Source organism: Synchiropus splendidus, chromosome 2 (assembly GCF_027744825.2).
Source record: "Synchiropus splendidus isolate RoL2022-P1 chromosome 2, RoL_Sspl_1.0, whole genome shotgun sequence".
NCBI classification, from domain to species: domain Eukaryota; kingdom Metazoa; phylum Chordata; class Actinopteri; order Syngnathiformes; family Callionymidae; genus Synchiropus; species Synchiropus splendidus.
Genome location: NC_071335.1, coordinates 7,881,750 through 8,168,900, shown reverse-complemented (window position 1 = coordinate 8,168,900; position 287,151 = coordinate 7,881,750). Strand labels below are relative to the sequence as shown.

The window sequence follows — 287,151 nt, the reverse complement described above, 5'->3', positions numbered from 1 at the left end:
AGTTAATATCTTGAACAGCCAGAGCACAAGTTCGTCATCAGTCCAAACGACCAGGGGCGCACAGTCCTGTCCATGTGTTTGGTGGTCTGGAGATGAACATACAGCTCTCTCTCTCTCTCCGTTTCTGTCTCTCACATACGTCTGCCTGTGATGACAGACACATCACTCAGGGGTTAATAAGACAGTGTGTTGTTCATACAGACAAGAAAACAAATTTCAATTAAATCATCATGTGAAAAAACTCACAATCATAGCCAATCACACTGGGTTTCACTCTACCTCATAACCTGTTGTTTGCCTTCGATATTGAGCATCAATATGATTCAATTCAAAATATATGCATGAGTCATTAAAATGGGATTTGGGGTTTAGTTACTCTTTATCTGTCCACAAACTAAGTTGAACATTTACGATTAATGTTAGACCTTCGATGTGGGCCCATGGCACCTGCAAAATGGACAAGCAAAACATTGCTGGATGAACCAGTGCAGCGGTTTAAAGTGATTTCAAGGTTGTAAATGAGCACTTACAGGTGTTGTAGGTTGTACAGTAGCTGTAAAGGTTGAGAAATGTCTTCCACTGCTGAAATCTGAAGCATAGTTTAGGCTGGTTTAGTTTGAATTTTTCTTTAAATATTCACACAGCAGATGCGTAGTTTTAAGTGGTGAGTAAGCTTAGTCGTAGTTAGTAGTAGTTGGTAGCTGAAACTTATGGAAACAATCGTGAGTTGGAAACTCATATTTCAAATTAAAATGCACTAACAGAAATGTTTTTTCACTTTCAGTCTAAACTGCATATTTTGACTCAAAAAAATCAAAAATCATATACAGATATGTATTATAATTTGTGGTTTACTCTTACCATACTCGAGAGAATTGTATACTGCAATGTGATTTGTGTTTTCTACTATGAAAAATGTAAAATAAAATATTACAAAAAGAAAAAAAATCAAAAATCAAAAATCCAATATCATATTTTAATTTTTTTGCTTATTCTATGTCAAAATTGAAATTAAAATGAAAAAGTCATTTGAGCTTTCATTTTCAAATACTGCGGCAGCAAATAGTTACCAAAATACAATGTGGAACGTCAGATTTGAAAATTAAAAAGCATTAACAGAAATGCTTTTCATTTTCATATTGAAACTGCATTTTTGACTCATAAATAAAATGAATAATCAACTGTCCTAACTGCATTTTCCTTTTCGCCTCCTGGTCGCACACTTTGTGACAAAACTCAATAGGCAACAAAAAGAACGACTGCTTTTTCGTTTTCAATCGCTATAATGGTCCAGAACCCAATTTCAACTGGCAATTCCACTCTCATTGTCATGATTCGCTTTTATTTTGCACCACTTCCTTTTTTGCCTCCTTCTCCTTCTCTGATTTGTTGGAGTTTCACCTTGGAATTGGCACACAGCTGCAACTGATCTACACATCATCATCCCACCCCTTCTTAAGCACCTTGGTTCCAGCAGTGAGTGCCAGATCGAATCAACTCGTATCTAGGTAATTGGCTTCCGCGTATACTTCTCTTTGTCCGCTCGCTCACTGTGTTTTCTGATCTCTTGGTTTATTCTCCCTGGTGCCTGAGTTAGTGTTGTTCTATTCCTTGGTTGCTTCCGATCTCCGCGTGTTTCATGTTTGCTCTGATTTTAGTTTAGTTATCTCGTGTGCTCGTTTGGACGACCACGTTTGTGAGATTGTTTTATCCCTGATCATCGTGTCTTGTACTTTCAGATTCCTCATTCGTGATCTCCCGGTTCGGTGACGCTTTTAGTTGGACTTATTTCCGTTTGTGTTCATCTTCCGGTTCGGTGACAACTTCTGTTTTTCGATCTCTTGTTTTGATTATTGTGAACTCTTTAAGATATCTTTTTTTGCTACTCTGTGAGTCTTCATTAAGGCATTTGGGTCCCGCTCCGCAAATCATATTTACTCATCGCTCGCCTGCTGGCACCTAGCTTGGGAGGCCGGCCATCGATTTACCTTTCGATATGATCGAATTCTACTTGTTGCCTGGTCTTTTTTACGTTTTTCACATTTAAGCCCCACATTTATACAACGATGCAGTATTTGTAGTATTTAGATTTTTACGGGCAAACTTCCTACCTCGCCACAACAGCGCTACGAGTCTCACGTTTTATTTATTTTGTATGACCAGCACATGAATAGATATACCAGGGTGAACATAACATGTCAAAAGTCACATCTCTTGCAGTGGAACGTACTGGAAAAAAAAAAAAAAAAGCCAATGTTATGGCTTCATTAAGTACTAGTATTGGTACCTAGTATCGGTACTCATGCATGTAGTTCATCGATGAGGTTTAACATATGTTGATATTATTCAATTGTTGTAATAACAAGAGTAAGCGCCTCCTTGAGAAGAGGGGGTCCTGTTGGGAGTGAAGTGCGTGCTATGGCCAATCGTACACGAAGACGGAGGCAATAGTGAGTTTCTGCACCCAACACATTCAAATTCAGTTGAATACTGAAATCAACCTGACTGTCATCTATTGTACCCTTAATAGTTTTTTTTTTTGTTTTTTTTCACAATGACAAAATACATAATGTATTTAAGGATTTTAAGTAGCTCTTTTTTTGTTATATTTACTCATGATGTCATATTCATTGGAACTGTTTCTATTTTCAGAGCCATGATCGAACATTTTTATGCTTGACTTTTGCATTTCTATTAACTGATCATTTTATCATCTTTTATTTTTGCCCCTGTTTTTCCTTTCCACTTTGACTGAACTTTATTGGAGAGATGTCAACATCCATGTCAATTGCATGTTCTTTTCTGCAACCTGGAGAGAAAGGGCCTTTTGAATCCTAATGATGAGATTCTCCACTCACACATTTGCTGTCTACTGGGCTTTTCTGCCTCAACTACAAAGGCAACTTGCCTTCATTTATGAACGTCTCCATTCTAACTTTGGACATCATTCAGAGGACTTGGTGATCCAGACTAGGTATGACCAAACAAATCAAGTATGAGCACATCACATCATGAGCCGTAATTTAAATCGTGTTTAAAAAGGCAGAAATTGATTTGGGTATATGTTATGTATTCATAAAAATACCATATGATTTTTATTTCATTAGGAAGCCCTACTTTTTGTTATACATGAATACAGCAGCATTGATATGCGTGATTCAACCCGTGTATTCATTTGTGTTGTTGTAGTACTCTTGTTCATCGGAATAAAAGAGATGCAAAAGAGTATCTGGAAGTGGAGTTTGATTGTTCCCGTATTTAAGATAGAAACATAACAGGATTGGTGACGAGGTTACAAGAGTCCAAAGAGGGCTGAATGATGGAGAGTAGGGATTTAATGGACTTTATAAGTTGTCTTTTTCTTTGTTACTGCACCTGAAAGAAATGCGTGCATCAGAGACAAAGTTATCCTTCCACTGGTACTTGCGAGATGACGGTCATATGGATGTTTTTCATGGCACTCTGAAAGATTGGACGACACATTAGGAAAGAGTGGAACATTAATGTCTGGCAAACACAGTACATGAGAAAAGTTGCAGTCCTGCTCAGCGTCATGGGTGCAAAGATGTGTAACTTGTTGCGCAGCTTAATTGCTCCCATTAAACCAGCAGATAAAACGTTGTGCTGAGATAACTGAACCTCTGAGACGACATTTAAATCGACACCACCCCGTGATTTTTGATCAAACCTTTAGGGAGATATTATTTCAGTCATTCCATTTCCTTTTGGAATCACTTCCATTTGGGATCACAAGTGCTCCGGAAAATTTTCAACACTAAATGATAGAGCTGCTGAAGGATTTGGATGGAGTTGCTGTATACATGGATGACATCCTTGTATATTCTGAATCGGAGCACCAACATGAGGAGTTACTTCAGAAGACTCTCGACACTCTGAAGAGAGCAGGCCTAAAGCTGAACCACGAGAAAATTTCTACTTCGACAGCGAAAGCTTAACTACCTGGGACACTCCATTGACAAGGATGGAATGCATCTGGATAATGCAAAAGTACAAGATCAACTGAATGGGCAGGTATCTTGGGCAGGTATCTCCCTACCTGTCCGACATCACCAAACCCCAGAATGACTTGTTGACTGAGGTAACATGGACATGGGGCACTGCACAGACTGAAGCTTTCAAAAGGGTAAAACGGCTAATAATAAATTCTCCTGTCTTATCTTATTATTATGTAAACAAGCAAACGGTTGTAAGTGCTGACTCAAGTAGCTATGGGCTAGGGGGCGTCTTAATGCAAGAACACGACGGGCAGCTAAGACCTGTAGCTTATTGTTCTAGACCATTAACGGATGCTGAGAAGCGCTACGCTCAGTGTCTTGCTACAGTTTGGACATGTGAAAAGTTAAGCAGGTATCTATGACACACTCAGACTACAGACTGACTTCAAGCCACTTGTACCACTCAACTGCAAAGACTTGGACTGCGTGCCTATGAAGTGTCAGAGACTGCTAATACGTATGATGAGATACAATCCTGTGGCAGAGTTTATGGCAGTAATGCAAATGGTTGTTGCAAATACGCTCTCACAACATCCACAGACAGATCCGTAGCAGGAAATATCGGAGCTGACCAGTGAGTTGGAGGTGTATGAGAAAAACTACTTAGTAGTGTTTGACTATTTCTCCAGATACATTGAAATATTGCATCTGGGAAAAAAACATTTCCAACTTAAAGAACGTCTTTGCCAGATGGGGATGTCCAAATATATTAATAACTGACAATTTACAGGCCAATTGTTTGCAGCCTTTTTGAAAGCTTATGATTTTGACCACGTAACAACAAGCCCACATAATGCACAGGCTAATAGTGAGGCAAAGAGGGCTATGGAAACAGATGAACATATGAGACAGAGAGATCCATCACTAGTATTCTTGTCTTTGCAGGTAACTGGGGTGATGTTGGAAGATAAATCCGCACAACACTGTTGAAGCTAGACTGCAGCCAGCGTGGCCTGATCTTACGATGGTGAAGCAAAAGATGCACAAGCGAAGGAAAGGCAGAGCAGCATTCAGGAACGTTGCCATGAAATTAGATCATGAAAAGGGCTGGGTTAACCCTGCAACTCTCATTAAACAGCAGACAAAGGTGAACTCAGACGAAACCAATGTCACTTAAGACGATGATCAACCCACCAGACCAACCAGCAGAAGGACGAGACAGAAACTGTGACTGAGCAATCTATTGCAACAATGGAACATTGTACTTCAGCCAAATCAGAAAGTCCTAAGGTGTTGAGAAGCAGTGGAGAAATAAAACCTCCCGATAGATATGGGGAATATGTGTGAATAAATGTTGGTTAAAACGTAGTTAAATATGAAAGGGGAGACGTGTATTTTATTTGAAATGTTGGCAGACAAATGCTTGCAATACTGTATGCACCCATATTTTGTTTACATTTGAAGAAACACTGTTATCCTTCAAGGGAAGGGCAAAGGTACTATTTTCCCTGTAATAATTGGCGTAGGGATACGGTGACTAATGCAGAGTGAGATACGAGTGGAGGCACTTGTTCAATGTTGTTGAGCAGATGACAAGACTAAGCGTGTCATGTTTACTGAACTTGCCTGACCCAAATGCAGAATGGCTGAAAACTCACAGAGGACTCCTCGGACAAGCGAGGCTAACGGTTAATCAAGTTTTAATACAAATAAAACACAAACAAGGAGAACAGTCGCTGAGTAGAGGAAAGAGCAAGAGAGAGATAAAGGTGACAGAACGAGGAGATGAATGCAGAGCAAACAGAGAGATAAACAGGGTCACAAGTGAACGGAGCAGAGAGGAGCAGGAACACAAAGCGATCATCTGGCAGCACATGCTGGTTCTCCAGGGTAGAAATCTCTGCAGTAGCAATCAGTGGGATGAGGATGCCATGAGGCTGGAGGGAGTGAGAGAGCAAACAGGAAAACAAGGAACCGGAACACAGGAAGTGACAAAGTAAAAGCGGATCATCACAAAGAGGTCTGAGACCAATAAATCTCTGCTACTGATAAAACAAGGCATCTTCATTGTGCCTGCCAGTCACAACTGACTGGACCCTTATATTGCCAAGGTCCTGTGGGTTCCGACATGATCTGGATGCTTCATGTTTACGAGTATACGCATGATGAAGACTCCGGATCTTTTGCTGAAGTTTTCAATGCCTTGGATGATGCTGACAATACCAACGTTACAAGAAAGTAATAACATAGACAAAATGATGCATGGCTAGGTTACCTGACCCCAACGTTCCTTTTCTGGATGCACTGGACATCTACAACGGCACAGTACCAGTACCAGTACATGTTTTCAATGTTTTCAATTCACTGCACACAGTGTGTACATCAGGATTCAATAATTAAGCATAATTTAAATGTAATTAAAGTCATCTTTCCTCTGTAACCTTAACACACACACATAATATTATATCTAATACAAATGTTCTACAAATTTCAAGATTTTTTTGCTTCAGATTTCGAACGAAAATCCACGACGCGCTTTGTTATTGTGTATAACACAGCCTCTGTATGCAGACGTGTCCCGTTAGCTACATTTACTGACAGTTTTTTCTTCATATTGAGGTGTAAAACCTTTCCTGTCTCCGCACTGGACCGTGGTGTCACAGTGGAGGTGCTCGCTCTTGACACCTCCGAGGCTGGAACGCGCATTCCAGGGTTTGATGTCCTGTTGTCGGCTGGAGCTGGGACAGGGATGAGGCGAGTCTCGGAAAGAGCGTTTACTTGGTTCATGACTTAGTCACAGCCAAACTGCACAGAAGCGCACATTCAGAGCTGGACACGCACCGGGCACCTCTTCACTTCTGGAGAGACGTCACTCACTCGGCAACCCCTCCCACATGCAGTGGCCACACACATAGACGAACAGCACACCTGCAGCAGACACTCTACATTCATGCCTACAAAAGACTATTTTAAGGCTTGGAACGCATTATTTCTATTTCCATTAATTGTAATGGGAAAAAATCGATTCAGATTTCAAACAAATTGCTACTCGCACAGCCTTCTGGAACAGATTGTGGTCGAGAACCGAGGTACCACTGTATATTCCAACCTGTCCAAAATTTCAGCCGTTGGTTTTGTTTCCAGTTTGGTTTAGGACCCTACAAAGACACAGTAATAAGTATTTAATATCCTGTGAATGAGTTACTGTACATCATAAGTTTACCAAAACATAATTTCTTGACCCTGGTAAAATGAAACGTTTTTGAAAATAATAAAAAAGTTGATTTTTCATTTTATGGAGGAACATGAAATAGGTAAGAGATAATACTTGATCAGAACTAAGTTTTAGAGACAATTTTTTCAATGTACGTTCTCAAAAACCCTGTGACGAGACATGTCTCTTCAATGCAACTATGGTCATCCTCATCCTCACTATCAGGCACTGGCCAGATGACCCTTCCCAAGATAGTCTACAAGAAACAAAAACAGTCTTAAAGATAATAAATGTAAATTGTATATTGTAAATGTAAATTGTGTGAAGCCAATTATCTGTGAGTCCATTGTCTGCTCTGCAGATCATGGTATAAGGACCACAGTGAGGGCAGGATATTCTTTGATCATGTTGAGGACGCCACCATCTTTCAATCCCTTTTTTTGTTGTTTCATTTGGGTTCTGTGCCATTCAATGACCTAGAAAACATAATCAAAATATCATAACTACATTATACCTTTATATAGTTGTTGAAAATGAAATTAGACCAGTGAAACTATTTGTTTTACTCATACATGTAAATGTTTTCACACATTTTATTTTATTTTGAATTATTCACACCGCGTGCTGTAGGAGTTTCTCTGCCAGCCACCTCCGGTTTTCATCATTACTGGGAGGATGGTCCCAGCTGAAGGCCAGGTTGTTCACAGCACATCGTTCCTGTGAAATCTATCCCTTCTGACTATCAAGCTATAATTATAAGTAAATCAAAGTGACATCACTTTTACAGTCAATTCTTCTGTTTCAAACCCAGTAAACAGTACAGTACATAATGTTGACAAGTAACACTTATATAATATAATGTTGACAAGTAACACTTCAAGTAACACTTTCTGAAATACAGTCAATTACTGTTGCCTCGCAGGTAATGTGTCACGCTAGATTACCATATACTGTATATTTTGTGCTTTATTGCCGGCTCAGCTGCAGGCAATCTATAAAGTCTGGACACGTGGGTAAGAATAGAATTTCAAACCTCAAATCTTCAATATGATTTCCATCATTTGCAAAGAAAATGTGGATGTGTTTTGCAATTGTTTTGTGAACTCCATGAAATAAAAATATCCAATCATCCTGTGTGTCCAGAATAGTTGTAAAACTTGGTATAAGGTTTATTAAAAGCTTGAATGTGGTGGGACCCAACTTTGTTTTGAAAGAATAATAAACTGTAAAATACACTGAATAAAAGGCACCAACCTGCCAGTGTAACAGCAAATGGACTGGCCCTGTCAACTCTTGACTTTTAGTAGAAACTTAACAGTAGCTCAAGTCCTCCAGCCGACTCTGGCTTGAGGTCAGCTTTCTTAAGTAATTGACTTGTCGGCTGCCTTGTGAACATCAGGCTCTGTTGTCCACTCTATGAAAATAAAGTTATCATGATGAACAATAGACAAAAGTTATAACTATCAATGTGAAATAAGAGCCCAAATATCAGTACATTTATGCATGAACTGTATACAGTTTTTGGCTGCTTGATGAACTATCACTGGTTGAGGTTCCAGCTCAGGCTCGTTCCTGGTGGGGTGCTCTCAGAACTTTCTCCAGCATTTGAATCTGAATCTGAAGCCTGTGGTGCTTTGTAGAGACATACTGATGTTACAGTTTTTGGCAGCAAATTTGTGTGCTAGAACCCTCATCATAGAAAGCCAATGCTGAAAAATAAGAAGCTCCTCAACAAATTATTACCAACATGTCAATTCACAGCTGGGCCCACTCCAAGTTCTGTGTTACACAAGAGTTCAGGAGGATATCTCCTGTGAACATGGAATCATGTCCAAGAACCTGGATAGAACCACTGTGCTGCCTATGTGCTTTAGTTGTGGAAAGTTCAACTGGTGGTGATAAGAGAACTCAGTTGCACTACAGTATCTATCTGAGAGGAGAGGAAAAAACATATTATGATCTATTTGAGGGTACATTTTAAACATGCCTGGATATATAGGACACTACAGCAGAGTTCTATTTATTTTTAGATATTTATAGCTTTTATAGCTGGGACTGACTTCAAGGATGCATTGAAGATGTCCGTGAACAATGGAGTCACTAAGCACAATAACAGGAGAATCCAGAAAAGTGAGCTCCACATGCAGGACCTCGTCCACGAGGACACGCTGAGCCTCATGAACATCCGCACTCGGTGGAACATACACGGCAGCCAGAATGAATGAAGCGAACTCACATGGGGAGTAAAATGGCTTACAGTTAACTATAAGATATTCCACAGAGGGAGAGCAGTGTTGAAAAATCACTGTCACATCCGTACACCAGTGATCATTGATGCAAAAACACACTCTTCCACCTCTGGTTTTGCTAGTGAGCTCCAGAACCCGGTCCGCGCTGTAAAGTTGGAATCCTTCCAGATGAAGTCCGGGATGAGTTTGTTCAACCACATCACCGTGACACACAAAACACAAGAGGTTCCAAGTTCATCCATCTTACAGCTGAGCGAGCAGACATTGGAGAGAAATATCCCGGGAAGTGGTGTGCAAGACATATCTGGTTGAATGCCCTTCTCTGTCACCAAGTGCCCTAGGAACTTTAAGCTGGCTTGGCGAAAGTGGCATTTCTTCTCATTGAGTCGCAAGCCTGCATCTTTAAGTCGCAGCAGTACTGTTCTCAGAGCAATGTCATGTTCTTGTGCTGTACGTCCGTAGCATATTATATCATCCAGATAGTACTGTACATTAGGCACCCCACTCAACACTGTTGCCATCAGTCTTGCTTGAGCTGAGGCCAGACCATGAGGAACCCTGCAGAAGCGAAACACTACTACATTTGTAGTGAAAGCTGTCAAAGACTCTCAGGATGCAGCAGTGATATGCACACTCCAGGTCAATAGTTGAAAACGCAGTCGCACCTGAGAGAGTGGAGAGCAATTCCTCCATGTGAGGAAGAGGGTAATTGTCCACAACAATTGCTTTGTTTGGTTCTCGAATGTCTCCACACATACGCATCCTATTCTCTTCTGTGTTACTACTATTGGTGACACCCATGGAGAGCAGCCTATTGAGTTCCTCTGACACAGCAGCTCGCACAGAAAAGGGAAGTTGCCTTGACTTTTGACGCACAGGAACAGCTGTTGCTACCACTTTAACTTTATGCATGAACCCTTTGGCGCATCCTAAGGTTGTAGAAGAGGCTGGCTGTGTGGTGAGAGAAGCCACTGCAGCTGTAGAGGGCTGCAAAGAAGGTGAAGCCGTTGGTGTGTGCACTGTGTTGTCCTCAATGCGCAGGCGAAGAGCTGATATTATGTCACGTCCCATAAGTGCAGTTCCTGAGTCCACTAAATAGAACTTTGCCACACCTTTACTGCCATCTAGGTGTACAGTTGCTCCCATGCATCCTAGCACGTTGACAGGGGTCTCTGAATATGTCACCAGTCAGACAGATGATGGTTGAAGAGGAGATGCTCTGAAATGTTCCTCATAAATGCATCTTGGCAGAACAGAAACAGTAGCACCCGTATCCACTGTCAGTTTCAAAGACGGAATTTTCTTGTCCGTTTCAATGTCCATTTTGCACTGTATTCTGTCAGGGGTATCTGTTCCGTCAACAAACAGCAATGTATATTCTGGCATGTCCACCTCTTTAACTGCCTGAGTTTGCTGTGACTGGCACACACGCGCAAAGTGTCCTTTTTTATTGCAACTTCTGCATGTTACTTTGACCGCTGGACAGTCCCGTGAATTGGCCATGTGTTTTTGAGAACCACAACGAAAGCATGCACGTGCTGATGAAGCGGAGGCAGGCTTATTTGCAGTTTTTGAAGTATAGTTCTGATGCAACTGTCTTGGCTTGCAAGTTGTATTTTGGGCCTTCACAACGTTGACAGTCACTTGGTGATCACCTGCCATAGTTTTAGCTTGCTCACTGGCAGACTCAACTTGAGTGGCTATTGTAATAGCATCATTCAATGTCAGTTTTTCTTTCAGTAACAGTTTCACTCTAATGTAAGGGTTAGCCACATGCTCCACCAGCTGATCTCTGATCATATCATCAGCATTGGAAAATTCACATGTTGCAGCCAGCTCTCTTAATGAAGCAATGTACTGGACTATTGACTCCTGCGGTCTCTGCACTCTCTTCCGTGTGACGTTCCATACGCTGTCCTTCAGAACCCAGACAAAGAAGTAGTGCTCGTTTCCTCTCCTCCGGCCACGCATCTCCTTGTGCACGGATAACCAGAAGGTAATTTTGGAACATCCTCACCCACGTCTTGAAAGGAATGGCTGGCTCCCCTGGGCACGGCAGGAAAAAATCCGGGAACGGCGCATTCACAGCCATCTTTCGTCACCAAAAATTATGCAGGTTCAACTCGTCAGCCAATTTGTTATGTGGATGAGTTCCAAGAAGAAGCAAACGAACGATGGTAACGTCCTTTATTAACTTTGCTAGCGTTACAATTCACCTGTTGCAATAACTTCTGATCAACTGCTTCTGCCAGTCTTTTTTTTTTCTACCACAGTGCCTCCTTGTGGCTACCATATAGCGTGTCATTATTGTGAACACAACAGGGGCCAAGTAGGAGTGGTCAGCGGCAACTAGGGAAGTGGCTGTCCTCTCTCTTGTGAACAGTTTTGGGCAAGTTACTATAAATTAGTGGCGTAGTTACAGTTACTCGTTACCTCGTTCAAAAGTAACTTTGTTACTTTGAGTTACTCATTACTATCAAAGTAACTAGTTACAAGCAAAAGTAACTTTTTCTAAAACTGTATATTATAGCGGCGCTCAAACATAATCATCTTGGAACAGTAGCAGCCATCGGGCTGTATCATTATTTGGGTGACCTGCTAAACTAGATAGTCAGGTAATGGGCCATCTATTGATCTATAAGTTCTAACCCACTTCAAGTGTAATAAGATTACAAAGTCTCCACTTAGTGACCTGAAGGTGGAATGGCAGGGGAACGAATGACAATATTGAAACTTTTGATGGACATATTTATTGTGATAATTTAGATTACAAACTATACTTTTAGCAGTGCAAAATAATCAACACTTTTTTTCAGATCACTCAGTAGTAGCAGGAACAAACAATAGTGCCAAATGCTGATGATCATCTCAACAGCAATACAACTGTACCGACTGGAAACATGAACTGCCGTGACAACAGCACACCAGTGAGAGGCAGCAAGTCAAGCTTCTGCTGTTTAGCTGCAGTGGCTTCTCCTGTGGCGTCAGACGAGTGAAACTTTGCAGCATCTGCTTCGAGCTCTTTTTCCACGAGCTTGGTCGACGCATATGCTTTCAGAAGATGTTTCGCCAGATTGAATATGCTCATTTTGGACGTGTTATCGAGCCTCCACATAGCTTGCCGCCAGTACAATATTCCTCTGGTCTTTTACAGCTAAAATGGAAACATAATGAGAATATATCCACAATGGGAATCCCACACCTTTCATGCCCATTATGGACCATGCTTTTTAAAGAGTTGTGAATGTGAAGTAACAAGTAACGAGCATGGTTAAATCACAGTAACGATAGAAGCGTTGCTAATTTTGGCAATTTCTCCAAGAGAGACATTGAGGAACATGACTGTAGAAGCAGCAGCAACACCAGATGAGTCTGGTTTGTTCATTGGTGACAATCTGAATGCTAGCTAAATATAAAAAAAAAAAACCTCACAGTTTTCTATACAACTTCAGAGGAAGTTCAGTAATGTAACCACGCTATGTTGTCATAAACAAGGAGGAGGATGGAACTTCCTCCTGCCCCACCTGTTGCGGCTGCCTCATCTCCTCCACTCAAACATCTTCTAATGAAGTGCAGAAGAAGAGCAGACTGCAGCACATCATGCGTTCTGCTGAGAAGGTGATCGGTTGCAGCCTGCCACCTCTCCAGGACCCAGAGACGCGCAGGACGGATCAGAGCCGACCCTTCTCACCCTGCTCAAGGACTGTTTGTTCCTCTTCCCTCTGGCAGGAGGCTACGGTCCATCCAGACCAGAACCTCCCGTCACAGCAAAAGCTTCTTCCCCACACCCGTCAGACTGTTAAATTTGTGATCTGCCTATTTATTATTTTGCACATAGCACATTATTCCAAAGCACTTTCCTAGTCAGTGGGATCCCCACTGACCATGGCAATAAAGTTGATTCTGACTCTCCTCCCACAAATCCAGCTCAGTGTCGACACAAATAAAAGTCCACATAAATTTAAAATGTACAAGTTATTTTATCAGGCAGCAACAGCTGACTGAAATTAAGACAACTTGGACCCATTATTTATTGTCTTTGTAGTCAAAGTCTCATTAAAGGAGTCGCACGCCGTCACCATTCCTCCCCCTCTCTTGACCCTCATCCCTCCAGGTAAGGTCCTTCCAAACATTGTACATAGTTCGCTTCAAGTGTGATTATGATTCTGGGTGCATTGAATGAGTATAAATTAATGAGATGACTTTTGCTCTGTTGATATAGGTGGGTGGCTCTTGAACAAGCACTTGTGGTGCAATGATAAGTGTTTTTCCACAAAGGGTAAGCATCATCTGCGACAAAACATATGTGGTCTGTGGCTGTGGTCCGCTGGTGAGCTGCTGGAAGTAGACAATCAATTGGTGATAAATGAGTCTCCTGCAACAGAATATCTGCAAAATATAAAATATACATAGATATGTAAACATACATACATACATAAGTGATGATTTATACTATATATGATCCATACAACAGTATATTTATCTCACAAGATGAATAGTTTGCCCATAATGTATTTCACTGTTGGATACATTTTTTCTCAGAGAAAAGCTATTGTTGTAAATCCATTCGTTTTCATGTACAAATTATTGACAAAGACACTTATGTATCTTTAAAAATTACTGCATGCATACCACAAATGCGGCGGAGTTCAAGAATCGATGACTGTTCAGAAAGACTGAACAGACATCAAGACAGCATACTATGGAAATAATGATAATTTACTTATCATCATATTAATCAAGTTAACTTGAGCTATTGAATAAACTGCTTTTTAATGCTAACAGATTATAATAATAGATTGAATCCAACAGACACTGTGATATTGGGTAAGGTCATCGCAATTTGACCCTGCATGAGAGATGGGAGTGGTGTGTCTGATAAGGATAGCGCGGGAAAGATGTGTGGATGGAAGGGTGAGTTATGAAAGGCAGGATGTCATGACTCCGCTTCCTGGCTCAGTGTCCCTGAGCCATGTTTTGCTTTTTTCCCTCTGTTCCTTTGGCACACAGCTGGAGCCGATTAACCCCTAATCAACTGAGTACTTAAGCACCTGGACTCTAGCAACAGGTGTGAGATCGTCACCTTCTCTCTGTTCCCCAGGATTGTCACTTCCACTTCCTTGGACTCACCCCTTGTTTCCCTTTCTTGGGATTTTGGACTTCTCGTTCCCCCGTGGTAACTCCTGAGTCGCGTGTCTCTCCCTCTCTGTTCGGCTTCTTGTTTTCTCATGCTAGCTAGCTCATTTAACTCCCGGTTCTCATTGTTTCGGTCTCTCATGCTAGCTAGCTGGTTCTCGTGTCTCTCCCTCTCTGTTCGGCTTGTTGTTTTGTGTGCTAGCTAGCTCATTTAACTCCCGGTTCTCATTGTTTCGGTCTCTCATGCTAGCTAGCTCATTTAACTCTCGGTTCGGTGACGCTTTCGGTTTGGACTTTGTTAGTTTGGTTACTCTGTTTTTTCATTCTGTGTTTGCTCTGTTTCTCCCGGTTCGGTGCCGTTTTCTGTTGTGTGTTTTCTTGTTTGTTTAATTATTAAATATTATTTAATTTGCTCCTGCCTCGCTGTGGCTTTCACCACTTGCGTTTGGGTTCCGCTCCACGTCCCTTCTCTTGATCAGTTACACAGAAACCACCTAGTACAAGGACCAAGGATATATCCAACCCAGAACCGGTCAAAACCGCATGATCTGAGCCTGAGTTTGTGGGGAAAAGCAACTACCTTCCCTCAAGTGAAGGAATGTGAAAGAGAAGGAACCTCTAGGAGCAGCGATGGGTGAGGAAAAGGAATGATGGACCACATAGCCAGACAGAGACAGGACATGCCTGTCAACAAGCAGATGCACGCCAATCAGAGGAGTGGACTGGACTGTCTGCTAACAACTTCCCACCCAAAAAAGACTGAAAATGGACAACAAGAGGATTCATCAGCATCGCGGCAAACCAAGGGGAGTTGACACAAGACCTGGAATCTGGCACCATGGCAACCCAGACCTCAAGAAACCAGAAACAATCAGGGGAGACTACACCCCATGATGAACTTAAATGTGTTATTATGGGTCAGGGCCAGTCTTTGTCAGTCTACACCACTTGAGCTAATGCTAAGTCTGGTGTAGCTGTGGACCCAGAGTCTGCATACGTATTCAACTCCTCTGTCAGGGAATAAATAATTTTTGATTTTAACTTGTTGGTCGTCATTCTCACAAGTAAACGGACGCACGGATGATACTTTGGAGGTGAGTCGTCCAACGGTACATAATTACACAATGACTTGTTTACTAATGCAATGATTCCTTCCTCAAAGATACAAGACTGGAGTCCTGTGAATGGTTAACGTCAAAACTTACTATCCAGCTGGGGGTTCGCCTGAGTGGCCATGTACCAAAATCATTGCCGGAGACTAGTTGATGAACCCAAGGCTGACCTCGCAGGCCTGACTTGTGAGTCACCCCCAGTCTCACATGTTTCAGAAGGAACTAGAGTGAGATCTGTATGTGAAATTTTAAATGTGTTTAAATGTATACTTCAACTTCTGCCAAGAACCCATCCCATTAGACAGTCAGGCATGCAAGATGTCATTTTTACATGTGATTCTGAACATTTAAGTGAACAGTTGTTGCCATACTGTGATTAGTCTTCCTGGTCTGTTAGCATGGTCATGTTCAGTCTTGTTTGAAATCTTAAATTGAGATGAGAAGGTTTTGACAGATTGTGAGCAATGAGAGGGACCCAAGTGGACAGGTGAACTTACAGGATGTAGAGATAAAAATGGTAGAGGATTTTAAGTACTTACACTCAACTGTCCAGGGCGATGGAGGGTTCAACAAAGAGGTGAAGAAGCGGGTGCAGGCAGGATGGAATAATTGGAGTGTCAGGTGTGATGTGTGACAAAAGGTTGTCGGCAAGGATGAAAGGGAAGGTGTACAAAACGGTGGTCAGGCCAGCGATGTTGTATGGTTTGGAAACAGTGGCACTGAGGAAAAGACAGGAGGCAGAGCTGGAGGTAGCAGAGATGAAGATGCTGAGGTTCTCTCTAGGAGTGACCAGGATAGATAGGATCAAGAAGCAGTATATCAGAGGGACAGCACATGTCAGGTGTTTAGGAGAGAAAGTCAGAGAGGCTAGATGGAGATTGTTTGGACATGTACAGAGGAGAGATAGCCCGTACATTGGTAGATGAAGATGTTGATTTTGGAACTGCCAGGCAAAAGGTGGAGAGGAAGGCCAAAGAGGAGAATTATGGATGTGTTGAAGGAGGACATGAGGTTTGAGAGAAGAGGAAGCAGAGGACAGGGTGAGATGGAGGAAGATTATCCGCTGTTGGCGACCCCTGAAGGGAGAAGCCGAAAGGAAAAGAAGAAGGAGAGGACATAAAGTCTTATAACATATCATCCATGTCGAAGAGATGAATAATATCTTAAATCAGAACAATGAGCAAATGAAAAATGTTTGTGTTTGACAACTGTTTTAGAGAATAGACAACCGCAATTGCCAATAGCTACTGAATATGTGGAGAAAAAGATCCAGCCTAACAAGTTGCCGGTGTTTCCATTATTTTGTCCAATCCCTGTATGTATCTATCAGAGTCTAGACTACAACCAATGATAATATGAACACAATTATCTTCGGAAAGACAAGGTAAATGGGACACATTTTCAAAGATAAGAATAATAGCGACACCCGTATTAACACCGTATAACTGTGATTTTTCTTTTGCAATGTTGTATCATATCACTGATGAGAAATGAATGGTTGGCAACAATTGAATGTCATGACGTGCAACGATGACTGCTGAACAACAAGCACAAATGGCAATAGAGCAACCACTTCTCATCCCAGCTCCAGATCTTTGTGCGGTTATCTGGAGAACTCAAGATTATCTGCATATTAATTCATTTTTTCTGTTGAGCAACAAAGACTTTGTAATTACCTTCACCAGACATGAAATGAGATGTGTTTTACTTTGTTGTATTTCACTCTGCTTTGACCAGTCAGTTAAGCCGGACATTCCACCCTCTGTAGGGGAGACAGGGCTGAAGGATGATGGGCAGCCTACATCGATTTCTCAGGCTGAAGTCTTTGTGGTAGTCAAAAAGTTCCACGTGGGCAAGGCTGCGGAAATTGATGAGATTCTTCCAGAAATGCTGTAGGCTCTGGGGGTTGAGGGGCTGACATGGCTCTTGAAGGGTGTATCCAACTACACACTCACACTACTAAGCCTCCCTGATAAGGTCAACTCTAAAGTGCTGTAGAGGAGGGTCTGATTGATTGTAGAACCATATAATGTAATCTTAAATTCAAGAGGAACAATATGGGTTCCATCCTGGCTGTGGAGCTACAGACCAAGTCTTTACTCTCTCAACAGTTCTCGAGGGTGCCTGGTAGTATGACCTGCCAGTCTACATATGATTGTGCAATTGAAGAAGGCGTATGACCGCGTGCCCAGGGACCAGTTGTGGGAGGTGCCACTCCATTGAGGGCAGACCAATCTCTGCATTGCTGGAGCGGGTGTTGTGTCCGGATCCTTGGGTGCAAGTTTGATGTGTTTCCAGTCGGGGTTGGTTGTGCTTTGTCTCCAATCCTGCTTTTGGTTTCCATGGACAGGATTTCGAGGTGCAGTACTGGTGGGGAGGATTTGCACTTTGGTGGCCTGAGGATCCAAACACTGCTATTTGCAGATAACTGGCTTCTCATGGCTTCATCACAATGTGACCTTCTACTCTCGGAGGTTTTCATCTGAGTGTGAAGCAGCTAGGATGAGGGTTAGCACCTCAAATTCCAAGGCCATAGTTCGCAACCAGAAAAGGATTGATAACTCTCTCCGGGTAAGGAATGAGTTCCTGCCTCAAGTGGAGAAGTTTAAGTATTTTTTTGGTCTTGTTCTCACGTGGGGGATTAAGTGAGTTGGAGATTAAAAAGCACACGATGGCCAAGAAGCAGAAAGCACTCGATGGTGAAATAGAAAACAGAAAATTGAAGTATAAAAACACTCACCTGAGGAAAGACCAAATAACCTGTAGAAAAGGAAATGTACAGTGGAGAACAACAAAGGAAGCTGTGGAATATAACACACATGCGTGAAACCTGAATATATAAAAACACCAAGAAAAATCATGACAGAGAACTTTACCAAGGAATGTAATGCAACCATGTGGGACAGCAGTCTGAAACCAGGTGGTAGAAGTAGGAATGTGGATTGGGGGATTGGTCCAAGCTGCGTGCCTGAAACAGTGCGACAAAACACATGATAGGAAACTAGAACAAACCAGGTAACAATCAAGATAAAAGCACAGATGCAGAAGAAGAGTTGGGCTGCATGCAAGCTCAGAGGAGATGGCATGGAATTTTTTTTTTGAGATCTGTATAACATTATTTCATGATACTGAAGTTTTTTTTTCATGATAGTATCACACTATTCCGTGATATTGGGTGCGCTCCAGTACCACCTGAATAATTGGCTCAATATTGGGACCACCTGGCCACTGTAAAGTGATTTGTTACACACCAAGTGACGTCTTCTGTACTCGCCTGTAAGTAACATCTATTTTCCTGATGTTCATGAAGATGTCTTCCAACTTGCAGCAGAAGGTTTATACATATAGATAGAAACTAGTTTTGTTAAGCATTCCAGAGAGATGTTCACTCTCGCTTAGTTGAAAATGTAATAGAGTATATTGTGACCATAAGTGGCGGTCTTTGAACAGAATACTTCCAAGATAGAATAAAGTAAGTGAAATGAGGCCAGAGTCAATTTTGACTACCTTAATGTTTGGGATGTTCATTGATGCAATAGTACAGTAGACTTACATCACGCTTGTCATTTGTGAATATAAGCTCTGTAAACAAATACATTGGTCACATGCATCTGATCATGAATCTTAAAATGTAGAAGACATTGAATTAGGTCATATGTAAATAATCCTTGACAAGTTAGAAACTAGACCTTGACCAACTGCCAATCATTATAAATTTATTGCCCTTAATGTGTGACTTCTAAAGTTGTCACTGTTGTCAGATTATTTTATATAGATAGATGCACCCAATATCACGAAATAATCTGAAAAGTATCGTAAAATAACATGACATTAAATAATGTGATCAGTATCACAAAATAACTTGATAAGTATCACGAAATTATGTGGTACTGATGCAAAAATATTTTTCCTTGGTGGCAGCTCTGAACTTCCGTAGGGTTGTAAGGAGCCCTGGATATATTTGCTATCATTAGAGCTTTATTCAAGTTTATTCTATTATGAGGAAAAAAAAATCTCTAACTGTCAAGAAAAGAGCCATGTGTGGGTCAAACTATGCTTTTATAAAGGGAGTCATTCATTCACAAATCAGATACTTGCAAACCATTTGCTACAATAATAACTACATGCAATGGCCTTTCTTGTCTCTATGTTTTTACGACAACACAGACTGTACGACTCTCATAGTCATGAAATCGAAATGTCCGAAATGCTCTAAAAACTGGCCAACAGTGACATCTAGTGGTATTTCTGCACTTAATTCACATTTACTTAAAAAATACTTGTCTTCTTATTTCGGTGTTCGAAATATGGTATAATAAAAAAATGCATTATTCCAGCGATATTCCCCACCGAATGAAATTCTCATTTAACACCGTTTACTATTAATTGAAATGATAACTATAATATTGATTTAGCTTTGTTATTTTGGGAAAAAAGGTATGTTAATAATTATCTATCAATGGCAATTATTAATGTATTGAAATAGTCGAACTGTGGTATGTTTTTTTTCGATTGCATTTCCCCAAAAATAATGAATAAATAAAATCTCTCTCTCTCTCTATGTGTATATATATATATATATATATATATATATATATATATATATATATATATATATATATATATATATGCGTTTTGTCCCTTTTCAGTTGCCATATGAACTTGGACAACGGAGATTGATTATGCGCATGCCCGGGCATGCGTGCTGATGTGTGGCTGGAGTTGTGACGTACTCGTATATGGTTGACGTGTTGTTGCGGATAGCAGCGGACTATTTGTTGATACTGCCCGACAGTGCACACGGGAAGCTGTACTTTGACGCTACTCCCTGCGCTTGCTTTTTCACGTCCATTCGAACATGTCTGAAGAGTGGGAGGAAATTAGGCGGCTGGCCGCTGACTTCCAGAAAGCACAGTTTGCTGACACAGCACAGAGGTAAGTGTGACTAGAAGTGAACGTTGTGAGTTGCTTAATGATCGATGGCAACACTAGCTGTCATGGAACTGTCACTATTAATCAAAGATACCGGCGGTTGAATGTGTGATACCCGGAGTCAATCCCGCACCCAGCCGGAGTGCTAGAATTCAATCTTGCTTTTACGGTAGCAGTCTCCAGCAGGTTCCTCGCGGAAAACTTATAAAGACTGCATTGTGGATTTTATAGCAACCAGACCCATGTGGCATTCTATCTTGTACTTTCAGAATGATAAGAAAATGTCACATGGCTCATAATTTATATTATACAGTATTGTCATGCATTTCGTGGGCAGAGTTTTAGCTTGGCTGCAATCTAACCCATATGGACACACAGGAAGTTTCATGGCGTTCTATTGTGTACTCTCAGAATAAAAACCCTTTGTAAATGACCATATGAATCACAATTTGTATAGTGTACATCCTCTGTTTACTGCAGATACAATACACGATACAATGCCATGAAACCTTCCGTGTGTGTTCGTCAGGTAGTCTACTGTAAGTATGGCCTATCTGTTTAATTTGCAATTTAAAAATCCATAATGGTGCCTTTATTTTGAAGTTGACCCTGCTAAGGATGGCTTTACCATAAGTAGCAGCTTATAGGCACAAGATTGAATTGTGGCACTCCGGCTGGGTACGGGATTGACTGCACTCTTCTGAGGCACTTCCGTGTACTATTCTCTTGTCATTTTTACAGTTAATTCTGTATTGCTATTATTATCATTGCATTGTGACTTTCCTTAGATTTTGGTTGTAATCATGTGTCATTTCATTAGAGAGAGATCCTAATAAAATTTCAGATATGGTATAGGTTGACTGGTCTGCAGCAATGGCATCACTGGTGTATAATGGTTGGTTTGCATGCCAATTTTTGATGGAAGCAGCTGGTGAGAAAACAAAATCTGAAAAACCGGAAAGGCATGACTACGGTGAAGTTGGTTGGATTCTTGAAATTAGAATCGATACCCAGCCCTAATGTCAAGAGTCATGTGTTTCCACCTGGAGATTGTGAAGACTGATCAATCCATTCTGTATCATGAGTCATACATGCACACAGACAGACTCTGTCCTAATGCAGATACCCACATCTTATCTGATTATTATGGAAAGTTATCACCTGCTAGTTGTTATTTGTGATGCTGTTTCTTTAAATTTATTTACAATATTAGAAATATTGCATACCTTTCTCCTTCTCATTACCTTTTGGTATTTTCAAGTGTTATAGACATCCTGTTTATTGATTGTTGATACATTCACTATGGAGGAACACTATTTAGGGTTCTAGACTTTTTTGTTTTCTAAATTTTTCTCAGTGTGGACTAGTACTATCCAAGCTAAGGTGAACATTTTGAAAGGTGTTCACGAGCTGCACATCACAACATGCAGCCATTAGTTATAGTGTGTGCTATTTTTTGTTCCATGTTATCCCTGATCCCTCAGTTCTTCAGGTTGTTTGTGTGTTAAAAATTCATCAGCACTTTCTTTGTACATGTTTATTTCCAGCTACTTCATTTTAACATCTACCAACATTTTAAACCACTCTCATACACCCTTAAATGTTAATAGATGTTCATATGTATCATTGCACCCTTATAAAGCTCAACATGTGGAAATATGGGTATAGTTAAAGTTGTGAGTTACAATGTAACTCTTTGTTGAGCCTGTTCACATTGTGTAAAGAGGAAAAAATTACTAACCAACTGAAAGGCCTAGATTGCCATATAGCACTACTGCAAGAAACCCATCTATCAGATAAAGATCTTGACAACTGAAAAACTCCTGAGTGAACAAAATATACTAATTTTCTTATCACGGTGGAAAGAAGATAGGAGTCTGTGTTCTGATGCATATAGTGTATGTATAAAGACAATGAAGGGAGATTTGTTGTGGCACACGGTTTAATCGGTGGAACGCTTTCCTTCATGAGTGTATACGCGCCAAATGAGGATGCACCTGACTTAATTTATCTGGTCTTTTCTGTCATGGTTAAGCACAGCACTGGTATCTTACTGGCTGGTGGGGACCTGAACTGTGTAATGTTGCAAATAGACAGACAACCGGTCTCCAGAATTGCAGTAGCTCAGATGGGCAGAAGACTAATACACACCTTCTAGTGGAACATGCTATGGTCAATGTTTGGAGGAGCAGGTTTCCTTTAGGCAAAGATTTCACCTTCTATTCATACAGACACTCCTCCCACTCCATGACTGATTATTTTTTCACCCCTAAGACCATGATGCACACAGTACTGGATATACAAATTTGGCCTATCACAATGTCTGATCACACACCTGTCATTCTATCATGGAATATCGGACATAATAGGAAATTAATACCTCACTGCTAAATGGTAAAAAAATTAAGTCATTTCTGACCGCTGACATAAATATGTATATAGAGACAATATCTTACCAGAAACGTCTCCTATAATGCACTGGGATTGTGCTAAAGCATATATCAGAGGTCGTTTTATTGCCTGGTCTAGTGCTAAAAAAATGCAAAAAACAAGCGCGACAAAGTTTTATGAATCACTCTACAACAACACGAACACTTGCATAAATGATAAATTACTGAAAGACTATTTAGAAAATATCAAATTAAACTAACTAACCAAGGAGATGGCAAACAAAGTGGATGAGCCAATAAAAGAACAAGAAATACTGCAGGCAATTTCTTCATTAAAAAATAATTGCCCTGGTCCAGAGGGATTTATCAATGAGTTCAATAAAATATTTAAAGAGACATTAGTACCACTGCTTTTGGAGGCCTATCACTACGCATTACAATCTGGCACTATGGCCCCTTCATGGAACGAGGCAACCATAGTAGTCATCCATAATAAATTTATCAACAAAGTCATTCACCCAGACCAAACAGGTTTTATTACTGGGAGATTTTATGGTGACAGTATTATAAGACCACTAAACCTAAGGACTCATCCTACAGCAACAGAAAATCCAACTATGATACTGTCTCTTGATGACCCGAAAGCATTTGACCGAGTATCCTGGCAATACTTATTTCAAACTTAAAGAAAATTCAAATTTGGTCCCAAGTCCATTAAATGGATTGAAATTTTATATTCAAACCCACAGGCTGCCGTTCGAATAAATGGGACTCTGTCGGATCGATTTCCTCTCAAGCGAGGATGCAGGTAGAGGTGTCCACTTTCTCGGCTCCTCTTTGATATCTGTATTGGGCCATTGCCCCAGCAAATACGACAAGATGAAAATATAAGGGGGATGAAAATTAATCAAGAAGAACCTAAGCTATATGTGGATGATATTGTAATGTACATTGTGGAGCCAACTTTGACAGTTCCACACTTAAAAAAATCTCATACATACATTTGGCCTTTTCTCAGGTTATAAAGTCAGCAAAGATAAAACAATGGCAATGGATATAAGTGGAAAAATTCCACAAAACCTCAAAACTGAGTGAATTAAGATGGCCCCAAGATGGAATTTAGAATCTAGGGATACAGATCCCACCAACATTGGAAAAAAATAACAAACAAATCATAACAAATCAGTGGAGTACAGAATATCTCCAGAGACTTTGAACGATGGACATAACTTTCACTATCGTTAGTAGGTAGAATAGAAAGTATTCGTATGAGCGTACTTCCTAAACTCTTGTATCTTTTCAGATGCTTCCTGTCGATGTACCGAGATCCACTTTTGATAAGCTAAACAGATTGATTTCCAAATTCATATGGCAGGGGAGAAGACCACGAATAACACTTAAAACCCTACAGCTACCAAAAGCAAGAGGTGGCCTCAAAGTTCTAAACTTAAAATTTTACTTGGGCTGCTCAACTCAAACCTCTCACCACTTGGATCATGAATGACATGAGAACAAGATGGTTAGATATTGAACAAGACCAATGTAATCTCTGAATGTAGCTGCGAGGGAGACAACTCACATACCACTCTGAATATTTGGAAAAAATTAAGTAAAATTAAACTTTGGAATGGCAAAAACAATATCATCCATTACTAACATCGGATTAATTGGAAGTTCAACCATCACAAACTGACTCAAATTTTAGAAAATGGGCTGAGCAGGGACTGATGTACGTACACCAGGTTCATAAGCAGGGGAACTTTCATACCTTCAAACAGTTAAGTAATAAGCATTCCGTCTTCCCAACACATTTTTTTCGGTATTTACAACTGAGAAGCTTTATCTCAAATCATAAAGAATGGCCCAAAATTAGGGAACCCAATGTGGTGGAACGATTTATGGAACATATTCAAAAAGGCGATTGGAAAACAAAATTGAATGGTCGAATTTACCAAATATTTTTGAACTTGGACTGCAACAATACCTCAAAGATTGAAGCAAGATGGGAGGTATAATTTTTTAAGATTTTTTCTGACACCAAATGTGGTTGCTAAAATGAATAAGACCTGCCGTAACACTTGCTGGAGAAATTGTGGAGCACACATCGGTAATCACACCCCCATGTTTTGGACATGCCGGAAACTGTGCTCATTTTGGGAAAATGTTTTCAAGTTCCTGAATAGGTTGTTCGGTGAAGCTGTTGCAAAAGATTTTAAAACGGCAGTATTGGGAGTGATTCCTGTGGGAATTGAGGGAAGGGGAAACATCTACCTCTGGCAGACACTACTAACAGCTGCTGTGAAACGTATTACAATTAAGTGGCAAAAACCTGAACCACAAACTTACGGTTATGGAACGACTCAGCTACTTGCTTAGACTTCAAAGACATAATTTGAATAAACGATGGAAGCTGTTTCTTGATGCCCATAGATAATAGAGCGATTGATTATGTGTTGTATATGTTATATAATTCTAAATTGCTGATGCAAAAAATGTAATAAAAACAAAGTAAAAAAAAAAAAAAATTAATGCACAATGCCTCATGCTCACAAACGATTGATCCGCTCAACTTCGGGGTGGACATTGAAAACTCAGTATCTGCTGTGAGCTGCTGCCATGTTATCATTATGACGGGCGCAGCGTATGACATCAACGTGACCACGAAACATGGTGTTTTAATGCCAGGATTCGCTCCTGGATCTGCAATTTTTCACTGATGCCAAATCCCACTTTAAGAGGCTCTATCGGGTCGATACCCGATACCAGTATCTGCAACAGTGCATCCCTCATTTTAGCCACCCTAACCAGTGCATCTTGGTGTTTCTTCCATTTTCTAATTATTGCACGCAATAGTTGACTCCTTCTCACCAAACTGCTTGCCAATGGTCTTGTAGCCCATACCAGCCTTGTGCAGGTCTACAATCTTGTCTCTGACATCCTTAGACAGCTCTTTGGTCTTGTCCATTGTGGAGTGGTTGGAATCACATTGATTGAGTCTGTGGACAGGTGTCTTTATAAGGGAACTGAGTACTTAATTAGGAGTGCTAATTAGGTAATAGGACTAATCTCTGTGGCTCCTGGCCACATGACTGGTCTGTGGAAGCCTGAATTGTTGCTGGTGGGTAGGGAGTGAAATTTATGCTGTACCTGACCATGACACTGCAATGCTGTCTCTGTTTCAAGTTCCTCTTCAACCCATGAGAGATGCTTCTAGACCCTGTACTATTTTATTTTCATGTGACATGACTGCTGTCTATGATTTTGTTGTTTTATTGTCCTCAGTGTTGCAATTGTACTTTTACATGGTGTCTTTACTTCAGTGTGACAAACATTCAGTCACAATTGTGTTTTTGCAGTATTTATTTAAATGTGATCTTTACACTTGTTTACAGGTTGTCAGAGAGGAATTGCATTGAGATCATTACAATGCTTGTGAAAGACAAGAGGTTGAATGTGGTACACACTTTGGATGGAAAGGAATACATCACCACAGCCCAGATCGAGAGGGAGATCCGAGATGAGCTTTATGTCCATGGAGGTAAATTTCAATTGTATCACACAAGGGCTGTGCATCATCGTCATTATCCTGCCTGTGATTCGATTTACATCCTTATCGAATTTATCGTGAGATGCAGAATTGTCATTGTGGAGAGAATGGTGATAAAATCAAGCGCTCCTTGTCATTCATCATGCTGCTGAGACGCAGGAAGAGCGCTCAAATATGTATGTTTTATAATCTAAGGAGTGACTTCTTCTATTACGGAAAAATGACGAGAAAACTTGGAATATGACATCACAGCTTACAAATCAGAACCTCAGAAACATCTGAGTGTCCCAGCCAAGTGCCTGCTCAGCTCCAAATATTATCTCCTGACTCCACTGTTCTCTAAAGCCTGACCATACAGATTGGTGTTTCTAGTAAGAAACATTTAACCTACATAAAGAAGGTTAAATATAACTGTTAAATGATTATTTAAATGTTACACATTGTTTCATTGTAGTTCATCGTTCAATAAAGTTTGAAAGTGTAATGACAGGTAAATCTTAAGTCATTCAATAGTTGTTTGAATAATCGTGATTATGATACGAATCAAAATAATTTGCCATAATCGACCAGCCCTACATGATAATTTTCATTTGACATTACACTGTATGGCGCCCTGGTAGCTCGTTATTGAAATAGTATTGCCTTTTTTTTTTAACTTAAAACAGTAAATGTTAAAAGGCACATGGGGCTTTTTAATTAAAATTAAAAGCTACAAATACAACGGCACAACACCATTTACAAAATGTATGAATGGGAATAGCATGAAGAAGTCGACGTAACCTATTCCTGAGACTTGGGACTCTTTACTGAGTGGAGGGATAATGTGTGGAGCCCTAATCACACTCATGAAGAGAAAGCGTCACCTTCAGTTCACGTCTCTTGCGCGATGAGTAGGTGGGATTTACATTATTCAAAGACACTCCCTCAAGAAGAGGACCATATCCGACCTGCTGTCCTTCAGTTACCCTCCTCTGCCATGGACCCTTAGAAGGGTTAGACCTCGCTACCCGTTGAGTGGGTGGGGTTGTATGAAAATAGACACACCCACAAGAAGTAGAGGTTTCATTCTAGCGGCTGGAACATGGCTGAAACCTGGCTGCAAACATGCTGGGAGCCTGCTGGAGAGCTTTCCAACAGCTTCCTGTCAGCCAGCTCCGACTAGCTTGCCATTTGAAGTGGCTGCCACTATATTGTCAACTACAGAAGGAAATAGATTTTGTAAAGAATAATAATGCTATTTTCTTCACAGGTCGGATCAACCTGGCACAGCTCCAGCAGGTGTGTGTGTGCATGTGTACGCGTGTGCATGTGTGCGTGCTCAAGTTTGATCTCAATTGGGTTCTTCTAATGCATTGTTGTCTTGCCTACAGGTAATCAATGTGGACTGGGTCCATGTTGAGAGTCAAGCTGCTGAAATTGTCAAGACTGATAAAGTTCAGCTTGTGCTGGGGCAGCTAATTGACGAGTGAGTATCATTAATGATTTTGCTTTTACCTATGACAAATAAATAGAGAACTTCTGACTTCTTGTCAGAGTATCTCTACACACAGAAGAAGTGAAGGAAATTGGGCCTTTGAAAGAAGTTGGTGATGCCATTTCATCAAGCACATGTGATCAGTCACTGCTCGACAATGACATGCCTCGCTGTTCACAAGTGCTCAGGTCATTGAGATCCTGGGGTGCAGTATTGTGAGACTCTCCATGGCTGCTCTGATGAATTCCTTATTCCTATTTTTTTTTTTGTATTTAGTTCTTTATTTTTTCTTTATCTTTATTTTTAGATTTTTTTAATGCCCTTCAGGTTTGGAGAAAACACCTGGCCCTTTATTTTGTTCTATGTGATGCATGCTCCATCCTCTGACGGGCTTTCTATTTGGTTTTGCTACTCATCTCATGCATGTGAACTGTTTCCATTGGCTGTCTGCCTAAGCATTGTCATCTTATGACTTTAATGACACATTGGATTCTGTCTACAAGTCTTGCAAGACTATACTCAAGCCTTTGACTACCATGACTCTAGCCATGTATGTATTAGGTGTAGTACATATGTTGAAACATGATTGTCATGCTCGCTTAGAGGAGGTTGCATGCGGTTCTATGGGGTTAGCTGTGATGGCTTTGACCCTGCAAAGTTTAGGAGCCACCATTCTCAATTGGGTGGACAGTTGAATGTTGTCTCTAAGAACTCGACCTCGATGAAGTAGAGGGGTTGTGTCTTGCTTTCAAGACAGAAAGAAAAGTGAAGACATTGAAGTTTAGCATATATTAAGCTTTGAAACTGTATCCATGCTTGGATGGAATTGTGGCAACATATTGTCAATATCTCAGCGTGTGTACTGACTTGACGTACCTGCATACATAATAGTTGCTTTCGTAGTGTAGGAACCTTTCAAATCTGGGTACCATTCGCGGATTAAACGGTTACAATACCCATTCGTTCAGCAGGAATCACGAACCAAATGGAATAGTTCTTGGATCCTTTTTTGCGCAGAGGCAGCAGAGAGAAAGTAATGTTTGCACTTTTTGTGCACTATTTGGTGTCGAGAGCTTTGAAAATGTGTCAGACTGATTTACTATGTATTGTCATCAAGTGCATGATCTGAAGACAATATATTTGAGATAAATTAATTTGAGACAATTTGAGACAATTAGATATCTAATCTGACATGATTTAAAATTACGTCTACACAAACTAAACTAAACTTGCCATGTATTTTGTGTTTTATCCTTCACCGATCACCTTGAAATCTCTTTTGATTATAGCAGAGACAATCCGGCGATGAAGACAACAAAACACTGTGGCCTCATTGCTCACTATTAAAACATTTGTTGTGCATGTCTCAGTGATCCTGTAATGCGGCAGGGACGCCACTGGCTACCACATCCTCTATCTTATGCGAATTGCCACGCTGTGCAAAGACCGGTTCCTGGAATGAAATCGTCAAATTATTCCCTACAGTGCGAAAGCGTCTTATAAACAGATCTACCTGTGAAGTCTATTGATGTGTGTCTTTGTACCAGTGTCACAGTATGGCTTTTTCGTTGTGGCACCAGACCAAGTAATTTAGTCGTAAACATTTTATCAGCCACAGACCTGTATTTCATGTCTTTTAATTGTACCCAGCTCATATATGGATCGTCTTGCTGAGGAGGTGAATGACAGACTTCAGGAGGCTGGCTTGATCAGTGTCTCGGACCTATGCAAAATCCACGACTTACCGGGTGACTTCCTAACTCCGGTGATTTCCACTAGCCTTCTTATAATGTTTCTTTTGCATTTTGGCTGGACTAACTAAGTTTTTTAGGAGCTGGCTAAACGTCTTGGCCGTTTGATACAAGGAGAGCTGGACCAGTACAATAGAGGAATCATTTTCACACTTGCTTTTGTTGCTCGTCATACAGCCAGAATACTGGGACTCTTCTCTGCCATAACACGGTAATCACATTTAAATTGTGCTGTACCAGTTTTTACTCTTCTTATTATTCTTCCTACTATTAAATGATCTCCTCCACATATTGTGTTTATCTCCTTCTCCAGGCCAACACCCATCAGTGGCATCATCGCAGCATTTGGTTTCCAGGAACATCTCCTGTATTGTGAGACAATATATTTCTGTTCTTTATACACTGAATGTGTGACTCAATGACCAATATGATTGTGTATGGCAGCGGTCCTTGAGGAGTTAGTGAACACGAGACGCCTGAAAGGAACTGTGGTTGGAGGGCGCCAGGACAAAGCCATTTACGTTCCGGACATCTACTCTAAAACTCAAAGTGCTTGGATCGACTCTTTCCTCTTGCAGAATGGGTACTTGGGTAAGTGTTTTTTTGTAAGGAAATAATTGATTATTTAACTGATATAGAAAATGATGAAGACCCACCAACTTTTAAACAACTTTTAATATGCTATGCACTATTGGACTAATTACCCAGTGTCACCACGTGTCTTTCCACTGCTGTGCGGATGATACACAGATTTACTTACCCATGAAGAACTCTGAAGGCATGGCTAATGACCTGATGTCTTGATGATGTCAGTCATTCAGCTTAACCACTTACAGAAATATCAGTCTTTCCTTTGCCAAACTCTCCTATCTTCCGTGGTAGCGTCGGCCCCTGGTCCGAAAGCTTAACTCCCACTGCCCAAAGTGTCCTATTTGACTCCTCACCTTATTTTTTTAAATAAATCCTATTCAACTATGCAGTGAGGCTTCTAACCGACTCTTGACAGAGTAATCAGCACATCAATCCAGTGTTCACTTCTCGGCACTAGGTCCCTGTCTACTTAAGTATTGACATTGACATTAACATTTTATTGATAACTGTTAAAGCCTGTCTTAGCCTAGCCCAACTACATGTTAGAACTGCTCAACCCCAACAAGCCTGCCAGGACCCTCAGATCCTCAACCTTGAGTAAACAGTAATGATTTCAGGCACGATTTAACTCCATTGACATTAGAGTAAACAAACGTTTTTGTTTACAGTGCCAAGAGTGCACAATTTCTGCATTCTGGTTTACTTTGAGCATTTCTGGTCTCTGGTCTCGTCTGTAAAAGCCATCCCGGATAACTTGGGAGTTCAATGCCATGTCTAGAGAAGGTTGTGAGTCACGAATGCGTCACATAAACATGTTGAAAATGATGCCGGTGGAGAAGGTGCTTTGCACACTAGTTGACGAACTATCATGTCATGGTCAGAGCAGACAACTTTACTGCAGTAGCATATCTGAACCACCAGGGCTGGGTGAGGTCCCCAGCCTTTCACCGCGGGACAGCCCGCATTCTCCACTGGGCAGACAGGCATCTGCAGTCTCTGAGAGCCCGGCATGTTCCAGGCAGCTCGAATGTCAGGGCAGACAGGATGTCGAGAGGGGGAGCTCTCACAGGATATTATGGTGAAGATCTGGAGATCTTCACAGTGTGAGCGAATGTGAAATATCTCCTCTGGTTCTGGCGGGGCCTCTGGCGGGGCCTCGGAGTGAAGGTAACCAATAGTGAAGCCCATTAGAGGGCAGAGCATGTATGACATAGAACATTTAGGTAACTTAACATTTTGGCTTTCTCATTCACAACCTAAATAAATTTGGTTTTTATCTTCCTTGATTATACCTGGAATAGTTATCTGATCTCTACGATCTTTACATCTTACTTTAACTTTTGTGTTATGGCTAATAGTTAGGACTCCCACAGCAAAAGTTGCTTTGTTCATTTTATTTTTCTTTTTTTATTTCATTTTTCTCCACCAAACACGGTGAGAATGACAATATGGTTGCTTCTACAGAGTTTGACGCCTTACTCCGGCTTGGCATTCCGGACCCCAGCAATTATATCAAAAAGCGGTTTAAGTCCAACAAGTTGCTATTTCTGCAATCTGCCTGTGTGGGCCAAACTCTGATGGACCAAGTTGAAGCATCAGTGGAGGAGGCAGTGAATTCGTCATTGTGGTCCGACATACAGGTGCCAATTTTGATTTGCGCAAAGTTCCATTGTTTAATACTCACTGTTGCTTCTGTTAGGCCATTCTACCCACTTGTATGTCTGTGGAGGACATGGAGATGCTTATCCAACAGGCCATGAGGAACACTAATGTGCTGTCATCTGCCAGAATCCTGGGTGGCACTGTGGTTGTCAGTGAGAAGTTCATCCGCAGCCAGTGTCTGTCTTTGTTTGATGAGGCTATGCTGCAGAAAGCCAAGAAGGTATCGCTATTACCGTAATTTCCGGACTATAAGCCGCTACTTTTTTCTCGCGGTCTGAACCCTGCGGCTTCTAAAACGATGCGGCTAATATATTGATTTTTACAGGGATATTCCAATCAATCGGCCACCGATTATGAAAGGCTGAACTCGTTGTGATCTGTGAATGCCGACCACTGCCTGTCATTGCTGGTCACAAAATCCGATCACATGTGACAGCAGCCGTTCTGATGAGGCACCGCCCGCGGTTTGTGATGCGTCCGCTCCTCCCTGCCGACTCGCCACTCGCTTGGCAACGGCGCGTCTAATGCGGAAGCTTTTTTAAGTCTGTCATGTCAAGTTTGCATCCTGCAGCACATGCACGTTAAAGGGCGTCAACGCCACGAATTCAATACGATATTTAAAACACCAGTACTTGACGGAGCACAGAGAGTTTTCTGGTGCTCATGAAAGTGAAACTACAGGAACCAGCGGTCACTCGCGACACTCGCCGGTCTGAGCGTGACGTTCAGAACGCGAAGCATATTGCCCGAGAAATAATCATTAATTTCACCGCGCCAGATGAGCATCCTTTCTCAGGTGTCGTTTTAAGACGGAATTAACCGGGACCGAATCCGCTGCAGTCTTGTGTGTGTCAGATGCAGCGTTCGCGGTCAATCTGAAACGTTTGCAACCGTCCAGAGTGAGAACTTTCATGAAAGAGGTTGAAGACAGCTGCTTCAGCTGAGTGCTCTCCCTGTCTCTCGGAGCATCCCGAGTTTTTAGAGTCTAATGAGCATGCTCTTCGCTGGCAAAAATATTGAGCTTCGTCACATCAAACCGATGACATCACGGGCGTTTTATTTACCTTTAAAGCGCTCAAATTGCGCTGTTTTCGCCCGCGTGTCCGCAGCTCTGCTAACAGAGACGATCTACTGGAGGGTGAAAACAGCGCTTTCTGAACACTTTAAATGTAAATAAGATGTGAGGAGTTCATGACTGGAGTTCAGAACATTGGCAAGATTGTTTCATGAGTCAGTCTCGACACTGGACCCCGTTTTCAAAACTAGTACTAGAGGATCGCTAGAAGTGATCCTCATGCATTTTCTGTGGCGCAGACAGCAACGGTGCACCCGCGGCTTATAGAGCGGTGCGGCTTATGTATGAACAAAATCCATTTTCCTTCTTAGATTTGGTGGGTGCGGCTAATATTCCGGTGCGCTCTGTAGTCCGGAAAATACGGTACTTCAGTTTTGGTGGTTTCTTTTTCAATATTTGTAACTGTCTTTGTTTATACAAGCTATTTTCTTTCTATATCCAGGATGTGAGTAAGCCAGTGTGTCTCATCACAGAGGACAACAATACACTGGTGCCCACACTTTCAGAATGTCAAACTGTGTCAACCAAAAAGAGAGACGTCGAGCGGAAGAAGAAAGCTACAGGTGTGATTGACGGGGGAGCCACAAGTGCACCTGACTTTTTTTTTTGCTCTTTCAGCAGAGTGTTTTATTCAAATGTACTACACTCTTTGAAGCAAACAGGTTTGCAGAACTACGCAAAAAAAAATATCTCTGACCCTTTTAGTCAACAGTCATCAGGATGAGAGAACAGATGACCACATCAGAACACCTGCCCTTTTCACTACAGTCGCTGCCTGTTAAACTACCAACCAAAGTATTTTACTGACTCAACTAGACAACAGTCTTTGTTAATCACTCACTCTCTGAAGGTACATTTGCATCAGCCTTTTTTCGACCTCCTCTATGTAGCTCACAGCAGACTAAGCTCCATTTTTAAAGACAAGCCTTTAGACCAACACCATAATTAATGAGTATGAACCGTTATTAAGCGAGCCATTTGTTTATTAATAGTTAATATGTGTTCCCCAATCTAAAGTGTTACCATACTAACCATGTGTTGGGTTTCTATGCTTGAATGGCAAACCAATAAATGTAGTAGCTCTACACGTGCTGGGTGTCCGTACGTCTAGTTTTTGATGAACAGGTGTAGAAATAATAATGATCTTGGTATTTGAATGAAAATGTGCTTCTTTTCAATTTAACAAAGTGTTCTCCTCTGAATTGACTATTTGACGCAGAGGCTAGCAGCAGTGTGAAAGCAGGAGGTGGAGGAAATGCCAGAGAGATCCGCATCCGTAAAACCAAGAAGAAGGGAAGGAAAGATGAGAACAGTGGTGACGATAAAGATTCTTCACATCAAAGTACATACCCAGACGAGCATTCTTGTTCTCTCCACATTGAAGTAAAAAACCTCTGTGTACTTGTGAAATTCACCCCAGTTCTCCTCTTCAGGTCATGCTACTGACTTCATGAGTATAGATGAGATCATCAATGTCCTGCAGGAGGGGGTGCCTGACTTCCCAGAAGAAATTCTTCATGAGCTGGCCGACTCTCTTGTGCAGTAATGTTGATCATTTCCAACTCAAGTCTACCTCTTGGTGAGTCAATTCTCAGAAAGGGGTTTTACTCTTTGTGCAGGCCGTTGGCTAAAGTGTACCAAGAGGTTCTTCGGAGCGTGTTTGTGTCCTCAAGCAGCTCTCCATCTGGAACCAACAAAAAGACTATCAAGGAGATCCAGGAAGATATTGGAAACCTCCACATCAACATTAAGCTATTTGAGAAAGCAATCAAGTTCTTTCAAGGTACTGCACGATGTTGTGTGAGTGTGCGCGCGCGTCCAAGTTAGAGTAGGACTGCTCATCAAGGGATTTACCCCACAGACGACACCCAGGGACTCATCAGCAAGCACATCCTGAAAAGCGTGTGCACGGATGTCACAAACATCCTTGTCAACTTCCTGGCTGCTGACATGATGTTGTCAATGGAGAATACTGGTTCTATAACATCAGATGTAAGTACATCTCCTCTTGTGCTACAGCTTTTAATTCAATCCAATGCAACAGCCCTTCTGTAACTGAAACTTTGCAGGTCAGGATCAAGATTTTGGGAAAACTCCCAGAAGAGATGAAGGAGCCTCTTATCAAGCTACACAACAGTCTAAATGGAAAAGTAAGCATAAAGGTTTTCTTGTCTGGTATTGAACATAAATTCATATTTTAAAATGTACCTTGTTGTTTACAGGCAGTTGAAGAGTTTTTAACCAACCTAGAGGTTAGTGCAGAGGCATGTGGCTTCATGGTCAAGAAGGGAGACAAAAAAAAAGAGAGGTAGGGAAAATGTGGCGTCACAAAGTCATGGCACTTGCGCATGGCACCCTTCCACACCAGGGACTTCTCCAGTTCACATTGCATGAAGAAGGGTGTGTTCATTATCTAATGTCCTCTATGCGTGTTTGTTGCACCAATAATGAAATAATTTATAATAGAACATTAAGTAAACTGTCTGACCCATGTCTCACATGCTTGCTCTTGATTTGATCACTTTCCTTGTTGTTTATGGTGGCAAGTATCAAGTGAGATCATCCTGCAGCCTCCACCGTCATGTCACGTCAGAGTTCAAAAAGATTGAAAGTCTGCATTTAGATGACGTTTATACTGCAGGGCTTAATGGTCAATTCAAATTAGATTTTTTTGCGGGTTGTTCACATTTCCATTCAAATCTGACACTACAGCGTCTCACACAGAGAGTATGCTCGGTGTTTGTAAACTAGGCCACTCGTGGTGGAGCGTATCTTGCGATTTTAAAGCTGCTGCCCCTCCTGGTCCAGCACATCCTTAGTAAGAATAAGTTTATTTAAGTGTTGTACGAGTATACTTGTATTAAAACTGAGAAAGTTTATGTTTGCTTTTGACGTACTACAAAATACTTAAATGTAGCTCGCTGAAGTACACTTACTTAATACTATACTAGTATTCTAGTTTTTGCTAAGGGCATGCACAACCTATTTGTTTTGAAGGAGAATACATAGACACTTTTTCACCAAGGATGTACACTTCAAAGCTTGTATTTTCTCTGCGGACTGCATAAGCTCTGCCACTAACTGGACTACATTGGATTGTTCAGCCTGGAAGTCAATGAAAAACAAAGTTTATCCAGTAAAATTGCAATGTAAAAAGCTTCATGGAGGCTTAAATAAGTGGACCTTGCACTGAAGATTCACCATGACAACGGAACTGCCGGACTGGCACATGGACATGATGACACTTTTGCTTCAGACTTGACACCTCAGACCACCAGGAACATGATCAAATAGTGAATGTATGAGAGATGGGTCAGAATATCCAAATAAAAAAAGAGAATGTGCTGCTGTTTTGACACACATACTCATACAAGCACAATGCTTCCAGAGGACAATCTGTCAAAAGCTGCATCAACTGCAGCACTGTTGTATTTATGCCAGATAAGAGGGTTTAAGTACTCCAGTCCGAAGCGATAGTGGTAGAACTGTTTCATTGGCACACTGGCGCAGAGTTCATTCATAATGTCCATATGATGAGAGCTTTTATGCGTGTTTGTGAGCGCCTACCCTTTTACGACTCTCTCGCTTGTTGATGACGTGTAGGTCGGATGAATGCGAACCTGGTCGTTCATACTGCATACTGCTGTCATGTCAGATACATATCCATTTAATTTACACAAATGAAAGAGTCCGGGGTCAGATTTGAAGAAATCTGAATTGCACTGTTCAACTTGGAATGGAAAAAATCAGGTACATTTTACGTGTGGGCAAAAAAAAATGCTAATTTACTCGCAATGTGTAAATAGCCTTAGTGTGTTTGCTTTGAAAATTGACCTCATCCACTCTGCTGCTTATTGATTGACTCCTTGCATACACAATCCGCTGTACTCCAGATTGGCACGATATGCAGTGCCATAACATGGCTAGAAACACTGTCATTGACAAGAATGGAAGTACACCAGCCACAATGTTGCAGCACTTGCTGGTGAGCGCAGTCTGTTCGTAACAGTCCCAGTTTTGAGTCTTGACCAGCTTTGGTTACAGGGAGTTAAAATAAATCCTAAGAAATATGTCCATGTTTAGGAAAACTAATGATGAGTTCCTATTAGGGATTCTCCGATCAGGATTTTTGCTGCAGATAGCAATCACCAGTACCAGTCACATGGATTGACAATGAATTTGTAATACAATGATGTGTACATGTGAATGAACCATAAAATAATTTTTTTTTTTTTTTTTGATATCTTTTCAAGGAGGCAAAAAATTGAAAAACCTTGCAGCATGCAGCAACTAGTCTGTCAAAAGGACGACTGAAAAAGATTTAATTTGACGTGAGACGTCGCACTTTGGTGAATCTCTTGAGACTTTTCTGTGTCTGTGAAATATTTAGATACTGGCCGCTTGTGGTGGGTCTCTGAGACAGAGAGCACTGCGTTAATGAAAGTTTCCGTGTTTTCAAACGTTTCAGATTCAGGTGGTGAACGAACGCTGCACCCGACTCCAAAATGGAAACTGATTCTGTTGTTTCCGACCGACCTGGTCGTCTAGCTCAGTGAAATTAATCATTGTTTCTTGGGCAAATTGCTTAGCGTTGCAAATGTCACATTCGGCCCGGCGAGTGTTGCTAAGCGGTAGCCGCTCTACCAGCCTGCTGCTGAGGAACCAGCGCTGTCACTTGCACAAGCCTCTAACTCTGCGTTCTCTGTCAAGTGCTGGCGCTTTAAATAGTGTATATAATTTTGATGCGCTTCCCTGCACAGCATCTTCCCGTGCATGTGCTGCAGGATGCAAACTTAACATAACAGATTAAAAGAAGCTCCACGGCAGACATGCTGCCAAGTGAACAGCAGGGAGGGAGGAGGACACATCACAACCAGCGGGGCTTCATCAGAGCGCCGGCTGTCACACGTGATTGGTTGTTATGATCGGCAATGACAGGTAGTGATCGCCGTTCACCGATGACACTGCAATCGGTGAACGGTCAATTGGAGCATCCCTAGTTCCTTTTTTTAGTTTCAGCAAGGTATGTATGTTGAGTTGTCCAATGCAGCAGCAATACGTTGCGTTCGGATGGGAAAAGAACGAGCGACATTGATCCTTCGGGTCCAAAGATGATCTTATTTATTAGCGAGACACACGCATCATTCTCACGGTGTGACCGCAGTTTGCAATAGCAGGTGACAACAAGAAAGGTTATTTTAGTTGACCATGACACAGTGGCGCTACACAGTGGTATGTTCATGTACAGCACCAAAACACTTTTCACATACAGAAACGGGGAACATTGTTGTTTAACTTAACACTCCCACTTGTTCACAGCTTCCTGCTTTCACACATGAACAGATAAACAAAAACTAATATGGACATCATTCAGTCTCCAAGAACAGCATGCTCAAAATTCTTCAACTTTAATTTACTCGTTGGTTTGGTCAGAATATCTGCAACCATCTCATTAGTTGGACAGTAAATTAAACTTACTTTCCCGTCATTTACAGTTGACCTGAAACGGTACTTTATATCTAGATGTTCAGCTCTCTGCCTGCTCACTGGGTTCTTTGCAAGAGCTATTGTTCCCTGGTTGTCTTCGTACACAACAGGCTCTTTGTACTTGAAGCTGTCCATCCAGCCATCCAGTTGGTTCTTCAAGTAGATACATTCCTGTATGGTTGAAGCCAATGCCACATACTCTTTTCCATGAGACCAATGCACTACCACAACTGAGACTTACACAGTATCCTGTGGTACTTCGCCTGTCGCTGGTATCAGATGCCCAGTCAGTGTCACTGTCGGCCTGTATACACAAGTCTTCTGTTTGGGTCCTTTTGAAACAAAGACCTTTCTCAGATGTGCCATTGAGATATCTGAGAACATGTTTCACCGTAACCCACTCTTCCTCTGTCGGTTCGGCAAAGTGCTGAGATAGCCTGCTTACCACAAAACTTAAATCTGGTCTGGTAGCAGTTGATAGGTATATAAGGCTTCCAACAGCATCTTCAGTATATTCAAGCTTCTGCTCACATGGTCTCTCTCGGGTTCTACAGGTTACCATCTTGAAACGTTGCAAAAGCTTGTGAGTGTACTTTTCCTGAGTCATTTTTACACATCCATTTGATTGGTCAAACTCAATACCCAAAAATGCTTCAGTCTTCCTAGATTTTTCATTGTAAACTTCCCCGTAAGCATCTCTTTCACCTCTCTTAAAACCTTGTCATTACTGGCTGCCATGATCAAGTCATCAACCCATATGATAATGTTCATCTTCTTGCCTTCTGACTCTTTTGTATAAACACAATGATCAGCAGGTTTTTGTTTGAATCCATTCTCAGCCAAACAATCGTGCAACACTTTGTTCCAATTCTGGACAGATTGTTTGAGACCATATAGTGACTTTTCTAGTTTGTTGTCATTTAATGACTGGACTTCTTCATCCATGGCTCTTCTCAATTCTTTACTGTTAGCAGAGCTAATAGCCTCCTCATAGGTCTGTCGAACACCACATACAGCCCGGTAACAGTAGTCTACCATGTTACGTGCTGTATTGCAGTCTATTTCTTCACATACATAGTCCTTTAGGTGACTTGGTTTCTTCCTATCTCGAGTTGGATACCTCCTGTTCTCAGTTTCATCATTTGTCATACTTTCATCAACTGGTCTCTGAACCGATCTTGAGCAACTACTCTGTTCACTTTGCTCATGAGCATCCTCTCTGCTCCTTTTAAGCTCTTGTGTGATCTCCCCTGTCTCATTTCCTCACAACACACATTTGTCTCTCTTACCTTTCTGTGTCTGCTTCTCAGCAGCTGCTTTGTTCACAGACTTAACCAGTCTGTGTTTTAGCACCTTGATTGTATCTTCATGATACACCAAATATGCTGGACTGTTTTTATCAAAACCCACAAAACATCCCTGATCACATCAGGAATCTAATTTTCCTTTTTCCTGCTTGTACGTATTGCAAACTGACCCAAACTTCTGCATCTTTGATAAGTCAGCCTTCTCTCCTGTCAGCAACTGGTAGGGGGCCTGTCCTGTTCTTCTGTTGAAACATCTGTTACGTATGACCGCTGCCATCTGTACAGCATAATGCCATTGTCCTTTTGAGAGCTTGCTTTCAACTAGCATGCATCTAGCCATCTCAAACAGGGTGCGCCATCCCCTCTCCGCAGTCCCGTTCTGATGAGGGCAATATGGATAATTTCATTTGCCACCGCTTCTCTCCGCCTCCCGACTGTGACGCAAACAAGTTTTTCTTTTTCATTTTGGCGTCATCCCATATGTGTCTCTTCTATTTGATCTGAGACAAACTGAGACAAATGGGTAAATCTCATAATACTGTATAATGTTTGGTTATATTAATACATATAACTAACAACTTGCAAAATGTGTTTGATTCTACAAATTCAGGTTTGACACTACGATAGATTTGATTTCATAAGTTTAATACAGTTCATCTTTACTTTTCTTTTTGGGAGTGTTGCTTTTGCATTGCCTGTCTATCCTCCAAATAAGGAGACAGTGATTAAGATTTGGTGCTGTACATGATCTCAGAGGCAGGTGCGGAGACATCATGGGGGCTGGTGCTCAGGCCAGAAATAAAGAGCACCCGACACAAATGAATAATAATGATTACTATTATTATTATTATCGTTGTTAGTGGAGTCTCTGAAATAATAATCATTTCATGTGGTTAATGTAACAAAATGTCCACATCTTTTCATCATCTGTTTATGAAAACCTGAGGTGTATTTGTGCTGTCTGCTGTACTGTATCATCGTCATCAAGGCACTTTGCCAAGGTTGGTAAGGTTACTCTCTTTTAAATGAAAAACATTTTACATTAAGTTCATTGGCAATATCAAACCAATAAGAAGGTTACTTAGCGTGCCTTTTAACAACCAAATAATATATTTGACAGTTCAAAGAGATCATAATGAAATGTATCAATACTTAGGCTGAAGGACTTGCACAAATCCCATGTAAACCTGTCTGGTGACTGACGTCGTAAGATCTCTGAGTGGCAAGAGGAGGTGTGTGAGGGGCAGCGCCCCAGCCTTGTGAGCACTGCAGCACATGTCCCTGTGAGCTTGTCATCATAAAAATAACTATAGTTTCTAAATAGAAATATTTTATGTCTATCGCAGCCCTCTGTATGTTACAGCGTGTGGTGGGGAAGCAAGGGTCATTTGCGGATGGGCCGCTCTGTCAGTAATCATCCAGGGCAATTTATCTAGGCATTGAAATCATTTCCAAATTGTTTCTTTGAGGTAATTCCAGAGAGTATTTTGTTAGCATTGACATGTACTTCGCCTTCCAGGCAGGCTCTGTTCTTGCACCGTCAAGCCCTCACTGAGCAGATGAAGGACACAGAGGATCCTGCTCTGGTGTTGCATCTGACCTGCGTCCTGCTGTTCCAGACCTATACACAATGCATGCTCCATGCTCCGGGTCGCTGTGTGCCACAGATCATCAGTGTGCTTGCTGGGCACATACCTCCAGTACGTTACTATTTTGGAAACTCAAGAAATAATACCATGTTTTTATGTGCGATTAATACACAGAGAACTATGCCACTGGAATTTTCACAGCTGACATTTTCTATATAAGTATTCCTATGACCTGTATCTCTTTTTGTTTGATTCTTGTTTTCATTTCTCTTCAAGCAGACACCTTTCTATTTGTTTTTGTGCAGGAAAGTCAACAACTACTAAGTACCTACCAGAGTCTGGTTGTGAAGCAGCTGGTCAGTAAGAAAAAGGAGGAAAGCAGAGCTGACGTCTCTTCTGCAGAACCAGATGAGGAGTCATCCAACGTGCGGATGCAGCTCCTGTGTCTTATGCCACAAATCAAAGACCTGGTTTTGTCTCCGAGGAAGACATCCAAAAGCGAGGGCTAAAATGTCCGACCTGACATATGCGAATACGGGAACCACTTCCACTCGCACCTAAACTCATAGTACTCCTTGATGGTTCCTTTTATGTTGGCCTATCTCTAAGTCTTAGAAGAATGGTCAAAATGTGTCTTGATTTAAATGGACTGACAGCCTTATCAGGTCTCATCAGCCAGTTAGCAGCAGTCTAACATGAGCACATGTTTCACATAGAAAAACAGAGTCAGGAAAACCTGAAATGTCTTCTCAGTTGTAGTCATCCAGTGTTGTGATACAAGACCATAGAGGTATTCCATTTTAACGGTGGCATCCCCCTGGACCAGTTCGAATGTTGAAGATGTGCACTATTCTTTCAATAAATCTATTTTGCAAAGCAGCCCTTATTTGTCCTCATTGTAAATGTTTGACTACTGTACATTACTGGACAGGTTACAAGGCTTCTCAGAATACTTTTCATCTGCATACTTTACACTAACAATTGCATGATGTACTTGCATACATACATATTAGCATAATAGACAAATCAAAGTTCTTTATTTCTGTGACAGCCAACCCAACAATAGTAGCAACATTTTTTGTTTTGTGACGGGGGCCCTTTTTTTCCTTGCTTGAGCAAGGGCGCCCCAAAATGTGTGCATGTGCTGTAATGGAACAACTCTGTTTTCCTTGACGTGCTGTTACACAGTACAGTTCAGCATGCCGTCTTCAGATCACAGTAGCCAAGTTGATCTTTTTTTTGTTTTGTTTTTTTCCCTTTAAGTCACTTAAGAGTGTCTGCTTTAAAATGTCTGCTTTTGTGTCAGTTGTACTTATTATAGGAACACTTCTTCACTCTCCCTTTCAATCTCCACAAAATGTAAGAAGAAATATTGACTGAACTGTATGTGTAATGTAATTGAATGTTACAACGACATGGCCATGTTATTTAATGGGCATACAATGTGTCATGAACGGTATTTAGAATGTGTTAGATTGAAATAAACAAACTTAAAACTAACTAGATATAATACTACACACTCAAGCGAATGGGGGGGAAAGAAATTGGGTTATTAAAATTTGGATATCCTATTATTCCTCTGAAATGATTATGAAAACTATTGGACACTGGATGTAGAATGAATTAATATGAATATTCATTTACCTATGTCAAGAATCTTGAATGGAGTACAACAAACGTCACATTTTTATGCATTAAGAATGTCTTAATGTTTACAAGTAAATATGCAAAAAGGTATAAACACACCAGTTTTTAGTTGTTGTTTCAAACGTCAGTTAAAAACTCAACTACCTGCTCCCATTAATGCAAACCTACAAACATGATATTTGTGCAAACATTTTAATAACGCTCCAGGAATTCCAAAGGCCGTGTTACAGAGGGGCAAAAAATAGTCAACAGCCTGATAGCAGCAGATAAATAAGAGAGCGATGAAAGATAAAAGTTGAAGCCCTTTAAATTTAACATGACATCCTGCCAAAAAGTACATTTTGACCCTTATCAATCAAAAAGCAATGAAATGAAACAAATTAAAAACTAACTATAAAACCTTATTCCAGTAGTAAAATTGACTCAGGAAATCTGCAGGATATCCACAACTTCTGAGAGAGAGAAAAAGTAACGAGTCTTAAATGATGAATCTTGAGTTCCCTGGTGATGACGAAGAGGAGAGGAGGGAAGACAGACTTGATATTTTCTCTGCAGCAGCTCAAGCAGGTTGAGGGATTGGGACTTAACTTGTTCCAGCCTGGTTAATTGAATTGAAATCAATCACAATCTTAGCTCTCCTGGGTGTGAATTGCCTGCAACGAAAGAGCAAAATGACAACAGAATGGTGATTCGTGAGACGCACAGTGGAGACCAGGGGTCTCCGAAACCAAAGCTTCCCTCGATGTGACGCATCAAGCAGTGTCAGAGCAGTTACATCGTCAGGATTGTGGAAGAGGAGACTCTTCCAAACACTGCTTTCTCGAGCCACGTGCAAAAAAAATACTTAAAATAAATAAATAGATAGATAGGTAATTAAATAATCAGCTTAGATCATTTCATTTAATTTCAATTAAAGCACTGACATGTCACATTTTCAATTCACGTAAATACAGCCAAGGCCACATTTAGTTTCATGGGTGAGCTCGTGAAAACAAGAATTGTAACCTTGGAAAATGCAGGTGTCACTGTGGAAGGACAAATCTGTGTATTCAGATAGATAAATGGCCTCATTCTTGGGGGATCTGACTAATAATATTTTCTTTTACATATTTATTTTAAAAATACTGCAGCACCAAAATAAAAAAGATGATTCCTGTTGGTATTATTACTAACGTACCTGTACTCAATTCCAGCCAGGTTAAGCAGTCTTCTTGAGGCAGTCATCTCTGGTGTGTCATGGTACTTATCCGACAAGTAAACCACCTCCTTTAGACCTTGATGGACGGAAACAGACTTGCTTGAGAGAATGAATAAAATGTATGATCATTTCTTTCACCCAAAGGTGGTTACGTTCTATGTTCAAATGATAGTGATATTATGTGATATTATAGTATGATAGATAGCAGTGGTCTGACACAATTACTTAAAAACAAAAAAGAAAAGTGACATGAGGAAAAGGTCAGGACTGCAAGAGAGAGAACTGCTTCTATGAGCCAGTTGCTGTCAAACATCCTGTAGACCAGTTGCTCGCCAAGGCAGCATTGGTAAATTACAGAGCAGCAATTGCTGAAGAACGGATTGATTTGTCTGTTTCAGCATTTTCAAAAAAATAAATGTTCGAAAATATCCATAAATCAATTCAGCACACAGCAAGTACTATCAAGCTCAAACAATAAACTCAGACAAAATAAGGTGACTTGACTTGGACTGGCCATAACCTATGACTTGACTTGGTTTGGCTTGACTTGCTCCAGAAAAAAACTTGAGCCCTGAGACTAGCACGTGTGTCTCGATCCAGTGTCTGCTAAATTACCTGTTTCTCTTCCTTTTCTTTCATTGAGAATCAACGTGAGAATCACGAAGCAACTGAATGGTTGAGCAGTATTGACAATCGAACTGGAATTATTAAAATCTTAAACATGTATGGTGTAGGAGTACAACAGTGTCACTTTCACAGGTGAGATGATTTAAGCAACTAACGGTTACACAGAAATCTAAAAAAGGTGCTAACAAAGATAATTGTGATTAGTTGACTCATTAAAAAGATAATGAATATATTAGTCTACAACAAAAATAATTGCTAGTTGCTAGCCCAAGTCGTCAATTAGTTGTCAATTCTCTAGTTAGCTCTTTGGGGCAGGCAGTCTTTGGCGTCGTGGGTCAGGCTCGGAACACTCATCCAGAAGGTGTGTGGTCAAGTTAGAGGTACATATGGTTAAAAAAAAAAAACAGAAAAACTCCAAGTCGCGTTTTTTGGCTTGTTCGTCTCGATGGTGAGTGTGTGGCAGGACATCGAGCACTTGTGGCAAGAGTGAAAGTCTGCAGCATGCATCAGCAGATACTGTATCTATTGTACATCGAATGAGAAGATCCATACAATCTCCTCACTCTGGCACATCATCACCATTTCCTAATGGTTCACGATCTAATGTCATCATACGGCACACCTTGTTATATTGCTCTCTAATTTTTCTTGTTGTAATATTTTTGTGTTTACAATTTTGTCCAGCACATTGAAGTCATGAACACACTCACCAGCCTGGATGATAAGTTTGGCACACTCGTTGCAGGGGAACAGTGCCACATACATGGTGCAGCCCTTCACATCAGCGCTGTTCTTGTTCATGATTGCATTGAGTTCTGCATGGCACACTGTGGAGAAAGCAAACCATTGTTTGTTTGGTCCCCTCCGCACATTTTTGGGGTTTGTCACTTGATAGTAAATTTATGTACCACCCTACACACTTCACTGACTTCTCTGCCACTGCTATCACCTTGTCTGTTTCTTCAGTTTCTGTTGTCAGCAGGCGACCACTGCCTCCCTTTGTCTCAGTTGAAAATTTCAAGTTCAATGGAATGTTTCATTCTCTGCACCTGGTTTCATGTCACAATTTTCACTTGGTGGAGTAGAGTGCTCCTATTCACTCAATCCAGCGAAAACTGCCACATGGCACGGCGGTACTTGGTGCATTTAAAGAGACCAATAAACTTGTTTGAGGAAGCAATAGCTCACGTATAAGTAATTTCATCAACATATATTTATTATTTGGCAGTTTACTCACTGAACAACTGAGTCACAGTAACTACTAGTGTCAGTGTCACTGCATAAACTTGGGCACCCCAATGGGAAAAAAACAATATTTAGTAGGGATGGGCAATATGGACAAAAAAAAAGTTTTAATTTCTGCGATAACAATAATTACCAGGATAAATACATTATTATTATAATTTCACCCTCTATTCCATGTGTTGGACATAGAACAGTTTCTCTTGGAACTGTTTCATGATGAAATTTGTGGACTTATCTCCAACGTCACTATTTGTTAATGTTATAATAGTTAACTAAGCGTAGAATGAGAAATTCAATGTTTCAGTCTGTCAGACACGAGCCTTTCATTTAAGGGTTAATTTGAGCCATCTGTCTGCTGTATCTCACATCGCTTAACAATTTACTTTAACTATGGACCCATCTGGACACATTTCCGAAATACTATTGAAGAAATATTAGAAATAATGTGAATAAATTATCATTTAGTCATATTCTATTATAAAAATCATTATACAAACTGTCAGTCCTTTTCACAATTCTTTCTCCAAAAATGGTTGTTTTCCATTGCCTTACTGAAGATTTCACTAGTACTTTGACAAAAATCAAAAAGAATTTGTTGATGGTCCCTAACTGATGCTGGGTAGTAGCATTAGCTCTGCGTATGAGAACGTGTTTGCAATCAGTGAACTCTCTTCCGGGACGCGCAGGAGGACACCGCTGACAATACCGGAGTGGATGTCCGTCCAACTATTTTCACCAAGGTGTTTCGCGAGGCGCCAGCATGTGTTGATATAAACCAAGGCAGACACCCGCATCAGGAAACCGACTGGGACCACTCCATCTAATAAAATAAACACGGATCCAGAGACTCAAGAGTCGACCAGTGTCATTATCAAAGGTTCCCTGTATTAAAAATAAGTTTAAAACTACGATCGTGAACCAAAGTCCACCATCGTCACAGTCGTCACAGTCTCGACTTGTTCATTTATTCAGGTCCAAGTGCTGCGAGTGTGCCGCGTATTTAGCGAATTTATCATGAGATGCAAAATTGTCATTGTGGAGGCAACAGAAAATAATCGAGAAGCACTGACATTAGTGTGAGATTTGGGACATGAGTAACTCATTAGGCTGTGTCTTGCTATACGATACATATCCCTATCTAGGAGTGGTGACACGAAACATTGTGACATATTGCCATAATGTAAGTTCAGCAATATATTTTAATAAGAACCATGGGGCAAGGGGGGAACTCAGGTAATGGTGGACCATATTATGTGCACGAAAACAACTTTATACTTATGACATCAGTCCACTTAGATTTCCTGTTGAATTTTGCACGGATTAACACGTCGCAAATGCAGCAGCATATCCAAGTATTTATGTGTTAATATTGATCTAGCCAGCTTAAAATGCCAAGACAGTATCACACAGTCACACGGTAAAGTAGCAGCAAAAAGTCTGATCCAATAGTGCGCAATCAAGTATAACAATATCTGAGAGTATCAATATATTCTTAGACCCCTATACAGTGTTGTATCCATAGTGGAGACTCGTAGAGTGCCTATGTGGAGAATGACATTAACAGTGACACTGCTATACAGCACAGTGCCAGGTACATTATCAGTTAGATATCAGTTAGGAAGATGAACAAAGACCTTGGTCAAAACCCATGACAAACCTAGTTGTGTAACAAGGGATGCACCGATCTGATCCTGGTATCGGGTATCAACCCCGATACTGCCACTTAAGGTAGTATTGGGCATGGGTGAAAAATTGCCGATCCGGAGCCAATCATGGCAGTCCTCGCGGACTTGAATGAACGAATGAACGAATGGATGTCCGCAGCAACTGCGTGCGCGTGTGTGTGCAATCGATTATGAAAAAGATATTCAATATCTTTCTTCTGATCCTGGTATCGACCCGATCCAGCCCCACAAAGTAGGATCGGGTCAGCACAAGCTCAGTGGAGTGGAGTGACGCCACGAAATTTAATACCACCGACTTAATACTGGAGTCAAGCCCGCACCAAAACGAAACTCCGCAATTCCACAATGCGCGTGTAATGCGAGTATTACGGTAATGCCAAAACAAAGCTGATGCGAAAGTAAAAGGCAAGGAAATATTACTTATTGTTTTTGAGAATCCAACTAATTGGTCCCGTGAAAGACACCCAGGAAGTTAGAACTCAATTTCATGTCTCATTTCAAAGTAAAAGCCTTTTGAAAATCCTGCTAATTTAATATGGATGTGTACATATTTATAATGATATTTTGGAGAATTCCTTAGGTTGACCAATATTCCACTGGTCTAGACTGGAACTAGAGCATTTCTGGAAGCCACCCAGGACGTTTGAAGTCAATCCCATGTGTCATTTCAAAATGAAGGCCTTTTGAAAATGATGCATTTTGGATGTGGGTGTGTGTCCATAGATATTGATATTGTGAAAAATCCCTTAGGTTGACCACTATTCCACTGGTCGAGACTTGAACTTGAGCATCTCTCGAAGCCACCCAGGAAGTTTGAGGAAATCAATGCATTTCAGTGAGCATTCACTGTTCAGCTACTTATTTTTGTTCAATGCAGGGAAATCTTAACTTTTTCCCAAATTGTCAATTTTATTTTTTGTGATGACATACAGAGCTTGAGATTCTCAGGGTTGTTTGCACTATGGTTCCTCATTTATTTATTTTGAAGCGTTTTCAAGGGTTGTTTGTTTTAACCAAAATTCTGGTAAATGTTTGAAAAATTAACTGTTTAAATAAATACCAACGTTGGATTTCTATGCATTGTCATTTTTGCCTTTAACTCGAAGCATGACCAGTCCCATTATAAGGCACAAGGTTAATATTTGGTATCAGATCGGTATTGGTTGATTCTCAAAGCCCAAGTATCGGTATTGTAGCGGGACCATAAAAGTGGGATCGCTGCATCCCTATGTATAACAATATAAATTCAAACATACAGTTGTTTCCACTGTGGTTTGAGAGCCCCGATATCAAGCGTGACTGTAAAAAGAAAGAGAATCTTACCATAAGGGTATTTCGTGTCCAGCCTGTCACTGGCTCTTCGTGCCCATGGCAGTTCATCATCATCACAGCCATTAGGCATGCCATTGTAGCCAATGCCCACTATCTTATTGTCTTGGTTCACAATACATGCTCCAACCTAGAGGAAAAAGTGACATACAAACTTATGAAGTTTAGCATTGCAGGGGCAGAAGAGACTCCCCCCACCTCCATTCCATGTAATCATTTCAACAACATTTTATAAATACACATTTTTTTTTGTACATTGCTAACACCATTTTTTTTCACCTTTCCTTTCTCTCAGCCTTCTCTAAATAATATTATCATGTTCTAATATAAAACAATATTTTCTTTTTCCATTTAATTGTCAAACCTTTCATAATTTAGTCTATTATTCTTCCCACTGCTACCGGTTTTAATTCTTCCCCGATTCTTCTCACCTCATCAACCATCCATAAAACCCAGTGTAAATTCATACACGATATCTCACTTTCGTGATTCTGGCTTTCTATAGTTAAATATCAGGACATCATAAAGCTATTATTAAATATGGGTGGAGGCAAAATTTGATTTGGTGAATGGCATTAATACTTTTAAAACTTTGTTGCACCTTCTAAAATTCCCTCTCTTTAATATCATAAAACATCCAGTTTTTTCACAACCTGTTACTTTTCTTAAGTTGTCTTTTAAAATGACTTTCCACATTCGATGTTTTTGGATTTTCAATGTGTTTTGTCATTTTATTTTCCTTAAAATCCTCACAATCATGATCTAAGGTTTATTTTGTAATTCCAAAACTTTTCTGTCCTACATAAAGTCTCTTATTATCTATCTGTCAGAGTTGAAGATGGTTTTCATTGGAAGTGACTGGGAAGGAGAAGTCTCAAAATGAGTATATCACAGGGACAGTTCAGACACACAGACAAGTTTGGATTAAGGGTTGTCACGATACCAAAAGTTTAGTGGTAGATAAAAAAAACAGAAAATGTTTTGATACCTCTGATTCCATGACTTAGAAAAAAAAAAAACTCATTTCAATTTAAACACAAAACGTTTGTAAACAATAAAAGCAAAAATCTATTACTACTATTTTACATTTAAAGAGCAACTTTCAAGTATAATATCAAACAGCTCTCTGTCAACTGTTCTTGGTTCAGGCATCACAGGATTAATTTCTGTTCCAGATCAGACAGCAAGACTCATTGCCGTTTCTCAGATGCTAAATCCACAGAGCTTTTTGAACTCTAAATGAGGGTTACTCAAGTTCCCTTGTCATTTGTGCAACACCGTAAACCGATCAAGAAGTCTTTGATTTGACTTCTTTAAAAAGTGAACTGCTCTAATTTAGCAACAAACAACTGACTTAACAACTTGCTTTGTAAAAAAACAAGCTGAAAACATCTCTTTGTACAACAATAACAGTTTATTAACACAAGTAATAGCTAACACAGATGAACTCACTCAGCTGTTGCCACAGCAACACTTTCAGATGCAGGGGTCTCCTGGGCATTTATTTTACTAAACTGACCATGACTCATAAAGAAGGAAAAAAAAAACAGATAAACATACAGTCGGATCAGCTATGTATCTGTTATGTACGTGAACCACGTGTATTTTGATCCCTGTTAAGCTATTTTGCTCACATTCGGCAAGAGCAGTGTGCCGTGCAGCGAACTGAACCCATCCCAGCGCAGCTTGCTGCAAGGCACTAGGGAGCGTCCCCCCTGACAACCAGACGCTCTGCTAGATAAAAGCCTGCTATTGATACTAATTGACCATTGACCACCAAAAAAATCGAGTGCTCATAGACCAGGGGTGTCTAACTGAATCACAACAGGGCCACAGTTGGTGCGGGGTTTTGTTCCAACCCTGCAGGCACATATAGGTTAGGCAATCAGGTGTCATTAGACACAAACAGCACCAGGACTGGTTTGATACCCGTGTCATCGACACCAGAGAAAGAGAAAGAGAGGGATGGAGGGAGAGAGAGAGGAAAGAGAGAAACGCACCTGTGAGCTTGGGTCTTTGCTCCTTTGTGCCGAAAGAAACGCCACTGCCATAAAGTATTCAGGCCACTGAAGATAATCTTCTCGTTTTTTGGTGGTGAAACTAAAGAGAGACAGTAATTAATATCATCAAACATAAATGTAACAAGTCTGGAACAATGGCCAGTCATGTTCTGTGAGGTGACACTGTGCAAGGAGCTTACAAGAGCTAAAAGGCGATCTAAACAGGCTGGAAAAGGTGTTAAATTAAACTCCAACAACAAAGCCACCAATGAATAATAGGTGAAACACATGCCATATGTATAATTTAGGGAATGACAAAGTGAAACGGGGAACTAATGTAAATCGCGTTGATTGTGGATCTGACGACAGTCCAACTGTTAGGAGTAGACTCATATCGGCATTGAAGCCAGTTTGGCGGCTCATTTGATGAAGAGCCGCATGAAACTGGGTAAAGAGCCGCATGCGGCTCCAGGCCTGCTCTAGACCGACCAGGTAAATCCAAACTAGTAGCGAAGGTGAACTAGGAACATCAGGAGGACAAAACTGTCAGAGGGGTTTTCAACTCACACCTCCAGGAAGCTTTCTCCTGCATCCCTGTGGAGGTTGGGGACATGGAGCACGAGTGGTCAGTGTTCAAAGCCGCCATGGCTAAAGCTTCAGTGGTGATCTGCAGCATGAAGATCATCGGTGCCTCAAGGGGCGGTAACCCAAGGACATCTTGGTTGGACACCAGACGTCAGGGAAACCAGCCAACTGAAGAAGGAGTCTTATCGAGACCTTGTGTGTAGGGGCACTCCTGAAGCAGTGGCATGGTACCGGTTTGCCCGAAGGGCTGCTGCTTCAACTGTTGCTAAGGCTAAACAGTGGGTGTGGGAGGAGTTTGGAGATTCCATGGAGGAAGACTTTTGGACAGCACCAAGGCGCTTCTGGAGAACGGTCTCGCATCTCAGAAGGGGGAGACAGCAAAATATCCAAGCTGTTTATAGTAAGGATGGAACGCTGTTGACTTCAAATGAGAATGGAATTATTACATGTACGTTTTATTATTATTTTGACGAGGGGAGCGAGGCACCTGTTGTCGCTGAAAGCGCGGCCAGGTGTGCCTGGCGGCAGACAAGCAAGGGTGGATGCACTGGCCCATGAACCACAATGAGACAAATGAACACTGCAATAGCGGGAGGGAAAATGTGGAACTCTAACAAAGGAAATCTGCACAACATGAAGGTTCTCATTGGAAATGGATCTGACTCAGATGTTGCTAGATTACTCAGGGGCCCTTAAAGATTAAAAGTAACTGAAGGTTAGAAACACAAAAATGACTATAACAAATAAAATAAATAAAATCACACACGCAAGTTTGTTTTCCTATCTTCTTCTACCGTCATTGACATACATTGATAATGCTTTCCCCAGCCTCTCCCCCTAAATGGCTAAACTTAACCTTTACTCTTAACCAAACTAAAACCCAATTATAATAACCTAGGTATATATGTGGTTTTAACCCTCGGAATGAGACTTGACGAAGTGAGGACCAACCAAAATGTCCTCACTTTGCAAAAATGTCCTCACTCTGTGGGTTAAAATGCATACAGTGGGGACTTCCGGTGACGCCATGTTGGAATAAGTCGATTGAAAGTTGTGCTCTGACTCAACAAACAAACAAACTCCCAACAAATAGCGAAATAAGAAGAAACTCATACTGGAACGATGGCATCCTCAGTGAGAGGTAAGAAAGGTGACAATGTAAAGGAAAAGCAACCATATACTACAGAGGGCGAAGCTCATGTCAACACGACGGATCTAAAAAGACTAGCAGAGTTAACTAGTCTCTGTAAAGAAAATGCCGAAGGACACAGCCAAACCAAACAAACACTGACCAAATTGGAAGCGACCTTACAAGAGCTAAAAGGCAATCTAAACAGGTTGTAAAAAAGAGCCATGGAGACGGACTGACGAGTCAGCGAGTTGGAGGACACGGAAAAAATAGATGAAGGGCTTTAAGGTACCTGTTGCGGAGAGAAGCGGACCTGACCGCACAATGTGAGGACTTCCAGAACAGGTCGAGACGCAACAACTTACGCATATATCAGGTACCCGAAGGGTAAGGAACTGATCACATCAACGATCCAAAACTTGAAAGGAATTCATATACAAATAGAAAGAGCCCACAGATCGCTGACGTCCAAACCGAGGGGACCGGACGCAACTCCAAGATCTATCATCGTTAAGTTCCTGGACTGCTCTGTTAAAGGCGTAATAATCAAACAAGCATGGAGCCAAACAAGAATCCTCTTTCAAAACAACATAATATATATGGATCATGATTATTCACCAGAAATACAGGAGAAGCAAGAGGAAGTGTGGAACGTCATCAGACAGCTGAAAGAGAAAAATATCTCTGCTCGGTGCATCTTCCCTGCTTAGCTGAAAATGAAAACAGACACCGGAGAAAAAAAGTTTCCTGACACTTGTGGATGCCCTACCAACCCTTCGTGAACTCAACATTCGGGTTCGAGTGGATGAAAGGGAACGGATGAAGAGAGAACTGCCTGGTGGAAGAAGGAGTGGGGCCGGACCCCGGAGGGGAAATGACCCAGCGGCATTGGCAAGCGCGGACATGAAGGCGTGGTTTTACAGAGACATTGAAATGTGAACTGATGTGAGTTTCATTATTTTTGTTGAATGCTCATATGCGAATACATAACAATTGGGAGGATATTTGAGTTACTTAAGAGTTACATGTTGGTCAGATCACTTACAATAAGCAGTGAGAGCAATACTCGCACGACTAGCAGTGAAGCTCCTGCACACAGGACTGCGGCTGTGGCTGCGGCTACACACTAAGTGTGATTCCCACATCTGCCCTTGTTTCATCGGGCAACTGGTTTGTGAGAGTTTATTATCAAACGGTGAACCCTTACAGCCAGTCGGGTTTCTTGAAATGTTATATGTACATAGTTTAGCTGTTTGTTTTTCCCATGGGATGTGTTTGTAACCACAACTGTTAAACTGGCTCCTTGTAGATCATCATTACCGGTTATTATACAACCTAGGAAATAAAGTTAATGGTTGAATTAAAATTTGTGAGTTATAATGCAAAGGGATTAAACAGTCCCATCAAACGGAAGAAAATTCTGAATCAGCTTAAATGCATGCAGTGCTCTGTTGCAATGATTCAGGAAACACACATGAATAAAACAGAACATTTTAAATTATATATACAAGAAATTAAGGATAATAAAAAAGAAGAACACAAAATATCGTTATTTGCAGATGATGTATTGCTATTTGTAGAGAACCCAAGTGCATCAATCCCAGCAATACTCCAGAATTTAAAGGAATACAGTGTGGTCTCAGGTTATAAGGTTAACACAAATAAATCAGAGGCCATGATGATAACTGGAAAATGGCCATCTCATTTGAATGAGATGGTGGATTTCAGAAGGACAAATATAGGTTCTGGGTTTGGCAGAAGAAGAGACTACAATTAGATTAAAAATCTTAATGTACAACAAAGATAAAGGTGGTCTTGGTTTACCCAATCTTAGATTATATTATTGGGCAGCACAGCTAAACAGGTAATATGGGTGAATAGAGATCTAGAGACAAGGTGGTTGTCTATTGAAGAAAATTCACTACCAAATTATGAACTACGTATTCTACCATTTTTGAGCAAATGATGTCAAAAGAAAATAAAAATACAGAATCAATGGGTGAAACACACAGTGAAAATATGGAACCTAATTCTAAAACAAATAAGGGGAACAACGTCAATGTCACGAGCCATGTCCATATCAGGAAATAGTGAATTTATACCATCCATGCAAGACCAGGCATTGAAAAAGAATGGACACGGCGAAATCTAAAAATCATTGACCAGTTATTTAATGGAAATGTATTGAAATCATTTCAACACTTCAAAATAAGTACACTCTCCCTCAGGCGGACTTTGACAAATATCTACAGATTAAGCATTACATCACAAAACACAAAGATTGGGAAAGCATAAGAAAAGAACCACCTAATTTTGAGAAATACATTATTAACATAATAGAAAATCAATCAGTTTCAATCAGAAAATTGTATCAAACTTATATAAAGGACTAATAATGGATACCACTGATAACATATCTATCTACATATCAAACAACAGTGGGAACTCGAGCTTAATATTATAATCAATGATGAAACATGGGAATATGTGTGCTCAGGGTGTCACAGGGGGATTGGTAGCCAGTTATGGAAGGAGTTCGACTGGAAGACAAAGTTACGGTTCTTTAAATCACCACTTGCCACCACGGGTTAAAATCAAGAAAAATTGGAGAAATTGTGATATGCCTGGAGACCACACTCATATTTTCTGGGAATGTCCAGTGGTGAAACCATTTTGGGTAGACATTAAAACTGAAATGGTGAAAATTATAGATCAAGATATTCCTATGAACGCATCATTAGTTATATTGGAAGTAATACCTCAAAACTTGTTCAGAAAAAAATCAAAGATATCTATTACATATTTTTTAATGACAGCAAAAAAGTTAATCACTTTAAACTGGAAGAAACCCGGACCACCATCTATTAAAAATTGGAAAAAGAAATTGAGAGATGTATACTGTGTGGAAAAATTAACAGCATACCTGTACTTCAAAGAGCCCTTGACTTCACTGTTATTTCGTTTGCATTGGTTAATGGGGTGATTTAATGAATGTGAATGTGTGGACATTTGTCACAAGGTTCAATGTTCTGTGTCTCAGGGGAATCTGTTTTGTATTTATTTTTATTTGTATTTTTGTTCTCTTTATATAGCTATTTCTATATACGGTATACATTTTTTATTAGGCAATTAAAATGTATAATTGATTGGTATGTGTAATGGTCAAATGTCAATGTAATTTCCTGTCAAATACTACGAATGGCAATAAAGTTTAAAAAAAAAAGCATACAGTGTCTCACAACGATAGAAGTACAAGAACACACACACATGCTCGCGTGCACACACGTTCTTCTGTCTTCCTATCTTGTCATTGACATACATTAACATAATGCTTTCCCAAACCTCTCACCCTAAACCTAACCATCTAAAAGAAATGGCTTAACTTAACCTTTACGCTTAACCAAACTAAAACCCAATTATAATAACCAAGCTATTTTGTAGTTTTAACACTCAAACTGAGGCTTGACAAAGTGAGGGACTGGCCAAAATGTCCTCACTTTGCAAAAATGCCCTCACTCCGTTGGTTAAAAACTCAAAGAACTCATAGGTTTTCACTCACACACACTCACACACCTGACTGTAACACTGAACTGATTAACAGAAAGAAAGAAACGAAAAAGGACCTGACAGTAACACACGACTCAAGATAAGGACACAAGTTCACACACAACCACATTTCTTCTTCCAGCCTCAGTCTGTTTAATGTAACAAGAAATAACTGACTGAATTGTAAGTCATATAACAATATGCATGTTCTTTGAGTAAAGCTGTTGTTGGTCCGGAAATGTGAGATTTTTCTAACGACTGTTTGAAATGCAAATGTAGTTGGACTGCAAACTAGTCTCACACAGATGTAAAATCGTGATCACATCGGAATCATGATCTTTCAAAAAAAAAAAAAACGTGATGATGATACTTTTGCCATCATCGCCCACCCTGACTTGGAGGATATACGTTGATCTGTAACTGATTTTTTTTCCTAACATTGAGCTCATCAGAATATCTGGTACGGTGACCTTCAAACGATATTGTAGACGCACATAGATGCGAAATGAAGGCCCACATATGCATAGATGACCACGGAAGATGTACATCTCGAAAGCGCACGGCGGTAGGCGTTTCTGGTCAGTCTGACCGCGACCTGTGAGCTAAGGTAAAACACTCACCCCGAGAGCTGCAGAATCGAACATTCGTCGGGTAACTAATATCAAATGTCCATTGAGCAATCGTAGAAACATGACATTATCACTGTATTAGTTTACACGAGTCACTGTCACGATGCTCATACATACAAGCACGGTGGAGGCAACCAGGAGACACAGACTAAAAATTCTCGCTTGGTTTCACGACTCGATTCCTACCTCTTATCAGCATCTGCCATCCTGAATCCCACTCGCTGTTGTGGTGTTGTATTTGGAAACTCAATTCACTGAACTGGGAAGAATTTGGCGCCAATAACAGAAGTCATAATCGCACGTCACAAGTTGCGAAGATTCGTTGGATCAATTTTCCCCGGCGTAAAGCCTGACAGGCTACGACATCAATTTCTAGTTAATACAGGAAGGATGAAACAAGCCGTTCTGCCCATAATAATCAAGTTACATGATTAGAATGCAACCTTTCAAGACATTGTTTGATTATATGTTTTTGTTTGTCTCAAATTTGAGGAAAACAACAATGACAGCTAGATAACTGATTTAAATGTTTGAAATACTTTTAAAAAAGGGAGCTACAATAAAAACAAGGTAATTCTAGTGTTTTATTTATTGATAAAAGTCATACCAACTACTAACTCTACCAACTGTCTGATTTTCAGAACGTTTAAAACTGCCAACTAGCTTCTGATTATTATGCTAAAATACAATAACGTACTACGGGGTAAAATATGGGTAAATTAACCAACATAAAGCTGTAAATGCGTGTAAAAATAAAATATGAGTGACTTTGGTTGTTCTATGTTTCAAGTGTTCGTGTGTGTAACGCAGCAACACGCTCATGCGCAGATTACAATGTCCGGACCAAGATGGCGTCGCTGTAAGCACGGCCCTCCAAACATCAACGGAGAGTTCCTGTGTTTGCGTGCCTTTAAAAACGAGAATGAATCAAACTATCCTCACACCTCAGCATACTTTGAATAAAGACTTATGGACTTCAGTGGGTCCAGCAACGCGCAAGACATTAACTAGACTGGTGAAAAGAAAATGAAGGAATGAAGCCGCCTATGCTACCGGTTAAGCGTATACATGTATGTGGGCGTGAGTACCCTGTAGAGCACAGTTTTCCCAGATTATTTACTGACAGGTGTCGCCACCAGATACATGTCTAACATCGCCACCTCATGTGCCATCTCGGTCACTGCTCTCCGGTTTAGTGCTTAAACGAGCCTATTCTATTGGCAGTAGAAATCACGTGCTCTTTACGTAATAGGACACGTCACGGTATTGCTTGGTGGGAAGTCGTCTGACGACAGGAGGGTGAAAAACATGACAATGCGCATAAGACTTCAATAATATGACATTAATCGGTCTACCTTGGTATTAGTTTGCTCACAGGTGACATGATGATTGTTTTCTACGGCTGTCGATAGCGATCGTCGTGTGCCGTCCAGGTTTTCTGAGGATTTATAAAACTCAGGTAAGTTACTCGATTATACAACCTCGTTAACTTAGTACAATATAACACAGTGGTGCTTTAAATACTGAGCAAAACCCATATATGTCATTCGTAGTAATTCACCAAGCAAAAACTAGGTGTATTAATCGACGGTTGTTTGGCTCAAATGCGAGATTACAGGTCCATCTACCTTGCTGAAAAATGTCAACATCGACGTGACAATAAACAATTCCATTGAAAAAATCTATACTCTCCGAGTAGTAACGATTTAAACCACTAGGACATGATGTTTGACGTGCATAAAAGCCCTGGTCAGAGCATGTTTACGATCAAAAGTGCAGAAATTTCATGGTTACCTCTTGAAAGATATCGTCTATCTATCGTCTAATATCGTCTATTTATTTATTTTTTAACGTGTAAGTTATGGTGAGTAGGATTACCATTGTAATTCCTTGTAATTTATTGCTTCTTTAACCACCACTTATTAAAACTTTCATGTTTCAAAAACGCCTAAGAGTATTTAAGTGTCAGCACCACACCTCAGGAACTATGCATAAATATGCTGTATGAAAAAAAACAAAAGTCATGGTCTACAAACTTGGTTCCGTTGAATTACTAACCTAGTTCTAAGTGAATCCAGTTTAGAGTGGTTTCAAGTTGGCCTGCAACTGCCGACTATTCTGATAGTTGACTACTCACCTATTACCTGACCCACTAGTTGTCAAATGACGTGTAACATTCTGACACGTCTGATTGCTGTGTTAAATATTTGAAATTTAATTGCATAAAACCTGGATGTTCACGCTCAAATCAAGCTGTTGATTTTCAGTGTGTGCGTGATTTAATGTCGAAATTAAAAATGAACCACAACGCAGAAAGTTTTGAGGTTAAATTTGTGTGAGTGAGTGACAGCACTCTGCAGTGTCAGTAAGCAGCCATGCTCCACTCTGGACAAAGGAAGACACAGTTGTTGGATTTAATGTACATTCTATAATAGTGGTTCAACCAAGTGTGGAACTTAGCTCAACCCTCGGCTGCATCTGTGACATTATTACTGTGTTCCTAGAGGTCTATGATTTTGAATAGCTGCTTTGTTAGTCCATGCTATCAGGATAGGAACATACAGGATTTACAGCCCAGACATTGAAGGATTATTCCTATTGGAAAGTGATGCTTTTTTAAGAAATCAGGTAACATCTCTACTGAAATATTTTGGCATCGTCCAATTATTATGGATCTTGGACCATGATAAAAGTAGAGCATTGTTGGGTTGTTGATGGTTGGTGTGTGTACATATAATTAAAGAAATGTGTATCCGTATTGTGGTTCTCTTTCCTTTTCCGCCCCCAAGACCACTTGACCAAGAAGACAAATAGAAACTGGCAAACACACTCTAAATTAAAACAATCAAAACAATTTGAAAGACAAAAAGTCAAAAAGAAATAAAAATTAAAACTATTGAAAAATCCCTAACTATTATCATCTCAAGGCCAGATTTATTTTGTTACATTTAATTTAGTTTTGTTTCATTTTATTTTATAAACTGTCCTGTCCTGTCCAGTGACTGTCCTGTCACTGCCAAGTATAATAACTTTGGTATTAGGTTTAATAGCTCTCTCTAGTGGATATAATTAATCACTACTATAATTATTACAACTACTACTATTAATGATAATTACAAAAACGAACAAAAAACACATTTTTTTTACATGTAGGAACTCATGGGAACGTTGTCTTGATTAGGTTAACCAGTGTGATATTTGATCGATGTTAGGGAAGTAATGTTCCTGATTATTTAGTTATTCTTTTTTGCACTTTTGATGCACATGGTTCTCCTATAATTACCTTTTTTTCAAACAGATGGGTCAAGCTCTGTGGAGATTGCCTCCCAGACAGCAGCAGCACCTTCAAGAAGAGCTGGTAGACTGTTTGGCTGAGAGTGGACAACCAAAGCAAGGTTTGCCTTGTATAATTTGTATCATTTGAATTATAGGATTACATGCCTTGGGTGACCAGCTCCTGTACTGTACCTACTAGCTGACATTTGGCCATTCTGCTAGAGACAGTGAACAAAAAGAAAGCAGATGCCGGTTGTTAGATGACATAGATTGTCTCATCGCAATATCAAGAATTTTTAAGAGGAAAATTTCAGTCCAGAATGTATTCAGGCTTGGTGCCCTAAGGAACCCTCTATTGTCTTTCATTTGTCATGAAGTGGACTGATGTCAGCATATATTCAACATGTATGTGCACATGTGGGATCTATGTACTATACACATTAGCTGGATCAAACTGTGGCGTGCATAAAAAGATGTTTTGCTCATCCAACATTTTCCTTTCTTTCACAGTTTGAGCCGAGATTTGAGATAGGAGTGTCCTGATTGGAAGTATTTAGAGAAGTGTGTTCTGGGATGATAAGATGTTTTGCTGAGCGTTTCTGAGGAAAAAACAATGTTATCTTTGATAATGTCTTATAAATAGACAATACCCTTCTCATACCCTTCTCATGTCGCTGCCATGTTATGGCAAAGCTGAGCCCAACACTACTGGAAGTTATATGTTGTTTTATGTTTGATCTCTATAACTCTGTATATAAGTCCTTATATTTCCTTCTCCCCTTTTAGATAGATTTTTATTGTCTATCTTAAAGGTCAGATTAGGTAAATCAATGTCATTGTCATTAAAAAGGAACAGCTTGCTTAATTGTTCAGTAAATTTATAGCCAGAGTTCACCAAGTGTACTAAATAAGGACAAAGCTGGAGGAGGATAAGTAATGGGTCAGAGATATACAGTATAATCACAGGTTGTCAGCATACGGCAACACAGGTTCTATACCAATGTTGAAGACCATAGGGCTCAGAGAGCATCCCTTAGGGGTTCCTATGCCAAGCACAAGCTGTGTGGATTGCTGCGGTAGTGCAAATGCAGGCTGTCTGTCGCAAACACAATGGTTTAATCATCAATATAAAATCATGTTCAAAACAGAATCGTTCTCAAGATGCAAATAACTGCACCCCACGTGGGCAGAGGCCTTTTCAGCGTCTAAAGAGACGACATCTTCTGGGGCCGCTCCAGGGCTTCAGTATAAAATATTCAACAACCTTCTGATGTTGAAGTAAGAGTTCTTGCCTCTACTGAACCCAGTCTGATCAGTAGATATTATAGGAAGACCATTTTCTAGTGGACTTTAGCTAGTACTTGAGCATCTATGTAGGACTGCAATAACAAACCAATATAATCGATAAAAATCAATCATTAAAAGTGCTGGCAACAAATTTTGTTACCATTTTGTTGTATTGTGCAATTATAATGCTGAAAAGTCGGGTTCTGCGGTGTGCGCAGTGTGGAGGCTGAGGAAAAAAATGCTGCAGATATATATATATATTCAGTGTCTCTCCCTTGAGACTTTTCTATGTCCGTGAAATATTTGCATACTGGCCACTTGTAGCAGCACTGCATTTTCCCCTGCGTGTGCTGCAGGATGCAAACTTGATCGATTGGCGCAACCCTAGTCAGGATTTTTTTTTTAGATAAATGACTCTACTTTTAGGCATGTCCATGTGGGAACACGGACACTGGTACACTGGTTGATTCATATCAGTTATTGTGTTATTTTGTTTCAGGGTGCGATGGATGCTCTCGCAGAAGAACTCATCAGCACTGTTATAGCACTGATGTCTACCATTTGCTGAAAACACGTGGTGCAGGTAAAGAAAAAGGCACACAGGTTTTTATATATATATATATATATATATATATATATATATATATATATATATATATATATATATATATGTATATACTCTATGTGGAGACATTATTCTCATTTTATTGTGAAAGAGCAGTGTAAACATTATGTCATGATATCTATCGTGACATAAACAAGACTCACAAAGCCTTCTCGGGGGACTTGGTTTTCATATCAGAGGTTTATGATCTAAAATAACCACCCCAGTGAATGCGTTACATACAGAATGAAAACAACAATAAACACAAATTTTAAAATATAATGAGGTATTTTAACCAATGTGATATGTGAAAGAAAAGGTAAAAAGCAATGAACTGAGAGCTAGCATGTCACACACACGGGTCATACTGGCGAAATTGCGGCAGGGGAGTGGGTTAGGGGGTATCCTCAAATTTATCTCCAAAGACTATTCACGCAGCACGCAGTGGAAGCAGCTGTCTACCGCCTCTGCGTTTATGAAAGTTCCTACTCCAGATGTTCGCAAAAGTTTCAGAATCAGGTGGCTAACAAATGCTGCATCCAACACAAAACTGCAGCTGATTTGAAAGCAACGCTTGGGAAAGGCTTGTCATCTAACTCGGTGAAATTAATGATTATTTCTTTGTGCAATTTGATTAGCTTCCCAAATGACAAGCTACTGTTTATCATCAAGCTTAGACCGGCAGGTGTTGCTAAGCGTTAGCTGTGCTAACAGCCTGCTGCTGAGGAATCAGCGTTCACACTTTCATGAGTCCCTAAACTCTCTGTGCTCTGTCAGGTGCTGGTGTTTTATTTGGTGTATTCAATTTGTGGTGTTGAAGCCTTTAAACTTGATTCCCTGCAGAGTATTTTTCTATGCATGTGCTACAAACTTTACTGACGGAGGTGACAACCGCGTTTTATCTCTGCATTACTAGAATATTTTCCCAAAATCAATAAAGATCACTTAAGTGTTTGATACTGGTTAAATAAATTTAACAACACTAACTTCTGTCTCTCTGCCTGTGATAACACACACGTCAGAGTGTCAGAGATTACTTCTTGATGGACTGTGTTGTTCACTAGTAACAATGTGAACCAATGAACTAGCTAAACTAACTTAAATGAATTTAATTATATCTCTTAGTGCAAAGCGCACTCTGGTTCTGATGTAGTTCGCTAGGATTTCACATTTCAAGCATGTTTAGTCTTTTTTTTGTGAAATCTTTTAGAGTAGAAGTCACTCCTTCCATTTAAAAATTGATGCATTGTTTAGAAGACCGCATTGACGCATAAACGGTAGCCAATACTTGTGTCCCTCACTCCATGGAAACAGGTGGTCTCTTACTGACAGAGGCACAGCTGTGTGCAGCAACCTCTTCACCATGTTTATATTTCTTTAAAATGAGGGGGTTTGGGCTCTATGGCAGTCTCGCTATGCCTTCCAAAGTAGCTTCCCTCCGTGCAGTTTTCCCTGAACCCGCAATTCAGACGTCTCTTACCTTAACTAAGTATGGAGCACATGCACTTAAGTCAATGAGAAACCAACACTGTTGTTTCTTACACTAATAATAATTAGGGGTGGGATTCAATTTGTGTGATTAATTAATCTCAATTAATTGCAGTTTAATGGTATAAGAATACTTGAGACGAAAAGCCACATTTCTCAATTTGAATGAATTTGGTATATTACTGAATCAAATGATGGACCCATACATACATTTAAACAACAAAATATTGTTTATTTTGCATCAGTTTGACAATAGCACAATAAATCAGGATGGTGGCTTTATTCAAGTTTTTATATCATGTTATTTAAACTAAAGCTCTTTCAATGTCAAGAAAATATTTGTATAAGAATTTCAATTTTATAAGAATTTCAAATACATTCAGTGTAGTGGAAATGCCTCATGCTTGTGTGGGTTACTCAGAGTCCAAAAGCATACTGAGTTTGTGCATGTGAGCAGTTATCTGGCTATGAAACAGATAAACATATAGCAGGCAAATTCTGGGATATGCTGGTCTGATAAATGAATTAATCTGATAATTATTAATTGCCCCATGAATCATTGTAGATATGCAATATTGTTGTCAATATTCTTCTGTGGCTTTTGGCTCTATTTATCTTAAATTATTTTTCCCTCCATTTATTTCTGCAACATTGTTATGTGTTGGGCCTCTAGAGTTTCGCTACTGGATGACTGCTCTGACAGTTGTGATCGGATTACTAAAAAATAAAATACATTTTAATGAGTTCATGAAACTTCACATGAAGAATTCTATTCCATTTTCTATCTCACGCAAAGCATTTTTATATACAGAAGTAGAAATCCCTCTCATAGACAATTAAGCACCATGTTTTTGATTTTTTCTTTTCCCGGAAGCACCCCTGTGCATGCAGTCCATTGTCTACCAGGATGTCAAAACCACTGAAATAAAACAATTAATAATAACCCACAGTGGTACAAATAAAGGATATCTAGTCCAATCAAAGGCATTTTAGTGGAGTGTCACTAACTGTATTGTGTCTGCTATTGTTGTTCATGTTGTTAAATTGGTTATGCTGTTAAATTATTATTATCACCAACAGAATAAACAATATTTCTCATTCTGTTTATTACAGGTAAAGAACAACATGGCTTCATAGATCTGCAGATGCTTCCTCCAGAGTTGGGCATCACAATCCTGTCATACCTGAATGCAACTGACCTGTGCCTCGCAGGCTGTGTATGGCAGGACCTCGGAAATGATGAATATCTTTGGCAGGGGTCAGAATCTGTCATTCATGGTGGTGGTGGTGGTTTGGCAAATAATTCTCTAACATCTGTGTCTTATTGTGCCAGTCTTTGTAAGTCTACATGGGGTCACTGCTCCATCTACATGAGGCGACTACCCGTTGGTTTCTCATTTAGAAAACTGTATCTACAACTAGATGAAGGAAGTTTGACATTTAACGCCAACCCACAGGAGGTAAGATGGCTTACCTTCTTCCACAAACTGATTTTGTATAACATACTTTTTTTCTCCAGGGTATCAGTTATTTCATGACAAAAGGGATACTTGTCGACCATCCGGGCGAGGTGGCCAAGTTTATTTTTTACACCAGACGTCTCAATTGGAAGATGCTCAGGATTTACCTGGATGAGAGGTCATATGTACGCACTCACACACTTGGCTATACTTAATACATTAATTGTATGGCTCTCTTTAGACGGGACGTTCTGGACGAGTTGGTGAAGCTGCATAACTTCAGCAACCAGTTTCTACCGAATGCACTTCGGGATTTCTTCAGACACATCCATGCACCAGAAGAGCGTGGAGAGTATCTGGAGACACTAATCACGAAATTCAGCCACAGGTTTATCACCTGCAACCCTGATCTTGTCCGAGAACTTGGTCTCAGCCCTGGTATAAACATATGCAGATACACATTTCATATGCAGATATACATTTCATGAAAGAATGCGCCTTCTTTGTTGCAATAACATGTCAATTATAGAACGTACCTTGGGCACATTGTGTGAGTGTGGGAGTATCAAAACATTCATCACAACTGTCTCCTCATGTCATGAGGGGGCTGAGGTGGCCTGGGGGTGGCTAAGGAGGCACAGGTTAATCAAACTTGGGTGATTGTCGCACTCCTGGAAATGGTGTCCTTCCGTTTCATCCACAGCCAATTGCCACTTCTCACTGCTACAAAGCACCAACATTCTGCAGACCTGTTCCTGACTTAAATCCACTTCCCAATCCCTGGCTGCGTTTAGTGGGCACTCTTGAATTGTTGTTTGTTGTCTCTCACCCTCTCGAACAAAGACTGTAGATTCGGTTTTTAGTGGCATGACATCAGTGGTTATTGCATTCTTGTGTCGCTGCCAGGCATTTCAGTACTTGGGTGTGGCATCAGGGGAGTAAGTGTGTTGGAGGTGACGGGATGTTGCAAGTGGCTCTGATTGTTAAGCTCTGCATATTTGACTCCATGTTCCACAGCTCACTCCGGGTTGTTTTACTACACATCATCCCACTTCATCAAATGCACTGTATTGTAGTGCAGGTCTTTTGTTTCCTTCTGAACTAAATATGTCTGGTGCCAGATGACATTTGTGCATTCTAGGCATCCTGAGAAGCCCCATATCCATGCCTTCTGCACTGTGGTGTCAGTGGTGTTGTTTAACAGGTGGTAGTTTTGGGGCCATATACAGAAGAAAAAGTTACTTTCTGCATTCAGCGTGTTGATTTTCGGAATTGTTTGCCTTCTTTGCTATGAGGCTCTCACCTGCCCATCATTATGCCTTGGGTATGATACTTTTTCCCAAGTCATTCTCATCAGATTCCATAGATACTTCACTATTGGACACTGAGGATGTTCCTATTCCTCTCCTTTCATCATCGTCTCCACTTCCCTCCATGTTGAGGCTTAAATGTCCAACTGGTGTTCAGGCGGATTAATGGTATATGCCTCTAGTTGCTGGAGTAGGTGTTTATGAGATGATCATTTATTTCTTTCAGTGGTCCCAGATCTTTCTTTGACAAAGAGGTCTTTGGTGAACTTGTGTTTCTGTAGAAGATAGTACTGACTCTTTCTTTTCGCTTTTCATTGCTGTCTTAGGCTCTCAGCTCTTCTTTCCAGGCACTGTTTGAGGTTTCCCTCTAACACCTAAATTCTTTTCTTATCCTCTTCTGAGGCCTTCTCCCAGTGCATCATCTTTCTTTCACAAGTATTTCTATACTATCTATCAAGTCTACTGGACTTGACATGGCTTCATGTTTTCTTCAGGGATGTGTGGTTGTTTTTCATCCAGGATATCTCATTCCTGTTGTAAATAATTTTATCTTATCAAATTTTCTTTCTTTGCCCCCTTTTCAACCTTTTAAGAGATGGTTGTGGTCTGTATCAATGTTTTGCCACTTCTTTTTCTGGCAGAATGTGGGCCATCGGAATAGAGGTTTTCAGCCATCTATTTCCCTCTTAGCTGTTGCCTGTAACTGGTTGGGGTCTGGGCTCATTGGCCGAGCTGTGTCTGGCTGGACTTCTGATGACTTTTTGATGGCTGTGGTGAGTTTCCTGCCACTGGGCTTCATTCGACTGATTTGCCCTGTCTCTGTGGAAATATTGGTCAACGTATAGTCACTTGCAATGCTCATTTAGGTAGCTCTTCCTGCCTTAATAGATCTTAGGACTCTTCTCCATTCTTATCTTTTGTCATCCTCAAGTGCAACATTGCAATTTGGTTCCAGCTGGTGTTTCTGCTGCGTCACTAGCTAGGCTAGTAATCTGTGTGCATTAATATGTTTATTGTATCAGATTTTGTGTTATCATACAAGCAGAAAACAAATTTCCCTCAAAAATTGTATGTTAAATAGCAATGGCAATATTTGTCCAAATAAACTGCATTATTATTATTATTATATATTATTATTATTTTCCTAAAATTGCTGACTGTTTGCAAGGATGCGTAGATACACAGTATGACATTAACAATGTGCTAGAGAAGATTGAACTAAACATTCATCTATATTGGATCACACACCAGAATTCAACAACAGTGCCGGATTTATCACCAAGTACGAGCGCTGTTAGTAGTTTCCACAATTGACAGTAAAGGAAGTGAACTTGCCAAGGCCAGAGCAGATGTTTGTTTATTTGTTTGTTATTTCCAAAGACTCCATGTCCTGGATGGTGGGGTGGTGGTTAGCACTAGGTTCCAACCACCACATCCTGACATGGGCTGTAGGTCATAAATTTCACTTGTCTTACCTGGGATTTCTTAAAATTATCTGTGCAGTCATATGTTCTCATCATTTCAGCTTCTTCATGTAGACTCACAACCTTGTATTCATGGCTGTAATGATATCTTATCTGATTGTCTTTCTCACTCATTGTCATGCATACTTTTGCCAAATAGGTGTACAGAATAATTATACTTGGGGAATGCCTCTGCTTCAGGGGCAGTAAGGTGTGGCTTACCCTCTTACCCTCGGCTCTGCTTGTTGACTATTACACTAGTTTGTCGATCTGAAGGCTGTCTTCACACATGACCCAAACTGGTCAATCATGCTTCCAGGAGATCTGATGCAATGCTTTTCTTGGGCCCATAACCTGCCAATCTTTGCAGTGGTGTCCTCACTCTTGTGTCAATCATGTATGTCTCTGTAGCAAATAGAAACGCGTACTTATGTTGAGAGTGTAAGTGAAACAGACTGAATGTGATCGGATCCAAATAACAAATCTTAATAAATAGAAAGCCGCTTTCCACTCTCATGCACCGAGCTAAGTCCCCAACACACCTGTGCACACACACACACACACACACACACACACACACACACACACACACACACACACACACACACACACACACACACACACAATATTGTTGCAACCCTACTATTCATATGTCATATTTAAAGGTTGTAAGCCTTTTTAATTGTGAACTTTTCTGTCTCTGCAGATGCTGTGTATGTACTGTGCTACAGTCTCATTCTGCTGTCCATTGATCTGTCCAGCCCTCATGTAAAAAATAAAATGTCCAAGAGGGAGTTTATAAGGAACACTCGTAGAGCAGCCCACAATATCTCAGACGATTTTGTTGGCCACCTGTATGACAACATCTACCTGATTGGACATGTGGCTGCATAAATCCATGTACTATCTTTCCACGGTCACTTCACATGCTTACAAAGAAGAAGAAGAAAAACATTTGAGAGATTTTTTTATTTCTTGCTGAATTGCGGCAGATTTTGTCTAAACTTGAATGTATGAAGACAAGCACTGACACTGCACTGACAAAACCTGTCTTGCGTTGTACTAGCTAAAAATGTAGAAGTGATCTGCAGGGGGCGCAATTTCCCTTCACTCTAGAAGTGATCAACTGGAATTGCTTTACGTCTTTTCCCCTTTCAGAATGGACATTTTCTGCTCTATTGGATTCAATGCAATATGTGTGTAAGTTGATCTAGAAATGACAGATGAGCCTGTTTCATTTTGCACTTAAAAAAATACATGTACACGTATGGCACGACTGTTTAGAGCTACTTTCTAATTAAATTAATGTTTCTAATTTAAATCATTGTGTTTTGAAGATGACCTTGTCTGCTTTCTGTAATGTCAGATTAAACCAATTATGTCACAAAAGCTTGATTTTTGACTTGACCAAGCGTGTTTGTGTGGTCCATGTATTTTCTGGGGCGAGAAGAAGACATCCTTCGAACTCTACTCACGATATGAACTACTGGCTGATGGCCCGGAGGAAAGTGAGCTCTGTGTTTGCTCAGGAAGTGTATGTTTGATCAAGAGAGCAAAAGAGTCTAACCTCTCCAGACACAACTTGACCTTTGACTTGACTAGATGTGTGTATGCGTGCATGGTTCGGAGGCGAAGTGGTCATGTTTTATGTAGGAAGAGAAAAGGGCCGTCATAACATAGATCAAGACAATTATTTTGAATTGGAAGCATGACTGAGGACTGAGTTTTACCCATTACATTGGCCATTGGTGTTTTGCCCATGAGTTTTTTTTGTTTTCCCGGTTACAGTTGGCTTCTTCTTTAAGCTGAAAGAAAGTAATTCCTCAGAATTCTGTTAAAGTGATGACCAACACAGCGTCTCGCGTGACGATGATGTCACAGTTTATTTTATTGACCTTAGACCGTGGGGCTTGAGTAGTTTCAGTCCTTCAAGCCTCACTTGAGCTTGATGGAAATGATGAATGGCCATCTGAGCTGCTGAGTGTCTGCACTTTCTCAGCCCAGAGGATCATCTACTAACACACTCACACACACCTAGACAAAAAATTTTGCCATGGATTTAAGGTCTTGCTCATCAATTAGGAACAAAATGATTTAAACAAACATGTGGCATACACTTTGTATCTACAAATAAGATTTATTGAGTAGTACTGCCACACTTTGAGTGAATGTCCAGAGCACTGTTGCTTTATTACCTCCCACCTTGTAGGTCAGACTTTTGCCAGTATCTATCAGTTCACAAATATAAAGGAATTTATTATGGGACAAGAAACACATGATTCAGTTTTGGCTGTGTTCTGGATTACCATCTGGATGGTGTTGACGTCACACAGCCACCGCCGTCTTTGCTCCCTGCATCACCATGTCAACTAGTGCTTCCTCTCTATTAAATGGGCTGCGTAAGTGAGTTCCAGAGCACTGCTGGCACATTACACAAATTGAATAACTGAATGACCATAATAATGGGCCAAAATCATGTAATTGTTCACACAGTTGTGGTCTAGTATTATATTTTCAGTCAGTCAGTCAGTTTTTTGTTAGTATTTGAAAATTATATTAATTGTTATTATTATTATTATTATTATTATTATTATTATTATTATTATTATTATTGTTATGGAGTGTGAGATGAGTGGCTATAAAGCCGAACTACTATATGTTTTGCATATGAAACATATAGGATACAATGATACACGATCAATATTTAGTATTTTGGGTGCTTAAAGGGTTGACAATATAAATAATCCATAGTAGTTATGATTCACTTATTGTACATATATCATCTATTAATGGAGGAAAAGTTAATTAACTGTGACAGTCGTGGAAAAATGACCCAATACATGAAAATTTGATAGGAGGATGTGAGGGGGTAACTTTGTTAAACAAGCCACAATACATACTGTACATACATCGTTAGTTAAAACAGACTAACCATAGCACTCACAGTGTGAGTTGTGTGTGTGTGTATATATATATATATATATATATATATATATATATATATATATATATATAAGGCTGAAATTTCTGCTTCAGTCTGTAATATCTACGTGATTCCGTCTGCTGGTGTATTTACTGCTAGGGCAGTAGATGTCGTGATCTCATCACTGGCAGGATGTAGGAGGAAATTGAATGAGGTGATCATTGAGAAACGAAAATCACGTTACGTCAGGGTTGAAATCAAGGAAAATAAGACGATTTTTGAGTAATAAAGAGAATATGCATCGGTTTGATGGGATTATTTGATTTATTTGAAGAGCAGTCATTGTGTAAATTTCATTTATTTCATGTCTGATCGCGATTCTTCTTCTTATTATTATTATTATTATTATTGTTGTTGTTGTTATATTGTCATCAATATTCAAACCTTTATTACTTACAAACAGTTTGGGAGAAAGAACTCTTTATGAGGCTCTTAAAAAGTGCTTGTATTTATGTCGCCTCTTAATAAACGAAGAATTGAACAAAAGCGCTCTACAAACGCCCAGCTTCTGAAACTAATTATTGTGACTATCTACAAGTCACCTCACGTAGCACCAACTCATCGTTATAAAATGCTTTTTTTGTCGTTATGGTAGTTCATGCGCGTTCATGAAAAGCGGAAATAATAATCAATGATAGAATAATTTAATGAGGTGCCTCAAATCTTAAAAAGGAAATTGCGAGTAAATATCTCCAATCGTAGCAGACAGTGCTCTATTTTTCCCAAATAAATTTGTGAAGCGTCAAGAAATCATAAACGTTACAGTTTAAGTGACCTATGATATAGTTTTATTTGGGGGCATATTTATAATAACCAAAACAGTAATAGAATCAATAAAATACTCCTAGAGATAATGCTTGATGGAATTGTGTGGGTGCGTGATATTGAGACAGATTCTAAAAAAAAAATAATTTACACCATTTTGTAGAGTGCACATATATAAACTTGCTTTCTGTAAAGCAACGTCAGTCTCAGAAAAAGAAACGTGACTGAGTATCGCTCTCCATGAGATTTTCCGTTCTACAGTGGCTCCCCATCGTTTAGGGTGTGGGCACATGAGGGCCAGTTCATCACTGGCGTGCTGTGGCGTGAGAAGCGCGATTGCTAAAACCCCTCAGCCCTTCCACCCCCCTCCATCCCACAGCTCCCACGGGCCTGCGGTCACACACAGACTTTGGATCATCATCCGTTAGTTAGTAGTAAAGTTAAGTCAACGTATCATTGTATTGTTAGGACCTGAACTAAACCTGGTAATCACGTAATGTTATTATTATTTTTTTTTTATGTGTGGCCTTAATCCTCCGTCGTATTTAGCACTGATCGCCGTGAAGTGATTTTTACTCGCGCTGCTGAGACGCTCCGGTCCGTTGCGCCGCTCACACATACCTGTCACACTCCGAGATATGAGCGAGCCCATAGTGTGTCGTTGGCAACGTCTAGAAACGTATTGTGGGTTCGTGGGAAATAATTTTCTCCGGCGTGATCAGCCCGCTGACGTTACACACAGCGTACTGCGCGGTCACTTTCTTTAGTAACCAGTATTGGACATAAAATCACTCTTTCATTCTCATCATTCTAACATGCAAGACATCATAAGCACTGCTCCATCATAGCTCACTCCTTATATTATTATTATGTCTCAGCGAGTAGCGCCCCCGAGTAGTAGTTCCTCCAAATCATTCCTTGAACTTAAAAAGGTCCCTGGAGTGCAAAAGCAGCCGGCGGTGAGTGTGTGGGGGGAATCAAACCACCTAAATCCTAAATCTGCTCGGCTCTCTCATCCCAGTGCCAAAGAAACCTGGACGACTTCAGACCGGTGGCTCTGACATCATGAAGACCATGGCTGCTGCATCATCTGAGGCCGCAGACACACCATTAACCCCCAGAAGTTTGACTACCAGACAAAGGTGGGAGTGGAGGATGCCATCATCATCTTCCTGCAACAGCGATCACTCTCTCACCTGGACTGTGGCTCTGGTGCTGTGAGGATTACATCCCTGGACTTCTCCAGCGCTCCGCTATGTGCGACTAGTGAGCTGCTTGTCCGACAGCAGGTCAGCAGTACAGGAGCATCGCAGGGAACTATACACTCCCCAGTTCTTGTCTCCCTGTACACATCCGACACAGCTATTGTGGGCTGCATCAGGAAAGTACAGCAGGAAGAGTGCAGAAAAATGATCCAGGACTTGGTTGAGTGGTGCAACCACAATCACCTGCTCCTGATCGTGGTGGACCTCCAAAGATTCAGGACGCTTCCAGAACCAGTTGTCATCAAAGGAGACTGTGTGGGAGTTCATCAAGCTGGACAAGCTGGACTGGGCCACACAAACAGATGCCTTGTGCAGGAAAAGGTTTTATTGGTGCAAAAGAAAATACAAAACAATTGGGGAGGAAAACAACATACAGGCAAAAGCATATCAGCCTAGTCATCATCACAATCCTACTCTGCAACAGTTGCAGGTTTCATTTTCAGTCCTGGTCTGTGTGCAGGGACACAAGTGCATCGACGTGAGCAGGGAGAGACAGGTCACTCAGGTGGCTCTTTTACTCTCCTGTATGAACTGAAGATTCTTGAATCGGGCATGAAGCATACTGATCCACAGATCAGTTGTTAGTGATACACTCTGGCCTTTCATGTGGGCGTTTGGTGAAATAATTCATTGACTGCTGTCGAGGGAATTTAAGTGCTGGTTGTTCACTGAGTATTAGCGGGTGCCTTTTTAGATGCGTGTGCATTGCACTTGTGCGCTTGTTGTATTTGAGGACAGACTTGCATATCTTGCAAGTGACCAAGTCACAGTTCTTAATTTTGGTAAAATAATTCCACAAGACTGATGTACCACAGCTTATTTGCTGACCTGAGGCATTCATCCCCTCACCTGTATGCTTCTGCAGGGTGTCCATTTTGTTAGCGTCAAAAACACGAGGTCAGTGGTTATTGGACATCACGTTCTAAATGTCTTGTTAGAGTTTTCAAGTCGACACAACGACTAGTTGACTCGTCTTTACAACCCAGATTGTGAGAACCGAGTCCTGTCAAGCCACCTTCTTGTGAGGGCGTTTTGGCCTGTCCTCACAAGGTTTAGAGGGTTTAAACGTCAGTAGAAGTAATTTATTGTGATCGGGTTTAAGTTTGGCACAGAGCCCTGGTTGAGGTTAACCATTTGTTTGTTTTATGGAGGAAGACAGAATCCTTCCATTTCATCAAAACCAAATTAATTGAATTTTTGGCCAGAGGTAGAGTGTCAGCTGGGGGTGAACGACAACATGGAGTTTCTGAATGCGCTGATATTAGCCTGAATTATGGAGAATTATGTGAATTAGGAAGAGTCCAGAACCATGTCTGGACCTTGTCATGTAAACATCTGCTCTGCACTTCGCTCTCATTATTGCTCTGCATGTGATAATGACTCATCTGTCATTTCAGTTAGGTCTCATCAAAATTACATTCCAAATAATTTGTTATTCAAGCTTATTCAAGCAAGGGTAAGCAACACTCATAACATTTATACCTATTTTCTTTAGTCTGCATTCCTAACATGTTCTGCCATAATGGAAACAGACATTGTCATAATTTTTTGTATGTAATAAGTATGTAATATTTGTATTCATGGTTCTATGAATGGGCTATGTGTCATAAAATATTGTAGATAATAATAATAATAATAATAATAATAATAATAATAATAATAATAATAATAATAATAATAATAATATATTGTGATATATTGTGATATACTGGTGATTATTCATAATTTACAAGGGAATATTTTCTTAGGATATACTCTGCACTAATATAGAGTCAGACTTGAATACATTAGTTCTTGTGCTTTGATGCACAACAGCATTCATACACTTCTTCAGTTAAACTAGTTGTTCATTAAACTAGTTGTTCATTAACCATGATTGCTGTGCACCAAGTGCAATATAGTTGTTATAGTTGTCTCTGTACATGACGATTCAACTTCAGTTGAGCTGGAAGGTCTTGCTCTTCTATCTTGATGTTTTCATTATAGTGTACAGAACCAGAGTCAGGTTGGTATACGACAATTTTATTTTTCATTAAGAAATTATTTAAGATAAGGATTTTTCATGAGATTATTGAATAAAGGCCCTTATTGTATACTTGGGGTCACCAGTTATCTAATAATGTACCAGACTGAGTACAGGTATGAGTACTGACGTATGACTTACTGATACTGTGAACTGATGAAGTACTTCATAACACCATTACAAAAAACGCTGATTCCACAGAATATAACGACAGTAGGCATCAGGTGCTGTCATGAGAGAGAATTTGACGAGTACGAATACAGCAAAATAGGCCAGCATCAGTGTGAGTATTGATGCTAGTATAAATGTCGGGTTGTCCCTAGTCATCACTGTTGCTGCTGTGATATGAGGAATTTCCCCTCTGCGGGACAAATAAAGGATATCTAATGGTGTTTTCATATTTCTTTAACAGTCCAAAATCCCGTAGTCAGACTCTCCAGATAGCAAGGCAGAGTGACCTTGGCAGCAAGCCGAGTTCCATTCTTGACATCATGGCAGAAGAATGGAATGACAGAGCAAGATCCCAAACAAGTGTCAATATAGGAGATGCATTTACTTTACTTTCTACTGGACTTGTAAGTCAATTTTGTGTTCACTACTGTCTCTGTTGTGTTGCCAAATCATGAAACAAATGTGTACATGCTTGTTTGTGTTTGTGTATGTATATATATATATATATATATATATATATATATATATATATATATATACCTCAGTCTCATAGAATGAGACAGGTGTGCCAAATGGTCAATAGATACAATAGATTGATATTTCCAGTGTCTGGACCTGCACATAGGTCCAAAGAATCTGGCAGGATCTCATGATATCTCCTGGATACTAGGCTATAACATCCCCTGTCGTCCTGGACTCTTCTTCTTGGTGGACACTTCTCCACTTGTAACCAATTAAACAATACAGCTGAACTGAAAGACTCAGACAAACATCAACAAAAGTTTAGAAAAGTTTACAACTAGATTGTACAGTTTACTGAAACAATGTCTGTCCCCATCAATAATAAACTATCTGATCATCATCATAAACACTCCCATCTGCCTGATTTAATCCCAAATGGGCACAGAGTTTGAACTTTGAGCCACTTAATGTCTGTAACATGTTCACATGTTCCAATATAGTGATTAAGAAGCTCACTGATTTGGAATAAAGGAATTGCTCAGTGCTCCCTCCAGTCCAGATTAGGCAAAATAAAGCTCATGTCCTTTTGCATACAAACCAGCTCATATGTGCACATTGGATAATGCACGCTATCTTAACTTCTTCCACAATGAGGTCAGTTAACATGGCAGGTTTGTGTGTGCATGATGGGATAACACACAGTTTCCTATAGAGCCAATGGTTGTGGGCACAGGACTGTGTTTTTTCTGGGGTTTTTTTTGTATTTTTTTGGAAAGATTTGGCGGTGTTATCAGCAAAGCAGCAGGAAGGTTGTGCTTCATACAGACAGCTGCTCCTCGTTATACATGACAAAGAACAGCTGTTTGTTTTGCACATTATTGGGAACAAGCATGACATCATGAAGTACCAGGCAAAAAAACAAGAATTCTATTAGCCCACTTTAAACGCCTTAGTTTAGCAAAAAAAAAAAAAAAGAACGTAAAATCAGTGTTTTATTTTCTTTTGACGACCAATTATATTGAGAATGCATCAGTTTAATTACAAAGCAATCATATCAGTGCACTTTAGTGTTGGGGCTACAGTTAAGACAGCATTGAGACCAGAGCATAAAGTAGTAAAAAATAAATATGTCGCCACTCCGCCCCATTCGTCTGCGTCTCTGTTTGTTCTGGTCCCAACACAGTCTTGACATGGTCTTGACTGTAATACTACTTACTTACTTATGACAACCTCTCTCGCCTTGATGTTAAATTTGAAATAAAATATAACTGTGTTCAATTGAGATTCTTTATATAGTTAAAGACTTTGCTTTCTCGTTTCACATTGTTAAATTCTCAATTCTCCACCAGGCCACAATCATTCCAGACATAGCTCAGCGCAGGAATCAGAGACCAAGCGCATATGGAACCCAAGTGTGTGCAAACCAGCAGCAAGCACACTCGACAACAAGAATAAAAAGTAAAGGTCCCATATTAAACCAGTTTTCAATCTCCATTGTGTTTTACTTATTTGTGTAATCGATTTTCCCCAATAAATAGACCACCCTCTTTCCTCTAATTGATCTGCTGTGATGTCACAGAAACCCCACAACTCAGGAGTTAAAAAAGATGCTAGTTCTTGTCACCCAGCTACCCCTGGTCAACTGTAAGCTGCTACCAACGTCACACAGACAGTACAGACAGTGAGGAGCATTTTACAGCCATGCTCAGCTGCATTTACAGGCGTCATGGAGAACCATTCGCACACAATGAAGGCGGTTCAGACCTGTCTGGATCTGAAACTCTGACTGAGGTCAGAATCTGAGCAGCTTTTCACTGAAGCTGGGGATGTTGTGATTTTGTCATGTACTAATAACCAATAAACTCCTTTAGGTTGAATAAAACAGAACCTTTTTGTGTCCATGACGAGAATGAGGCTAAATACATGAACTGAGGTGTCTGCACTCGTAAACAGGTGCAGTCAACTTCATATTGAACTGCTGCGTCTGTGTTGTTATTTACAAACCACAATATATGAGCATGCATTGCTCTGCAACACGTCTTCCTTCATGTAAAATACACCGTCATATGTGTGGGTCTAGCTGAATATGATGTAGATAGAAATGCTCATGCTGCTTCAGTGGCGGGAGTTTGTTTGGCGTCACATGATTTCGCAAGAAGAATAAATTCCATGTAAAAATGTCAAACCAATAATTATTTTTATTAACAACAGGTTCATTTCAGTTATTAGCATCTTCCAGTTCCAGTAATTGACATCAGCGATCATTTGAAACACAACAATTCTTTAGTTATCAACTTGATCTGAGGGATTGAAAAGGAGCAGAGAAAAGAAAAGGTCTAAAAATACCCCCCATTCTTTATTATTTTCTTTTCCCTGACAGTTTTAGCATGCTCATGCTCCATGTTTCTAGTTCTTTGTACTCTAGCTCATCATTTTGTAAATGTTTGATATCCTGAACTTTATTCAAACTGTATCACTTGAGAGCTAACTTATTTCTTTCAAGTTCTGTATGGCATAATACTTAGGAAACTGTCTTCTATGTCTTCTATAAAGCGTTATACAGATGGATTATGATGTCCAATGAAAATACAAATAATGTATTAGCGATGACACCTTTAAATAAAGTCGAACCAATTACACTAAAATGTATACTGTGAAAAACCGCTTGTAGAACTGAACTTCCAAATGTGACAGTTCTCTACACCACCACGTTGCCACGCCCTTTGTGTGACTACTTAGTGGACATGCTGCTTCACTGTTACCTCAAGTTTGGACACAATCATGTTCAGAACGACAGTGTCGTCAGATGCTCCTGAACATGAATGTGGATGAGTGAATCATAAATGATCATAGAGAACAGTCTGTGCGATGAGGAAATACATTTGGTGAAATTATCAGTGCCTCAGAAGTCTAATATGTGTGCACTTGTGAATGACCCATTCCAGTTGACTCCAGGGCAGGCCTGGCCAACCTGTGGCTCCCGAGCCACATGCGGCTCTTTTCCCAGTTTCATGCGGCTCTTCACCAAACTTTGTCATTCCCTAAACTAAACGTATGGCATTTGTTTCACCTGTTATTCATTGTCCTTACATATTTGTAGGATCTGGCTATTTTCAGCAACAAAGTAAAACAATGTGGCTCTTAGCCTCTAACTGGTTGGCCACCCCTGCTCCAGGGCAATATCTTTCTACGCATCTCAATCACTCACATAATCCAGTAAAAGCAATGAATATTTTAGAAGTGTTTTGTTTTCAACTGAGTAGATATCAGATTTCAAATAGGTGATTTTTGTCCATTGGAGACTCCCATGGGTCTCGTTTTTTGGACATTGGGCCACATCCCATTTGTGTTGTCTTTTCCTTGTTCCTTGTTTCCTTGTTGTTAAATTGTGCACATTGGACTGTGCTCGTGCTATGCCAGTTTCCACTTCCTGCTCTCTTCACGCTCCTCTGACCCCTCACATTAAAAAAAAAAAAAAAAAAAGAAGAAACACTGAACTAAACAGTACCTGGATTGGAGAGGAATTCATTTTCACGAGTAACGTTCAAGGTGGTTCCGAATTAAAAGACTCGAGTCGACAGCAGTCTGTCGAATGGTGAATGTTTTTATTCTCCAAGAACTCCCCCAAAACCAACATCCTACAATTAATATGAATGATATATAAAAGTACCAAAATACCAGAATATTTCCAGAATAGTGGATCACCATAGTCGATCAACTTTCCATCTCCTACAAGCGATTTGTGCTAGTTTGCATATAGTGGGAAATTATCACGCAGTTGAGTTGAATTTTACTCTGGATGAATGTAGAATTTAATACTTACTTTTAATACAACTGTGAGGGAGGGTTAACTATCTTAATGTTAAAAAAGACTGTGCAGTTTTGACCAAGTTGACACTGGTGTATCAACACCATTTTTCAATACCATGCATAATCTCTGAAATATGAATTCATTTTAGTGCCTTATACTCATGCATGCAAGCACACACACAAATATATGCAAAGCTGAAATGACACATGGACAGCAGTGGAGAACCATCAGCAAGCAACCATGGGGAATTAAGAGGGGGTATTAAGATGTCTCTCCAGGCCATAACCTCTCTAAATGGTCTTCTGACCTGTTGTCATTAATTATCTAATAAGGTCCATGATAACAGGCCTGTTTAGACTTCAGACAGGAAAAGGCAGCAAAGGAGGAATGGTCTCTGTGTGCATGTGTGTGTGCGCACAGGAGAGTTTAACATGTGGTTTTTGATGACAACTATTTAAAGGTGTCAGACTGGAGCCACAGCAAATTATCAAAGGCACTCACACATATTCAAGTGTGTGTGCGAGAGAGAGTGAGAGCGAAAGAGTGAGTTTAGTTGTATCGGGTTTCTCAGCCCTAAAATGACCTTGCTTACTTTATGTCGCAAAAAAGGAGCCCCAGTAACTACTTGGGATCGTCACACTTGGAGAAAACAACCCACAACATTTGATGATTGTCAAATGCTAATACATTTTTAGCACTATAGCCTCTCATGAAACTGAAGTCAGGTCAGGGTTAGCCTTTTTTTTTGACTGTTGAGTAACATTTTTTGTCTTTTCATCCTTTTTTTCCCCCGCACAGCAAAAATGCGGATATCATGAACTAGTGTCCCTCGATTGCTCACAGCGAACCCCCTAATTGCACCTGGCGCCTTTCGTTTGTGGCCTTTGCCCTGGCATTTCCAGCCATGGCATTAATTTTTTTTTTCTTTTTTTCAAATGAACTTAAGGGATAAAAATGTGTGTTTATTTCAATTTAGAAAAGAAGTTGTAGTAAACAAATACAAATAGATATATTTTGCTTTTAATTATCTTTAAGTTTACTTTTAATTCTGTCATTGAATCTCATACACTTACAGATTAGCTTAATATCAAAATAGAATTTTAAATGTTTGTAAGTCCAAACTGAGACAATATCTTGCAGCGTTTAAAAAGTTGCTTGGTGAGGTTCCTGTTTACAGGGAATGGTGTGTCATCTAATACCATGATTGTTCCCAGGTCATATGAATATGCATTAACTGAAGAGATCACAATTGCTCTAACGCATTTTGCAGCCCTGTGTTTAGAACTAAATTACTGCGAAATATATGAACATGGTTTTATGAAATATATGAACACTTTTACCATCAACCAAGGTGACGTTTCATCTTATGAACACATCTATAACTCTTAAACCACTTTAAATCTTAAAATGGTTCACACGTGTAAAAATAGTTACCTCGGTGTAACTTCATTTCTATGAATACGTGCAGAGCCCTCTAATGGGCTTTGCTATTGGTTTATCCACTCCGAGGCTCTGTCTCATGCCTGAGAATTCTCTCATCTAATTGACTCTCCACCCAGGTAGGCTCTGCATCTCCCTATAAATCCCCCTGTTACACAGCGCTTGTCTCCTTTTAGGAAACTCAGGGGAAACTCCTGCTGGGAGGACCGTAAGAGGGCCCCTCACGTATTCACAGAACTGAAGTTACATTCAGGAAACTATCATTTCTATGTCATACGTGTCTTGCCCTCTAATCCACTTTGCTATTGGTTCAACACCTTGGCAGAACCGTAGGGATAATGGCCCTCACCTGAAGGACCCGCAGGGTCAATTTACACCAATCGATGAAAAATATATATACATGTCCACCTCAAGGAGGTCCCGTGATGCTCTGTAGAACATATTCTACTGCCTTCCGCAGCAGTGTGACACTTAAAAAAAGATGAATGTGACTAGGTAAGTCATGGGATGGCCAAGCCCTAAAGAACACAAGATGTTAGGATTGAGATAGAAATTATATGTTTGCGTTCATACAGTCTTACAGTTTTCCAAATTTTCAAATGCAGTGTTCGTTCATAGTGATAGCGAAGGGACTGTTTGAATTTAGTCCAGAGTCAGAACCCATACTGGAAAACTTCATTCTGCACATACTAAAAAATTCGAATGTCACTTTCACTACCATAAAAAGCTCTACCAGCAGTGACGTCATGCGCTTGAGATTCACAAATGAGAAATACTGCTTGCATGAACAATATTTCTTGCTTGTTGTTCAGGATAGACTTCCTGTTTCCAAACAGAGGCATTTTCTTTTTGCGACAGCTGGTCTGTGTAGGTGTGAGCCTGTTTCCCTCTCCCAAAACAAGATTCGGGTGCCGGGCAGATGCATTCAATAAAGACCAAATATAGATGAAAACAGTGATGAATTGTTTTCATATCTCCTTGTCACAGTTGGAGGCAAAGAATTTGTATGATGTGAGGCAGCTATATGGGCTACAATGTTGCCATAAAAACAGTGCAGAATCACATAAAGTCCCCAAGAGCTGTCTGCAGAAATGATTTTAGTTTGGCCGATATGAATTGCTTGTGTGTGGTTTTGTAGTTGTATCACGTAGCCAAACATCACATCTGTTTCCGTGGATTAAAATCAAGCAGAAACAAGAGTTAATGAATTTGATGCAAGAAAAATATACTTTTAACCACTGCTTCAACTGAAAAAAAATCAACAAAATTATGCACAAATGAACAAGAATACATGGTCAGGTGGGTTGCATTAGGGATATCGATACTAATCCCAATTAAGGTCTAACTGAGAAATCCTCAGCTGAACAAAGCGACTAGATCTTTACCCAGACACCAGGTCCCTACCAGATGTCTGCAACATTTGTACTTCAGTTATCTTGACGCAATTTAAAGGAAGTCACCAACAATGTGACTAAGGACATCTATCTCACACAATTGTATTGTTTATACTTCATATTAATTCTTTTATAGAGATTCAGCAAAGGCAACAATGACATCGCATTGTGGCCTACAAGCAGTACAAGTGTGCTCAATATCAGTGAACCACTGCAGTGAGATGTTTTAGTAAGTTTGCAATATATTTTTTGTTTTGTTTCCAATCAGATCAAATAAGGACTTGGAAAAAAACATAAGCAACTTACAACATCTGCCAAAGAATGTCTTTTTTGTGTGCATTCAATCAACAAAGGATTCGAACAAGTGTTGGAAAGTCCTTTACATTAGGAAGCAACAACTAGAAAAGGGGGTGCAAATGTCCATCAAGAAGCTTCAGTCCACCCCAACACAATCTCTCCATAACAGATAACAATCATTTAAAAAAATAAAATAAAAAAATCCAATTATCCAATCTGACAGAAATCTTAACGTTGAGCAATCTTTTAAACCCTTCTGAAAAATCAGTTAAAATAATCCACGCTATTATCAGGTTCACTCCCAAAATTGATGTGCGGATCTTGATGTATATAGAAGGTTAATACTTGCTGGGTCAGAGGAGTCCCTTTACACACACGGCGTGTGATGGACTGCAAAACTTAGCTGGGGTTGGTGGCGAATCACTACAAGAGCTCATTGACTACCATTCAATGCACAGTGCACCTGCAGGTTCTGCATGACCCGGTATAGGGGCATCCCATCCCATGTGCATTGACTTCTTTTGGCATCTGACATCGGTGTTGACCGATGCTAGGCATCATGTGACATCACCGCGAGCTGTTAGGTCCCCCTTGGGCATAGACAGCAGGCTACATTGTGGTTCCACTAGTGTGCAAGGGCATATATAGATTCGTTACCATCGATAGTTTTGTCAGCGGCAGCTGTACCTGGCTTAAGACAGTGATCGCATGGTGGTCATCCTGGAGGAGGCCAGGTAGATCATCAGGTACTGGAAGTTATTGTGTCTCAAGTCAACTTCCCAAGTCTTTAACTGACAAGTCAAGTTGAGCTGACTTTTCCATTGTCTTTGATTACTGTGTTATTTTCTGTTTATTATTGTTTATAACTTTGTTCTTCTCATGATGCATGATGAAATAATTGTTGACGCCAATTTTGCTGGTTCTTTTAACCATGTGGAACGCTGTGTCCTAAGAAGTAAACGAGAAATGCAAACACAGAGAGCACAAGAAAAAATCCAAATCCCTGCCTGATCTATGATTGAAATCCATGGTCCATCAGTGAAGTCACATAGCTGATGAGCTTTATTGCAGTTTTATCAGATTATTTCATCAAGTGATGGATGCATCCTATGTGCTAGGACGTTGATTTGTGTAGCAAGTAATATGGCTGGTACTTTTGTGTCTACTGAGGCTTTACCGATGAGCCATTGACTCTTGAAGCCTCGTAACAGACGGTACCATGTGACCATTTCATTTGTTGATTTAGGCAACATCTAAACTCACCAGAGTTGCCCCATATTCAACAGCATCTACGATGTGGAAGATATATGACTGAGGTTTTACAAGACGAGCATTGTGTTCCCACCAAGATAACACAATCTTTTTTTCCTTGATTGAGTGGCAGTGAAAACATATGTGGCAGTGAAAACCCTGACTCAAACCAATGCAAGTTGCGCTTTCCTGCAGCTCTGGAACGAGTCCAGGTTTCTGTACCGAGCTTGAATGAGGCTGCACACATCATCACTCAGTAGTGCAAGAATGCAAATTTGCACTATATGCAAATACTCTAACAAAGGATGACAAATACAAAATATCAGTGTTGTGTTGACAGTCACAGACAGACTTAATACATGCTTAGTATTATTAAAGGGCAGAAAAAACAGTATAAAGTCTACCGTGATTAAATGCCCTCCATAATTTCCTGACATGATACTGTTAATTGATTGCATTTCAAAACAATTTTCAACTGATATATGCCGTTCAGAAGGCCAACTTGCCTTGGGATCTTGATCAATACATGAATGTACTGGATGAATTTTTATGCCTCTATTAAATCCAGGAGGAAGCATTCTAAATTGGCAATAAATAAAATTAGGTTACTCCATTTTTACCATTTTATTTTTAAGTCACTTTATATGTCTAAATAATTATCTAAATAATTACCAATTTTTAAGTTGACTACCATTTAAAAAACCAGCAACTTCAAAAAGTGTATTGGAGTTCCTTGCTGTAGCTCAGGTGGAGAATATATACAGTATGATGCTCATCAGCAAGGCACAGCACTTTTGTTCCCTCCACCTCGATGCTGGCTTCTCGTGGTCAGATCTAGGGACAGTCTGGTCACCAATAATGGCAATCCTCATTACCATTTATTCACTTCATTAATGCTGACCTTGACCACTTCTGAATTCAAACGATCAATGAAGATTAGGGATGCTCTGATCGATCGGTCACTGGTCATAAATTGGCCGATTTCGGTGTGATCTGTGAATGCCGATTACTAACCATCATTGCCGATCACAACAACTGATCACGTGTGACAGCCAGCACTCTGATAAAGCACCACTGGTTGAGATGTCCCAACTCGCTGCTCACTTGGCAGCAGTGAATCAGCTCTGGAGGTTCCGTCTATCTGTCATTTAAAGTTTGCATCCTGCAGCACATGCACGTGAAAATGCTGTGCAGGGACGCACGTTAAAATTTAATATGCCATTTAAAGCACCAGCACTTGACGGGGCATGGAGAGTTTTCCGGGCTCACGAAAGTGAGACTGCTGTTCTTCAGCAGCAGGCAGCTACCACTTTGCAGTCCGAGCATGACATTCGCAACGTCACGCAAAATGCCCAAGAAATAAACAATAATTTCACAGAGCTAGATGACTTGCCTTTCTCAGGTATCATTTACGTGGAGACGAAAAAGACTGAATACAGCGCTGTTGAGGAGTCGGGTATAGCATTCGTTAGCCACCGGAGTCTGAAACCTTCATAAATGCAGTGCTCTCTGTCACAGAGTCCCGCTATGTAAATATTTCAAGGACAAAGCCTCTGGAGATTGACCAAAACTGTGACGTCTCACATCGAATTACATGTTTTTCAGTCGTCCACTTGACAGAACAGATGTTACATTCTGCAAGGTTTTTCTATTTTTTGCCTCTTTGAAGAGGTGTATAAAAATGTGTCTGAATTAAATGTAATGGTTCATTTTTTCACATCATGTACACATAAGGTCTCATCATTTTGACACAAATTAATTGTCAAATCCATGTGATCGGTATCAGTGATCGGCAGCAAAAATCCTGATCGCAGCATCCCTAATAACGTTTTTTTTTTTTTTTCACGCACTCACACAAACCTGCATTTTATCTTTCAAGAACATGAAATTACTGACACCAAATTCCTCTTCCTTCTCATTAAGGTAAACCACAAGGCAGCAGGTAGCTACTCGTCTGTGCGCTTCTATCGTATTGTGGCATACGTTTCAAAATAATTCTGCAATGTTGGGTGACAGCCAACAAAGGTGCTTTTCAGTCTTTAGTCCAAAGAATTATCTGACCTCAAAAAGAACTGTCTGATTCTCACTCCTGAAGCTCCTCCTCATGATGAAACCACATCAGTTTCAAGTACCTGTTTATTCTCCTGAACTCTTTCATCAAGTCAAGTCTTACGATTAGTAGTTGTATTATTTGTTAGTAGTTACACAGAATTTATTTGTACAAAACCATATTTTTCAAAGAGAAACAAACTCAATTAGTATGACCTCAGAAATATAATTGTATCAGAGAAAATATAATCATATGTAGAGATGTATTTTTTCACAAATGGAGTTTCAGTCTAATCCACTGCTCGGTTAAGTTTTCGGCATAAATGTCGTGGTGCAACATTTCACCAACTTTCAGATATGCATAAAGCCTCGACTGGTCTTATCATAGTCAACAAGCACATAGTGAAATAATTGTTCAATTAATTATAACTTACCATGAAAGTCTGAGAAATGTGTTCATCTTGCAGGTCTGATAAAAAAACAGTCTGACCATCACAATGTGACGAGTAAAATCAAGTTATCAAACCACTTAGAAGAACATGAATTTTGTCATATGCCTATTAATGATGACATTGGAGTTTAAATTACAAATGGAAATAAGTTGATATAAGCATTAAATGCATTGCAAATGCAAATGCATTAAATCAAGTGGTGACAACTGGTCCACTGAATTTCTTTTAAGTGTACATCAGATGATGTTGTTATTGTTCGTTTTTAATGGTCGGAATTATGATTGTCATCATTGTACTAGAGGTGTATGAAAGCCAACAAAGGGCCATTTTCACGGCATGTTTTGAAAATGTTCAAAGATGATGTTGTTGCATGTGATGTGTTGTCAGACACCTTTAAGATAGTGTATGGAAGTTGTGGGCCTGTCCAAGGGAAGATACAATATTTAGCTGCATACATTCTCACAGAGCCAACAGCACTGTCATAATGACTGCTATCAAGTATCAAATGAGACAGACCATCTTTGTCCTGCACCATGACACCTGCAGTGTCAAATCCACTGTCATATTGACGTATCAAGTGTAGAAACATAAAAATTAAAAGTACCGCCATGGACAACCAAGAAGCGGTGTGTGACTTCTGTTGAAAAACAATAAGGTGTTGTGGCAACACAACAAACATGGTGAAACACTTTAGGTTAAACCATGCATTTCAATACGATGCATAAATAAAGTAACGTGATAAATTATCTAAATAATAATAATATAATAAATAATAATAATTAAGTAGTAGTATGTGTATCACTGAAATAATCTCACCCATCCTACCTTCGTCCTAGATTACTTCATGTAAGGATTCCTTGGCAGTTCCCCATTTAAAGTCGATTTTTTTTAATTATACAGTGCAATGACAATAAACATATATATTTTTGTGGCAAGAACACCAATTAAGCTACCCGACCTGAGCAAACTGTCAGTGAGATACCAGGGAAATACTGCAACTTCGGTATCTGCCGAGAGTCTTTTCAAGGCAGGAGAGGTTCTGAGTAAAAAAACGGAACAGACTAAAGGGGGAGACATTAAATATGCTATTGTTCCTTAACAAAAACCTGTGCGTGAGGGAACATTGATAATATTGAATGCTGTCATTGTTTTCATGTTAACATGTTTATGTTGAATTACATTTATTGTGTTTGCTAATGATTAAAGAATTATTTATTTTAATGTTTTATTTTTTCAGAGTGAATAAATGAACAAGTTACTCATCCTTGTATTCTTAAGGAAGCTATGATTAGGTGTAGTCACATTCGTGTAGATATCGGTATTGGTATCGGCATCGCCAGAATATTTCTCAGTATCGGATCGGAAAAGGAAATCAGTGGAATCGAACATCACTACTGTATATGTGAGTGTCTGTCTGACTTGCTGCGCTCCTTCCCAGGTGGTTGTCATTGGCTGACTTCAGCTGTCAATCAACGGCAAACCTGAAAGGGGGTTTGTGATTGGCTGGTCTACACCATCACAATATATCAGATCTCGTCTTGGCTATTTGACACTTCAACGCTAACATAGTTGTTATACATTCCTCCAACAACGTATCACAAGAGAGTTCCAATATATGGCCTCAACACTAAATGTAAGATCAAAATGGTACCCAGTATACCTCTGTCTGAAATGCTGTGTACTGTGCAAATCACACTATACAGATACTGTCTTGTTTGTTTAAATGTTTTGTAAACAAAAAAAGGTGAAAATGTTAATACACAGTAGCACTTTATAGTGTCCTTTTCGTTCATTTACCTTCTCTTCCGCCACATAGAGTTGGAGGAGACATTTGTTTAAGGGCCTCAGAGGTCACTAGAGTGCCAGAGTGACAAATAGTTTCTTTTTCATGAATTACAAGAAGAGTAGAAATCAGTAGAAATCACAGAAATATACAATTCAAAAACCTCCAATCTATGTATCAAAGATTCTTTTCAGAACCAGATGGGATTAACGATGAGTGCAGATGCCGTCAACATAAGAAGTAACAATTCTCAGCCGGGACTCTTAAGTGAGTGTGTCCTGTCGCCAGTATAGCCTCAGGCTTGTTGTGCTACCTCATTAAGCCCTTTCAGAATTGCCAGACCACCCTCATGCACACAAGCGTGCATACTGCTCTGACAAAAGAAGTCATACACAGCTGCCTGTTATGCCTGATAGAAGATGCGATTACTGTCCAAGTCTCTCATGTCCTTGACTGAGAAGCTGTTCACACACACAGATGACCTGTGTGCTAAACGCTGATGTGATCATTTTTCTTCATTAGTGTTTAACAGATCCATGAGGGTTGTAGAATGAGAGACACAATGACTCCTTGGAAGCTTAAACACATTACTGACTGACTGACTGTAGACGTAGTGGCAAAGAGGTGGAACACTCCACCATTGTGAGAAAGACCAATGTCTTGTTCGTTGTTTTTACATTTTGTTGTGTTTCACAGAAAAAAAGAGAGATGAAGTACAGATGGATTTAACATTATTCAAATAATTTAGTGCGATATGTTCACATTTGAAAAGTTTTCTCACTTTTCACAAATTAGACATCTGTCATTGTTTTTTTCAAAGTTGTTTTTTTCTTTTAAAGTTGTATTTATTTAATTTTTTTAATACAAAGAATCTGTCTCTTAGAATGCATGCACCACTAACCTTAACATGGCAGGAGGAAAAAATGTTGGCACAGGAAACCATATCTGACATTATCGAACAGCTTACCAACAGCAGTACTAAAAACCAAACTACTGCTCTTTTTATTATTTCATCTCATGCTTTGGTAAACGGTCGATTAAAAAAAATGAATGGAGCAGTAACATAAAGGATCTCCAACAGACACAGAGGACTCCTCCAATCATCGTCGAAAATAAATTATTCTTTAATGATTAACAACCACTATGAATGTAATTCATACATCCGGATCCTTGAGGGGGCTGTAAGCGACTGGCTGAAGGAGGGAGATGGAATTGTGGGGTGGAACTTTAAGGATGCTGGGAGCTTTAGACGAACAGCAGAGAAGTTCACCACACAGTCCACCTCTAATGGACGGATGAAGCGAGGAGGCAACTTTCAGGACTCACCTGCAGGTGGAGGTTATGAGTCGATAGCCTTACTCTTCGCCCAGGTTGGTAGTGTGGAGCTGGAACCTGATGCCTATCCACCAGACATTGATTTCTCTGTGCGGTATGAGAGACAATAGTTCTGGAGTGCAGTTCTGACTGACCCTTAGATTTTGGGTGGTCTCCGGAAGAGAGGCTGGCAGATGCACTGACAGCCTTGCAGACAACCCGCAAAACTTGAGATATGAACGGGGATCTGAAACAATGTCTGAAGGGAGTCCACGGTCCTTAAAAACATGAAGCACCAGAGGTCAGCAATCTCCATTATCGATGGAAGCTTCGGCAGGGGAATAAAATGAATCACCTTGTTTAAGCAATCCACCACAGTGAGAATCATTGTATTACCTGCTCACAGTAAAGACAGAGACCGTGGGAGAAGCAGTGGCAGTGCTCCTCAAGGGTAAGCCGGGTGTCACCGTGTTTTATGGGTTCAGGATCAGTTGAGCAAGCCTCTGGAACAGGTTAGTTGACAGCTGGAACTCATGGATCAGTATGAGTACTCTACAATGCTCGAATAACCTCTTGTCTATCTGGACGCCCAAACAAATCATCACCACCAGTGACTGGGGCTCGTGACTGTGGCTTTGAAGTTCAATATATCCTTTGATAATGGAATGAGGCACACACATTTTGAACGGCTATACACTATTTTAAGGTTGATATATGAATAACAAGTTGCATGTCCAGGCTAGACTGTGCGACCACCCGTCTAATTAAGCACAGAGATTGAGAGATTGAGAGTACAGGGACCTGACGCAGGACTTTGTGGACTGGGGCTGAGAATCTACCTCTAGGTCAACGCGGGTATAACCAAGGAGTTGGTGGTGGACATCTTTAGTTTAACAACTGGACTGGACCAACAACAGAGGTGCACTTTTCCCATAAAGGCAAAGCAGACTTCTAAGGACGTCATGTGACGACATGTCACATCCCCACTCTCTCCCATGATAAAACAGCAATCTAGGCAACAGAACAAACCAAAACCTTTTTGATTCATTCTTTGCTAGATTGGTTTTGAACCACAAGATGACAGTTAAACTGTAAAGCAAACATGATGGTGACTTTTGGTAGTGAAGTTTTGAAAACGTGCAAAAAGCGGACATGAATATTGTGTCGTGAATTACCGTTATTTACAAACACTGATCTGAAATATGTGTAAAGGAGTAGAAATTATAATGGTTATAACGGTTGTTCACTCCCTTTCATTCTCCGTATTAAGTAAGCAAAATTATTGACTGGGTTGAATGCAATATATCAACTGGAAGACATTCACACATCTTCCTGAAGAAATACATGTTGGTTCAGCATAAATGTTTTTATTCTAAAGAAAAAAAAGTCTGTCATCAGTTGTGTGCGAATAATTTTTTATCAGGTTTAGAGCCAAAAAGTTGTGCTCACACGATGCACTGTTGACTGGGAGGGCTATGGTGATTTTGCTTTCACTTTTAAGTCATAGCAAACGTTAAGCAGTATCATAACTTGGTTTGAGGCTGAGCTTAATCTAGGTAGTGCAACCAGTGCAGTGGAGCTTCTCCTCCGCTTTTAGCAGCTACTTCGTCATGAAGTCCTCTTCATCTTGAGTCACGTAGTTGTTGTTTTACAGATGTGGGACTTAGTCGAATAGGACACTGACGTTGTTCCGTGGCGGCAGGTTAGATTTGAGAGAATGTTATAAATAGTGCAGGATTTTTCATTATCTTTTTTTTAATTACTGTCTTTCTTTTTTTGGGTCACATTTTTTTTGTTTTTATTTTTTATTTTTTTCATTTTTTTATATTTGTCAGATGCAGAATTGGAAAGGTTGCGCAAATAACGGAACAAAAGAGACCATTAAAAGCAAGCAGCCTGAATGTTATTTCAGAAATTTTAAAGTAAACACATGCTGCTGCTCGCAGACCTCTCCTTTTAGACAGATGTCAGAAATACCTGAATCATTTCCTGCTCACTATCACTCAGGTCAGAGCGCAACAAAATGAACTCAAGCAGAATGGACACATAGTGTGTAATGATGCACCCATTGTGTGGAGCAGTGATAACGTTACGGTTTTCAACAGCAACAACATTCAGATATGGCCAATTCAGTGTCACATTATAGAGCTGTCAGGAAAAGATTTTCAAGAAAACATGTATACTATGCCTTTTGTTTGGAAGCAGTAAGTCAAAAATGATCACTTTTTAGACAGCTTCTTCATCACAGCACTGAAACAAAGAATTAGAAACTGTTAGATTTCAATGGTGATAGCTCTAAGATTATTGCTATTGATCAATGCTGTCCATTCACCCACGTGTAAGGGTCACGAGGGCACCAAGGTCATTCTGGAAAGCTTCTGAATCAAGGTAATTTTGGTTGTTTTATGCACTACCTGCTGTCTTGTTTTGTGATACTGGAATCATCTTTATTTGTTTTTGCACATGCACATGCTCCTGAATACCATCAAAGTAACTCGGATAGATTTTTTTGACTGATGCACTCGGTTTGTGGATTGGTTGATGGAAAAAGCTGTGCGTGTTCACATCAAGGCTCCATGAAAGTGGATGTACAATGACCGTAAACGCGGTATGTCAGCGACAGGAGCCGATGGACAGAGGCAGCTCAACAACTCTCAACAACTTGGTATTTAAGTAGCTCTGTACACCAGAAAGTGATCACGGAATGTAAATTCATTTCCATAGCAGTGTGTAGGCGCGACACCATACTCCACCATGTTCCACCACGCCGTGCTTCAGTCACGACATCAAATTCCATCGCACACCACTTCAGAGTCACGATCGCGCCTTCATAAGTTACATAATTAACATTGCTTTACATAATTTGAACATACATGTGTGATTGAAAATAGAGAAGAATGAGGAACAGGTCTGATCACATGGCACCTATTCCTACTTTTCCTTATTGTCCTTATTTTGCTGTAAGCTTTTTATTTTTATTTTTGAAATGTAAGCTTTGTTTTTCAGTGTTACTCTCGTTGTTGGTCTGTGTCATATACTTGACGTTATGTGTAATTTCTGTCTTAACAAATGTGACCAGTCTGCTCTGTAAAAACATTAACCACCACCATTTTTTCAATGACTTCACTGTTGTATCCCCTTCATGTATCGCCAAATCAATACAATTCTCCACCGGATGTTTTCTGTGGTAATCAATGATTATACAAATGGGTTGGTCTCTTGAATGTTGATGAAAAAAGAGCCATCATTGCAGTCCAGACATGAGCGACGATGAAGGGGAAGATTTGATTGCCGTTCATTTAATTACTTTGGCTTAAAGATAATTAACTGCCAGTGAGCCCCAGTATGGTTTCATGCCAAGAAAGAGCACGGAAGATTTTGTTTGCAAGGAGGACTTTTTTAGAGAATTAGAGAGAGGGTAAAAAAATAGTTGTGTCTTGGTAGATCTACAGAAGCTTTATGACTGCAGCACCCTTTCAAGCATGTGATATTGCAAATGCGTCAAGAAAAAAAACTGTCTCAACCAGGGAGAAACCTAAAGAGAACCAGACTCTTGGCAGGCAGTCTATACATTTCATGTGCAGCCCTGCTCAGAGATGTTTATTGTCACATGTAGGCCTAAAGTAAAGGGGGAAGTGGAAAAGATAAAGGGCTGAGGAAACTGGGGTGTCTATATGTTTTTGTGTGCACGTGTGTATGTGAGTATATGTGTTTATATTAGTGGTGGGACTTTAACAGGTTAACTACGATTAATTAATTACAACATTATTACAATTAATTAATTACAGAAAAAAATGTAATTTAATTTAACAGTTTGCTCTCCAGACAACACAGAACCTTTGTAAGTGCACAAGGTCCACTGATCACACAAGACACGTTGCAGCTAGGATGATAACAACAACAACAAACATGGAGGAATCCCTGAACAAAAGCAAACTAAAGCAAGATGGATGCATGTCTCTCCCCTGTCAGTCTGTTTGAAGGTGATTTGAAGATGGAGATTAAAACAGAAAAGGGAGTACAGGCTGTAAATATCTCTCCTGTCCTGATCCTGCTCAGTGACATCTGTTAATGGAGGCTACAACTGAGATCAGTTTAAACTGAGCTCCATATGCTTTGTTTTTTCTGCATCTGTGCATGTCTGGCAGGCAATCACATTAAGGTCGCAGTGCACTTCCAAAACCAAAAATGTTTCCTGTATCAAAACAATATCTACTGTACGTACACTTTAGCTCTAGGGAGTTATCCTTTTCCCTGTGAGTGTGCATATGTGTGTGTTGTTGAAGGAAATGAGACATTGGGTGAAAGTAAGTGGACGACTGAGGCATTGGGGTAAACATAATTGGCATAGAAAACAGTAAACGAGAAAAAATTGCTCCGTGTGTGGACTGAGAGTGTCTTGTGGCTGGGAACTTCAACCATTCCAATATGAAGACTGTGCTTTCGGCCTTTCACCAGCATGTGGACTCGTGGGGAAGACCCTGGACCTGGTCTACACCAACATCAAGAAGGCGTACAGAGCTGTCCCTCGTCCTTACCTCGGCTCCGCAGATCATCTCTCTGTGTTGCTGGTCCGTGCATACCAGCCCCTGCTCACTAGAGAGAAACCAGCGGTGGAGACAGTGAGAGTGTGGCCAGAGGGAGCCATGTCAGCCCTGTCCGTAGCAGCATGTTCAAGGATGCTGTTATAGACAGTCAGCAAACAGACGTGGGGGTGGCTACATCCAGTGGTGCATGGAGGGGGTCACAGTCAACAAGACCATCGTCACTCGGGCCGATCAGAAGCCTTGGATGACGAAGATTATTATGATTATTTAATTTTATTCAGAAAATAATTCCAGTTTAATCCAGAGATCAGCTGGAGGAAGTGTGTTTGACGATTACAGCTACATTACAGGGATGGCGGTCAACCATTACTCTGAACGGCTCTGACTCGTCAGTTGGACTAGTTGATCGGTCAGTACAATATAACCGTCTGAAACGGCTCCCATCAGTTACCTGTTAGGTTTGCCTGTTCTTCTCCATAGTAGAACCATAAGAGCAACAGACAATGTAACCAGACCTGGTCCTTTGGCCCAAATCCTGAGTTTGACAGTTCCATAGGTAGATGTTAAAACCTTTTGTCAATTCTGACAAGTTTAACCATTTCAGGATGAAGATTCATAATTGGGTCATGATAATATTTGAGGATGAAGACTTCAAAATCATAATTATAAATGGGTTTAAGTTTGGTTCAGAGTCCTGGTTAAGCTTAGTCATTATGTTTAGGGCAAGAGGCTGGGGAAAGCATTATGTCAAGCATTGTGAGGCCCTCACAATGTCCACACAAGGACAGAAATACAAGTGGGCATGTTTTGCCATACTAGTGACTACTTAGTCTTGACAAGCCACCTTCTTGTGAGGACATTTTTCTTTTTGATGACATTTTGGCCTATCCTCACAAGGTCCAGAGGGTTCAAATCCCAGTAAAAGTAGTCTATTATAAATAGGTTTAACTTTGGTCCTAACTCCTGGTTGAGGTTAGCCATTTGTTTTGGATGGTTAGGATGAAGGCAAAAGGCTGGGGAAAACATTATGTCAATGAGAGATCCTCACAAAAATTAGCAAAACAAACGTGTGTGTGTGTGTGTGTGTGTTCTTGTACTTCTATCTTTATGAGAACCAGTATGAGTGTCATTCAAGGAGGCAGGTTAGGTAGGTCTTTAAACCTCACTTTGAGGGTTAAAATTTCAAAATAACCAGGATATCATAATTTGGTTTTAGTTTGCTTCAATGTCCTGCTTAAGGTTACCCATCTGTTTTGGATGGTTAAGTTAAGGGTGAGAGCATGGTGAGAGGAAAGTGGTATAGCAATGAGTGCCCTCACAAAGATAAGAAGTGTGTGTGTGTGTGTGCATGTGTGTGTGTCATGACACCCACACAGCTGCATGTAAATTAAATGGTCTCTGATTTACTTCACTGCAATTTGTCTGCTGATGTCTGAGGCTCAAGAGACACACAGAAATGAGTGCGTGATATCTATATTCTTTATTGTAACATGGAGAATAAATACACTGTTAACTCCTTATTATACAGTACGTTTGTGATGAGCGTCCCAGCACCATCATCTTGCTGTGAGAACACCGTAGACAACCCTTCAAACATAGAATTAATAATCATATTGATCTAATCTAATCTAGATATAGATACTACAACATGGGTGTATAAGGCTAGCAATACTTTTATTCCAACAATTGCACAATGAGCATTTACAAGTAAAATAAACCATTAATCAGAATGCATGTCCCTAGCAGCAGTTATCTGATATTTTCAAAGTTTCGTTTTTGTTCGTCAAATGTGCAAGGAACTTCTCTCTCCCTCTCTCACCGTGTGTGTGTGTGTGTGTGTGTGTGTGTGTCTTTATCGCGCTGCGATTGTGTCTCCAGGCTCTCGACTCTTCATGTCATGTAGGGCGGACCAAGTACACCACAGTACGTTTGGTGATGGAGGGAAATCATAATCCCCTTGAAGGTGACCATGACGATGTGCCTGTGATGACACAGCCTGAGGGCGGGTTTTTCGGTGCAGTGTGACCGGTGGGTCAGCAGCAATTTGCATACCGGAGATGTAAAACAGCTTTCTTCTGAAGAGACGTGGAGATTGTATTGAAACATAAACATCGAGGAAGGAATTGTAAGTTTTACTTAACGCTTGCTGTATTTGCTAAGGACTCGCGCGCATGTGCGGGCGCTTTTGCGCTGCGATGAGTTTGGTGTCCGGGTTTCCTCAACACCCGGCCATGCACCATCACGACAGCCACCACTACTCGCTACATGCGGCTACAGCGACTCGTTGCCAAGAAGACAGTGCTGCGGCTCCTCAGTATTTCACCAGCTGGTTCATCAGCCGCGCGGACATGCCGCCCACTGAATACAAGTTTGCGCCTGGATACAGCCCGGACTACCATGGGAACAACGGCGCCGGCTCTAACGGAGGCCTGGACTCGCACTACCATCATCACTACGGGCCCACAGCTTTGCTCTCACATGGGGTTCGTAACTCAGAGACTGGAGCGGCGATCGGGCTTCAACACCAGACACATCCCCGGTCCGTAAAGCGCAGACCCACGGCTAACAGGAAAGAGAGGCGACGGACCCAAAGTATTAATTCGGCATTTGCAGAGTTGAGGGAATGTATTCCTAATGTTCCCGCTGACACTAAACTCTCGAAAATAAAGACATTAAGGCTGGCCACCAGCTACATCTCCTACCTGATGGACATCCTTGACAAGGACGGTCAACAGGAGGATACACACGCTTTTAAGGCCGAGCTGAAGACGGAGGGGAGACGACAGAGGGAAGCGGTAAGGCAGACGGACACGTTGATATAAACTTTGGCGAATACTCAAATGTGTGCTCCACCCATGAACAATTACTGAGTTGGAAATTACTTCAAATCAAAGATCAAAGTCGTTTGTTGTGAATTCGCACAAAGTACAGAATATATGTGACATGGATGATGGATATTACGAGTTTTCAAACATTAAATAATGTGCACTAACGGTGCACGTGTCGTAATGATTGAATTACGGAGATCATACAACTACTTACTTGATATGTATTAGTTCAAGATCTCGCGCGCGCACACACACACACACACACGCAGTGGGGGCACAGACGAACTGAAGAAAAACACTACTCTTGAGGTTATAATGGTTAAAAAAAATGTGTCGCCCGGATTATAATAGAAACATACCAAATCATGGATTCAGAAGTAGATGTATATGGATAATTTGGTGGTGAAATTGTGGATTGTGATTGTGATTATTTCAATGAACGTAATAGCAGTCTTGAAACGATAAATCAACTACAGAACAACAATGTGTTCCCTTTAACTCGTACTGGATTCGACTATTTTAATTCAGGATTTATTCAAATTCTATCACACGGAAGCAGCAAGTACCTGAACACATAAATATTAATGCAAGACTTCTCAATAGATAAAACAAAGGACATTTTAAAATGAGAACACCATTGGAAAGTATTTTCGGTAAGATGAAGTTTAAGTGTGTATTATAGCTGTAATTACAGCAATGACAACCAGTGATTTAATTACAAAAGAAAACGTGTTTCATGTATTCAATAACGTAAATTATCCCCGTAATAATAACAACGTTGCCTATCCCGTCCCGACCGTGTAATATATATATATATATATATATATATATATATATATATATATATATATATATATATATATATATATATATATATATATATATATATATATATATATATATATATATATATATATGAATCCTGCGCGCTGCTTTATAATGATCGTAATGTGCGTGGTCACGTCCTCCGCAAATATTAATAGCAATCACAAAAATAGCAATTATTTAAAGTCACCAAATGTATTCACTTAGCGTTACCTGAACGAAACATTTCGTTTAATTGGAGGAACCTCGGATTTTGTACACAGCATTTTCCAAGGACGAAGTCGGAAACGAAAACATAATTGAAAACAATTTAATGAAAATATATGTCCTTTCATCTTCTGAATATATGATCATGTTTGTCCCGCTCTTGCCGTGGCATGTCTTGACAACGTCTCCTCTGAGGTAGGCTTGCTTACTGTCCAGTAGAAGTTTTTAATGCGAAGTGACACTCTTTACGTTATTATTGGCTGAACCTTGTTCTTGGCAGCGTCCCGTTCTACACAAAATTGACACGAAATTAATTTACTTTTTAGACGCATATATTTAATAATGGATCTCAATGAAGGTAATTCAACATATACGAGAAAAAAATGAAATTACCAACACAATACAAGCTTCTCTCGCGTTCATCGTAGCGCGTTCCTTTTTAATCTACGTGCAATAAGATGCTTACCTAAAATGGCTTTGACACGCACACTAACGTTCTTCTGTGTTCTTAGGTGGACATTTTAAAGACAACATCGGCATCGTCGTCACACGTATCCTCAATGCCAATGGGTGATAAGAAAACGAAAGGAAGAACTGGATGGCCCCAGCACGTTTGGGCTTTGGAGCTTCATCAGTAGTTTTCAGTCGATCATTTAATTCCACGCTGTTTTCTTTGGGATCCAAAAAAAGTGTTGTCTCTGTGTTATTATTCTTTGTTGAACTATCTAAGAATTACTGCGGCGTCTGATGTATTCACCGAACGACCACCAGCGTCACCCTCAACAACAGTTGATAATAATACTAATAATAATTTGTGGAAACAATATATGATCAATTATAAGACACAAACACACGTGCGTTCACAAGCCTATTTTATTATTTAGGCAATTTTATGTGCAATCGACAAGCTACTGGAAACTGGACATTCATAAAATGCAGTTTGGTTGATACAGAAATGTGTTTTTCTTTTTCTACTGCTGTTTGTGTTGCTGTGTTCTGCGTCCTCACCCAAAATTCATTATAAAATGAAGACTTAAAATTGAATTGCGTTTTTTGTTGTGCAAGGGCATGTGCCGAGTCTCTCTCAAACAAGTTCATGTCTCTTTCAGGAGTGTTACATTCTCACTTAGTCACAGGTGCCTTACTGTGTACCTTGAGGGGGCTGCCTCTTGGCATGTAATGACATCTATTAAGCTTACAACAGTCAAACTGCAAAATACATATGCAATGACTGTTTACTTCTTTTTAAAAATGTATGTGCACCACCAACATGGATCGCTCCACCCAGTCAGGCTGTCATAGTTAGGAACTGGATTTTTGTTGTGACATATGTAGATGTTTATGATATGAAATAAAATGCTGTCCTACATAACTGGCTTAGTTAACTTCATTAAGGAATGTAAATTTGGACACTAGATCGGTGACATTCTCTCTGTCAGGAGCCCAGTCATATGCTCCGCCACTCCATTCATTCTACTGTAACTCCGTTCTACTGTAAGTACCATCTCACCATACAGTACCATACCATGTCAGTACAGTAGAAAGACATTTAACAAAATGAGCATGGCATAACTTGCAGATTCAAGGAACATATATAATTCTCGTTCAGCTATAAGGGCTTAAATTACGAAAAAGAAATGAGAAATATGTTTCTTGTTCATAAACCATGATCTCTTTCTCAGTTTCTTCACCTGACCAGCATGCTGTGTGTAGTCACTGCACTAGCAGCAACCAAGTGTCACTCTCATGTCTCTCTCATGTGCACACTTAACTTCAACCTCAAGCATTAAGCACATCTCCCTCTCCTTTATGCTCACTGTGACCAATCATGCAAAACCTTTGACGAAAAAAAGAGGAAAAAGAAAGAAAGAAATCTTTGGAATTTGGAACATGTTTATGACAGTCCTCTGCTACTTTCCAAACATTATAAACAAGACAAGACAAATAACGACAACAATAAATAATGGTCAACAGATTCACTAACAATAAACTGCCACAAAAACATCTGGCTCGCTGGCAAATTCAGTTCCAAACTAACCTGTGTCCCAAATGGCTTATAAAGATGAAGTTATGGCCAGGGCCTTATTCCTCAATTGGGTTACCATGTTGTGCAGGATTAAGAAGCTCTTTCTATGTTCCAGAAACCGCATTGCTGCTGTATTCGCGACTGCATTTCTGACTGTCCCAGCAAGCCTGCAGTCAGCTGTCCGACCGGCATCCCCTTCCTTTGCACTTCATGTCCCTCACACAGTGCCGTGTCAAGCAGGGTCATCTGGCAGGCTTCATATCCCTCCTTCATATCCAGGCACCTGAAGAAAAGCAGAATTTTTTACATTCTTATGCCCACCCACAAAAGAAATGCCACCTTGGCCGGCTGCCTGGTTCACACTTACCTAAAATTGGGCCTGCTGATAGCTTTCTTGTATCTTTTGCCAAGTTCTCATATGCAGCATTTGGGGTGAGGGTTTCAATACGTGCAGCATTTTGTGACATAGAAAAACATGGTTGGCGATAGGATGAGGACCCGAAGAAGACTGAGGGCCCTTGGGGTCAAGAAACACCCCGCCAATGAGCAAGGATAGGAAATGGGATGTTGCACGTCAGTTTACCACAAAACAGGAGAGACAAATAGGCCAAAAAAAGGGCGGTGTTTTGCTGCTGAAAGACACAGCATGTAGATTTTTTTTTTTTTTTGCTGAGATGTGACAGAAATTGCAGAAATTTGAAAACGAGTGAAAGCCTGGAAGACCATAAGAGGGTAGATCATTTCATTTAATGGGATAGTTGTTCCTCTGCTTTGTTCTGCTTTATTTGTTCCTTCGTTCTACTGCAGGTGGCGTTTATACCTCTCATGCCCTTGTCTCATTTGAATTGTGTACGTCTTTCCTGATGCATGCACTTTTTCTAAATAGCATATACTGCCATCTAGTGAGTCTGGCGTGCAACAACAAGGGTCTTTCTTTCATTTTAGTCACAAGTTGGCTCGCTCCTGGCTCGCTTGTGGCAGATCTCCTGACTCACCTAATACACCAGGAGTTGCAGCGACATTCTCAGCTTCGACAACAAGCAGTGAAGTAGAGGACTTTTACTTTTCATAGTTCACTGCCAAAGTTGGGTGCTGGATTATAGACATCCCCTCGGCTCGGATTATTATTATTATTATTATTATTATTATTATTATTATTATTATTATTATTATTATTATTATTATTATTATTATTATTATTACTATTATTATACTCAGGCCTGCACCATTTTCTATTTCATTATCACATTGCCAGCTTTTGTGTGAGTCTTTGTAGGCTGACGATGATAAATGAAAGAGAAAGTTGTTTTGTGATCTAGTTTAAATCACTTCACACATTTCATGAGGTCTGTACGGTGACATGCACAGCCTATCCAACACGGTCAGCAAACTCCACCGGGGAATAATAGCACTAGCAACTCATCTAACTTTACAAGCACCTCATAGAAAATCCTTGACCAGCGGGTGGCTCCTGGCTGAGAACCTGCCAAAGCCCTCATGTCCCGCAGTGATTGCTGGAGCGAACACCCCGGGACCTGATCTGCCCCTGCGTGTGTCAGGGCCCATGGCACGTCTGGGAGTGGCCAGGGATCTCCTCCTGACAATTTGACCTAGTCCGGAAAGTAGACTCCCTGAATAGAAAATATTTTGGCTATGGAGCACGAAGTACACTTGCACAAAGGCAACATTTTTAATTGCCTGTTCAAGGACTAGGTTAAAAAACAGAAAGAGATAACCCCTGCACCACTACTATTTCATTGGCTTTATTTTAAACCAGCAAACATATGCGTCCAGCAAGGTGAAAGACTTAACTTTCCGAATAGATAAAATGAATTCTGCATCATAAAAACAAACCAAGAACACTTTTACTTGTTACCTCAGTCCTTCTTAGTCTTCAGTCCAGTACAGGTGGTTGTAACGCAGCAAGAGATCCTGTTCTAAGTGGTTACCTGTCATGCAGTGTGAAGTTAGAGTTATTAATTTCATATCACATTTCAGAACAAACTGAATAAATGTGTGTTTATTTTACATTGTATTCTAATACAAACTGCATTAAAATGCACCACCAATAGCATGTCATCAAAACAATAGATCCAGTTCAAACTCTATACTTTTACTTAATACGAAGGAATTAGTTAATGATGAGCACAAAGGCAGTTTTAGCACATTTAGATATGATTATTTGTGCTTGTGGGTAAGTTATTTTGTCATCAACCACCAACTTCAGTTGGCGTGGTCGTCAGTTTAAGAATGAATCTCCGGTAACACCAGCTTACAATGCATCAGCTTGTGTGCGAGTGCACATAAAAATATAGTAAAAGTCATAGCAATTCTGCATCGAAAACACTAAAGTGACACATTAGGCAGGCAGCTAGGTAATCACAACCAAAACAAGGTACCTGCAGTCACTTTCAAAAAGTCACTTACTTGAATGGACAGGTTGAATGTGAAGCCTTTCTAACTGGAGAGCAGCTCGGTTCCTGGGAAACAGAGTTTGCTTTGCGCTGTCACCTTTTTCCCATCCCTTTCCTCTTTCAGTTCAACCTGGTGCTTGAATTTCCAAGCCAGAAATACATTTCTACCTGTTTCTACACCACTGGCTCTGTTGTACCTGCTCCAAGCTCATTGTGCCAGACACAATGTAAATAGGACATTAACGTGAGTCAGCGTGGGCTGTTTTAACTGCTGTGACAGAGACTGCTACAGCTGTCAGCGAGTTACAGTTGCCACCTTAATGGGAGGTAGTCGACTTGCTCACTTCCTTCATATGAAACGTCAAAGTACTACAGAGTAATTTCATGTTAATTTTTTTTTTTTTTTTTAAATTTTTTAATTGTTTTTTTTGGCAGAACACAAAACAGCAAAACATGATATCAAGGCCATGAGGTGAATTCTGCCAAATAACAGAGTAGAAAGAAAAAGAAGAAAAAAAAAAAACTAACAAAAGCAAACCACCAACCCTCTCTCCCACCCTCTTATGGTACATTAAAAATTATGAGCATTGAGACAACCAAGGCGCATGGTGTTTAAACAGAAAAAAGTAATATTAATGATCATGCAAATATACAGAACAGTAGAAAATAAATTAATAAATAAATGACAAATAATTTGACCTCAGTGTACAAAATTATGGAAACCCACCTAATTGTCAACAGCTTCTGGTTCAAATGTAAATTCTATTTTATTGATTAAAACAAAAAAAGGTTTCCAAACTTTATTGAACTTCTCCAATTGTCCACGTATAGCCAGCCTAACTTTCTCTAGCTTCAAAAAATATAGAACATCTTTTAGCCACTGTGTGTGTGTAGGAGGTAGATTAGATTTCCATCTTAACAATATTAATCTTCGAGCAAGAAGAGTGGTAAAAGCTATGGCATCTTTTTGTACGGAGGAGAGGCTGAGTGAAGGTTGTGTGACCCCAAAGATGGCTGTCAGTGGGTTTGGTGGAACTATGATACCTGTCAAATTAGATAGAAAAGAGAAAATCTCTCGCCAATATTTGGATAAATGTGGGCATTCCCAAAACATGTGGATGTAATTTGCTGGTGTTTGATGACAACGATCACAAGAAGGAGACACATTCTTAAATATTCTTGCCAGTCGCTCTTTTGTGAAATGAAGATGAAGAATTTTGCATTGAAGAAAACAATGTCTCGCACAAATAGAGGACTTGTGCACTCTCCGTAATATTTCACTCCAAGTGTCTTCAGACACTTCCATTCCTAAACTAGCTTCCCAAGTTGTTTTATAAATGCCCAATGAGCTGGATCTAAGTGCCTGTATATTAAAATAGATAGACGATATAACACCTTTAAAGGATGAAAGAGCACTCAAAAATATGTCAATTTCAGAGTCAGTGGGTAAAGCCGGAAAGCAAGCATATGTTTTGGAGACAAAACTTCGTACTTGTAAGTATCGGAAAAAATCCCTCTGAGGCACAGAGAATATATTGACTAATTATTGAAAGGTGGCAAATGTCCCATCTATGAACAAGTCTTTGATACATTTCACTCCCAGTTCGGCCCATTTTGAAAAGGCATTATCCATTAATGAAGGAGGAAATAAATGATTGTTATTGAGTGGGCATTTAGTGGACACTGATTGAAAGCCAAAGTAGCGACGAAACTGCACCCATATTTTCATTGATGACCTGACAATGACATTACTCGTATACCTGGAAATAGATGAAGAAATATGGGAGTGCAACAAGGATTGTAGTGAGGCTGGGTGTACGGAGTGTGCTTCTATAGTAAGCCACATCGGTGGATCTTCAAGAGACTTGTACTGAATCCAAAGATTTAAATTTCTTAGGTTAACCGCCCAGTAGTAGAATTGCATATTTGGAAGCGCCATGCCTCCCAACTCTCGAGCTCTTTGAAGAGACTGCAGCTTTAATCTCGGTGGCTTTTTGTCCCAAATGAATTCTAAAATAATGCTGTCTCGTTTTCGAAAAAAGGAACGGGGAATAAATATTGGTATGCATTGGAACAAATACATAAAACGAGGCAAGATGTTCATTTTTATTGTATTGATTTTGGCCGCAACCGATAATTGCAAAAGAGACCATCGATCAAAATGATGTCTAGTTTGAGCCAGTAGTGCACTGAAATTTCTTTTAAATAATTTATTATATGCATCTGTGATATGAATACCTAGATAACAAAAGCCTGTCTTGGCAAGTTTAAATGGTAAATTTGGCGAGGAATCATCTTCTGATAATCCATTGACAAAAAATAACTCACTTTTCCCAAAATTCACCTTATATCCTGAGATTTTACTAAAGGAATCAAGAATTGTAAGAGCCACTGGAATAGACTGAGCTATATTAGACGTAAATGACAGCAGGTCATCGGCATATAGAGAGATCTTAGCTTCTACTCCATTTCTGGTAATTCCTGTAAATTCTGGGTGACAACGGATTGCAATGGACAAAGGCTCTATGGCAATGACAAATAGAAGGGGACTGAGTGGACATCCCTGTCTTGTGGATCGTTGAAGTGAAAAAAAAGAGGCTGAGTGCAAGCCATTAGTCCTTACAGTAGCTTGTGGTGAGGAATACAGTAATTTAACCCAATTTATAAAGTTAGAGCCAAAGTTAAATTTCTTCAAAATGAAGAATGAATAATTCCATTCCACCCTGTCGAATGCTTTTTCCGCATCTAATGAGACAAGAGCTTCCATAGAAATGTTTGAATGGCCATTATACAATACATTAAACACCCGCCTCAAATTAAAGAAAGAATATCTACCACGAATAAAACCAGTTTGGTCCATTGATATGATTGAAGGCAATACGTCTTCCAGCCGTCGTGCGAGCAGTTTTGAAAGTATTTTATAATCTGCATTAAGTAGACTTATTGGGTGGTATGATCCACAGAATAACGGATTTTTCCCTTTTTTTAATAGTAAAGATATAGTAGCCTGGGACATGGTATGTGGAAGAGAACCTTGATCAAATGATTCAGTAAAAACCTCAAACAGCAGCAAAGCTAGTTTGTCCCAAAATATTTTATAAAATTCAGATGGAAAACCATCCGGTCCTGGGCTCTTGCCAGATTGTAGGGATTTTACTGCCATTTCAAGTTCTATTATTGTAAGTGGTGATTCCAATTTTTGAAATAAGTTTGAATCTAGAGTAGGAATAATAAGTTGATCACAAAAAGCATCTAATTCAGTTATTGTAGGGTTGACCTCAGATGTGTATAGAGATTTGTAAAATTCTTTGAAACTATTATTAATTTCTGTGGTATCTGAAGTTACCCCTGATTTTGTTTGAATTTGAGGAATTAATTGTGAAGATGTTATTTGACGGAGTCTATGGGCCAATAGTTTACTCTGTTTGTCACCATGTTCATGAAACGTTGATCGAGACTGTAGCAATTGCTTTATAACGTGTCATCAGTGAGTCATACTCGGCTTGTAAGATAATTCGCTTTTTATACAAGTCAGGTGATTTTGATATTGAAAATTCTTGATCTAGCTGCATTATTTGTTGTGTTAGTTGATTCAAACTCTGTTTCCATTTCTTTTTTTTGTGTGTCTCAAAGGATATAATCTCACCACGTATATAAGCTTTCATAGTCTCCCAAAGTAAGGAAGGAGAAATACCACGGGTCCTGTTAAGTTGTAGAAAGAGATCTATGCGATTTGATATCAATTCAACAAATTCTTTTTCTAGAAGCAGAAGAGGATTTAAACGCCAAGGGGTGCGTACTCTCAGCAATTTTTTAACATATGTATTCATGGATAAACATGCATGATCTGATAAAACTATTGGTTCATATTTGCATTCTGATATTAAATTTAAGAGACGCTTATGGACTAAGAAAAAATCTATTCGGGTATATGTATGATGGACAGGTGAAAAAAAAGAAAACTGTCTTTTTAAAGGATTCAAAGTACGCCAAGGATCTATCATTCCAAATTCTTCCATGAAACTTCAAATTATTTTGGCTGATTTAGAGATTGAAGTTGGAGTACTGGATGATCTATCCAGACTAGGATCAGCCGTATATCTGGATGTCTACGCTTCACAGGACTGAAAGCCGCACGCTGCTTGGCCACCGTCGACGTAAAGTTCGGGAAAATATGGATCCTCTTCTCTCTGTACATCAAAGGTGAAGCTTTACTTGCACTTTGTAGAATCAGATTCCTGTCTTGGAATCGGTTCATCCGAACAATAAGCGGGCGAGGAGGTTCGTCATGTTTCGGCTTGGCACGCAACGTGCGGTGAGCCCGGTCTAAAAGCAGCTCCGTCTCCAGCCTAAGCAACTCCTGTAGTAGACTGGCGATGAAATCAGTCGGGCGAGGTCCTTCTGTCCCTTCAGGCAATCCAATGAGTCTGATATTGCTCCACCTGGAGCGCGCCTCCAAGTCCTCACATGTCTTTCTCAGTGATTCGACGTTGTCTGTCAATGAAGTCACCTTAGCCTGTAGCTCCGCCAGCTTGTTATCATGCTCATTAGCACACCTCTCCAGTTCGTCGACAGTGCTCTTTTGTGTCATGAGCTTCTCCTCAAAAGATTTCACAGCTGACTTGACTTCTCTTTTAACAGTCTCCGCAATGATGGTTTCAAATTTCGAAATAATTTCAGACCACATATCTCCAATCTACAATCACTCAGAATTTGTATTCAAAATACGTTGGTACATGTATTCCATTTCTCCCCTACACTGGCTCAGTCAACCAGCAGACACGGTTGTCGGTTGAACATCAACTCGTATGGTGAGTAACCAGTGACCAGTGTTTCTTGTGCAGTTGTGTGCATCTGTTAGTGGTTTGACAGGATTGCCGTGTGAATCGTGCTGTCCTGTTTCTGTTGAAAGGAAATCCATATCAACAAGTTCAAGCAGTCTGGAGGGTTTGATATTGACAAGGGGTGCAGCTCACAGGTTGTGCTTCTTATTTAATGCATCTCTCATATTTCATATTTCAGTACATATATTTCAATATTTTCTTCCTCAAGATGTGACCCACATTGGAAGATGGGTGACAGAGTGGTGACACAAAAGTTGAAAAAATTAAACATTCTTGTCCATTACATACTGAGGTCATTGGACAAAAAAAACTTTGGGAATTTATTTTTTAAAAAACAATATACATAAATAACCATCATGGATAGTGCTGGTTGGATAAGTGACATTTTCAAGCTTTCAAAGAAAACAGATCCATGAAGATTGTTTTAAAACTTCCCTATGTTAACTGACTCATTAGTAGTTCTGCACAGATTCATTTCCCATTAGCCATTACACAATTCCACTAAAAGAAAAGAAGTATATCAAGTAACATAATTTGACACTGACGCCTGCTCAATAACTCAGATGTCACTTTTGCTTCAAGTAAAATGAGCAGAAACATTGAGAAGGAACGTTAAATTCCCAATACAAAAATGCCATGTGTCTACTGCAAGCAAGCCTACCACCAACGAATGAGAAAACACTATACTTACTACGTGTGGCAGAAATATGGTGTCCTATTTGACACACAGATGTGTACACACATACATACACATTGACACACGGGCATGCACACACCCACACAAAGCTACCGTACATGTTGCCAAGAAAAGGACAGGCTGACTAAGAGAACAACGATTAAAAAGCGAATGTAATCAACTTGAAAGTGAACAGATAGTCCCCGTGTCTTGGGCACTGTGGAAACGGCATCGAGAGTGGGATGATTCATGGTGTCTTCTGTTCATTCAAAGCACAATTCACTTCAAAGCAGATGCATTTTCAATAGGAAAACTATTCTGTCTTTGTGACATTGTTCTGTGTACAAATAAAAAAAAAAAAAGTTTGTGTCAGCCCCTGTTATGAGGACCCAACAACGAGTCTGATTACATTTGGAACCTCAACTGTTGTCTGGGTTCCACTCAGGCAAAGTTGGATGGTTAGCTGTATGCTGGGCACCTTCTAATAACTTCAAGCCTGAGTTGAGTTCAAGTACCAGGGTGGAGACGCAGGCTGTTTCACAGTAACACTTGATATATAACTCTCATTTGTTTAGCCCACAAAGGATAAGCACATTTGCAGATGCCTGGGCAAAGGACAGAGAAAAAATAGACAGAAATAATTGGATAGAAAAGAGAAACAGAGCCGGAGGGCAGATACACATACATTTCAAAACCCAAATCATACATCCCAGCTCCAGTGTGTCAGGGTGTTAAAGGTGGCACTGGAAGTCATCTGTGTTTAAAGTAGGTAAGAATGCTTTCCTGACAGTCAAAGTCTAAGGGATTCCTCTATGTTATCTCTTCCCAATCTCACTCTGCCGAAGAAATTGGATATTGTTCACATTATCTGCAAACTCAGGATACTGCTCAACAGACAAGACATAGTAGCCATCGTACCCCAAAACTTTTCCACTGCTAAGCAGCTGCCTCTTTTCTCCCTCTGTCCACAGGCGAGCGCCCTCCTCTCCATCCCTTACTCTTTGCAGCTCACGACCCCATGCATGGGATAGAACCCTTTGCCTTGCATGCTCCAGTATCCGTGCTTTCTCCTCATCTAGTGTAGTTCCATACCGGATGTGAAGCGACAGAGAACCATACTGCATTTCAACATCAGCAAAGCGCCGGGTTCTGCCATTCATCACTGTTGTGGACTGAGACACTGTTATGTTGATGCCATTTTCCAGTGAGCGCCTACCAGAGGTGAGGTGCAGCGTGCTTAGATCACTGTCAGGCAGACTTGTCTTGATGAAGTAGTGGGTGTCCCTGCCCTCGACAGTGAAATGTAGATCTTCCAGGTAAAAAGCGTTGTTCAAGACAGAAGCTACTTTGATGCAGTCCTCATTAGCCACATTCAAGGAATTGGTCACAACTCGGCCCTGGATGACAGCTAGCATTACCCCCTTGCCAATGAGAGACTTGACAACGGCGAACCACAGCCAAGGTTTGTCATCATCCGAATGATGGCAACCTGAGTGAAGCGGTGCGATTCGTTCGAATGACAGAAAAGCACGAGATTGACTGGTCACTTCCTGCTGGACGCCCGAGATAGACTGTGAGGGGGAAAAAAGTGGTCAAATGGCATCAAGGAAAAATCACAAAGGTTTGATAATTAGTTCTAAAGATTACACTCACTGGAAGATCATCCCAAAGCTGGCTCTTTCTCATCTCTAGCGGAGGTCTACTTGGATCATATTGAGGAACTGGGAATCCTGGGATAGCGTTGTGGAGATGGAATCCAAATGTTACCAACCAGATGTTAATATCTGTGGAAGAAGTAGGAAGATATTAACACCTTCGACTGTGAAAATGCTTTGATGAAAATATTGTACCGTTAATAATTCAAGCTATCGTTACCTGTTAGATACTCTTTGACCTGATGTACTTTGCTGATTGGATTGTTCCCTCGAAACATGTACAGGTTAAATGGATGCGGATCTTTTCCCACCCGTGTCCATGTGCTGATGTCTGGAGTTGTCCATCTTGCAATACACATTGATTTTGTTTTAGACACAAAACATCAATTGCAAATACGAATTATGGAATCAAATAAAATTCCTGCCCACCTGCCAGCAGGTATATCATAGTCTCTGTCGCCAAAATGTAGCAGTCTTGACAGTGGATCATATAACCCACCGTGGAAACCAATCACCAGCACAAAGTCTGGATTGGAATCAAAATACACCTCACCGTACGATGTGTATTGCACCTACACACACAAACACAATGTTTTTTTTAGTTTTGCTACATTTAGGCAAGAGCAAACCCAATCTTGCTTCCACAGCGGCAATAAGGATTATTTTAAGTGGCATTTTTGTTCTATGCTGATGCCGAAATCAGCCTTCAGCATTTTATGTTGACGCCCAGCCGTTTAAATGGAATAAACATTTTCCTGTGAGACATTCCAAAAGGGGAATTTAGGATTAGGACGTGATCAGGGGATGATGATTTTAAGTTCTTTACACAACAACAAGTTGGATGCCACTTGGTCTATATAGTCCCTTTTATGTCTCCCCTCCCCTACTGATGGTAGATTAGAAGTCACAGAGACTGAAATGCATGGCTGTTTGAGGAGCCTTTTACATACTAATACACCTCATGCTGTATAGAGAGACAGGAGCACCATCCCATGGCAAACCTAATCTTCGTCTATCAATGCTTTCCTCACCCTCTCACCCTTAACTTCCAAACTTCCACCATCCAAAACAAATGGCCAACATTAACTCTGAACCAAAGATATACCCAATTATAATAATTACCGTTACATTTGACCCTCTAAAACCGCAAAATTTCATTGCCTTGTCAAGACTTGGAACTCACAAGTATGGCAAAACATGACCACAACAACACTCATTTATTTCTACACAGCAAATGCCAAAGTGCTAAAATCTCAGAGTTTTGATGGCCAGAGTCGAATTTATCCTCTTTGGTGTTAAAGCGGCCCTAATTACACCAGTCGGGGTTCACCAGGGGCTGCGTGGGTGTTATCTTATGTCTTATTATCTTATGTTGGTATAGAGTTATTGAAGTGTGTATTGAGGGATGACGAACTCCCCCAGAGTACATCTGCTGGTTGAGACTACCGTCCGCATCTAAGCTTAAGTTTTGTTTTCGTAATTGGGCCATTGCTCCTTTCCATCGGTTGATTCAAGTCTTGTGACGCCATCCTTCGGTGCGATGGCAGAGAGTGGCGTTTGGCGAGAGGAAAAACAAGACGACGAGACACTGATGGATAATTGTAAGTGAGAACGCTGAAGATTCCTTGTTTTTTTCAGAAGACAAACGCGAATGTTGACTTCAACTTTCTGTAGCTAATTTGCTGTAACAATAGTGACATCAAACTTTAGCATATTGGCTAACTTTGGCTGTTGGTACTGATATTTCCCGCTACGTTTATCCCGAGCATTAAGTTCTGCATGTTGATATGACTGGTTTATATATATTAGCATGTGTGGCTTATATCAGGTGCAATCCCAGTATTCAGTATTCAGTATTATTGTATTTTACACGGACATGCAGTGTTTCTTTTGACCCAGTGCGGCTAATTATTAAGTTTGCAAGTTAATACGCAGTTAGACAATGGCGAAAACATTTGCCATGATCTCAAATGTCACCAGTTTGCATGACATTTCAAGCAAGACTAAACTAATATTGCTTTTGTGCTGTGAAAGACGTGCAACAATGCTTTTCAAAGTGCAGTACAATGGAAAGAAGCGGTACATTATATATCATATCTCCAGGATTTACACCGGTAAAACCCCACAAATACCAGAAAAAGTTTTTATTAATGTAATGAGGAGACATTTTAACAACTTCTTAGAAGTCAGACTTCAGCTGAAGTTCCATGTTTAATTCTTCAGAATGAATAGTGTGGAATTTTTTTTGGTGATGCAGCAGTTTCTTTTCTGTGTGACCCCATGTTGAGGCTTCTGATGTGTCCTAATGATTTTGTCCGTATCTTACAGTCAGTTGGGACAACAAGAAAAAACATCCAGGAATACTACATTGGATGGAGAAATCCTTGCCAGGTCGCCCCGAGGTACATTATGTGTTTGGCATCTCCTATGACCAGGCCTTAAACAGCATGTACACATTTGTGCAGACCACCATCTACATCATGAAACCCCCAGAGTAATGGACCTTAGGGCAAAGATCCTAAACATTGAAAGATGCTTGGCTTCAGTGTACACTTTTTTTTATTTTGCGCTGATTTAGAAACTAATTTTATGTTAGGTCAAGTTGCAATCGTTTTCATCATTGGCATGAGTGAAACTATTTAAAAATGAAAATATAGTGATTTCAAGAAGCCATTGTGTTGAGTGGTCATTCCTTAAGTCATGGTAATTCACAGTGTTGGGTGTCCACCTGTTACAGATGACATTCTTATTCTCCAAGTGTATAATAACCAGCTCTCCAAAGTGCTACATAGCAATGATTTGGAATATATTTTTTATAGTGGTGGGATTAATTAATTAATCGTAATTAACGCGTTAAAATATTTTCATCACATTTAATCGTTTTAATTTAATTTAATTTAATTTAACAGTTTGCTCTCCAGACAACACAGAGCCTTTGTAAGTTCAAGGGTTCCTGGTAATCATAATTAATGAGTTAAAATATTTTAATCGCATTTAATCGTTTTAATTTAATTTAATTTAACAGTTTGCTCTACAGACAACACAGAATCTCTGACACATCGCAGCTAGGATGATAACAACAACAAACATGGAGGAAACCCTGAACAAAAGCAAACAAAAGCATCTGTTTGCTTATGTTGAGGGATGTTTTTCGCTACACAATGGCCAGGGTTTCCACTACTCTGAATGTATTTGAAATTCTTATAAAATTTAAATTCTTATATACATATATATACAAATATATTCAAGACATTTAAAGAGTTTTAGTTTGAATAAGGTTATATAAAAACTTGAATATAGCCACGACCCACTCACACACCTGTTTAAGCAGCAATCCATTGTTGTTAAAGACTGCCAGGGGGGTTCCAGTGTTGTCACACGCAATATAAAACTCATTTCCGCTGCTGATCTCCATGGCAAACATGTGACCCTAAGCATGACAAACATAAAGTCATCACCTCTTAAAATATAAAGAATTCAAAATGAACTCAATGTGACCATGGTAAAAGACAACAGTTCAATAACAATAAGTGTGTGACATATTTCATGTACATAGAAATATTGACTGAGTTGCATGCCATGTATCAACCAAGAAGTGTTATATAGTGACAACACAAATGACATAACCTGTCACTTAACACATTTCCTACATACCCAAGGATTGAAATAAACATTAAACATTCAAGACTGAAAACAGATGCTTCTTTGTGTGTATCATGACATTTACCTGCAAGTCATAGTAGAGAGTGGTTATTTCCGTGCTGGAGTGATTGTAGATGTGAGTGATCCTGGTGGGGTAGTTGAGGTCAGCGTAGAAGAACTGCAGGTGCTGACCTAAGCTGTTTCGAGATGCAACTCGCCTGCTTAAACCGTCATACCGGTATTGAATGGTCCAACTGGCAGCTTTACTGTAGACTCTAACCAAGAGACCTGAAGCAATAGAAAAATCTCTATGGATTTCCCTCCTCACTTTCTGATCCATCCTCTTGTAAAGAAACACAGTCAAGATTCCAATGAATAACTACAGATCAATCTTTAAACGTATTAGTTCTTAGCTAAGGTCTTATACAAAAAAAAATACTGTCTTCTCAAATTGTAGAATTCATAAATCAGTTTCAGTAAAGGACATCGGGCGGAAACAATCTCAGAACCAGTGACCTTCACTTAATAGCAAAATTTTAAAACTGAATTCTAATTCTGTTAGATGAGAGTGCAGTGCTTAACAATGTTGACCATGGAATTTTAATGGCCTGCCTTCACTCCAGAGTGGGAATCGAAGACACTGCTCTTAGTTGTTTCCTAGTCTAAAATCAAACCTGTGCTCTCACATGCCGAGTTAGAAAAAAAAAAAAAATATATATATATATATATATATATTACATATATATATTCTCACCTAGCAGCAAGGGAACAGACTCAAACAGACAGCAGCACACCACCCAAGTGTATAGCTTCTCTGCACTGGCTCCCTATCCACTTAGAATTGGCTTTAAGATGTTATTGATTACTTTTAAAGCTCACCTTATCCTGGCCTTCGACCACATTCTAGGACTGCTCACCCCATACGAGCCAACAAGGACCCTCAAAAACTCAGGTGAGTGACTATTTTTCCCTAAATCTAGACTTAAATCTCGAGGTGACAGAGCCTTTTCTGTCAGAGCTACTCAACCCTGGAACAGTCTCCCAGAGGAGATCTGACAATTCTCTGCTGAAAATTCACTTCTATTGGCTTGCCTTTCCTCCAAACATTTTGTTTGTTCCAACATTCTTGATAGTGTATGTTATGTTTGGTTGTTGTAGAAGAAGTTAAATTTACATACAAAATATCAAATAATGTTGATCAATATCAAGAAAACTATGACTGAATGTGATCAATCATGATTACCATTTTTACTCCATTAACAGCACTGTTCAAGATGCATTTATTCATATTCTTCTGGTAATTCTCTTCACCAGATTGCTGTAGCCTGTTGCAAGAGAGGCTGGGGACGGGAAACAGCCTGGACAGGTCGCCAGACAGTCAGGACAAGCATCTTCTCACATACACCTATGGATAATTTACACTCACCATTTCTGTTAACAAGCACACTGCTTGTTAACAGAATGTTTTAGTATGTATAATATGCATTATATGCAAAATCAACACAAAGCTCAGATGGGTGATTTTTGTACCAGCAACAACATAAGGAAAAACAAAATCCCATAAGATGAGGGTCTTTGGCAACACTCCAAAACCTAATTTTATGTCAATTTTTACAAACCCTACCCCAAAACACCAAATACAGATGAAGAGAATAGATCTAGATTAGATGTCTTTTGTATTCTGAGACCAGCCTCGAGGAACACTAAATGGTTACCTTTGGAATTATACTCAAATATTTCAGCCCCTCTTTGTCTGAGAAAGCCATCCTCATCCAGTTTGTACTGAACATCTCCCAGGCGGGTTATTCTGTCTCTTAGGTCGTAGCGGAGAGGGGTGAGACGACCACTGATCCCTGGGTTGAAGAGGTGTAGGTTTCCATTTAGATCATAGTTATACCTGTAAAATAAAATAAAATAAAATAAAATAAAATAAAATTAAAAAGTGTATATGTATAACAAGCCAAGTATGAACTTCTGCATCACTTTACCTCCACATCATCTTTTCATTTAGGGAGACCGTCTGGAGCTGTCCATCAACATCATATTCATAACCATATTTGGTGGTATTGGCAAAGGGTCCAATCTTGATTTCCCGCTTGGTGACACGGCCCATGTTATCATACTGAATGGTGATCCAGTACATTAGAGATCTAAAGATTTCATACTGAATCTCCTTGATGCGACCATGCTGGTCAAAGTGTTTGGTGTATGTCATCGCTGCTGTAGAGATGATCTGTAAAAAAGAAACACAGTGATCACTTGGAAAAAAGGCACTGTAAGGTGACTGCCTTTGACTTGTGGCAAAGACTTGGGCTCTCAGTTATTGGAAGATTAATTCTGTTTTTAACACAGTTTTATTAAGGCTTGCACACACATATATGCAGGGGTTTGTATCTTTCGTGAGGTGAAGCTATGAGAGAGCAACAAAAAGTTTGAATATAGCATTCAGGCCTGGTATAGATTCTAACCTATATGTTATGTTGATGTGAAATAACTGCAGTTAGCGCTTACCATTAATTAATAGACGGTTGAATACAATGCAACATATAGAAAAGACCTGTCACACATTTGTTTACAATGGTGAGATATGAATGGGTCCACACACATTTTGGAAATGGAAGTATTGCAGAGTACGGCTATTTATCAAGCACGAGCTACTTATAAAAAATTGCGAATCCTATCTGCAAAACTGACACTGGTGTTTGAAAAAGGGCTTCTCTGGGATCAAAACAATCTAACAGCCCCAGAAATGAGCATTAATAATAGTAGCATTTGTAATAATTAAGACTGTATCCAATTGTGCTCCACACACAACGCCTAAGAGACATGAACCATTGATGAATTCACATTCCAGGAGGTAACCAAAACAGAGCAACATTAATGTGGATGAATCAGAGACCAGTTTTTGATACTCGTACCTGATTGATGTCGTAATAGATGACTCCAAATTTCCCAAACTGCTCTACCTTGCCCGATATATCATCAAATTGGTAGAGATCAATAGGGAGCGGCGTCTCATTTATCACTGCCTGCATGCTTGTAACTCTGAAGTTGTTGTCATAAGTGTAGTCAAAGCGGGCATTCACCATCCCGTCCTCACTGAAGCGAAATATCTGCCGATCCACCAGGGGGCCTATGTGCCGATAGCGAATTGAGCAAATGAAGCCTTCGCTCTGCAAGTTGACAGTCTTCAGAACGCCAGCAGATTCATCATACGTGAAACTAACACGGGTTGAGTCATAAAGGATTTCTGCAAGCTTGTTCTGATGAAAGAAAACACACAATTTGACATTTATGGGGATATGACAGTACATAACAGTACAAAATCACATTTATATAAAGGTCGACTATCCAATGTCTTTCCAAAGATGTGTTTATACGAGGTATCTTTTTGCTTTCATAATGAACTTTGTGGCTTAAAAAAAAACTACCTGTTTGCGGTATTTGTACAAGATGCAACGGCCAGTTCCTAGATGTACAACCCTGAGGAGCTAGAAAAAGAATACATCATGTTATAAACAAAAGTCAAGTAATCAAGCAATCTGACTTGACTTCCTGTCGCGGAGCAAGGAACACACCTGTCCATCTTCAGAAAAATCAACCGTCACTGATGCGTTGCTCTCTGGTGGAGTGTAGATGTTCCGGTAGTATCCAATGGAACGTATTGTCTGCATGACATGTCGAGCCACATTGGGCATTGTGACAGCAGCGAGGCGATGCCCTGAGCCGTAATTAAATATGTATTGGTTCTGGCTTTGCAGTAGCAACACTGTTGACTGTGAACACAGAGGAGAAACTTGTGGCAACAAAATGGCATTGATGGATTTTTTTCAGTTTCAGTTTAAATCAATGCAGGTTTGCCAAAACATGTAAACCCAACATATCATATGATAAAAGGGGAAATACCACAAACCCACCTTCGCTACATCATTTTAATGATTTTGTTTCTTATTGTCGTTAAACAGATTCCTTACATTCTTCATCCATCATGCTCCCTGTCTCTCATCCAAACATGCCGAAAGCACCTGAGTCTGGCCTCCATTCTTTGACACCAAATATCTCCACATGAGCTGACCCACTGGTTTCTAATCTTGTGCATCCGAGTCACTCCCAATGAAAAATTGAACGCCTTCCACTCTGCCTCTTCCAACTCTTTTTGTCAGTCTACTGTCTCTAAACCAGTGATTCCAAGCTAAAAAATATAGTACTATCATTCAACTGACAAATGAATAGAAAAACAGCCAATATTTGTTGTATATTGAATTGAAGCAAATTCAATATTGGACTGAATTTGCTTCTTCCCGAACATTTATTGTATTCAATTGTCTAGGTCAGATGTGGGCAATTAAATTTCCTAATGGGCCAGGTTATATATTGCGACCATGAGGAGGGGGCATCAAACCCAAAGAAAGGATGGTGAGTGAAAATCAGAAATTTGGGTTTGCTGTGTTATATTTGATTTAAACCACATTCCATTTAAAGATTCTCCACGTGTCTCATACATTTCAAAATCTACATTGAATTCAGATGTATTTTAAGAAATGCTCCGCAATTAAAAATAATCAAACGAGAAGTTATGTTTCCCTTGCATCATAATGAACAAAAAACAATGTACAAGACAAAAATGTCACAGACAACAACGTCAATTTTATAGTTTTAATCTGACTCCAGGAGGGCCACATAAATACAGTCCAAGGGCTGCATTTAGCCCCTGGGCTGCACTTTGCCTAGGTCGGGTCTATTTGGACTTTATGTTGTTGATCCTTTAATAGGGCTGCCCACTCACATACATATGATGAATGTACTTCGGTGTACTTAGTGGTGGAACTTTAACAAGTTAATAATTAATTCCAACATTATTATGATTCATTAATTACTACAAAAATTTAATTTAATTTAATTTAATTTAATTTAATAAAACAGTTTGCTGGCCAGACAACTAAGAACCTTTGTAAGTGCAGGAGTTCCTGGTCCACTGATCACACAAGACACTTGGCAGCTAGGATGATAACAACAACAACAAACATGGAAGAATCCCTGAACAAAAGCAAACAAAAACGATCTGTTTGCTTTTGCTCAGGGATGTTTTTCGCTACACAAAGGTCAGGGTATCTTATAAAATTCAAATTATTATACAAATATTTTCAAGACATTAAAATAGCTTTAGTTTAAATAAGGTTATAATAAAACTTAGCCACCATTGTGATTTATATTGCTATATTTTATTGTTTAAATGTATGTATGGGTCCATAATTTGATTCAGTAATATACCAAATTCATTCAAATAGAAAAATATGGCTTCTTGTGGAAAGTATTCTTATTTAAACTGCGATAAATTGAGATTTTTTCTTTAGTATATTTGATGATTATGACTTGCACCTGGTTATGCTGCTGGTTGGACTTTTCGTTGACAAATAAATATCTTTGAGATATTTAGTTCATACATGGTTTCATGCCATTTCACAAGGTTTTGGTTTGTTCATGTGTAAGTAGATTGAATATGGTTATTGATCACAAATGAGAACCCAAATGAGAAATAGGAACCCCTGGTCTAGATGGAGTCAACTCACTCTTGCAAGTTGAGAAGCAAAGGAATAAGACAGCACTCATGAAACAGCTTTGGTGAAATTTTGTGCTGAATGTTGTCAATGGAATGGTGGCATGATATAATGTCTGAATATGCTAGATGCCACTTGACTCACTATAAACAAGAGTGCACTCGTCCCACCAGAATTTAAGCAAAATCATATCTTCTTCTAGCAAACTTTATGACATCAACAAAGTGTGTGTGCATTAACAATGAATACTTTTCAGAACATATTGAGTCTTGTACATAAAGCAACATACTGCTAGGGATCAATATACTTTAAAATGACACTTCATCAGATAGGTCTCTTCAAATTTGGTGAAGAGATGCATCAAACATGACATTTATATCGATTCCAATGGTCTTCAACAGCACTGCATTAACATGCAGCACTACAAGTGATTCTGACTAGCTGTCAAAGAAAAGGATCTTCTGACCATGTCATGGCCCTATTCCAATGATTCCCATAGGCAGAGAGTTTAAACAGCAAACAAGTGTTGGATGCTGCCGTTTATATATGTGTATATATATGTTGTTGAGGCACATACTGTTGAGCCACATCATGTTGTGGTGCACTGTGTACTCAAATTTAACAAGAAACATTTAATCTTTTTTTCCCATTTTTGAGGTGTCTGAGATTTCCGTCCAGATAAATGCTCTTTACTGTTAATACACATAAATGGATCTCACTCTATACCTTATCCTGGTGAGTATAGCTCCACATCATTCCATCGGCAAACACTCTGGAGATAATCCTTCCCTGACTGTCGTACTCCCATTTTTCCGTTGTTGGACCCCTCTGCAGGCTTGTCACCTGACCCATGCTTGGGACACAAACAAACACAAACACAAGATGAACCCAAATTCTAATGTAATCATACAAAAAAATATGCTACAAAAACTTTGTTTCCAGCTCACCTGGAGTATGTCAGGTTTATAGAAAGTAGTTTACTGCTGGGTACCCAGAGGATCGGGTGGCCTTGTGTGTCATATATGATCTTGAGCAGAAACTTCCGGTGATCATCATAAATTTTCTCTGTCCTAAGGGTCCGATCATAATCCACTGACAAAATGTTTCTGCCGTTCACCTGAAAATGAGAAACCAAAGTCATTAACAAAGCAAATGGATCTAATTTCTGTTGCAAAGCATTACTTGATATATGCATCAAAAACAGCCCAATGTGTTTTAGAATTATCATCAGAATTTTCCTCAGATAAAGGTCTGTTATCTTTAAAATGTACAGTACATAACTGGACAAAACTGCAACCCTAAAGAAAAAGAAATGTGTTTCATTATAATTCACATATCAGGCCTTCGACAAATGATAGTTCAGCTTCAAATATTCAAAAGTCATTTCGGTCGTCATCTTTGTGTCTTAATTAATTCATTTTTATATTCAGTTTCTTGAAGCGCTGTCAATCGATTCAATTTTATTATTTTTTGCATCTGTTGGTTTTTATTCGTTTTTAATTTTCATCAAATTCAGTTAATTTTAATTTGTTTTTAGGGTGGGTTGGCTAGTTCTAATTACTTTCAGTTTTTGAAAAAATTGGAAAGATGGCGTTTATGCCCAACTACCGCCATCACATTAGTCAGCATTGTGGGTCAGGTCATAAACACAAGTGACGTTACAGGCTTGACATACCGCACCTGGCCACCACTGTCATAAAACCAGCATAGGCGAAGTAAATATCATCAAAAAAAGTGCTTGACTAGATGACAAAAACCAAGGACAATTGTGCTATAATTTTGAAGTGTTTTCACAATGCGGTTTCAGTTAGTGATCATGAAAAAAAAAAGGTTTTATTTTTATTACAGTGAACAAAAATGATTTGCAATTCTAGCTTGCAGGAGCATGACTTTTGGGAACCAGCATTTGTCATTAGAGCGGCAGACACAGTCAGATCTCATCATGTCCTTTATGGCATACAATAAATCTACAAGGTGGACTACAAGTAAGCCTAGAGTTGTTCTTGACTTATACGAGAACAAAAACTGACCATTCTAATTAACAAAGAAATTATTTTGGGAAACAGGGCTGCAGAGCATGTTAGCCTATCAGTAAAGCTACTCGTAAGTGAAGGTCCTCTTGGATCATTTTTGGTTCCAAGAAGTACCAAAACAAGACAAAGGGTCATTCAAAATACACATGCACATTATTGAATGTCAAAAACATTCACCTTAGTTAAAGCGGAACTAGGTAGTTTTATCAATACATGCTTTTTGCTGCGACGCTGGTAAATGGGTGTAATTGCAAGCTGTGGTAAAGCTGGGTCTCCAGTCCCGCCCCCCTATCCCACTGACATTGGTGACAACAAACCGCTATCTGCGAGTTGTGAGAAATAAATCTATAGATGCAGCCGTCATCACGGGTCTGTCTCCTTCACATGTCCGGCTGGAATGCACTACTTAAGTTTGGTGAGCAACGGACCTCACTCATAGTGATGTTTCTTTCAGGATTCTTCTGTGAGAAACATACAGAAAGCCATCATGTTCATCTCCACCTGCATGATGTGTAATGTGCCAAACAATGTTTCCAATTAAACAAAGTGGAAACATGGAAAGTGCATCTCCTTATTGGAGATGTACTGATAACAGTACATCTCCAATAGAAGATCATTTTTCTGATGGCCTGGCAGCTCAAATTTAAGCCGTGGTGGTGCACAACCATTGTTTATAGCACTGTAGAATAATGAAGATGAAGGTCAAGCTTTTTTCCTCTCCAGCATTTTTACATCATGACTCATAAGGAGCATACAATGATCAGAGCGTGAGCATCAAAACGTCCGTTCACACTTTTATTTCAAGTTGACTGTGGAAACAGATGTCACAGTTAGAAATGATTCTTCTTCAATAAGAACAGTAGTGATGATGAAGTTTGGCGCTGGTCACGTCTCTCACTGGCAGGTCTGCAGAACAGAGGACTCAGCTGCAGTATCTATAGATAGAAGATGTAGCATGCTACAAACCCGATGGACCATAAACACGGCTAATGAGGGTGAATCAACTATTTTTTCTGTCAGATAAATGCTAGTGGATGTTAGAGGCTAATGTTTGAGCTAATCCATTTTGCTGTCTATATCTACATTGTACTGTAATAAGCACAATAAAATGAGTAACGGACACTTACAGTTTTGTTAGCATCTTAAAAAGAAGTTCCCGACATTTGATAACACACCCATGACCAGCTGTAAGCACAAAGAATGACTTAAAAGTCGAGTAGAAACAACAAGCCTTTCGTGGCTCTCAGTTTTTGCCATGTTGTAAATGCATCTCCTATATTGACTGTTGTCCGGGATCCTGCTCTGTCATTCCATTCTTCGGCCCTGATGTAAACAAAGGAACTCAGCTTGCTGCCGAGATCCCTCTGCTGTTCTGCCGTTAAGTGTTGTGGTGGGGGTGCGGTTGGGCTGTATTTTTGTATCTAAATGTTACACATTGTTGCTTTAAGATACAGACAAAGAAAAGACTGGAGAAAAAGTGAAAAGCTGGTTGCACACTTACAGATTTTGTTATACAAACTCCTGCTAGCTTTCCACCAATCACATTTATTCATCATTTTTTTTATCCTGCCTATTAGACAGAAATGCGGGCATAAATAAATGTTACAGAAATTAAAGTAAACAAATACATGAATTAATAATATGGGAATGCGACACCTTGTTTGACGTGTTGCCGTGTAATTGTGTATTCCGGGTTCCATTGTATTCTTATAATTAATATGAACTCTACTTTCTGAAGCACATAATTTTTCACAATACTTTTTAAACTCAAGATTAATTTTAGAGGGGTCAAGTATTAAGTCTCCATTTTGTGATTTAAGTATATATATATATATATATTACTATTGGTGTACAACACTGCAGACTCACAGGGTCGGCATGACGCACTCATACATTTCAAGTGAGTTAATTCATAAATACACTCCGCGATGTTCTCAGCAATGGCTCAGTGTTGAGTGACTGCAGCAGATCTAATTAAAACTTTCTGGATCCCGGATGTTAGTATCTGCGTCAGTCCGTTGGTCTGGTGAAATTAAGCAGTTATTCCGACAGAAGGATGTGTATCATTCTTCATGTGTTCTCATCATTGTTTTAATAAAGCAACACTGTTAACAACTGTCATCACACTCTCCTTACCCTGAGCTTTCTTCCATAGACACTGACTTTGCCCCTGGCCTGTTCCTTGCGGAACCGCCACTCCACCAAGTTTTGACCATTCTCCCCAGGTAGAGACATGTTGCGTCGTGCAACTGTTGGGCTTGCTGCACCTGAATTAGGAGATGAAAACAAAACAAAACGAAGTTAAAACATAAACTAACAAAATCACCTATTTATGCATATACAAATCAACTATTTATGCATATACAAAATGAATATGGTCCATAATGCAACTTTGAATTGCAATATTTATATGAGCAACATTAGACAAATTTTACTCAAAAGCAATGTTACCTGCTAGTATATGTGGCTCCGTCTGAAAGTGTGTGTCCATCCCATTCGCATAAATAACTCGCAGTGACTGGTCTTTTCCAATCCGATAGCTATTTCGAAGCTGGTCTGTTGTAGTGACAAAGTAGAAAGCAAGACAAAATGTTTTAAATAAGTCTATGGACAATCAGGTTCTTGTATTCCTCTGCTTCTCTCAATGGCCAGTATGATATACAGTATATTGAAATGGGCTTCCTTTAAAATGCTTTGTATTTCAGTTGGTTTGATTGGTGCCGAATAGACACCTGATGAGAGTAACCCCCTATCCATATCCTACCCCAGAGCCACGGTGTTTATTTTTATTTGGTTCTATGTCATATATGCTTCGCCCTCTAACGGCCTTCGCTATTGGTTAATCCACATAGAGGCACTGGCCTCGGCCTGGGACTTTGATTTATTGGCTCTCCGCCATGATATCTTCACCTTCTACTGTCTCTTTTTTTCATCCTCCTCGGGCAAAAGAAGCAGCCAGCCTGGGCCTAAGCGTCAGGCCACTCCCTCTGCCCAGTTTTTCAATAAAATGTCTAAACGCTACTCCCTCACGAGTGTGTTTATACATTGTCTGACAGTTTAATTGCGGTTCCCCCTGCTAACTCCACTCCCTGTGACAGGGAACTGACGTGTGCGGTTAACTCTGTGTCCCAAGGCCTGAGCGAACCCACACCCAAGGAAGCGAGGCTAAAGCCTGGCCCGCTATTCTTATCTGTGCATTGAGCTTCTCATAAAAGTACCCAGCATACACCAAGTGATCAATTTGCTTCACATACATCTTGGAACTCTGGATGTAACCCCAGACACGCTCTGTCAGGGGTCTCGGCATGTTTTCCCTTGATAAATAAAGGGAAAGGTTGGCTAACACCTGATGAAGCAACTGTGCATTGCCATCTTGCTCAAGTTCTGAGTTGGACTCCAGACACGCTCTGTTTAGGGTCACTGCGTATGCTTCCCATACGAGGCCAACTACAGGCCATCACGTTGACTGAAGGAAGTTTACAGTCAGTCACTCCCACAGGTTGGAAGCTCAACTGCCAACAGTTCTGCCGTCGTCCACCCCCATTCGACGGGATTCTCGCCTGATGAGGACACGCCTCTTGGACGAGTGTATGACGATCCTGATGGAGCTAATCGCCATCATGTGGAATCAGGTGAGAGCCAGCGAGGTGATGACACTCTTGGGTCCCATAGCAGCGGCGCACCCAGTGGTGAAGCTGGGCTTGCATGCCATCGTCTCCACCCGGTCCGGGACAGGAACAAACGACAATGCCTGTTAACTCAAGCCCATGCAGGGGCCACTTTTGCAGCACATCAGGGAACAGAAACTCGCCAAACAGCCCGAACACAAGATGGTTTCCGCACCTGGTCAGCCAGATGGTGGGACCTCCAAGGCCAATCCCGTATGTTACCGTAGCATTGATCCAAACTGGAAGAGTGTGCCGAGCCCACCCGGTGATAGGACGGCCACTCTAGGTTTTTGCTTGGTGCTAGACGGATCAGGCCTCCTGTAAGGAGTCTAACTCCGAGATGGAATCTGCAGGTGGTCCTAGAAGGCGTGTGTAAACTTCCGTTTGAGCCCCTGGCGGAATCTTTTCTGGACGACCTGACCCTTTAGCTTTGTCTACAGCTTAACGGGTGAGTGATCTGACAGCATTATCAGTCAACCCTAACTGTATGTCATTTGGTGGGGGAGGGGACTCAGTAACCCTTCACCCTAACTCTGCTTTTAGACCGAAGGTGATCACCTCGGCGTACCGGTCACAAGTGATCATCTTGAGGTTGTTCCATCCTCCCCCTCATCAAAATGAGCGTGAGACGAAACTGCATCTGCAGGGAGATTGGTTTCTTCCGAGTGGCTGGCAAACTGGGTGTGCTCAGCCATCAAGAAGGCGTATGAGGCCACAGGAGCGAATGTCCCAGAGGGCCTCAGAGCACACCCCACAAGGTCTATCTCCTCTTCAGCCGGGCCGTTTGGCGGAGTTTCCATGCAGGATGTCTGCCAGGCAGCGTCCTGGTCATCTGCATCGACCTTTCCTCAAGCCTGCTTGACATGGTGGACACCTTAGTTGTCCACACTGTCCTTTCGAGAGTGTCAAACACCTCGTTCCTAAGGTATGGTCTTGTTTCTTACTTAGGCCATGCTGGGAGGGAGCTAATCCCAACGGCCTTCACCGTGGTTTTTAACCAACAGCGAAGGCTGTTGGTGGGCGAAGCACATATGACATAAAATCCTGATTACCTAATGTAACCACAGTTCTATGAATATGTGCGGAGCCCTCTAACTGGCTGCCCAGCAGGCCTGTCTTCGGTGGATGCGATGGCCATTAGAGGGCATAGAACTGCGGTTACACTAGGTAAACAGGATTTCACTGTGTTTGTTACATTTTCATTGAAACCACTACTTGACAAACCCGATCCGACTCGTTATTATAAATATAATTGTAATATAATTGTACTATATTTTTCAAGTTCATAGCATTTTTGGTAACACATACAACTATCATGCTGTCATTCAGTGATGTACTTATTTTGGAATCATAGAACGCACAAATAAGGGATCAAGTCATCATCAATAACCTTTTTCCGAACAGAAAACACTAACAAAGGGACGGTATATTTATTCTTCATTCCACTCCATTTCAATCCTGATATCACATTTAACAAGTTCTTTGTCCAAATGTGGAATTATAACAATATGACTACTATAGGACGGATGGGACGCGGAAGAGTTATGTGTAGTTTGTGATAAACAGGTTGTAAATCTCAGGGCAAGCTCCAAGGCCAGGCTTCATGTTACAGTCAATTGAGATTCACTGGATGTGGTTCACTGATGCAGTAAACCTCCAGAGCATTGAACAACACCGTGGTTGCACCTGCACTGGTGCAGGTGTGGCTGCTGGCATGTGTCATAGGAACATTCAGATGCTGCTTGGACCCCTTACCTTGTACCAGAGTGTAGAAAGCGTCGATGGATGACAGGTTGGTTGTTATATAAACATTGTCATCTCTCATTGATGTCTCAATGTCCACAGTAACAGTCCCTGAAGACATGTCACCATGTAGATTCGTTACCACACCCGTGGGGAAGGTCACATTTGTAAGACGGCCATCGTTGTCATAACTGTGGAATAGATTTTTAGGAAGGAGGTGCAAGAATTATCACTCTTCACTTAAACATTCACTTGATGATCAATAGGTGCATTCCATATGATGTCCACACCCTGCATACTTTGAACATTACAACGTTCCAGAAGGACGTTCACTCATGAGGCTCAACCCACTAAAAGTTGCAGGTTCGGACAATGTTTCCCCCGTCAGCATATAACATTGTGCCAGCCAGTTAACTTCAGTGGACTTTTCGACTCATCCATGCAGTCATTTCTAAGCCTGCTTAAATTCTCCACCATCCTTCCTGTGTCCAAGAAACCAAGAATTACAAAAGTGAATAGGCTGGCAAAGTCTGTAAAGGAGAGTCATGGAACTCACAGCCCCTGCATCTCTTCCCCCTTCTGGAACTTGGTACCACCATGACCCCTCAAAGTGGGTGTCCCAGTGTTCCGGAACATATTTCATATTTGTCTTTGCTGAACTATAACCAATATATTAAAATGATGCTAAAATGATGACCTTATATGAAGTCATACAAAGTATTTGAAATATGTAATGTGTGGCTGTATTGGAAGTGTAGTGGAATACATTTTCACAGTAACCCTCCCAACATTGCTGATTCCTAGTCTGTGGATCTTTTTACTGAGAATGGCAATAAAGCTATTCTGATTCTGAAATTATTATGTCAATAAAAGTGTGTTGGGATTTTTATTTATTTATTTTTTTCAGCCATGTTACAGCAATGTACTTGTGATGACATTTTATTGGGAGGGGGAAAAAACTTAAGTACAGCTTACGTACTGAATGATAAAAAAACAGCTTTGTATCTTACTCATAGAAAGTTGTCCAGCCTATTTTGGTGCTCTTTGTGGCCAGTAAGCCAGTGTTGCCGTGGCAGGTGTAGAAGACCAGCTCTTGACCATGAGCACTAAGAGACTTCAGGCAACCATTTGTTCCGACTGTCAACCAGATGACCTGTACCATAGTGAGACAGAATAAAGTGAGTAAATAAAGTTGAAAACATACATATTTTCTTTTATTATTTAAAGAAAACCCACTTGATTATTTGGAGCAACTACACGCACTGGAAGCCTGTTAGTGTCTCTGCGGATACGAAGCGTGTTTCCACTGCTGTCCGTAACTGCAGTAACATCCTTTTCATTGCTAGATGGGATGAGGCAGCAAGTGCAACAGAATCATAAGAAATAGTGTGCTGCTGTATACTGATTTGAAAATGCAAACCAACCTGTAGGTAAAATTATATTTATAGTCACCCGTTACAAGTGACAGGGTGAACTGGTGCGTGCCATTAGAGTCAAACACATAGAGCTCTTGAGAAGATGGAGATGCAACTTCATAGGAGTCACGGAGTGAGGCCAATGAACCTGATGGAATCGGATATAAGGAACGTTACAAATGCTGATGATGATGCTCACAATTATTCAGATACCAAAATGTGTTTTTTTTACACACATAAATATGACATTTCATGGTTCATGATTTAAAGTGTAATATATGCTGAAAAGCAGTGATCCAAATTTAAAATTCACTGATAGTGTAACAGTCAATACAGTGTGCCACAAACATAACCACTTACCCTTTGAGTGGATATTTAATTTTTTCCATTAAATATTTGATATCACTATTTTGAGAGGCTGTTACTTGAAAACGGTTAAAGGCGAAGGTATACAGTGAAACAGAACTACTGTAAGACCCAAAGTAATTTGCATATTATGACAACCCCAGGGACTGGCCATAGTCAATTACATAACTTTTCTAGCTTTATCTGATTCACTAGTGACCACCTTCCTAATCTTTCAAGCAAAAACGATAATGATGGGTGGCATCAAGCAGGAAATATTCAATGACACTGCCAATTAAGGACCAACAGTGCTAGGTGTTTTAGACAAGAGAATCTAAACCAAGCACTAGAGCCTACAGTGTTGTCCTCTGAAAGCACAAATTTATTGCGTACAAAATGGCCTGTATTTGTCTGCTGACTGTTGAGCTGTGGAAGAAAAATCAAGATAATCTGAAATAAAACTCAAAGAAAAGAGAGAAGTGGGGATCTTCTATGTATCTACACCCTCACAAATTAGCCATTTCCAGCCGGAATAGCAATGTACATATTTTTTAGATTAATTTATGTTGTCCCTATCGTTCCAAAATTCTAAGAAGGTAATTATGCAGATCTTTGGGAAATAGTACTATATATACTCATAGTACTAGTTGGCATTTTGCGCACAGATATGTAAATGGCCAAACAGACACTAGTGGAAAATGTATTTTACTGTACCGTTATTTATACACGCAGTGCATTATGGAGCACATATATTTGCAGCACATCATTTAATGCGTAATTCATTAAATTACAGTGTTATCCATGATTATCTGTGAAGAATAATATTTGATCATAATGGAAATATCATCACAAATCACATGACACAAGAAAACTTATATTTTTTTGATGGTGTGTCGGGTCCATAACACAGGCAAAAACAAACAAACAAAAAAAATCCAAAACGAAACAAACAAACACAAATTAAATCAATTCCAAAGCGCGACATCTTATAAACATCATTGGGACCCTAAAGCTCCTTTAGCATACTTAGAAGAAGCAGGCATATGTTAAGACATCACAGTATGCTGGGCACAAAATATAGAGATACACACCAGTTGGCTTGTTTTGTTGGATTGCCCGAATACGGATGTTTCCTAGGTCAGCAACGTACAAAGTCCCATCAGGGGAAACGACCAAAGAAGACGGACAGTTAAGACGGCTGTCTTTGGCATAACCATCTCCCATTTGGTAACAGTCACAGTTAGCATCGTTCTGCGACAGAAAAAATGAGTAAATAGGGGGTGACATGAAAGTTTCTCAGTACATATAGCAGTGGTCACCAAACTGTTCCACTAAGGCCTCCATGTCATTCTGTTTATGATATTCATTGTTTGAATAAACATGTACCTTGCAGTCACAGTCAGCTGGTGCACCAGCCAGATGAGTAATTTCACCATCCGTTGACACCTTGCAGAGAACACATTGGAAAACATTATGGAAAGCATAAAACTCTTGTTAAAACACTATCCTCTTCTGTTTGTCAATCTTTACATTGGGGTGTAAGAAAGTTCCCACCGGAAGCTGTTTAGCTCAAATGTACCTGACGAATACGGTGTGTTTTCTTCTCATCTGTTTCTGCAATGAAGAGGACTCCGCTGTAGGACAATGCAATGGCTGTAACACCCTCCAACATGGTCTGTATAGCTTGTTTTCCCAATGAGTATTCTATACCGGGTATTTGGCAGTGCATGGGACGCCCTGCCACAATACGGACCTGTATATCAACAGAGACATGCAGTTGAAAATGTTATACAATAATACATTCAGATTATTATTCGTCATATGTTCGGCAAATGCATTTTTAACTTTCCGTTTGTGTTAATTGTCTCTTACCATCCATTGTGTTCGTGGGTCTGTTTTGAAACATCAGCAAAACATATACATAGTGTTTGAGAAAAAACAAAGAAACAAAAACTTTTTACTGTGAAAGCCACAAATAAATGAATGCTCATCTCCTGTGACACGTTGTAAATACCTGGCAAATTCTGAGACATTTGTATGTCCAAAAAACAACATGGCAACATTGCATACAATTCAGTCTCGATCTCTTCTTTCATTTCACAGAGATTAAAAAGGAGCCTCTGATTCCCAGTGGTTGTTTTCATTTGCTTTGTCAGAGAGTTCCACATTTTTACCTCCCACCACTACAATGTCTACTGTCTGGACGTAGTATATGGTTCGAACGCACCGCGACCAACTGCAAGTAGTTTAAAAAAAATTGAACTACTGCGACTGTAAAGGTCGCCCAGTTATGTCGTCTTGAGTAGTCAGAATGGCTGTTTGAAGCACAAATGGCATGGACCCAAGGCAGTAGCGTCGCGGCCATGTTGTTAGCTGCTGAGTGCTGTCAATCGTACAGTTTGGTTATTTATTTTCCCACCAAAGGTTCCGCCAAAGTTGATTTGTTTAATTAAAGCAAACACTGGTATTATTTGACTGCTCAAAAACTACTCAGTAACTGGAGTCACTGGCAAATGGGCGCTTACTGTAGTTTCTGAGTAACTCAGCAACGCATTTTGGTTGAGTGAGCCTTCCAGTGGAACAAGAGTGCGCAGTGCATTCTGATTTTGCCATGAACTAAAATGCAATACATAAAACTTAAAACTTAATTCAAGGAGTACCTGCTGATTCTCAGTAATCTGAAGCACCACATTGTTGTCCAGGACGTAGATGGAGTTATCAAACGGATTGATGGCAAGATCTGTTGGCCATTCCAAACGAACCTGGACAAAGAACTGTGCTAAATAAACTAGAAGGGCATGCAAAACAGTGCATACTGCCAATTTGACACAGCTCCAACAACACACACAGTAGGGCACATAGCGGAGCAGTGACATAAACCAACTTATCAATGATCGATCGGCCACCAATAATGATCAGCCGATATCAATGTGATCATTACCAATCACAAAAAAAGACAGTGACAGCTGCCACTCAGATGAAGACCCGCTGGTTGTGATGCTTCTGCTCCTCCCAACTCGCTGCTCACTTGGCAGCAGCATGTCTGCTGTGGAGGTCTATCATGTTAAGTTTGCAGCGTGATATTCTCAGATGTTGTTTACATGGAGACGGAAACTCCATCGCCGTTTTGCAGTCGGGTGCAGCGTACTTTAGTCACCTGAAGCTGAAACCTTTGAAAACGCCAGTAGAGGAAACTTTCATAAATGCAGTGCTCTGTCTGGTAGTCCAGTTAGCACTCGTATGTAAATATTTCACGGACATAAAAAAGTCTATTGTGATTCACCAAACTGTGACGTCCCACATCCAATTAAAAGTTGATGCATTCTGCAAGGTTTTTCTATTGTTTCCTCCTTTAAGTGGTTTTTAAAAACACGTCAGAATTAAAATTATTTAATGGTTCATTTTTTCACATAATATACAAGGAAGGTCTCATCATTTTGACTACAAATTCATAATCAATTCATGTGACTGGTATCGTTGATCAGTGGTGATCGGCACTCTGGCTGATCAGTATTGGTGATTGGCAGCAAAAATCCTGATCGGAGCATCTCCAAATACAAGTAAATGGTAAATCCTTCAAATAAAAAATCCAGATGATTACTTAAGTTTCATTTGTTTTTGAGTTATTCTGTGCAACACAATTGTGTTACAGATGTAACTAGATCATGTTTAATGATAATTGTGTGCATTATTATTTGGTCATATTCAGAAAAAATCTTAAACAATAAAGCAAAGGCGAGTTAAGCTCATATGCATAAAAATGTTCATATTTGTAAAAAGGGGACTGTGGGATTTGGAAGACCAATGGTCCACACACGGACAGATTTGCTAAAATTGGGCCACATGCATTGGATTTTCAAAGTCTTTATTGATTTTGTATTGTCAAAGACCCTATTTTGTCTCTGGTGTGTGCCGATAATCTCATCCTCGCACACCACACACATTAAGATTTTGCCTCACCACCGATCAAATGAAGTAGAAGCATCATAACAAGCCACTCATAACAGTGCCGGTTGTGTTTAACTGAAGACTCCCAAAAGAAAACAAAAATATAAACAAAATAACAGGAATCAATTTTTGGCCAGTGGAATAAAAGTTCCCACTTGCTTACCGGACATCTGAAGGAATGGAAATAGATATCAAAACCACTCCCTTGTTTCATTGTGGGATCACTGGCAACATTCCATTCTACATTATAGTTGAAGTCGGGAGTAGGCAGCACTCACCACACACAAAAATAATGAACATGTTTAAAATTTGTGACTTGTTTTCGGAGCTAGGTATCGGGAGAAATTCTTGGGGATGTCAAGTCAAAAATCACGAGAGTAAAACCACCCAATAATCATGTGGCACCCTTAATAGTTTGCACATACTTAAACAAAGAAAAATGTATGAAGCAAATAACCAAGATCTCAAAAAGGGCATAATATAATGTGTGGCCAGCAGTATCATTTGAGCTGGTACTTTTCTGCAATTTTTAGTGTGTTTACAGGCTATTTATCGTTTCCTGAAAGAAGAAAATGCAAATCCATATATTTACTACGCACTATTAGAGTTATGAAGCAATGTCGTAGAAATGGCATCTTTATTTACCATGTTCTGAAGGTAACATTGTATATGCATAACTGTGCAGAGCTGTGGACTGTTATGACTTCACAATTTTTATGACTCAAGAACTATTCATTAATTCACTTTCAGTAACAACCTTTGTGCCAGGATGATTATTCTGTCTGTGTTTCTCTGGACTGATATGCTGCAAAGCATGACAAACTCTGATTAAGATATAGTGTGTTTCCACAGCTTTCACCTATTTGATTGGACACACAATCTCCAATTCCTTCTCCTTCTCATAATTTTGTGAAAAGAATATTTGAATTACCTGTGTTATGTGCATAGTTGCATCACAGGTCAAAGGTTGGGCAGATGTCAAGTCATGACTGCCCAACAAGGTAGATATTATTCCATTTTGATCCACTTTCCTGATCATGGTCCCATCCACGAAGTAGATTAATCCATTTTTGTCAACTGCAATTCCTACAGTAAAGAAATGACAACAGATGATGAAGGTTTTAATTTATTCTGCCTTGCCATAGTGCTGCATGGGTTTAGCACTGCTTCAGAATCCACTGTCATGTCAACAATACATGGATTGTTTCCCTTAAAATAGGGAGTGTACCTTTGGGTCCAAGCAGCTGTGCTTCTGTTGCTTTCTTGCCATCTCCACAATGTCCCTCATCAAACGGTGGGCACTGTTCACCTGTGCCAACCACCACTTCTACATTGCCTAACAAACAAGACAATAGTGTGCAAGACAAAAAAATCACAAAGAAAATGGCACCAAGTCACAAACAGGGAATCCTTACTGATTAGGTCTTCAGCACCACTCAGTACTTTTGGTCTGTAGATTTTCCTGGAGTTGGTGTCGGATGCATAGAGCTGGCCAGAAATTGGGTCTATAGCCAAGTAATAACGATGAGCTGGATTGTTGCTTTGGTGGTAGGAGAAAAAAAAACAACAACTAAGAATCGTAGTACCTGCAACAGTAAAGAATCTTAAATAGAAGGATTCTTCCAGCTAGACAGTTCAGTGCATTCATTTTTCCACTTTCAATGGCACAATGGAAAACCATTTTAAATGAGTAATTCTAAATAATACAGATCAAGAATGCATTTGATGTTGACATGTGAAACACAGATAATAATAAGTCTTATCATGTCCTAACTGCCATGTACACCCGTGGAAATATCCATGTTAGTTGAATCCTGTTCACATTTCTTACAGAAGATGATCACAGCCAATTGAACAGAATTCGACAAACAGAATTCACATACTTTGTGAGTGAAAATGAGAGACAAGGAAACCAAATTTTAAGTACTGTATACCCATGGTTGCACATATTTCTCATGAGTCAATCATAGAGCTCTAGGCATGTGGGCACAGTTTAGGCCATGCCAATGGAGAATGGAGCAAGGGAAGTGGCAGGACAATTAACATATTTTACTTTACGTGTGATTTTTTTTCTAAACTCAAATAGATATGGAAAGTCACAGCCATCAATACAGGCTACGTTCGGACTGCAGGTAGGAATTGACCTGTAGTGTAACGTCTATACCTCGTTCCCTATGATAGATGATTGCATTTGGTGATTGCGCCACCAAAGTCCAACCCGTTGAGCAAACTTCACAAACTTCCAATACAGCGAGGAAGAATTGTGAATAGGGAACAAAATATGAGGGATGAAGTATTGATGACATAACTACTGTATCTTCACAGTTTCTAGTTTCTAATCTGGAATATAAATAGGAGGAACAGAAGCTATATTCCACAGCTAAACCTTTGCTCTGACTGAAGGAATGGTAAGAACAAGCCAATTCACCATGGAAACAATGACTCCAATACATTTCCATTCTGTTGACATTGTATGTAATAAAACAAGAATTAAAACTCTCGCGCCGTCAGTTATGTAACTGACAAGTCAAGTTTGTAACCTGAAAACCTGAAACCTGACCAGTTGGACAGCTTTTTGTATCTCCCCTCTGGTGTTCCCTTTCTTCCTGTTTATTTTTATTAAACAGCCATTTCGGATCTTCATGTGGGTCCAAGCCTTGGGTGACCTTAATACATTTTTTCCAGACTTCTAACACTCAAGCAGTGTAAAATGTAGAATAAAATGTCCTCAGTGGTTATGGGAGTAGAATGAAAAGATTGAATTATTCACTCTTACCTATGTCTGAAATCTTTGTTTCTTAGAATGAGCAATGGTGAAGGAAGAAGAGATAAAGAGTTAGTGAATAGTTAATGTTTATGATTATTACCTTTGTCCACAGAATAACATGAGATGGACCACGAACGAACGAACGAAGTGATTGGGTTCTTTAATAATCAGACCATTCACATTAGTCTTACCTCACCTGTAGGGTATTTATTAAGTTTATTATATGGGGTCTATGATATATTCATTAAACCGCGAGTAAATTTATGTAAACCTCTAATTCTCCAGGAAAGCACCTTATCTCATGTTCACTGCTACCTTTTCAAAATAGTTTTACTCACACACGATGTTGTCGCTGCTACTCAACTGCTAATTTCATTGTTGAAACCAAGACGACATCAGCAAGATTTTACTCTCACCTACCTCAGCTCCATGACACTTGTCACATTACCAGAAGGAAAGATCCTCCTGATGTAGTTGAAGTCTCCCACATAGATGCTTCCATCTGCTCCACAGGCCAAAGCTAACGGTGCCAGCAGCTTGTTACCCTCTGCCTGTCCATTACAGCTTGGACAAGAAATGCTGCGTCGTCGTCCATTTCCTGTCATAAAAGATTCATTTGAAAACAGGCATCAACTAAACAGTCAAACAAATTTGATGACTTTTATGTTCTCAAAATGACAATCTCTACTTCAAATTACCCATAATGCTGCTGATGACTGGGGGCTGCTGGGAAATAAAAACATTTTCACCATTTCCTTTGTACAGGATTCCTGTGTAGTGTTTCAGAGACAAAATATTACACATGGCACAATGGAGAAAAGGTTTAATGACATGAACATTAATCACAAGAAAATGCCTACCTGCTTGCAGACAAAATCCAAATTAAAATTAAAAAAAAATAACAGAACTAACAGAAATGCTTTTTTATTGAAACTCTGAACTGCCTTGTTTGTATTAATGCATGATCACACTATCGTAGAGGAAAAACACGTTAATACGTTGGATGTAGGATGACCAGAGACCCCTGAGCTGATTCTCTGACAGCACCTGCTTCACAATGGACGGACGCTCTCGTGCTCTGCGCAGCTTCTTACGAAGCCAAGGACTGTCCTGACCATTTTGAAACTGAACTGAAGTTAATTCATCTCATTGAGTTTGGCCTGTTGGCCAGACTGTCGGATCCACTTTTCGATGACCTGCTTTTTACCTGAGCTGTTCGCGCTTCTATCAGCAGTAAAAGAACACCCACGTTTATAATATTCAATGCAATGTGTGCACGTCAGGTGCATTAGACAAGAAATATCACTAATGGTTGAATCTGAATGAGAATCAGGATTAGAATCAGAGTCAGCTTTATTGCCAATGTCAGTGAGGATCCCACCAACAACGAAAGTGCTTTGGAATAACATGCAATAATAACCAAAAACATAACAACAACAATAATAACACATTATGGAGTTTCAGACATCATGAGTTGGGATGGAGGAACTGTGATTCTCCTGAAGCCCATGATCATCTCCACTGTCGTCTGGGAGTTCAGCTCCAGGTTGTTGTGGCTGCACCAGGACTCTGTGAATGCCTCCTTGATGTTTGTGTAGACCAAGTCCAGCATATTCTCCCCTCTAGTAGAAATCCACATGCTGCTAAAAGTTCGGGAGCACAGTCTTCATGTTGGCCTAGTTAAAGTCTCCAGCAACAGAACCACGTGACGAGAAGTAACGTGGTCTGGACGACAATGATGCTGGTGTCCAGGTCCAGATCAGCTGGCAGACCAAACACACTCACACCAGGGTGGAATCCTGACGGCTGCAGTGTGATGGAGAGCTGGAGGCCGTGGATATAATGTTGGCTCGTTGCGGACACGTACAACAGGATCCTGAAACAGGATTCAGACTTGAAACAGTGGTGTGATGCAACATGTTGATAAACACTTGAGGAAACTGACCAATGTTTTTTACACTCAACAACACATCCAGGGAAGCTTGAAATGTTTTATTCAGAGTGAAACCAAAGTGTTTCTTCCAACTTACATTTCCCAGAGATGGAAAAGGAGCAGGGAGAAGAACAGTTCTCATCAGTCCTGCCCCTCAACACCACTTTTCCTGAATTTTCTAATTCATGATTTTATCATGAAAGAACAGAAAAGAAAATCCCTTCTTTACACTCTGTGATGACCAACAGCAGATCTCTCCAGAGGTCACATGCGATATCACCTCAGAGGTTTTCTTGGACCGAAGATCTGTTTCACCAACTGCTGCATCCACCTGAGAAATAACGAGAGAAACATCATAAGGAGTGAATATTTAAAAATGATGAACTGCTGCTACTCTTCATTAGAGATCACTGCATCAACTGTCCTCACCTGGTCCAACCTGTCTACACTTTCCTATTCACCTCTTTAATTCTGTCCATCAGTCTCTATGACTGGTCTCTAAAACTTTAACTTTTCACTTCTTCTACTCCCTCACCTTCACCAGGCTTCCTGCCCCTCTCTCTCTCATGTACACACATTTATTGTTCTGCATCTACAGAGCTTCATTCCTCTCCTTTCCAGCTCATACTTCCACAGCTTCCCCTCTCACCACGCCATTCCCGGTGTAGTCTTAGGAACCACTTGAAACCTTCCCAAACTCCTTCCTGCATACCTCACCACTTTCTGTCCTCATAGTGGCCCTTGCATGCCTCTTCTCTTAGGAACTCTGGGAAGCTTCCTCTTGAACTACAAAGAGCAGTGTAACTCCTGACCTTCTCTGTACCTTGCTATAAACAGCCACAGTGTAAACACCACATGTCAATGTTCTATGTCCTGAGGTAGTCTTGGAAGACCTGTCCCTCTCCAGACAAAGTTTGCATCAGTTATAGAAAGGTGCATCAACTAGATTAGTGATTCTTAGCCATAGGGCCGGAGCACATGGTTGGACCACGAGTGCCTCCAAGAGGGCCACTTTTTTTGGTTTCCACCTCTGGGCCGTGAGACGCTCAGTTTTCATACATAAGCCACGTATGGCGGCAGTATTGTGTCACTGAATTGACTTGACAGCTGCAAATCTGTGATAGTTAACAACTATGGAGAAGTTCCTAAAAAGTGATAAAGTGATGCCTCCCCAACAGTAAAAACTGTTCACCTAAGCACCTGTTGAAGCAGTTTTGAAAATTAATTAGAACATCTTATGGCGATACTTTCATTTACACTTTACTTGAATTTTCCTCAGAGTTTCAATAAATTATATTATTTTTATTTTATGCTATTTAGACATGGTTTAATCGTTTGCATCAAGTTTTATTTTTTAGTAAATTTGACATGACTTGCACCTGGTTCTGCTGCTGGTTGGACTTTTCTATGACAAACATTTGCATGTCATTTCACAAGGTTTTGGTTCGTTTATATGTGAGTAGATTAAATATGGTTGTTGATCACAAATGAAAATAAGAGTAATGAATCAGTTCTGTTACTTGAATAGGCACCGGGCCCATTTGTTCTGGGAAAAGTTGGCGCCCTGATCAAAAAGGTTAAGAACCCCCTGAACTAGACCATGTATAAATAGTCTTTCTATCTTAGTGAAGACCGCGAATGACATAATGCTTTCCCCTTGCCCAGCCTCCAATCCTTCACTGAACCATCCAAAACAAATGGTTAACCTTAGTCTTGCTAAAATCGCTCGCTTTATGATGACCTGGTTCTTCTAAAGTTATTTCCCTTCAAAATGAAGCTTGAAGAAGCGAGGACCTGCCAATGCAAAAATAGAACCTAAAAAAACTCATAACGCTACACTGGCACACAAATACAAGGTTCTACAACGGTATTAGAGCACTGAAATCATTTATGTTAACATCGGTGCAGTACAACTTACCTGCTCAGTAAGTCCGCTGGTCTCTCTGTCCCTGGGGTCCTTGAAGCGTCACGCAGTAGCATAGTAGCCGATGACAATGCCTGTTTAAAAATTAGTTGACCGTACCTTCGTGCGTATGAATGCATGCACGGGGAATAAGTTTCATATATTTCCACGAAAATGTGGCGCATTCACTAAATTGATTCAGACAAATTTAAACCTATAAAATGCAGGTCCATATTATGAGTCTGCGCTTGTTTCTGTTTCTTGTTCTCTCGTGAATTTGTCGGGAAACAGAACGGAGAGCACTCGGGAACAGGAGAATGAATAAGAACCATAATCGAAGTAAATCTGGTGAAATTAGTGACTCGTCTGGCTGTCATGTTGTAACACGGGTCGGAGAAGCTCAAATAAATTGCAGCAGTGCAGCGTTATAGCGCATGAATGAATTTTTTTCGTGGTCCTCAGCACGTAAAAAAGGAGTTTTTCATGACTTCATGCACAATTCAATAGATTAAATATTTGTGACCACATGAACAAATTGCCTTGAGACCAGGTTCGGAATACACATCGTACGGTAAACCAGAAATGCTGTTGCCCGAAATGGTCGCCCACAGTTAATGTATGCAGGGCCTCAGTTGTTTGGTGAAAAAAAAAAAAAATCATTTGAAACCAGTTTCCCAGCAAGCTGTTGATGCCTGCAAAGTGCACTGTCCGACAACTTCCTGCATGCACCGTCAACACCAAATGAAGGAGTTGAGTTAAACATTTTTCGGAGCACTTGCATTTGTGCAGAGCTGTAAAATTGTGTTGTTAAAAACTGTAAAAGCAAATAAAACTACATGAGAACAGTGAACCAAAATAGATGCTGCAATACTGATATGAAGGTGGACTGAAGAAAACACAGGTATGCCTTAAGTATATACATTTTATATTCTCTACCTCAACATTGGTTCAATTCACAGTTTTTGACTGGTGCATAGCTTGTTTGAGAAAAGATAAACCACAAACTAATTTAAAATAAAATGTACTTCCATAATAAATAACGGAAACTCTGACTTTCTGCTTGGGTAGTAGGGCTGGCATCATACAACCATAGCACTTTCCTAGTTGTTGGCTTTTTCACTTCATACACTTCCTGAAAGCTTTATGGTGTGATGAAGCGTTGCTGAAATGTGTCAGACATTTTAAGATTGGCTGCTGAATGATCAACTTGTGAGCAATTCTGATAAGTGTGGCTTTCAACTGTTCCCTTTTTGGGATTGAATTTGTGCACATGCGGTCTAAAAAGTCAACCAATTCTTCATACTTCACCAATCACATCCTCCTTCAGACCATTGTTCACAAGATCGCTTTTGTCTTTGCTGATGAACAAAAGCAGTCACTGAAACATGACACCACATGACACATATTGTTCACCAAATACCAGAGCAACCATGAAAGCTGGTGCAAATACGACCTGGAAAATATTGTCCTGGAATCCTTTGTTAAGAATCTGACCAATGTATTTACAGTCTTCATCTTTCCTCTTTGAGGAAAGTATAAGAATTCTCTGGTTGGTTTGTTTGCTTTCAGAGCATGGGGTTGAAAACACAGAATCAAGTGGCTGACTGGTACTTGTGGAAGGTGGCATGGGTGTTTTTGAGGTATACAAATGGATAGACAGTGTCAGGGTCCAAATGCCAAGCCTGAGGTTTACCAACATAAGGGCCAACTGAGAGCTCAGATGTGATGGACGAGGGTGAGACATCATTGTCATAATCTAGCAAAAGACTGTGTCACCGGCGTTCATTTGCTCTGTGGTTTTCAGTTCTTTTTGTGCAAAGATAAAATCTTAGCATCCCTATTTTGAGGAGTGAATAAAGCTCTCTAACATCTTCATCCAAGACAGCTTCTTCTTGACAATCCACAATGTCAAAACTGAAGTCTTCCACTTTTCTGTTTTTCGATTGTATGACACAATATGTCAGCTTTCTTTGACTCTCTGTGAAGAGCAATACTTTTTTCCACCTCCATTTATCTTACGCTGCTGTTTTCCTTCATGAAGTCAGCCCAACTCAACTCTCCTTGTTCGTCTCTGTGCCCAAAAATTCATATTCAGTTTTTACCTTGACAAAATCCAATGTAAAAACGTCGTAGTGTCCATTGTTTTGTTATGCATACTGAATGTTTTGAAAATAGACAATGAAAATAGACATGTTCACAACACCAGAAGGGGGACACTTTGTGACATTAAATGAAGCATAAATAGCCACTATAATCATATTTATAGCTCTGTTTACGTGATAACATGATGTCTCTGGCACATTGGAGGTTATTTACATGTTCAACCATTGGTTATATTGGTTGTCTAATGCAGCTGCATTGAGTCATGTGCACACATTAAATTGAATGGCGTCATTAGAAGCGCAAACAGCTCAGGTAGGAAGTAGGTCATCGAAAAGTGGATCCGCTTTCAAAATACAACACCATGTGCCATCTGATTTTACACTTTTTTCAACTTGCGACAAGAGCAGGTCGCCGACTAAGCATTTAAAAGCCAGACTGTCCAACCAACAGGCGGGTGAATGGCCACCTGACTTTAAAAGATTCAGCTGCAGTTTCTGCTCTGCAGCTGACTTCAGACTATAGCTAAATTGCATGAAATTAATTAATGACATGTGTTTGATATTGTCTACTTACTTTGTCATCTTGGAGCTTCTCAATATGGTCTTCTCTGGCCTCTCAAGAAGCTGCACAGAGCGCCATAGTGTCCATCCATTGCAAAGCAAGTGTTGTCGGAGCATCAGTTTGGGGGTTTGTGGTCACCTCACATCCAAAGTAGGAACTGTTTTTTCTTTTTTTTTCTCGTTGAAACTTTCTTGTACAACAGTGTTACTTTCAACAGCATATGAACGTGATTATTATTCCGGATGAACATTTTATTTTTGTACGAACAAGATGCATAAAAAAATAACATACCATGGCATTTCAGACCTGTAGTTTTAAGACTCAAATCAAATCAATGATGCAAACTGTATTTTCATTTTCTTCTTTATCACTGCTTATTCAATGAGAGAATTAAAATTAAGAAGAAAAACACATTTATGATTTGATTTTCAAATGTCGCAGCGGCAAATAAAGCTGCATATTTTAATTCATAAATAAAACAAACAATCAATGGTTTAAACTGCATTTTCATTTTCTTTCTCATGATGGTTAATTCTGTAAAATTATTCAAATGAAAAAGAAAACTACAATTAAGATTTATTCGTCAAATGCTACAGCAGTAAATAGTTCAGTCAAAATCAATTTGAGTTCAGAAATTTGAAATCTTAGAGATTGCTATTTTTTTTTTAACTTTAGATTCTTCGCTTTTGTCAGTGAGTGAATGTGCTTTTCAATGACAGAAAACCTGGTGTGCAGGACTCCGACGATCTACCATTTTATTCATGACATATCATCCCCATATCATCATAACTAGTGAAACGGTCAGGGAATCGACTGATGGAAACTGTATGTCTTCCGCAATAAATTTGTATCATGAGTTACAGAGTAGTAGATCTTGCTCCTCGCTGGAACATCAATATGAGAGGGAACCAAAATTTTAGACCAAACATGAACGCTGCATATTATAATTGGCCATTATAATTTCTAGTTGACCAGGATGTTCTCTGCAGAGCGGTGAGCGACACCATTTGAAGTAGGCATAAATGATCAACTCCATCATACAAATGAGAGTCAGAACCTTCCGCGATGACGGTGGCTTCTTTCCTGCGTAGATACTCGACCCAAGACTCGGCGTACTCTGGGGTAACAGTTCGCATTGGCACTAACTACAAATAGCCTTGTCAAAAGAAGCATCTGGTGAGGCTTTAACACTAAACCTGAAAGACATGTACGTTCTCTCACGTCAGAAATATTAGCAGTGTTAGATTGACTGAGGTTAATGCATTTTTAACAAGTGAATTTCGACAGCCCTAGTTGTAAATATAGTTTACAACCATGACAATACTGAGAGTTGCCAGCGATCTGACACATGTGCAGTGTGTTTCATTTCAGTTCCACTTCAATATTGTGGTTATTTTCAGTGATGCTGTCACATGTAATTGTAGCCTCAGTGATTCCACATTTCCACCTCTAGGTGTGACATAACAATCCTGCCCCAATGAGATGATTTTGTTTGGGCCCCATTGCAAGCAATGCAAAGTAATGGACAGACCAAACAAATGCTTGAAGCTAATAATCTATGTTTTGAAACATACTGTACTCAAAAAGCCTGATAAAACACCACTTTCAGTTCAGTGGAGACAGAAAGTGAATTTGAGCCATAAAGTACAATTCAGAAAATATGCTTCCTGTCTCATTATATAATTCAATGGCACTGAGACAGTTTGAGTCTAGTCGTATTGTATTAAGTTGTGTGTAGCATTCTTACCTTCTTGAACATCCAGGATGTGATGTTTATCCAGTGTCCATCCTCCGATGTTGGACGCATCAAGCTCATATCCTTGTAATAGGGCAGTTCTTTTTTCCCAGAGAATCAAATCTAGACATGATTCATACTCAAACCCTACAGATACTGACAAACACACACAAGTACTCAGAATGACACAAGGAGAAGAAGCAAGGGTCCTCCAGTGACCAATGTAGCGTTAGGTTCTTCTAGAATCAACAAAATATTTGAAAACAACAACACCTGTTTCCATTTTGTGTTTGAGGATATCTCAGACTACAACCTTGAGATTGGAGCATTTAATCTTGCAGTACAATTCATATTTGACCAACATTTAGAGAAATGACAGGTTGGACTGTTGCACAGACCTCATATTATGAGCCATGGACAGATTTGTCTGATATTTTGGAGTAGTCACATTTACATGTATCAAGATGTGTGTGATCACCAAGACTGCCTTTATTATCATTTCTCACTTGATCATGCAACCATATTAAAGCTGCATTTTCTTTTTCATTAATGTAAATTCTGTATTGACAGCAAACTTACCCACAGCTTCAGTAAGCCCAAACACAGGTTGACCATACGCATCCGTCTTGTCCCAGATGAACGAGTAAGACAAGTGTGGTTGTGCAGGGAACCACTTTTGGAATAGCCGACCCACCACAGCTATCATTAGATGAACCTAGAAAATGGAGCAGATTTACCTCTTCTGACAAAATATGACCAAAGACCACCAGGATCAATCCCAATATTTATCAGTAGCAATGTAATGGACATGATAACGGACAAGTCGCCAACTACCAAGTGATATGCCAAAACTGTACTGAATAACGAACATAGCAACATGCAATGTTAAATATTTTATTTTTAATTGCATAAATGTGGTGATAGTTGTTTTCAACTTGGATTTCATTTTGAGTGCATGAATTACTTTAACAACAGTGTTTTAGTGCATCAAATCATCCCTGAAAAAAGTTATAATGAAGGATTCTTTGGCACGTTTTTCTGTTCTTGTACTGCATTTTCTTGCACATTGCTTTCTAAGCTCTTATGTATCGTTTTTTTTTTTTTTTTGCACTTTATAATATTATTTCTTTTTAATTTATTGTGATATGTTCTGTACAGAGCATGTTATGAACATAATTTCTCTTGGGTTTAATAAAGTTTTCGAATTCTGATTTTGATTCTGAAATGCATTACATCTGTCCGTACAGCAAATAAGATGAGAATCACACGTATCACCTTCATCAGGTTAAATGGAATGGACAACCGGGTCATTGTCACTTTGAGGACAGGTCTGTATCCTGGAGCTCGAGAGCTGAGGTAGACCAGTTTCAGTTCACTGCCAGGAATCAGAGTCTGCTCTTGCAATACCTACAATGGCAAGCACATAAGACACTCCTGTGGAATATGGACAACTGAATTGTCAATATTGAGAAAAACAAACAAACACAACATTTAAAGTCTTGTGATAATTGACAAACAAATAAAAACCCACCAACACACCCAATAGTCACTAACCCACCAACATAGCGTTGTATAATATAGATTTTTTTTTGTTTTCTGCCAACTTAAACATTCATTGTAGAAATGCCAATCATCAAGAGCATTTGTTCATACCTGTGTTTCAGGAATAATGGGTCCACCCTCAGGAGAGCTTCTATAAAATGTGGATAACGGGGAAACTACGATTAGAGAGGCGGGTCCGATGAATCCACTCAGGTCACAGCTGGGAATGTCATTCTCCTCCTGTACACATTTTCATTAATTAATGAAATATTGACTGCTTTATGCATCAGATTTGCAAGTAGACACTCTTGGCTGACGTTGCAGGCCTTTTCTTAGTTCTTCTTAGTTACCAGAAATGGACTGGTCTTGATCTCAAAACCACTTTTTTAGGATCTCGGATCTTGTCTCGAATGCATTTTTACTTTTTACTTGTCTCTATCTTGGACTGAACTCCGAGATTTCTATTCAAGACTGCTCGCGACCAATCCAGAAAATTGTTATAATTGGTAAGCATAACTGGTCAGGCCAGCAATGTTGTATGGTTTGGAAACAGAGGCACTGAGGAAAAGACAGGAGGCAGAGCTGGAGGTAGCAGAGATGAAGATGCTGAGGTTCTCTCTGGGAACGACCAAGATGGATAATATCAGGAACCAGTATATCAGAGGGAGAGAGATTTATGGATCTGGTGAAGGAGGACGTGAAGTTTGTAGGTATGAGAGAAGAGGAAGCAGAGGACAGGGTGAGATGGAGGAATATGATCCGCTGTGGCGACCCCTGAAGGGAGAAGCCAAAAAAAAAGATGAAGAAGAAGAGGTTAGCATAATTGATAAAATAAAGATTCTAACTTTTTGTTCAAGTTTGTAGTGTTTTTTCTTTGATATTTATCAGGGATTTCAAACTGATCCTGTTGGTCTTGATCTCCAAATGTGTCTTGGCTCAGTCTTGATACTCTCCAGCCTCAGTCTTGGTTGGAGTAGTCTTGACGAAACACGACTTCTGAGTATTATTCAAACTTTAAAGTAACCAGCACAGATATCAATTAAATGTGCAGACCAGTGTCTCTGTATTGGACATAGTTGCTAGTTGAGATAATGAAAATGAAAACCACTTGGCCATGTTTTTATTTATTTGAACTACATTATTCACATGTAAATCTTCGGTGTTGCTGTTGTGACACAAATAATTCCCCCACCCTTAATTTGGAGGGACAAATACAGGATATCAAATCTAATGTAATGTATGGAGTTGAACTTACTTTTTTCATCGCCAGTGTGTCCATCACGTAGAACTTGTTCCATGGTACCCACACAGTTCTATACTGGGTGAGGAATGGAGCACGTTCAAAACTCAGTGTCAGTGATGCTCCACCATTGGCCAGCAAATCAAACCTGTACCACAGAAAATATTAACAGGAGCATAAAACAAGGCAACACGTGTTAAAGTATGTTAGATATTATGTACAGGAGGTCAGTAAAAGTACTACAATAATACTACAGTAGTACTACAATGATTAGTACTACACTACTTATTATAATGAATGTAATTTACAGGGGGCCCAATAGAGTAGCTTCACACCAAAATAAAAATGGACACTTATATTTTCAAGATCATATCAAATTTACATCATGGCCACCAAATGTAAACCGTTTTTACAAGGCCAATGTGCCATAAACCCTGCATCCGCTCTGGTTTCAACGACACTAAAAGACAGACAGACAACTTCAGTAATGGCTTTAGCAGGTTCCATAAGGGAAATTAGGAATAATATCAAACACTGAAGCATTTAGTCCATCTTAAAGAAACCTCTTTGTTACCAATGACCTAATGGACTGATGTGTCATCTTAGTAATGTGCTTATTGCTGCATTTACTGACTTAAGGACCACGGTTTCTGTGGAATGTTCTCCGACTCCCTTAATCCATATTTTTTTCTCCTTGTTGTCATCAACAAAAAGTTAACTACTTTCTCAAAAGTGTTTGGTTTGGTGTTTTCAGAGACACAGCTCTGGTGGAAGACAGGGAGATCAACAATCAGAAGCAGTTCAGATCCATGTGTTCAAAGGAGATTATTGTCAATTTAAAAGAAAAAAAAAGATAATCAAGTCTTGCATATGAATAGAACAAGCTTCACAATGAGCTTCAAAATAACAATTTCACTGTTTGAATGTTCAATACACACATTCCATCTTTGCGCGTCACTGTGAATCCATGTTCAGGGTAGTGGACAAACGACACATTGACTCCAATCAATGGGGTGCCGTCTGCCGTCAACACCTGACCTCGAATCACTGACACCAAGCTAACAAAAAAAAGAGAGACAATTAGGTTTGGAGAGCAATTAATCCTTTGCAATATTTTGCTTTTGCTGCCATTTTGGAAATCATTATATTTTCAAAACCAGAAAACAAAAACCAAAACTTTTTTCTGTCAAGTCCTTCGAGCACACACACAATGCAGGCACAAACACGCACGCTCGTACACACCCACGTTTGTACCTCTATTTTGAAGGGTCCGCTCATTGCCATTATGCTTTCCCCAACCCCTCACCCTAAACCTACGCATCCAAATCAAATGGCTAACCTTTATTAGCGGCCTGCTTCACAAAGCCGGTTCACCTAAGGCGGCCAGTCATCCAACTCTGAACTGCACAACTCAAGAGTTTTTGGATTCTGAACAGGGGTTAATGCTTCGTTTAATCAACCTAAAGTCAAAGTTGATCTGCAAACAGCCCATTTTTGAGGACGTCAAAAGCCCTCATCAATGGAACACAGATTGCAGGATTCACCATTGCACAGTGGTACAGTTTTCAGACACTTAAAATTTTGACACATTTAAATTTTACCATGAAAAAACTTGGAATTTTTATTTATTTATTTATTTATTTTTTACACTAAATTCTCGACAGTTTCAATATGACAATTCTCAACATTGTTGGGATCAAAGTCAAATAACAAAAAATGTGTTCAAAACTGAACAAAAATAAATAAGCCATCATCAAATGAATATTCAGTATTCCTTTAGTCTGGGAAAGACATCAATTCTCAAAATCTTATTATTTTCACGACAATATAAATTGTCCATGTTTAGCAAGTGGACGATAAGCTGGAGAGGTGGAAATATGCCATAGAAAAGAGAGGAATGAAGGTTAGTCGCAGTAAGACAGAATACATGTGTGTGAATGAGAGGGAGCCAAGTGGACAGGTGAAGTTACAGGATGTAGAGATAAAGAAGGTGGGGGACGTGGGCTCAACTGTTCAGGGCGATGGAGAGTGTGAGAAAGAGGTGAAGAAGCGGGTGCAAGCAGGATGGAATAATTGGAGAAAAGTGTCAGGTGTGATGTGTGACAAAAGGGTGTTGGCAAGGATGAAAGGGAAAGTGTACAAAATGGTGGTCAGGCCAGCAAAGTTTTATGGTTTGGAAACAGTGGCACTGAGGAAAAGACGGAGGCAAAGCTGGAGGTAGCTGAGGTTCTCTCTGGGAGTGACCAGGATGGATAGGATCAGGAACCAGTATATATGAGGGACAGCACATGTCAGGTGTTGAGGAGACAAAGTCCGAGGGGCCAGTTTGGCCATGTACATAGGAGTGATAGCCAGTACATTGGAAGGAAGACGTTGATGTTGGAACTGCCTGGCAGAAGGTTAAGATGAAGGCCAAAGAGGAGATTTATGGACGTGCTGAAGGAGGACATGAGGTTTGCATGTATGAGAGAAGAGGAAGCAGAGGACAGGGTGAGATGGAGGATGATGATCCACTGTGGCAACCCCTGAAGGGAGAAGCCAAAAGAAAAATAAAGACGATTAATTATCAATGTTTCGTCCCAGAACAGAAGACAAGCTCAAGTGTGTCTCCTGTTTAAGTTTGACACTTGTGACAAAGTTTTATTTTTATTTTTATTTTCATTTTTAAGTATTGACGAAATGCATAGAAAGGACTTGTTGCTGGACCAAATGTCAGGTAAACTGTAATATGCAATTTAAAATTGATAAATCATAATCACAATATAAATGAAATTGGGAATTGGACAATGAATCACGATATATATATATATATATATATATATATATATATATATATATATATATATATATATATATATATATATATATATATATATATATATATATATATATATATATAATTAATCTCAATTAATTGCAGTTTAATGGTATTACAATATCTGCCACAAGACGCCACATTTCATTGAATTTGGTATATTACTGAATCAAATGATGGACTCATACATACATTTAAACAACAAAACATTGTTTATTTTGCATCAGTTTGACAATGGCACAAGTTTTTGTAAAACCTTTTTTAAACTAAAGCTCCTTTAACGTCTTGAAAATATATTCAATATGAATTTCAAATGATTAAATGCCATTAAAATATTTTAACACTATTTGTTGTAATTAATTAATCGTAATGAACTCATTAAAGTCCCACCACCACTATATATATCATTCATGTTACCTTTTTTTAAATGGGTTTTCGCCAAAGATGACATGTGTGGATTCTGGCCCAACTAAGAAGTGGACGCGTTGGTAGAAAGACCTGGCAACCTGAAACATGTATAGATCACTGGAATTCAGGATACAAAAATCATTGCCAGTAGCATAAGAAGACATTATGACATATGCCTACTTGCTGCACGGCCAAGGTGGATGGGGACTTCTTGAGTATCTCCACAGGTTCAGGTGACCCTCGACAGGATAATTCATTCTGACAAACGGGCTGCAGACAACAGTCTGGATCCATACAGTCCTCTAATCCATCTGAAACACACACAGACTGCTTGGAAGGATGTCCCTTCGACGAGTGATTCTTAACCATAGGGCCGAGGTCCAAGTGCCTCTTAGAGGGCTGTTACCAACTATGGAGAAGTTCTTGAAAAGAAAAATGATAAAGAAAGTCATGCTGCCTCCCCAACAGTAAAAGCTGCTCATGAAAGCACTTGTTGAAGCAGTTATTAATTCTTAATCTTAGTTCTGAACACAAATGAAAACTGGGCCCATTTTCATGGAAAAGGTGGGCCCCGAGATCAAAAAGGTTAAGAACCCCTGCCTTACACAACTGACTAAGGAAGATGACCATTTTACCCGGTATATTCTGTCATATCAATCATCACAGTATGTGCAACACAAAAAGAAAATAATTTTCCCTTTATGAAAAAAAAGGTTTGTGTTCGTGAACAAAACAGGAAACAGAATTCAATAAAAGAATATGTGTGATCATACAGATCTTATAGTCACTGCGGTCAAAATCGGGCAGAAGTACAGAAAATGGCAATTTCAAATCATCTCTGGCAGACAACTATTTCTCTCTTTTTTTAAAAAACAAAGAAGTAGGATGGCCGTGTCATCAAGTGTAGAAACTGGCTTTTTCTCTTGTTACTGATACCAAGAGCAGTCCTTTCTCTCCCACAACGTCTTGTCTCGTCTTTTATTTTTCTCATTTGACGCAGAGGAAGAACCGAACCATTACAGAGTACAGAGCAACATTATTAAAATTGTGGAAATGAATAAATAAAACCCCAAATGAACAAAAACAATATTTGCAGAGCACATGCAGAACACATACAAATTGCTGAAGCAAGATACACTGGAACGATATGCTGGAACCACACCGCAAAAGTGAACGTGACAAAGGGAATGAAAAACTGAACCAAGATGTATCTGACACAGAAACAGCAAGATTACTCTGGAGAAGAGACTTAAAAGAAACTGATAGCAAAACAAGATGGCACTGGGTCTTCAGCTGTGTGTTGCAGGAGCTCTGTACCTCCTTTTCCCACTTTTCCTATTTGCTATTGCACATAGGCAGTTTTCATTGTTCTTTCTCAAAGTGGGTAATTTGGGTGGGTGCACATGGGAAACCTACTTTTGTTACACTTGTATTTATTTTTGCACTTGTTACTTTCACTTTTTGGATCCGCGTTGGGGGGGCCTTCAGCAACGGCTCAGAGCATGTGAAAACGTACACACGAGACAACACTCCATGGTCTCTGTGGTCCGGCTCTGCTCTACGCGGATAAACCTGATGTGCCCGCAGTGATATGGAGGAAAAGATGAGACCAGGCAGCAGAAGGAGCATTGGGACTGTAGTCTCTTGTGTTTCTCTGAGACGTGGCAGAACTGAACTTACAGTATACCAGATTTTTCACACTTGCACGCGTGGACAAGGGTGTAGACATCTCCTGCCCAGTGGACTTTTATGACTGTGGTGGCCTCAGCGTTCTCCTGTGGGTCTGGCCCCGGGCAGCACAGAGAAGGAAGAGACTTAACAAGCTGGACAGGAGGGCCATTTCTGTCCCAGGCTGAGCATTGGACTCTGTGGAGAAGGTGAGTGAGAGGAGGATGTTGGCCAAGCTCAATTCCATCATGGACAACAGCTCTCACCCACTGCACCAGAGCGTAGCAGCTCCTTCTGTGGACGACTGAGGCACCCTCGGTGCAGGAAGGAGCGCTAACGCATCCCCACTGCTGTCAGACTACACAACTCTACTCTGAAGTTAACACTGCATAGTTACCAGTCTGATATTGTGTAATGCACATAACACGCCACGCCATGTCACACGACGACATTGTATATTTGTCAATATGTTATGACTACCTATTTGCACTAACCACTTATTTATCTCTGTTTTTTGCATTTTTGTATGCTGATGTGTGACAAAAACCATGATAGGAGTTACACGACACAACTATCAATATATCGGTACCACATTTTACTAATTTGGTTTTCCCCCAATGTCTGACTGATTATTTTTAATAGGTGTCCATATATAAGTTTCTGCTAGTCATTTTATTGTGTTTACTAAACCATAGTGGAGACATAATAGCAAGGTTAACTCCGACGTTAGCCGCTATTGGCTAACATCTGTGGCGAACATCCACAGCTAATGTCTGCAAGCATTTGTCATACAGAAAGATGAGCATTGCTGTTTCAATGCCACTAGTAGTGTTGATGTACTATCTGGTTTGGGAAACTGGGAGATCATGCCAAGTATCACAACTGTGTCCCAGCAGCTGCCGCAGCTGACTCCTATGTTCTGCAGACCTACACCAAGCTGCTGAGAGACACGACCAGCGCTAACATTTGCATGTCCCTGGCAATGGTTCTGGAACTTATTGAAGGAGACTATTTTCTAACTCTGAGGTCTGTCTCCGCTGTCAACTCAAAATAAAAGTGTAAGGGACGTTTTGGTGTTCACGCTCATCAATGTTTGTATGCTCTGGAGATGATGTAATAAAGTTGGGCAGGAAAAATAAGCTGCACCTTCATCTTTATTTATCTATGTTCACGTTCTTTTGGTAATAAAGCAATTTGTGAATATGCAGTCGAAATAGTTAGTTGTCTGGGTCAGTCGCTCTGTCAGCTGCTTCAGCCTCTCAAAAGATCCTGGCTTTACTCACTGGCTGAATGACTGAGTTTGAGTCCTGATGTCGATGATAGATGTTTCTCGAGTTCCCTTTGCAAGTATAAGCTTGACAGTGTTGTGGATATCATGTTCTTCTTCTTCTTTTCCTTTCGGCGTCTCCCTTCAGGGGTCGCCACAATGGATCATCTTCCACTCACTCCTCTGCTTCCTCTTCCCTCAAACCCACAAACCTCATGTCCTCTTTCAACACATCCATAAATCTCCTCTTTGGCCTTCCTCTCAACCTTCTGCCTGACAGTTCCAACCTCAACATCTTCCTACCAATGTACTGGCTACCACTTCTCTGTACATGTCCAAACAATCTCCATCTAGCCTCTCTGACTTTGTCTCCTCCACACCTGACATGTGCTGTCCCTCTGATATACTGCTTCTTGATCCTATCCATCCTAGTCACTCCTAGAGAGAACCTCAGCATCTTCATCTCTGCTGTTTCCAAATCATAAAACATTGCTGGCCTGATCACCGTTTTGTGCACTTTCCCTTTCATCCTTGCTGACAACCTTTAGTCAGACATCACACCTGACACTTTATTCCAATTATTCCACCCTGCCTGCAACCACTTCTTGACCTCTTTCTCGCACTCTCCATTGCCCTGGACAGTTGAGCCTGAGTATCATCATGGCAAACAAGAAGGGGTTCAGAGCTGAGCCTTGATGCAACCCACTCGTTCTTGAAGAGGGGATCATCTCACTCTTAAAGACCTTAAATGTTCAAGTCAAAAAGTCTACTGCCACCTCTCCTTAACACTTCCACACCTCCACAGGTATATCATCAGTGCCCACTGCCTTTCCACACTTCATCCTCTTCAATGCCCTTCTCACTTCAGCCTTACTAATCTTTGCCACGTCCTGACCTACGATGGTCACTGCTTCTACTCTTTGTTTCTCCCTTTTTTTCTCATTCATGAGCTCGTCAAAGTATTCTTTCCATCTCAGCAACACACTTCTGTTATCAGTCACTTTTGTGGGACCTCCCTGTATTCCTGTCTACTCTTTTCTGTTCTCTCAACATACCATTTTTTCTTAGCTAACCTCTTCCTTTGTACACACTCCTTCTTCATTCCACCACCAAGTCCCCTTATCCACTTTTCTTCTAGATGACACTGCAAGAACTCTTCTACCTGTCTCCCTGATCACCTCATTCCTAGTTGTCCAGTCATCTGGAAGTCCTTCTTGGCCACTAAAGCCACCTTCAATCCCTCCCTGAAGGCAACACAAGACTCTTCCACTTTCAGCTTCCAATCTTTTGTCTTTTGCTCCGCCTTTGCCCTCTTCACCTTCCTCACCACCATCCTATGCTGTCTGGCCACACTCTCACCCACTAGTACTATACAATCACTAATCTCCTTCAAGTGACATCGTCTATAAAAGATGTAATCCACCTATGTGCTCCTACCTCCACTTCTGTAAGTCAACCTATGCTCGTCTCTCTTCCGGAAGAAAGTATTGACCACATCCATTTCCATAGTTTTTGCAAAGTCTACAACCACCTGACCTTCAGTGTTCCGATCTTGGATACCAAACTTTCTCCACTTCCTCGTCATCTCTGTTTCCTGCACCTGCAACGTGTACATTGAAGTCTGCCCCAATGAGCACTCTCTCACCACCTGTGGGGCATAAGCACTAACAACATTGAAGATGACCCCTTCAATTTCTAACTTGAGAACGATCACTCTGTCTGATACTCGGTTCACTTCTAGAACATTCCTGGCAAACTCTTCCTTCAAGATGACTCCCACTCCATTCGTGCTCACGTTGGGATTCAAGTTAATTCAGCACTTTCAGTTGCCCATACTGTAGGTGTCAATGTGTCAGTGAATGGTTATTTGTTGGTCTGCATGCGTGCTGCCGTGTGATGAACTGGCAATTTGTCCTGGGTGCGCCCCACCTTTCCCCCGCGCCCCTCCTCCGGAGGACAAAGCGAAATAGAAGATTTATGTAAATCATTAGCATCATCAAAACTATTTACAGTAGTACAAGAGCAAGAGTAGAGATAAATGGGGACCATTCAGATTATTTTTGTCTAAGGAGAGGAACCAGACAAGGCTTATACCGTGCCATTTATTAATATACAATATATAAATTAAAAGGTTTGGAAAATTGTCTTGCTATTACCTAAATATACCCAAAACACAGGTTCTGACCTTAAGAGTGACCCTTCCCTTAGTCATCAGAAATGGTGATTTATGCATCCCTTTGGTTAGATTTGGATTTATTGTTTTGCTATAATTTCTAACAAATAAAAGAAATAATAATAATATGAATAATAATTTTGTTTCTATTTACTCTGCTGCTTTGATTGAAGTTGCAGGTGTCTGCCATCTGCTTGAGTAACGGAGTAATTACATCAGGCGTCAAATTTGGAGCTGGTCTAACTTAAATGCTACAATGCGGTCCATTGCAACTTCGGCACTCAAAGCTTTAAGTATGGCAGGGTAGAGCTGCCATTTAAAAAAATTAAGTAAAATAAATCAGGTATCACGTTATTTCATGACACTCTCATATAAATTACGTGATTATGTGATAGTTAAGTATTATGTAATAACGTGATAGCCCAGCATTACATAAAAATGAAAGAAATGGACTCGGAAACACTCCATGAACACTTCCGGGTTGGTAGAAGGTAGCATCCTTTGAGTAACGGCTTGCTTGCTGAGCCAGATTTGGATGCAGACAAACAGATGAGGACTCAAAGGTGTTCTTTGGAGGACATTTCCAGCTCGGTACTAAGATACTGCAACCATGACATGGACAGGTGAAACAACAAGGGGACGGCACAGCAACACAATGGTATGATTTGTTTAGTTTATTCTGAGTCATAGCTCTGAATAAAATAAACCGAGACTTTCTCGTTGAACAAACAGTTTGCTGATTCAGTCACAGCTCTCGTTCTGTGTTTTAGCTGTCAAGTTTGTTAACTGATCAACTGATCTTGCTCATCTACATATGACTACTTTAAGGACTGCTACCAACCGGAAGTGTTAACAGAATGTTTCTGGGTCGATTCATCATGTAAAAACGTATAATGAACTATTAACGTTTTTACATGAAACTGAAGCATTGTCCGACTTCCATCTGCTCATACATACTAGACTCACACCCAAACACATGATACTCACCGCAGCCAGTGAGACGCGTCGAACGAGTGACTGCTTTTGGAAAGCTGTTTTTGTGGAACTCCATCTAGTTTTCCCTGTACATTTTGTAAATAGCCTCTTTGTTGCATTTTTTCCACACTTTGTAAATAGTCACTGAGATCACTGCACTTCTGGGAGAAGACTGAGTTTCTTTAGACTACAGGATAATTTTTTTTTTTTTTTTGGAGTCTGGACAAGAACCCCGTGACTCAAATAATATTTAGTGCCCTTTATGCAAGAAGCCTTCAGCTACTTTAAATCTGTTCTCTTTTCCTCTCCCATCCTTGCAGCTCTACAAATGGTTTGATCATCCAAGATTCGAGTGATGTACGTACAAGAGTCCATTGCAATATATGCACTCAACACTAGATGGGAGAAAGCCTCACACAGTGGACCTTAAATCTGTCCTGTTTGTGGGGCGCTAACCCTGTGAATGGTGGTAAAGTAGATGGAATCAGTCTGCCGGTGAGGAAGTTCACAGATAAAGAGCCATTGCTACTCACTGTTGACATGCTATTAATGTTCACTTATGAGAAGGGTCAGCTATTTGTCCTTCGAGTTCACTTGAATATTAAATTCAGCAACCACGGAAATGGAGAGGGATCATTTTAGTCAGAACATTCAACTAAAAGAAAAATCATTTTATTAAAATATTTACGTATACAGTACAATCACATATAAAACTGAGGGGAAATTAATTTCAAGGTTATATTCACAGATACAGTCATCCAGCGACCACTCCACTCTTAACATTGAATCTAAATTGGAGACAGAAGCAAATATACTGTATCTCTTAAATGAAGAAGATCGGCAAAATATTTCCATGTATCACTGCACCAGCTCCAGCTCATGCCAGAATTTGCTTAGAAGGAATTTGCTTAGAAAAACATGATACATATTTTTATAACTCATGGAAGAACATATATTCTTAGTGACAGAACCGAGTCTGGAAAATGTTGACAAAGCAATCATCAATCAGTCAACCATTTCCACATATATTGAGAATGTCTTCTACAAAGGTCTACTGGCAAGATAATTGAGAAGAACTTAATCCTGTGTTGGATTTTAACCATGAAAGCAATTTTAGCTTAGTATATTGATGCAATATACCCACTAATATTGCCAGAAAGGACAAATACCTCATTAAAGTATTACTTATGGCAAGAGAAAAGGCAGTGACAAAAAAATGTCTGAACAAAGAGCTCGAGGAGCAGAGGGCGGTTGTTAGACGCATGTTGAAAATGGAGAAAAGTGGGAAATTCCACTGCTTTTGGTCCAAATGGGTGAAGCATGAAAAAGTCAATTAGTGTTTTTCTTTTGTTTTGTTTTGAGAAATGCCTTAAAATAATGTCACTGTTGCTTAGTAATAGACACCCCAAATAGAAAATAAGTGTTTTCAAGTCCTTTTTTATTGTTTTATTTTTATACATTAATGTTCTCTCGGGGACTGAAAGTAGCCGCCAGGAGTAAGTGTAGCTTTTCCCTGAAGGTTTTGATGATTGTTTTGTAAATGTTGTAAAAAAGGAAAATTTAATAAAAGTTTAATACAAAAAAAGCAAACAACAAAAATAGAACAACATAAGAATAATTGTAAAGCTAACAAATACAAATATGATATCAATGATGATAGCAACAATCAAATGCAATACACCCTCAAATCAATTATTTAAATAAATGCGTGTACACAAATGTGGTCCTTTTTTGTGTTTTTTTTAATTATCTTTTTGTGCTCTCTGTGTGATGTTTGGTACAACAACTCAAGTACATGCTGACATCTGAGAACTCACTTCTATAGTACCCAATAAGAGAACATAAGCAGTACATAAGTTCGAAAACAGCGGTGTCTTTTTTCAGCTGCGTCAGTTGAAAGCTGAAAACAACACATATTTGGGTTGCGAATCCGGTATTTGAACATAAAAAAACATCTTGTAAGATAACTGTGGTCTCTAACTAATCAAACCATTCTGCAATTGGTGAAATATTCAGCGCATGAATAAATCAACTTGTTGGGCAAGTCAGCTGGAATAGAAGTCATTGTGATCTGCCAATGGCACTATCTGCTAGGACGCACACACATTCAACTGATAGGAGCTCCCACCCCTCTGTCAATATGATTGCTTAGCGCATCTTCCAAAAGGGCTAAGTATAATATGCACCCAAAACGAGGAGGAGGGAATCGACATGGAGTGAAGAGGGACAGAACAAGTTGGTAAAAGAATAGTCGGGAAATGCAAATGTGGCAAATAAATCTGACATAGGGATTTCCTTATTTATATTGACATATCAGTGTGTATTCATTTCTTTACAGCCAAATAAATTTATGTCAATTTGACCATATTTCAAAATATAATTCCACTCTATTCTATTGGTTCTATGGTTGGATTTCCAATCCCTTCTTTGTTATTTAATTGCGGCAATCCAGGCATTCCACAATTCAGAAGCAGTAGCCGGCCTTGGTTGGTTCAGAAAATATGGTAAACATGCACACACAAATAAAGTCTCACACAAAACATACCTCCTTCATTGTCCTTGCCATCTGTACAGAGTGTTTCCATCTGTACATGACACCCAACTCCCCTCCAGCCTGCTTGACAGATGCAGCGCCATCCATTTGACTCCAGGGCACATTGGCCATTATTGTTGCAGAGACCAGGGCAGCCCTCTATGCAAATGGAAAAAGAAAAAAAAACAATCGTCACAGTGTAGGGGAAGGAGACATCAAAGGTGGAGGCTGACATTATAGGTGAAATATGGATTTTGAAATTTTTGTACTTTAATTTAGCTCTAATACATTGATAATGAGACTCAATTGAACTGTAACGGCCTTGACTACTGGTATTTGATTACAACACATGGCATGTGATACGTTTTCATGCGTTCATCTCTCTAAATCATGACCTCACACCTACGTGCACTGAAAATTGGAAATGTTTTGGGCTATTTTTTAAGACATGCAACTACTATGTATAGGTTAAAGGCAGCTGTCGGAAACCAATGGCTAGTGAGCCAGATGAGGCTCTTTTGATGACTGCATCTGCGATAGATCTTTTGGCCTGACTCTGGCTTAATCCAACATCTTCTCTTAACGGACCCAGCACTTGTTAACACGGCACTGACATCAGGGCTCAATGAAACTGACAAAACAGCCTCCAAAATGGTAAACTTTGGTCTGACCCCAATGTTGTGTAACCACTGCAGAAATAACATTGGCAGTGGCACCGCCGATTTTGCGCATGGCAACTAGATAGATATCCTGCTGCCCATGGGTCGGATTCATCACAGCAGCAAAGGACTAAGTACAACATATTTGCGTTATATTCTCCACAATTCCTGTGAGAGTCAAGGAAGACATTGATGGACACTGTGATGAAAGTGGATGATGTCACCGACTAGCGGTGATTGATTCCATTTAGTTGTAGCCAGTAAAGATATGCACGCCTCATGGAAATGCATTTTATATGAGGAAAATTTTTTGGCTCTCACGCAAGGAGGTGGCCCTTGTTTTAAAGGGAGGGGCCATGAGAGGAAATTGCGAAACACAGTTTAAAACAAAAGGTATATATTTCAGCTATATATTCGACTGTGTCACATATAAAATTGCTAAAAGATAGCGGTTGTTGTCACCTAAACAGTAAAGGTTCAAACTCCCCCCTTTGTTTCATTCTGAAACGTGCTGTCGAAATTAAGTTTTATAATCTGGGTCCTGCATGACAGAGTTCCATCTCTGATGTTGAACGATAGATACTTCTAGAGTTGCCTTTGCAAGTATAAGCTGGGCAGTGTTGTGTATATTGCCATCTATGATTACATTTTTCACTGTTTCGCCACTGTCTTTCCTCATAAACAAACGTGGAATGGGGGGCGGGACAGGAGACCCAGCTTGATAACATCTTGCAATTACACTCATTCACCTATAGTGTCGCCAAAAGCACATTTTCTCATCCTACCTACAGCTGCTTGAACAAGTTGCTTCTTGAACAGCTTTGAGTTGTTAAAAGTAATTATTAAAACAAAAAATTTAAAGAATGACCAAACAGGCAAACACAATGACTGTTGTATGTTACATATCTTCCAAATGTATACTTTTAGTGTAAAGAGAGATGTACAAAGTAGAGGCACAGAGAGCATCATACAAATCAGAACAACACTGTTTTATATTGATTTATTTTTTTATTTGATTTTATATTGATTGATTTAAGATTTTGTTTCATTGCATCGAGTCATGCATCTGTCTATGAGGAGAGTCACTCATGATGTCAAACTGCTTAGCTGCAGTGTGCTTCACCATTTGTGCTGTTTTGGAGCTGACAAAGATTAAGATGAGATTTAAAACCATTTAATCCAGATCTGTGAGTCTGTATGGATCCGAAATATGTGACTACTACAAACGGATGACGGTTGTTTGATGTATTCACCTTGAGTTTTGAGTCTGTACTACTGCGATATTTGCTCTCATCTCATTAACTCTCTGCCAGGTCCCAGCTCTCGATAATCAAGGCAAGGAAAGCTACGGGTCAAGACAACATCACTTCCTGGCTTCTCAAATTATGTGCAGAGCACCCGTGCGGAATTGTCCAGCACATGTTCAACCTGATCTTGAGGCTGGGCATCATCCCTCAGCTGTGACAGACATTGTGTCGGGTTCTGGGGCCAAAGACCCTGCTCATGAAGAACCACTACAGGCCGGTAGCTGTGACATCTCATCTGATGAAGATCCTGGACAGACTCATCATGCCCACCTGCATCTACTGGTGAGCTTCTTGATGGATCTGCTCCATTTCTGACATCAGAAAGCTCAGTTATGCTAGTGTGGACACCCACCTCACAAATTGGACTTTGGAGTACATCACCAGTATGGGAACCGGGGGCTCCTTTCCTCTTCATGCTCGACATCACACACTTCGCCCACAATACATAACACCTGCCAGTACAGGGAGATAACTGCAGGCTGGTTCCAGAAAAAAGCAACACCTATGCAGGCTCCAATACTCTCCACCTGCACCTGTGGACATCCTTGGTATTGTGTGGGTTTCATTATACAAGAACCCGCGTGTTTACCTGGATAATAAACTGGACTAAATGAAAAATTCAAGAAAGGGCAGAGCAGACTGATCCAGATCATCTATTTTTTGTCTATTGTCTTCTTTTTATGTTGTTGATTCATTTACGCTGGCACTTTGCAGTTGTATAAAAGGTGCATAATAATGAATCTGTCACTCTTAGAGCCCGCTGCTTATTTGCATTTTACGTTATGTTCCTTTCCCATCGTTCCTTTTTCCTTGTGTGTGGAGTTAGTGTTCGGTCACTGTTCACGTTGCGTCGTGGTTCAGCAACACTCATGCATTTAAGTAACTGAGCGGAAGTAAGTTGAGTCGTCCTTATATTAAGCATGATGTTGTGTGGATGCACGTTTGGTCGTAGTTTATGTGTGTCCAAAATGTCCGTCACCGAGTCCCAGTATTGTGTAGTCCCATGTCGGTCGCTAGGTGTCGACATTATACCGTTTATAAATCTGTGTTACTTTTGTTTGTGTGTGGATTTAGAAATGTCTGCATCCTTGTTAACTAGTGTTATTAACCTGACGTGAGTTGTGATTTCTTACTTTATTACAGACTAATATTGATGCTTTGCTGAGTGCTGCGAATAAATAACATTGAATCAGGACCTTCTCCTCATCTCTTCAACCTCCTCCTGTATCCTGACCGATACACTGTCTTGAACTGCTGTAGCACCTAATTGAAATCAATGCAACCATGCCTGTTTATTGGTCCTTCAAGTCGGATACAGCGTCCAAGATGGATTCAGATGGAGAGATCCACCCTGTCGTCAGACCTCGGTGATGAACACGTCCTCTTGCCAGACTTCTAGACTTTGAAGTGGAGTATGCAGGCCTCCCTCACAGTGGACATATGGGATTAACATTATCACTTATCACTTATGAGAGAAGATTCATCGTATACAATGCCCTGCTATTCAAACCCTGCTCCCTACAGTGGACTTTCAGGGCATGTTGCTCAACCAGAGACCCCTCGACGAACCCCAGCTCATCTTCAGGGAAGAGACTGGTACTGTCCTGATAAACCTTCACTTTCCTACTCAAGTCATGAGCCCTATTACTCCGAGCTGAGAGCCATCCAAGAGGAGAATGCTAATGCATACACAACAAGTTTTTCAGTCTGGCGTGAGAGCACTGGACGAGATATGGTGCGAGATTAAAGAGCTCCTCCAGGTGGCCTCTTCACTGAAAGCCGACATTGGTCAAGCTGCTAAGCCAAGCTGGGGGAGCCAAGACCTGTCTTCGGGAGTTGTCAATCCTATAGAGCTACAGATGAAGATGAGGAAGAGAACTGGCCTGATCCTCCACCCTGGCCTTCTGCTGAGACCGACCTCTACGACGGCATTCACAACCTTCAGATTGATCATCGACGACCTGCTGGTTCAGTCTACTATGCTGACAACTCTGCTGCCTACCCTCCTCCCCTCCATCGCTGCTGAAACCCGGCCAACTGGATCTCTCCGCTGGTTCTGGATCCTTTCCCTGAAGACAACCAACTTCCTCACAGCCACAGCCTACTCCCTCCTACCCAAACGAACGAACGAACACGCCCCACGTCTATACCAGCCTATCAGCTTCCAACAGTCTATGCAACGGCACCCAACGCGGGTCGTCATGTGCTTGAGCAGTTATATAGAGGCCCACAGCGGACCATCCCAAAGTTCCTGCACCATGACCCAAGTGAGTTTGCGAGGCTTCGCATAGATTTGGATAACCATCTGCCAGTCGATGCTACTGAACTCTAAGTACCAAGTACTGGTTGATCATGTAATGTTTGATGAAGCCAAACTCATAGCTGATGCTTATTTGAACTAGCCAACCTCCTACACTCACACAATGATGGCCCTACATGACAAGTTTGGCCAACCTCATCACCTGGCTCTAAGAAAAATAGCGAGCGTATTAAAGGCCCCTGAAGTTAGGCATGTCGGCCTGTTCCAGACCCTGGGACCTGAAGGTGAAATTGAACTGAACTGTGGCTCTCATGTTGCTCAATTGCAGAGCAAACTACCTCCAGAACATTCGTAGACACCAGTGCAACCAGGAGCTGCCCAAACATTGTATGAGCTGTCAGAGTGGCTCCGTTATGAGTCATGGTGTCAAGAATTCGATAATCAACTCGGGGGAAGAGGAAGTCGAGATAGAAGCTATGCTAAGAGTGAGAGCCCCAAGAAACAAACAACTACAATCCTGCATGGCGCTGAAGAGCTGCCAGGGCCCCCCCATATAGCCAGGTAAAGAGAGATCAGTAAAGAACCGAACTAAGACAACAGCCTACTGGGCTTACTGTGAGAGCACAGAGCATTGCTTCAGTCAATGCAGTGATGTCGCCCAGCTTCCCAAAGATCAACTGAAAGAATGGATCCAGGCTAATAATCGGTGCTGTCGATGTGCTCGGAACCATCAAGCAGCACATTGCGCACTGAAGAAAGCCTGTAACATCTGCCAGAAGAAACACCTATTGGCCCTTCACGAAATAAATACAAGCGCAACAAGTGGGAGCACGAATACTGCAGTTAGAGAAGAAGCCTGCCTAACTAGTTCTACCTCAGATGCCCTCTACCTTGACCGAAATTGAACCGGGAACAGAGTCCTATTGAAAGTTGTGCCATTGCTCGTACAGTATGGAAGCAAACTCTGGACATGTTTGCCATTCTAGGTGATGGGTCAGAGAGAACTATGCTTCTCCCTGCGGCAGCTAAGTTCCTTGGTATGAAGGGCCTTCCTGAAGATCTCCTACTGCAGACAGTACGTCAGGATATCCGGGTGCGCCATGGCCATACAGTGTCTTTCAGCGTCTCCCCAGCTACCAACCCTGAGAACAGATACACCATTGAAGGAGCATTCACAGCTAGCTGTCTCAGCCGGCCCATCCTGTTGATCGTCTGCAGAGGAAGTTGGGCCTGCAACAATCCAGATGTTCTGAGTCACCTACCTCGTGAAGCCAGGTTCAGAGAGCCTCGACCTGTGGCTTGCACAGGACAAGTCAAACCCCCTTAAGTCAACACTTGGCCTCAGTTGGAACTGGAGACACCCTGAGTTACAAACACCGGCCAGTGACCTATGAGATCCCCACCTTGAGGAACATCTATCGAGTCCTTGCCTCTCAATATGACCCTTTAGGTCTCCTGCTGCCCTTCTCTACTCGAGCCAAGCTCATTATTCGGCAGCTGTGGGACAAGCAGCGCAGCTGGGATGATCCCAACCAACCTCCTGAGCTCCTACAGGCCTGGTTGAGCTGGGAGGCCGAACTGCAGTCCCTACCCACCTTGAGAAACACTGGGGGCTCATATTTAAATATATGACCACCAGAGCTGTGCACCTGGATCTCCTTAATAGCCTGGATGCTGATGCTTACCTGATGGCTTTGCGGAGATTCATTGCAAGACAAGGTACTGCTGCAGAGGTGTGGTCAGACAGAAGGACCAACTTCAAAGCTGGAGAAAGAGCGCTTTTTGTTATTTATGCGTTGTGAGTAACCTCTGAGTGCGTCTTCTGTTGTCCCCCTTAGTCAGGTTTGTTATTAATCACCTGTTTTCTGTTTTCAGCTTTTTCCCTGCCCGTGTTTCCTCACTCCACGTTTGGTGTAATGTCATCAAGCACCTAGGCCTGCAGACTGTTTTGAGAAACATTTGTGAAACAATGGGCCGCTCTCAGGAGCTCCGTGAATTCCAGTGTGGAACTGTCATAGGATGCCACCTGTGCAACAAATCCAGTCATGGTATTTCCTAACCCCTAAATATTCCACAGTCAACAACAGCAACTCAGCCACAAAGTGGTCGGCCATGTAAACTGACGGACAGGGGTCAGGGCACATCGTGCAAAGAGGTTGCCGATTTTCTGCACAGTCAATTGCTGCAGAGCTCCAAACTTCATACGGCCTTCTGTTTAGCCCAAGCACAGTACACAGAAAGATTTATGGAATGGGTTTCCATGGCCAAGCAGCTGCATCCAAGCCATATATCACCAAGTGCAATACAAAGCGCACGTGGTGTAAAGCACGCCACCACTGCACTATAGAGCTTTACTATAGAGCAGTGGAGACGTCTTCTCTGAAGTGATGAATCACGCTTTTCCATCTGGCAATCTGGTGGACGAGTCTGGGTTTAGAGGTTGCCCGGAGAATGATACTTTTCAGACTGCATTGTTCCAGGTCACAGACAACACCATGTTAAGAGCCAAGGTCCTGGAGATGCTGGAGAAGCTGGAGGCGAAGATGCTGTCTATGCAGCTGAACGACCACTTCCAATCCAAGCAGTGTATCCCATCAACGGCCACTTCTACCAGCGCCATGTCATTTACAGTCAGACAATAAATCTCCCTCTGGCGGCTCCCTCCCGCCTTGAGTGCATTGATCTGCACCTGCACCGTGTGCTTCCGATGAGGCGTATCAGTGCACACCTGATGGCATTTTTGTGTTGCACACCCGGAAGCTCTGGGTGTGATCACAGATGTGCGCTGCCGGGTGCTGCTACACATGCTGCAAAAGCATACGTATAAGTTATGTGCAAAGCCCTCTAACTGGCTGCCCAGCAGGTGTGCTTTCTGTGGCTGAGTTCCAAAAGGGGCTGAGCAGCGGAAGACAAAGATGTTATAGGTGGTGGGCGGTGCCTATCTGGGTGGTGAGCCAATCATTCGAATTCTCAGGCCAAGGACAGTGCCTAGATGTGGATTAACTAACATGAAGGCCGTTAGAGGGCTGTGGACATATTCATAGAACTAAGCTTTTTCTCATGCAGGGAAAAAGTGCTAGCACTCAAGCACTACTACAGGTCTTTCTGTGCATGTCCCAGTATCAAATTATATTATAAATCACCTTTAGTGTCACTAAGGAGAATAAATGTGGACTGACCAACATGTTGAATGTTTTCTTATCCATTTATTCTCGCAGTAGGGCTTCACAGTATTCATATGTCTCATGTGGAGGAACTTTGTAGCATTACTGTGTGAGCTCATTACACTCTGAATATCTGACATGAAATGTATGGATGTACTCACAATGTGGATACAAATGAGTGGGCTGAGTGCTTTAGATTTTTTTCCATTTTTCAGTACGCTCAAACTTTGGTCCCTTAATGCATTTTGGCCTTCATTCCCTACTGCATGGCAGCAGTGAGTGCAGGTTTTTATTCCAACCAGTAAACTTCACACCAATCAGGTGTCCAAAGACTGTAATCAGTTGATCATGAGTCCGGTGCCGTTTGTTTCAACAGCCCCTTAACTGTGTGTGTTTGTTGGAACAAAACTCTGTACCCACTGTAACCCCTTTGTGGATCAGTTTGAGACCCCTGCTCCTCTAACACAGTGACACATCCACCCACGCGCACACATGCGTTCATGCAGTCATGCAAACAAGTGAATAAAAACATTTTTACATGTTGGACTTACTACAACTTTGCATGAATTACCTTTATATCCTTAGAAAAGGAGAGGGCACAAGGAAGAACGGAAGGAAAATAAGGAGGGGAATGTCAATTGCACAAACCAACGTTGAATGAAATGAAAACCATGAGGAGGGTACAAAGAAAGGGAAGACAAGAGGAGTGGCAGCCATGCGTACAACATGTAATAATAAGTTAATATTTTTCTGTTTATGAAGACCACACTGGTGTTGTGAAATAGAAGTACTACCAGACAAGTAGAGCAACAGAATAGAGACAAGAAATTCTTCAAACTGATGTACACTCTACATGACCAGCATCACATTGCATGGCGACTAGTGCAAGAAGCTGTTGATCAATTGGAACTAATTGATACCAGCATTTAATGTAAACTGGTAGGAAAATGCTTTATTTTTTTGTTTAGTAATTGCTCCAAATTCTGTAGCAATAAATACATGCTCTGCATGTACACATTTAGTCATTTTCCCAGCAAATAAAAAATTACAGAGAAAAAAGTCTAAACTTTTGCATATTTTGCTCATTGGTTCATGTTAATTTGAGTCAACAAGTATAATTGTTTTTGAAAACAAACAAACGAAAACAACGTATGAAATCATTTTCGTGGACAAACAAAAAAGTTGTTGAAACACTTCAAGCAAGGATAATGAGAACAAGACAGACACCTATGGCCATGGAAACAGAAATTAGTACAATACCTTTCACTTTAACATCCAGATTGTGTGCTTTTAGAAAGAAAAAAGGGGATAGAAAGAAAAACAAGAACCATCAATGGCCATTTTTTTCATTTTTGTGACAAAAGATGCATAAAAACTTTAAGTGGGTTAAACATAGAACAGCTAGGTTCTTGAAAAATTCTAGTCTTGTTTTAGATCAGCATATATAACAGAAAGTAACTAGTAAGCCACTTCTGTGACCTCATCAGACATCTGTGAAAGCTTACCGATGCTTTTAGATCTAAGTGACACTTCTGATACCAATCATGTGATCTTTCTTCTAGATCTCTCAGAAGCTCTCTTCACAGACTTGCCCTCGAAGTCAGTTGCTGTTTACATATGACTGATTGCGTGTCTCTCTTCCTTACTGCCACTGTCAGGAAGTCGCCGACTGATACGGACAGCTGTTAAAGGAATATTAGGTGATGGGTGGTACGTGACCCCCCAGAATTGGAGACGGGCCGATTTTTGTCCTACCCCCACAAAAATATCGCAGTGATCTTAACTTGTGACTTCATATGGAAAGCAACACAGTGTGCTGCCACTGGCCCGCCTCCTTCTTTTCAGCAGACAGCAGTTAGAGCAGCAGACAGCAGGCAGTCTACTGACAGAAAGTCCTCTAATCAAGGTAAAACATTTAGTAGGGAACATTATTATTATACATTACAAGAATATATCATGAAAGTTGAACAAAATCTTAGAATAAGTAACTTCAACATTTACTCTCCCATTTAATAACAAAATGCATAATAGCTGCCTGACTAGACGGAACATGCAGAGGCATGTAGCGCATCAGGCCATTCAATGCAGTTTTAAAACACCGTCTGCTGCTGAGCAACGTAGAAGATGTGGTTTAGAGAGTTCAGCCTCCTGCTTGACACAACACAACACAACACAAGCTCTGCTTGAAGACAAGCTCTGTCAGATGAACGTGCCTGACTCCCTGTGCATGTGGGTTACGGATTTCCCGACCTGCCGTAGCCAGTGTGTGCTGTCTTGGACACACGGACTCTCATCATTGGGTCACCTCAGGGCTGTGCACTCTCTCAGAATCAGATTTATTGTCAACTGGGAAAGTGCTTTGGAAAGTGCAGTCAAAAATAAAATAAAATAAAATAAAATAAAATAAAATAAAATAAAACAAGGACAGATCACAATTTCATTAATCTCACGGCCAAAGGGATGAAGCTGTTCCTGTGATGGGAGGTGAAGAGAGAACAAACAGTCCATGACCAGCGTAAGAAGAGTCGGCTCTGATCCGACCTGCACGTGTCTGGGTCCTGGAGACATACAGGTCATGAAGAGGTGGCAGTCTGCAACCGATCACCTTCTCAGCAGAATGCACAATGCACTGCAGTCTGTCCTTGTTCCTGGAGGTGGCGCTGCTGTAGCAGATGCAGATAGAGGAGGTGAGGATGGACTCGATGATGGTTGTGCTGAACTCCACCAACAACTTCGTAGGCAGACGTAGTTTCCTTAGCTGCCGCAAGAAGAACATTCTGTGCTGTGCCTTCCTGATGAGGGACCTGATGGTCAGCTCCCATTTGAGGTCCTTGGTGATGGTGGTTCCCACGAAGCAGAAGTCCAGAGTCCACAACGGGAATGGCTGAACCAGACAACATGAGAGGTGATCCTCCTGAAGTCCATGATCATCTCCACTGTCTTCTGGGCGTTTAGCTCCAGGTTGTTGTGGCTGCACCAGGACACCAGCCGATCCACCTCCCTCCTGTAAGCCGACTCATCTCCATCTGAGATGAGCCTGATGATGGTGGTGTCATCCGCAAACTTGATCAGCTTCACAGACTGGTGTCTGGAGGTGCAGCAGTTGGTATACAGGGAGGAGAGCTATGGAGAGAGAACACAGCCCTGAGGAGACCCGATGTTGAGGGTCAGAGTGTCGGAGACAGTCGTCTGCTGCCGCACATGCTGGTCAGAAACTGGTCAGAAAGTCAGCGCAATGGCTCTTATCCCTGTACACCAACTGCTGCACCTCCAGCCATGGGTTTGAGGACCGGTACCGGATTCTTTCAGTTAAGCCTTGGTCACTTGAAAGCCAAAATGTAACCCACAAGCTCACAAAATGAGTAGGAAACAGCCATTTCTTTGCGAAGGGGAAAAGGCCCAGTGAAGAGTCATAGGAGCCGACTTCCAAAAAGAAGAGTTTTTTAACAAACAATGACATTTAAGATGCTGAGTTCTACACAGCTATTATCGAGTCTATCCTCACCTTCTCCATCATGGTGTGGTCCAGCAGCGCCACCTCCATGGACAAGGGCAAACTACAGCGCATTGTGCGTTCTGCTGAGAAGCAGATCGGTTGCAGACTGCCACCTCTTCAGGACCTGTATGTCACCAAGACCCAGAGATGTGCAGCTCAAAGCCGACCCCGCTCACCCTGGTCTTTGACTGTTCGTCCCACTTCCCTCAGCCGTCAGTCTGATGGATTTGTGATCAATCCTTGTTGTTTGTGGTTTATTTATTTATTACTTATTTCTATTATTTTATTATATTTCTTTTTTTTTCTGTTCACTACTGCACGATGTACCAAAGCACTATCCTAGTTGGTTGGAATAAAGCTGGTTCTCATAAACATCTATAGATTAAAAAATCAATTATCTCCTTTTCACAACTAGCCAGATTCAGGGACACGGCCGGCATCATTTTTCAATGATGCAACATGACATTCTTAGAATATGAAAAGGAATGCAGACACAATACTTGTGTACAATACTGTCTCCAGCTTCATATAGCATGTGAATCTGACATATTTAGTAATAGTAGCATTAATATTGATGCCAGCATTGTTAATAATAATTGTCTATAAACAAGGACATTCTTTTTTCTTCTTCAAGTTCATTGCTATGGAAAAATCACAAAAAGCTTGGTTTGGAAGAGATTAACGTAGTGCATCTTAAATACAGTGACTTTCATTTAAATACAACTCAACTGGATTAAATCCAGCAATTCGCACCAATGCAATGTAACACTCAGTGAAGCATCGTATGTTCCTCAGATTTTCATACATAATACTCCACAACTGAAACTCATTCATGTCTTTGACATATCACACCTGGAAAAAGAGGGATTGGTTACGTGAAAGTTCTGCTCACCAATGTTGCAGTGCTCTCCTGTCCATCCCTGGTTACATTCACACTTTCCTTCCTTACACGCTCCGTTTTTGCTGCAGAGAGGTTGGCAGGCCTTCTGGTCACACTCCCTTCCCATCCAGCCCTCCTCACAATGGCAAATGCCTCCATGGCATAAGCCATGGCTACCGCAGTCAACTTCACACACTTCTGATATGGGATAAGGAGAAAAAAAACACAATCTGTCGCATTCTCTGTTGTTGAAACAAACTGAATGTCAATAGAATATGATAGAGAACACAAGTTCACTCATATCACCAGATGTTAACAACGTGCACTCATCGCTAATTGGAATATATAAGAAACACTCTTCTTGATAACAATAGAGAGGAGATTACAAATGACTCTCCATATATGCGACCCAAGGGGCCAAATTGGAAAATCAGAGATTTCACCTCTGCATTTTCAAGTGTGTGATTTTTGAAAGCGTGATGCAAGTTCATGTCAACTATTTAAATTGGCCTCCATCCCTATCACTTTGGTGTATTACACAAGTCCTGACAAACCTTCTCCATCCCCATTTCAATCAGAGCACTTGTATAGTGGTAACACCATCATGATTGCATTAGTTATTGTATTTTCGTCTTGTATTGACACACATTTGACTGATTTATTCTCTTGCATTACGTGGTAGACTGTGAGGTGATATTAAATGCCGTACAGTGAGTCAAACAAAGCTGTCTAATTTATGTCTCCTCATTAAGTGTTTGCAGGGTTCCTCATGACGTGTACACGGCACATAGTCCATGTTTCAAATTTTATCACGATCCTCTGGTAATTATATCAATATCAAGGCATATCGATTTTAATATTATTTGTGACATTTTGTTGATGTTTATTGTTGTTTATTGTTGCACACTCCCAGAAAAGGGCATTTTGTATCCCAACAGTTTGCATACTACTATATGAACATTTTTACAAAGTTAATGAATTTCAGGATTATTCCAAAACATATGTGTAGATTAAGGTAGATGTCATTCATTTGCCCCCCAGGGGAGAAATTCAACATGATCAGGATCAAGCTGTTAACATTTTCTTCAACATCTCTTGATTTTGATTCAATTGTTTACATTTAATCTGGAGTGTAATAAAGTACTGTATTTGATTCTTCCATGAAGATTCCCTCCATCCGTCAGATTGAGTGGTAGTTTGCAGAGTTTTCTTCATTTAATCGGCAATCCCTTCACCTAGTTCTTTGGAGCATGTCTTTAACACAGAATGTAGTTTCATTTTTAAATTCCATTAGATATACGTATAATGCAGATTCTGCTTTGGTAATAATGTTATCATATGACTGCATCAATAACTTAATTTAAGTTTCTTCCTTTTTTTTCAGCAACCTAGCTGACATATGTTCTTGGCTATTCATTTGTATGCTTTCATTTCTTTTAACCAGATCTTTTGAGTTTCTCATGTCTGAGAGATGTGAGCTTCTTGCAGAAAGTCAATTTGAGTTTTTTCCTTTTTAAGCTTATTCGTGACTTTTGATCTTTTGACAGTATTTCTCGATTCATTTACATTTGGTAACAAGAGCTTTATGGTTTTATGTTTTTAGGTCGATCAGGCTTGTAGTAGGTCCCACAACCCTACAATAATAAGTACACAATATGTACACAAAGAACATCTGCCAAAGAGAGACGCCAACAACTCTGAACTCTGAACTGGGTGTACTGTATCTCCCTTGGTGTTCACCATGGCAATGGAGGTCATAATTCCGGCCTCAATATGGGTCGTAGGAGGACAAAGACTTGGCTCTGGACCGCGCCTCCCTCCCCTCAGAGCCTTCATGGATGACATCACCACCTTGCCTAATACCATCCCATGCACCAGGAGGTTGCTCAGAAAACTGGAGGAGAACATCAACTGGGCCCGTATGAAGATTAAGCCATCTAAGTCGTGCAGCATTTCAGTAGTGAAAGGAGTGCTTGCAGACCTGTGTTTCTTCATCGGAGACGATTCAATCCTAACTGTTTCTGAGCAATGAGTCAAAAGCCTCAGAAGCCGCTATGACGCAACCCTGAAGTATAAAGATCAAGTGAAGCAACTGTGCAACGACATCAACACAGGCCCACTGGCAATTGACCATACCCAACTACCTGGGAAGTTAAAGTCCTTGTGCTTCCAGTTTGGTCTACTACCCCGGGTATTGTGGCCCTTGGCAGTCTATGAGGTGCCGATCTCAAGAGTAGAGAAGCTGGAAAGAAGGGTCACTGTCTATATCAAGAAGTGGCATGGAGTTCCACGCTGCCTTACCACCATAGGTCTTTATGGAGACAGTGTCCTCAAGCTGCCCTTTACCAGCCTTACGGAAGAGTTCAAGTGTGCCAAAAGACGTCTGCAGATGACCTTGAACGTATCTAAAGATTTGGTGGTTAGGGAGAATGCACCAACCTTGGCCACAGGATGCAAGTGGACACCAGCAAGAGCAGTGGAGGAAGCAACAGCAGCTGTAACACATGCTGACATTGTGGGGAATGTTCAGCAAGGAAGAGGAGGTGTTGGCCTAACAGCTAACCGTCCACCCTGTAGAAGTGCCACTGCACCAGCAAGGAGAAAGATTGTGGTGGAGGAAATGCGGCGTCAGGAGGAGGTGGCAAGATGGGCCAAGGCAGTCACCCTTGGTAAACAGGGCCTGTGGACACAGTGGGAAGGATTCGAAAAGAGGAAGTTGAGCTGGAGGGACGTATGGGCCATGGATGCGAGAAGCCTGAGCTTCGCCATCAAAGCCACATACGATGTCCTTTCAACACCTACCAATCTTCACCAGTGGTTTGGTGAAGATCCTGCGTGCTCCTTGTGCACCAAGCCAGCCTCCTTCCGTCACATACTCACAGGATGTAGAACCAGCCTCACCCAAGGACGGCACACTTGGCGGCACAACCAAGTCTTGCTTCTACACTGGAGAGGAAACGATCCAGCATCAATGACCTACCTGTGTCAACAACTAATGCATGGAGAACTGCTTTTGTCCGTGAAGGGGCCAGAGCTTGCAGGAGCAACTCTACACCATCAGAGAGAAGCCAGCTATGGCCAGCACGGGACTGGAAGATGCTGGCAGATGTCGGCAAACAGATGGTGTTCCCCCCAGAGATAGCCATTACCACATTGAGGCCTGACCTAGTGCTCTGGTCCCCTTCCTTAAAAAAGGGTATACATAGTTGAGCTCAAGGTACCCTGGGAAAACTCCATGGAGGAGGCATATGAGTGGAAGCACCTGCGGTATTCTGAGCTAGCCACAGAAGCTAGGCACCGTGGCTGGGATGCGGAAATCCGCCCAGTAGAAATTGGGTGTAGAGGCTTTGTGGGAACATCAGTCATGAAACTTCTGAGGGCCCTCGGAGTCAGGGGCCGCAAAGGTAGCTGAAAGAAGTAGCCAGTAGCTCTGGCTGAAGAGGAATGACCTAAGTTGGGTCCCCAAGTAGTATGACAGGTATGCGGTCAGCCAAAGCGGCTCATAATTGGTCTCGGGATGCAAGCTCGGGACTGATCATCCTGCAGCTGGCCGCCTCTGGACAGGGCGTATAGTGTTAAAGGCCAAAACACCCTATGACCCGGAGGAACACTACTGATGATACATACCCATACATTTTATCCCTTCTTCAAGCATACCATCCTCCAGTCTGCGACAACTTCACCAATTGCATGTGCTCGCACAAGAATAACATCTCATTCTGTGTTTTATGGAATCCTTGGTTTTGGCAGTGTTCAGTGTCAGCTTGTTCACTGAGCACAACTCTTCCAGACGAAGGACCTCACTCCAGTAGGCTGCCTCACTCTACCCTGCTATCAGACCTGCTGTCACTGTGTCATCAGCAAACTTGACGATGGTGTTCTCAGGGTGGGCGGGGCTGCAGCCGGATGTGTACAGGGAGTAGAGGAGTGGGCTCAGCATACAACCTTGAGGAGAGCCGATGCTGAGAGTGCGGGTGGATGAGAGGTGGAGACCAAGTTTTACACGCTGGGGCCAGTTCGTGAGGAAGTCCTTTCCAGGCGCAGGTTGGAGGTGGGATCCCCAGATTGAACAGCTTGGAGACCAAGATGTCTGGGATTATGGTGTTGAATGCAGAGCTGTAGTCGATGAAGAGCAGCCTGCCGTAGGTGTTCGGATGCTCCAGGTGGCTGAGTTCTGTGTGGAGGGTGGTGGCTAAGGCGTCCTCTGTGGATCTGTTTGAACGGTATGCAAACTGGCGCGGGTCCAGGATGGGGGGAGTCAGTCTTTGATGTGGTGCAGAACCAGTCTCTCGAAGCACTTGGTAATGATGGGGGTAAGTGCTACAGATCGATAGTCATTGAGGCTGGTTGTGGAGGGCTTTTTTTGGGACCGGAATGATGGGACCTCCTCCTCTGCTCTTACCGGAGTAAATGTTTCTGTCTAAGCGATATAGCATGCGGCTGGGAGGGTGCAACGTAGCGTCGGGAATCTTGGCATGGAGCCAAGTTTCTGTGAATAATAATACGCAACAGTCCCAGACGTAGCGATTACCCGCCAGTTGTAGCTCCAAATCGTGTGTCTTGTGAGTCAGGGATCTTGCGTTGGAAAGGTAGAGGCTCTGCAGCGATGGTCTGAGTGGCTGCTTCTTTAGCCTAGCCATTAACCCGGATTGGCAGCCCCGCTTTTGTTTACGCTCCTTCCGGCGTTGCAGCGCCTGCCATATCCGACAACAACCCACGGAGATCCCACTGGTGAAAGTTGGTGGAGATGGTCAGTTGGTGTTGTAATCCAATGTCCATTAGTTCCAAACGAGTATAATGTGAGGGAAAACGTACAGCTTAAAAGCAGTAAAAACAATGGAGAGCCAAGAGCCGCTGCACTCGCATGCGCCACCACCAGTCCCACTGTAGTAAATAACAGTCACTTGACACCAGAATATTGATATCAATCATCCCTTCTCTGCCTAACTTAGCGGTTTATGAACTAAAACTTACTGCATTACCAATAGATCCTCACTCCCATGGTCTCATAAACTGCCTTTTGGAAAGTTGCCTTTCAAGTTCTATACTGACGAAAAAGGCAGCCTTCAGCATTGCATGTTGACACTTTGGCGGCACGACTGCTGCGTGAAGAAAGGGTGGGGTTAGGGTAAGCTATAGGATGCTGCTCCATTCATTCTACATTTAATAACGTGTCACATTGTAATGTAAAGCCCATCAATCGGCCGCATGGTGTCACTAAGGAGGAGAGCCAGTTAAGGGGTGATAAATCCCAACTAACATCCAGTCTGATTCTGTGAAGAGAGCTTCAGTATGTCTCCCCATTGTATGGAAGTGAAACTTTTTTTTTGCTTCCCCAAGCGTGATACTCCGTGTGACCCCATGCAACGCACGACCCACATGCGTGGAACATTACACTGAAGGAAACGTCAAAACACCTATGTGTATGCGTCAACACGCAACTCCAAAGGCTGCCTTAGTCGTCAATACAGGGTGATTTGATATTACACCAGACCAAATTGAAGCTCATTTCCCCTGTATGTCTTGATTCAGGTGGATTTGTTATCCCTATTTGTATTGTTGTTCTTACGTTACAACTCAGTGAGTCGTTGTTAAATTATTTCGTATAGTTCTGGTGTTAGGTTGGTGCACTGAGCGGAGGTTCTTTCCCAGCTGTAATTTTTGAGCTTCTGGGGAAGAAGTGTCTGATATTTTAATTTCTCTTCCTCAACCATGGTAGTTGCATGTCTTGTGTGATTTGGTTCGATGACTAATTTTGTTTGTTTGTTTTTTTTTAATTTATTTTATTTTATTTAAATTTTTTTACAACACTGAAATTAAATGTTGCAAATGAGTTTTAATCACGCTTGAATTATCAGCAGGCTAGACAGTGAGAAAAATGTCCAAAAATCCAGAATGTGGCTCAGTTTGCAATGCATCATTGAAAGGTAGATTGATGGCAAGGCTGGACAGAGAAGGAGCAAAACAAATTTTAATTCAAAAGACTGGTTTTGACAATGTGTTTTTTTAATTGATAGTTTGTTTTCTTGGTAGTGCCTAGTATTCATAATGCTACTATACATGGTGCATAGTTATTGGCTCAATTAAGAAAATGCTCCTAGAAGCTGAAAACTTGGGCGGCACAGTGGAGCAATTTAAGAAGGTACAGGGTTTGAATCCAGCTCCGGACCTTTCTGGTTGGTGTTTGCATCTATATCATTGGCACAGGGAGACATTTAATAAAAAAATAAAATAAATAAATAAGCATCTGCTGGCATCTGCTGGCCGTGATCGTAAGTCGAGCAGGTCGTAAGTCGGATGTTACTTGTACTCCAGGTTCCTCCCAAAGACATGCTCACTAGTTCCAGATAGAATCCAACACTCCCCAAACCCAAAACTCTGAATATGACTATGCTGTGGTTAACTTACGACGTATGCATGTGCATTATCTCAGTTGTCTTTGTTTTTAGCAGATAACCTATATATTTCAAGCTGATTATGGTTCGATAAGAGTCACTGCCTGCTGGTGCAAAAAGTTGTGATTTACTATACGTATGATACGAGTAGTCGACTATCTCTCAATTCGCATTTGTAATTTCTGTCCTTGCACTGAGAATTGGAACAAAAATTTGCAATGGTCTGATGTGCAAGACTGTGCAATGATGTGCAATGAATACAAAATGGCTTTAACACATGGTGAAATCGGGAGCCAAACATAAGGAAACTTTTTACACACAAACTGATCATGGCCATCAAGAGGGTCTCTCAAAGCAGTGACATGGATGCATCAAACATTTATTTCAATTGTCTCGGATTATTAGTTTCAATGTAAGCTGACTCTTTTGAAGCCGATCATACACTGTTCACAGTGATGCCACTTTACTCTTCTTTTTCAACAAACCTTCCTGCCAGCTTCAACAAACTTGACGTGAGGTATGAGACAAAAATTGACAACTGAAATTAATGTCTAATGTTTAGACAGCCTACTGACTGAGAGAGACAAATATATACATACCTAAAGAACAGTCCGGCCCAGTCCAGTTCCGGTCGCATTTACAGGTAATGGTTTCTGGGTCGTGGGTACCATGACCTGAACACTGGTCTGGACACATGGCCTTGGCAATCTCACAGCTGCTCCCTCCCCATCCAGGTTGACAGTGACATTGTCCGTGAATACAAATTCCGTGAGCTGAACAACCGGGGTCAATGCAGTCCACTGGACAGGAAATTATTTATTAATAGTTTATCAACTTTCATATCAGTTCTCGAGCAGTTCAATTCATTAATGACGAGACCTCCAAGGTTGATTTCATGTTTTGCTCAGAATTTTAATTTGACAAGATGACGAGAAATCAACATCGTACAACAACTCTTTCGTCTGTTATGTAGTTTTATTCAAAATATATTTTGGTCACCAAAAGTATCATCCTCTACTCCAGGGGTTCTTAACCTTTTGGAACTTGGGGCCCACCTTTCCCAGAACAAATGGGCCCAGGGCCCATTCAAGTAATAGATCTGATTCAGTAGTCTTGATTTCATTTGTGGTTTATAACCATATTTAATCAACTTACATGGAAACAAACGAAAACTTTGTGAAATGACATGAAACCAAGTGATTATTGCAAAGATATTGGTCATAGAAAAGTCCAATCAGCAGCAGAACCAGGTGCAAGTCATGCTCATCAAATTTACTGAAGAAAAAAACGAAAAAAAAAAAAAATACACTTGATGCAAACTGTTGAGAAATTTGGAAAAACTGAATACAATTCGGAAATAAATAAATAAATATATATATATATATGTATATATAAAATTTTCACTGTTGGGGTCGGTGGCATTATTTTTTATTATTATCACAGATTTGCAGCTGTCAAGTCAATTCAGTGACACACTACTGCACGTGGCTGAGCATCTTGTGGCCCTCGCAGCTCATAAGTGTAAAACAAAAAACTTCTCTAGGGGTGGGCCAACGGCCAAACCATGGGACCCGGCCCAATGGTTAAGACTCACTGCTCTACTCCATACCTTCCTCACAGTTGTCTCCTTGATATCCAGTGTTGCAAATGCAGGCACCCATGATGCAGATGCCATGTCCTCCACAGTGGATGTCGATGCACTGGTTCGATGATACGTCACATTCAGTGCCTTTCCAGCCACTAAAGCACTGGCATCTCCCACGGGAGTATTGTCCATTACCACTGCACAGTACTGGACAGGCAGCTGGAGGAAATAGAAGCAGGTTGATGTAAGCAATGGTTTATTAGTCTGCTCTTTAAACCCACAATGCACATGTGCATTACATCCACAAAGAAAAACAAAATACTCTGTAGGTATTGGTCAAGAGGAAACCTTCAGCCCACCTCCGCAGACATCTGCAACCTGGAACAGCGTCCACATGAAACAGGAGTTTGTCACTATATTGTTCCTTATCTTTGCACACTTGGTTAGTTACATCACTCACAGACGAAGCTTGACGTCCTCTTTAGTCCAACCAAGCTGATATGAAGAAGTTTATTTCAATACCACATCACATATACAACAATTCTCCCATCTCAAAGTGATCTGAGTGGTCAAACATGAGCTGTGAGAAGAATTCATCTAATAATTTCAGCCCTTTTGTAATGCATTGTCTTTGTCAGTCAGCTATAGATATTTATTAATGAAGTCCATTTGGATTTCCATAGTCCTGTAAGTCAACTTAAATTTCGATTTCTCAATACACTAAGAGCACATTGCTTGATTAATGACATCCGCTGATAGCGGTGGCCTCCTCTTCCGCGTCCCCGATTAGGGTTCACTGATCGCGGACACACTCCTACAGGCAGCGCAATTGCTTGCTACAACTCTCATCACCTCGCATCAGCTGGGGACCGTCAGCAAATTCTGATTTGGTCAAAGTATGAATGTAAAAAAAATAAAAAAATAGGAGAGAGAATTGTGAAAAGATTTTTCATCACAATAAACAAAGGACTGACAATTTTAATAATGACTTGGGGACTAAAATATGTCTAAATGATCATTTTTTCAGATCATTTGTAATTGTCTTCAATAGCGTCAAGGAAATGTGTACACGGTCCATCGTAAAAGTAAACTGTGACACATGAAATACATTGGGGACAGCAAACAGACGGCTCAATTTAACCACTAAACAAAATGGGCAGCAGTCTGTCAGACACAACCGGGTTCTGCGAGAGATGTGTGTGGCCTTCCTACCAATGTACTGGCTATCTCTCCTCTGTACATGACCAAACCTTCTCAATCTAGACTCTCTGGCTTTGTCTCCTAAACACCTGACAGGTGCTGTCCCTCTGATATACTGCTTCCTGATCCTATCCATCCTGGTCGCTCCCAGAGAGAACCTCTGCATCTTCATCTCTGCTACCTCCAGCTCTGCCTCCTGTCTTTTCCTCAGTGCCACTATTTCCAAACCATACAACATCGCTGGCCTGACCACTGTTTTGTACACTTTCCCTTCATCACACCTGACACTTTTTTCCAATTATTCCATCCTGCTTGCACCCGCTTCTTCACCTCTTTGTCACACCCTCCATTGCCCTGGACAGTTGAGTCTAAGTACTTAAAATCCTCTACCTTCTTTATCGATACATCCTGTAACACACAATGGAACTCCTTCTGACCTTCTCTGTACTTCTCCATGAACATCCTTAAAGCAAACACTTCATCTTTAGTGCTCTTTTATTGGCATGAAGCCAAACTGTTTCTCACATATGCTAACTTCTGCCCTTGGTCTACTTTCCACTACTCTTTCCCACAACTTCATCACATGGCTCATCAACTTAATCCCTCGATAGTTGCCACAACACTGGACATCTCCTTTGTTCTTGAAGATGGGCACCAGCACACTTCGTCTCCACTGCCTTTCCACTCTTCATCCTCTTCAATGCCCTTCTCACCTCAGCCTTACTAATCTTTGCTACGTCGTGATCTACGATGGTCACTGCTTCTACTCTTTGTTCTCTCTTATTTTGCTCATTCATCAGCACTTCAAAATACTCTTTCCATCTTGCCAACACACTTATGTTATCAGTCTGAACATTTCCCTCTCTATCCTTGATCACCCTAACCTGCTGCACGTCCTTCCCATCTCTATCTCTCTGCCTTGCAATCCTGTATCATGTCATAGGCCTTCTGTTTGGCCATTGACACTACCTTCTTATGCTGGGCCTCCCTGTACTCTTGTCTACTCTCTTCTGTTCTCTCAACATACCACTTTTTCTTAGCTAACCTCTACCTTTGTACACAGTCCTGCACTTCGTTCCACCACCAAGTCTCCTTGTCCACTTTTCTTCCAGATGACACACCAAGAACTCTTCTACCTGTCTCCCTGATCACCTCAGCGGTATTTGTCCAGTCATCTGGAAATCCTTCTTGGCCACCCAAAGCCAGCTTCAATCACTCCCTGAAAGCAACACGAGACTCTTCCTCTTTCAGCTTCCACCACTTTGTCTTCTTCTCTGCCTTTGCCCTCTTCACCTTCCTCACCACCATGGTCATCCTGCACACCACCATCCTATGCTGTCTGGCCACACTCTCACCCACTAGTACTTTACAATCATTATCTCCTTTAAATGACATCATCTACACAATATATAATCCACCTGTGTGCTCCTACCACCACTCCTGTAAGTCACCCTATGCTCCTCTCTTCTGGAAGAAAGTATTGACTACAGCCATTTCCATCCTTTTTGCAAAGTCTACAAGCATCTGACCTTCAGTGTTCCTATCCTGGATACCAAACTTTCCCATCACTTTCTCGTCACCTCTGTTTCCTGCACCAACGTGCGTTTGTAAAAATAGATGTTTTCAGCTTCTTTACAAAGCAAGTTGTTCAGTCAGTCATTGACATGGTGTGTCAGCAGGGGAATGGGTTGGGTGTGGGACGCCCTGTTTCAAAATCCTAGCTATAAGCAGGATTTCAAACTGTCGTAAAGTGAGTTCCACGTCACTGCCCACCATCCCACATTTATTTGTTCATGAGGTAAGACTGCGAAAACAGCAAAAAATGTCACCACAGATGGCAGTATACACATCACTGTCAAACTTAAACTTGCAAGGGGAATTCAAGAAACATCTGTCATTCAACATCGGGAATCGAACTGTGGCAGAGAAAAAGTCACAAGAACCACTATTCCCCAAAACCACTGATAATTGCTAAAAGATTTTGATTCCTCAATAGGAACCAAGAAGAAGGGGAGTCTGTATCACAGTTTATTAAAGAGGTTATTGACTGAAGGTAACTTGAGATTGGAAAAGGCTTTTGAGATCAACATGTCAATAGAAATTGACATGTTGAGAGCTGTTGGAGAGAAGTCCAACAGCTAAGTACATCCGTCCAAGTGCATACGGTCACATAGGAGACCATGAAGAACACCGCACCTGGTCAGCAATGTTACTGCTGTGGAAAAGCAGGACATCAAGCATCAGAGTGTTGGTGTAAGGGCTTGGATTGTTAAAACTGCGTTTACAATGGTCACATTGAACAAGGCTGCAGGAAAAAGATGCTCAACCCACCAAAGGAAAAGAAAAGAGGATTTTTCAGAACCAAGACGAAACATGTGAATCGGATGGAACAGGATCACGGTGGACTGACTGATTCAGATGATGATACTGTACACATTTTATCTGTTATGGATAGTGATGCTGATCACACACCACTACTGGAGAACAAACTGGTTCGCATGCAGGTGGACACTGGTACTCGCGTCTCCATGATATCTGAGAAAGTGTACAAAGAAAAACTGCATCACCTTCCCCTGTGGGAGACAAGGCTCAAGTTGAGGACATATAGTGGCGAGCCTGTTCCAGTGTTAGGAGCGGTGAATGTGAAAGTAGAGTACAACCAACAAACAGAAACTCTTCCTCTATAGATCATTGCAGGAAACCACCCACCTTTACTTGGACGCAGATGGCTAAAGAAGATAAAATTGAAGTGGCAAGAAGTATTCATGATGAGCGATGGAGAAACAAGTTCTCTTTGGGAAGTTTTGAGAATGCATCCTCAAGTAGTTGAGATAGTAGATAGCATGAAAGATATCAAGGTCAAGCTAATAGTTAAGCAAGGAAGTACAAGAAAGTGTCTGAAGGCGAGACCAGTACCTTACGCTATAAAACCAAAATTGGAAGCTGAATTAGAGAGGTTATTGAAGTGTGGAGTACTGAAACAAGTCAGAACCATTGAATGGGCCATGCCTATAGTTCCTGTGTTAAAAAAGGACGGAACCTTAAGAATCTGTGGGGACTTTAAAGTTACGGTAAAGCCAGTGTTGACAATTGTTAAATATCCATTACCTCCCATAGAAGACTTTTTCTCTAATCTGGCTGGAGGTCAGAAATTCTCCAAGAAAGATATGTCTCATACTTACCTCCAGATGCATGTAGAGCCTCAGTCACAAGAGCTGTTAACTATTGTGACACACAATTGTACAGATTGTACAGATACCAGAGACTTCCTTTTGGTATCACGTCTGCCCCAGCATTATTCCAAAGGGCCATGGACCAGATTTTGACCAGTCTTTTAGGTGTACAGTGTCACTTGGACCATTTACTCATCACAGGAAAAGATGATCATTCTCATCTGCAGAATCTGGAGGCAACCCTGCAGCGACTCGAGGAGTACGGATTGAAAGTGAAGAAAGACAAATGTGATTTGTTCAGGCCGTCTGTCGAATATCTAGATAATATCTATCTATGTGATTGACAGCACAGGTCTCCAAAAGTCACAGTTGAAGATGAAGGCTATTGTGGATGCTCCAGCCCCGACAAACGTGAGTCAGCTGAGATCTTTCCTTGGGATGTTAACTTACTATGCTAAATTTGTTCCAAACCTCGCGAGTAAGTTGATGCCACTCCATGAACTGTTAAACAAAACATCAAGATGGGAGTGGACAGTAAAATGTGAAAAGGCCTTCAATGAAGGACGATGTTGTTCTGCTGGCGACATCGGACCGGGACCTTCAGCATGCACTGGGGCGGTTTGCAGCGTGTGCAGAGTGTGAAGCGGCCGGGATGAGGATCAGCACCTCCAAGTCTGAGGCCATGGTTCTCGACCGGACTGTATCACTCGGACCCTCAACATCAGGTCTCCTCATGGCTGTGTTCTCTCTCCATTGCTCTTCTCCCTATACACCAACTGCTACACCTCCAGCCACCAGTCCGTGATGCTGATTAAGTTTAAGGATGACCCCACCATCATTGGGCTAATTTCAGATGGAGATGAGTCGGCTTAGGGGCTTTTCACACTGCAGGTTTTGTCTCGGGTGGCCTGAGTTCGATTCGCCTCCCTGCTGTGCAGCTTCGCACCTCTGCGCTTCAGGCGATGTCCCTTTTTTTCTCCTCAGCTGGCCACAATGACACACATCTACAGGAAGTCGCCATGAGTCACGTGACAACCCACCACCAGCTTAACATCATTATTTCTGTCAATTCTTAGTTCTACGAGTCGTCATCACCTCAGATATTAACTGATGATGGACCTCTGCCACGGCTGCACAGAATGTGACGTTTCACAGCCAAACCTAAACATGAAAGAGTGTTGTCATGTTTGAAATAGCAGAAAAAAACTGCGTTATACAGAGCGTCTTGATTGACTCATCATTTAAGTACAGCTCCATCAAACATCCGCACAGTCCTGGACCACTGCGCTCCTGTTGCCAAGCACAATTTTCCTGCAGCTCTCAGCTGCACACCGCTGTGTTCTGGGAGTTTGAGAAGTTGTTTTTGAAATATGTTGTCTGCCCAGACATCGATCAGACCCTTTTCTGGCCAGCATTGATCATGTTTGTGTGAAGTTGTGCTGTACACGTAGTTTCTGGCATCTGGTGCCAAGTCGCCTGAGGCGAGAAGCTCACGACCCGCTGAGAGTTTCCCGAGAAGTGCAAGTGCAGCTCTGCAGCCGGGATCAAACCCGACTTGCTTGTGTTCACATCTTGGACTTTTGAGCCGAAAGAGCTTTGTCTCAAGACAGAACCCGCAGTATAGAAACGCCCTTACAGGAGGGAGGTTGACTGGCTGGTGTCCTGGTGCAGCCACAACAACCAACCCACAAGACAGTGGAGATGATCAATGACTTCAGAAGAATCATGGCTCCTCTGTCCCCTCTCATGTTGGCTGGTTTGCCCATTCCCATTGTGGACTACTTCTGCTTCCTGGGAACCACCATCGCCAAGAACCTCAAATGGGAGCTGACCATCAGGTCCCTCATCAAAAAGGCCCAGCAGAGAATGTTCTTCTTGCGGCAGCTAAGGAAACTACGACTGCCAACGAAGTTACTGGTGGAGTTCTATGCAGTCATCATCAAGTCCATCGTCACCCCCTCTATCACTGTGTGGTACAGCAGCGCCACCTCCAGGGACAAGAGCAGACTGCAGCACATTGTGCAATCTGCTGAGAAGGTGATCGGTTGCAGCCTGCGACCTCTTCATGACCTGTATGTCTCCAGGACCCAGAGACGTGCAGGTCGGATCAGAGCCGACCTTTCTCATCCTGGTCATGGACTGTTTGCCCCTATTCCCAGCGGCAGGAGGCTGTGGTCAATCCAGACCAGAACCTCCGATCACAGGAACAGCTTCTTCCCCCTCGGCCATCAGATTGATGAATTTGTGATCAGTCCTTATTGTTGCACGTTGCTTGCTTAATAAGGCTGATAAAGATTCTGATTCTGAGTAGACACAAGTAAGCCCCACTCTCACCGCAGATTTGAGTGCATGCTACACCTTAGTTCTTGCCTCCTGGTAAAGCGCTTGGACAGTGCATGTTTGTCGTACGCCCGCTGTATTGTATGTACCTTCTTCTTCACCCTAATTTTCAGCTACTTGTGCTTGGAGTGCCCCCAGGATGCTGGATGACATTTAAGACGATGAAAGAGTGGATAACAGCTGTACTGAATTAATAATAAAAAATTGATACGCAACAAGATCAGCTCCCATGATGTTGTGCAGTCCAGTCCAGTCAACCAATCGCAGTTGTTGATCGCTACAATATGGCCTCCACAGCCGGTCAGGTGAGCAGCACAGCTCTCCGAAGAGAAGTGGGAAAAAGACAAAGCTGGAATACATGCAGACAAAAACAGCACATTTTAGCACTTTAATGTCAACAAAACGCCCATAATTTCACTGGTCTGAGGTGACGCAGTTCAATCTTAGCAGCATGAGGCTCGTTTGCCCGCAAAATTCCATAATATAGTGATCAACAACTGGAAGTCGCTGCTACTCAGCTTGCTGTTGAGGGTGATGGCACCTCTTGTACTACTGCATTCTAAACGGTCGAACAGGATGGATAAATCGGAATGTAGTCAGAGAAATTGCAGTTCTATGTCATACGTGCTCTGCCCTCTAACGGGCTTCGCTATTGGTTACCTCCACTCCGAGGCTCCACCTCTCCCCATAAGACCCCCTGTTCGCATTTATGTGTCCTCCTTTTTCACTCAGCCTGAGAGTGTATCGTGATCATCATCGGATACTTGGAAGTATGGAGACTTTGAAACGCTACAATGTGTGTAAGGCAGAGATGCCTGAATTTGACGACCACGCCATGTGTCAAGTGCATTGCCATTTTTCATCTGCGTGATTTGACCTCTTGTCCGGCTTGTGTGGCTCTGCCTGCTGACGAGCGAGAGAAGCGAGCGTCCATCGTGGAGGACAAAACCAAGGGATCCAAGAAGTTCTCCAAACCTTGGGATGAGAACGATGAGTCGGACGAGAGGAGAAGAGAGAACAGGAGAATCCAGAGTCCCTCTTCACAGAGGAGGTCGACGACCCCAACGGCAACGCCAGACCTGTCTTTAAGAAGGCTGTCACGAGCCCTGGAGGAGAGATGCCGCCTTCCCCAGATGATAAGAAAGTCGCCGATTTTTCCTACTCCATCTACGGCCCTGGGCCGACACTCTGTCACCAAGTTCGACCTGTTTTTGGCCCTGCGACCCCGGAAGTAACTGTGACGCATCCAGCCGATTCTGGCAGCCATTTGCAGAGACCAGCGGTTCGTCACAACGCTGTCACCAACGTCACTGCGCCACAAGGTAAAAAGCGACCACTTCAAAGCGGCACTTTGTCACTTTCTTTCTTTTAGAACTAGATTAAAGCCTCAAAGTATATCGAGTGAGGTGTTACATGTTCACCAGCACTTTCATGGTGGGCCCCCCGTGTGTGACGAATACGGACGGGCTTTCTACCAATCCAACCGTCCCGCAATTGACTTCCACGGAGAGTGGGCGGTCCGTTGCGGTCGACGGTCACCGTGGATGGACAGGATGGTCAAGCGTGGCTATGCCATGCAGTTCTGCCGGCAGCCCCTATGTTTCGCTGGGACGCGATCAAGTCCCCCCTCTCCACAGGAGAGAGAGTGTTTAAATAAGGTACTCGCTGCCCTCCTACGTAAGGACGCAGTGGCCTCAGTAGCCAAAGAAGAGGAGGAGGAAGCATTTTACTCCGTTATATTCAGGATTCTGCTCCTGAATATGACATCTGCAGAAATGGGGGACAAGCCCAGGTTAGTAACATTGTTTGGTCAAGCCAGCCAGGATCTCACATTCTGGGACTCGGCAGAACGACTCAGATGCATCCCACGTCACATAAACGTGCAACTCCACAGTAGTAGCATATCTGAACGGCTAGGGTGGGGTGAGGTCCCCAGCCCTTCACCGAATGACAGCCAACATTCTGCGCTGGGCGGACAGACACCTTCTGTCTCAGAGAGCCCGACATTGAACCTTGAACGTCAGAGCAGACAGGATGTCCAGAGGGGGAGTTCTAATGGATGAGTGGGAACTCTCCCAGCATATAGTGGAACAGATCTGGAGACAGTTTGGTGTTCCTGTAGCGGATCTCTTTGCTTCACGAGCGGATGTGAAATGTCCCCTCTGGTTCTCTCTGAAGGCGTCACAGGGCCCTCCACTGGGGGTAGACACGTTTGCTCACCCAGTCTGGCTCGAAGGGCTGCTGTCCGCTGCTGCATTTCCCCCACTGCAGTTGATGCTCCCACTGCTGCACTGCGTGAGGACGCAGGGTCTCTCTGTGTTGGTGGTGGCGCCAGAGAGTCCAGGCACCAGATGGTTCCCGGAATCGGCGACGCCGAGAGTTGGGGACTTGGCAGCTTTGTCAATCAACCCGACATGTTTGTCTTTTGGGGATGATGGGGATTCGTTCACCCTCCGCCTGAACCCATCTGATATCCCTAAAGTGATCACATCAGCTTTTAGGTTAGGGGTCATCTCTTTGAGAGCCTTTTCCCCTCCGCCACATCAGGATGAGCAGGCGGCGTGTTTGCACCTGGTCTGTCCAGTGAGGGCCCGGGGGGCCTATCCGGACCGTACCAAGGGGGTACGAAAGTCGGAGAGACTTTTCATATGTTTTGGTGGTCAGTCAGCCGGGAGGGCGGTGACCACACAGCGCTTAGCTCATTGGATCTGGGCAACCATCTCCGCAGCATATGAGGCCAAAGGAGCGGAGCCTCCTGCTGGGTTGAAGGCTCATTCGACTAGAGCCATCTCAACGTCAGCTGCTTTCTTCAGAGGTGTTTAGATGCTGGACATCTGTGAAGCTGCATCATGTGCATCAGCTTCCACGTTCGCCCGAGCATATCTCAGGGATATGGCGTCAGGGTCCGTGGCCCATTCAGTCTTGCAGACGGTTTCAGGGCCACCTTGAGGTGGGTCACTGGTTGTGTTTGGCTTCTGTTTCGGCTGGTTCTTCGGTTGAGGGCCATGCTGGGAGGGAACTCATCCCTACGGGCTTCGCCGAGGTGTTAAACCAATAGTGAAGCCTGTTAGAGGGCAAAGCACGTATGACATAGAAATAATAGTTACTGAACGTAACTTCAGTTCTATGAATACGTGCGGAGCCCTCTAACAGTCTGCCCAGCAGGCACTGTTCTCTCTGAGTTTCCAAAAGGAGACGAATGGTGATGAACAGGGGGATTTATGGGGAGAGGTGGAGCCTTCCTGGGTGGAGAGTTAAGCCAATCAATTCTCAGGCACGAGGCGGAGCCTCGGAGTGGTTAAACCAGTGATTTTCAACCACTGTGCCGCGGCACACTAGTGTGCCGTGAGAGATCGTCAGGTGTGCCGTGAGAAATTATCCAATATCACTTTTTTTATTAACATTTATTAATAATTTTCTGCAAATATTATGTCATTGTCCAGTGTCCGTGCTGTAAAGGCTGGCAGAGTAATGTAATATTTGTCCGTGTGGCAACACGTAGCTGATTGCTGATTGTTCCTCCAAGAGAATTAGTGATGCACCTAAGAGGCCGTGGTGACAGTCATGGAGAAGTTTTTAAAAAGGACAACTGCAAACTCCGAACTGGGCCCTGGACAAGATTCTGACCCGGATGAAGGCCCTAGTATGAGTGGTGGGAAAAAGAAAGCAAAGACGGTGAGCTCAAGGCAATATAGTGAAAGCTGTCTTTCGTTTGGATTTACTTTCACCGGGGATGAGACGACACCTATTCCGTTATGCCTGGTGTGTGGCGAGAAGTGATCCAACAGCGCCAAGGTGCCAAGCAAGCTTAAACGCCATCTCCAAACGAAACACCCGTCGCTTCAAAACAAGCCGATAGACTATTTTGTTCGCCTGCGTGTAAACACAGAGAAACAGGCAACGTTTATGAGAAAAACCACAAAGGTAAATGAGAAAGCGCTCAAAGCTAGTTACCTAGTCGCCGAACTTGTTGCTAAATCAAAAAAGCCGCACACTGTGGCAGAGACATTAATACTACCTGCCTGTAAAGCCATTGTCAACTAGATGCTCGGCCCTGATGCGGTTAAAGACATAGCTAAAGTCCCGCTCTCTGATAACACAATTGCCAGGCGTATTGATGACATGTCTACAGACATCGAAAGCCATGTTTTGGAAAAGATACGCATCAGTAGGAAATTTGCGTTGCAAGTTGACGAGTCTACGGATATTAGTGGACATTCTCAGCTCTTGGCCAATGTGCGTTTTGTGGATGGAGATGCCATTAGAGAAAACTTCCTATTTTGCAAGGCACTGCCAGAAAAAACAACTGGAGAGGAAATTTTTCGGGTCACATCGGAATATCTTGACCAGGGAGGACTTACGTGGGAAAACTGCACAAGTGTGTGCACTGATGGAGCTGCAGCCATGGTCGGGCGCAACAAAGGCTTTGTGAGTAGAGTGAAGGAAAGAAACCCAGATCTGATTGTCACGCACTGTTTTTTGCACCGTGAGGCCCTCGTTGCTAAGACTTTACCAGCAGAACTGGTTCCTGTGTTGGACGATGTGGTGCGCATAGTGAACTTTGTAAAGACACGACCTCTGAAAAGCCGTATATTCGCATCTCTGTGTGAGGAAATGGGAGCGGAGCATAAAGCCTTATTGCTCCATACGGAGGTCCGATGGTTGTCGCGCGGTAAGGTGCTGACCCGTGTGTATGAGCTGCGAGAGGAACTTAAAATGTTTCTGACAAATGAGAGGTCTGATTACTCAAATCTGCTTGCAAGTGATGAGTGGTGCGCAAAACTGGCATACCTGGCTGATATATTTCATCATCTTAATGAACTGAACACAAGGATGCAGGGCCGAAATGAAAACCTGCTTACAAGCACAGATAAAATAAATGGATTCCATTTAAAGGTGCACCTCTGGCAACAACATGTGCAACGTGCCAACCTGGAGATGTTCCCACTCACAGACAAACGGCAAAGCAACACTGCTGCACTGTCTGAGGTAATAGGTAAACATTTGAAAAGTCTTGAGGAGTTGTCATTTTATTTCTCTTCAGCCTCCACTGAATGCTTTGACTGGGTTAGGGACCCATACAGCTCGGCATCAGTTGTTGGAGAGGACATGACTTTACAAGAGCAGGAGGAACTAACTGAACTGAAACAGGATCGTGGTTTAAAACTAAGATTTGCTGATCTTCCTTTGGACAGTTTTTGGTTGACTGCTGCCAAGGAGTTCCCCATTCTGGCCAACAAAGCTGTTCTGACATTGCTCCCATTTTCCACAACATATCTGTGTGAGCTGAGCTTTTCAAGCCTAACTGCTATAAGAACTAAAAACAGAGAGAGACTGAGAGCTGTTGAAGAAGAGCTTTGTGTGTGTCTTTCTTCTACTCCTGCCAGGATATCGGCTTTGTGTTCATCTAAACAGGCCCAGGTTACACACTGACTGAGTATAAATAAATTGAGAAATTATATTGTAATTAAATATACTATACAGAGTGTCATTTTGTAACATTTTTGGTTAGTGGTGTGCCACAAAATTTTTCCAATGTAAAAAATGTGCCGTGGCTCAAAAAAGGTTGAAAAACACTGGGTTAAACCAATAGCGAAGCCCGTTAGAGGGCTCCGCACGTATTCGTAGAACTGAAATTACATCCAGTAATTCAGTAATTATTTCCTCACAAGTGTGGCTAGGATTTTGCTGTCTGAGCTCTGATGTCAGAAATCCATTCAAATAGCACCTTTGTCATAGGTTCCTGACCCCTGTCCTAGCATGTCTTGATGATGTCACTAAGTCCTTATAAAACTTACAAAAACTAAATAAAAAAATTCACGTGCTCATATTCTCTCGCATATGAACTTGACAACTCCGCATAGCAAAACCGGGCTCCTCAATGCACAGAGTATGCGCGCTAAGCACTACTTGGCACAGAAGCCGCTCGGACAAAACAGTATGAGCTCCAGAGCAATGATCAAAGAATGATTGAGGTATTGGCTAGACAATTGTTGTAAGTGCTCTTGATACCTCACTTTCACCATTGAAAGTCTTGGCACTGTTATCAGTGTTGTGTGTGTCATGTTCTGATTTTTGCTTCATTGAATCACCATTTAAACGAACCAGTGCGGCGAGGCGACCCTTCGCAACATTCATTTATATGACAACTATTGATAGTCATCAGGCGTTTGTTACTCAAAGTGCAGAGATCCCAAACAATCTGAGCACAAACAAGGCTTTTCTATTTATCTGGAGTCACTGTCCAGAACTTAATCACGCTGATGGGGTGTTATGTCACTGACCGTCCTCACTAAGACAGAGAGACTAATGTGTGTGTCTGTGTATGTGTTTATTGATATATGGTCTAGTTGAAGCACCTTTCTCTAAAACCTTAACTCATTTGTTTTCACTTCTGCTTCCTCACCTTCACCAGGCCTCCTGCCTCTCTCTCTTTTGTACACCCATTTATTATCGTGCATCTACGGAACTTCATTCCTCTCCTTTCCAGCTCATACTTCCACAGCTTCTCCTCTCACTACGTCATTCCCGATGTAATCTTAGGATGCACTTGAAACCTTCCCTAACTTCATCTACCTCACCACTTTCTTCCTCATTGTGGCCCTCGCATGCTTCTTCTCCTTGGAACTCGAGGAAGCTTCCTGTTGACCAGAGTAACTCCTGACCTTCTCTGTACCTTGCTATCAACATCCACAGTGTAAACACCACACTGCCGACACATTTCTATCTACGCCGCTCGATATTTCGAGGAGGATCACTGTAAAATGTGTGAATTTTATATATCATATAATAAATGCACAAGAGACATGCCGAGTGCGAACCAACAACCATGTGACACACAGGGATATGCCTTAACAGCTATACTGCCGCTAAGTCACATGACCAGCTGTTCAGGCCACACAGCCTTACATATTTGCAGGATGTGGCTCTTTTCAGTAACACAGTAAAACAATGTGGCTCTTAGCCTCTGACTGGTTGGCCACCCCTGCTGTATAGCCTTAAAGAGCATGCTGCGCCGTACATAAGAAGACATTTTGGATCAGACCATCGTTTTGCCAAGGGCAATGATCGAAAACACACTGCTGCTGACCATGCATGGTATCTGATGGTATCAACTTGGTCAAAACTCCACCATAGTCATCAGACTTGAATGAGTGGATCTATTAAACTCAAATGAAAAAGAAATGAAATAACGGAGCATTGAGCTTCTGTATTAAAATGAAAAGCTACAGATACAACGGCACACCACCATTTGCAAGATTTGACAATGGAAATAGCATGAAGAAGTTGTCTTATGAATCCAAGTTTGCCACAGACGGGATCCTCAGGTAACCTATTCCTGAGACATGGGACTCTTCACTGAGTGGAGGGATGATGTGTGGAGCCCTAAGTTTACATTTTCAAAGTTTACAGTATTCAAAGACGTACTGGGAGTTGGCTGGAACTGTGGAAATGCTCCGACTGTACATTCTACAAGATTTCAGATGGGGAGAACTGATAAAGCAATAACTTAAAAGTGGAGCACCATCATTATTAGGGGCTTACTATATCACAGAAAAGAGGATTTCAACACGTGAAACTAGCATGAGTCAGGACATATATATATATATATATATATATTAGTAAACCTTTTATTTGTTTCTGTCCGAGGCAAACACTGGGCTGAACACAAACAAGATGGAGGGCTTACTTTTGAGATCAGGACTAGAATGAATAGAACTAAAACTAGAAAAAAATACATCTTTTGCTCACAAACCTCGGGTGCAGTCTGGGCCCAGAGATCCAGGAAAACACTGACACACTCCAGAGACACAGTCCCCATTTCCATGACAGTTCTTCGGACACTCCAGCAACGACTCTGAGTGAAAGACAGAGGTAGTCTTGTTTTAATTGCTGGCTTGGATAGTCTATGGCATGGGTGTTATCAACAGATCCCATCACCCCACTTCCTCTGTGTCACTCATCTGGCACTGCACTGCTGGCTCTGTGCCTTACAAGAGTGGTCCTCTCCTGAGGATGCCATTTTTGACACTCACACACTTGTAAATGTACACAAATAAAAGATGTGGCTTGTACTCACCTATGACGAGTGTGTTGTAAGACATTTGCTCCATGTTGCAGCCGTCATTGTAAAATGCCAAATGCCAGATGCCAACGTCAAGGAACTGTATGAATCCGGCTTCATGAAAGGTCACTGATCGAGCATATCGCACTCCTAAATATTCCTTATCATGGCCGCCAATGCCACCAACAATTTTCTCTTTTGAAGTGAAACGACTGCCATCCAGCAGTTCCACAAAGTCATACTAGAATGAAAACATAAATAAGTTACAATTGGTATAGAAAACCATTATATGGTAGAGTCCAGGAGAGCAGATATTTCATTTGATTTTTGAACTGAAGGGGATGGACATGTCAGCAAATGAGTTCTCAATGAGTAATTGTGTAATTTAACTTGCAACCCAGTACTTTTGTAGTAGCCTCTTGGCTACACAGTCAAGACTTGATCGTGATCAATGCCGTTGAATGGCCGACCGACGTAAGCGGATTACTACACCTCACGCCAGCGATACAGAGAAAACGACAGAGGGAAAAAGAAAGAGACTACGACACCCACGATAAGGAAAAGAAAGCAGATCGCCTTAACCCCGTGTTGGATTACTGTACCCTCAAAGAAAAAAGACGCATACTATTTTTTGTCTTTAAGCAATAAAGTTGATTTATTCATTGTATTTTAAGAGTACAGTTTTTTTTTCCCAACACGATTACACACGATTAGAGGTTACAGGTTTTTCCATGAATTAATAATTTCAGATTTTCTTGTAATGCTCTTTACAAACCGACAGGGTACTGTTGTATTGTTTGGATGGGCAGACGCCTCTTTTTCCCTTGAGATGTTGATATTTTTCATCTTTATACCGTCCGAGTGCTTGCTCAAAAGATAATCCGCAGCCGCGTTGGTAGAGATAGTAGATGCAGTGATGACCGCAGAAGTCTGACGGGATATGTTGCAGCTGAGCATCATGACACTTGATCTCTTGAGAGTGTTTGTCCAGAAACCTTAGAATTGATACGGGATAATGCGAGAAGTGGGGTGGAAGACCAAAAGAATGCAAGAAAGTGGCCTTCCCATCTTTTTCCAGGATTAAAGCTAACCAATGATCGCCCGGTTTATGGGAGGGGTGAGTACTGACGACAAAATAGGCAGGGGTTTTGAATGTCAAAGGGAATTGATTCGAGGCCGACACCCCGCAAAACTCATTCCCCAGCATCGCTTTCAGAATTTAGGCTGGAAGGCTTTGGCGGGGATCTGTCTCCCATCTTGACAGAGAGCCAGTTATTCTACATTCTGATGGTGCAAATTGAACGGAGAGAGATCTCTTTTTCCAGTGAAGGCGTCATGATGCAGTTCATCTCAGCAAACTTGGTCAGAGCATGGCTCAAGAGACGGAATGTGATGTTTTTTGTTGCTTTCAGGAGGACGTCCGATATCCAACCGTCCACCTCCTCCTCCTCTTTCCCCATGGCTGGAGATGGAATAGTCTGGGTGAGGAGAGGAGAAGGATCCTCAACCATCGGATCGGGGGTCGCCCACTGATAGTAGTTCACAGTCAGATCATCTGAATCGGATTCGGACGCGGGTCCCTTGTTGCTGGATTGGGAATAAGCTATCCCCAACACGGGGTGGAATGGCGATGAAACATGGGCCTCAGCGCTCATGGTTGAAGCGGGGCCCAGATAGGTGGAAACTAGTTGTCTTTTCCCTCTCATGCTTGGTCCGAGTTCACACCCTGTGTATGTGTGGAATGGAAAATCCATCTTGGGTGATGGTTTTTTATAGTCGTGCGCCGTACACGGGGCACACATAGAGCGCTTAGTGCACGTGTTACAAAGGAGGTGAAAGGCCGTAGTCTGAAATAAAAGGGAGGAGTTATGAAGAGAGAGAAAGTAAGAGAGAGAGAGAGGGAGAGGAGGTGGATACAAAAAGAAAAGTGCTTTTTTCACCATCAGAGTATCATTCCACTTCCAGCTACTGTTGAACGTCTCCACTCTCCCCGCTATTTCCTCCATCTTGTCGATCCACACCGACATCAGGATGCTCAGCAGAGTACAGAACATTCCGCATTTAGTGTTGAAGTATTCCAAGGTAAAATATTCTTCCTTGATCAATGACGGGTTCGTTAGTCTACGAGTAGCTTTGTAGAACCAACGGCCTGATCCAGAGTTCTTACATATCCAGACAATAGCAAATTCACCGGGCTCTTTCTCTTCTGCTCGAAACTTGGGGATCGCCAGCCGTAGAATACTCCAGTCACTGGATGATAACACACCTTGATAGGTCAGCGGCGTCAGAAGCTCTTCCACCTTCAGTTGGTGCAGACGCAATTCACGCGCCTCATACTTGAATACGTAGCCCCATTTGCCTTTATGACCGCAGGACTCCCAAGACCATTCCTCCTGAAGAACGTCAGTCGGCGGTGGCGACTGGGTTCTTCGAAGATACAGCATAGATTTTTTCGGGGCTCCTACCGGCTCCTCTCTGACCGTCAAAGATGTCTCATTGATAATCGGAGTTTTGTTTTCCGAAGCCATCATCTTCCATCTGTTTTGCGGCTGTTGACTCGCGGTCATGGTTCCCACACACACACACACACGCCCACCTTGGCGGTGGTGACTGGGTTCATCGATGCACCCACCCATCTACACACCTCATACACTTTTTATTTCTATTTCATCTCTTTTTTTTTCTTCATATCCACATCATTTTCACTATCACTCGATATCATTTTTATATTCACATTATTTTAAGAACTTTATATCAATTTGATATTAAATGTATATTAATTTTATATTAAAGAGACAACTATAACCTTAACACCTGTCAAGTTTGACGAATTGTCAGGTATTATATTTTTTCATAGAGATTATAAAGAGTTACAGAAAGGTGCTTCAACTAGACCAGACCAGACAATAAAACAGTCTTGGTGAAAAATGTAGAAAAGATGAATAAAACATAAGTTTAGCTGCCAAATATTGTATTATTTCCAATTAATTTTCCCCTGTTAAAAGGGTTTTGGGTAGTTTTCTTCCCACTCAAGTAATGAGAAGGTTTTGCATTATGTTATTATTGTTTTAATCATTGATAAACAGGAGGGAAATGTAAAAGAAATTAACCAAACGTTATGTTATCTATGATTAAATGTCACAATGTCACTGTGCACCGCTGAAGAGAACAACTGGAAACTGGGCCGACTAACCGCACGTTGTGGATGAGGCGATTCAAGTGTAGAAACACAGATTGTGAACACCCGGGCGAGAGATATTGAAACCCTCCTGGTAATTTTCCATTGTAATATGATTCGTAATCTCTTGCTTCTAATCTCAGATTTTTTTCTTCAATAAAAGATCAAGGAGGGTGAGTGCTCACTGTCAGTTCCACGACGTCTGTCTGAGACTCTGGTCTGCAGTAGCGCCTCTGACCATCGTGAGTGAAAAAGACAACCTTGACTGGTCAGAATTCTGTGAATTTTGAATTGCTATTGAAGACTAAAGAGGGAGACAGTAAATATGCTATTGTTCCTGAACAAAAACCTATGAGCGAGGGCTGACAATGTTGGATGCTGTGTCTACATATTCAGTGTTTTCATGTTAACATGTTCATGTTGAATTACACTGATAGTGATTGTTAATAATTAAAAAAATGAATGTCTTATTGTTTCAGAGTAAATAAATGAATAATCAAGTTACTCATCCCTGTATTCAAGGAAGCTATGATTAGGTGTAGTCACATACATATAGGTATCGGTATCGCAGATACCAGCCCGAATATTACTCAGTATCGGATCGGAAAGGAAATCAGTGGAATCGAACATCACTAACTTCTAGCAATGCCAGAATGTAGTATCGGGGTAGTTTAACCAACAATGTTTGTCGCCTTATGCTATGCCTTCTGTGTCGTGAGTTTGTTGCAAGTGTTTATGTAGTTTACCTGAGTGTGTGAGGGGGCAACACTCTTACGTCCATACACTCCAACAAGAGCATCTTTCTGAAGAGAGATGTTGAATTTCAAGAACTGGGGTTGGTCAACATGCAGCTGGGACCTCCAAAACACACCTAGGTGATGCGTGAACAAAGGTATCAAATCAATTTTCATTTTGCTGCGACATAACAGATTCCAACATTGACCCAGGCATGGAACTTCTAGAGCAATTTCATAATGAATATTTCAATATGATTCATTACATGGGGTTCCTCCAGTTGGCATTTTCCTGGCCTTGTGCCCCACAATGTGGTTGGGAGTATATTTCAAATAACGAAATTAAGAAACTCACAATCAAATGTCTTTAAGTCTCTAATAGACCTTGTTGTCACAATGAGAGAAGGCTGTAACAAAGATAAAGAAAAATGGCAATGTTCTAAATTAGGAAAGGAAAAAAAAATGCTGATTTGGATCGGAGCAGACAGAAAAATTAACAGAGGTGAGAGTAGGTCAGTTGAAGTCATAGCTTTTCTCAAGCATTTACAAGTTAAGTCATTAAATTATATCGTTGGAAGACAACCGTCTTAATGTTTTAAGACCCAGTATTTTCTTGAGTTTCATTTTTTGAAATTTGAGATAGGAATTACTTAGATGGACTAATAACTGAACTTTGGAAAGTTGTTTTTGCAAAGAAGAATGACCTTGTTATAATTTACAATTACTATCTGGCCTCAGGCAACTCGCTAGATGCTGGAAACTACATGTACAGCTCGACTCCACACAAACATGATGAATGGCAGCATGCTCTGCCCTGTACCAAATGTCTATGTCCCCTCTGACATGCTTTGCATAGGAAAAACAAGTTACTCACAGTAACAAATTGATGGCGGTCGTCACAGTGACTGAGAGGCTTTTCACTCTGCGGTTTCTGTCTGGGGTGGCCTGAGTTCAATTCTCTCCATGCTGTGCAGCCTCGCACCTCTGCGCCATCCTCACCTCAGATATGAACTCATGACGGACCTCTGCCACGGCTGAAACGGAATGTGGTGTTTCACAGCCAAAACTAAGCATGAAAGAGTGTTGTCATGTTTATTTTACAAGAAAATAGTAGAAATAAACTGTGTAATACAGAGCACCTTGATTGATCTATGTCACTCTCAGGTACCAATCCAGACGTCAAAAATGATCAATGAGTAGACTGGTGATCTTCAATAACTTGGGAAAAATCAGCGTCTTTCCTCCTCGTAGTCCTCCTTACTGTAGGCAGCATGAATCATTTAAGCAAATCTGCTTATCAGCCTAATAAAGGCGAAAACGTGAGTTCTATGTCACACTGCGCCGCCCTCTAAGGGGTTCACTATTGGTTACTTCCACTCCGAGGCCCCACCTCGCCCCTCAGAATCGAATGATTAACTCTCTGCCCAGGTAGGCTCCATCTCTCCCGTAAACCCCCTGTTAGCTGCTGCTCGTCCTCTTTTTTCACTCAGCCTGAGTTAGTATCACCATCGGGTGCTATTGGATATATAGGATTTTGCAATTTAAAGGATGGAAACTTCAGCATGAACAGTTTGCAAGGGTGAGTTGGCCACATATTACACTCACGACGCTTCCCGGCGAAGAGCCAGACAAGCAGGCGGCCTCCTTGCTGTCAGGGCAGTCGGCTCAGTCTGCCTCCCCTCCACCAGCCATGCCAAGGACGGGCAAACCAAGTCCGCCCCTATGAAGCCCTGGGAGGACTATAATGAGGAGGACGTCCATAGGGTGTTTGTTGAGGAGGACCCGCACAACCTCTATGTGGACGCGCCAGAGGAAGAATTCGATGAGCTGGACCCAGAGCCCACCGTCAGACCGGCAGTCAATATGTTCCCTCTGGACGACATGCCCGGGCTGTTCAGAACAGCAGTCGAGCGTCTGGGAGAGAAGATGCTGTCCTCTCCGGTGGAGGAAGACGAGGAGGACTTCCGGACCCAGCGCATGACCACAACGTGCCCAAAAATGGCGACGCTCTGGAGGCACTCTGAGGTGGACAAGTCCGCTAACCTTCTAGTCACCCGCCTCAGCTTACGCCGCCTACTGCAACGTGGAGAGGGTGGACTGGAGGAAGGGCGTCCCCTCCCTGGGCGCGGAGTGGGTCTCCTCCCTTGGTCCATCACATTCCCCGGCCTATCGTCGAAGCACACTCTCCCGGCAGAACATGACCGGCTAACGTCTGTGATGGCGGACAGGAGCTTCGCGTGTGACACTCAGGTCGGATCCCTTGATCGCCTTGTTTTTGGCAAAATTTCCTTTTCGGAGGATGACATCCAGGAAGTCCAGATCTCGGCGGCTGGACTTCTTAGGATGTTCCAGGCATTGTTGAAGGATGGGGAGGCGTGTGTGCGCGGGGGCGCAGATGACCATGTGCAACCTATGGCTAGTTGGGATGGGGCTGAAAGAGAGTGAGCGCCGGCTTGTTATCGGGGCACCCATAACGCAAAAGTCACTTTTTGGCGCAGTGGAGGAGCTGGTGAAGCTTATGGACGGTGTTAAAAAGCCCAAAGGTGTACTGGACGAATTCCTGCAGAAGCCATCTCCTCCAACCTTCCCTAGGAGGTTGGCGGAGCGCAAGAGACCGCGCAAAGTTTGCAGCAGCAGCAGCGGCGGTGGTGGGGAGTCGTCAAGAGCAGGACCCTTTCCAAGGGGCTCTGGGCTGACCAGACCAGGTCCCTACGAGAGGTCCAGGAACGTCACACCAGAGACCGGGAGGCTCCGGATCGAGGGGCAGAGGCTTCCCGACACCCCCGAGCATAATGTGAATAAAAAATAGAGAAACTATGTTGGTGTCGCTTATACTGCTCTGATGTCCGTCCGTGGTTCGTACTACTAGCTCAGGGTTTCACCAGGGCTGGTTAGTAATGTGGGTAATTACGTCTACACGCTTGCAAGACCCGGAGAGCTGCAGCATCTTGCTGGGTAAGAGACTCACGAGAGGAGGGGGCTTGTGTATGAGTGATGAAGAAAGCTAGGCAAACTGGTGCTATGCCGGAGACCCACCATATTGGCTTCGTCAGTGGTAAGTGTAGTCACCATTTCATGCATCTCCCGTCTCACAGAGCGGGTGCGGAACATCCGGGACGTTCGGGCGGCCATTTGCAGAGTCCAGTGATGCCTCACCTCCCAAGATGCAACACCAAAGATGGCGGCGCTTTTACCAGCGAGACCCGGCAACAATGCAGTTTGTGCAGCGGTTTCTCCCTCAATAAAGGCAGAAAGGTTGGATGCTACCTGCGTTATGATCAGGGGGGTTGAGACCCATTTTTGATCTCAGGGACCTAAATTACTACATCGCACGGTGGTCATTCACAATGCTGACGACCCGAGTTGATACAGTGCGTCAGACACGGCGATTGGATGACGTTGATCGATCCGACAGACACTTATTTTCATGTTCCCATCCTTCCCCGTCACAGGCAGTACCTCCGTTTTGGGTGGTGGGGAAAATGTTTTCAGTTCAATCGACTTCCGTTCGGATATTCTCTGGATTCTATTGGATTCGCGGGGAAGGTCGGCTCTGCTATCGAACGAGAGGATGGCGTCATTGATGGAGCATCTCAGCAAGGTATGGGACAGCCCCTCAGTAAGGACGCACAAAGCGATGTCACTGCTGGGTCTGATGGCTGCGGCGCATCCGGTAGTGAAGTTGGGGCTGCTCCACATGAGACGTCTTCAGAGCTATTTTTGTCGTTTGTGATTGCATCATTGTCAGGGACAAGCACAGACGCTTAATACTGCCGGCACAAGTTCGACAGGATTTGGCCTGTTGGGACTCCCTGGGTCTGATGGAGAGAGGTGTGAAGCTGGGTTGCATTCCACGTAACGTTCATGTGTTCACGGACGCGTCTCTAACAGGTTGGGGAGAAACCTTGCGTCAGGCCAGTGTCGGAGGGACTTGGACGGGTCCCCCGCGACAGAATACATGCGGTGGAGAAGGTCTTTCATCATTTCTCACATCTGGTGGCAGGGCAACATGTCTCAGTCGGGTCAGACAACTCCACGGCAGTTGCGTATCTGAAGCGCCAGGGCGGCGTGAGGTCTCTGGCTCTTCATCGGGTGGCTGCCAGCATCCTGACGTGGGCAGACGACCGACTAATGTCACTAAGGGCTCGTCATGTCCTGGGCCTCCTGAACGTGGGAGCGGACAGAATGTTGAGGGGGGGAGCTCTCATGGACGAGTTGGAGCTCATGCAGGAGGTGGTAGAGATGATCTGGGATCGTTTCGGTGTCCCAGTTCCATATGTCTTTGCTACTTGAGCAAATGCTAAATGTCCCCTCTGGTTCTCTCTGAGATCGTCAGACAGCCCAACGTTGGCGGTAGACGCATTGACGCATCGGACGTGGCCTTCTCTACGTTTTTCCTCCTCTATGACTGATGTTGCCACTGTTACACCGTGTGAGGACACAGGGTCTCTCGGTACTGGTGGTGGCGCCGGAGAGTCCGGGCACCAGATGGTTCTCGCATCTGGTGAGTCTGACAGTGGGGACCCCTTGGCCTGTTCTAGACCTTACAGGGGTATTGTCTCAAGCTGAGGCAAACCATCCGCTCTCGTCCCATATTAGGTCGTTCTCTAAAGGTTTGGAAATTGAAAGGGTGAGATTGGGCTCCCTCGGATTATCTCAATCGGTGGTGGACACAATACAGAGTGCTAGGGCACTGTCCACCACTAAAGCATATACCTCACTGTGGAATCTGTTTTGAAAATGGTGTGAGGAGAGACACTTGGTGGCATCATCATGTCTGCTTTCAGGGGTTCTGGTCTTCTTGCAAGACCTCTTTGATAAGGGACCGGCAGCAGCGACGCTTCATGTGTTCACTGCTGCTATCACTGTGGGCCACCAGGGATATGGATGTTTCTCGGTCAGGAGCCATCCAGTGGTGAAACACTTTCTATTGGGAGCGAGGAGGATTAAACCTCCAGTCAGGAGTATCTTCCCACACTGGAGTCTTCAGGGAGTGTTGGATGGCTTGTGTGGTTCACCTTTCGAACCACTGGTGTTGGCCTCATTGGAGCTTTTGAGCCTGAAGACAGCCCTTATTTTGGCTCTTGTCTCAACTAAGAGGGTGAGTGACTTGGCTGCTTTGTCAGTGAATTCACCCTGCATGGCTTTTGGGGCAGACAGAGATTCTGTTACTCTGTGCCCTAATCCTGCGTTCAGACCTAAGGTTATAATGCCTTCTTTTAGGTCAAGAGTGGTGTCTTTTCGGGCCTTTTTTCGTCCTCATCATCAAGATGAGAAGTCTGCCCGGTTGCATCTGCTATGTTCGGTGACAGCTCTGGCTTGCTATGTGCTCCATACTCAGTCTCTTCGTCGTTCGAACAGACTGTTTGTATGCTATGGTGGTCGTTCTGCTGGGATGGCACTGTGGCAGCTCAGCGACTGTCACATTGGATCTGTAATGCTATTGTCAGGGCTTATGAAGTTCGGGGTTGATTGAACCTCTGGTGGGGCTGAAGCCTTGCCCTCTAACGGGCTTTGCTATTGGTTACATTTATCAAACTTCCATACACATCACGAGTCCCGGACCGCTGCACTCCCGTTTCCGAGTTCTGACAGTCTGCAAAGTTGTTTTTGAACAATGTTGTCCGCCCAGACAGTGATCAGACCCCTTACTGCCTGGCATTTATCATGTTTGTATGGAGTCGATAAAAATGCATGCATCTGCTTTTCAGTGTAGAGAGCGTCTGAACCTCTTGCCCCTGTTCTGGCTGCCTTTGTCATCAGTGTAGGATGCAAAAGTCCAGTTCCCCAGGTAACAGCATGTCTCTTAAAACATCAGTAATATACGCCTGGAACAGAACCACAGTGGTGAGGTCCAGTAGTAGTGCCTTTCCAATCTGGAGGTCATTTCAGTTACTCAGTTTGGTATCACACTCAGAATTTCCACTGACATGGCCATTTGTTCTGAATTGTGTAGCACATTCCAGCCACTACAGTTGAAACTGGACCCACATGAACAGGATCAAACGCCTTATGAAGCTCAGTGCAGAGAAGGATAACAACAAATGGTTGAAAAGTATGTTCAAGTTGTCAGTATATCTTCTCTGGAAAGTTCTGAAGAGTTTTGGGTTCAGAGCAGGTTTCAAAACTCAAATCGAAGTATTGTACTGCAGCATCTTGAAACTCTGATTTTCCTGGATTTTTAATACACTCCTCAGATACACTCTCCGACAAGAGTTACTTTAGCCTACAACATCTGGTTTTACCAGGTTTCAATGAAAGTGTGGTTATGAATATAATTCACTTTGACCTGAAAGTGCAATTTTAATACTATGAAATGCCACAGTTTTGTGGGCGATTACTCATGTAATTTTTAATTATTTTGATGTAATGTATGCAAAAAAATATATGTTGACTCCATTGTGTGTTTGTATGTGAGTGTGCATAGCCACAAACCCGGCGGAACGTCTTGAACAGTTCGTCTCCCTATGTCCACTTCACCTGTGTCTATGGTGTTGTTCTTGACAAGATAAATTTTACCTGTTGACACACAAACAGCAATGTGAGTAACTGTTCCACAAATTCCAAAATATGAAGTTGTAGTCAGGTGGTGAACATGAACAAGTTTGGGTCATTTTTGGCTGGCTTAAAGAGGATGATGCTGATTGCCACATCTGAGACTTCAACTCGTCCAGTTCAGCTAATGAGACAGTGTGATCGCCTCTCAACCAGAAAGTTGTGTCCAGCTTGAGGCAAGATTAATGAAAATGTGCCTCCACTTATAAAAGGCAGAGAATCTGACCAGACATATGGGTTTGCTTTTTCATCCAATTTGGGGTTGCTTTTCACCCAGCAATTTTGATAGTGAACACTCAGCAAGGTAAGTCTCAGGCAATTCTCCCTCATCTTCCTTTGCTCATGCAGCAGTGACCCCCCCTTCTGGGGTTTGGTATTTTTCCACTTTACGTCCTGGAACTAAACATTTCAGCTTTGCAGGAAAGATGATGAGTCCCTTCGTCTTATTTCCTACGTACTTCTTCCTCAGTCATAAAATTATTTTACTGATGACAAAACTGAGATCTAATATTGTCACGTCCGCATCTTTTCTGTTTTTTGCTTTGTGTTCTCTCCGCGCCCCTTCCTCATGCTTTTATTTTATTACCGTCTCTCGTTTCCGTTTCCCTTTCACTATCCCACTTTAGAGTAAAACGCAGCTGGCATTCATCATCTCATCAGTCCTCCCGTGGATAGATTCCTCCCGTCGCCAGCTACATTTGCCAGTTGGTAGATTTTCAACTCTCCACACAGATGCCTCTCTTAAGACTTCTGTGATCTCGTTTTTGAACCCTTGAACTTTCTAAATTCCTTCCGCGCGGAATCCCTATTCTGTCGCCGCTCAGCGTTCTCCCGTTCTTCCTTGCAACTCCTTTGTTTACCCTCAACCTATCCCGCGTGTGAGCCGCTTTAAGTCTCACTTTCCAGTTATAAATAGATCCGCTAAGTTTAACCCTCGTGTGGTGTGAGTGTGAATAGCCACCGCCACCGAGTGCTTTCTGCTAATTGCCTCCTAGTGTGTTTTCTGTTCTCCCATTTTGTAGGCTTGTGATTTCTAATCCACCTTTTCTTGTGTTCCAGATTCTTCCCTGTTCCTGCGCCCTTAGTTTCATCATTACTTGTCTGTGTATTTGTTTGTGTGTATATATATATATATATATATATATATATATATATATATATATATATATATATATATATATATATTTATATGTATACACACATATAATCAATTAAATTGTTAACTTTAGTCTCGATCCCGTGTCATCTGTCGACCAGTTGACCAGTTCCACGAAAGCACTTGGGTCCATCCTTCCACGAAAGCATGTCAAATATAGTTTAACAGTTCAGCTGTACATTTAAGCTGTCTTCTGTTGGTGTGTTGCAAACACAAATTAAGCGAATCCATTATTATTATTATTATTTTTAATTATATTCATGCATTTTTTACACCTTTATTTTGACTTGATTTATTTCCTGAATGGCTGTACATGTTCTTTTCCTAAGACATACTTTCATGCTGCAGCATTTGAAAACCGTAGAGATAGATCTTTATTTTTCAATTACGCTGTGTTTTCATTCAGGATCTCAGACTTTTTAGTTTCATTTGTTGTGAGAAAAATAAATTCACCATTGTGTGTAGACACCAGGAAAGAGTTAATGGTTGTCACTCTCCGTCCATTTCCCCTCTCAAAGGCTCCATTCATCTCGCTGTCATGTAGCTGCCAGTTTAGTCCAAATAGATGCATGGCTATAAGAAGTTGCAGGAGAAAGCAAAGAGACACATGAGTGAGAAGGAACACAAGCAACAAAGAACCATAAAAACATATTGATTGATATGCCTCCTGGTCAGTTTCAGGAATTTTCCTGCAACCCATCCAGGGTAAATTTTGGTTTATGCTCATCAACCACATTCGAAAGTAAGCTGCTCAGGCCTGATGAAGACTACTGGCCAATTTAGTGACAATACTAGTTACAAGAAGTTTCTTTGACATGTTTTTGCATTGTAAATAGACACGTACTCTGTTAGTTTTAATTATGGAGTCAGGATAACTGAAGATATGAAAATATGACGTAATTTTGCTGCTAAGTTTGGCCTTTAGAGCATCCCTAACTTCAAGTGTTGAAACATCTCCAGTGTTATTTGTTTCAAAATAGAGTGCAGTTTTTTCTTCAATGTATTCCACAAATATGAAAGTAGAGTGTTGTTAAAACGGCAATGAGTGGGTCTACTCTGTCGAAAACTGAGGTACGTTCCATCCTGGAATTCGCAAACACGCTCCCCGCAGCTTGGACCAACTTTCTAACACACAAGGAGCATTTGAAATATCCAGCACAAGCGCCACCTCGTGTAAACATAGGGCTGAGCTCTCTGAGACAGAGAGCTGATCGCTGCTGCTTTGTGCTGTTCTTACAATTTTAAAGGGGGAAGCTCAGTCTGTGTAGTGGACTCATTGTGCCTCCCAGAGTGGCTTCCTCAGTGTAATTTTCCTGAAACACACGTCTCACATCCTAACAAAATCAGTTTCTCAGCCACACTATGGCTAATCCCGTGATATTTCGCGTTAAACCTTAGAACCCGTTTAACCATTAAATGCCACTATTCCATGTTTGCAGAAGGCATCAGCTTCCACTGACTACACAAAGTTCCAACACCATGTGGGTCATGATAACAAGTCATCCCCAAGAACATGCATCAAACTCTTCCTTTACATAGAAAGCTCTGGCTTACTATGTAAAAGCTATCCAGCCTGCATCACCAGCATCATCAAGTTTTGGCCTCATGCTCCTATCTGACTTATTAAGCAAGGTTAGGAGAACATGACGGCTAATTTCTTTTTCTGTGAAATTAATCTGCCTACCTATATATATATATATATATATATATATATATATATATATATATATATATATATAGATCCATACCTTCTCATTGCATTTGAATTAACACAAAATTGTACCACATAGGTTCAGATGTGTTACATGTAATGACAATTTACCCAGTAAGCAACCTAACTGTACTGTTAAAACAATAAAAATAAAAATAGTCTTCACCCTCGGAGGAAACTTTGAAGCTTCACACTGCTTTGTGGACACTTGGTATAATGTTGAAATGTGGTAGGGTTTTTTGCCTATTGAAGGATGTATACATATATACATATATACATACATACATCTTCAGTTAACCACTACTTAATCCTGTTCCATTCTTTTGTCTGTTTCTGTTTGTAAGTGTGTTCTGTTTGAATCCCAAATGTGCAGTGATAAGAATTTGCTACAATTTAAACTTTGGCACATCTAGTTGCTATGTACTATGTACTCCATATACCGTTGAAATGATTAAACATTTCATTCTGTATAATACAGTTCCATCTTAATCACTGAATATTTCTATTTTGAGTATATAATTAGACTTTTTTTGTCTTTAATGGAAAACACTGAGAGAGTGACATACATGGCTATACATAATGTGGCAGTATAGCATGCACTAATGATGCCTCTTTATGTGGGTCAGCTGCTATTTGATGTAAGAACACACTTAGCATGTATTATAAAGTAATATATCTTGACCTACACGGTATGAGTTTGCGTTCAATTTCCAGACAGAGGAGTCATCTACTCTGAGCTGCAGATGTAAGAACATGGCTTTCACAAGTATACAAGCAAGGCTTTCACTTATATAATGGAAAATTATTGTTATTGTTCAGGCTAATGAGAAGTTACTGGTAAACACTGCCTCATTGTTTTTGGTTGTACCATTTCTCCTTGTTTTCAGAACTCTGAGAACACACTGAGCATCTCACTGATGCTCAAGGTTATTGCTACATTCTTGCTTGTTACCTGCAATGTTGTTGTCTACCCCTCCTGTCCAGTGATTAAAGTAATGCTCGGTGACAATGCCTCAGTGTGAGTGGCCACTTCATACTATGAACATTTATTCTCACTCTCTTTGCAATGATTCTTCAGTAAATATTCATAAAAGACAATTCTTTCTCTTAGATCTTTATTGCAGTCCGGAAATTTAAAAAAAACTTACAGTACAGTTTTTGTTTACTTACTGGGTAGATTACCATGTATTACATAGTTAAACATCTGAACCTACATGGTCTAAGTCTGTTTTTATTTTCCAGTCGGATGAGTTATCTGCTCCAACTGGTTATTATATGGAAGCAAGAAAGGCTTTCTTTTACAGTGCAATTATTATTCATTCACTGGGTAAATTTGCATGTATTACATAGTAACATATCTGGACCTACATGATATAGGTTTGTGTTCAGTTTCCAGTCACGTGAGATATATACTCCTACTCCTATACATGCAAGAACATGGTTATTACATGGATACAAGCAAGGCTTTATTTTACAATTTACAGTATTTTACAGTTTTTTATTTGTTTACTGGGTAACTTAGCATGTATTGTCTTTTTCATTTACTGGGTCGATACTAGGGATGGGCGATATGGACAAAAAAAAAGTTATCACGATAAGTGTTGTAATTTCGGCGATAACGATAATTATCACAATAAATACATTTTTATTCTATTCCTAGTGTTGGACACACTACATTCTCTCTTGAAACTGTTTTATGCTGAGAATCATCAGTGGAGTTTGTCTCCAACATCATTATTTGTTTATGTCTAAATCTTCTTCTTTTCCTTTCGGCTCCAAACCTCATGTCCTCCTTCACCACATCCATAAATCTCCTCTTTGGCCCACTTCTTGACCTTCTGCCTGGCAGTTCCAACGTCAACATCTTCCTACCAATGTACTGGCTATCTCTCCTCTGTACATGTCCACACCATCTCAATCTAGCCTCTCTGACTTTGTCTCCTAAACACCTGACATGTGCTGTCCATGTGATATACTGGTTCCTGATCCTATCCATCCTGCTCATTCCCAGAGAGAACCTCAGCATCTTCATCTCTGCTACCTCCAGCTCTGCATCCTGCCTTTTCCTGAGTGCCACTGTTTCCAAACCATACAACATTGCTGGCCTGACCACAGTTTGTACACCTTCCCTTTCAGCCTTGCCGACACCCTTTTGTCACACATCACACCTGACACTTTTCTCCAATTATTCCATCCCAGATATTTCATCCATGCTATATGTCTTGTACTGTAGCATATTTGACAATAAAGTTACCTAACCTAATCCTGCCTGTACCGCTTCTTCACCTCTTTCTCACACTGTCCATCGCCCTGGACTCTGTCAACTGGATTATAAGTACTTAGGCTCAACTACCGTAGTACTTCTAATCCTCTACCTTTTTTATCTCTACATCCTGTAATTTCACCTGTCCACTTAGGTCCGTCTCATTGTTTATCTCTAAATATAATCGTTAACTAAGAGTAGAGAAGAGGAATGCAATGTTTCATGTCTCTCGTAGAACCCGGTCATTTTATTTAGGGGGTTAAATAGAGGCGTCTGGCTGCCGTATCTCAATAAATGATCATTTAGTCATATTCTATTCTAGAAATCATGATACAAACTGTCAGTCCTTCGTCTTGTGTGAGCAAAACCATTTTCACAATTTTCTTTTTTTCTTTGCCTTATTGAAGATTTCACGTTTTAGAATTTGTTGATGGTCCCTAACTGATGCCGGGTCGTAGCATTAGTGCTGCCTGAGTGAGTGTGTCCACGATCAATGAATCCTAAGAGGTTCCACGTACGCGATTAGCCAATAGCAGAGCGGATGTCCGTCAAATATCCAACTACTTTCACCACAGTGTTTCACCGAGGCGCCAGTGCAGCGGGAGACCTGCATGTGTCTTCTTATGAAAGTGGTTAATACATACTAATGCATCTGTTTTACAATATATTAACGGGGTAATAATCTATTAGGGGACTGTAGCTACCTGCTTATTACTATTTTACATACCCAAATTACCAAAAGGCTACCACTGACCACATTTACATAGTATTTACATCTTATTATTTCTGGGCTGTCATTTAACTGAGAGGCCATCATGTCACTGAGAAGAGACATCTGGTAAGGCACCAGCCAGTTGCGCCAAAACTCCAATTGCTTGTACAATTTGTTTGTAATCGAATTTTATGTTGCATGCAGTTTTAGCAACCAACACCATCACCCAGCTGCAGAGTCAGTGACAACAAAATTACCATCCGCTGTTGGCAAAATCTGAATCTGAATGTCAGTGACTTCCCAGGAAGTAAACCTTACAATGCGTCACTCTATGATTTCGCATTGCACTTTTTCCCTCCACAAAAAAATAGATAAATTTTGCACGACTTAAATTCTGTCAGTATTATTTGGGGATGACACTATGTGTGTGATGGAACACATGTAATGAGATTTGGTCAAGGATAACACAACACAACAATTAACATAGGCCTGAAAATGTATTATTAGAATAGACAGAAACAGAAAGGGATATGTAGTTATAAGAAATTAAGATGACCTTGTCTATCTCTTTGTAAGATCTGCTTAAATATGTGGTAATTCATGATTCACTTTTACTTCAACTAGTAACTTCTGTTTTGTGTTTCTCCCTCCCACTTGGTTTATGGCACATGATTGGAGTCAATCACCTCAACTTCATCAAGAGCTCATAAGCACCTGGACTGCAGCAACGTGTGCCAGATCCACTCCATTTCTTCTAGGGCTGGTCGATTATGGCAAAAATGATAATCGGGATTATTTTGATTCGTATCATAATCACGATTATTCAAACGATTATTGAACGACTCAAGATTTAGCTGCGATTAAACTTGATTGAACAATGAACTACAATAAAACAATGTGTAAAATTGAAATAATAATTTAACAGTTATATTTAACCGTCTTCATGTAGGTTAAATATTTCTCTCTAGAACTGTCGCCAATCAGTATGGTCAGGCTTCAGAGAAAAGAGGAGACGGGACACATTTCTTCGAGCTGAGCAGGCACTTGGCAGGGACGCAAAGATGTGATGTCATGTTCCAGGTTTTTTATTCATTGATTCATGATAGAAGAAGTCACTCATTTTATTATAAAATGTACATATTTAAGTGCACTTCCTGCGTCTCAGCAGCATGATGAATGACAAGGAGCGCCTGATTTTATCACCCCATCTCAGGTTGAGCGAAAGCGATTGTTCTTATGCATTTATCCATTTCCAAATAATCACAGATTTTTGAAACATCGCCATCAAGCAGCTAGCATTGCTGTTGTGACTCAGAATGCTGGATGAGCGTTGCTCCTCTGAGGTTCTGAATACCATGCCGCCGCTGTAGAGGCAAAGGAGTTGGTAGCTAACAGTGGCTAAAATTAGCGTCCCCCACTCCATGTAAATAGAGGCTCAGGCTCTCTCGCTGAACAACGCTGATCAACCTGTGCACAAAGATAAAACTTGGTAGTCTCCCTACAGGGACAGAGTTGGTCCCACGAGCAAAAAGATGTAACTTCACTCAGATCTGATTACCTGACCTGGTAGAGTATGTCAGATTTGCGCCTTGATGAGGAGTTAATCTAGTAAGTACTTTCTTGACAAAGACCTGCACTCAGGTTCAGTATCTTTTTACATAGAATGGACTTAGGTGCTGAACAGCTGACAGTTCAGGAGAAATGGATGGCAAAGCAAAGTTATGAAATTTGCAAGAAGCAATAAACTTTTGGAGAAGCAGTTGAGAAATGTTTAGAAAAAGCGCAGCCAAAAATCAAGCTGATCGTAAAGTTGGGGTTTTCATGCTATCTTTAAGCTTACTCAAAGATATTGCTTATCTGACCTTTTATTCACAAACTTACCAAAGAAGGATTCATTCAATGTCTGACGGGCCATGCACCTGGATTAATTTTGACCTCAAATAAGCCATTTCTACTGCATTTATTCAATATCATTTACTCCATTGTCTGTGAGTGCCTGTGTATGTACCGTGCCCGTGTGTGTTCATTTGTATTTACCTATACAACAACAGAGCATAATTGTGAGAAGCATAGACAGTCCAACTGCACTCAGGGCTGTACACCTGAAAAGAAAAAAAGAGAAACAACAAAATCTGTTAATACCAGATAACAAAGAGGATTTCATTTGCTTCATTCTGGTACACTCTATCTAGAGGGATTGACAAAATCACTGCAGAGCTGTCGACAAGCTTCCCAACTTATTTTTCTTCCAAGTCATTAACTGCTGATATATACAACAATAAGTAATAACATAATTATAATGAATAATTGTGATTGGACCTCATGGAATGAAGAGATATGATTCTCTCTTTTAACACCAACGGATATGACACGATGGGAAGCAACAATTTAAACAGGCAAAATTTTGGTACCAGCATGTAATGGGTGCAATAGAGGGAAACACTTTGCAGAAGTACCCAGTCTTGCAATTACAGCAAAACCTAGCTAACAAATTACTGCCTCGGCATTTCTCATATCTAATGAAATACCTCCACACCGCAGAGCGGTCATCACCAGGCGATCGCGCTTGGCCATGGTTTTTGCTTGCGTGGTCTGCAATTTTACAGCAACAACAATGTTGCTGCTACTCTGACACCTTGTTTTGTTCTAGTTTCAATGAATACTCCTATTGTATGATCAAGCACAAATAGCTTTCATCAATGTCCCTTTTGACAACCTTCACACTGAAGTACTTCACCTCAGCAGAAAGATCAAGCATTTGAAAATTACTTTAAGAATGGCCGTTCTTCATGGAAGCAAACAACTCCCCAAAGTACAACAACATCTCTGTACCTTGCAGGGAAAGAGCTTAAGGAATGTTATAAGTCAAACAATCTCTTTTTCCACAGATTGGAAAATGGAAAGAGTACTTTGAAGAACTGATGAATCAGGAAAATGAGATAGAACAAATAGTAGATGTAGAAGCCATTGTAGATCATGACTTAGCAAAGATTAGTCAGGCAGAAGTGAGGAGGGCATTGAAGAGGCTGAAGAGTGGAAAGGCAGTGGGCCATGATGATATACAGGATGTTCATGGCGAAGTACAGAGAAGGTTAGAATGAGCTCCATTGTGTCTTTGTGGACCTGGAGAAAGTGTACCAGTGCCAAGGCAAGAGTTGTGGTATTGTATGAGGAAGTCTGGAGTGGCAGAGAAGTATGTTCGAGTGGTGCAGGACATGTATGCCAGGTGTAAGACAGTGGTGAGGTGTGCTGCACGTGTAACAGAGGAGTTCAAGGTGGAGGTGGGACTGCACCAAGGCTGAGCTCTGAGCCCCTACTTGTTTGCGATGGCGATGGACAGGTTGACAGATGTGGTTGGACAAGAAGCCCATTGGACGATGATGTTTGCAGATGACAAGTAGAAGATAAGATGGAGAAGTGGAGGTTTGCCTTAGACAGGAGAGGAATGAAGGTTATGAACACGTGTGTGAATAAGGACCCAAGTGGACAGGTGAAGTTACAGGATGCAGAGATAAAGAAGGTGGGGGGTTTTAAGTACTTAGGCTCAACTGTCCAGGTCGATGGAGAGTGTGAGAAAGAGGTGAAGAAGCAGGTGCAAGCAGGATGGAATAATTGGAGAAAAGTGTCAGGTGTGATGTGTGACAAAAGGGTGTCGGCAAGTATGAAAGGTAAAGTGTACGAAACGGTGGTCAGGCCAACAGTGTTGTCTGGTTTTGAAACAGTGGCACTGAGGAAAAGACAGGAGGCAGAGCTGGAGGTAGCAGAGATGAAGATGCTGAGGTCCTCTCTGGGAGTGACCAGGATGGAAAGGATCAGGAACCAGTATATCAGAGGGACAGCACATGTCAGGTGTTGAGGAGACAAAGCCAGAGAGTCTAGATGAGATGGTTTGGACATGTACATAAGAGAGATAGCGAGTACATTGGTGGGAAGATGTTGAGGTTGGAACTGCCAAACAGAAGGTCACGAGGAAGGCAAAGAGGAGATTTATGGACATGGTGAAAGAAGAAATGAAGTTTGTCGGTTTGAGAGAAGAGGAAGAGGACAGGATAACATGGAGGAACCTGATCCGCTGTGGCAACCCCTGAAGGGAGAACCCGAAAGAAAAAGAAGATGAAGAAGGAAGATATTATGCACTACGGGCACAATTTATAAATAGCACTGCTCTGAGAAATAATTTATATATATATAACAATTTATATAGACAACAAGGAGTTCAACAATTTCACTCAAGCTTGGTAAATATTTTATTTGTTTCTATGTTGTGCTCTCGAAATATTCTCCTGCTTATCTCAGAAAAGAGCATGAACTCCTGACCCATCTTGAGAGTGAATTATTAAATAACTTACAGAGACTATAAATATTTGCCTCTTGGTTGTCTGCGCCTCAAAAACAGAATTAGTCATGTTCTTTTCCTACCTCCAGGAACAGGATCTAGATGACTTCTTAAACTTGAAAGCTGATTGTGGCAGGGCATTCCGATGCAGAGGTCTGGTTGGTGGGGAGTACACCGAGCCTGTTGCCATGGTGTAGCTAGGGGTTGCAGTGGAAAAAAGCGGTGTGGTTCCGGTGTTGGTTTTGAAAAGAAAGTGACTGAAAGGGAAAGGGACACAGACTGCTTAGATGCAATTAGATAATATTATCAGAAACAGCTTTTATGGCAAGTATAACAACAAGTGATATTCTGAATTCTTTCCTGGGTGATGGTGACTCTCAGCAATTGCAGGAAAGTATCACACCATCACGCCGTTATTGATGCACTGCCAGACCAGTCATGCTGGAGGATGTTGCAGGCATCAGAACATTCAGATTTGCCAATCTTGGTTGTTCTCTGACATTTGACAAACCTCCCGTACACTGTTGGTCTGCAAGCACAATCCCCAAGCGGTGGACGTCAGGCCTTCATATTAGCCTCATGGAGTTTCTTACCATTTAAACAGACGCATGCACATTTGTGGCCAGTTGAATATAATTCTGAAGGGCTCTGGCAGTCCTCCTCGTCTTCATCCTTGCATAAAGGAGGATGAGGAGGAGTTGTCTCCTGATAGTGCTCCTTGGACACTACTTTGACAGTGACAGCAAACCTTCTTGCCACAGCTTGCACTGATGTGCCATCCTGGATGAGCTGCATCACCTGAGCCACTTGGGTTGTAGACTCAGTTTGATGCTACCAAAAGGGTGAAAGCATCGGCAGCATTCAAAAGTGGCTAAAACATCATCCAGAAAGCATAGAAACGAAGAACTGGTCTGGGGACACCGCCTAACCACTCCTATATAGTCTTACTAAATGCTTCTGATTTCTACCTGTTATCTATTCCATTTGCATGACATTATGTGAAACTGATTTCAATCAGTGTTGCTTCCTATGTCAGGATCTAACGGTTACTGGTATAAATGGGATACAGTCAATTAAATTCTTACAGTTAATACAATTCTTAGACATCTTCGAGAAGACCAAGCGGTTGAGGGAGCCTGCTAATATAGACATAGTGTTACCCAGCTCCCTCACTTGCATTCCGCGGGTGTAGCCCACTTTGGCCAGAGTGACCGTCAACAGGTCACGGGGGTCTTATGGGAAGAAATGGAGCCTTCCTAGGTGGAGAACCAGTCAGTCGCTCTCAGGCAGTCGGGGACTCAGAGAGGAGGTAACCAATAGCAAAGCCTGTTGGAGGGCAGCCTATAATCCTCAGTTCTATTGACGGTCATAGGGGACAGCTGCAGTGTGTCATGTCCACTGTCATTCATCCACAAGTCATCACTTGGTTTTTACTCATTGGCAACCTGTTAGTGGGCAGAGGACGCATAAAGTAGAAACCCATGGTTACACCCTCTAAGCCTGGTTCGCTAACTCTGCTTTTAGCTGTGTCACTGTTTTAGCAGAGATGAATGTTGTTCAGTGCAGTTTAACGTGACATTTTCATCAGTTGGCTGTCAATGCCTTCCACCGCACCGAAAAAGTTAACGTTATCGACGTTGTATTATGAAAAGGCTACCAATTGAAATAGATTGCGGTTAGTCATCCAACAACGCTGGGGAAACCGCCAATTTTATGTTATTGGCAAAGCAATGAGGTCCAGGAGGTGACTCAACAGTATTAGCCACCAACATGTCATTACTTAATTGACTTAAAATAAATGTTTATCATACAGGTGTATCGGCTTAATGTAACTCAGTTGGAAGCAACGTTCCCAAATACAGATCAATTAATAAACGCAGAAACATTATTGTGATAAGCTAACTAAGTCCCTTTCTGTGTTCTTCTATTGCAGGTTACAGGCCAAAATGCTGTGGATGTGTAAGTATTTTAACTGTGATAGATAGCACAGTTATTTATTACATTACATTACATTATCAAATAAAACATGGATGTTATGCAAGAACAGCATCGTGTCCCTGTTTACATCAGGAATGTCTGTGTATATTTAAATCACTAAATGTGCTAAAAGTACACTTGTCCCGCCTTCATACCAAAGCTCTGGAAGAGCAACCAAGTGCAGATGTTTCAGTAAAATTTTGCTGTCATGTGGGTCAGTCTTGTTCTGAGACTGACTACTTAACTCACCTTTACTCGCCATGTACTGCACACTTTAAAGTAAACCATAAAGCCAGGTGTCCTGATAAAGATTGTAACTTTGAAAACAGTGTCTACTCTACTTTCAAAGTGCACAAGAGTAGAGTACACAGGGAACAGAATTGGAAGAAGTTCAAGTCAGAAATCATTGGTTGTAATTATGTAAGCCACGTGGAGGAGTTTGAAGAGATGAGTGAAGAAGCCAGTGAGAATGATCTTTGGGATTTAGAAAAACAGCTTGAGCACAACCTATCATCCGTTCTGTTAAAAATGCAAAGTGTTCTGCATGTACCTGAGAGTACTGCGCAAGAAGTAATACAACAGCTGTGTGAAATTGATAGGCTGTCACAGCCTCTTCTGCTTAACAGAGTGAGAGCTGTAATGAAGAAATACTATGCTGACATGGATGAAGTAGTTGTCAGAGAGGTTACCAGGGGCATGTCAGGAAGTTACTTGATTAAATTTTGTGCCAAAGATGGCTCCTTAGGAACTGCTAAAAGAATAGCAGCATATGTATACAGACAGTTTCCACTGGTAAACCCCATAGAATAGGTGGTAGAAAAGGGCAAAAAAAGAGGTATGTTCTCGATTCTTTCAGCTCAGAAGCAGAGACAGAGACATGCAGGCAGGTGCAGGAGGTGAAAGAGGTCTCAGGATTGACTTGTGTAAAACAGGCACGTCCATTAACTGAGAATCTACTTTCATGCAGTCACCGGTTACCCTCCTGACACCTTACATGACATCCTAGTTAAAACGTTTTTCACACTGGATATGCTAAATCAGGACATAACGTACTCCGCACTTCAACTACACATTCACTGACAAAACAGACCGACCTCTGATTATTGGAAAATTATTTTCCACTAAAGGAACCATTGGCGGAAATGCCCATGAGAATTGGTGTCTCCTAAGGCTCCTTCCTTTTCTTATTGGTCAATGTGTCCCTGAGGGTGACAACACATGGGAAATTCTCATGCTTCTCAAAGACATTGTTGAGCTAGCTGTGGCACCAAGACATACTGAAGAGACACTACATTTCCTGGACTGTAAGATAGCAGAACACAGACAGCTGCTGCAGTCAACTTTTCCACATTTTCGTTTAAAGCCAAAGCATCATTATGTGGAACATTACCCTCATCTTGTAAGGAAATTTGGTCTGCTGGCAGAGGTTTCACAATGCACAAAATTTCAAAAAAGTTGCCATGACACTTGCTACAAAACATCAAAAAGCAGCTGGTTACCATCTTGACTGTAGCTCATTTTTCAGACCATCAGTTCAGATCACAAAAGTTACCCTGCTATTGCTTGCCTCTTTCCCTTGGATGGAATGTTTGGAGGGCAATCACTAAAAACAATTCAAAGGCAGGATCAGTTCTTGAGGCATCAACTGTTTGTGTGGATGGAATCAAGTACCATCCCAGCATGATACTCTTTTCTGGCTCATGCTCAGGTCTCCCTGAATTTGCCCAGATTGAAAAGATTGTTGCAGTTAACACTAAAATTATATTTGTCTGCCACAAAATGACAGCATGGTACAGCATGGAGATTTTACCAACTTCTCTATAGCGATGTCCCCTCTATGTGTGCGCTTAAGAAGAGCTGAATGATATCCTCCTGTTATCAGCATTCAGGGTGCAAGGAGAACTTATGGTAACATTGAGGCGATATGTCATTTGCTAAATGCCTATTATTTTTTTCCTCAGATGGCTGTGCAACCGAAATTAACCTTGAAGATTATTGTCTCTGAGGCAGATATAAGAAAGATAACAATGCCAGCATGACCTGACACACTTGAAGATTTGATTGGCTGGCTCAAAGATGCACTCCAAGCAAACTACAGCTTTGCCTTGCAATACAAAGATCCGGAATTTGACAACGCGCTGTGCAATCTAACAGATATTTACTCACTGAGCTCCCAGAGAAGCCAACCATCAAAGTCATTCCAATGATTGATCTTTCACCAGTCACTGCGGAGAATTAATCCGCAAACAACCTGGAAGGAGCTTGCCAGGTCCTGATCAGTGAAATGATGAAGAGAAAGCCAAACGGATCCCTCATTAAGAAGGAGATGGATGTGACGTTTGCTCTTCGGAGAAAAGAAGTTGTCATAGACAAGCCGGCCATCAGCCAGATAATACATCGATGGCCAGATCTTTTCACAGAAAGCCAGGTTTGTGTGACTTTACAAAAAATGATGATAGCTTTCTGTGGTAAAATGACAATAAAGAACGTCTAAGTCTAAATGTAATGTTGAATAAAATTGTACATTGTTTGCTTGTTTCAGGTATATTATGAGTTCAACAGAGTGATGGGGAAAAATCTCAGAGAGAACTTTTTGGATGCACTTGACCAGTTCTAAGCTTTTACATCAGACAAAAGTGTGTTGACCTCTGCTCTCCTTGTCCCTCTCCTCTCTTCTTCCCTTTTCTCACCTCTTCCCTTTCCTCTCCATTCTCAAATCTTCTCATTTCCTCTGATCACCTGACCTTTCTACTTTGCTGTCCTTGTTTCATCCTTCCTCTTCTATCCCTCTCCCTTCTCCTCTCCCTCTTTTCTGTCATGTAATGTTGCAAAACTGTGCTTTATGCCCACTATCCTCCAGACCGCGGAACCAACAGACATCAGGTGCCTCTGTCCTCTTCATCTTGGGGGATGATCCATCTGCTTTTTTCATGACCTCCTCCGTAAGTAACTTTTATTTATTTATTTATTTTTTTGGTGCTTATTTTGCTTTTCAATTTCAGCCATTAATGAAGACCTGTCTGTCGCTTCTTTTCAGAATCATTTGAGCATTTGAGTGTTCAGTGTCTCACAGACTTTTATTTTAAAGCCACATTTTAACTAATTCATTTTTCATACATCCATCATTAATTTATGACAACATAAACTGAAAAAAAAAAAAAAAAAAATTCTGTTCTCTTCTTGTCAATCTATTTTCTTGCTGTTAGGATGTGACTGACAAGGACTCCTACAGCCAGACTCCAGTGGTAATCATCTGCATTGGTCAAGTCCTGAGCTCAACCCATCCAGAGTGGGGATCATCTTGGAGGGGAGTGTGGTAATGGTGAAAGTGAGCTGACACCCAAAATCCAAACATTGAAAAACCAACTCTCAGTGTAAAACAGGTTTCCGAATAGGTAAACTACTGCTCCACTTATTCAGTGCACTTCCACTGCTGGAATGTTCTCAATCACCAGCAAAAGTTATTGTTCATCATTGTTTAATTGTGTCTTCACACATTTTCGGTCTCTCTGAAACAAGCAGATGCTTTTAGGTGCCGATTGTCTTCTGACTGCTCATTTTCAAATATTTTTCTGTGTTCAAGTCAGTAATTGTCAAATGTTCATTGTGACCAAACAGAGGCGTTACTGTGTCCACTCACAATGTATATTTTGCAAAAACTGCTCAAACACTGTGAGCCTTTGCACTGTGTTTATTTTTCATGATTAATTTCTTTTAGATTTGGATTTTTTTGTTTTTTGTTTTTTTTTTCAAAGTTTTGTGTTTTGATTACTTGAAGATTAATTTCACTGATACTTCTAAAATAAAACAGAAAAAGAATATACTTCTGTTTTGCTTTACTTTAACTTAAGATACTTACTGGGGTAAACGGGCAAAGAAATTGCTAGGACAAATCATTTTAAGTTAAATCAATTTTGAATTTAGTGCAGTGAACTTAAGGTTAGTAAGCACAATAATTGGGTAACGTACTTGATATTACAAAGGATTTTAAGTTAAATTGACTTGGCACTTAGCGTATTGAACTAAAATTTTTAGTTAAATGCACTCATTTAACCATTATACATTACTGTTATTTTACGTAACCGGTTTCCTCAGATTTTTTGAGTAGAATCAACTTATCCAGGCTTACAGTGGCAGAACTGAAAAAACTGCCTCGACCTGGGAGAATGCTTGAGAGAACCAGGCAGAGAGTCACTGCTTTAACTGTTCAGGCCAGGCGCAGGGATGTTTACTCCACAGGAACGCACAACCTCATCATTCTGGAGCTTTAATCACAGTCCACTGAGGGGTGAGCTGCCATTAAAAAGTTTCTCGATGAAAGCAAAGTGGCAAGTTTCTGCATAAAATGAACTATTCAGTAATGCAAGCTGTAGTTAATTTATTCAGATTTGTGGTCAAATTCACCTTTATTACGATGTCTGATGTAGAAGTAACAGTATGAAGGACATAAAACTCTCTTCAGAAGTATTTACTGAACTAAGGTGATTTGTAAAAAAAAAAAAAAAAAAAGAAGACGTCATTTTATAAAGTAAAGAGAGTGAAGACCTCCAACAAGGTTTTGTCCATTTTCCTTTCTGGATCCAGATGGTGCTCCAGATCAGTAACAACACTGAATCATCTGTTCTTCAGGCCATCATGCTGAAAAAAATTTCCATTTCCTGGAAATGCCACAAATTCTTAGTCTAACGGCCGAGGGGAAAAAGCTGTTCTTGTGACGGAAGGTTCTGGTTGGATTTACCATAACCCCCTGCCAGCGGGACAAATAGTCCATGACGTGGCTTAGAAGGGTCGGCTCCGATCCGACCTGCACGTCTCTGGGTCCTGGGCATTGCAGGTCATGAAGAGGTGGCAATCTGTGACCGATCGCCAGTTAGGCATAGATGTAATAAAAGAAAACACTTCCGCATTATGGATGAAATTTTGACTCTGCTGCAACCTCAGACAGTTGCATACAAGGAGGGCCCAGGTGAGATGATTAGCATAAGTGCTTCTCCGACCACTCCTGACTTCCGGTTCCCTCAGGATTGGGAAGTCAGTGCTGTGAGTGACAGCAACCTCAGCAACCCCAGATACATACCACCAAGGGAACCTAAAAGCACAAATTTGCTTTGTTGAAAATTTACAAAATACCTTTCAATTTGTGAAAAAATGACGCCACAGTACTGATACTGGGCTATGTTGGAATTCTAATTGCAGAAAAAAAAATGCAGTCAATTCATGTGTTTTAGAAAGTTACTGGACATGGATGGGCCATGAGGCAAAAACATAAAAATGTAAAAATGTGTTTTATATGTGTTTTGTATTAAAATATATTTTATTTTCTGAACCACTGTTTGATATGGTCCCAATGTCACATGAATGTTTGTGACATGTTGTGCATGTGTCTAGTCAGTGCAGCCTTTTCTGTGTGTAAAGCAGTATATATATATATATATATACATAGCATTTATATAATTTTATATACATTTTTCATCAACGCTGTTTTATATGTCATGTTCCCTGTTTTCTGTCATGCTTTTATTTTGTTTTTGTCTGTCCATTTCTGTGTTTCTGTTGCCCTGTTTGTCTCCAGCTTCCCGAGCGACACGGCTGAGATTCATTTGCGAATCAAGCTCACATGGATTTCAACACCTCTGTCCCAGCTTGCGTCGCCAGATGATTGCTTTGCGTCCGCACAGAAAACTCCTTCGATCCTCACTTCTCTTGTGCTCCTGTCGTTCTAAATTATGTGCGTGCTTGACGTCTTTTCACAGTCGCTGCCTTAGTTATTCTCGTTCCTCTGCTTTCGTTTATTGCTTCTTGTTCCTGCTGCGCGTGAGTGTTTTTGGTGAACTTTTTTCTGTTTCTCCATGTTGTAGTTATCCTGGTGAATAAGCGATGAGCACGTTTTGTTACTTGGGCCTCGTGAGCAACCTCTGAGTGCATCTTCTGTTGTCCCCCATAGTCAGGCTTCTTATTAATCACCTGCTTTCTGTTTCAGGTTTCATCCTGCCCATGTTCCTGTTTTCTCACTCCACTTTGGTGTTGATGTCCTTGGTTTATTGTTCCTGTTTGTCTTTTGCGTTTATATTATTTATCTAAATAAATTATTAAATAATCATCACTCTCCCAAGTCTTCTGTAAACTTGCACCAATTCAGCCACTGGGTTCAACCTCCTAGAAAAAGCCATAACAGAACCATCTGGCCATGTCTCGGACCCAGCTGTTGTTGTGGGTTTGCAGAAGGCTGTTGGCATCCAGTGTACTAGAATAGCGACCCTGGAAAGAGCTACGCAGTGTCCTGGAGCAGCTACAGAATATCTCCACTGCCCTTGAGCGCATGTCTGTTCCACCCACTGCAGCCGACTCCTCTGTGTCGGTTTCAGCAGGAGTTTCTGTGGCTGACGCCGTACAACCTGTTGCCGGCTGTCGTGAACCAACCATCCCCACGTTGGAGGTTTATGCAGGTAAACCAGGGTTTTGTAAAAAAAAAATCATTCACTGCAATGTTCGCTCGTCTTCAACTTACAGCCGTCTCACTTCCAGACGGACTGTGCCAAGAGCGCATACTGCATGAACCTCCTGCGCGATAAGGCCATTCAGTGAGAGCTCTCCTTATGGGAATCAGACCCTGGCAGACCTCTACTAGACCTCTACCTAATGCTTTTCAGCATTTACTGTGAGCTACGGGGGGTTTTTGACGCTCCTTTCATGAGCGGACCTAGATCTTCCAAGTGTCTTATCGCGCTCGCTCAGGACTCACCTCATGAGTCACAGGAGATACCTCCATTTCCTGATGAGGAAGACATGTTTTCAATTCAACCGTGTTCCCTATGGGTACTCCCTGGTACCAGGGACCTTTACTGGGGTCGTGGAGGCAGCGCTGGAGCCGCTCTGGATAAGTGGGATCAGGATGCTCATCCATCTGGACGATTGATTGATTCTAATGTCATCCAGGCAGGATTCGGAAGCCCACACCACTGCTGTCCTGTGTCAAGTGTCTGGAATTTGTGGTGAATCTACAGAAGAGCGCGCTGACACCCTGCACCCAAATCGGACAGCATTCCATGAGGATGAAAGATGGTGTCTCAGTCCTCTACCTCTGTGTCCACGGGAGTTGGCTCTCCTGTGTTGGGCCATTCGTTTGTAGAGAGGTTGTTTAGTTTTTGTAAAGGTCTGGGCACTCATGGCTGCAGTGGACTGCATAACATTGCTCCTTTTGTGGGGAGGCGTTTTGTCCTTGGGATGGACGAGTTTCTGTCTTAAGGTACGTTCACACCGAACGCGACTTCCGTGAGCGACAGGACTGATTTGCATACAAAGTCAATGGAGTTGGGCGATTGACGGCGATCAGCGGCGACCAACATGGCCGCGACATGACTGGAGTGTGCGACGCTACGCAATTTGAGCTACATACGGTGATTCCGGCTACTCAAGACGACACAACTGGGCTACTGCGACAGTTGCAGTAGTTAAAAAAATTGAACTACTGCGACCAGTCGGCGTGCGTTGACAAATCAGACACCAGATCCGCGAGTGACGTGTCCCCCAACGTCTTCCATGTCCAGATGCTAATCGCTGTTGTTGTTGAAATAACATTTTCTAGCATTACTCTAATTTTTTTATTAAATGTTATTGTTCTACATCATTCAAGCACTGTCATAGTGACATGACTTGCTTTAGGTTAACTATTGCTGTCCTATACAGATTTTATTTATTAGTACTCATCACTATGGCATGTAATTGAACTCAACTTTCATTATGTGCAGGACACCGAAGGAAGAGACCTTCAGAGGAAGGGGTCACCAGATGCTGAGCTCAAACGTCTACTAATGTACTCCCTCCACAAACCCAGCTCAGAAGACGGGATAGTTTTCAAGGTCCTCGTTCCTTCCAGGTTCCACATAAATTTAAAATGTACATGTTACTTTACCAAGCAAAACAACAGCTGACTGAAATGTGGATCATTTGGATCCTTCATTTATTTTCTTTGTAGCCACAGTTTCATTAAAGAACCGGATGCCGCCCCACTTCCTCCGCCTCTCTTGACCCTCATCCCTCCGGGGAAGATCTTTCAAAACACACCTACGTAGTTCACTTCAAGTTTGACTGTGATTCTGTGTGTATTGAATGAGTATAAATGAATGAGTTACTTTATTTTTGCATTTGTTTGACCAAAAACACAGCTTTGTTTTATTGCAGAGATGAATTATAGGTGCAACAATGTGGACCTATGCTTTGTTAAAATACGTGGCTGACTCTTTAATGAGCAAAAAGGAGAAGCCTCATCTGCGACGAAAACATATGCGGTTGGTGGCCGTGGTCCTCTGATCAGCTCCTGGAAGTGGACGGTCACACCAACACTGAAGCAGTTGGTGATGAGTCTCCTGTTACCGAATACCTGCAAAATATAAACCATACATGGATATGTAAACATACAGTATATATATTGGTGATAATTTAACAAAGTATATATAAACCATACAACAGTGCATCTACCTCACAGGATAAATACTATCGTCACAATGCATTTAACTGTTGCATTCATTGATTACCACAAAGTGGCGCTAACTGAAAAGACTCAAAGGAAATATAAACATTGTTTCAAATAGTCTAGTTTTAGTGTACAAATTATTGACGATGACAGATTACATATCTCCTAAAATTACTTCAAGTATACAGCAGATACGACTGCGGAGTTCATGAATTGATGACAGTTCAAAAAGACTTGGACACAAGTCGCCGTACATAACGACACATCGAGTTGCTTACCAAGGACAGACCGAGGGCACTTGGTGTCCTGTATTCGGCTTCTGATCCGGACCAACAGGTCGTCCAACTCGCGGCAGTTCCGCCTGAAGTACCGCTCGAAACGGCCGTATCCCGGTGACGCTGCTGGAGGAGGAAGTTAAATTCACCAGTGTGAGCGGCTCTCGCGAATGCTACGAACCGAGAGACATCTCTTTTTCCATGTTTTCATTTAATATGTAGTGAGCACCGGCTCCGCCATCTTCAATCCACTGTCCACATCCTGAGACCACGCCCCCCGGCGACTGACCTACTTTGCCGACGTGTTCGAACCGGGCAGGTGGCAACTAATCACGACCTGAGCAAGCTACCTGCTACTGACGACTGGCGCTACCGCGACTGAAAAGTCGCGTTCGGTGTGAACGTACCTTTATGGTGTTGCGTGGTTTGAACTGAACCCTGACCTCATGTTTGCTACAGATTCTCGGAGTTTCTCAGACACAACAGCCACGTAGGGAATAACAATGCTGTTACGGCGCTGGAGATTGTTTTCCTTGTCCTTTGTTTTCCCTTTTCATGTTTTGGTAAAGGCCTAGTTGGGGTAGCCACATTTTTGAAGAGCATTCCTGATGTGAATCTGCTCCTTCTCTCTCCCGTTAGGTGAGCTGGGGATGTTTTGGGCTCGATGTCTCAAAGTTCTGATGACTCCAAGTTTTTGTTCTAGTGGGTGATGCGAGTCAAACTGGAAGTATTGGTCGATGTGTGTTGGTTTCCTGTACACTTCGATGTCGAGGCTCCTGTCTGCTTCAATGTTAACAGCACAAAGTCCAGAAAAGGTAGTTGGTTGTTTTCCACATCTTCTCGGGTGATTTTGATGTGTCCATCTAAAAAGTTGATGTGTTGTGTCAAGGGTTCCACTTCATCCTTTTTGATTAGGACCCAGGTGTCATCAACATATCTGAACCAACAGCTGGGTGGTGTGCCCTTGTATGAGCAAAAAAGCAGCGTTCTCAACGTCTTCCATGTACATTTTTCGCAACGATGGGTGACACTGGGGAGCCCATTGTACAACCATGTTTTTGTCTGTAAAAAGATCCATTTTGTAATGGAAGTAGGTGGTGGTGAGGCAAATGTCCAACAATTCACACATGTTCTCTGGTGAGAGACTGGTTCTGTCAGGTAGACAGAACCAGTCAGAGATCCAGACAGAGATCGTGGCTGAGTTTCCTTCTTACCGCGCCGACCACTTTGTTGGTGGGGATACGTGTGAAAGGGGACGTGACATCATATGAGACCATAGTCTCATCCACATCTAGTTCCCCGTATCTTTTGAGTTGATGATGTGGTAGGTGTTGTGCCCTACCAGCGGTGCCTAGAGTGTGGCTAGATGTTTGGCAATGCTGTATGTCACAGAGGTAATGCTGCTGACAATAGGTCTTAAAGACGCTCCTGCCTTGTGAACCTTAGGGAGACTATAAATGCGCGTGCTGTCTTCCCCTGGGTATAAGCGGTAGTAAAGGAAACAGTCCAACGATTTGGACTTCTCAAGTCTTTGCAGACAGTCAATTGCCATCTTCTCATACAAGAGGATGGCAATTGACTGCAAAGGAGGTAATTGAATAAAATGCTACCTTGAATTACATGGTATTTGCCACTAGGACTGCACAGTATTGCATGTCAAATATTGGATTGATAACATGTTCCCTCCCCATCTCTAACATCTAGTAGCAAGTGGATTATTAGTCGGTGCATCTAAGTGTCATCTTTTTCTGACCTATGAATTGTTCCACTCTCATCCACTCCAGATTTAACTGAGGGCAGTGAGGAAGAAGATTTGATTGGAGGTGATGCCTCTGACGATGCAGATGATCCTTGTGATGGTACTGACACTGGTCATTATCTTGCAAGCCAAGTTGGGCAAGGAATGGTTTTGTTCTGTAATTTAATTTCCATTGAGACAAACTATTTAACTGTCTGGTGGTCCATATTTCTGAGTTTCCCTGCCTTAATTGCTGACTTCAGGGATTTGCAAAGATTATGAAACAATTCATTAATATCCTGTGTGAAAATGATTCATATCATCCATGACCTTGCTTCTGCTGAATTTAAGTGCTAGATTAGTGAAGAACTATTTCTAGCTGTTAGTTGGTAGTGTCGTGTAAACAAGCTGTAAAGCTTCCATATCAGTGAAGGCACACCATAACATTGTGTGGAGGCTGGGGATTGTTGTTGCTCTGTTGAACATGTAAGCTTGTTCATATTACAAAAAGATGTAGATCTTCATAAAGAATTGTTGAAGCACAGAGGGACAAACCAACGTCATCTTTTGTCCCCAGTTAAGTTCACGTCAATCAGTTTCGAGAAACCTTTCATCATTTAAGGTCAGTACAGCTTCTGAAACTGACAGTTATCTCTGAAGTAACCAACAGCTCAAGATGTCAACATAATAAAACAGCTCAGAGGTGCAACAATGTCAAAATGCACACAGAAAAGTTCTATTATGTGTATGCATTGTTTAATACAATTCAGTGATCTGGAGGTGACTGGCCCATCACTAATCCATGAATTCATGTTGGGAAAAAAATGGGACTGCACAGTTTCTTTAGAATCAACTCGCTCTCTTTCATGATATGATCTTTTTTTGTTGACAAAATTGAGCACTCAAATCCTTACTGATGGCCCCTTTTCGCTTCAGTGTACTCAGCCATGTCACTGTATATTTTATGGTGGCATGTGGAATTATTTTATTCATAATTTTCATCGACTTTTCAATTCATTTTTTTCATATGCAGTCATTTTCGTGAATGTCTTGTTTTATGTATTTTATCCTTTAGAGGGTTCGTAGGGGGAATAAGAATTTCATGTCGATTATAGCACTGTCTATCTGTAGTTGAATTCTTGCCAATAGCGATGTTTTTATTTGTTTCAGATGTTTCCACCAATCTAGTGTGTACCTCGATGGAACCTGTAACCTCAGCTAGTGTGATCTCTGGAGAAAATAGTATTATCATCTGTAAGAAAAAAAAAAAAAAAAAACTTGTTAGCTGCTTGTTAAGTGGTTGCAAGCGTAACACATCTTCATTCATTTATTGAGACGAGCCCCAGTCGCTAGAGGATCTGATATGTTTTGCCGTCCGGATTGACAATCAGTTACGCGAGCAGCATAGAGAGCATACGTTCTCCAGCTCACAGCCCTTCACTCATCCTTATCCCTGAGTTCCTACTGTCAACTCGCCTGCTTCAGAGACTCACTTAACCAGTCCGGAACCCATGAAAGTGGGTCACACCCGCCAGACCATCGAGGAGCGCAATCACTGGTTCTCCATCGGTCCCTGCCTTTACGGTGGACTGATGACATTTTAATATTTTCTAGAACCCAGGTAGAACACATACTCTATGTTCACAAGGTTCTACAACATTTGTTAGAGAACTGTTTATTTGTAAAGACAGAGAAATACGAGTTAGGGGTTTCATCTGTGAGTTTTCCTCAGTTTCATTCTGGGACAGGGACAACTTCGACCAAGACTGAGGCGGTAGCTCAGTGGTCCGTTCCCACTAACCGCAAGAATTTGCAGCAGTTCCTCTCACGCTGCTGACCTCACCCCAACGTCCTTTTGTCTGGTCATTGGTGGCGGACGCTGATTTCAGACGACCACGGCAGCTCTTCTCCTATGCTCCTATCTTTCGGCACACGGATCCAGCTCTGCAGTTCATCGTCGAGGTGGACGCATCTGCCACTGGAGTCGGGGCTGTTCTCTCCCACCATGGCCCATCTGATAACAAAGTTCATCCCTGCGCCTTCTACTCACGGAACCTCGCTGCGCTTCAGGAGTGGAGGCACTGTCTCGAGGGGGGTGGATACACCGTTTATCACCCTCACGGACCACAAGAACTTGTTCTATTTAAATATAGCTAAAAGACTGAATCCCCAGGCCAGGTGGTCATTGTTTCTCGGACGCTTTAATTTTTCCTTGCCTTTCCGTCTAGGTTCTAAGAATGTCAAACCCAATGCACTGTCCTGCCATTTTGCTGCAGTAGAAGCCTGCTCCTGATACGATCCTACCGGAGTCCCGTTTTATCTGTGCTGCTACCTGGGATATTGAGAGGGTTTTATTGGAGGCTCAGACAACAGAACCAGGTCCAGGTAATGGACCCACTAATCGGCTGTACTTACTTTCTGCAGTTTGCTCCCAGGTGCTACAGTGGGGACACACTTCAAAGCTAACCTGTCATCTGGGGATCCACCGCACTCTCTCCTTCCTCCACCAACACTTTTAGTGGCCCAATATGTCCCGGAATGTTAAGGACTTTGTATTAGCCTGCACAGTTTGCTAGAGGGAAAAGTCTGGTCACCAACCCGCAGCAGGACTTCTCCAACCGCTTACTCTTCCAAGGCGGCCATAGTCCCACATCTCTGTTGACTGTATCACTGGTCTTCCCCGTCTGAAGATAATACAGTGATTCTCTGTCATGGATCGTTTTTCAAAGATGACACACTTCATTCCCCTGCCGAAGCTTCCATTGGCATTAGAGACTGCTAATCTGCTGGTGCCTTACGTTTTTAAGAACCATGGACTCCCCACAGATGTTGTGTCTGACCGTGGCCTTCAGTTCACACCTTAAGTTTGGCAGGCTTTCTTCAGGGCTGTAGGTGCCTCGTTCAGCCTCTCTTCTGGATACCACCCACAGTCTAATGGCCAATCTGAACGAGCAAACCAAGAACTTCAGTCAGCTTTGTGCTGTGTTACTGCTCGTCACCCCACATCTTGGAGCGCTCACTTACCCTGGGTAGAATATGCTCACAATTCCCTAACGTCATCTGCCACTGGCTTGTCTCCCTTTATGGTGGCTTATGGCTACCTGCCTCCACTGTATCCTTCCCAAGAGCGCAAAGTGCTCAGGCTCACATTCGCCACTGTCAATCCATCTGGAGGCACACCAGGGCAGCCATCTCTCGTACGGCCCTGAGGAGCCAAAATGTGGTGGACAGGTATCGGTTTCCTGTTTCACAATATGAACCTGGGTAAAAGGTGTGGCAGCGACCTTCCCCTGCAGGTCAAGTCCGCAAGTTGGCTCCACGTTTAATTGGACCATTTGAGGTGAACGCCTCCGCAGTTCATCTCAAGCTCCCTGGATCCTTAAAGGTCCACCCTACGTTCCATGTGTCCCTCCTGAATCAGCTGGCTGGACAACATAAGCTGCCTCTTTTAGCAGTCTTTTTTGATTTCGACAGTCCTGTGAGTAAACTGTGTATATTGATGGATACAATAATGACACAGATACTGATCATGTTAACATTTATGAATTACAAATCTTTTTATCCATATTGCTACACTTCCTTGACAATACATACTGTTTTCTGAATGTTTCTGAACGTGTAATTCTCAGTCAATCATACTCCTCATTGCTTGCTCCCTTTGGTGATCTGGCAGTGGGCATAAAAAGCCTGTTGTGTAGATCACCCATGACGCTCTTTGAACTTAAGCCACTGCTTTGGAAGGGAATGCGTGCCTCAGTCATCAATTCCCAGAACCTCTTTGACATTAACACTTGCTTCATCCTATAATAATATTATAAACCCTTAGTATGTAATTGTGGTTGAATGATATGGTCATTTCAGATTGTTGACTTTCATTTCTCCCCGTTGGAAATTTTACAAGAGTGGGGCATGGTCTGGCATCCTCGACGGGCATATGGCCAATCCTATGTGCAAAGCCGATTACAAATGTGGTTAGTGCATAGTGAATAGTGTAGAGGTTGAGGATTGTTTTGGTTTTGTATCTTCTATTATAATTAAATTGTGAGTGAAAAGAATGACTAAACTGTTTTGACTAAAATGCATTGAGTTTTTGTTTGACTAAAACTAGACAAAACTGTTGTGACTTTTAGTCAACTAAAACATACACATAACATCAACAGTTAACCACCTCCCCTAAGAAAAATAATATGTGGCATGAGATGAAGACTAAATAGGTGACAAAATGAACACCAGTTTCACACTGCAACAATGGAATCCTAACTGAACATTTATTTTATTTTCTCTCCCTTGGTTACTTCCGCTTAATTTGTCGTCATCAATATATTCTTTGTATGTTTTCCTAATTCTTCCATCATATTCTTCATTTCCATTTGAGTTTGATCAATTTTGGTTGTGACTTGCAACTATGCATTATAACATAATTTAAGTGCACAAAATCTAAATAGCTGATTGAAAATAGTCAAATGAAAATGCAAACTCAGCTAACATAACTACCTGTTTCAGTGGAACATTTTTCGACAAATAAGATCAACGTTTGGGACGTTACGTTTGGGACACATCACTGGAAACACTAGAACGACTGGAGCTAAAACGAAAAACAAAAAAGGCACACCTACTGAATCCACATTTATTTTGAGCAGGCACCGATGATCACTTTAGGCAATAAAATAGGGCATACTGTTGCAATCCAAGTTGCATGGCAGCACATCTCTTGGGTGGCTCACATCAAGTGGAAGGCACTGTGGATATTGACTGTGAGTTAAATACAGTTCACACAGTGATCATAAACAAAAATGTCCCAAACTTATGTGTCACCTGCTTTCTCACTAGAGAACCTATGTCTATGGAGTGAGACAATATTTTGAGCTAAGGAGGCACTTGGCTGGGATGCAAATTTTTTCTGTGGTTCTGATGTTATTTTCATGAGAACAAGAAGTCTTCCTGAGTCTCTGCAGCGTGATGAATGACAGGGAGCACTTAATTTGATCACCCCTGTGTCAGGTTGAGAGGGAGCGATTGTTCTTATGCATTTGTCCACTTCCAAATAATCAATGGTTTTGAAATATCTCTAGCAAGCAGCTATCACTGCTGTTGTGAGTCAGAACACTGGATGAGCATCTGCTCCTCAGAGGTTCTGACGCTTTATACCATGTCACCGTTGTACAGACGAGACCAAGCCTGTAGCTAACAGTAGCGTCCCGCACACTGTCGTAACAGAGGCTCGAGCTCTCTCACTGATAGGCAGAGTTTGGCGCTGAGGGGCTCACTTTGTGTAGCAGGCTCACGGTGTCCACCGGTCAATTTTGACAGGGATAAGGCGTGGTGCAGTGTTTGGTTTCATTGGGACAGAATGAAGCAAAGGGATCCTGGTTTTCCCTCTCGGACTGTACATTCGTACAGTGCGGCTACCAGAAATGAAGCTCGAGGTGCCACCAAAGATGTGAACTGTGGACTGCAGTCTGAGACAATGTCCATAGCAATGCCATGGAGGTGAAAAACATGACTGATGACTTGGTCTTCACTCTCTAAAGTGGGCAAATGCTTGAGTCAGGCGGCAAAGTTCACCATCTTTTCAAATCTGTCCACAATACTGAGGATGGTTGTGTTGCTGTTGGATGGGGACAGCCTAGTGACAAAGTTGATAGCAATGCGGGACCAAGGCTGCCTAGGGATGGGGAGCCACCACATGTGTTACATATATAATTACATAAGCGCTGACAATTCGGGCAGAAATGCCTCCACAGTACAAAGACTTTTACCACCAAAGCTACATCACCAGAAACAGAGTGCTCTCTCTCTCTGTATATATAAAACTGCCTGAAGCCGCAAATCCTTATGCAGGATGTAAACTTCTGTAGGTACATGACGATGGACGACCGGATGGAAATCATAGAGAATGGAACAGATGCATCGATCTATAAGGGACATCTCTGACAGAGTGGACTGATCAAAAGCAGACTCTTCGTCATGATGGCAGCAACTCCGGAGTCATCAGAGTTGGCAGACAGGGTCATGGCAGACCCGAAGAATGCTAATGAGCTGACCTGAGTAGAGACATGAGGAACAGACTAAAAACAACTTCAGATATACATAATTATCTGCTGTGGAGTCTATTGTTATTATTGTGCAATCTAAAATAAAAGCAATACATACATGTCTGCCAATCACGGCCCTTGGTTCACCTAACGCGGAAGTGGGAGGACCAATTTGATAGGGGTGAAAACTCCTTCAAATATGCATATTTCCCATGGCAAATGAATAAAGCTGTATCTGGAGGTGTATAAGTGACTACTATGGGGTCTATTTTGATTTTTGTGCAATATAAAATAAAATCAATACCTCATACACGTCAGCCAATCACGACACATGGTTCACCTAACGCGGAAGTGGTGGGACCTATTTGGTTGGGATAACAACTCCTTCATAGATGCACATTTCCCCCTGGTAAATTAATATATCAATAATAAATCATGTGGAGTCTATAGTGATTTCTTCAAAGAAAAACAGAGCTCTGTACCTGTCAGCCAATCACGATACATTGTCATTAAGACTGCGGAGAAAAACGGACATAGACGATCCAATGACAAACATCTGATTTTGTGGAATTAATGTTTTGCATGTGGTAGAAAGCGCCATGAAATCATTTATTTCAATTTCCTCTGACTCAATAAAAGAAAGAAAAAAGCACCAGACATCAGGAAGGCCATCCAACTCAAGAAGGAGTCTTGTCAAGACCTTGATGTCTCGTGGGACTCCTGAAGCAGTTACAAGGTACCGGTTGGACCAGAGAGCTGCTGCTTCAGCTGTTGCTCAGGCTAAGCAGCAGGTGTGAGAGGATTTCGCAGAATCCATGGAGGAAGACAGTTAGTCTGCACCAACACGCTTCTGGAAAACGGACAAGCATCTCAGACTGGGGAGACAACAGAATATCAAAGCTCTTTACAGTAAGGATGGAACACCGTTGATTTAAACTAAAGATGGAAATTGCCATCGGAAACAGCACTTTGAAGAACGGACGTTCCACCCTCGGTAAGGGAGACAGAGCTGGAGGATGATGTGCAGTCTTCATCGATTTCTCAGGCTGATTTGCGGTTTGGTGGCCTGAGAATCCAGTCACTGCTATTTGCAGATGATTTGGATCTCATGGCTTCATCACGGTGCGACCTTCATCTCTCACAAGATTGGTTTGTATCTCAGTGTGAAGCTCAGTGTGGATCAGCAAATCTCAGTTTGAGGTCATGGTTCTCAACCGGAAAAGGGTGGATTGTTCTTTTCAAGTACGGAATGAGTCCCTGCCTCAAGCAGAGAAGTTAAAGTATATTCTTGTCTTGTCTTGTTCTCGAATGGGGGGGGGGGGGGGGGGGGGGGGGGGGGGGGGGGGGTAGGGGAGTGGAGATTCTGATGATGATCGAAGTCTGACACCGCAACTGAAAGTTCTCCTTGGCACGGAACAAATCCAACAAAACTCAAACTTAACCTAGAAGTTATATGTCATGTTCTGTCATGTATTAAAATTATGTTCTTCCACAAATTGTTTAATAGGTAAGTGGAAAACGACACTCATTGTGAATGCCCAAACACAGACAACATTCAGATAACAGAGTTTACCTGGTTTCCAGAGGAACATTGCTGCCCTGCGCCCAGCTGCCCTGTAACGGGGCACTTCCAGGGCGTGTAGTCGGCAACTTGGCTGGTGATTGACCGGCAACAGGGGCCGGGCTTCCACTATAGGTTGTAAACTGGTGAGTGGACGTCAACAACTGTCCAGTGGAGCACAAAGATTGGTTGAGTGATGTTATGGCGGCATGCAGTCCATGCAAGGTTGGCACGGGGAGCAGTGTGGAGTTGTGGTAATTGGATGGTGGCTCTGCAAACATGAAGAACACATATGTATTTATATATAAAAAAATGTCTGTCTCTACTTGATTCAGAAATAAAGTGAAAGATACAAACTATTAAAATACTGGATTCTTGCAAAAGTCAGCAATATCTCATTAAAAAAACACCTCATGCATTTTTTTTTCTAGTCAATGACATTTCAGAGAATACCGCCAGAAATACATGACTCAACTTCTGTTCGCTTCATATTAATGCAGAAACATTGCAAGGTAACCTTTGTGTGAACCATACGAAACAACCAACTCATCTTACTTTGGCATCAATAATTTCTTGCAACAGCACTAACACAACACAAAAGGAAGAATGCTGGCCCTCTCAAGTACAAATACCCTTCTTTTAGAGTCAGTTAACACATGTTTCAATGAGCTCTATTCAGATCCTCTCTGCATCATCGGAACTGTATGTGACCTGTGTAACGCGAAGGGAGGAAGGTAAATAGCGGCACACATGGATGCGTAAAACGGCAAGACAGAGAAGCACATTGCAAAGACAAATATGAACACAGTTAACATTCAATATGTGCCATGGCAAGCCTTGTTTTGATAAACAGTCATGTTTAATTAAAGAAAATATTGTCTATATCTCTCAACAGTTGCACTTGTTCTGAATGCACTTAGTTGTAGTGATCGTATGACTAAAAGTTACACTGCATATACAGTACCTTAAATGCCCATTTTATGAGAGAACATGTTTAATTTCATGTTTTTTCAACAGGCCGCTCAGCCAATTGGTCATTATTTGATTTCTGAGTGAGGCAAAATCTGAAAATGATACATTTATTTTTATTTAATTTCATGTTTTATTACACATTATCGAAATGTTAGCGATAAACACATATTCAACATTCATAAATGTTGTAGTAATTAATGATAAGATCTAAAAGTACTACGACTAAATATAGTTGTAATTGTCATGATCTGCTTTTATTTTGTCCCGTTTTGTTTCTCCCTCCTTCCTTCCAATCATCCTCTAATCACCTGTGTATAAGAACACCTGAACTCCAGCAGCGTGTGGCAGATTGACTCATCTTGTTCCCGTGGTAAATTGTCTCTCCTCGTTCATTCTCGCTTTTTGTGCGCTTGTTTACTTATTTTGATTAATCTTTCTGAAACCCTGGTGCCTGAGTTATTGGTTTGTTTCTTCCTCTGTTTCCACGTATTTCCTGGTTTGTTTTGTGATTGACTATATCTCTTCATTGTGTTTTTGTTTATCTGTTTATAGATTTAAGTTTGTTTGATTCTCCCGATTCGGTGACGCTTTCTGTTATTCTTGTTTGTGGACTTCTGCCGGTTTGGTGACTCTTTGATTTTGGACATTACATTCTGACTTTGCTTTGTTTCTCCTGGTTAGGTGACCCTTTCTGTTCAGGTTTTATTGAACCATCTTCAACCAAAACAGTAATGCCTTGGTGTTTGCACAGAGTTGATGCCATCAATGCATCATTGCAACTAGATGTCAAATTACCACATTAATTGTGATTAATTAAGCACAGACATGACTTGTGAGTCATTTTTATTTATTTATTTTTTAATTGTACTAGTGGGGCACAAAACGGACAATACATGCAAATCATGGTAATGCCCCTCGGCACTACCATGATTTGTCAGCAACAAGACCCAAGATGAAGACAGCACGACTGCAGCAAGTTCATTTATAAGCAGACAGAAATTAAATTATGAATCAGGGTTACTGCCCCGTGTAAACAGTCGTGGTGCACCACCACGGCTTAAATGAAAGCCGCCATGCTTCCAGAATAATGTTCATTTAAAGCTAAAGTTTAAAGTGAAGAGAGAGCCTGCAGCCAACCAATCAAAGGAGAGAACAGCAGTGATGCAACCATGTGCCCAGTGCTGCAGTGACACACACATTGCTCAAAGAAACTGTCTCACTGTGATCTACAATTATACATTTTATATTTACAATTCATTGGTAACACTAATCCCTGGTTTCCACATAATTTCAAATAACCAAGGATGTTTTTTCGGCGTCGATTAAATAGCCATAGTAAAATTGTGACAATGTGCAGGTGTGTGGGTGACACAACATACAACATACATACTTTCAGTACTTGAAGAATGATGGCAGTGGTGAAGACAGATGCTGAATAAGTGTGTGAAGACAGAAACTGACAAAAGCATGAAAGCATTTCCATGTCGATGAAGAGACAAACACGGTATCCTGTCTTTAAAGCCATAAATATTGCCTCCTCATCATTATAGAACATGCTCCATCGCAGGCATCTAGACTAGAACTGTGGACCCCAAACAAGGTAAATACAATGCGACTTCTCTGTTTAATACTGATCTTTCTTTTGCCAATAAGTGCCTCATGAAGTCATATGAATTTGATTGAACTTCAAGTGCTCAAATCCACACATTTCATCCATGTGTCTCCAGTGTTCAGCTCGACCACCATTGCCCGTCAGCTGAGCAGCTTGGCGAACTGGAGCGGATTCACCACTGTGATCATGACACAGTTCGTGAGCTTGTTGGAATCAACTTTTCAGGTTTACAAACAGATGTTATCCCGTCAGAACACGCCGCTGGCTCAAAATTGTGAGCATAATCCGAGACCGGCACAGAGCTGTGTACATGTGATTGATTCAGAGGGCTGCAGAGCATCATGGGAACCATACAGTTTCATTTCACATCACCATACCCGTACTGGAGATTATTGTCGAGAGTGACTGACATGCCAGCTATTGTTACATTAGTAATTCTGCCGGTATGTTGTCAGTGACATTTATTATTATGCCGCATTAAAAGACTGATGCAAACAGTTCTCCTACTTGGAAAGATGAAACTGGACTATAATTGTCATCAGTGGTACACTTCAACTATGAGAGATGGGGTGGATACGAGTAAGGGGTGCAAACCTCATGCTTTGGGTCTGTAAAAGGGACATGATGACTGATCCGACGGTGAAATGTTAAGCCAAACCTGCTGCCATCATAGAGAGTATTAAAGATGGAACATAGTTGGCTCTTCTAGCGTGACAATGATGCCAAGCACACCAGTTGGGCAACAAAGTGATAGCCTCATAACATGACTGCTCTAGAGCAGATCTGAATGGAGGAATGGGCTACAGTGTGTGCAAACATAACTCAAATGAGGTTGTGTTAGATAGAACTGAGCTCAACTTTTGTCATTAATCAAATACTTATTTACCATCATAATTAAAAAAAGTTCTTTAATAATTCTACAGTGTGATTCCCTGAATCAGTCATTCATCAGACATCACACACAGTAAAACAGTAAAAACAATCAAGTAAATAAATAAATCTGAAATGGAAAGCAGCCAATCAAGAAGCGAATTGAAGTTTTGGCATTTATTGAAATGGTGACTACAAAAACACTAGTTTTACTAGTCCCCTACGTGCAGTTTCCCTCAGCTGGTCCCTTCATATGTCTGGCCGGATGCACGACTTCAGTTCCATGAGCTGTGGACACATTACCATCATTTTGTTGTGTTTCTTTTTGCATATTTCCATTAAAAATATGCTTATTTTGATGTGTGAGATTTCATTATTCATTATTTCGAGGGCATGATGGCTCTCATTTAAGCAGTCGCGCCGCGCCACAATCATTTACATGTCGCCGAAATCCTGAAATTGCAGACCCATTGCAGCCTTTAACTGCTTGCAGCTTCAGCTTTTGCAGTAATTCTCCTTTATACATTTTTTTGAAGCCACAGGGGTGCAGTGACTAGAGGATAATTCAGCTTTCTTGTGCAGTAAACGAAAACGAGAAGGGAGTATTTGTTTATTTTTTATCCCCATGTAAGACGCTTTAGTCTTATTTTTATTCATCAGTTATTACACACATTCACACAGTTTATTGTTGAATCAGAATTATTTGATTCTCATTGTGATTGTTATTACAGTAGGAACAGTTCAACTGTTCTCCTCTGGCACAGTTCCAGCCACTGGAGTGACCCCCCTCTTCTTGAGGAATTGTCTTTAAATAATGTAAACTCCACCTATTCATTGCGCTACGGGGTGCGAACTGAAGGTGGCACTTTCTCTTCATACACACAGCCCAGAGTGACGAGTGAAAGCTGGTCTCACACCAACTTCAGTTGTGTTTTGAGACAACTCTAGAGAGTAATTAGGGTACCACACATCATCTATCCAGTCAGTAAAGAGTCAGGAATAGGTTACTTGATGTCACTTGAAGAAGATTAGTGATTGTAAAGTAGTAGTGGGTGAGAGTGTGGCCAGACAATGTAGGATGGTGGGACCAGGATGGATAGGATCAGGAACGACTATATCACTATTCCTTACCTCTAAACCCTTCACTGAGCAACTCTTCCACAATGCCCTTCAATGCAGACAGCTGCAGCCTGTAATCAGTTTAACCCACATTCTTTCTTGTTATTGAAGCCCGTCTTCGACCTAGCTTCCTACGCCAATGTAAGTAACTAGACTATGGCAAGTGGTTCCTGCGCAGATGGACTATAATGTTGTCCAATCCACGAGTGATTTGAGTGATTGAGTTAGATATTGAGTTAACTGGCCTTCTCTCAAAAGTGAAGCATTTGAGTTCTTGACTCCTGCTCTTCTTGTGTTAAAAAGACAATTCTCTCATAAAAAGCAAATTTAAGAACTTGCAGTCAATGAAGTGTGAGTGGAGTAATGATCTATTCAGGATGCTGTATTGTCTTTCTGTTTCAATAAGGTGTTTGCAGAGCTCCAACAGATCACAAAGCAGAACCTACCCAACACTTTCAATGCTGAGCTTGACTGCGATCTTCCACAACTGATGTCGTTAATCAGCCAGAAGGCTTCCAAAACTGGGATGATTTCAGATTGTTTGGCTGAAATTTTGAAAGTCCATGATGAGCAGGTGAACAAATCATACACATTCTAGTAAATCACACATGTAGCAATGTTCAGTCATTATTTTTTTTCTGGATTGTGAAGCAATTGTGTTGTTGGAATAAATACTTTTAAAATGCTATTCATTTACATATGTATGAAACTATTACTCAGTCATCACGCTAACAGTAACATCAAGTTTCACGTACCACTGTCCTTCATTGCCAACCTGTGTTTTTGCGTGAGGATGCTTCTGGGTTTTTCAAATCTGAAAAATCACTGAATGTGGACAAGACCAAAGAGATTGTTGTGAACTTCAGGAGAGCTCACGTCCAGCATGCAACGGTTCTGCAGTGGCGAGAGTGAGCGGTACTTAGTTCCAGGGAGTTTCTGCAGTTCGCAGAGGACCTCTCCTGGGCCAGCGACACCTCATATCCATGTCCAAACTTGTTGATGTTTGAGTGTATGATTCTCCATATGAAGACTGCCAAAATCAGTTCACATCAAGCTGCTTACCATGCTGTGATGTCACAAAAGATGGCCCTTGTAAAAGCCAGATATCTCAAGCTGCAACACTTCACATTCAGTATCAAGTACCATGAAGCACTCAATTTCTCTGCGATCATCTGCAAACCACACTTTTTCATATCGACGTGGTAAGTGCCAAGGAATGTCCCAGACTTAAGGAACTCAAAGCTAGATATTTGCACAATGCTTGAACTTCTCAATAGCCTTATGTTCCACTGTTAGATTTGTAATACACACCACAGAGGTTCTGCATTGCTTTGTCAGTATGAAGTTATACAAAGTTTATATCCTGGTCCCCACTTGGCAGGCTTTTAGCTAGGATTTTGAAACATGGAGTCTACAAAACCAATTTTGATCCCAATTACGCTGTGCAATCCTTCGCTCCCTGGAGTGGTTTGGCACTGGGGGCGGGAGGAGGGAGCTGCGTGAAAAAAAAAAAAAAACGAAAGCACCAAACTTCAGACAAACAAAATTCCATGTCAATTCAAAAGATATTTTTAGGATACAACACCTACAACTCTTCTTTGTGTTTTGCTGGAAAAGAGCCCCGATATAACAGCAACACAAAACAAATTTTCCCGGTTGCAGCAGTAAGAGAGCAATCCATTCAGGGAAAAAAACAAGCAAGCTCAAAAATTCAGATAAACACCACCTATGAGGTCCCTGTCATAGAGATTGTTTAGAACTAGTGGCAATATCGTCACATGTCAGCGCTCACGTTAAAAGGAGTTTAAGTTGACTGTGGTACAGTTACCAGCGACAGGATCACAGCCAATCAGAGGCAAGTGTGCACATTCAGACAGTTTCCATGGCATAAGTATGAGAAAAATCAAAATAATACACAGCTTTTTCTCTAAGGAGTGTAGTCAGAGCATGGCTGGGAACAGTGCATTCACAACTGGAGCAACAACCTTCATAATCAGGACGTAGAAGAAGCACAACAAATCCGAAAAGCATGACATTGTTGACACTGCATGTCATTTTTTTTTTTTTTTTCAAGTGAATTTGAACAGTACAATTCCGATTTTTTCAAATCCGAACCAAAACTCTTTCATATGGAGATAAAAATCAGATGTCTGTCCGATGCAACTGCAGTCTGTACAACCAGGTCACATTCATCCAACCTACGCATCATCAACAAGCGAGAGAGTGGAAAAAGGGTTGGTACCCACAAACTGACATTTCTTGTGATACGCAAGTAATGAATGAACTCTGTGTTAGCAAAGCAGCAACAAAAAATGTTTACAAGGAACCAGTTCCGCCACTATCAGTGCAAGGGTTTTTTTAATTTCTATACATTGTGTTCTTATTGAAAAATCATATGAAAATTAGTGTACACAAAAAATTTGTTTTGGTGCACCTAAAACAAATACGAACAAAACAAAACCAAAGTTGAAAGGCTGTGATGGCTTGGCTATGACACTAATGAATGTTCAAATGTGCGCAAGCCAGTGACCATGAGCTTATTTCATTTTCTTAGCCACACAGGGATAATGGGAGGCATGACAAGAGATTCCTGTCGTTGCGTGTGTGTATGTGTAGGCATGTTTTGCCATACTTGTGAGTACCAAGTCTTGACAAGCCACCTTCTTGTGAGGTCATTTTGCTTTGTGAGGACAAAGTGATCGAGACACAACAATACACAAAAATATACCAGTATGACGATATTGTTTTCATTTCTATAGGGATAAATAAGCCAGCCCGACGTGATGTGCAAAGGAATAGATATGATTACTACATTGGCAGGGACTTTGGATGTCCCCAGTACAAATGGTATACCATGCCAAAATTTGGAACGGCTAGTAATAAATACTGCGTTGTTTTGAGAGTACCGTAGAACTGTGCTTGACTATCTCATTTTCCAATATATATATATATATATATATATATATATATATATATATATATATATATAGTTGCTTATTGCGGTCTGAAGAATGGGAGAGGGCAGCCAGAATGTGGGACCAGGTCTCCCGGCAACGTTGAAGGTGGTCATTAACCGAGCGGGGCGGTGCTCTCTGTCACCTGGGAGGGAAAAAGTGGAGGCTTGCAACCGTAGGCGACCAGTGGAGGAAGGGTTAGAGTGTGCATATTCCACCCAGGGGAGATGGGAGGACCAGGAGGCGGGATGCTGCGCAAACACAAATCGTAGGGCAGACTCCAGATCTTGATTGGTTCTTTCAGAGAGTCCATTTGACTGGGAGTGGTAACCAGAAGTTAGACTAGGAGTAGCCCCCGGGGACTTTACAAAGGGCCGCCAGACTCGTGATGCAAATTGTGGTCCTCTGTCGGAGACCACGTTGACTAGAATGCTGTGTCAGCGAAAAACGTGAAGTACCAACAAGTCGGTTGTCTCAAGTGCAGATGGGGGTTTTGACAGAGGAATGAAATGTGCCATTTTAGAGAATCTGTCCACTAATGTCATGATCGTTGTCTTCGTTGTCAGGATGACAGGCAAGCTTGGAGGAATGACCCCCCTGGATAATCTGGGGTGTTGTGGGTTCGGGGACGAAACAACGACCCGGTGGACCGGAGCTTGGAGCAGGGTGAAGCTTCTGAGCTTGCAGGACCGCCCTCTCGATGTCCCAGCAGGCGACGCAGATTATGTCCGTAGAATGGTCTTTAGTCCTGCTTCAGAGGGTTCGTGGAGTCGAGAAAGGGCATCTGGCTTTGTGTTGCGACTCCCAGGTCTGTACGTGATAAAAAAAACGAAATCTCCCTAAAAACAGGGCCCACCGGGCCTGGTGTGAGTTCAGGCGTTTGGCGGTCTGGAGCTACGTTAAGTTCTTGTGGTCCGAAATAACCATGAATGGTATCTCAGTGCTCTCTAGCCAGTGCCTCCATTCCTGCAGAGCAGAGACTACAGCCAACAACTCACGGTTACCCATATCAGAGTTTAGTTCAGCGGGAGACTTACACACAAGATCAGTTGATGAACATCAGGGCTATGACTCCGTCTGGTTTACTACCAGTACTTCTGGTGTCAGTTAGTTCACCTTTTGGTTGGGCGGAAGAGACTGAGGAGGAGAGGGAAACGTGCCGGTGAGCTCGTTCGCCTTCGTCGAAGAAGATCGCACACTCCGCTTCCCTGGATAATCCTCTCCAACGTCCGCTTGCTGAGCAATAAGATGGATGAACTGGCGCTGATGTTCAGACGGAACAGAGACTTTTCCTCCTCTTGTGTTTTGTGTTTCACAGAGACGTGGTTGAGCGATCTCTTCCCGGACACTGCGCTTCATCTGGAGGGATTCCAGCTTTACCGCGCGGACCGGGTTCCGGAGCTCACCGGCAAAACCAAAGGCGGAGGACTGTGATCGCTGGTGTACGGATGTGACGGTGATCTTTCAGCACTGCTCTCCCTCTCTGGAATGTCTGATCGTGAACTGTAAGCCATTTTACTCCCCACGTGAGTTCGCTTCATTCATTCTGGCTGCGGTATATATCCCGCTCAGCGTGGATGTACATGAAGCTCAGAGTGCGCTCGTGGATCAGGTTCGGCATGTGGAGCGAACTTTCCCGGACTCTCCTGTGATTGTGCTTGGTGACTTCAACAAGGCGACTCTGAGCGAGGAGCTTCCCAAGTACAAGCAGGTGGTAAAATGCCCCACCAGAGAGCAGAGCGTGCTGGATCACTGTTACTCATCGCTCCGCAACTCTTATACCGCCCTCCCTCGAGCTGCACTGGGATTCTCTGACCACTTGATGGTTCATCTTGTTCCCACGTACAAGCAGAAACTGAAGCTGGCAAAGCCTGTTGTGAGGAGCACGAGGATCTGGACAAGTGAAGCTAAAGCAGTCTTGTATGGAGACCACAGACTGGGAGGTGTTCAGGGCTGCTACCAATAATCTGGATGAGTATAAAGTACAGACACTGTGACTTCATGGATCAGCTACTGTGAAGAGTGCATAATTCCAACGCGCACCAAGGTGAGTTATGCTAATGACAAACCTTGGTTCACAGCAAAACTCAGCCAGATTAGACGGGAGAAGGAGGCAGCTCGCAAGAGTGGGGACAGGAATTGCTACAAAGAGGTGAAGTATCGGTTTCAGAGAGAGCTGAAGAAAGCTATGGCCGCATACTCTGAGAAACTTACGCAGCAGTTCTCAGCCAATAACTCAGCCGCGGTGTGGAGAGGGCTCAAGGTGGTCACTAACTACAAGCCACGTGCCCCCCTACTCCGAACAACCTTGCTCTGGCACAGGACATGAACAACTTCTATTGTCGCTTTGAGCAACCTTTTTGCACCAACACCTCTGTGGTCTCTCCAGCCCCATGTTCCACTTTACAAAAAAGGACTATGCTGTCTCTTAGTGACACAACTAAGACGAATGATGTCACTGAGACAGCAAAGTCGATCACAGTCACTTTTGATGAGCCACCCACTCACCTCCCCCCTCTCTCTCTTGACATCATGGAGCAGGATGTGCTCACTCAGTTCAGGAAGCTGAACCTTCGGAAGATTGCGGGTCCGGACAGAGTTTCCCCTGCCATCCTGAAGCATTGTGCTACTGAGCTTGCTCCAGTGTTCACGGACATCTTCAATGCTTCCATGGTGTCCTGTCATGCTCCTGCCTGCTTTAAGTCCTCATCATTCCTGTTCCCAAGAGAGCCAGGATCACAGGACTGAATGATTACAGACCGGTGGCACTGACGTCTGTAGTCATAAAGTCCTTTGAGCGCCTGGTTCTCTCTCACCTGAAATCTATCAATGCTTCTCACCTGGACTCATTGCAGTTTGCCGACAGATCCGTGGACGATGCAGTGAACCAAGCCCTTCATTTCCTTCTGCAGCATCTGGATTGCCCAGGAACCTACGCCAGGATCCTGTTTGTAGACTTCAGCTCTGCCTTTAACACGATTCTTCCAGCTCAAGTTTGCGGATGACACCCCATCATCGGGCTCATCTCAGATGGAGATGAGTCGGCTTACAGGAGCGGCTGGTGTCCTGGTGCAGCCACCCCCCCCATGTTGGCTGGTTTACCCATTCCTATTGTAGACTCCTTCTACTTCCTAGGAACCACCATCACTGAGGACCTCAAATGGGAGCCAACCATCAGGTCCCTCCTCAGGAAGGCCCAGCAGAGAATGTTCTTCCTGAGGCAGCAACGAAAACTACAACTGCAGACGAACCTCCTGTCACAGGAACAGCTTCTTCCCCTTGGCCGTCAGACTGTTGAATTTGTGAACAGCCTCTGAAAGATTAGTCGTACGTGTTCCTGGTGTTCCTCCTGCCCCCTCGGGAAAATCATCCAGATACACATACACAAAATGATTGATCATGTCTCTGAGAACATCGTTAACTTACGTTTGAAAAACGTCCTGAGTGTTAGCAAAACCAAAAGGCATGACCCAATACTAAAGTGTCCCAGGGGTGTCTTAAAAGCAGTCTTCCACTCGTCTCCCTCATATGCAAAGCAAGCGATAGGCATTTTGGAGATCGAGTTTGGAGAAGATTGTGGCCTGATTTAGTGGTTCAAACGCTGGGTTGATAAGAGGAAGGGGATACTAATTTTAGATAGTAATCTGGTTGAGACTGCGGCAGTTGATACAGGGGCGAAGAGTTTTGTCCTTCTTATTAACAAAAAAGAAACCTGCTCCCAGAGGAGTGGAGGAAGGACGGCTCAGACCTGCTGTTAGGGATTCATTCATGCATCTTTCAAGAGCTGATGTATAGTCTGTTCGTGGGGAGAGGAGCCCCACAAACCAAATCAATAGCACAGTCATATGGACAAAGGAAGGGAGGGAATGGGCTTGGACTTTACTAAGCACCTTCCCAGATCATGGTAGCAGGAGGGGACCTGTGAGAGGTCGGGGGGGACTGGAGGAGGGGAACGCGAAGAAGAATAGAGGCTGGTGGCAGAACATAAACAATGGGAGTGACAGTAAGTGCTCCAACCTAAGGGAGGACTCCCAGTGCAGATATCGGAAGGGTAGCTGCTGCCATATAGGCGCAGCCATTTTTCTGCCCTGAGAGGGAGGGAGGCACAGTGGGGGCCAAAGACGGGGGGGTGAAAGCCAAGGGTGAAGAGTCACTAAAGGAAAGGGAGGCGGGGGCGGAGCGGCTTGTCTGCAAAACTTCCAGGAGAGTTGAGCGACCTGGGGAGGCCGGTTGTATCTGGGAGCCAATAAAGATAGCTGGTTTTGGGTCAGGCTGATGCTGGAATTTTCCATCTGCCCTTGAGTCTCTCTGAGTCTCCGGGTGGCTTGTCCGAATTCGATGGTCAGATTCAGCCAAGCCGAGCTGACATTGTTATCCACTTTGCGAAGGTGTTCAGAAATGGCCTCCAGCAAGCGGCTTAGCTCAACTAACGTTTGAGTCTGAGTGCTGGCAGCCCTGCACAATCCCTCAGACATGACTGGCAGCTTCTCCATGGCCACATATGCTGCCAACGGTTTCCGAATTTTGTGACAGAACTGGTAGCCACTTAGACAAATCAGCAAGAAAACCTGTGTGTGGATGTCCACATAGCCAACATGTCCCATTAGAATCAGAATCAGAATCAGAATCAGAATCAGAATCAAATTTATTGCCATGGTCAGTGGGGAGCCCACTGACTAGGAAAGTGCCTTGGAATAAAGTGCAACAAAAAACAAATAAAATAACATAAATAGAATAACATTACAACAAGGCTGTTCATGAATTTAACAATCTGACGGCCGAGGGAAAGAAGCTGTTCCTGTGACGGGAGGTTCTGGTCTGGATGGACCGTAGCCTCCTGCCAGAGGGAAGAGGAACAAACAGTCTATGTCCAGGGTGAGAAGGGTCGGCTCTGATCCGACCTGCACGTCTCTGGGTCCTAGAGGCATACAGGTCATGAAGAGGTGGCAGGCTGCAACCGATCACCTTCTCAGCAGAACGTACGATGCGCTGCAGTCTGCTCTTGTCCCTGGAGGTGGCACTGTTGTACCAGACGGTGATAGAGGAGGTGAGGATGGACTGGATGATGGCTGTGTAGAACTCCACCAGCAACTTCGTCGGCAGTCGTAGTTTTCGTAGCTGCCTCAGAAAGAACATTCTCTGCTGGGCCTTCCTGATGAGGGACCTGATGGTTGGCTCCCATTTGAGGTCCTCAGTGATGGTGGTTCCCAGGAAGCAGAAGGAGTCCACAATAGGAATCGATAAACCAGCCAACATGAGAGGGGACGGAGGAGCTGTTACTCTCCTGAAGTCCATGATCATCTCCACTGTCTTCTGAGCGTTGAGCTCCAGGTTGTTGTGGCTGCACTAGGACACCAGCCGCTCCACCTCCCTCCTGTAAGCCGACTCATCTCCATCTGAGATGAGCCCGATGATGGTGGTGTCGTCCGCAAACTTGATCAGCTTCACGGACTCGTGGCTGGAGGTGCAGCAGTTAGTGTACAGGGAGAAGAGCCATGGAGAGAGAACACAGCCCTGAGGAGACCCAATGTTGAGGGTCCGAGTGTCAGAGACAGTCATCCCCAGCCGCACACGCTGACTTCGGCTGGTCAGGAAGTCTGTAATCCATCTGCAGAGGGAGTCAGGCACGTCCAGCTGGCGAAGCTTGTCTTCAAGCAGAGTTGGAAGAATTGTATTAAAGGCAGAGCTGAAGTCCACAAACAGGATCCTGGCATAGGTTCCTGGGGAGTCCAGATGCTCCAGAACGAAATGAAGGGCCTGGTTCACTGCATCGTCCACAGATCTGTTGGCTCTGTAGGCAAACTGCAATGAGTCCAGGTGAGAAGCAGTGATGGACTTCAGGTGAGAGAGAACCAGGCGCTCAAAGGACTTCATGACCACAGACGTCAGTGCCACCGGTCTGTAGTCATTCAGTCCAGTGATCCTGGCCTTCTTGGGAACAGGGATGATAGTGGAGGACTTAAAGCAGGCAGGAACATGACAGGACACCAAGGAAGCATTGAAGATGTCCGTGAACACTGGAGCCAGCTCAGCAGCACAATGCTTCAGGATGGCAGGGGAAACTCTGTCCGGACCTGCCGCCTTCCGAAGGTTCAGCCTCCTGAACTGAGTGAGCACGTCCTGCTCCATGATGTCAAGAGAAAGAGGGGGGAGGTGAGGGGGTGGCTCATCAAAAGTGACTGTGATCTTTGCTGTCTCAGTGACATCGTTGGTCTTAGTTGTGTCACTAAGAGACAGCACAGTCCTTTGTTGTAAAGTGGAACATGGGGCTGGAGAGACCACAGAGGTGCTGGGGCAAAATGGCTGCTCAAAGCGACAATAAAAGTTGTTCAGGTCCTGTGCAAGAGTGAGGTTGTTCAGACTGTGGGGGGCACGTGGCTTGTAGTTAGTGACCACCTTGAGCCCTCTCCACACCGCAGCCGAGTCATTGGCTGAGAACTGCTGCGTGAGTTTGTCAGAGTATGCGGCCTTAGCTTTCTTCAGCTCCCTCTGAAACCGATACTTCATCTCTTTGTAGCAGTTCCTGTCCCCACTCTTGCGCGCTGCCTCCTTCTCCCGTCTAATCTGGCTGAGTTATGGTTTTCCTGTCTTCTTTTCTCATCTTGTGACAATGTCTTGACTCAGATGGGATATTGTGACCTGAAGAATTTGCAGAGAAGCCTCTCAAAACATGAGCGGTCGACCACTTCACATTCAAAGTCAGATCGCACTAAAAATGTTGTGGTTGTCCAAGATAGACTTGGCTTTGGATGAACAGCGGGGACTCATTATCGGCATCCACATTGCCAAGGTAAAAGAGAACCGGGAGATTTTAAAAGATCTACTTAATGCCACGTGCTTCCTCGCCAAACAGCAAAAAGGTAACACCATAACAACGTTTTTTGTTGCTGTAGTTTGTTTTTTGTGCTTTTTTGTATAATACAGTTTGTATGTCAAAAAGCTGACGTGAGATTTTCAACATAACCCGTTAACTGCTGCCAATCAAATGGTGAATAGGCAACTCTGTAGGGTTCATGTGTTTGTAAATCTGATTGTTATGAAGTCAGTGCCTCACCAGCCATAAACCTCACAGCACGTCACTGCACAGGTCTAATATTTCAAAAGACGCTTTATCAGCAGGATAGGTATCCTTTAAATCTTATCTTACTCAGTTAATTCCTGAAAATTGTTCAATCTACAGCAGATCACACCACAACCACAAAAAAGACAAAATATTGACTACATTTCTATCCATTCTGCTGTTTCACGGGCAACCCTTCACTATGCATGTAAGTGGTTGAGCAATGACTTAAGAGAAGGGAGAGTAGATCGAACAATGTCAGGTGAAATAAGCATCTATTGTTCTGCATGACCCGCTCTAAAAAAATGACTCAACTTTCGAAACAACAGTGTCACTCAATACTATGAGTTAAACATTCAGTCGCATGGACCAGTGAACAATATTAACCCATTGTCATAAATGTTGCCTGTACAAAACACAAAAACTGATACTGACTTTCTAGACCAAAGTGCAGATACAATTAACGGAAGGGGGAAAATTATATTCCCAAATATTGATGTCAGAATATTTTTGTTCGTTACAATGTTATATACAATAGTATCCATTCATAAGTTCACATCCCAGTCAGCTACCAGCAGACTTCCAATCAACTCTCAGCATTTTAATTTGTACGTCTGATCTTGTTGCTTTTTTCAAGTTTATTTGTATATGGATTTATTATTTTTTATCTAAAATGTTTTGCAATGGGCATAATGTACCATGAGTCACTTGTAAATAAGATGCATGGTGGACAGATTGTGGACTGCAGAAAAATAATGTTTTGTTTTAATTTTATTTAGTATCATATTTACGCTGACAGTTAACTGTAAACATCGGGAGTCTTCCTTCATTGGGAGACTTTCATAACTTTTCACTACTCTTCTTTCACTGCAGTCTCATTAGTTAGTGACCATCAACAAATTCTCAAGCGGTCCAAGTATTACTGAAATCGTCAATAACGCAATGACAAATAACCATTTTAGGACAGAGAATTGTGAAAAGGTCTTTCATTACACAAGACAAAGAACAAGTTTGGATAGTTACTTCAAGAATAGAATATGACTAAATGATCATTTATTCAAATTATTTCTAATATTTCTTACACTGTTAACTATTCTATTTAAACATAAATAAATAATGATGTTGCAGACAAACTCCACTAATAAGTTTTAATCATAACAGTTTCAAGAGAGACTGTAGCGTCCAACACATGGAATAAAATGAAAATGGTTTTATCGTGATAATTACTGTAATCGCTGAAATTACAAAATTTATCGTGATAACTTTTTTTGTCCATCCCTTATATGTAATCATATGGTGTACAGCTGAAATAAACAGCCATCGTTGATTCATGTTCTAGACGTTGTTACGATTGTAAAGATACAAATGGCTCTTCAATTCGAAGTCATCATACATCTTGTAGATTTGTAAATATTATATATTATACAATAATAATCTACAACAATGAATGAAACTCTGCTTGTGGCACCTGTACAGTTCTGTGTGAGTGTAATTGATGTGCCCGCAACACACCAGTAACTACCTGGCCCGTCGTTTGATATTAAGGACATGCTGTGGACCCTCATCATTATTCATTCATCACAGATGAAGCAGTTCAAAAGTTCCCGGCTATCCATGGTGGCTCCATGAAAGATTAGTGAAATGTTTGTGACTGGTACATGACCGCTCCTTCCATGGACCCCTGCAGCTCCACAGCAGTAATTTAATCCCGCTCATAAACAGCCTGAGCTGCAATGACTCGTTTATCCACAGGGACACATTTGGCCCTCAGCGATTTCAATAATCGAACTGTACCTTTCTGCAGATCGCATACCAAACAAAATAACACGTGACTGTACCTGTATGGATTTGACAGCCATGAGTCGCAAAATCGGGTTCCTCAATGCACAAAGCGTGCGCGCTAAGCACAGCTCGGCACAAATAAAAAAATAAAACAACGGCACATTGAACTTTTTAATTCAAATCAAAAGCTACAGATCACACAATCACACTCTGGAGTTGTCTCAAATCGCAACTGAACTTGGTGTGAGACCAGCTTTCACTAGTCACTCTTGGCTTTGTGTGAGAGAAAGAGCCACCTCCAGTTCACACCTCGTAGTGCAATGAGTAAGTGGGGTTTACATTATTTAAAGACACTCCCTCAAGAAGAGGGGGGTCACTCCAGCTGTAAGTCGGCTGGAACTACTACAGTACACGAGTAAGTGATTTTGGTTTTCTTGGAAATAATCTAATTGCGATTTTTTTCTCTCAATATTGCAATTGCAATTAAATGTGCGATTATTTTTCAAGGTCCTCTTCTCATGTATTTTACAACAAACACAACTAATAAATCAATCTGTATTATAATAAACTATATGTGATTTAGTATATATAATTGTTCTCCCTTGTAGGCTATTCTTACGTTAAGATAAAGGCAAATGAAGCATGAATTGAAATGAAAGATGGTTAATTTGTCTACTTCAGTTACAATTCTAGACTTACTAAATACTTGGCTTTACCACTCTAAGACGTCCAACTCTTCATGTGAAGGTAGACTGCATTTTTTAAGCACTGTCTGAACATAAACAGCCCATAAATAGTAATAAAAAAATTGAATAAATGGATAAAATAAACTAATATAAAAAATAAACATATTTGTGTCCAGTCAGTAACATCACACATACAATAATGCAAGAAAGGTAAGGAGAACAAATACCGGATTCAACCAATAGAACATTTTTTAGATAAATGAATGAAAGTCTCGATTAACACAAACTCAACTGTATGTTCTTATTAATCTTAAGAAGGAAAGTAACATTTTGAATACTAATATGTTCTATTCACCCAGGAACAGCAGCACACAACAAACTGGATTGGAAAATGACTATGGCTGTGTCGGCCACAGTTTCTTTTATATAATTCTCAGAAACTCACAGATTTTTTGCAAGGAAAACCAGCATGTCCACTTTCTCTGGTTTAAAAGATGAGCAGGTGCAAGTCACTATATTCCCTTCAGCACCAAAAAGACGCTCTGCGGGAGCACTTGTGGCAGGTACACAGAGATACTTGCGGGCCATGATGCACAGTCGTGGAAAAATTCTGTGCACGTTCCACCAGGCCAAGGGGTCCTCTTCTCAGTCCATGGTAGGGGTCATGAGGTAACCGTTTAACTGCATGGGAGAAGTAGGAGAGGCCACAGCAGTCTTGAAGAAGCTGCCAAGAAACTTTTTCACCTTTTCCCCAGGTGGCTGAGCACTTTGCGAGCCTAGAGTGGTTTCAGTACGGGACCTCTTCCACCAGATACAAAAATAGCAATTAGTATTGAAGTTAGATTATAGATAAATAAAATCAAAGTATGTTAGTGATATAGTTACATAATTGTTACTAACCTGGTTATAAGCACGCCATGCTGATTCCAGCATTTCTATCTTGATTCAGGTCTTGATGTTAGGGACGTTGTCAACAGTGATATACTGGGTTTTGAACCAGGGGTCCAGGAAGGATGCAACATCCAAAAGCTCCTGGGTGCTGGGGTCACTGTACTTATCATTAAGGTATGCCAGGACCTTGGTTTTGATTGACCTAGTCAGGTCAGTGTCCTCTTGATCTTCAGCCAGGTCTGATGTGGACAGAAGGTGAAGAACTGGCTTGAGGTATGAGGTGCTCACATACTCCTGTCCAGATAGAGCATCTGTGAAGTCCAGAAGAGGATGCAGTGCCTTGTGAACAGACTCCAGCATCTCAATATCCTGCTAGGTTGGGATCAGGGTGCGTGCATATCGTCACCTGACAGAACTTGAGATATGGCATTGAGCCGCCCAAGCACCCTGGCCTTCATCATTTCTTTAGATCCCCATCTTGTTGGACACTCAGTGACGAGGCTGTGCTGAGGAAGTTTGAGCTCTCTTTGTGCTTCAGTCATTGCTGCCTTCTTCTTCCAGCTGTGAGAGAAGTGCCCCACCACTTTCTTGCACAGCCCAATTGCTCTTGACACTCTGTCATCTTTAAGTGCATGTCCTGTCATACAAAAAATACAAGGACAAATACAAGGACTCCCCCCTTCTACAAAGTTGTTTGCAGAAGTTTTGACTGAATTCCCACTCCTTATATTCCTCCAATGAAAACACTATACATTTGCATGATTTTACACTAGATATTTAGTTTAAAGGGTTTGTGAATTTAAGGTTTTATTTTTAACAAAATCAGATTGTATTTGTTTTCTTTTTGACAGTTTAATAAAAGCATATGCATGAATTGTCTAATGTAGTCTGGTTATTCAATGAAGTTTTTTTTTTTTTCTAGTTTTAGAACTTTTTTTGAGCTCTCAGTTTTTGAAAGCTGCTGTTGTGGTAGTAAGACTAGAGTTAATAGTGAGATAAGAAAGAAGTCTGTGAGGTCAAAAATGGTAGCTGACACTGTATAGCATAAATTGAGCATAAACAAAGGTGTAGACAGGTAGGATTTGGACTAAAAAGGAACACTTACTAAGTGCTATTATTTAATATAACTATATAAGACGTTTGAGGGAATCAAAACAACACAGCAAAAATATAGCATTTATTTTATAAAATAAACGAATTACTCTCTGAAATTTTACTGTTTTGTGTTTATTGTCCCCCCAGCACTGAAGAGAGATTTTTGTCCCAGCTCGCACGCACAGTCTCACTCCCACACACATTGATTGTACACGCGCCAAAATATACATCAAGATACTAATTTTATGTACCGATGGCAAGATGTAATTGATGCCCAAAACACTGAAGTCTGGTCCATTCATTTAGCTCTGCTGCCAACACCGTATTTGATGCGTTGTCCGTCGTTATGCAGATGTGGTTTTCTTCTTGTAGACCCCAGCTGGCAAGCCCCTCTCTCAAGCCAGCTGCAATGTTTTCCCCGCTGTGGTCGTCCGGGAAGTAGGACGCTTGAAGACAGTCTTCATCAATGTAGTGTACCGTTAGAGTTAGGTATGGCTCCGCTATACGACTTGACCACAGATCTGTAGTTGTTGCAAAAAACTCCACAGTTTTCATCTCTGCTGCTACTTTCTGTCTGCATTTTTTTGTATAGCTCAGGTATGGCTACCTGGCTAAAATGCGTGCGTGAGGGAATTTTACACCGCTTATCCAAAGTGCTTATCAAAGCCGTAAACCCAAGCTTAGTCACTATAACAACAGGCATCAAATCTTTCGCTATGAACTCCGTTATTGCAAGAGTTATTTCCGCGTGTCGTTTCGAATTCCGTTCATAAGGAGTTATGGATTCAACAGTTCGGTCAGTGATCCTTGTCGGCTGGTAGGCCTACTTTGCTTACTTGAAGATGAAGCACTCACTGGCATTTTTGCCGTGCAATTATCATACATGGCTTTGTGGTGTATTTTTAAGTGCTGCAAAAGATTTGTGGTGTTACCTCGTGAGGTTGCAACAGCAGCAAGGCAGGTTTTGCAAAATACTCGACGTTGCGCAGCATCTCCCTTTTTAAATCCAAAATAATTAGACACAACTGACGCGCTGCCCCTCTTTGGTAACAAACTTTGTCAGCTACTGTTGCGCCTGAGGCCGCCATAGTATAGAAGGCTAAAGTCGTAATTTATAGCTCAATGGCTAAACGCTCACCGTTACATTGCTCCACTAACATGGAAGTCACGTGACCAGTCAAATCGCAGCCTTACGTTTAGAAAATCACGTTTTATCATACTGCGGTATAATCCCAAATGCAATTAATCATTCAGCCCTAGTCAGAAGTTGCTCTGTTGAAAACAAACACACACATCATTATATACAGTGCAGAGTGCAATTAATTAGATAGACATTTGATATAAAAGCAAAATGTACACCATTGTCATTATAAAAATACTGAAATTAGGGCAGAAAAGCATCCCCCAAATTGATGAACTTCGTCAGATTCTTCAACCACCGCTTGTCGAGGACAATGGCAACAAGAGCCTGTTGAGCTGCTGAACCTGCAGTCACACATCTGTGAGATGAATAAACTTCCATGTAAAGCAACAGAAACATCCCAGAAAATAGATCAGAATTATCTTGTTTAATCCCTGTTTTTTTTCCTGGGTATCATCACCCAGTGGCTCATATTCATAAGATCCGGTGGCCCATGTATACTAGTAACAAACATGTGTATAATAAAGCATGCCACTTGATCTAGATAACTACAAATTATGTGAATGTAGGTGTCACAATGAAACTATGCCTCAGTTTACAACAATTTATTTCCAACAGAAATGCACAACAGAGGATGATGTTTAGCACAGTAGCAGAAATGGTTCACAATGTGCCTGATCCAAGGCAAGATGTCACTGTTCTCACACCATCAACTAAAAATACCACAGCATTGATTGACAGAAACACACCTGGCCTCAACATTTTGAGGACACCCTGAATCACGACAGAAAAGAGATCACTTTGAAAATCACTAAACATTGCCCAAAACAAACACATACAAGCCCTAGACAACACAAAGTACCCAATATGGTCCGACTCATCAGTAAAGCTGGAAACTATGGTCTGCAGTGGTTGCAGGTGTTGCTTGTGAAGAGTAGAAGTTAAGTTAGTAGAAGTAGCATGTTAGAAATGAATGTTGATAAAAAGCATTACAAGAGAAACACTAATTAATACACAGTGGAAATACAGGCACTAAATGAACATTACACAATGTTATAAAATGTAACCTGTGTGTATATACTACATAATTATAACATAAAACAAACAATTAGCAAAATAACGTGAAAAAAAAGTTTGTGTGTGAGAGAGAGACAAATTGCAATTATAAAAATGTTTTATCAGAATGACTTCAAGTTTACTGGCTAACTGAAATTGTTAGTTCAGACCTTCAAAGTGAATTGATTGATGCCAATGAATTGCAGTACAAACAGACCCTTCCAGGCTGAATAAATAAACGTCAACTTTTAAACAGCCACACTCGGGGCGAGGTGCTATTGATAAGCAGGACCATGAAAAATCACATTGCACACCGGTACTGTACTGGTTATTTAGCGCAAGCAATATGATTTGACTTATTTGCAATCACTGCAGTCAAATCAATAAAAACACAACAAAAAAAAACAAAAAAAAACGTTTACAGAAACCATTACACAAAAATCATGGGAAACTAGTGTCACGTAAAATACAAACTCACACGGTAAGACCAGCAAGAGTGTGGCTGCCCTTTTCTTGTTAGTTACAAAGCTATTTGTGTCAGAACTCAGAAAACTACTTACTTGTCCAGCGGCAACAACGCCAAGGCCAAGAAAATCCTACTCATCTCTGAGCTCACGCCAGCGTGTGAAAGCGGAGCCAATGTTGATCCTTGATTCTTTTTTTGTGTCCTCTGACAAAACCTTCCGCTTCCTCATTGAAGAAGTAATGGTGATTAGACGTTCGCAGCTGTCATGGCTCCGCTTCCTGGCTCAGTGTCCCTGAGCCATGTTTTGCGTTTCTCCCTCTGTTCCTTTGGCACACGGCTGGAGCCGATTAACCCCTGACGAACTTCTTCTTCAAAAACACCTGGGCTCCAGCAACATGTGCCAGATCGTTGTCTTTGTTTCCTGCCAGTTCTCCTAGTCCCCGTGTGTTTCCATGTTCCCTGTGATGTTTCCTCTGGTTCCTGTGATTTTGGACTCCTCTCGTTCCCCATGGTAACTCCTGGTTCTCGTGTCTCTCTCTGTGTTCGGCTTCTTGTTCTGTGTGCTAGCTAGCTCGTTTAACTCCTGGTTCTCCTTGTTTTCGGTCTCCTGTTCTGTTGGCTAGCTTTTTGGATTTCTCTGTGTTTGAACTGAAGTGCCTGAGTTAGTGTTTCAGTTTTCTTCCTGTTTTCCTTGTGCTTCCTGATTTAATTTGTAATTAAGTTAGCTTTCTCCCGGTTCGGTGGCGTTTTCTGTTGTGTTTCTGTTATTTGTTAATTATTAAAATATTATTTGTAACGCGTTCCTGCCTTCCTGTGCCTATCACCACTTGCGCTTGGGTCCTGGTCACGTCTTCTATACGTGACCTTCAGTTTCCACGTCCTCATATGTGGTCTTTAGTTCCCTCGTCCCTCGTACCGTGACAGCAGCATGTTTAAAAGTAAAAAGCACTGTAGTAAAAAGAATTCTGGAGCAACATTTCTATCGTTTTTATAGATTTCAAGGCTTCTGAGTGAGGCTTTCCCAAAAATGGAACAGCTTCTTAGTGGATGGCTGCTAAATAAAGCAACAAGTGGTGAATTGTTTCTGTTATATTTGTCCTCAATGAACATTGACTCACCATATTATGCAGGTGGCAGTGGCCGACAAAAACTCACGGTCATCCCTCCTGAAGCAGAAGGTTACAGCGTGAAAGCTTTGCGAGCTATGTCAGGAGGTGGTAAAGCTATTTTTTATATTGTGCCAATCCAAGAGACCTTGGACACCACTCCTCTACCTCTGGACTCTCACCACTTTGCAAAGATGCCAAAAAAGAAATGCAACCAGTGCAATCAAGTCATGCCTCTACATGTTCTGGTGATTACATTGATTACATTGGCTCCGCTTTCACGCCAGCATGTGAAATCTTATGAAGGTTGTATAACTCTAGTGTTTTAAATGTGGAGCCACATGCTGACATACACTCAACTTATTATCGTGAATAAAACTTAGTACATTATCGTGAATATTCCGTCATTTTGTTTACATTATCGGCACGCTACTCCTCCCAGAGCTTTCGCCGTAGATACAGTTTGAGTCAAACGTACGGCCTGACCAGGAATCGCCTGCTATTACTTTTCTCAGACTTAGGTGCCAGAATTCCAGAGATATTCCAGGTTTTACCAATTTTTTTCCATTGAAAATGAATGAGAAGAGGATTCCCCACTCCAGAAACTTGCCTCTATTTCAACTGCTCGCAGCTCCCTCAAACTTTGGCCTAGAAATTCTGCGAAAAGCACAAAACGGAGCCACACTCACCCTCTGAGCCAAGTCGTATCGCCCACAAAACAGGCTCAAAGATCCCGAAATAAAAAAAAAAATCAAAAAGTTAGAGTGGGCAATTAAGCTGGTTAGAGTGGAGCAGAGGAAAAAAAAAGTTGGTTTTGCGTTTCTAAACAGTGATCGTGGCCAAATGGTGAGGCACAGAAACATGGGAATCTCCAGTTTTGTAGTCAAACTTGTCCCCTCTCGTAAAATGTGCTCAGAATTACTGTAGCACTTTGAGAATTTGTGTGAAAGTCAAATGCACGCAATAATCGCGGATTCGGCTCCATTGAAGATGCATTGGCGAGGACAGGCTGCTGCTAGAAAGTTGCTACAAAGTTACTCGCTTTCAACTCGACGTCCTGGCCAAACCGTAGACTGCAGACACGGGATGGGCAATATGGACGACAGATGTTGTAATTTCTGCAACAACGATAACTATCACAATAAATACATTTTAATTCTATTCCAAGTGTTGGACACACTGCACCCTCTATTTGAAACTGTTTATGATGAGAATCATTGGTGGAGTTTGTCTCCAACATCATTATTTGTTGATGTTTCAACATAATAGTTAACTAAGAGTACAGATGAGAAATTCAATGTTTCATGTCCCTTGAAGAACCTGGTCATTTTACTTAGGGGTAAAATTGAGCCGTCTGTCTGCTGTATCTCAATAAATGTTAATTTAGTCATATTCTATTCTTGAAATCATGATACAAAGTCAGTCCATCTTGTTTGATGAAAAACATTTCACAATTCTCTCTTCTAAAATGGTAATTTTTTTTGCCTTATTGAAGATTTCATGAATGTAGAATTTGTTTATGGTCCCTAACTGATGCCGGGTCGTAGCATTAGCGCTGCCTGAGTGAATGTGTGTGTTTTTCTATTCTTAATACTGGAAACCTTTGACAATGACATTGGTCGACCCTGAGTCTCTGGATTTCATTTCATTTTCATTCATAAAAATGGCGCAAGACAGTGGAAACATCGCACAAAATCCTCAGGAAAGTCATAATCTTGAAAGTTTTCTTAACGTAGGGATTTGTTATGAAACACATAAAATGAATCCAGATGTTTAAAGATGCACGGTCCTCTACATTATGCTAATTAGCCCCGTTGATGACATGAGAAGTTCAGCAACAAGTTAGGCCGCCCTGAAGCCAAATGTACGATTAAAGGAGTCAGGTTTGCTATTTGGTTTACATTCGTCTCAAATCAGTTAATGCAATATCGTTTTTTTTTTGTTTGTTTTTTTCAGGGAAGCAGCACAGTTGAGTCAGCAGCCAGGAATCTTGTGTCACTACTGCTGAACAGTATGTCCTCTATCTCGCCATCTCCAAGGGACACAATGTCAGGGTCTTCTTCTGTCCATACTACTTCTAATACAAGCCTGCAACAAGAAATGACAAGGTTGGATGTTCATTTGTGCATTATTCAGTATATGTGCATTATATTATAATCGTTATATTTTCAAGAATTGTTTTAATATTTCTAGATTTGAACATGAGCAATTTGTACTCTAGTATTTAACCAGGTTCTTATTGCTTCTATGTTTGTACTTTTATTCTCTGTTCTCTTGCATGAGAGACAAATGCAGACATCGTCAATTCAGAAACATTAATAGGTATATTTGAGTATCCGCTTCATGTCATGGTTCACAATGATAATGTTCTTCTTTTCCACAGGTCATTTCCAGGGTACTTTAGACCCAACATTAATCGAGGAAAAAAAGAGGTGTTCACCCATCAGAAATATTAATTCAAAGAGAAAATTAGCTTTTAACTTCTATCTTGTTGCCCAAAACACCTCACATACGCCTATGACATCTGAGGAGCTAGAACTTCTTCAGGCTGGACTTGGAAAGCAAACAGTATCTTTTCCAGACGACGGTGACCATGCAGAGATGTGTCCCTCCCACCCCCCCATTGCTGTAGTAAAAAGAATTCTGGAGCAACATTTCTATCTTTATTTTTATAGATTTCAAGGCTTCTGAGTGAGGCTTTCCCAAAAATGGAACAGCTTCTTAGTGGATGGCTGCTACATAAAGCAACAGGTGGTGAATTGTTTCTGTTGTTATATTTGTCCTTAATGAACGTTGGTTGACTCACCATATTATGCAGGTGGCAGTGGCCGACAAAAACTCACGGTCATCCCTCCTGAAGCAGAGGGTTACAGCGTGAAAGCTTTGCGAGCTATGTCAGGAGGTGGTAAAGCTATTTTTTATATTGTGCCAATCCAAGAGACCTTGGACACCACTCCTCTACCTCTGGACTCTCACCACTTTGCAAAGAAGCCAAAAAACAAATGCAAACCAGAGCAATCAAGTCATGCCTCTACATGTTCTTGCGATGCATGTGAAGAAATGTGAGGGAGAACAGTCAGTGATAATTGATGAGGTGAGACCAAATAGTTTTCTGATCACTGTCAGTTGACTTATAACAACATCTGTATTGCAAGTCAACTGAGCAAATCAGATCACTGCTGATCAGTGACACAACGCAACTTTAAAATTCTTCATAGACACCCTGTCTTTCTTTAAGGTACTGGTTACTTGCCCTATTTGCTGCAAAGCATTTCCAGGTGATGACATTTCTGTCCGTGCTGGCCTTTGTGGAGAAAGGTAGTAATTCATTTTCACCAACTAGTTGTCTTACTGATCAGTTAATCAATGTATTTCATGTGTCTAGATGACATAGAGCATTGTTCACCAATAGAGGAGGATGGAGATGGGGATGATCCACCAATTAAATCAAAAGGGTACATTCGATTACAGATTAACAGGACATGCATGCACTTGTAAATTGTGATTGTATTATTATCCACGTTAATATACCTATGGAATTGAAGTGCATGCCTTATATTCTAGTGCCAGTGCTCTAAAGATTATTTTTATAGGAGAAGCGGGTGTAGACACTGGTGCTCTGAGGAAGGAGTTTCTAACAGATGTGATTAGTAATGGTCAGTAATTGGAAAGTTACGCTTCATAAAATGTGTTGTACTATGTTATAGTCTCGGAATATGAATCACATTTTAAAGAATACTAAAAGTAAGTAATGGTAGCATCTTTAATGAGAAAATTTACTTTTCTCTATTTCTAGAAATGACTCATGGGATAGAGGAAAGGTTCTTCGAAGGTTCTGATAGTCCTGGAAAAAAATCCCAAGTACGACAATTTCAGGTTATTTATTACTTATTATTATTATTATTATTATTTCAGTTATATGTTTGTTCTGTACTTATTCAGTGTATAACACTTTCATCCTCATGATCCATTGTTCATAATATTGCCTAAAATGCCTTATTTTCCAAATTACTTTATGGTATGTTATGACTTTCACTGTTTCGCATAGCTTCTAAAAACAGAATTGTTGTGGCTGTTAGCATTGCACAAGGTGGCCCACCACCTGCTTTCCTGAAAGAGTGGTGCTGTCAGTTCATCTGCAGTGGTGAAGTGAATTATAGTTCACTGTGCAAGGAGGATGTGACGGATTCAGAGTCCCACCTTTAACTCAAGAAGGCAGTCTTTCATCCATTTTATGAGGTTCAATGCGCCTTTGTCTAATTTTCATATTCAATTACAAGGTGGAGAGCAGTGAAGATACACAATCACTGCTGTTGTGTGGAGATGAAATTATTAGCTGTGGCTTCACAAGGCAAATCACTTTGGAAAACAAAGATGACATAATCCGGTAAAACATTTTGAAATTAACTAAGCTCATAATCGTCTAGGAAGAGCTAAAATTGCTCCCCTCACTGCCAGCTTCAATTTATTAATGGGGAAAAATGAAAATGTAGTTAATGTTTTGATACATTTTGATAATGTTTTGATTTCAGTCACATGCCGCTCCCCTAAATTAAAGTTCTTCTCAATGCAGAATTGATCCATTGTTCATAATATTGCCTAAAATGCCTTATTTTCCAAATTACTTTATGGTATGTTATGACTTTCACTGTTTCGCATAGCTTCTAAAAACTGGAAATACAAGTCTCGACCAAATGTTTGAGACTCTGTAAGGGGATTGATCCTTCTTTGAAGTTCTCCCAGAACTTCATTGTTCAGTGGGCATTCGTATTCTGGAACCACAAGTGCCTCACGAGTGTCAAGTTGCTGTACAGCACACTCCCAGTTGATGCCTGGATCTTGGAGTTCCTGCAAAGAAAAAAGAATAAGTATGAATTCTTCTTGTCTTTTGCTTCTTTTCACAAAATTATCATCTGCGTCACTATTTTCTTTTCTAGGAATGGCAGACGTCTGGACAGATATCAATCAGGCCTGCAATTGCAAGTATAAAAGTATATAAAAAAAAGTATATATAAAGTATAATACATGTACATGTATGAGAGAAGATACATGTGAATATTCTTTTATCTCAAGTCTTTCCCGCTCCTGAAGATTTTGTAGATGTGCCACACACCAAAGCTGTTCTGGAGTGAAACCCTCTTCTGTTCGAAGAGGATGGTTATTCCATCCATCAAGAAACCATCTTCCTCCAAAGTATGAAGAACGTCATAATATTTGCTGGTGACTGCAGCCCAGACGTCACGCCAAAGGCACTTTATTCTGTAAAGAAATTTGCATTACATCAAGACTTTGTGGAAAGCAGCCACAAGAAGAACAACCTCTGATTGTGGACACTTTCCTGGAGATGAAGCTTGCCCTTCCTGTTCCTCGAGTGGCAAACATGAATCCACACATCCACATTCTCAACTCCTTGATCACCTCTAACCCTTAAGAGGGAGACAATCTCAATCAGTAGTCAATCAGTAATATCAAGTTGAAGAACATCAAACATTAATCTCCAGTTTATTATTTATTCTTGTTTCCAAGAATATGTACAAACCTAGTTCACACCGTGAATCTGGGATACCCTCAAGAAGAGTGAGAATGCAGTTGATGCTTTGTTGCTTGTGTCAGCATCCAGATACAAAATCTTTGCAGAGAGAAATCACTTATTTGTATGCTTTATGGTTTTACATTGTTTTTAAACTTTCTCTTTACCTTCCTTGAGTAACCAGCCACGCCACCGAATATCACAATGTTGCATCTATCAAAGGAAAAGAAAGCACAATAAGCACAGCGTAAAACTACAACAATTATCTTTACAATCAACAGGGGCATTCATAATAACTCTGAAAAGCCACCTACTTGATTAGTTTGTGGTTTGGATCGACATGGACAAAGGTGAGAGGGCCTCTGACTGAATAACATCTTTGACACATCCTAGTTTTGTCAGCCTTGTGAGGATCCCCGCAGCATCAACTCGATGCAAAGAAGCCATCAGTCTACTCCACTGGATTGCGGATGCCCATTGACACTAAAAGGCCCCTAACCATTCAATACCCTGCATTTGGCATCTGTTGCTTTATTCGAGAAATAACATTGTGTAGTTCTCGGTCACTCATTGTGCTGTATGTTCCTCTTGCAGATAACCCAAATTCTTGCATTCTCCTGTAAGTGGTTCTTTCTGTCACACCCAGACATTTAGCAATGCAAGGGACTGGGAGGTGTGTGTCTCGCAAATATTCAGGTTTTTCTTTCTCAATAATGATTTCATGTTTCCATTTCCAGTTTCACAACCGGTATCAAGTTGGCAGTAAGGTCACATTGGACAAGTTCATGTAGGTTTTGCAGTGCCTCTGTCGGCCTCTGGTCGTAAAATGACCTAAATAGAATAAGCTCATGGCGTGTAGAAAGTCCATATTATCCAAGTTGATTGGTTGTTGACTCAAAGCCGCTTGCAGTTTGTCAAGAAGACTTTCTGTCAGCTGATGTCTGAGTATGTTCTATCGGGTGAAATATTCATTTAGAAAGCATCAATAATGAATATGGACAAACAAATATTTGATATGAAATAAACATTTCTATTTTTCATTTCTCTAGGAATGCCTCAATATCACTTACACGGGGACGTGATGGGTTATTGTCAGGCTCCTCTTCTGACATCAGCGGAAAAGAATCAATAGAACAACAGAAGAAGACAACAGAATTAGTTACTAATGGAATGATGGCATGAACTCTTAAGCGAATCAGAAACCAATCTATATTAATAAACTGCTTTGCAAACTAACTGACAACAATCTGATTTATTTCTATATTAATGACACATCACATTTGATGATCATATGAGCAAAATGTGAAAATACCTGGTCTTTCCAATAAATCCAGTAAAACTGCCTGTCCTGAAAAAAGGGGTTAAGTTTTATACAAATGTAAACCAAATAGTAAACCTGACTCCTTTAATCGTACATTTGGCTTAAGGGCGGCCTTATGCTAACTTGTTGCTGAACTTCTCATGTCATCAACGGGGCTAATTAGCATAATGTAGAGGACCGTGCATCTTTAAACATCTCCATTCATTTAATGTGTTTCATGACAAATCCCTAGGTTAAGAAAACTTTTAAGATTATGACTTACCTGAGGCTGTTGTGCACTGTTTCCACTGTCATTTTTATTAATTTAGGATTGAGTTCCAGCAGGACCCGCCTTCCCCGTCCACTGAAACGTCTAGTGAATGGTGAAGAGGTTCAGCCAATGAGAGCAGAGGACTTCAAGTGGCAGCTCAGTGATTGGCTGACTTTGGTGTCAGTCTTGTGTACTCATGGAGTTGTGCGAGCAGAGCAGACTGAAGTTGAGCGAGCAGCAGTGGTGTTGAGCGCGCGTGTATGCGATGTTGAGCGAGCAGCCAGAGGTTGACCACGCGTGTATGCAACGTTGAGCGAGTAACAGGATGGTTGTGAGCGCAGAAAACATGTCTTCAGTGTACAACAACCAAAACACACTCGCTCAAATCGGTGGCAGGGATCTAGCTCCATACATCAACACATACAGGTCTCCCGCTGTACTGGTGCCTCGGCGAAACACTGTGGTGAAAATAGATAGATATTGGGTGGATGTGAAACTTTGAATTTCTCATCTCTACACTTAACTTAACTAACTATTATATTTAAATATAAACAAATAATGATGTTGGAGACAAACTCTAATACTCTAATATTTCACTGCAGTTTAAAGAGAGACTGTTGAATGAAAATGTATTGATATCTTGATAACGATCGCCAGAATTTATCACAATAACCTTTTTGGTCCATATAAACCTTCCCTGGTATGGTACAATCTTCTCTTCAGTACATTCAAGTTGAGTTCAATTTAATTGGTAAGAAAAAAAAAGTTGTTTACATAAATTAATGTCTGTGTTTGGCAGTGAAATAAGAGTTGTAAAGAATGGGGTTTCCAAAAAATAAAATATGGAAAAAAACAGAACTTAAAAACAATGTTATATGATGCAGGCCCGCAATCACTGAAACAATTGGACCCAATATTTTATTGATAAGAGGCATTCCTGCATTTTGCTACTGCACATAAACAGTGTTGTGCATTTACGAAGGATAAATAATACTCTTCAAATCACAAATATTGAGGGAACAAATTGTGCTGAGGTGGTAATCATCATGCTTCAATCGGAACTCAGCGAGAAGGTTAAAATTAATTTTATATACTGCCCAGCTCCAGTTTTCTGGGCAGTTTTTTGTTAAATGTCAATTATGGTGTTGTCTTCACAACACAACATTTGCCACCAGCTACAATTATCTCTGGGAATTCCAGCATGCACACACACACACACACACACACACACACACACACACACACACACACACACACACACACACACACACACACACACACACACACACACACTAGGACAATAGAACCCCAAATTAAAAGTGACAGAGCACATAGATCTTAAACAGAAATCATGAACAAGTGTCCTCTGGTAGTGTTGCTGCCACAGTCTTAAGAAATCCTGGAGGAAATCCATCAAGCTTTATTTTTGAAAATTTTCATTGCACAGACATTGCATAACTAATTGATGAACCTAATGAATCCTTCTCATGTGAGATACTTTGTCCACATGAGGCCACCCTAGCACTACGTGCCTGTTAAAATGAACAACGAATATGTTTCTTTCAGAGACTACTGTACACTTCCAATTCTTTCTCAAGCTCTTCACCTGACCAGCGTGTCGTCTCTGAAACTGGTGCCGCTAATGTCCGTCTTTCTTGTTTCTCTCTCCCTGTGCACGTGCTTCTCCACTGCGTATATGTGTCACCCCTCCATCCCTGATTTGCTGACTGTACAGCTGGATAGGGTCCAGGATTAAGTGGTGGTTAATTGAAGGTGTATATAATAGCCATTTATGAGAGAAAAAATATTACCCAGCGCAAACAACAATCTGTGTACGTTACGTAGAAAATCACAAATACGTGCGTTCATGCAGCTCATACAAAGCCAGCCATATGAAGATGTCGATTCCCCATAGCAACATGAGCACGGGCTTCAAATCAGTGAAATCCAGCCAGTCTTGTTATGGTTGACTGGTCACATTGTCCGTCTCAGCAGCCAGTCCTTAACCACTATCATCCACTCATTCAAAATTGCATCATATGTATTAAAAACAGCATTCATGCAACATTGATTTAATTTCTATGTGCACTCTTCACTTAGCTTTATGGAACATTGCAACACAGATTATTTCTCTGCTTGACTGATTGCACTCGCTCTCACAGAAGTCAGTCCCAATCTCACAGGTCCACTGAGCTACTCAACATTCCAGAGAGAAAAGGCAAGGGTCTGTGCTGAAGAATTAGCTTGACAGACATGATGCACATATACTCGATGACAGAACGATGTAAAGGCTAACTATTTAAGGTAGGCTGATTCAATCATAAAAAATAAACAAGCGCTTGCAATTTGATGTATGTTTTTTTTATGAAACATTATTTATGGCTCATAAAAATTTTCATTTTCATTCACATTTCTACTCTCACAATCTGTCACACACATCCACATACACAGATGTTTGTCTTCTTATCTTAGTGTGGACCACCATTGACAAAATGCTTTCCCCAGCCTTTCACCCGAAACCTAAGCATCTAAAAGAAATAACTATACTTAACTTTTACTCTTGATCAAATTGAAACCCAAAATGATAGCCTAGCTATTTTCTCATAACTCATAAAGGTTCTCACAAACATAGAAGTACAAGAACACACGAACACAGACACACACTGCAAACCGGTGTGGAAACAAATAAAATAAAAAAATTCCCAGTTCTCTTCAAAGTATCATCATCAACGTTATTGAATACAGAATTGACATACTATGTGAACTATCTGTAGCCACCAAATCCAACACACACTAAAATATAGTCAGAGAGGGATTGAGACAGACAATTTAGTCGTGCGTGTGATTAAACATTCGGTATTTAGAAGCACATTAATATTACCTGTGTCATTACAACAAAACTATTAGCTTCCTTTAAATGTGTTTGGACATGTTTTCCCATACTTGTGAGTACCAAGTCTTCGTGGGGACCTTTTGCCGGTCCCCACAGGTCCAAATCTCAATTTGAGGATGAAGACTTCAAAATAACTAGGTTGTTATAATTGGGTTTCAGTTTGGTTCAGAGTCCTGGTGAAGGTTAGCCATGTGTTTTGGCAGGTTAATTTAAGGGTGAGAGGCTGGGAAACGTGCGTGTGTGTGCGATTTAATGTTTAGTATCTAGAAGCGCATTGATATTACCTGAAACATGACGATGAAACCATTGTAATCCTCCTTGTGTTTAGGATGGATAAACTTTTTCAGTGCATGTGTGTGTGATACTTAACATTTTGTATTGTCATTATCTTCCAGTGTTTGCGTGTTTGTGAGAGAGTCATTTAACACGTAGTATGTAGAAGCATATTATTGCTACCTTTTCTATGCAAATAAAATTATTGTAATTCTATGAATATGTGGCTATCATGCAACAATTTATTGAGTTTTTTTTTTTTTTTGTTTTTTTTTAAAGCAAATACTTTTTCATTAAATTTTCATGCTCGTAATTTTATCGGCGCCACGGACCATCAAATACGTCAGGACATTTCATTCTACACAGCGTGGACCTCTGGCTGAGGTTCTGATGGACTGTGTCGATCACACACAATTTTAATTAACTCAAATATGGTCAGTGCTGCACATCACACGACTAAATGGACTAGACTTGAAGCACGCAATGCTTAGAAAAGAACGTCCTACCTCGTCAGTTGTCGCCTGTACTCCAGTTTTCGCTCATAATAGTCCAATCCGTCATGCATGAGGCAAAACAAACCAGCAGCAGTTTCCCCTGTCTTTCCGGACTTGAAGACAGCAATCCTTGAGCGATTGTTTATAAGAGATGATGAACAAAAAAGACAAATCTTCAGATGCTGTGCGTTTCAATCCTCAATCTCCCCGCCGAAAAGAAAATTTATTTTTCCTTTACCTGGTTGCCGTCCATTGAGCCGCCTGTCCAGCGTATGTGTGAATCGCAGAAGGCTCCACAGTCAACGAGAATGAGCGTGTATGCCCTTCTTTGTGATGACATTCGCCTTCTCTGCAACTTTGGGGTTCTCTCGCTGGTGGATCGAGGAAGGGGCGGGGCTGCAGCCAGTGAGGAAGAGCTGTCTGCGATGTGATTGGTTGACGCCCAAAAGCGAAACAGATAGAAGAGAGAAGAACTGTTCTCCTTAATTGTTTTTTACAGAGAATGAGGCTTTCTCTGCATTCATGCCGAGTGAACTCATCATTTTAAAATCTCTTTTAACGATAATGTGTATGTCTGCCGAACGAGTATAAAGGGCAAGTTCAAGATGCTCTTATAGAGAGGTAGAATCGCCAGTGTCATTGCACATTGTACTACAAAAAAGTCCATGATTATCCTTGCTTTTATGCTTCTATACCGTCTGTCTGACAGCAACCGCTTTAACAGACTGTGACCAGGATGGGAGCAGTCTCTGGTAATGTACTGAGCCATTTTGAGGCAATAGCAGACTCCAGTGTAGGAAGAGTTCAGCCAGTGATTTTTACTGCTGAGTTTGATGATCTTCTGGAGAGGGGTTGCTGTGCTGCCGCTGTCCCAAACTCAAATGCAATGTGGTAAGATGATTTGAATAGAGCAGTAGTAACAGACACCAACAGTCTCTGTGTGATATTTTACTTTCTGTGCACTATCAAGAGTCTCTGGTGGGCCTTTTTCACCAGCTCAGCAGTGTTGAACGGCGAGCGATAGTCCAACGCACTATTTCACCTGGTACATGCTATTTATATAATCAGACATTCTCAATTGTTTCAATCAAAAATTGTATCTTGAATTAACACATAAATTAATGCGACTTTGCTAGAAAATAAACACATTATTATTATTATTATTATTATAGAAGTGTTTGATGCAAAGGCATCTTGAAGTTCTGAGAAAATCTGTGACGGTCGCAGCTATTGAACCTGCCATATCGATTTAGATAGAACCACAAAGATGACAATGCAAGTCGTAACAAGGTGTAGCATGAGTGAACAAAGAGGAAGCCGTGGGGGTACATTTTGTCTATGTCAAATAGCTTTGAGAACTCATGAGCACTTCAGATAAGTAATGTGTGCATTTCAGAGAAAAGGAGATGATGAGTAACAAAACACAATTACTAATTTAGATTATAATTATATCGTGCATAAGTATACATGATACAATTATAATTAAAAAAATAATCAGATTAGAATCCTGCTGTGTGTGTGTGTGTGTGTGTGTGTGTGTGTGTGCGTGTGTGGTGGGAGGTATTCTTGTGAGGACTCGTCAAGGAAAAACACTGGTAATTTGTCTTAGTTACAAGTTTAAGCCTGAAATTGGAGATTAAAACATCAAAATAAAAAAAATAGGTTTAAGAGTCCTGGTTAAGGTTAACCATTTGTTTTGGATGATTAGGTTTAAGGTGAGAGGCTAGGGAAACCGTCATATCAATGAGGAATTTGACAATGACCTTGCAAGGTTAGAGATGCGATCCTATGTGTGTGCACATGTGCATGTGCTGATTTGTGAAGTATGCTTTATTAGCATCAGGTCAGCAGTTCCCTCCTTCACAGAACCCATTGTTTGTCCCTAAGCCATTTCATTTCTTTGAAAGGACTACCCCTACTGTGTAAGTTCACAACCTCAAAAGATCCAGCACAATCGAAAGGAGGCAATGGTGTGAGAGTGAGGAAAATGAATAAAGTAGTTTAGTAACAGTAGCATTTTTTCTTAAACCTTCATTCATCAGGAATTTGAAGTGATGAGAGACACTGCGCAGCACTTCCCATCAGTGTAAGTGTGTGAGTGTACAGACTTGTGCAGGCGGACAAACACATTTCCAAGTGTCCCGTGTGTTTTCTGATTCTGATGTTTGTTTCGTGGGACTCCACTGGTTGGACTCCACTGTCTTAACACCAATGTCACTTTAACATTTGTTCAACAACTTAATAGATGGCTTTTGAATCTTTAATTTAACATTAAATGTATTTGATGAAACCTTTTTTTTTTAATCTTGGATCAAGAAACTCTGTTCCTTTTTTTTCTCACTCACCTTCTCATTTTATGGTTCATTTTAATGATTTATTGATTGTTTATATTACAGATTCCCACTGAAGCCATCAAAGCTATGAATGAACACATAAGGAATTATGTAATAAACAAAAACAGTGAGTATTTACTAAAAACATATTTTCTATTTTAGATTCTTCAGTTATCTCCATTGATTTGATTACTGTTTTGCCCTGTTTTGGCATTCTTGTGATGACCTTCATTAGGTTGTCACCTGAACTGGATCTACTGACGACTGATCTTGTCGTGATCATGAAGCCCAAGTTAAGGGTTTGCAGCTGTCAACAAAGCAGATCGTAGTAGCTCGAGCAAAAACATTTATGGATTTTTCTTTTTCTTTGCTACATAAAGTCCATATATAGAGCTTCATGTGCTTCAGTCTCTATCTGCAATGTAGATAAAATGAAACAAAAAAAAAACACACTGAATGAACATGGTGCGACCCAACTTTTGACTGGTAGTGTACGTCATTTGTACTTTGATCAGCTACCAAAATAAATGCCTTGTAAGACAACAATCTGATTTTATAATGTGAACAGATCCCAGCAACATTTAAATGTTAGTTTACAAGCAATTGCAATACCTTTTAGTATTGCCTGAAAAGGCCTTGACACATATGGGGTCTTGTAGAAGGTGAGTATAGTAGCCTCCTGGTCTTCTACACTATCCCCAGTGTCTACTTTTATGTTGAGAGTTGTCTCAAGCTCTTTCTCCTGTTGCAGCAACTATCTGCATAGAATACAATAGAATAGAATAGAATAAGAATAGAATAGAATAGCCTTTATTGTCCTTGTACAGTGTACAAGAAAATTTGAGCGCTACTCCCTTGGTGCAAACAATGTAAAAAAAAATATATCAAAAACAATCAAGCATGCAGAGAACAACCAGTAGGTACTAATAAATATTATACACAAGTCGCAGCAGTAAAAGAGCGTAATGACAGAAAATGGCACTTATCCGGATGTAAACTTGAGTGATTTGTTATTGCACATAGTTATTTCTGTATTGCACTGTGATCAGTGTGGTCAGTAATAAGGAATTTTGTAGACTGTTTTATCTGGTTTTGTTGTTTTTGTTCAATACTGAGACAGCTTTCGGGAAGAAGCTATCTCTGCGTCTATTTGTCCTGGTTTTGTGTGACATGCCTGATGGTAGCAGGTCGAACAGAGAGTTACTGGGGTGGGTCGAGTCCTTGATGATGTTGCCGGCTCTGCTAAGGTAGCGGGAGTTGGCCATGTCCTCCAGGCTGGGCAGAGAGCAGCCAGTGATCTTCTGGGCTGTGTTGATGATTCTCTGCAGAGCTTTCCTGTCTGCCACTGAGCACCCTGCATACCACGCTGTGATGCCGTACGTTAGGACGCTCTCTATGGCGGCTCTCTAGAAGCCTCTCCTCCAGGTTGTTTCTCCTGAGCACCCTCAGGAAATGGAGACGTTGCTGAGCCTTCTTCACCACCGCTGTAGTGTTTGCAGGCCAGGAGAGATCATCAGAGACCTGCACCCCAGGAACCTCATGTAGTGGACCCTCTCCACACAGTCACCGTGGATGTGGAGAGGGGCCGGGCCCGCTCTGCCCATTCTGAAGTCCAGGATGAGTTCTTTTGTTTTTGTGGTGTTCAGCTGAAGGTTGTTTACTGAACACCATGTAGTCAGTCTGTTGACCTCATCTCTGTAGTGAGACTCATCCCCCCCGAGATGAGTCCAACCACGGTGGTGTCATCCGCAAACTTAATGATGATGTTTGAGAGATGGGTCGGGGAGCAGTCGGATGTGTAGAGCGTGAACAGGAGGGGACTCAGGACACATCCTTGTGGGGCCGGTGATCCGGCCCCAGTGCTGGTCGATGTGGTTGTTTACGTAGCCTCGCATCGGAGCCCGACTGGCATCCCCTCTTTTGCTTCCTCTCTCTCCGCCGCCTTTTGCGCCTGCTGGGTGGGCTGACCATCCACGGAGACCCCGGTGGTCTCGTTATGTCCATAGGTATGTTTTGTGTCCTTTGGTAATCGCCAGTAATACCGACATTGTGTCTGAAACCCAGGTCGATTAGGCTCTGGCGACTGTATGTGGTGACAGCGTCGCATATGTCAAAAAATACACTCAAAAAAAGTACTAAAAACTATAAAAACAAGACACCAAGTTGGAGAGCTACGAGCCGCTGCACCCGTGCACGCCGCCATCAGCTGTGTTATATAAATCAATACCACATTCTGGCTACTTTATGGTTGGTATGTTGGAAGAATATTTCAGTATTTTTGTGCAGTAGCCTTGTGCCTCCTGCGGCACCGCCACCTTAAAAGTAGGGTAAACCAATATTTTGTTTCTGCAAGTTAAATGTGGAAACAATAATCACATCATTAGAAATTGCAGAATACAGGATGTAATTATGTCACCTGTAGACTTCCGAAACAGCCATCTTCTTATTTTCGGATATTCATCTAACAGTGCACTTTCAATCTGTCAGAAATGAATGATGGATGTACTGTACAGCATATAGACAATCAATCATTCAAAGCAAAAAAATAAGACAATAATAATCAAGAGAATGATTAATTTGTTCACTTTAACTAGCTAATTATCTCCATTCTTAGTTAAGGCTTACAATTGCAATAGCCTAATTGTGCGGAAAGAATTATGAATATTTTTTTTTCTTAGACACGATTGGTTGATCATGAAAGAGCTCATATGTTGATTTTGCTGCTCACCTCCGTAAGTTCAGTCTGGTCATCCAGAGTAACTGTTCGCCATTTCTCGGCCTGAAAAAAAAGAAAGAAAAAAATGCTGTCCATTGGCTCTCATCTGGTGGGAGACAACTGCCGTTGCTGCCCGCCACGCCTCATATGTCACCGGGTAAACCCGCTGCACCTACGGCTGTTGCCCCGGGCTCCAGAACCTACCAAGACTCAGGTTCCTGTCCTATCAAAGGTTGAACTAGTGAATGCAAGATCTCTGACCAACAAAACATTTGTTCTCCGTGATTTTTTTCAAGTCACGTCATCCGGATTTTCTCTGTGTGACAGAGACGTGGATGGCAGCTGGAGACACCGGAGCACTGTCAGGACTGCTCCCTGTAGACTGTGACTATTTAAACTCCCCTCGGTCATCAGGCCGGCGATCGTCTTTAACAAGGATTTTAAGTGCAAGAAATTGTTCCTGAGTGACTTAGTGAGCAACAGCTTCGAAGTGACTTCTTTTGCAGTAGGACACAGCGGCAGGACTGCCGCAGGGCTGAGCGCAAGTGGAGGAAGGACAAGCAGGAAGTGTCTAAACAGATCTATCGGCAGCACTGGCGAAATTTTCAGTTCAAAGGACTAAAAGGGACTATTTTTCACTGGTTATTGTACACAGCCAAAACAATCCACGTGTCCTGTTCAGAACCTTGGATTCAATTCTGAATGCTCCACAGGCTGCCTGCTCAGACTCAACCTCTAACACCTGTGATCTGTTTTCAGAATTTTTTATAGATAAAGTTGCCACCACCAGGGCTTTTTTTGCGATCCCAGAGGTCAATCCTTCTCTTGATGTTGTACCGGCTGTTTTTAACCAGTTTGAACCTATAACTATGACTACTCTCAAAAAAGTGGTCAGACAAATGAAACCTTCTGGATCTCCCGATGATGTAGTGCCTCTATGTCTACTCAAAGATGTTCTCCCAATGATGGGTCTGCTGGTTCTTCAAATTATTAACAGCAGCCTGGCATCTGGAGTGGTGTCCAATTATTTTAAGCATGCCACAATACAGCCACTGCTAAAAAAACAGGTCTGGATCCCTCAGTCCTGTCAAATTACAGGCCTATCTCCAAGCTACCTTTCCTCTCCAAAATTCTGGAGAAAGTAGTTTACTTGCAACTACAATCTTTTTTTAGATGATCGTCATATTTTAGAGGCTTTTCAGTCTGGTTTTAGGTCTCACTACAGCACAGATTCTTCTTTGTTGACAGTTTTTAATGACATGCAGTATTCTTAACTTGTGATGCGGGAGAACCCTGTGTGTTGATTCTGCTGGACCTTATTGCTGCTTTTGGTACAGTCGATCACAACATTTTAATTTCGTGCCTCGTCCACTCGGTGGGCATCGCTGGGTCTGCGCTAAAGCGGTTTAAATCGTACTTGTCCAACAGAACTGTGTCCACTGCGTCTCTTTCCTGTGAAGATCCTCAGGGTTCCATCTTGGGCCCGCTGCTGTTCTCACTCTACCTTCAGCCACTTGGATCAAGAAAACACGGAGTTTCCTTACACTGCTACACGGACGGCTGACAGCTATATCTCCCTTTGAAAAAGGATGACTGCCTCTCCGTGAACCCGCTTCTGGATTGTCTGACAGACGTTGAAGCATGGATGGGCCTAAACTTTTAACAATAAAAAGACTGAAGTGATGATTTTTAGACCCAGTAATGTCCGTGATCCTTTGTCCTTTAAATTGGGTCCTCTCTGTCTGACTATGTTAAACCCACGGGTAGAAACCTTGCTTTTAAAATGGACATTGATTTTAAATTAGATTCTCAGATCAGAGCGGTTGTCAAGTCATGTTTCTTTTATCTCCGTCCGCTCTCTACGGTGAAGACCATTTTTTCCAGGCAGCATCTGGAAGCGATTGAGTGATTCATGCTATTATCACGTGCCGACTGGACTACTGCAACTGTCTCCTTGTAGGAGTTAGCCAGGCGTCGCTGTCCCGTCTGCAGCTGGTCCAGAATGCAGTAGCCAGGTTCTTAACAGGGTCACACAAAAGTGAGCTCATCACTCCCATTTTAGCTTCTCTCCACTGGCTGCCTGTGACTTTTAGAATTGATTTTAAAGTTCGTTCCTGTTCGTTTTTAAAGCTTTCTTGCCCCTTTAACCCCCTATGTTCCTCTGCGGTCCTTGAGGTCAGCTGACCAGCTGCTCTCGGAGGTACCATAAACTGAGCGGAAGATGAGTAGAGACCAGGCTTTCTCAGTCTGTGGACCCTGGCTATGGAATGCCTATGGAATGTATTTATTGTTCTTAATGTCTGTTTTCTCCTGATTTTACAGTTGTCCAGCACTTAGTGACGATCTTGTGTTGCTTTTTAAGTGCTTTATAAATAAATATGGCATGGTATGGTATTATATATTGGTAGTATATATTTTCAACGCTATTAGAGACTATTATAGCAGTCACCACAGCTGACAACGACAGATCGCTCACAGTGGTCCAGGTGACCGCTCAGAGAGTTAGTGTGTTAGCTCAGACACATGAAAAATTAGAGCGAACATTGTATGTGGGTCATCCAAAGTTTTTCAGCTCAGCCCATGCATGAGGAAAACTAAAGGCCCTCCCTAAAGCAGCACAACCTAGTTAAAGAATATTTGTTCTTAGCTGTGTTGCTGGAGAAAAGAGTACCGTATTTTCCGGACTACAGAGCGCACCGGAATATTAGCCGCACCCACCAAATCTAAGAAGGAAAATGGATTTTGTTCATACATAAGCCGCACCGCTCTATAAGCCGCGGGTGCACCGTTGCTGTCTGCGCCACAGAAAATGCATGAGGATCACTTCTAGCGATCCTCTAGTACTAGTTTTGAAAACGGGGTCCAGTGTCGAGACTGACTCATGAAACAATCTTGCCAATGTTCTGAACTCCAGTCATGAACTCCTCACATCTTATTTACATTTAAAGTGTTCAGAAAGCGCTCCAGTAGATCGTCTCTGTCAGCAGAGCTGCGGACACGCGGGCGAAAACAGCGCAATTTGAGCGCTTTAAAGGTAAATAAAACGCCTGTGATGTCATCGGTTTGATGTGACGAGGCTCAATATTTTTGCCAGCAAAGAGCATGCTTATTAGACTGTAAAAAGGGAGACAGGGAGAGCACTCAGCTGAAGCAGCTGTCTTCAACCTCTTTCATGAAAGTTCTCACTCTGGACGGTTGCAAACGTTTCAGATTCACCGCGAACGCTGCATCTGACACACACAAGACTGCAGCGGATTCGGTCCCGGTTGATTCCGTCTTAAAACGACACCTGAGAAAGGCTGCTCATCTGGCGCGGTGAAATTAATGATTATTTCTCGGGCAATATGCTTTGCGTTCTGAACGTCACGCTCAGACCGGCGAGTGTCGCGAGTGACCGCTGGTTCCTGCAGTTTCACTTTCATGAGCACCAGAAAACTCTCTGCGCTCCGTCAAGTGCTGGTGTTTTAAAAATCGTATTGAATTCGTGGCGTTGACGCCTTTTAACGTGCATGTGCTGCAGGATGCAAACTTGACATGACAGACTGAAAAAAGCTTCCGTATTAGACACGCCGTTGCCAATTGAGCGGCTAGTCGGGAGGGAGGAGCGGACGCATCACAAACCGCGGGCGGTGCCTCATCAGAACGGCTACTGTCACATGTGCTCGGATTTTGTGACCGGCAATGACAGGCAGTGGTCGGCATTCACAGATCACAACGAGTTCAGCCTTTCATAATTGGTGGCCGATTGATTGAAATATCCCTGTAAAAATCAATATATTAGCCGCATCGTTTTATAAGCCGCAGGGTTCAGACCGCGAGAAAAAAGTAGCGGCTTATAGTCCGGAAATTACGGTAATTACAAACTGTTGTAAATTTGAGTCTTCTGACCCAGTTGATAGCCCAGTGTTCATTGAAAAAAAGGTGCTGTGTTGAAATTCTACAAAATTCCTTCCAATATGTAAAAGCTACAGTATGTCGGTATGTTCTTCACAGAAAATGATTGGCCAAAATTAATTATCTGGCAAATATTACAATTGATGGCCTTTTGTTTTATTTATTTATTTTAATTCACTCTTGCAACATAAACATGAAACGTAGTTAAAAAAAAAAGTGAAGACATGACTGTTTGCTTTTTTCAGGGAGAGAGACTCAGCAAATGAGGCATCTATTAAGGACTGACCTTCTTGACAGAGATGAGTGGAGGACGGGGACCTCTGGGACGGATAGGACAAGCACGAATGTTATGACCTGGTTGGCCACAATACAGACACAAACCACGAGAGACAGAAGCTGTCTTTCTTGTGGCGTCAGTCTCGTCCTCCCCACCTGCTGGGTTCTGTAAGATCCCCTGGACAATCAGAAAGAGGAGGCATAGCAGGTGGCGAAGACGGGGCTGGAAATGCCACATGACGAGTGGACTGTCTCCGCTGGGCATGCTCTCTTATGCGGTTGTCTATCCTGATGGCCAGGAGGATTGGATCCTCGAGAGAGTTAGGCTCATCTCTTGTTGAGAGTTGGTCCTGAATCACATCCGCTAGGCCGTTATAGAATGCAGACATGAGCACTGGCTCATTCCAGCCTGCTTCAGCGGCAGCAATGCGAAAGCGTATGGAGTAATCAGAGACCGACTCACCTGTAAAATCTTGAGATAATGAAATGAGTTGCTTGGAACTGGCACTGACGTCTGTGGTTCTATCCCACCTGAAATCCATCACTGCTCCCCTCCTGGACTCAATTCATTTTGCTTACAGAGCCAACAGATTTGTGGACGATGCAGTAAACCAGGCCCTTCATTTCATCTGTTTGTGGACATCAGCTCTGCTTTTAACACAATTCTTCCAGCTCTGCTTGAAGACAAGCCAGGTACATTTTGTTTAATTTTTGTTTAGTTCATGACTGCACTATATTCCACGCTCTTTCCTAGTTGGTGGGATCCCCACTGACCGTGGGAATAAAGTTGATTCAGATTCTGATTTAACAGTAAAATCCCAAAAGAAACATTACAATCAGAAGATGTGGCTTGACAAAGTAAAGATGATTCATCAGAACAAATTACCTACAGTATTCTGGCCCAATGAGTGCTGGGATCACTCCCCATGAACCTGAAAAGGACTAAGTTAACTGAAGATTTATGTATATATTCCTAATATTTAGGCATGGTCGAAGATAATCAGCCCAATATTTGGATAAATGGTACACAGATGCAGTGTAGATGTCGGCAGCCCATGGCACTAACTACTGATGGGTGGGTCGTGACTGAAATGCCTTTCAGCACTCTAAATGAACAGTATGTACTGCAAAAAACGATTTTGAGAAAACAAAGAGAAGAGAAATAAATATAATTCAAATTATGTATTTGTAAAACATTAGTGGCTCTGTTGAACAAAACATAAATGGTGCGCATGCTGCTGAGAATTATGCTCGTAATGGCTATGCTACTTAAATGGCAGAATAGAAACATTGCAAGTAGTTTTGTTGCAGTTACAATGACTGAGTAGAAACAATGCAAGTAATATCTGCTCATTTCCATATAAGAATCATGCTTTTCTTTTACGTTGCTAGTTATGGTAATTAACCACTAGTACTCTGTGTATGTTGTTGAGGTCTTGCACATAATTTGATGTATGTGTTTTTGTTTTTTGTTTATTTTTCATTAAATGAGTGACGCAATCGTGACGCAGGTCTGTAGTTACTCACGTTTTGCTTGTCATTTCTTTGAGCAGGGGCATGGCCACCTCGAACTTTGTAGGTTACCAATGTATGTCAAAGGATCACAGATGCAGTCTATTTGTTCTACAGCGTACATGTCAATGCTATTACTGTCAATGAGGTCTTTTTCTCAAAACTTACCACATCCATAATCGCCTCCTTAACTGCTCCGCTCATGTGCATGCATCTCCTACTTCTCCCACTCCAGCTTTCCACTTGACAAATATATTATGCCTGCACTTGATTACCGTGTGTTGGTCCAATGTTCACAAAAAATAATACATAAATAACAATAACAGTAAGAATAATCACTAAACTACTCCAATATATCCTGTTTTCCTTCTATCTTAGTTCCTCCATTGTTGATGAAAGTTGGAAGTTGTAATTTGTCTTTTTAATTTTCCTGCATTCTGTTGAGGATCTACAGTGTCTCCTTATTGTTACTCTTATTCTGCTTCCGTTTCAGACTGTGATACTCTTACTCTGTAATACTGTCCTTTTCTTTATATCTGTCAGTTTGGTCTTTACACTGCTTTACTCCTGTTTCAGTTTTTTCATTTCTTCTTGAGATATGTTTTATTTATTTATTTATTTTTAAATAACAAACTTGTGTGGTAATGTTTATCATACAGTTTGCTATATTCAGCAATAAAAGTATCATAAGCGTCATTGCCTATTTTGGTGTAGATTGATTTCTAGTCTTCCTGCTAGTGAACTTTTCTGAAGTTGTCAGTTCCTACATCCATATATAGCAGTCCACTTCTGATGTTTTATGCGGATTACATTTGGGAAAATATTATTGATGACCATTGCACTGTTTCTAGTTCTCGTCAGTTTTGTGATTAATGGGGGTGTAGTCCTATGCCACAGAGTGTATCCCGGATGTTGTCATATGGGGAGTTGACTCCTGCACCGGTTCTCCATCGCCACATACTGTAACATGTATGTTTTATTGTATTGTGCTTTATATGGGTGGGAATCTTATACTATCTCAATTTTTGGGATCATGAATTTGATTCAAAATCTATTGTTGATTTTACCTATTCATAATGATTTCTGGTCCGATTTCTGATCATGGCCAATTCTAATCGCCTTTGCAAGACAGAATGACACGAAGAAAAAATAACGTGTTTTCCTCATTTATTAAGTTTGAAACATGTACCCATGTATACATGAAATTGTTGCAACTGTTACACGAAAACAATATCACATGCTGCGTAAGTAACATAAATAGAAAGCAAAAAAAATAAGTCCTATTTAAAAAAAAACAAATAAAATAAAATAAAACACTGCTACTAATAATACTAAATAAAAAGCTCCATTAAACAGTTGCTTTTTTAATTCTGAGGAACATATCGACCAGGGACTGTTCTCATGGTCTCTCGGTAAAGCTGTGGTACAGCTGACTCAGTGAAAAAACACGTCTCTGTATGCCGAGGATTTAGGCAATACACAGCTGATTGCGGTGTGTCTCTGATCCCCGTGAGGTGTCATGATGTACGTGCGTTGCATTTGTGTTGTCAAAGTCCATGATCTTAGTTTTGCAATGCCCGCACTATGTTGGTGTTTGCGGACATTCAGCAAAACCCGAATAGGACATCAAACACTCGCCTTTAGTGAAGAAGAAGCTGGTGGGATGTCTTTCCCGGCCATGTTTGTTTTGGTATTGGGGCATCACACATAGTTTCAAAATGGCTGACTGCCAGTGGACATTTAGACTTTAGTGACATTTTAAATTGTTTTTGAATTGTAGGAAAAGAGAATTGCAATTCTTATCCAAATCAATTTTTTTTGGTACAGCCCTGGTGGTTTTATCATGGCTTCCATTGTTGAACAAAACATAAATGGTGCGCATGCTGCTGAGAATTATGCTCGTAATGGCTACGCTACTTACTTGTGCAAATGGCAGAATAGAAACATTGCAAGTAGTTTTGTTTTGTTGCAGTTAGGAAGCTACACCAGTTACTTGCACAAATGACTGAGTAGAAACAATGCAAGTAGCATCTGCTCCATATAAGAATAGTATCTCTCTTTCCATATAAGAATCATGCTTTTCTTTTACGTTGCTAGTGATGGTAATTAACCAGTCGTACTCTGTGTATGGCGTTATCTCAATTTTTGGACCATGAATTCGATTCAAAATCTATTTTTGATTTTACCTATTCATAATGGTTTCTGGTCCGATTTCTGATCATGGCCAAATCTAATCGCATTTGCAAGACAGAATGACATGAAGAAAAAATAATGTGTTTTCCTCATTTATTAAGTATGAAACATGTACCCATGTAAAAATGGAATTGTTGCAACTGTTACATGAAAACAATATCACTTGCTGCGTAAGTAACAAAAATAGAAATAAAAAAAATAGTCCTATTTAAAAAAAACAAAAAAAAAAAACACTGCTACTAATAATACTAAATAAATAGCTCCATTAAACAGTTGCTTTTTAAATTCTGAGCAAAGTATCGACCAGGGACTGTTCTTATGCTCTCTCGGTAAAGCTGTAGTACAGTTGAAGCAGTGAAAAACACGTCTCTGTATGTCGAGGAATTAGGCAATACACAGCTGATTGCGGTGCGTCTCTGATCCCCCGGAGGTGTCTTGATGTACATGCGTTGCATTTGTGTTGTCAAAGTCCATGATCTTCGTTTTGCAATGCCTGCACTATGTTGGTGTTTGCGGACATTAAGCAAAACCCGACAAGGCCATCAAACACTCGCCTTTAGTGAAGAAGAAGCTGGTGGGATGTCTTTCCCGGCCATGTTTGTTTTGGTATTGGGGCATCACACATAATTTCAAAATGGCTGCCAGCCAGTGGACATTTAGACTTTAGTGACATTTTAAATTGTTTTTGAATTGTGGGAATTGAGAACTGCAATTCGTATCTGAATCTTTGCTTGGTACAGCCCTAGTGGTTTTATCATGGCTTCCATTAGTTCCATAATAGCTTGTATACTATGGATACAAAGAATGAAGGAACAGCAGCTGTACGAGAAAGCATATTGCTGTCATTAATTCATGCCTCTCAGGGTTTACTATTGGTGGGCTTTAACCATCTGAATCCCACAATTTCCCATCTATAAGCCACTATTCCAGGCCTGAATTTATGAAAAATCTTTTAATGACCTGCATAAACCAATGTTTCTGTCAAGTCATAGCAAAAATAAATATCACTTTGTGCTCCGAAAACTGGTAAACCTCACATCTCCAGCCAATAAAACAGGGAATATTCCATCCAAGACAAAGATTTGACTTGATTTTTCAAGAAGGCCTATATGAAAGTATTTCCCCAGGTGGATCTTTATCTCTGGCCATGTTAATGTTAATTGTACGGGTCATTTTTCAGGTACCAGTGATACTGTACCATGTCAGACATGTTGCATGCTTAAATAAGAAGGAAGAAAAGAAATAAATTAATAGTGTTTCTGTTTTATTTTTAAAAAGGCACTAGCTATAGTCAAGTTATTTTACTAATTTTTTTTTCTTCCATTTGCACAACAATTTTTATTATGACTGTTTTTTATTATTAAGTGCAGAACGTGTTAATACCTAAATTAAGATGAATTCAGCTTAATCGATAAAGTTCTAGTTTTAAGAGACATTTTGATTATAAAGGGTCTTAATATACAAGCTATCTTAAATAATTCTAGCTAAGCAACATTTGTGTACCCCATTGGCAGATTTGTCTTGCTTATTTTACTTGACTATTTTACTTAATATAAGAGTGTTTAGCGTATGAAAACCTTTTCCCCTCAGAGAGCTGATAGGGACATGTGTTGCATGATTTTAAGCTACCTCATCCGCCAAATCAAGTGAGTGAAAATTGAGATTATTTATTGAATAGTGAAAGATATGGAAAAAGAAATATTTTCCATATGTATAAATATTATCAATGCTTGTAAAATGGATTTATTAAACTACCAGACACAAAGTTATTTTCATAGTTTAGACAGGAGATATTTAAACAAATTGCATGTGCGTTGTTTTCCTGGCTCTACTCACTTTTTGTCCTGTCCTGTGCGAGGTGACACTTCTGTCGTGGCTGCAGACCTGTGCCAATCTTGTTGATTAACTTCCTCGACTTGGCTTTGTGTGGACCATTATTAATGTCATTGAAAGAAACTCACGAAAGGGGTCAAACGTATCGCTCTGCACCACGTCACTTTTCGAAGTATTAGCTGAGCACCTTGCATCAGTAAAGTCCACTTCACCAGTTCACCAGTTAAGGCAACATCAAACTGTATATTTGTTCTCCACGTTCCAGTGGTAGAACTGGGCTGAAGTTTTCCGTCTAAATAAAGCGCATTGGGAGCGCTCAATAGTGCACGAGGGGAGCACGGGATGATCCAAGTGCACAATGTCCTTTCTTAACAGTGAGCCAACTCCTATTCCTGTCCTCCCAGTGAAAGATAATGATCGGCCAAGCTATGCAGAAACGGAATGGTTGGGGTGTCCCCTACTGTGGCCAATCCCAACACTGCTGCAGCCCACATGTACTATTGTGTGGTGCTCAACGGTTGTGAGTGTGTGGATGTTAGGATGATGCAGCAGCAGGCGTCCCTGTGCCCTCACAGTGTGACTGTCATGAGGGGGGTTATACTCAACACCTCACTCCTTCAAAAGTAGTGTGGCTTCAACAGTTTAATTCAATTCAGCAAACATTGCTTTGTTATTACAAAGTAATAAGTAAGTAATGAAAAATACATTTCAAAATTCATACACACTCAGCAAATCCAAGGTAATTTTAAGGGTGATCTAAACTGAACACATTTAAAAATAATAACACTTTATGTAAACAATATTGTTTGACCAATCAAAATAGGACTCAAATTGTCACAACCCCTTCCTCTGACGTCACCGCCCAACCCAACTAGTCACATCCTCACCTGCCTCCTGAAGGTTCAAATACCGCACCGATCTGCCAGTCTTCACCTGTTCAACCCTTCACGGTTTGTCTCCAGCTGGAAACCCGCTGTTTGTTATCCTTGCCTGAGCTATTTTAACCAATCTCCTCTTTCTTAGAACCTCAACCTGCCTGCACCACACCTCTATAGCCTGCACTCCTTTGACTGCATCACTGGACTCCTGGACCCTCACCAGCCACTCATCTGGGATCTCCTCCACGGCACTAAAAGCCGACTCTTGCACGATGAAAGATTCCCCTGTCGCCTGCTTCCAACACGTCACACAAATATTAAGGCATTATTTTTGCAATCAATCTTGAGTTTACTGAAGAAAGTAAAACCCTATACATAAAAAAACAAAATGATAAAATTATACTGCAACTACTACTACTCTTATTAAAGATAATAATAATAATAAAGATAGATGTAAACAACAAACTGTAGGAGGAGAGAGGAAACAAGAACATAAAAGAGGAGAGACAAACAGATGAGGGGGGAGGACGGGAGATGTGAGAGGAACGGTAGAGAGGGGAGAAGAGAAGGCAGAAAACAGCATAGCCAAATGAAAGACAAAACACAGATACCTTAACAAAGGGTGAAATCCCTGTTATTATTGCTATTTCCCTAATGCCTGGGATCACATATCTAGACACAAAGTTAGAAATGTTAATTTTTCTGTGAAATTATTACAACATGTATGGCCATGTAAGAGTACAATTTTCAGGTCTTTATATCAACCGTTTTGTTTGGTTAGTCAGCCCAGAAGAAGACGGTATCGAAAGGAGAACAGAGGAAAGGATGGAAAAGCCATGAGTGAGGGTAGGATGCTAAATACTGTGGCATGGCCAGTCTTTATAAAGATGATATCTTAAAGCGGTAATATGTAGTCTAAGAATATTTGCTTTATTTTGACTGCACAATTCAGAATGAAGCAAAGGGTGCATTTTTCACATTTATTGAATTGGTGACAACAAACAACAATAAGCTTTTAGTGATGAGAAATAAATCTCTAAGATGCAGCCATCATCACAGCTGTCTTCTTCACATGCCCAGCTGGAACGCAGTTCCGTGAGCAATGGACATCAGTCATTGTGATGATTCCTACGGAATTCTTCCGTGAGAAACATGGTGAAAACCATCATATTCATTGTGTGCTGTCCCTTTGCTTCATGTAAATACGTTGTAAATACGTCATGTAATCACGTAACGGTACATCTCCCATAACAGATCATTTATCTGATGAGCCGGCGGTTCTCATTTAAGACCTGGCTGCACATTTTTTAGCATCTCAAAAATAAGTTCCCCACATTTGATAATGCACCCTAGACCAGCTGTAAACACAAAGATGCCTTACAGGTCTGGTACAAACACTGTTTTGACTAACATGAGCGCGATTATTAGCAATGATGTTAATTGGTTTAGCCAACTGCATTTGTTGGACACTTAATTATACTGACAAATGTAAATAGTACAAAGCAATTGGAGCGTTTTTGAGTTTTTGCCCAAACTTTAAATTTGTTCGTTGCTCAATGCTTATTGCTTGACGACTTGAAACGGAGGTTTCATCTGAATCACGTCTGTAGCTTGAATCTAGGTCACTGAGATCAGTTGTGATCCTGATTCTGAATGACAGCAATATCAAGAAAAATCGTGTTTGTATGACGTTGATGGTGGTAAGATCCCTCGTTGTGAAGGTTGAGTTCAAGTCAACAGATGTTCCAACAAGACGTCATGCTAGTGCAATCTGATGCCTCCACTGCTACAGGTGTATTTGACCTGTTCAATGAGCACCTCAGCAGTGGCAGGTCCATCCTCTTGGAGCAAGACGAGGAGTCATATAGGATTTGCCCTAAGGAATCCTGGATGTGTCTGTAGGACAAGAAAGTTAATTAAGCAGCCATTTAACATTTCTAGAAGAATGAATTGCATGCAAATGTGATTTATTTGTTGATAAAAAGTCAAGATCTGAAACTTCAATATACTTCAAATGCACTCCCCCCCACAATGTACACCACCATTGCATATGGATCTGTCAGCTCATCAGGCAACACAAGTGTTATAGTCTGTATGTTGGTAGTGCTATTGGAGAATAATCTGATAAGTTTGATTAGAAACATGTGCAAGTTAAAATATGATCTGTCTACCCCGAGGGAGGGCGGGTCCACTCCTGTCCACTTTGATTGAGAAGATACTCGGTTAGGGACACGCCCTTCATTTTCACAGTCAACCTCCCAGGTTCCGCCGCATCACGTGGACCCCAGTGAACTCAGAGAACCAGCGATAATGTCTGAAGGAGGAGGTCCGCGCTCTCCTGTCAACGACCGTAATCAAGCTGGTGCCAAAATGATCCTCACAAACCGGGTTTTGCTCCAGGTACTTTCTGGAACCCAAGAAGATAGGAGAGTGGAGACATCAGTCTCCTCAACCAATTCATGACCAGACGGCGGGCTAGAGGGTCAGGTGTATCAGTCCATATGCCTACCCTTCAGCTACTCTCTAGGGCCTCGCACCTTCACCAACTGCGTGGAGGCGGGGCTTGAACCACTAAGGAGAGAGGATCTGCAACTTCTGACGTACTTGGACGACTGGTTGATTTTAGCCAGGTCCGAACAGGAGTCACGAGCGCCCATCAGCTTGGTGTTGGAGCACATTGTGCTGTTGGGGTTCAGAGTAAACCTCCTGAAAAACGCACTGAGTCCCAGTCAGAGCACGACCTTCCTGGGAGTCATTCTGGACTCAGTCTCAAGTCAGGCCCACTTTCCCCCAGCTGGTGTTCTCCCCATCAGACAGCTGACATTGTTTGTTTTGAACGCCGGCCCAATGGGGGTTCCTGCTCACTTTGTGATTTCTCTCCTGGGTGACATGGCAGCAGCCCATGCCATGGTCTGGCTGGGTGTGCTCAACATGGCGGCCTGCACCTTCACCCGACTCGTGATCAGGACGCATTTGTGTGCCCTCTGCTTCAGCCCAGAGAGACCTTCCGTTTTGGAACAACCTGTGATGGGTGGGTATAATCCCATTGCAGTTACTTTTTCTATGCTAAAACCATGTTGATGGTGCATTGTATATGTGACCAATAACATTCTTGTCTCTCAGACCCTGTTCCTGTGGGGTGGCAAGGAGGGTGGTGCAGAACCTGTTCCATGTGCTAAAGAGAGTCATTTGTTTTACGTTATTCTTGTTTGTATGTATGTTTTGAAAAAAAAAAAAGTTTTTAAAATCTTCCTCTGTTATTTTATTTTATATAGGCATCAGAGGCTCTGAGGTTGGACATTTATGCCATGCAATGATGTCCAACCACTTCTTCATTCAAGCAGTAAATTATATACAGTATGTCTGAAAACAGAAAATTGCAAAATTTGGTCAAAATTGTTCAACAGCATGCCATGTTTGACGCTTTGTTTTATTTGTAATATGTTGGTAAAGTCAATTAAAGTGATGTTTAAATCCAACTGCAATACCAATTCAATCGCAGTATTGCATGTCACCACTAGGTAGCGAAACAAAGAACTGTAAGACTAAAAAAAAGATTAGTTCTTTTTACCGAACGACAGTTAATGAACTGAGTCACTAAAATGAACTGTTTTGCCCATCACTACTCTCGTGAGGGTTGGCCTCCCCTTGAGGTTCATTATATAAGCCTCATAGGCTTATATAGTGTTAACCAAGCTTCTTGCAGTCACCCCTGAATGCTGTTGTAGATTCAAGCGTCCAGCTTCGGAGTGCGTGTCCTGCGAGCTAATTCCATTCCTTCTTCCCTTTTGTCCTCACTTGGATTTAAGTTGTATGATGGAAACCCTGTGGGACCCTATGTGTCCCTGAAATAATTTCAGTAATTTGGCTGTTACAGTACTCAGGGTAGGAGTTTATGACTAATTCTCTGGTGTTGCGGTGTTTGGAGTTTGTGTGTTTATGGCACAGGCAGAGACCCTCCTTTCTCAGCAGGGGCTGTGTCCTCACTAGGTAGGGTTTTTCACCGCAAGGGGTCATATTTACTCACTAGTGGCGGCTAGCTGGGGGTACATTTCTCCCCTCGCTTCACCCTTGGAGTTATCCAATAGCAAAGCCTTGCTAAAGGGAGGATCACACTGAAGGCTCCCATTGGGTGGCAACTTTTTCTTCAGTGTCGGAACAGGGTTCCGGGTGAATATCCAATAGGAAAGCCTCACTAGAGGCCTTCGCACACTTCAGAGAACAACGATTACAGTTGGTACAGATTTCTTCACTGATTTGTGTAACGTTAGCTTATTTTGCTCTGTGACTTTTAAAAGGGGGGCGGTGTGTTCTCCAAGCCCTGGGCTCAGGACAATGTCTGGGAAGGGGTCTGCTGGGTCTGGGGTTTCACTTTGTTCATTATAGAATAGAATAGATTAGCCTTTATTGTCCTTGTACAGTGTACAACGAGATTTGAGCGCTACTCCCTTGATGCAAACAGTGTACAAAAGAATATATTAAAACAATGAATCAGAAAACAACAAGTAGGTAGTAATAAATAATATATACACGAGTATCAGCAGTAAAAAGAGCCTAATAACAGAAAGTGGCACTCATCTGGATGTAAACGTGAATAATTTGTTATTGCACATAGTTATTTCTTTATTGCATGCTGATCAATATGGTCAGTAATAATGAATTTTGTAGACTGTTTTATCTGGTTTTGTTGTTTTTGTTCACTACTGAGACAGCTTTCGGGAAGAAGCTATCTCTGCGTCTATTTGTCCTGGTTTTGTGTGACCTGTACCGTCTGCCTGATGGTAGCAGGTTGAACAGAGATTTAATGGGGTGGGACGAGTCCTTGATGATGTTGCTGGCTCTGCTAAGGTAGCGGGAGTTGGTGATGTCCTCCAGGCTGGGCAGAGAGCAGCCAGTGATCTTCTGGGCTGTGTTGATGACTCTCTGCAGAGCTTTCCTGTCTGCCGCTAAGCACCCTGCCTACCACGCTGTGATGCGTACGTTAGGACGCACTCTATGGGGGCTCTCTAGAAGGTGACCAGCAGCCTCTCCTCCAGGTTGTTTCTCCTGAGCACCCTCAGGAAGTGGAGACGTTGCTGAGCCTTCTTCAGACCAGGAGAGATCATCGGAGACCTGCACGCCCAGGAACCTCATGTAGTGGACTCTCTCCACACAGTCACCATGGATGTGGAGAGGGGCCGGGTCCGCTCTGCCCTTTCTGAAGTCCAGGATGAGTTATTTTGTTTTTGTGGAGTTCAGCTGAAGGTTGTTCACTGAACACCATGTAGTCTGTTGACCTGA

General features: G+C 41.4%; 5 protein-coding genes and 1 long non-coding RNA gene across 21 annotated transcripts; 3 read left to right on the top strand and 3 right to left on the bottom strand.

Annotated features, from left to right (window-relative positions):
- Window positions 1-20,380: 20,380 nt before the first annotated feature.
- LOC128754045 (E3 UFM1-protein ligase 1-like) lies at window positions 20,381-43,073 on the top strand. Its single transcript, XM_053856363.1, has 19 exons — window positions 20,381-20,602; window positions 26,382-26,527; window positions 27,786-27,814; window positions 27,907-28,001; window positions 29,661-29,775; window positions 29,842-29,972; window positions 30,075-30,133; window positions 30,206-30,352; window positions 31,817-31,992; window positions 32,052-32,234; window positions 33,532-33,652; window positions 34,309-34,431; window positions 34,523-34,631; window positions 34,709-34,872; window positions 34,951-35,081; window positions 35,159-35,239; window positions 35,312-35,397; window positions 41,403-41,583; window positions 41,778-43,073. Exons 1-19 carry the CDS (start codon window positions 20,526-20,528, stop codon window positions 41,979-41,981), a joined length of 2,358 nt encoding a protein of 785 aa, XP_053712338.1. The 5' UTR covers window positions 20,381-20,525; the 3' UTR covers window positions 41,982-43,073.
- Window positions 43,074-43,329: 256 nt separating this feature from the next.
- Window positions 43,330-57,385, bottom strand: LOC128754047 (deoxycytidylate deaminase-like). 2 transcript variants are annotated; one of them, XM_053856365.1, is made up of 6 exons: window positions 57,279-57,385; window positions 51,204-51,303; window positions 49,198-49,333; window positions 45,655-45,771; window positions 44,297-44,393; window positions 43,330-43,772 (listed from the first exon to the last, which is right to left on the bottom strand). In XM_053856365.1, exons 1-6 carry the CDS (start codon window positions 57,296-57,298, stop codon window positions 43,703-43,705), a joined length of 540 nt encoding a protein of 179 aa, XP_053712340.1. In that variant the 5' UTR covers window positions 57,299-57,385; the 3' UTR covers window positions 43,330-43,702. The 2 variants fall into 2 exon arrangements, with proteins under 2 accessions (XP_053712340.1, XP_053712341.1); XM_053856366.1 differs by lacking the exon at window positions 57,279-57,385 and adding an exon at window positions 57,084-57,165.
- A 964-nt stretch (window positions 57,386-58,349) lies between these two features.
- On the top strand, window positions 58,350-69,359 carry LOC128754959 (F-box only protein 8-like). Its single transcript, XM_053857984.1, has 8 exons — window positions 58,350-58,551; window positions 60,391-60,487; window positions 62,155-62,238; window positions 64,861-65,005; window positions 65,081-65,207; window positions 65,267-65,385; window positions 65,449-65,645; window positions 68,687-69,359. Exons 2-8 carry the CDS (start codon window positions 60,391-60,393, stop codon window positions 68,872-68,874), a joined length of 957 nt encoding a protein of 318 aa, XP_053713959.1. The 5' UTR covers window positions 58,350-58,551; the 3' UTR covers window positions 68,875-69,359.
- Window positions 69,360-96,058: 26,699 nt separating this feature from the next.
- On the top strand, window positions 96,059-99,030 carry LOC128754492 (heart- and neural crest derivatives-expressed protein 2-like). The gene is made up of 2 exons (XM_053857154.1): window positions 96,059-96,782; window positions 98,360-99,030. The coding sequence occupies exons 1-2, from the start codon at window positions 96,159-96,161 to the stop codon at window positions 98,483-98,485; spliced, it is 750 nt and encodes a 249-aa protein (XP_053713129.1). The 5' UTR covers window positions 96,059-96,158; the 3' UTR covers window positions 98,486-99,030.
- A 7,430-nt stretch (window positions 99,031-106,460) lies between these two features.
- LOC128754971 (teneurin-3-like) lies at window positions 106,461-266,588 on the bottom strand. 14 transcript variants are annotated; one of them, XM_053858007.1, is made up of 52 exons: window positions 266,475-266,499; window positions 266,249-266,365; window positions 232,678-232,936; window positions 212,690-212,863; window positions 210,308-210,372; window positions 204,038-204,157; window positions 202,309-202,392; window positions 195,886-196,010; window positions 191,977-192,202; window positions 191,653-191,754; window positions 177,208-177,402; window positions 176,198-176,398; window positions 169,216-169,401; window positions 166,088-166,114; window positions 157,450-157,596; window positions 149,002-149,132; window positions 148,831-148,919; window positions 146,537-146,656; window positions 145,614-145,746; window positions 144,470-144,598; window positions 144,092-144,223; window positions 143,396-143,531; window positions 142,829-142,972; window positions 135,280-135,351; window positions 135,002-135,179; window positions 134,591-134,611; window positions 133,230-133,354; window positions 133,043-133,150; window positions 132,746-132,900; window positions 130,527-130,628; window positions 129,446-129,619; window positions 129,253-129,312; window positions 128,958-129,117; window positions 127,531-127,669; window positions 127,343-127,448; window positions 127,117-127,259; window positions 126,119-126,297; window positions 123,147-123,251; window positions 122,832-122,962; window positions 119,610-119,779; window positions 119,389-119,515; window positions 116,683-116,880; window positions 116,536-116,595; window positions 116,023-116,367; window positions 115,093-115,337; window positions 114,820-115,001; window positions 113,190-113,392; window positions 112,782-112,892; window positions 109,892-110,034; window positions 109,683-109,807; window positions 109,461-109,591; window positions 106,461-109,378 (listed from the first exon to the last, which is right to left on the bottom strand). In XM_053858007.1, the coding sequence occupies exons 4-52, from the start codon at window positions 212,794-212,796 to the stop codon at window positions 108,623-108,625; spliced, it is 7,353 nt and encodes a 2,450-aa protein (XP_053713982.1). In that variant the 5' UTR covers window positions 212,797-212,863; window positions 232,678-232,936; window positions 266,249-266,365; window positions 266,475-266,499; the 3' UTR covers window positions 106,461-108,622. The 14 variants fall into 14 exon arrangements, 12 of the variants coding, with proteins under 12 accessions (XP_053713982.1, XP_053713977.1, XP_053713981.1 ...); XM_053858002.1 differs by lacking the exon at window positions 232,678-232,936 and having other exon boundaries at window positions 266,475-266,588; XM_053858006.1 differs by lacking the exons at window positions 130,527-130,628; window positions 232,678-232,936 and having other exon boundaries at window positions 266,475-266,588.
- LOC128754972 (uncharacterized) lies at window positions 258,165-262,537 on the bottom strand. Of its 2 annotated transcripts, XR_008413996.1 has the most exons (5): window positions 262,076-262,537; window positions 261,173-261,218; window positions 261,015-261,104; window positions 260,589-260,901; window positions 258,165-260,323 (listed from the first exon to the last, which is right to left on the bottom strand). It is a non-coding gene; the product is annotated as an uncharacterized LOC128754972 (long non-coding RNA). The 2 variants fall into 2 exon arrangements; XR_008413995.1 differs by having other exon boundaries at window positions 261,173-262,124.
- Window positions 266,589-287,151: the final 20,563 nt, after the last annotated feature.

Bases quoted from the DNA above. Each gene is read 5' to 3' on its own strand.
- LOC128754045 (XM_053856363.1), top strand. From the start codon at position 20,526: ATGTCTGAAGAGTGGGAGGAAATTAGGCGGCTGGCCGCTGACTTCCAG. The intron at 33,653-34,308 runs GTGTGATTGACG...TATTTGACGCAG, and splicing joins GCGGAAGAAGAAAGCTACAG to AGGCTAGCAGCAGTGTGAAA. The intron at 35,398-41,402 runs GTAGGGAAAATG...TTCGCCTTCCAG, and splicing joins GGAGACAAAAAAAAAGAGAG to GCAGGCTCTGTTCTTGCACC.
- LOC128754047 (XM_053856365.1), bottom strand. From the start codon at position 57,298: ATGGCAGATGCTGATAAGAG. The intron at 49,334-51,203 runs GTGCGTTTCTCT...TTTTTCCTCTAG, and splicing joins GCAAAGACCCAAGCTCACAG to GTTGGAGCATGTATTGTGAA. The intron at 45,772-49,197 runs GTAAGATTCTCT...CTTTCTCCACAG, and splicing joins GGACACGAAATACCCTTATG to TGTGCCATGCAGAACTCAAT.
- LOC128754959 (XM_053857984.1), top strand. From the start codon at position 60,391: ATGGGTCAAGCTCTGTGGAGATTGCCTCCCAGACAGCAGCAGCACCTT. The intron at 62,239-64,860 runs GTAAAGAAAAAG...TGTTTATTACAG, and splicing joins GCTGAAAACACGTGGTGCAG to GTAAAGAACAACATGGCTTC. The intron at 65,208-65,266 runs GTAAGATGGCTT...TTTTTTCTCCAG, and splicing joins TTAACGCCAACCCACAGGAG to GGTATCAGTTATTTCATGAC.
- LOC128754492 (XM_053857154.1), top strand. From the start codon at position 96,159: ATGTGCGGGCGCTTTTGCGCTGCGATGAGTTTGGTGTCCGGGTTTCCT. The intron at 96,783-98,359 runs GTAAGGCAGACG...CTGTGTTCTTAG, and splicing joins GGAGACGACAGAGGGAAGCG to GTGGACATTTTAAAGACAAC.
- LOC128754971 (XM_053858002.1), bottom strand. From the start codon at position 266,307: ATGCATGACGGATTGGACTATTATGAGCGAAAACTGGAGTACAGGCGA. The intron at 169,402-176,197 runs GTATGTATATAT...ATCCCATATCAG, and splicing joins TGGGCCGGACTGTTCTTTAG to AAGTGTGTGAAGTTGACTGC. The intron at 112,893-113,189 runs GTAAATGTCATG...TGTCATGCTTAG, and splicing joins CTCTCTACTATGACTTGCAG to GGTCACATGTTTGCCATGGA.